Source organism: Equus asinus, chromosome 7 (genome assembly GCF_041296235.1).
Source record: "Equus asinus isolate D_3611 breed Donkey chromosome 7, EquAss-T2T_v2, whole genome shotgun sequence".
In the NCBI taxonomy this organism is placed as follows: Eukaryota; Metazoa; Chordata; class Mammalia; order Perissodactyla; family Equidae; genus Equus; species Equus asinus.
Window position 1 is genome coordinate 71,385,970 of NC_091796.1, and position 288,358 is coordinate 71,674,327.

At 43.3% G+C, this 288,358-nt stretch overlaps 1 protein-coding gene, 1 long non-coding RNA gene and 1 other non-coding gene across 3 annotated transcripts; 2 read left to right on the top strand and 1 right to left on the bottom strand.

Annotated features, from left to right (window-relative positions):
- The first annotated feature begins 11,557 nt into the window (after nt 1–11,557).
- On the top strand, nt 11,558–224,011 carry PRKCH (protein kinase C eta). The gene is made up of 14 exons (XM_014868498.3): nt 11,558–12,491; nt 73,861–73,924; nt 125,071–125,221; nt 127,680–127,714; nt 131,342–131,430; nt 132,896–133,025; nt 135,252–135,379; nt 138,329–138,472; nt 138,688–138,861; nt 161,725–161,879; nt 201,910–202,048; nt 202,696–202,884; nt 221,098–221,241; nt 222,699–224,011. Exons 1-14 carry the CDS (start codon nt 12,129–12,131, stop codon nt 222,843–222,845), a joined length of 2,052 nt encoding a protein of 683 aa, XP_014723984.3. The 5' UTR covers nt 11,558–12,128; the 3' UTR covers nt 222,846–224,011.
- Nucleotides 140,455–154,273, bottom strand: LOC123287114 (uncharacterized). The gene is made up of 4 exons (XR_006530148.2): nt 153,522–154,273; nt 151,285–151,381; nt 149,632–149,738; nt 140,455–140,578 (listed from the first exon to the last, which is right to left on the bottom strand). It is a non-coding gene; the product is annotated as an uncharacterized lncRNA (long non-coding RNA).
- Nucleotides 224,012–273,200: 49,189 nt separating the features above from the next.
- Nucleotides 273,201–273,307, top strand: LOC123287506 (U6 spliceosomal RNA). The gene has a single exon (XR_006530829.1). It is a non-coding gene; the product is annotated as a U6 spliceosomal RNA (small nuclear RNA).
- Nucleotides 273,308–288,358: the final 15,051 nt, after the last annotated feature.

Below are 288,358 nucleotides of genomic sequence, written 5' to 3' on the forward strand. Positions count from 1 at the left end.
CCAGCGGAGCTCCAGCGCTTCCCCTCCGGGTCGCAGAACCGGCCTTTGAAAATTCCCCCGGCCCCGGTCCTCTCCGAGATCTCCGGCAATCCCTAGCCTCACGGGGTGGGCAACGGCAGCTGGGGGTCGCCCCGCCCTCAGGGCTTCTCTCCGGGCCTCTGCCGGAGCCGTGAATGCTCAGCGTGGCCCCTCTGCTAATGGCAGACAGAGAGTTTTGTCTGCTGCCTGGGCGGAGCTCCAGCGCTTCCCCTCCGGGTCGCAGGACCGGCCTTTTGAAAGTTCCCCCCGCCCCGGTCTTCTCCGAGATCTCCGGCAATCCCTAGCCCCACGGGGCGGGCAACAGCAGCTGGGGGTCGCCCCGCCCTCAGGGCTTCTCTCCGGGCCTCTGCCGGAGCGTGAATGCTGGGCGTGGCCCCTCTGCTAACCGCAGGCAGAGGGTTTTGTCTGCTGCCCGGGCGGAGCTCCGGCGCTTCCCCTCCGGGTCGCAGGACCGGCCTTTGAAAATTCCCCCGGCCCCGGTCCTCTCCGAGATCTCCGGCAATCCCTAGCCTCACGGGGTGGGCAACGGCAGCTGGGGGTCGCCCCGCCCTCAGGGCTTCTCTCCGGGCCTCTCCCGGAGCCGTGAATGCTCAGCGTGGCCCCTCTGCTAATGGCAGACAGAGAGTTTTGTCTGCTGACCGGGCGGAGCTCCGGTACTTCCCCTCCGGGTCGCAGGACCGGCCTTTGAAAATTCCCCCCGCCCCGGTCCTCTCCGAGATCTCCGGCAATCCCTAGCCCCACGGGGCGGGCAACGGCAGCTGGGGGTCGCCCCGCCCTCAGGGCTTCTCTCCGGGCCTCTCCCGGAGCCGTGAATGCTCAGCGTGGCCCCTCTGCTAATGGCAGACAGAGAGTTTTGTCTGCTGACCGGGCGGAGCTCCGGCGCTTCCCCTCCGGGTCGCAGGACCGGCCTTTGAAAATTCCCCCCGCCCCGGTCCTCTCCGAGATCTCCGGCAATCCCTAGTCCCACGGGGCGGGCAACGGCAGCTGGGAGATCTCCGTGCCCTCCGTGTCTCTCTCTGGGACCCTCCGGGCGCCCCGAGCACCAGGCTGGATCCCCCCGCCAATGGCGGGGAGAGACTCTCCCCGCGGGCTCAGGTGTGCAACTCCAAAGTTTCCCTCTGCGTTTAGGAGTAATTGCAGGGGGTTTAGGTAGGGTTCTGGTCACCTGTTTCCACCGTCGCTCCTCTGTTGTGTTCTCGCTCCTGCCCTAGACGTGCGTGGATCCTCTGGGGGCGTCCGTTGGAAGAAAGCCGCTTGCGGGTACCAGGCTGCCCGTCGGGGTCGGAGAGCCCTCACCTATTTCCACATCCTCCCGGAGGAAAGTCCATCCGCCTTCCGATGTATAGTCGCGTGGGTGTCTCAGACGTCCTGAGATGCTGTCTGGATATCCTTTGTCAAGCGATAAGTGTCCAAATAATTGTAGACTCGAAGGGCGAGAGACAAAGAGGACTACTCACGGCGCCATCTTGGCTCCTCCTGTAATAGCTGTTTTAAGGACTTCATCTGCTAATTCCAACATTTGAATCATCTTGGATTCTGCTTCTATTGACTGTTACTTTTATTGATTCTGGATCACATTTTCCTGCTTCTTCACATGTCTAATATTTTAAAAATTATTCTTGAATCTTGATATAAGGGAGTTATTGAGAACCTGGCTTATCTAATCTTGTCTTTTATTATTTGTTAGGGCGGTTCTGATTCAGTAGTCTCCTTAGTCTTGAGGCAAGGCCCTTCTCTGGGGCACGGTTCTTACTCCTAGAGTGTGGCCTCTTTGGAGTTTCAGTTGAATGCATGAGGTACTTAGTAAGATCTCTCCACTTTGGCTGGGCCAATAGTCTTGTGTTTCCAACATTGTACAGCCTGTGATATCTTGGCCCAGCTCTCTTGCAGCAGCCATTCTCTGCCAGACCTCATGAAGACTCATCCTGTATGTGGCTCTAGGGGAACACTCAGGAAGTCATCTTTGTCATCCTCCTCTGCACAGCTCCTTCCTTTCAGATATCCACCTTACAGGTTCCAGGGTCCACAGCCATTTCGAACTTGTCTGTACCTCTTCAGCTAAGCAGGACTTCTATATTCCCTTGGATTCCACTTCCTTATAGTCCAGTTGGTGTCCTCAGGCAGAAAGCTGAAGAAGACGTGGAACTTTCTTTGTGTTTCCCTCCTCTCGAGGATCACAGTCCTACAAAGTTTACTGTCAAATGCCTGGAATCAGTTACCTCAGATGTTTATAGCTGTTTTCTGCGGGGGGACAAGTCCAGTTCCAGTCACTCTGTATGACCTAAAGCAGATGTTCTCTTATATATGTTTTGGTATAGTGTGTACACCTTAATAAAGTTCTAAAACAAAAAAAAACCCTTCTCTTTTTATTTAAAGATCTTTGTTTCATCTCTATGTTAGAGCACAGTTCTTGATGATTATTGTGTATTCTTAATCTAACCTCAATAATTGTTAGTTTATTGAAGTTCATTTGAATTACTGTAATTAACATTTCTAAATCATGATTAGTAATTAACATTAATATCTGTAAGACTCATTACAGTGTTTCTCAAACATTGAAAAGACATTTTTCAAGAGTTTAAAACAAAATTTGGGTAGAACAAAGTATATTCTAATATCTTTTGTTATTTTAAAAAGTGGGATACAATAAAACTATAAGACAATCATATGATCTATGTAAACCTTGTTCGCTGGCACAAAGTTCAACTTTTAATTTTCTTAAAAACAACAAAAATAACTTTTTTCACTGGTTATAATTTAACCAGCACATCAAAGGAAAATGCCAGAAACAAATTTGCCTGACACTGTATTTCTAAGGAAGCTGATATAAATCATTGACTACACCATAATTTATGTGTTTTACTTTATTATTTAACAAAACATATCAAAGCAATATAAATGATACTACAGTTTATATGAATCAATTAGAGATAAGGCATGTGGGGTCAGTATTTCACTTGAGACCAGACCTGTTCTGGGGAGCTCTGGCCCCACATTCTGAAGACCCAGAGAACGTGTAATAGGCGATCAGGGAAATGCTGTGCTTCTGGTGTTGTGTCCCCATCTGTAAAATAAGATTTGGTCTAGAGTTCTCTATCACGTCTTCCAGATCAAAGTACCCATCCTTTCTGTATTCTTATTTTTACTGTCTGACCCATCTTCTTAATACAATGCTGTAATTTTGTCTTTCATCTTAAACTGTTCATTCTGTACATTTACTTTCATCTCAAAGTAATGACAGCCATATTTCCGGGTGGTTATAACAATCATCGGATAATTATAAATGGGAACAAAATCAAACATATGGCTAAGTGCCAGGTAATTTTAAAACTTAAAAAATATAACAATTACCCCATAAATATAATGCACTGAGTCTCTGATTGCTGTTAGAAAAACGGACCCAAACTAAGAGAAATAGCTTGTGTATTTACATGGAAATATAGACGCTGGAATGATATCACTGCCTGCCATCAGTTATCTCAAACTTAGTCCAAGTTTTTAAAGTCATTTCCTAACTAATGTTAACAAGCACAGGTGTTTCCTGATTTCAGTTGTTCGGGCTCTTAAAAAAAATGAGTAACTCAGGGAAATGTGTAAAATTCCTTTGTTGGCTTCCTCTCTCCTGTATCCAGGCCAAGTTTCATCTCAGTGCTATATGTGGTTTTGTGTTTCTACACCCACTTAGCTCATGAGCTTATTTTCTCCCTTTCTATTTGTTATAGTCACCAGATCTATCTTTTGTTTTCTCATTGTTGGTGCTATTTTTTCAAGTTGTCCTCCATATTTAGAATCTCAGTTTGGGTGATTATATTTGAACTAAGAGAATGTGTCAAAAATTCTGCCTCTGATTTGAAGGGTCTCTGCTGTGAGTGGCAGAGTTGGGCCCCTGCAGGGCGTTGGGTCTGTGCCTGGTCTGGAGCACCAGTTCCTCCCTCAGAGGGGCACGTGGCATAAAGTGGGAGGCAGCAAGGATGGGGCGTGGGGAAGGGAAAGCGAGCAGCAGAGTGAGATAGAACTGATTATATGTATATAACCCTGCAGGACTTTAAAGCAATGTGCTTTAAAGTTGGTTTCCCACTTAATTCTGTGCAATTGTGTGAGTTTTCTGAGGTCATCTAGCAATTTTGGAGGATGCAAACTCAAGTCTTTCAATGCTATTGTCTCTTCTGCCTGGGGGTTCTTAATTTGAGCGCAGAAGAATTACCTGGGCTTGATAAACTTTGTCAAAAATGCCAATTCCTGGGCCTTCCAACTCTGCTCCAAAGGTAGTGGTTGGAAGGTCTAAATTGCCCTGCTGTCCTTGTTGGCTTCTAGAGCTAAATTTATGCTGACTACACAGTGGGACTTCATGAAATTAGTGTTGAAAATAAGCAATACCTTGATTTACCTACTCTGCTCTTCTAGTGCCTAGAAGAAACATTTGCTAACTTTGTGTGTTCCAAATAAATCCCTCAACCTGGAGTCCTACAAAGGGAGAATGGGAAGGAATTTGGAAAGTTTTAATGTAGGTATATGTCTTGATCAGTTTTCTAGAAAGTTAAATTTTTCTCCTTGTGTGACAAAGATGATGGAGGTTGATGTGAAAATTTCACACTTCATTACCAGGATTTCAAGGACAAAAGGTCTTTTTTATGCCCCCTTATTATGAGCTATAAGCTCACAAGAACAGGGACCAAACTGCTTTTCCATTTCCAAGAACCAGAAAACGTTGCAGTTTCACCAGAAAGACGACAGGAAATGATTACAATTTGAAAGGATTAAAGTCAGCCTTATCTGTGATTTGGTGTGCCGTTAGCTAAAGAACTTTTACAAATTGCTAAAAATTTCATTATAGAAAAATCAAAAAATACTGATAAATGAAAAGAAGAAAAAGCCACCCGTAATAATAAACATTTATAAAGTTGATTACCATGTGCCAGGCACTGTTCCAAGTGCCTCACCAACAACTTCTGTAAAACTCACAGTAACCCACTCGACAGATGAGAAAACTGAGGCTCCTTAAGGGATGGTAGAGCCTACAGACACCCGGCTGTCGGAGACGGGATTTGGGTGGAGGCAGGCTGGCTCCAGAGTCCCTGTTTCTGATCTCGACACTGGCTGGACTCTGCACTCTAATCTATGACCTGAGAACACCACTGTTCCCATTTTGGGGTATACCTTTCCAAATTTATATACATGCACAATATAGACATGAACTATTTACACCAAAGAGGATCCTGCTGAATTATAGTTTGATAGCCTGCTTTTTTGACTAACAATATATTGTGAAAATCTATAATGGCTACTATAGTAAATAGTTATGGCTGCATTCTGGTAAAATATACTATTTAAAGTGAAGCTCTCCCACCCCTTTCCCCACCCCGTGTAAGCTGTGAAAAAGCAATGCCAAGAAGGCTCAAATGATCTTACTACTAAGATCATTTGAATTGATGAAAACCATTTTATGCATTAAATTTTATTACTATGAGACTATTCAATTCAAAAGCTGAAAGAATGTAGAGGGTTTTACAAATGACCTAAAAGCAATTCCGAAGTCTGAGTCTGATGCCCAGTGACCAGAATAGAATTACTGATCAGATGGTCACTGAGTGGACCAGAGAATGCCATCCACAAGACAGGAGAAAACACAGTAACGGGTGAGAGGAAGATGCTATTAGAGCAAAGTAATCATTGTCCTCTCAGGTTTCTTACAGAGTCATAAACTTGGTTACTTCTTGTAGTTAGTAACCACTTGGCTTATTGATGGTCTAGAACGAACTGAGAAAGGTGAATGGAACAACCCGACCATCAGCTATATTAATAATGGGTTTAGAGAAAATTATTACTATTTTAAACCATATTCACTTGCTTCTGTCACTAGTGCTTTTTAAAAATATTAAAATATTAAGGAAAATATTAAAAATGAGGGCATTTTTATAATAAAATAAGTTCTACATTCAGAATTAAGGAATTTTAAACTATTTTGGTTTGAAAGATATTTTCGCCCCATTTGGTGAATGCTACTTTAAGTTGTTATTACAGAAGTGAATACAAAGAAATGTCTGAGTCTTGGCTTAAATGCCTTAGTCTTGGCTCCCCTAAACTATTTCTCTCTTCTTTTACTATATGTGAGGTATGTCCTTTTTTTTAATCCCCAAAACTATAATTCAGGCTGAGCCCGTTTATGAATTTCTTTCTTAGTAGAAAGCCTGTAAGATTTTCTGGGGTTCCACACTACTACTAAGAGAGGCACTTGGGCAATGCAACAGATTTCCAATGGAAATATTCTAATGTGGGGACATCCAACTAGCTAAGTTACGCCAAAAACTGAAACGGCCATGGGAGAGATTTGTGTTTGTTCTCATTGCACACGTGAAATATTCAACTTCACTTGATGTTCCTGCTAGAGACATGGCAGAAACGTTTTATGGAGTCGGTGCTCTTGATCACCAGGTTTCGTCTAGGCAAGAGTCAGTCCAAAGTATTAGCAACTTGACTGCTTTTCGTGGCAGCATTACTTTTAGGCTTGCTCCTCTGCTCTGATCTCAACCCCTGGAATCTGTCTTGCTTAAGTGGGCTTTTGAGGCAAATAGTAATAAAGGCCCTTCTTTTGAGGAAGCCTGAGGAAGGGTATGAACCTCTGCCTGGCCGTCCACTCCGTCTGCCCTTTTAGGACTTTTCCCCTTCAGGCTTCCTTCCCCTCGTTCCCTCTCTGCGTGAGCTGTTCATCCACTGACTCACTAGCTGAGCGGTGTGTCAGGACCCTTTGGCTCACTGAAGACCTCACTAAGCTGATCTCCTCCCGCACCCCTCCCACCTGTTTCTTCCTCTGAAGATCTTCTCTTTATCCTGGTGTTCAGAAACTTCACAATGATGTGTCTAGACATCACTATGGGTCTTTTTTTACTCATTCTGTCTCATACACTGTGTCCTTTTCAATATGAGACTGGTGTCTTCTTTCCATTCTGAGAAATGTTACTATATCTGTGAAATATCTTACCTTTTTCTGTTCTTCTTGGAACACCTATAAGCAGGATGTGGTGGCCTACCTTTGCCACGTGATATGTACCTTCATACATATACCATTACATGTACCTTTGCAACTGAGAATGGATAAGGGACGACACTGCCGGAGCTCCTGTCCTGCATACCACTCTCTCCTACCCGCTGAGAATCTCCATCTTTCTCTTTGTACTCAGCGTAAACCAGCAGTTGTCAATCCTACTATGCATTAGAAGCACTCCGGGATGGGGCTTAGGCATGCATTTAAAAAATGAACCAAATCTCAGCTCTATGTTGTATTAACTATGTGATCCCGTTCACTTAACCTTTCTGATTGTTAGTTTTTTTATTTGTAAAATAGAGATAATAACTCTTACCTCATATAGTTGTCATGAGGATCAAATGAAATAATGTTTGTCGACTGCCTTGTTACAATGTTGGTGGATACTTAATAAATGATAATATGGCAGCCAGTGTAACAGTTGAAATGTACCATGTGCTTGCCAATATATCAAATGCTTTATTCAATTATTTTATCTTCAGAACTCTTTTAGATAAGTACACATTATTTGTTTGTAAGTCCAACACTCTAAGAACTGTTTTCATTTACCTGTGTTGCACTCCAATCTTTATCCTATGGTATACATATTTTATGTACTTCATAGCATATTTATATTTTTTATTCTAGATTTTTACGTCATTTATTATAGTTTTTTCTATGTTGTTTATCATATGTCATTCTAATAACTATGTAATATTCCATTGAGTTGCTTTTCTATAATTTATGTAGCCATTCCACTATTGCTGGACCTCTTTAGGCAAAAAACTGATTTCTTACTTTGAAGCTCTGGCTGTGTGCTGTCCAACTACCCTACAAAGGCTGTGCCATTTTATGGTAACATGGGGTAGTTTTTAAGCTGGCCATGTTACTCTCTAAAGTCTCTAATTCTATTGTACAATGGAATGGAGGTTGTCTGAAATGTTCCTTAAGAAAGTAGAAAAATGGCAGTGATTCAGCCAATCAAGCAATCAATCAAAAAGCATTTAGATAATGTACTAGGAATTGTATATGGAGAAGTCCAAAGCTACAGTGTGACTAAGACAAGGAGCGCTAATAGTGAAAAGGAAAAAAACATCCCAACCTCTAGTCTTAAAAGGACCTATAATCCAGATTTTAAAGCAGTCAATGTGGACATGCGAGTTGCTATAGTGTGTTACATACAAGCCACTAGCAAGTGTGATGGGACATATAGAGAGAGGGGACTTCTTGGTCCCCTGCCTTCCTTAAAAGTCAGGACCAGCTCTGGATAAAAGCTGTTACACAGGTGAGGTTTGTATTGACACTTCCTTCCTACAGGGACCTTGTACCGTGTGCTGTCTACCACTTGTCTAGTATCCCCCAGCAGCGATCCAATGACACGTGACACAGGCTGAAGACAATCAGTCTTCTTCCCAGATTGATTTAAGGACGCTGGGAGAGAAAATCCTCATTCCACTGGTGCTGTGAAGCTGGAAATCTGGGAAGTTGGAACTGCTGCATCTCCCCTGGCTGTATGGAGGCAACTTTGGAGAGCAGACTGAGAACCACAAACATAGATGTTTCTTTTTAAACTCAGGCCCATTTCTTCACCCGTGTCTGGATGGCATTCCCTCCTGCAGTCTCAGAACTGTATGATCTCTCTCCTTTCTAACTAAAAAAGCTCTCCATCTAGTGATTCCATCTTCCTCTTCAGCTCTCACTCTCCTCCTCATTCCAGCCAAACCTCTTGGAAGATTGTCTACATTTACTCTCTCCACTTCCTTATTTTTCACCTCAACCTACTCAAAACGGGCTTTAGCCTCTACCCCATCTACTGAAATGGCTCAAAGATTGCTATGGACTTGTCCATTGCCATCTCCACATGGCCTTCTGGAGTCCTTGTTTCCTTAACCTCTTAGCATCATTTGACCTAGCTGACCATTCCTTCCTGCTTGAAAACTTTTTGTTGGTTTCCACAATACCTGGACACCACATCCTCCTGGTTTTTCTCTCACCTCCCTGGCTGCTGCTTCTCAACCCCCTTGCTTGCCTCTCCTCCATCTATAAATGTTGCAGTTTCTGGAGAGTTCTGTCTTAGGCCCTTTTCTTTTCTCATGCTACACTGTCTTCCTATCTTTTCCCATAACAGATATCTCATCTACTTTTCTAGCTTTGATTGCTATCTATATGTCGAGGCTCCTCAATTTATATTTTTAGCTCAGACTGCACCTCTAAGATTCACAACCACGTAGCCAGTTGCCCACTTCAGATTTCCACTTGAATGTATCAAACATATATCAACCTTGACATGTTTCGAATTGAACTCTTCATCTCCCTCCACAAATCTGCTCCTCCCCTAGTGTTTCCTAATCCCTAATGGCTCCCCATTCCACACAGTTGTTCAAGCCAGATTCCTGCAAGTCACCTTGATGCTTTCCTCTTCCTCATTCCCTCCATTCGATCCATCACCGAGACCTGTCAATTGTAGCTCCTAAACACTTCTTACATCCATCTTCTTATCTTCATCTCCATCACCAGCACCTAAGTCCCAGTCACTATCTCCTCTCCTCTGGCTTCCCAGCCATGCTTGCTCCTTCCAATCCATGCTTCACATAGCCTGAGACAGACATTTTACAACACAAATCTCATCCTGTTCTGGCCCTGCTTAACAGCCTTCAGAGGCTTCCAGTTGCCCACAGATAATGTCTAAAGACTTTCCCATGACCTACCAATCTGGTCAGTCTTGGACCCTGACCTACATTTTCAGGCTCATTTCAGCTGCTCTCCCCTCACCTTTCTTGGCTCCAGCCACATGGAGTCCTCCTTGTTCCCCAACAGGTCAAACCATCCCTTTTCTAGGAGCCCTGAATAATCAATCTTCTGCTGTGTAATTCTTCAGGGGACCCTTCCCTGTCCACCCCCTCCAGGTTCTATTGTCCTATTGTACCTGATGCTGTTCCTTCCCTGCGCCCTCCACATGTGTGATCTCTTTGTGGTTTCTCCTCACTGTGGGACTGTAAGCCGCAGGAGGGCAGGCACCACAGCAGTCCTGCTCTGTCACCACTGCCCACTGTGCCTGGCACTGAGAGGGTGAAGGTGGCCTGTCTGGGGTCCCTCACATCCCAACTCCAGATGTAACTGCTCACCATTTGGGGACTGTCTTCTTTTAGAGCCAAAGCCCAACAGCAGCAAACCCCTCAGGGGTTCTCAGAGCTCGAGTCCTGCTCTTTGGAGGAGAGGGTGACAGAGTTGACCCCAATGGACCCCCTGACCTCTTCCCCTGGAGCACTGGGGCCAGACAGGAGCTCGGGGGATGATTGGGAGCTTGCTTTACAAGCTCTGCCTAAAGCTAGGGTGTCATCAGGGTGGTGTGCTGCATCCCTACCCTGTTCTTTTCAGGAAGTTTTGGTGTTTTTAAGACCAGCCCTCTCCCAGTGCCTCCATTCACTCGCTCCTGTGAAATTGTTGAGATACCCAACAGGGCCCTGCGGGGAGGGGGCTGGAAAGACCGGACAGCTCCCAAGGGAACCAGAATAGCCAGACAGAACGCAATTAAGTATCTTAAGAATGGCCTAGGCTTTACTGGAGACAAATGGGCTGTGGCTGGCCCTCAGGGTTACCGGAGACAAATGGGCTGTGGCTGGCCCTCAGGGAGCAAGCTTTGCAGCAGAGCAGAATAGACGGAGAGATTCTCTCAGGGAACAAAAACTGCTGGAGCCATGGGTGGGAAGGAACAAAAGGCTGCCCACTCTGACTCACAAACACAGCAACAACCCGGAGTGTTCCTGGAAGAGGCGATGTCTTCTGCGCACATGTGTCAGGGACAGTGTATGTGTGAACGTCTCCTGTCCTCGCCACGCAGGGCTGGGTGGACCAGGAACCACTCCGGAGAGGAAGAGACTTATTACATCTCAACCATGTCTGTCTTCAGAACTGACCTTTCCTGCTCTTTGTGCAACAAGACGCACCTCTCCGAGGAAGGAGGCGGACAGGATTTCCATCATTACTACTGCTCTATTAAAAACACACACCACACACACACAAAACAATGCAGCAACCGTGTAATTACTCTCTGCAGGAAAGGCGTACAAACAGGATGGGGCCGAGCTGAACACGGGATGAGCCATCCTGTAAAGATTAGGAAAAGGAACCTCCCCGCCGCCGTGTGCTCGCCTCCGGCCAGGGCCTCTTCCAGATGGCCAGTCAGGCCAGTCAGGGTCTCCAGCCCACCTCCTAGGGTGGGAGAGAGGGCGCGGGCGACTCCAGGCCGCGCGGAGTCCCTGCTCCTCCTCCTCCCGGCCTTCCAGCCCTCCCCTGGCCTGTCTCCCACGCCTCAGGTGTTTGCTCCAGCTAGGCCACGAGCCCTTCCCTTCTTGGCCTGCACCAGGGCTACCCTCCAGCGCCCAGCGCCCCGCCAGACCCCGCGCGTGGGGAGCGCGCAGAGCGGGGCGGGCAGGCGCGGGGCTCCCCGGGGCGCGCCCCCACCGTCCGACTGCAGGCCCGGCGGCGCCCCGCGCCACGCCCCCGGGGCTCGAAAGGCGCGGGAGCCGGCGCGGGCTTGCTGTGAACTTGGAGCCGGGCGGCGCGAGGATCCTGCCCGGGATGCGGCGGCAGCTGCTTCCTGGTTTGCAGCTCGCCGAGCGGGGGAGAGCGTGAGCCCGCGGAGGCGGGGGCAGGAGGAGAAGCAGGAGGAGGCGGGGGCAAGAGACGCTCGGGGCTGGAGCTAACCGGACGGGTCGCTCCGGCTCTCCGGGGAGAGCAGCTTCCCGGCCCTGGAGAAGGGGCGAGTCTTGGGCGAGCCCCCGGGAAGTGCCGCGCTCGAGAGGGACGGTCGGGCTACCCCGGCCCGCTGAGGGCTCGGCGCCGGGCTCCCCTCCTTTCCACCTCGCGAGGGAGGGAGGGGGGGAAGGAGGGGAGGAGAAGGTCCCGCGGAGGAGGCAGAATGGCCGGTCGAGGGGGTCTGGGGCGCTGCTTTTCCCGGGAGCTTCCTCCACTCCTGCGGCTGCCGCGAGGGCTGCCCTGAGCAGGGGCTCCAGGCTCTCCCGGGCGAGCCAGCGCGGGCCCCCGGGGCCGGGGCAGAGGCGCCGGCATGTCGTCCGGCACCATGAAGTTCAATGGATACTTGAGGGTCCGTATCGGCGAGGCCGTGGGGCTGCAGCCCACCCGCTGGTCCCTGCGCCACTCGCTCTTCAAGAAGGGCCACCAGCTGCTGGACCCCTACCTGACAGTGAGCGTGGACCAGGTGCGCGTGGGCCAGACCAGCACCAAGCAGAAGACCAACAAACCCACGTACAATGAGGAGTTCTGCACCAACGTCACCGACGGTGGCCACCTCGAGCTGGCCGTCTTCCACGAGACGCCCCTGGGCTACGACCACTTCGTGGCCAACTGCACCCTGCAATTCCAGGAGCTGCTGCGCACGGCCGGCGCCTCGGACACCTTCGAGGGCTGGGTGAGTAGCTGGGACCCCTCTTGGTTGTGTCCACTTGACCCCGTCTCCCCCCTCCGTTTTTCAAAACTCGCCCGGGTCCCGCTTTCCCATCGTCTTTCCGAGCTCCGCGGCAGCGGGAATTCCCTCCAGACTTTGGTCCTCCCCCAGGTGGCCTCTGCACAGGTGACGCGGCCGCGGTGGGTGTGTGAGGGCGTAGGTGCGTCTCCAGGAAGCCAGCCTGGATACCGACCCCTTTCGGGATGGCAGCTTGGGCTAACGGGAAGTCGGGGCGGGGGCAGTCACCCTCCGCCCTTTGCCCAGACTTGGGGTAAGGCACCCCAACTCTCGGCACGCGGGTAACACTCAGGAAAGGCAAGGAAGGTCAAGCGCTTCCTAGGAGAAAGCCATACATTCTCACAGGTATTATTCATAATGTTTATGGATACGTGTTGGTTCAGCCGCTCAGACGTGCACACGTGTTTCGGCATGCAGATCCATTACGTCCCAGAAGTACAGTAACCTACACTGGCAAGGATCGGAGTGCCTGGGTCTGCGTTGGCAAAGTTTTATTGTTTAGCAGTTTTCCAAGGAGATGAGGTTTACATGTGTTTGCAAGTAGCGTCAGTAGTTCGGTCTCAGTCTGAGAGGCGTGAGTCCTGCGGTGTGCCTTTCTCCTGCTCTAGGTCTGCGAGCTGCGGGAGCTCCTCTGCGATTTGTGGACCGCCCCCACCCCCATTCCTCCCTGCCTCACCTGGTGTCTCTGTGTCTTAACAAGTAGTTACCCGCAACTTCCCACTTGCCTCTGCTTTTCACATAGTTCCCATGAGGCAAAATTTCTGCTGTAAATAAATTAAAATTTCTAGAGCGCTCTACACAGTGCTAAAATGCTTTTGCTTCTCAATCCTCATACTGTCTTTGTGGTGCAGTGTTATCCTTCTCACATTTACATGATGGAGTGATAATTATAATGAAGTGGGCTGCTTTGGCAAAATGGAGTAAGTTGTTTGAAGACTCTCATGAGTTTAATGGTTTAAGTTCTGGAGAATATCAGTTTTGAACCTAGAATGTGAATCAGTATTGAAAACCTGTTTGAAATTAACAGTGTTAATTTCCACCATTAACGGTGGTGGAAGTAGATGGATAGTAATGAAAACTCATGTAGATATTTATTTTATACTTTGCGGAATGGATAGTTTTGCCCTATAGTCTCTAAAATTACAGATGGCTTGTGGAGCGGTCCCTTTCTTTTCAGTAGAAGTAAACAAAACCTATCATGACTGTTTAACTGTATCATTAAATTATATTGGGTTGATTTCCCTTCAGCTGAACTTGTTTTATGAAATTTAGAAGTGGATTGAAGAGGAATGGCTAAAGTAAAGTTAGAGACTTACATTTTATCCTGTGAATTTCTGGATAGGAAACAGAGGTGAGTGCAGGAATCTGAATAGAATTATTGAATTAGTGTCTGAATAGGAGTTCGATTGGGCAACACTCTAGAGGAATGAGGTTCTGAAGGCTGGTGGTGCAGACCCGCTGACAGCTGTTAGAAGGGTGTCTGCCCAGAGGGAACCTAGCCTCGTTTTTCTTACCCCTAGTCTGCACACTTGAATTACACGGGGAGCTTTAAAAATCCCCCCTTATAAATACTCTAGATAAGATTCTGGCTGTGGGACCCCAGCATCAGTGATTTTAGGTGCCCAAGTGATTTTAGTGTGCAGTCAAGGTTGAGAACCTCTGGCCTAACTGAAGACCAAGAGATGAGGGCTGGAAGAAGCGTAGGTGTGGGAAGATCCAGGTCACTTGACAAGGTGGAGGTGTGCAGACTGCTTCTCATCCCACGGGATGAACAAAGCTTTAAATGTAAATTAAATTCCTATATCTATAATTGTCTGAATTAATTTTACTTAGATGTTTAATAAAACCCACCCGTGGTGTTTTGGAAAACAGGAGTGTTTGGTGGGATAGATCAGCCTTTAAATAACCTTGAAACCAGCAATTTGTCATGCATTTATATTCAGTTAGTGGGGTAGAGATTTAAAAGTTCTGGGTATTTTGACACTGGAGGGTAGGCTAGAGAATGGGTAGAGTGTTACCTTTCTTAATTTTTAAGAAAAATCTTAAGAAAATATTTGGAAATATATGGAATGCTTGATTTTTTAAAAGATTCTTTATAGATCTAAAGGTAGTTTTGAAGTTTAGAATTACAGACATACTTATGTTTAGTATATTAAATTGAAATGTGTAGTTTATTCAGTTACAAATGGAATAATTGAATTTACTCCACAATACATTTATGTGTTGCAAGTGGAATTACAAATTGCTGAACTTTAACAAACCTAGCGACTTAGTTTTTGCTACATCGTGAGAAGAGACAAAAACAAAAGATACCGTTATCATTAAAATAAAACAAAAAAGTTGTTATGCTTTCTGGCTTAATGTGCTTTCTAAGTATCAAGAAAATCATTGACATTGATTTTGTACTGCTTTGTCAATATTATCTTCTAAGCTTGATGAGAGAAGGGTTAGATCTATTTTATGCAGTGTATTCCTAGTACCAAGCCCAGTGTGTGATATAGATTGGGAAATCAAATATTTCTTTTCTGACTGTATATATTTTATTTAATCTATGTAAAACCCAAGGAAGTGGTGGGATATAGCTAAAGAAGTTCTTAAATGGAACTTCAGTGTTAAACACTTAAATTAGGAAAGATCTCAAAGACCTCAGTTTCCACCCGAAACTAGAAAAGGAAGAGCAAATTGAATCCAAAGTAAGCAGAAAGAAGGAAATTTTAAAGATAACAGAAGTCAGTGAAGTAGAAAACAGAAGCAACAGAGAAAAATCAATGGAAGAAAAAGCTGCTTCTGTGAAAAGAGTTGGTAAAATTGATAAACCTCAAGCCAGAATAATCAAGAAAAAAAGAGAAGATGCAAATTACCAATATTAGGAATGAGAGAACATCACTATCGATCCTATGGACATTAAAAACTAAGAAAATATTATGAATACTTTTATGCCAGTAAATTCCACAATTTAGATGAAATGAACAAATTCCTTGAAAGATGCAAACTACCAAAACTCACTCAAATCACTTGGATAGCTTATGTCTATTAAAGAAATTGAACTTGTGGTTAAAAACCTCTCACAAGCCAAACTGAAGGCTCCAGATGGCTTTGCTGGTGAATTCTGTTATACATTTAATGAAGAAATACAGTCATCCCTCGTTATCCCTGGGGCATTGGTTCCGGGACCCCTGTGGATACCAAAATCCATGAATGCTTACATAAAATGATGTAGTATTTGCATTTAGACTATGCACATCCTCCCGTGTACTTTAAAACATCTCTAGATTACTTATAATACCTAATACAATGTATATGTAAATAGTTGTTATGCTGTATTGTTTAGGGAATAATGACAAGAAAAAGTCTGTACATGTTCTGTAGGGATGCAACCATAGTAGGCGTTTCTATCTGTGACTGGTTGAATCTGCAGATGTGGATGCTGAGGGCCAACTGTATTGCCAACTCTGCACAAACTGTTTCAGAAAATAGAAGGGAAGGATCCCAACTCATTCTATGATGCCAACATTACCTTTATACTGAAACCTGATAAAAACATTACTGAAAAATAAAACTATAGACCAATGCCCTTCATGAACATAGATATAAAAATTCTTAAGTTTTAGTAAATCAGATCTAACAATATAGTGAATAGATAGTACATCAGGACCAAATGGGGTTTATAACCAGGACTGCAAAGTTGATTAAACATTTAAAAATGAATTAGTGCAATTCTTCATGTTAACAGAATAAAAAACGAGATCTGTATGATCGTCTCAATAGATATAGAAAAAGTACTTGACAAAATTCAATATCCATTCCTGATAAAAACTCAAGAAAATTGAGTAATAGAAGAGAACTTCTTCAACCTGATGAAGGACGTTAGTGAAAAACCTACAGGTAACATCTTAATGGTGAAAGAATGAATGATATTCTCCTGAGATCAGGAGTGGCAAAGATGTCTACTCTTACCACTTCTGTCCAACAGTGCACTGGAGGTTCCAGTCAGTGCAAAGGGCAATTTAAAAAAATAAAATACATACAGATTACAAAGGAAGAAGTAAAACTGTTTTTATTTGCAGACAAATGATTGTAGAATGTTCTAAGACATCTACAAAGGGCTACTTGAACCAACAAGTGAGTTTAGCTAGGTTGTGGGATGCAAACCAATATGCAAAAATCGATTTGTATTTCTATATACTATCAGGGGACAATCAAAAACTGAAATAAAAAAATACCGCTTAGAGCATCAAAAATATGAAATTGGATAAATTTGATAAAAGATATACAAGACTTAGTTACTGAAAATGACAAAACATTGCAGAAATAAGTTAAAGATCTAAATAATTGGAGAGATATACTGTGTTCATGAATGGATTCATGAAAGATTCAATATTGTTAAGACCTCAATTCTTTCCAAATTGTTCAATAGATTTAGTGCAATAGATTTAATGCAGTCCTAGTCAAAATCTCAGCAAGCTCTGTTGTAGAAATTGACAGACTGATTCTAAGACATGGGGACTTAGACTTGTCTAAGAATAATTTCGAAAAAGAATAATGGGAGGACTTACACTTTCTGTTTTCAAGACTTACTATAACACTACCATAATCAAGGTACCGTGGTATTGGAGAAAAGAGAGTCTTATGTATAGATCAGTGGAATAGAAGAGAGTCCAGAAATAGATCCACACGTATATGGTCAGCTTATTTATTTATTTTTGACAAAGATGCAAGGGCAATTCAATTGGGAAATAATAATCTTTTGAACAAGTGCTTGAACAATTGGATAGCCAAATGCAGAAATATGATCATTGGCCCTTACCTCACACCTTACAAAAATTAACTCAAAATGGACCATACACCTAAACAGGGGTTTAACTGTTAAAACTTCTATAGAAAAACAGAAGAAAATCTTAGTGACTTCGGGTTCAGCAAATATTTTTTAGATAGGACACAAAAAGCACCATTAAAAAATAATAAAAGCAGACTTTATCAAAATTAAGAATTAAATTAAATTGTATCTTTTCAAAAGACGCTTAAGAAAATGAAAACACAGCCACAGACTGGGAGAAAATATTTGCAACATCTCAATCAGACAAAGGACTTGTAAGGCAAATACGTAAAAGAACTCTTAACACCTTAATGAGAAAAATACCCAATTTAAAAGTGAGACAAAGATTTGAATAGGCACCTTCATGGAAAATAGCAAATTAAAAGATGCTCAAAATCATTAGTTATCAAGGAAAAGTGAATTAAAACCAAAATCCAAAGGCTAAAATTAAAAAGACTGACCATACCAAGTGATGATGAGGAAGTGGAGCAACTGGAACTCTCCTACACTACTGTGAGGAATATAAAATGGTACAGTCACGTTGGAAAACAGTTTGGCAGTTTCTTAGTGTTAAATACATACCTACCACGTGACCTAGCTACTCTTAAGTATTTACCAGGAGAAATGAAACCATTTATGCAAAGACTTGTACGTGAATGTTCGTACCCACTTTATTTGTAATAGCTCCAAAACTGGAAACAACTCGCATGTCAGTCAGCGGGTGAACGGTTAAACAAATTGTGTATTCACACAATGAAATATTGCTCAGCAATAAAAAGTGATAAACTCTTGATGCACACAACAATATGGATGAATCTCAAGATAGTTTATACTAAGTAAAAAAAGCCAGACAAATAAGAATACATACTGTACGATTCCATTTAGGCAAAATTTTAGAAAATTAAAACTAGTTTGTGGTGACAGGAAGCAGATCAGTTGTTGCTTGGGCATGAGGGGTGGAGATGACGGGGGGCTGGATTACAAGGAGGCACAAAGAAACTTTCGAGGGAGATGAATCTATTCGTTATTTTGATTGTGGTGATGGTTTCACAGTTATAGACTTATGTCCAAGGTCATCAAATAGCTCACTTTTAAATATGTGCATGTTATTGTATGACAATTATACCTTAATAAAGCTGTAGGAAAAAAACAATGAGGATTTATTATCCCTATTTTACCAAAGAAGATGTTAAATAATTAAGTGACTGAATTAAATTTGAGCCAAGGCTGGCTCTTGAAAATGACATTGCCTCTTTAGTGCAGAAAATATAAAGCATAAAAAAGACCCAAATTCATTAAATATAATTTCTAATTTTTGGACAGAGTCTCATTTTCTAAATTATCACTGTCAGTTTTTTCTGTTTCTTCTAGAACTTATTTATTTTGCATCATTTCTTGGACTTCTGAAAACCGAAGTTTTGTCTAAATTAAAACCTTATTTCCTTCTTTCACGTATTTGCTTTTTATTTGCTGACTTTCCAAATGGGGACCGGCCTCTAATGCTTAATGCAGAGCTTGGGGACATGCGGGGAGGCTGCGTCATGGAAAGACCTTGGCATCCCCTCAGGAAGGAAGGACCTGCTTGGCGGGATCCCAGCCTGTTTTCCTGGTTCAGCCCTCCTGAAGACATTCTGTTCCCTGAAGCTCTGGAGGGCTGCTTTCTCTCAGCTTCTCAGTGAGGTAGCTACCTGTTTCGTAGTCCTGTCAGGTGAAGCAGCCAAGTGACCACTGGGCAATCGTTGATTATCTTTTCTCTTGGTTCCTGGATCCACATGCATGAATTTACAGCATTAACGTTCTTCCAGATTCATTATCTAGTGGTTCATTGTCTTTTGTACTTTTTAGTGTGCTTATTTATTCTCACACTTATTTTTTTCCGAGCCAATTGGTGAGGAGTGTCTAACACTGACTGATTAACTCACAGTGTTCAGGGGAAAAACATATTTTAGCATCTCGAGGGAGGTTTTTTCCAGTGTATGGATATATTGTGTCCTCAGTTTCATGGTAAGAATTGTGCTGCAATGGGGCTGGCTGCGTCTCATATGCAGGTTGTGGCTCAGATGTTGCCCCCTCAGAGCATTTTCCAGACCACGTTATTATCTTGTCACCCTTCATTGCGCTCATTACTCTCTGAGATCATTTTGTGAATCCATCTGCTTATTGTATTTTCCTCCTTTAGTGTGTAAAGGCCTGGAGAGCAGGGACCCCACCTCTCTTATTCATTGATCTAAACTCAGCATCTTGAGCAGTGTCCAGTATGGGGTTTGTTGTTATTAGTGCCTTTGAATGGCTTCTGACTCCTAAAGACCCTGTGTACAGCAGAGCACAACCCTGCCCCGACTTTCTGCGCCATCCTCTCACCTTCTCTCATGACATCAGACAATGTTCTGCTACTCTGCGTAGGGTTTTCGTGGCCAATGTTTTTGGAAGTGGGTGGCCAGGTCCTTCTTCCTAGTCTGTCTTAGTCTGGAAGCTCCACTGACACCTGTCCCTATGGTGACCCTGCATACCAGTGGAATAGCTTTTCGCATCACAGCAGCACATAGCTGCCACAACATGACAACCCACAGATGGGTGGTGTGGTTCCCTGACCGGAACCGAATTCTGGCCACGGCAGTGAGAATGCCAAATTCAACCACTAGACCAGTTGGGCTGGTTCCAGTATTTAGTAGGCACTAAATATTTGTTGAAATAATGCTTTTTGTTATGTGATTTTGGGGCAAGTAAAGTATAAATACTTTGGCAACACCTTTCCTTAAATATTTTATTCATCATTCTAAAATAAGCGAAAATAATTGGGGAGTGACCAATTATTATATTTATTACAGTGTCCCTCTTTTAAATCAATTAATGACCTATCAATGTATGTTTGAAAGATTGGGCCAGATTTTTCTGCCCTTTGAATATGGTAATGGATTGAAAACTTTGTGTATGGAAAATTCCTTGCTTTTTCTTCATTTTAAAAGACTATGATTTTTAAACCTGTTAATATGTTGTAACTTTGTTCACTAGTATTGTGTGAGCCGGACATGTTAAATTCAGGGCAGAAGCAAGAAATAAGCATTTAAAGATTGCACTTCAACCTTGGAGAGCTAATGATGTTGGTGGGCAGACTGTGAATCATTTTATCTTATGCAACTCTTAGTACAGTTTTAGTAGCTAGCAAGTGTTTAGAATGGTGACTAGTTGTGGTAGTGAAAGTGCAGTGCATTTTATGAGATGGGCAGCATTTACTTAGAATGAGAGAGGTCCCTTGGATTTTCTGTAGTCTCTTTTCTACTTTATAAAACAATTGACTAGATCAGGCTCTCCGTTTGTGTTGACTGCTCAGCTCTGTTCTGTTAGAATATGGTAAAATTGAGGCCCGAGTGGAAACTCAGTGCCTGACCACTCTTTTCCACTCTCATCATTACTGTATCCAAAATGATCTTCTCAGTTGCCGAGCTGATAGTCATTCCTTTACTTAAAACGCTTCAGTGGTTCCCATTGCTCTTTGCTAAGGCACAACTGTTTAAAATGGTATAGAATGTTCTCCATGGCTGGCCCCTGATTTTTTCTTGAGCCTTATTGCTCTGCCCTCTCCAAATGCACACTCTGTGCCCCAGTCACAATGGGCGTCTTTCAATTCCTCAAGGGCCACCTTGCTAATTCCTACCTGTGCTTCTGGCCTCATTATAGACATCACTTATCCAGAAAACTTTCCCTGACATGCCCAGTCTGGGTTTGGTCCTCCTTGGTGTTCCCTCAGCATCCTGAGATTGCTGCTGTTCACCTTCCCCTCCATGTGGAAAGGATGGACTATGAGTGGATTGGACTCTCTTGGAGCCCAGTGTGTGTGATATTGGTCAGAGGGAGTTCAGGGTGTAGTATATGGGTGATTGACTAAGATTCATCTGTTCTGCTCCTGGGGTAGCTACTCTAACAGACTGGTCATATTTTCTGTATGAAATGCCAAGCCCTTGGTGAGCATCCATCCATCACTGAGCATGTCCTCTGTGCTGGGCACTGTGCTCTACCCTGGAGAGGCAAGTAGACAAGATAGACATGGCCTTCCTTCACAGGCCTTGTAGTTCCAAGGGGGAGACAGATTTGGGGGAAAAAACCAACAACCAGCAAAGTACAGAACAAAAATAAGTACTGAGGTGTTGGTGAGCACCTGGTTTGAAGAGATCAGAAACAGTTTCCTGGAGGCAATACAGACAGCTGATTTTAAGGCACCAGCGTAGATAGCCACAGGCCTGCTTCAGTTAAATGACTGTGAAAAATCATTCCTCAAAAGAAGAAAAGGAACTTCTGACCTGATACTGCTTTCCCAGAGAGATATCACAGATGCCATTTTGAAAGGTAAATGTTCCTGATCCATAGAAATATTTCCATCTTTGGAAAGTTTGGGAGGGACTAAGTTGTGATGCCTGTGAACAGATGACCTGAAGAAACATTTGACTCCCAAAGGCGGAAAATAGTGACACCCTATTTGAACCGCCAAATACCCTAAGATTTGTACAGATCCCAAAAGCATCATGGATGTTGAAGCCAGAGGGCCATCTAGTTCAGAACAACAACAACAAAAAGCCTGATAGCTCCTAGGCCCATGGACCCCAGGCAGATGTGTTCTTTTGGCAGAAATGTTTTTGACATTGAATCTGAAGGCATTTAGTTCTGTTGTGCTCCAGTTTGCCACAGACCCTACTACTCGCTGTTATAAAATCAGCCCTCTGGACTCGTTACCTTCTCGGTCCTGGAAGATTTTTGAGTTTTTGATGCCTACTATAGCTCAAGCCTTTGTACTCAGAATATGGGAACCAAAGCTCCAGCCAAAGCATTACTGTCGCCTTAGCTCACGTGATGTGTGACAGATACACACACACATTTAACATGTATATGTAGATATGCTTATCTAGATTTATTTAGATATATATCAATTTATTAATTAATTAATACAAGTAAATTAGATGTATATTTATTTAGATGTTTATTTTTGCTTATATATATTTGTGTCCTAAAATTTTAAAGGAAGCTGGCTTATTAGTAAATATATGGGGATTTAACTTTAACTGCAAATTAGTATTGTATTAACTACCCAATTAAAAAAATCTCTCTTTGTATTTCATTATACAATTTCCAGCAAGATGTAAGTGCTGTGCTATAATGGGAGTCAGGAGAGCTGGGTTCAAGGTGTAGCTTTGCCACCTATCAACTGTGACAGGCAAGCCTCCGTGTATCAGGGTCTCAGTTCCCTGGTTTATATCGTGAGGGGGCTACACTAGAATATCTCTAAGGACTCTTCCATCTCTGAAGCCTCTGCCTCCACGTGTTAGGCAATTACATCATTTCTTCTCTTTTGGGGTAATTGGTTTGGTTTTAAGCAGTCAAAATGAATTATGTCTTATCAAAGTTAGTACCTCCTAAGAATTAAATTGATCCAAACCTAAATTGCTCAGGCTTGGAGAGGATTTAGCTCATGTCAGATGACTTTTAGCATTGATAGTGATGTTGGTGTTATTTCCTTGGCTTAGAATCAGCCTTAAGGAATTACGGTGGGTCCTCATTTCAAGCCTTGAAGTTCTATTTCTTGATTTACACTAATGGGCTCCTTGTTCTGTGGAGATGGATGTAAGTTATGTCCCTATTACCTTGTGTCAGAGAGAGACCAGAATCCTACTGTTTGAGATTTTGCTAGAAGCCGTTCTCACTAGCATGGTAATTAATGCTTTGTAGTCCCAAAGTGTCTGTAGCCACCAGTCTATATATCCACCCTAGGTGATGACAAATACTATAAATCACTTGTAGGACAGACATTTTAATTAGATGGAGGAATGCGCCCAAGGGCATTGGCTATCATAGTCTTTAAGTGCTATGCTTAAAGTGCTGTGTTTTAAGTGCTATACTTTATGAGATAGGAATTTTTTTGTTGAGAATCATGGTACTATTCAGAGAGATTTCTCAAGATCGTTACGTTAGTGTGTTTCTGTAGCACCAGTAAATTTGAGCAGTGATTGTCAAAGCACATAGGACTTTTTAGTAGAAAGACCACTTAATAGAAGACTCACCAACAATGCTTTTATTATGTGATTTTACATGTTTTACCCTTGCACACTTTTTTTTTTTTTGGTGAGGAAGATTGGCCCTGAGCTAACATCTGTGCTATTCTTCTTCTATTTTTGTATGTGGGACACCACCACAGCATGGCTTGAGGAGTGGTGTGTAGGTCTGCAGCTGGGATCCAAACCTGTGAACCCCAGGCCACTGAAGCAGAGCATGTGAACTTAACCACTACGCCATGAGGCCAGCCCCTACCCTTGCACACTTTTGACCTTATAGGGAGAGAAATGCTTAAAAGGTAACCAAAGATGTCTAACTTGTGCTTGTGGTAACAAAAATTAGGAAATTTGCCAGGAGATAGAATCATGGCCAACATGAGCCCCTCATAATTACGTTAATGAAATAAGTCGTATGGGGCCAGTGTGGGCATGTTCTACACCTAGTGCCTCTTCTCCAGGTGCTTCAGCCAAAACCACGAAGCTGCGTTTTCACTTGTAAGTCATGTTTATTCCTGTGCTTGTGTAGCACTGTTTCTACTTCTCTCTCATAGCTCTTGAATATGATGTAATGCCTCTGTCCTCACACTGACCTGTGGTATTCTTGTCTGTGATGTCAGAGGGTTGGGCAGCCTGAGCTCTGTGGCCCCTTCCAGCATCAGAGTTGCGTGCTTCTAGTTACGGTTCCATTGGACAATGAAAATTCTGCTCCCTTCTGAAGTATCTTCTGGAGACTGTTCTGCTGATGCTCAGATTTGTTCTAGGCTCTGAAATTATTTTTGGAAGAGTAGACAAAAGTCATAAATATATTAGCCTAATTCCCTAAACAGAATGCATTTATTAATTTATGAGCTGTGAACCTCTTAAGTGCTTTAATATATATTATATTATTGTTCCATCATAGTACAGAAGAGTTGAGAACAGATTCTCAGCAGATGCAGTGCTTCTGAAACTATCTTTGAGCCCTGGACCCTTTTAGTGGTGATGAAAGCTATGGACCCCGTTTTTAGAAAAAGGCACGATGTGCATACCGACAATGTGCTGGGAACAGTGTTACCAGATCGGTGGTCCCCGAAGCCTGAGTGTGAGCACAGGGCCTCAGGTTAAGAAATCCCAGTTGAAAGCTGTCAAAAAATAAGGCTTTTATTAATTCCTAATTCCCAGAGGTGGTTCTAATATTTTCCCCTGTATTTGAGGACATTTTTACTTCAACTAATTATAGGAGACAGTTAACTAGTAGAAAAGAGGTGATACAAATTTTAGAGAAAAAATGTGCTTAAAAAAATATATTCTCACTTACTTCTGGCTCCTGGTGAAGTATACTAGATGATGACCCATTTTAGGACATATTTGGTTGTGTTATTTAGGTATTTTCAAAAGCCTCTATTTTTGAAGGGGTTTCTTTGAGATTTGCGGTAGCTAAAAAGTTCAAAAGAAAACCCAAAAAACTAGGACAGTTTAAGTGACCTTGGCTTGGTATTTATTGTTAATATAAACTTTTCCCTTGTAAAAAGACATAGGATTTAGCTGTATACTTAAAACATTTACCCTCTTTTTGATCTGTACTGGGCATTCTGGTGAGTCACTGTATCTGTCCAAGACAAAATGATGAAATCAGCGATGCTTGTCTGTTCTTCTTGCCCTGTGACCCTAGTCTCCTATGACCTGGGTCCCTCTGACCTGACAAGACTTTCTGATCTTCTCTTGAGTTCCAGCTCACCTTGCTGACACTTTGGAAAACAACCTGATGATGGTAGAAATTGAGCTGAGGGGAGGTTGTCTAGAGAGCAGCCCTCCAGCTAGAGGTGAAGCTAGACTCGAGCTCTCTAGACTTCAGCCCAAGATTCATTCCCGACACCACCTCAGTGTGTGGTAGAGGCAACAGGAAAGCCATTCAATCATTCCTAGATCTTTATGGAGAGCCTGCTGTGTCCCCGAATCTTGTAGGTGTTACAGATAGGGCAGAGAACACAACACCCAGAATCTTGGCTCTCACAGAGCTTCCGCCCTAGCATGGAGAGGTAGATAATAAGCAAGCAAACAGGTGATTATGAAAATAACAATGGTGGTTAGGTGCCAATTGGAGAATTACAACAGGGTGATGTGATAGAGTATGACAAGGTGATTGCTTTACCCAGAGTGGACAGAGAGGGACTCGCAGGGAGGGTGACATTTCAGCTGTGACCCAATTGACAGGGAGCAACCAGCCAAGTGAGGATTAGAGAAGGAGCATCCCAAGCAAAGGGAACAACTAAGGCAAAGCCCCAAAGGTGGGAAGAAGCTTGACGTGGAGGAACAAACAGAAGGTACTGGAAGGAGGGTAGACTTAGTGTTAGCAAATTCCATGCATAACCCCAGCTCTGCCATGACGAGCAAGTCCCTTAATCTCTGACTGTTTTCTCCTTTGAAAACGGTGCTAATGTTAGCTGCTTCTCACAAGGGGTGTGAGGATTAGATTTAACACAATCAACCTGCCCAGCACAAAATAGGCCCTTAAGAAATGGCAGCTTTAGTTACTTTTAATTTCCCAAGGAAATTAATATTTTGACAAGGGCCTTCTGAAAATAGTCATATTGGCCAAGGAAAGACATTCAGAAAGTTGTATTTTAGATAATGGGAGTGGTGGCGTGAAAGTTTCCTGGGAGGGGGTGGGGCACAGTCTTGTTGGTGCCCCTTCAATGACACGGAAGCGCCTGCTTATTCTCTGCTCCTTCAGCACCTCACTTTCCAAAGAGAGACTGGGGAAAGGAGACAAAGCCACCGATGTTTATTGCAGATTTTTGAATTTTTGAATGATATATTTATAAGTATTAGTGGAAAGTTTTAATACTTAGTGGGATAGGATATTTATGCTTCAGCAATACAATTGATAGGGCCCTGAAGTATTTTTATTTTTATTTGTTTACAAAACTATTAATTTATGGATGAGAATTAATAGACACAGTGCCAGTAATCATAAAGGAAATAGAACCTCAAAAATTACAAATAACTAGATACAGTTGATTCTTGCTTACTACTGACAGCTCATTTACTTTATTGACTATCATTTTGTGAATTAACTCTGAATGAGTTTGCCTATTTTGAATTACTTTGGATAATGCCTATTTTGGCATTTCTCTGATCTCCAGAATATTTCTGACCTTCCCTTCATTATCCATTAGGTCTGTGTTTAATGTAAAAAGACACATTAGCATTTGCCTAAGCCACGTAAATTAGGATGCAGAACCTACAATTACAGAGTAATAGTACACAAATACAGGCTTTGAGGAATATTTATTGGACTACTACCATCATTATTAATGCGTCATAGTGTGATGGTTGGGTGTCAGCCAGATTGGTGTTCAACTATTAGTTCTGCCTCTTATTAGCAGAGGTCGTTTAACCTCTGCAAGCCCTGCTTTCTCATGGTAAATAGTACCTACCTCACAGGGTTAGAGGAGAGGTACAGCGAGCACTTATGTAAACCATCTAGCACAGTGCATGACACATACCACTGCAGAAAAGTCTCCAGTCTCACATCAGCATCACCACTGCTCTACCCCAGTGCTTAAATATGAAGTCTTGAGCCCAGCCTTTTCTGGAATTAATTCTGAAAACTGTCAGACATTTATTTCCATAGAATTTTAGAGTTTTTAATTTTAGAGAATTTAGAGTTTAGAATTTAGAGTTTTTAGAACTTTAGAGGATTTTAGCAGGGATTTTTGAGTCCAGCCTTCTTAGAGTTTTTGCTTTTTATTTAAGATTCTTGAATGTTAATCAATAGGGTAGTTACTGGCCAAAGAGGAGATAGTGTCCTCATCCTGGATTCATAGGGATTTGGGTTAAATTTTGCACGTATGTCCACCCTGAAAGATCTTGCAAGGAGTATGGGGAAATGAAGCAAGAATTGCCATAGCTACAATGTTGGCCAAAGGCAGTTTATGGAAAACCTTGAAACTGAGTCTGTTGGTTTGCTCCTTCAGTGTTGGACAAACAGAAGGTTCTGAATTAGTGTGAATAACCAGAAAGAAGTGAAGTTACAGTATTTAGTTGCAAAGGACTTAAAAAAATCCTTCAGCTTTTAGTGGCAAACTCTGAAATGAGCACTTCTGTTGTTGGAGTGAAGGGAAATGATGGTGAACAGCCTCTTTCAATTGGTATTAAGAGATGTTTCCTTGATTTAAGTTTGAATATCTAATCGTTGGATGTTAATTATTGTCATGCTTTCAAGCAGGAAAACTAAAGTTTCAAAAGTGCATCATTTCAACTTGTGAATGTATGGATGAATTCAAGGGCACCAACAATTTTGATTGGGTTTGCAGAAAATATTAAGTTTTCTCTCTCATGTTGACTCATTTTGAAGATGATTACTTCTAGTTTTATCTGTTGCCTGAATACTTGTTTTGGATCCTGGGTTGTTCACAGCAGATTTTAAGTCTGAGCTTTTCTGAAGTGTACGTGTTTAATTTTTCAGAACAAGGGTTTCATTTGCTCCATAAGGCCCAACGGTGGTTGCCTTGATGTTTAGCACAGCCTTGGTTTTAATTGTTCAGAAGCCTTAGTTAGCTCTTTGCCTGCACGGAGAATATATTTTCTTGGGCCTCCTTGCTGGGCCTCCTCGCCTTCTTGTCATGCACGTCCTGTACCTGGGTTGTGGTTGTGTTGATTTGCTGGGGTGCTGCTGTGGCAAATGTCTGGGGTGAATGAGAATGTGCTTGTGGGTGTCTGCCTTCACTTCGGGCTGACATGCTTTCAGGCCCGTCCTGCTGCTGTCAGGGTGAGCACTGGGGACCCTCAGCCTCCCCAGCCCCTGGCAAAGTGCCCTGCACGTGGTTGGGATTCAGGAAGCATTTGTAGAATGGAGAAATTCCTCATTGTTCTCATGTTTTGATTTGGGATTCAAACACTGTCACTACTTTTGCTAAAAGATTTTCTCTTAAAAAATTCATATTTTGGGCATAGACATTAATACTTGTGTGTGAGTTTAAGAGCAGCCTCAGGAGTAGTTTAGAGAGAATGAATGTGCCAGTGTGATTTTTATTCCCTTGATTATTTCAACGTGTAAAAGGTTTGTGAGAGGACCAGCTGAATCCCAGGTTCCCCAAATAAAATGTTAACTTTCCTTTAGGTGATAAGAGATGGTTTTCAAAATAGGAAAAACAGAGACTTAAACCATCTTCTGGCACACCAGAGGTCAGGAATATACTAATGATAGCCTGCCCTCGGTAAAAACAAGACACCAGCGAGGGGCATAAACTAGATCTGGCTTAACCGTGACCTTGAAGTGGTACTTGCCATTTAACCTTCTCTTTCTTAAAACATCCCATTCTGGCAAAATAAATAAGTGGTGTGAAGTTGCCTCGTTAGCCCTCAGTGTGCATTTTTCTCTCTAAACTGAATTTCTGATGGCTCATTGTCGACTCCTGCTGTAATTTGGTCCATTTGAACTCATGTATGTAGAAGTTTTTTTTAAAACAGGAAAAATAATGGTTCTGAAAAATTGTTCCTGTCAAGATATTAGAGTCTTTCCATTAATATTATTTCCATTAATATTTTGAAGTCAAATCACCTAATGACAGTTCCACTTCAATGAAGCTTACGTTAAAATGAGAAACCAACTGAGGGAATTGGAAGAAAAAATCATGAAGTCTCCCCACGCCCCTCAAGCCCCCTCGTTATCCCCCTTATTCTTACTTCCTCACTTGTCTTCTCCTTGGGCTATTCTTTGGAAGAGCTCAGGTTAGAGTCAGAGTTACAATCCGGGAGAATTTGTTTCCCAGCACCCAAATAATTCTCTGTAGGCAGGAGCACTAGTGTTCCCAGAAGGCCGAAGCTGACAGGGGTCAACTTTCCGCTCCCACCCGTGGCTCATCCCCTTCTGCGGCCCTGCTTTCTCGCTGCAGGCAGTCTTGGGACAAGGCGAACCTCCTGTTTAGGCCCAGCCTTCCACTTGCTCTGTTTGGGTCCCCTCTGTGTCCTCCCTGGGTCAGACCTTCCCTTTCCAGAGGCTTCATCCTCTCCACTGTGTGGCTACTGCTCAGCAAGCCCTGGAATGGCCATCTAATAGCATCGCCTCTTATTTGTCTTGTTGGCTGCTGCTTTCTCCTTGAGACTCTCTGCTGCCCTGGTTCTGTGTTTCTCCAGCACCTTCTGGGATCTTTATTTTTTTCAGTTTCTTTTTGTATCTCTTTTATCATCCCTCAGTCTCCTTACGTATTAGTGTTTCCTGGCATCTTGTCCTTATATTGTCTTTCTCACTGTAGATGGTCTTTTCTGCTTTCATGGTCTTAACTGTATTGCGCACATGCCATGGACTTCCAAAGTTCTGTCTCCCATCTTTGTCCCTGAGCCTGATTCCTGCCGCTAGGACTGGGCAGGCTCAGGGCAAAGGGTTTAATACTCTATCTCCTTCAATCCCCACAACAGCCTGTGAGGGATGAGCAGGTACTGTGGTACCTGCCTTTCCCACCTGGGGTAACTGTGGCTTTGGGATGTCCAAGAACAGGTCCAAGATCTCACGTATAATGTGCTTACTGGACAGACTCACTTGGACGTCATTTAGGCATCTCCAAGTCAACATTGTCCATGATTAAATACCCCGTCTTTCCTCTTAACCTGCTCCTTCACCCCTTTTCCCAGTCAGAACTGGTCTCACCATCGCTCAGTCACCTAGGCATCATTGTAGAATTTTCCTTCTCTCCCTCACCTCTTTCCCCATTACAGGCAATTGCCAAGTCCTGCCGAATTGGCTTGCTAACTACTTCTTGAGTCAATGTCTTTTCCATGAACACCACATTTGTTTAGGCTCTTATCCTATAGATGGATTATTGCAATAGTCTTTGAGCTGGTCTCTGTGAATCGAGTCTTACTTCCTCAGTCCATCCTCCACAGAGCTGCTTGGATGAGCTGTCTAATGCTCAACCCTGACCTCTCTCCTGCTGGAAATTTTTTACAGGCTTCCCATCGCCTATAAAGTTTGGGCTCCTTGGGGAGTTTCCCAGTGGACCGTCCCTTGCCTGCCTCCCCCATTCTGTCTCTCACCCTCCTTGTCTCCAGTGCATGATCTAGGTACAAATAAGCAAATTAGGTTTTCTTGCTTCTGCTCTTGTCTAATTCACTTCATTTCCAGTACATTTGGGAGGAGGAGGGCAGGTATTCCTTTGTAATTGTCACAGAGGACTTGTTATGTAACATTAGAAAAGATAGGAGGAGTGAAGGAGGTTATATAGAAAAAATATGTCACTCTCCATGTAACCACAAACACACCCACAAACAGGCCTGAGCATGCACATGTACATACCAACACACACTTCCACGTGTCAGCTCCCAGCATTCACTGAGCATCTGCTAGGGCCAGAGATCACGTTAGGTGCTGGAGGTGCAGAGTTCCAGGTGCTCACCCACTAGTAGGGAAGGGAACACACAAGCCCACTGTTTCATCAGAGACAGCAGTCGAGTAGTCAGTGTTCAGGTAAAGTCAGTATCAACCAGGTTTGAGATGGCACATGCGTTTCCTCCTTGGGGATTTGTATTTTTTCCATGGAACTTTACCTGTGTGGGTCATTTTGCACAGGGCTAACAACACAAGTGCTTTTTAAAAGCAAACTGTCCTTGGTTCATACTGTTGGCAGGAACTTGCTGTGTGAGGGCAAGGAGTTTGTCTTGATTCCTGTTTATTCCCAGTGCACGGCCCCTGGTAGGTGCTAAATAAATGGTGGAATTGGGTGTCTTGAGGTGAGGGGTGAGGAAGAGTTCTCCTCTTTATCGTGGAGGTGGTGAGAGTCAGTGTGATAGTTGAGGCCTGTGTGGGAGTGGCCCTGTGAGGTCCTAGGCCTGCCTGTGTCGTGTCACTGGGCTATCTCATGGGAGGGGCCGAGTGTAGTCTAGATGTCCAACTCTGTTCTGAGCATGAGCGCCAGGCTCTTGTGCAGGTGAAGGGAGGGCCCTTTTAAAGGTTAAACTAGTAGTTAAATGTAAGCAGGAGGATGGTGAAGGTGGAGCTAACTCATTTATTAGCGTATAATATGATCAGCCTAACTCATATAAATGTGGCTTATTGTGGTTTGTCCTTTCCTAACTGCACACGAGCCTTGGAGAGATGCCCTTGATTATGAGTTAGTCAACGTGCAGCCACTTGAAGATCTGAAAATACCAGAATATGTCATATCTGTAGGTTTTATCCTTTAATCAATTATAGATTTTTATCTCCATATGTGTGAAGTTAATGATTATCTTGGCTTGGGCTCTGAAGGATATGCCCCAGACCTGCCGTTCCACTGGGCTTCATTGCTGCATACTGTTGGTGTGAAGCCTTTGTTTTTTCAGAGGCCCATTTCCACCAGAAGAAACGCACCGTAAGTGTTTCCACAGGAACTCTGCCCTTCGCCAGTGTCATTGTTGTGGCTGTACCCACAGGGCGGAGGTGTTTTAGCCCTCATTGAAAATGCAACAGATCTTTCCATCTCTCACTGCAAATTTTCCAGTGTGTTCTGGTCCACCGTGGAGTCTTAAAACCAGGTTTACTGATTACTACATGAGAACTGATAATTAGATGTCTCCAATGATCTGTTGAAGACTGGTATCCAGAAAGCTCACTTAGTGCTTCCGTACCAGCTAACATTGGACAATATCATGTAGAAGCTGCCATTAAGGTCCGGGAATTGTGTAGCATCACGGTCAGGACAGCCAGGGAAGCTTCACCTCTGGCTAAGGCAGCAGCTTCTCCCTGGATCAGCAGATATTGTTCCAAACGAGTCAGTTGTTTCTCTGTTTCCTCTTGCTCAGATTTCTTGCCTTTTCTTTTTTTCAAGTGCTCACAGGGTGGCCAGGACCCGTCAACTGTTAACTGGACTTCACATTTCCTGCCTGGTTGGCATTTATGGTGGAGCACTTGTCAAAGTGATCAGTTATTTGGATTGATAAGTCAAAGGAATGGCTTGGAGGCTAGTGTACTGTCTGGAGAAAGATTTAATATAACTCCACTTAAGAAATTAATGAATCTCAAATGATTATAACCCAAGTGACAGGTCTTACAAAGAATGGCCCTTTAGAGAAATAGTGACCAACTCATTGAAAAATGAGACACCAGACTGGAGAGAGAAGACGTATGTGTTCAGACTGGTTGATTTCTCTACTAAAATTATGAAAGGTCTAGACTCTATAAGGATAATAGAGGGTCTTATGTTTTATTGTTGAGATTCTCATATGTTCTGGAGCTGTGATAGAACAAGGACTAGATAATGCAGGGCAGAATGAGATTTCTTTAGACTTTTATCTTAAACACAGAACATATATCTAACGTGCAAAAGTAAGACCTGGCCTCTTATTGTAATCAAGCAATGTTATGAGTAATAGTCATTGTGTAACAGCACGTGAAACACTGTGAAAGCATAAAAGTTGGCTTGAAAAATATATATGAGTGTGAAGACATTTAAGAAGAGTTTTGTCCCTAACTTTGTTAGGCTGAAATGGTGGAATTATATTTGGCATCAGGAAACTGATCTGGATTATTTAGAACAGATGTTTTCCAGATTCCCATCTTCGGTGTGGAAGCACAGCCTGACCCTTGGCCCTCTCCCAGGTTTAGGGTCCTGACAGTCTATTCTTAAGTGTAAGCCTTCTACCCTAGAATCTTGTCACCTTCATGCTGCACGGGGCCTGTATTTGTAATGGTGGCTCTTTAGGGTGGTGACTCCTTTCTTCTAGTAATCTCCTCTTACCATCCTGAAATGATGTCAGTGTACCTTTGGAACACTGTGAAGCTTGTCATTTGAGGGACATGGCTTGCTTGTGGGCTTGGGAAAGAATAGGTATAGCCTTGGTTCAGGCCACTGATGAACCGGCCATCTCTCAACGTTCCCCTGGTTCTGAGAAGTCCACGCCAGGGTTGCTGCTTCGTGACACTGGATGTGTAAGAAGAAGGGGAAATACATACGAGACACCCAACCCTACCAAACCTGTGGAAAGTGGGTCAGGAGTCAAGTTAGAAGGAGCCTGGCACTTTTCAGCCACATCAGTACAGAAGTGTCCTGTGATGCTAAGGAGGGTAGGCTGAAGGATCCGTTGTGTGCTAGGTGTTCCCACAAAAATAGTCTGTTGTGTGAGGGGTGTAGCATGCTGTTAACGGGGATTTTAGTGACAAATGTAATCCTTTTTTTGATGATTTGTTGAATGACGTGCTTAATGTTTATAAGCAACTTACTCAAGAGATAAAGAGCTGGTGGAGACTGCTGGATTGCTGCTGTGTGACCAGACCTGTTCTTTGCAGGCCTGCAGAGCCAGCTGTGGGGCAGTCCAACAGCTGCAGTACAGCTCGAGGCGGCAGTTGGGTCTATAATCGACAGGTTTGTTTGTGAATGAGGCAGTCTCATGGTCACTTGCAGGTCTGTGCTGATGAAAGTACTGACCCTGCTGATCTTTGCTTGGGTGGTTTTTTTGTTTTCCTGTGACTGCTAGAAGTCCCTCCCATGGCCCACCTGGGTGACCTTCTGTTTTCACCAGATCCAGATTGCTAGCTCCTTAAAGCTAAAGGAATCCAGGAAACTTAGATATCACCTAGGACAAAAGATGTTCTTTTGTAAATCCCAGTGACCAGTCCTCAACTCCCAGCCGAGTGATGGAGACCAGGCTCGAATTGCTTACCAAGTCTCTTACTTCACATGATAGTTTTTCAGTTTCCACTTTGAGAGAGTGACCTTCTCAGGCCTGGGAAGGGCTCATTTCTGTTCCTGTCAGAGTGCAAGGCTGCACACTCATTCTCCCTCAGTTCCCTTTTCTAGTATATTTCCTCACACATCATTTTCCTCTTTCCACTATTTTTAGAGTAGCAAGTCCTAAGATATTCACATATAGATGACCTGCCCTCTCAAACTCTTTTCTAGTGGGCACATTTATGGAGGACATGCTTTCTCTTGAGTCTTCTCTCATTTGTGGGCCCTTTCAGACTTGCATGAGCAGGATGTTTTCAAGTCTTTTGTAAGAGTCTCCATTTAATACTTAATCGTTCCAGACTATGTAGGCTTTAGACCTCAAGTGAAAAGAGAGGGTCCTACCTCCCATGGCCTCTGGTTAATGTTGACCACTACTTAGGAATAGTATGTCACTGTATTCGTTCCCCATCCATAGACTAAAATCAGATTGTATATGGAGACCAGACTGACAGAGCCTCAAATGGTAATTTGATGGTGGTGGAAATCAAATGTGTTCTGTGCGTATTGAAGATGATAAATGTTCCTCCACTGTGAGTCTCAACTTGTTTGTCTATCCTAGAGCTCTGCTGCAGTGTCGGGAGGGAGCAGAGAAGTGATGAATGGAGTAGGGTGGGGGTGGGATAATGCATGATATTAGTAGGTGCTCAGTAAGGGTTAATTAGGTGTCAGGCTGAGTGCTTCCCAGGTATTAGCTCACTCAATCCTCAGAGTACTTTTGAGATATGTAGATTCTCTTATTATCCCCCTTCATGAGGCAGCTGAGGCCCAGAGAGGGTAAGATACAGGCCCCAGGTAAGTGGTGGCGCTAGAGTTTGAATACCTGCGTGGAGCCACCAGGCTGCATTACACCTGCTTCAGGTGACTGATATGAGGCAAAACCCAAAAACTTCGAGATGAACTCCTGCGTGTTTGCCTTTTAAGGGTACATGTCTCTTAATTCTGATAAAGTGGCAGGGAAATTATTAAGGGTTTAAAACTTTATAGGGGATAGGACAGGAGGAACACATCCCATGTCCTACGTGTGCTTCTGCAGTAGGTGACGGTCTCAGCATGGTGCTTCACCAAACTGACAGGCCTGTCTTAGCAATTGAATGAGCGAAGTATCAAATGATCACAGAGCGCAAATTCGATGAAGTTTTTCTGGCATTTATCTCCCTTCAAACACTGTGCATGCTATACATTTCTTCTACCTTTAATGTTATGCTCTCTTAATAAAACAGTGAATTACTGGGGAAAGTCATGATGGAATTTATCAGCACCAGCATGCTGCGTGAAGTGTTGGGTGCACCCTACAGACAGTGATTGAGATAGTGGAATTTCCCAGGGCTTAAGGCTGTAGCCTCCACCAATGGCCTTTTTTTCCCTTTTGAGATATTTTAAAAGTAACTGTTACTTTGCTGGTAGGTTCAACACTTTATTGGAGCAGTTATTATGTGTCTGGGTTGTGTTAGACATGGGACATGCAGAAATCAAAAGATAGGTGCTCTGCCCTCAAGGAGCTTATCTTGTAGGGGAAACAGATGCATAAATACTTTTAGGCACCACAGATTTTGTTTTGTGTGTCCGGTATGGTCGTAATGCAGAACTCTGTAAAGGAATAAAACTTTGATGAGCGAAGCAAGCACGCGCAAACATTTCACGTCTTCCTGCCTGTGTTTTGTGAACCATTCTGTTCATGTGGGCTTGATTTAAAGTCTTCCCATGGTCTTGGACTGCAAACAGCTGTTAGAGGAATGAGCATTCAAATGAGTTACCTTTCCTAAACATTACAGTTCTCATTGATCTTCTCATCCCGTCATTAGCTAATGACATTGACGTTCTCACAGTCATTTTTAAGCATAGTTTAGGGATGGCTTAGGAATTTTACTGTATGTTTACTTGGGCTTGCCTGCTACCTCTTGCTTTATAATCTGTTCACTAGTCAGTCCACTGTTTCTTTGAGTCCCTTTGAAGTTGGATGGTGAGGGGTGGGGACAGGTGGGGAGAGGAACCAATGATAGGTATTCCTAAAGCTATAAATAAGGGATTTTGGTGTAAATTCACGAGAGGCTGTCATATTGCTGTTTATTAAGATAGTTTGATTTGTGCCTGGCTAAAGGAGAGAATACTGATATAGTTTAAAAATGTTTTTAAAAATGCAACTACTTTTTGCTTTATTTTCCTTGGGGTCATTGGGATGGGGTGTAGAGGTTTAAAGTGATTTCGTCGTGCTGGTGTTATGTTTCTGGTGATCTCCAAGGCTGCGTGGCAAGTGGCAGTGCGGGTCTGTCCATGCTGTCCTCCTCCTCCAGGCACCTTCATCTGCTCTCCCGGGCCTTGGTGCCCACACCCAGGTCGTTGGCGGCCAGACTACCTCTCGCCTGCTGGGTTAAACAGTGGTGTTTCTGGGCCTAATGCAGTTGGAGCATTTGTAGTTTCTTCCAAAATCCCAGTTTTCTGGAGGGTTGTGCTCTTAGCTTGGGTTTAATTACCCCTCAGTGGTGGTCAGTGTTAACTGGAGGCCGTGGGAGGTAAGACACCTAATGTGGACTCTTCAGAGAGAGGTACTGGGTCCTTTTTCATCAGAATTTGCTTAATAATGCTTCTCCTGTTTTACACAGCAGAAGCCTAATATGAGTAGTAACGAACATCATTAGTAATTTAGATTGGCAGGTTGAGGTGTTAGATGTTAAAGCTGTGTTACACCATGAGTGTTAACTGCAGTCGGTGAAGTGTCCTCCAGGTGAGGGTGGATGCAACCACCTTCTACCAAATAGAAAAGAGGACAGGACCCAGAGTTTCTAGGGATTAAATAGACTCTCATGAGCTTGGCTGGGGTGGTGAGGAGAGGGAGTTAATCGGCCTGGGGAGGGGAGACTGTCACTGGTTTCCCAAAGCTGATTCATCCAGGGGCCAAGAAAGCTGTAGAAACCCACAGGGGAATTCCCCAGTTCCTTTCCATTCCTCTTTCTGATATGATCTTAGTGCAGTTTGTTTGGTGGCTAGCCTTCCAGTTTTGTCAGCGCCCATCTGTTTTTACGCCCTCCTAAATGGCAGACTGTCCAGTTGGTGTTTTCTGGGGAGGGTGTGACAGCCAGAGCAGGGTGCCATAAAGAGGATTGATTCTATGTTTGGGCGAATTGTCAGAGGCTCGCCCTACTTTAGAATGCTCTGGAGGTGTGTGGCCAGAAAGTGGATTTTGAGTGAATAGAAGGAAAGGGCTGGGAGGGTGAAAACGTGAGGCCTTTGGAGCCATGTGTGGCGTCTGGAGAGGCAGGAGGTGGGACAAGTTTTGTTGGCAGATGGAGGGAAACAAAAGCTTTGCCTCTCCCTCTGATGTGTGGGCTTGGGATGAAGTAAGCCACTTTTCTGCTTTGTGTTAAGACAGAGAGAAGCTTCTCCAGTTCTTTATTGGGTCCGGTAAAAGGGAAGAACTTTTATTACTTGTGTTCTTAATTTTAGTCAGCTATGCTGAGCTGGTTTCTACACCAGGCTTGCTATGTAACTTCTGTGGCTGATCTTTTTCTCTTCTTTCTCTTCTGTCACGTGACAGTCACCAAAAGCCACTTTCAGTAGCCGTTGGTTAATACCATCTTTCCTATGAGTCCTCCAGTCTCAGTTAGGGTTATACCCTCCCCATTCCTCCCACCTCCCCCACCGCCTCCCCCCAGCCATTTTATGCTTCCATAGCACTGGCACTTCTACCTTGCAGCACTTTGCACATAATTATTTATAATTAATTAATCATCCCCCAAGACTGTAAGGTTCATGAAGGCAGGGGCCACAGTCCATAGCATCCTCAGCCCATGCCTGGCACGTGATAGGCACTCAGTTAACATTTGTTGTCTGACTGACTAATGGACTGACAGACTGACATAGAGGCAGCTTTTGGAAGTATTCCCTGCTGAAGCAGGCATTCAGGTTGAATGGAATCATCCTGAGAATGTGATACGGTGATGATGGTATCAGTTCACACTCTGAAAAGTCTGCACTGGAGACTTCTAGTTGGCGGTTTGTTATCTGTTTCCTTTCATATGCATTTTCTACTTTGACCCTCACAGTTATTCTCTGAGGCAGGTACGTCATCATTTCCATTTCAGCTGAGGAAACATAGGTTACACAGCCCATCACCTAAGGGGTGAAACTGGGACTTGATGAGAGACCTTCTGACTTGAGATCCGGTGCTCTCTGCTGTCTCCTGCTGCCCTCCCCACGGTTACTGGTCACCTACTATGGTATCAGCCCTTAACCTTTGTCATTTTGTTTAATTTCCCACCAGTCCTATGAGGGGATAGATTATCCCTATCTTACAGATGAGGAAATGGGGGCTCTGAGGGGTTAAGTAACTTTTCCAGGGACACACAACCAGTTGAAAAGGAAAGGGAAGAGTCTGGATTCGAACCCAGGTCTCCAGTGCTGGAGGGTACAGCTGCTGCCTGCAGAGAGTGCCAGCTGGAACCTTTTTGACTCTTTTGGTGGGAATGGGAGCAGCACATGTCACTTCAGAAATTCGGGGTGATGTCTAAGTACATGTTCAGTCCTATGTCACAAATACTGTATTCAGCACATGCCAGTGATATGCCAGGACTGTGCTTAAGGTACAAAGATGAGTAAGATAACCGTACAGAGAACTATGACAAAATAATGTTACAAATGTCCTCCAAAGGGTCTACATAAAGTGCGGGGGAATCTAGAGCTGGGAGGATAACCAATGTTGTACGGTGCTTTGTGTATAGTCTCTTGCTTTCACGTTCACTCCTATTTGTGTTGGTCACTCCCTCCCTCTCCCTCCCCCTCCAATCAGGTCAGGGGGACATTCCTTTCCTTTCCTCCCTCTCCCGTCAGGGCTGAGGCCACCTATTGGTTACTGGGCCCCAGAAGAACACCAGCACTTGCATTTGCCCCACATGATTTGTATACAAACAGTAGAAAGAAGAAAACTGACAGATGTTTAGATCTACAGGCTGTCATAGAAAATAAGAATTCCTTTTTTTATTGGTCAGTGTTAATGCCTCATCTGCTGGCTCCTTACTCCTCTAGAGACTAAGAACATTTCATGGCCTCTCAGAATCATTTCTGAAACTGAGACTGGAAACTGCCACAGTCTCTCTCTCCTCCCCTCCTCATCAGAGTCCCATGCCTCTTGAAGACGCTAAAAGAATGTCCCTTCTTCCCCAGGTCTGTCTACACTGGAGACTCAAAGCCCTTTATAATCACAATTTCCCCAGTATCCTGGAGAGGGAGGGAGGGGACAATTGTCAGTGTTACTTCATGGGGCAGAGATGTCGACTGTGCCAACCCTTTAAAAGCCCTCTCTTAGCTTAGGTCCTTGTGTGATTCCCAGATAACCTTGCTCACTTAGGTCCGACAGCGCTCCGAGATGAATCCTTCGTATCCGGGGATGGCAAACATTTCTGTTGAGGGATCATGGGTTGCATTTTGACTCTCCCTGAAAGAGCCAATTTGTCTCATGTAGCTCAGCCAAGGAAACGGGTAGGGTCTGATGCTTCCTCCTCTTCACGCCATGTCTTTGATGAAGCACCACTTTACTTTGCATGTTAGGATCCCAGAGTACATGGGTTCACTACATATGTGTTTCATCTCTTAATCAATTTACACAGTTTCTGTTCGTTTAGGACATTGCAGAGATTTTATAAAATGATACTCTATTAAAATGTTTTAAGATAGCTTCTGATTCCCCCCAGTGATTGCTTGGGCTGTAGCACCAGGTGTGTTGAGAGAGGGCTGCATCACTGTGATTTATTTCCACTGTCCTTATGGGGTGGGGATGGGGGGACTCGGGATTCTGGAAGAATGTGTGTTTATAAATCTTCATTCTCGCAGGTGGTGCTTCTAGCTAAGGTCTTGCCAAGGTGCATTCTCCCATCCTTCCTTCTCTGAGCACGAAAGACGGGGGAGTGGGGAGTGGAAGTGGTTGGGGGGCAGATTGGGGAGGAGGAGACTGACGGTTGGTAGTTTTGGTCTTTCTTCTCTCCTTCTCTGCTTTTCTGTATTCTGAATTTTAGGATTTGGGTGCATATGTACACTCAGGATTTGCTCTATATAACCGCAAACACACTTGCTTGCTGGGAGGACGTATTTGAGTAAACTAAGTGGTGTTCAGAGGTGCGGTGAGGGGTGGGGACATTCTGGGGGAGAGCCATTCGTGTTGGTGGTTTTCAAGTTGGCAGAATAGTGTCATCGTGCTCTTCTCTGACATAGGTTCAGCTCTTTGGGGCCCAAAAAGACAAATCGAGATTAGTAAAGAAAATGACATGCTCTTGGCACACTGTGGCTTGTATTGAGGAAAACATGACCCAAATTTGAACATCCAACTTAATTCTTAGTAATTGGAGATGGCTTCTCATATCTCTTTCTGTTTAACTGTAAAACTATAAAAATGCTTGCCGTTAAGTTTAGGCAGCTACTACTCACAATGGCAGGTGAACAGACTCTTATATTCCCAGCTTGGGCTAACCTGGGTGTAGTCTATGCTCCCTCACAGAGAAAGCTGCTCTCATAGTTTAAACCGCGTGTTCCTCTCCTGGGACGGCAGAGGCGTGGAGCCAGCACCGAGTGTGCTAGGAAGACGGGGAGTGAGGACTCTGGGGTTCTAGTCTCAGGTTGGCTGCGAACTGGCTGCGTGAACTCAAGGAAATCATCATATCTGTCTAACTGAGATTATCTTTTCGACAAAACAGTCAGGTCATTTATCTGTAAGGTATTTTCTAGCTCTGAATTCTGCAATATCTATTCTTTGCTTGTAGACTTCCTTCCTAGCTATTTTGTAATTATTTACCCTTTTCTTAAAATCAGGGTTTCCCTCATTCTCCTTGTCCTGTTACCTCCTCACTCATGCTCACATGGCTGTGGGAGAACACAGTGAATTGACATGGAAAGATGGCCCTGATATATGATTGAGTAAAAGAGTCTACTTGCAGAGAAGTGTGCATGGTGGGATCCATTCTAAATAATAATGACAATGATAGTAATATTAGTACAAGTCCATGTCTTTTATTTGAACTGGTGGGGCCAGGTGTGTTTCTGAATTGAGAATTTTTCATTTTTACATAGGGCCATGTATCATTTATTAAATAACACCTCCACTGGGGGTTGGGGGGGGCTATTAATCAAAAACATTAATTCTTCTGCAGTGAAACAGGAATATTCACAGTAAGTGGGATAAATAAAGATTACAAATTGCTTTATGTCAGTTCAGGTCAGATTTTGACACCAAATGTTAAAAATTTGGGGAGGGAGTTTGAAGCTTTTTGAATATCAGGATTGTAGGTAAGGGATTGTGGGCCTGTATAGTCAAAGGGAAAAAAGTGTGGGAGATTGTGCACAAATCCTCAGCAATGGTTTTCTTGGGTGGGGTAGTGGGTGGGTTTATGGAGGACGTTCATTTTCCAACTTATGTTTTTTTGTAAGTAAGCACGTATAATTTATAATCAGAAAAAGTGATTAAGGATATGCATAAAATAGCTGGAAATGCATTTAACAAATCTATAGCAGTATTTTGTTAGGACACTGAGAATTGAATGATTTTTTTCCCCTTTGTTTTTCAAACTTATATAATGCGATTATATTCACATATAAATTTTTTTCTAGATAATAGTATTAGAAAAATAGAAAACAATATGTGGTAGTAATTACAAAGTCAGTGGGGAAAAATAAGTCCCTTGGAGTCCCGTGTGAAATCAGGAGCCACTCCTTCCTTACTGCTTTACCTTATACTGACCTGTCATGAATAATAATCGCAGGGAAGAAGAAAATGATAATAGCAGAAGATAATGTATGGGAAAACACTTTGTGAAAACGTAAGGCCTCATAGAAATATAAGGTGTTTTTGAAGGAGGATTGTAACTCTTAGGGGACCCAGAATGAATGGAATTGGTAGGAATGAGTTTTGTTTGAAAATTGGCTGGAAGAATTCCTTCAAAATGGAAGGAACTTGCAATTTTGTGTATGGAATGTAAATGGGATGATTGATAGTTGTTTAATTTTATCAGTTGATACATAAAGTCCTATTTTATTCTTAATTTTCACACTTTTCCATATTTCTAATAAAAATACACTCATTTGTTACCTTTTCCGACTTGCGTAATCACAGTTTTGTATGTTGCTGCATAATAGCTGCATAATGTTTGTCATGGCTTTACATAATTTGCTGTCTTCCTATCACTATTTATGATTTTCTTTTGTTACAAATAACACCTCTCTGTGCCTGTAGCTCTTACTTTTTTTTCCGTATGCTATCTAGGGGTTGTTTTCTTAGGAAAGATGTTCTGAATGTATTACGAACTTAAAGTTTATTCCATGAGCATTTATTGAGCACCTACTGTGTGTGAGGCTCTGGAGATGCAAAGATGAATTTTTAGGACCCAGGCACGAGCTGTGTCCATTTCCTGCAAGTCTCTCCCTGTCACCTGGTCAATTCTCCATTTGAATTCTGCTTTACCGGGAGGGCTTCTGTGAGTCCCCAAAGTAGTTTAGGGTTTTCTGTATTTTTCCTTCTCATTTAATCACAGTTGTAAATACACAGTTATTCTGGAATTATTTGTTTCATTTCTGCCTTCCTCATTAGACTACAAACTCTGAGAGCAGGTCCCATGTCTCATTTGTTCCCCTTGGGGCCCTTTATACCTAGTGCCTTATACCTGGCATATACTAGGCACTCAAATAGCTCTAATAAATGAGTGGTCGAATAAATGAATTAAATGGACAAATGTTTGAATGTAACCCGCTTTGAGACACTTAAGACACTAGAGGTAAAAAATGGATTGGATTGATAATTTCACTGGTGTATAAGTTCTTTATAGAAAATAAACTTTTGTGGGCTGGCCCAGTGGTGTAGTGGTTAAGTTCATGAGCTCCACTTTGGCAGCCCAGGGTTCACCGGTTTGGATCCTGGGCGCTGACCTACACACTGTTCATCAAGCTGTGCCATGATGACATCCCACGTAGAAGAACTAGAAGGACGTACAACTAGGATATACAACTATGTACTGGGGCTTTGGGGAGGGGGGTGAGAAAAAAGAGGAAAATTGGCAACAGTTGTTAGCTCAGGGCCAATCTTCCTCACCAAAAGAAAGCATACCTGAAAAAAAAAAAAACAGTAATTGCTCAAAAAAAAAAATACATTTTTCCCATTTGTGACAAAGTAGTCCCTGGAGGAGGATTGAATATCAACATCTTGTTCAACATCTTACAACCTGACTTTTGCCCATACTCTGCAGTAGCAGTGGGCTCATCTTAAGTTCTTTTCTGCCAAAGCTTTTGCTATTCTGTGCAGAAACTTGTTCATCTGTCATTGCATTGTACATCATTAATGTTCACCTTTTGGACTTATTTTGGCGTCTTTGCTTTCTTGTTTTCATGTTATTTAAAAAAATCTGCTTCTTGGGGCTGGCCCTGTGGCCAAGTGGTTAAGTCCGCGCGATCTGCTGCAGGCGGCCCAGTGTTTCGTTGGTTCGAATCCTGGGCGTGGACATGGCACTGCTCATCAAACCACGCTGAGGCAGCGTCCCACATGGCACAACTAGAATGACCCACAACGAAGAATGTACAACTATGTACTGGGGGGCTTTGGGAAGAAAAAGGGAAAAAAATAAATAAAATTAAAAAAAAAAATCTGCTTTTTCAGGACCTCTTTTACTGGTCTTATCTGATAACTATACCTATTTTGGTCTTTATGCTCTTTTAAAAACTGTTAGCTCCTTAACGGAAGGGATGGTTTAATCTTCAGTAGTGTCCAATACAGATTTCTGTAGAAGAGAGTTGGTAGTAAAACTTTGATAGAAGACTCTAGAAGATCTATTTCCTTATGTATCTATTTTCTTTAATGTATCCCTTGGGTCAAGTGGAGGATTGTTTTTTAAAGGATGATAATCAAATAAGCATTTAAGTAATTTGGACCAAAATTTATCTTCTTACCTTTTTAGTAAAAAACACACATTAGATAATTTTAAGGGAAGCTTTTGTAGTCTTAAATTCAAGATTGAAATCTCTTGACTGCTATTGTGTTGACTTATCATTTGCTTCGTGGGCGGCTTCTGAATTCATTTCTTGGAATGTTACTACTCAGGGCCAGTGTTGTTAGTATTGCTACGTCATGATTTTATTTGTTGACACTCCCACATTATAGCTGACCCGGAATCTGGAAGATCTCCACCAAAACACCTGTATAATCCAGTCTGAATTTAGAAGTGTCACTTGTGAGAGCAGCAACCTTAGACCCATGAGACTCAAATGAAGTCCTTTAATCATAGATCTCCTTATACATGATAGAAACTGGCAGGTGACTCACCAGGGGTGGAAGCCTAGAAAACAGCCTGCCAAGGAGAGTAGTCTTTCTGGTAACCACCCTTTTGAAGCATCCAGAGAACCTGAAGAGCAGGAACTGCCAGTCAGACGGACTGAACGCTTGGCATTCTTTCATGGAAAGATAACTCATCCGGAGTGAAAGAGGAAGTGGAGGGGGCATGGAACAGGAGGGTGACCTGACATTTCCATTGTTTTGTAGGCTTCCAGCTCTAGTGCAGTGGTAGTTTGGGGGAGGGGAGGAGTTGGAATCATGTACTTCCATTGTTGCTGTCCTGAATGGATGTACTGTGCCATTTTGTCCAGGAGGAGAACTTGTATCCATCTTATCCTTGTGTTTCTTCAGAGTCCAGATTTCTGGTGATCCCTGCTATTCCCTTCACACTGAGCCCTGGACTTTACTGATTATAGTTCTAGCATCAGTTTAAGAACCGGGGTTCTCCTATGCCAAATTTCTGTGAAATTTGAGAACCAAAAGGCTTTTGACAGGCTATTTCTGGCTTTGCCCCTGACATGTTTTGAGTGTCAGTAGATTTTTTTTTTTCAGTTTGTAAGCTTACATAGTAAGAGTCAAGGGATTTAACTGCAGTCGTAGTGTTATTTTGATAATTTATTAAGTGTTCTCTTGGGAGATCTTTGGGGGAAAAAAGAGAGTTATCTTCTTTAGTTCTTTGTTGCTAAGGCTAGAACCTTCCTAAGAGTAGGATGAAGATTTCAGTGGACAACCAGTGTTGAGGAGGCTTTCTATAGAATGGTGGCTCATCTGAACACTGGTCAGTACCCACAATTTTGTGACATAGCCATGCTTCTGCCACCTTTGGCCAGCAGCACTCCAGACCCAGGCAGAAGCCAGGACTGCCTTCTCCACTCTGCGCCTGGGCCACCGAGTTGTGCAGGGGAGACTTGTGGCTGAGCACGTTGGTGCTGCCCGTTTCTCCCCGCTTCTACTGAACAATTACTCCAAGAAGTCATTGTTCTCCTAAGGCTTCTCCACTGCCCTCCCTCTTAACAGATGACCTTGCATCTGACTTCATTAAGAAACTTGAGACTTCCTCGAATGGTTGCCACCAATTTCCTGTCCTGATGTCTGCAAACGGATGTGTAGTCATAGTTATCCTCACCTGCTTGTCTCCAGGTTTATCCCTTCCCTCATGCTTCCTCCTAGGCCTTACTCTATTAGTCATTGTGCCTTCCTGTCTCTCTAATTTTCCACCTTTGCATCTTGACTATCTCTTTCCCTTGGCTGTGAAATGTTCTCAGTGTTTTCCATTTTTGCATGTCTTGTGCTTACTAATGATCCTTCTGCTTGTCAAATCCAGTGGATGTGCTATAGTCCTTATTTTTCTTGACCTCCTTGTTGCAGTTGATACACCTTATCTACTCACTTCTCCTGAAGAGTCTTTGGCTTCTGGAAGGGATGGTCCATGCTTTTGATTTTCTTGCTGTTTCTCTATCCTGTATCTCCTTCGTGGACTTTTCTTCCTTTACTCACCCCTTGCTGTGGAGTTAAGTTCTGGGAGTACTGCTACTCTCTTCTCACATACTCTGGCTTCAAGACTTCATCTTCTCACTGGGTTTTCATCACCATCTATGTGCCCATCACTCCCATGTCTCTGCCTTGCACTGTAGCCTGATGTCCAGCCATTTGCTGGCTGTCAAGTATATATCTGAAAGGCTCCTTAAACTCACAGAGGCCGAGCCTCTTTTAGTTATCCTCATCCATGGAGTCATCCTTAGTGCCTGTTTTCTTTAGCTCCTATATTCACCCAGGCACCCAGTATGACTGAATTCTAATTACTGTTTGCTTGCTAGTTCTGGAAATTTTTGAGTTACCTCTTGTCTGGATTCTCACTACTGCTGCCTGAATGCAGGCCCTTGTTATTACTCTCCAAGATAAAGCCACAACCTCCTGCCTTGTTTTTGTTCTTGCAAATCCAGTACACCACCAGGTGGCCTCTCTCTAACAGGACATCTCCCCTGGTTGAAGCTCTCTGGTAACTCCCATTATGTGGAAATCAAAGACCAAACTTCTTAATCTACTGGCTCTCCTCTGGCCCTTGGTGACATTTTAGGCTCTTTTCTTACCACTCCCTGACTCCAACTTTAGACTTGAGCCACACTGTCTTGCTATGTTCCCTGTGCATGCCATGCCTTTTAGGCTCTTTCTCACTTTTATTATCCATACTGCTTGGAATGCTCCCTTCCCTGCTTTTGCCTTACTAACTCCTTCTCATTCTGAGGACTCATCTCAGGTGTCACCTCCTCCAGGAAGCCTTCCTCGGCCCCTCCCAGGATGGGTTAGGTAACCTTCCATAGAGTCCTATCACTCTCTGTGCTCATCAGGCATTTCCCGTGTTGGAGCATGATCAATTTATGTGCTTTTCCTTCCAATGTAAGTCCTGAAGGACAGAAACTCTGTGTCACTCAACTTTATATTTTTGTGCCTAGCTTGATGCTTGCCATGGGTAGGTGCTCATGAAATCTTTGTTAAATGAGTGACTGAATTCAAGAATGAGCAAACCTCCAGATGACTTTGATTTCCAGTTTGTGTGGACCGCATTGTTCTGGGGCAGGGCTGGGTAGCAGCAGTTCAAGCCACGCCCGGGCAGCAGCAACTGAAGCAGCATGCTAATATCCCTTCCTCTGAGTCCCTAGTCCTAGATCCGCGGGTGGGACTGTCAACTCAGGAGTGTCAGAGCCTGAAAATTATTCCTCTGAAGAAGAGAATAAAATATCGCATATTATTGGCTTAATTCTTATGTTCCCCCCCCCCCCCCCCGCCAGTGAACACCTTGATATTTTAGACTTCTGGTAGTGTTAACACTTTCTGTTTGCATTTCTGTTGTATCTTCCTTGATGGGAGATACTTCAGGTGTCAAGTTTTCTGAGTCATGTTATACTAGGTGGAACTACTTTCCATCAATATGGGGATACAGACCATGTATATTACTCTGAGATGGAATTTCTTTAGGAATGTAAGTAGACTGATCTACTTTCGAGGCAGCTTGTATCCTAATTTTCTGTTTAAAAATGATGATAGCAAAACACTGACAAGTCTAAACTTTTTAGACGTTTTTGAACTGTGCTGCCCAGTATAGTGGCCACTAGCCACATGTGGCTACTTAAGTTTAAATTGAATTAAAATTTAAAAATTCAGATCTGCAGACACATTAGCCACATTTCAAGTTATCAATAGCTACATATGGCTCATGGCTACCTATTGGATATCTCAGATATAGAGCATTTCCATCAAGGCAGAAAGTTCTATTGGACAATACTGTTTTTGAATGTAAGAGTCTTGGTGGATAATTTCAAAGCCACCTCACCACAGATGGAGTTTTACAGAGCTATGAAATAAGAATTCTTACTGGGAACACCATGTAATTGCTATATCATTTTATATAGTATATATAGAATTATATCACCTTGTCATTTGAGCATGTCCCTATCTTTAGGGACAGCAACATTTAGACACCAAATAATGTTATATAGTCTGTTTGGAAATGTTTTCTTCTACAGTGCGAAGGGGAAAAGGAAGAATGTGGGTTGAGTAAATGGAATTATTTTTCTTTGCTTCACAGTATCAGAAAAATTCAGAGGCTAAAATGTATCCTGGAACTAAATATTTACATTTCTTAAAGCCATGTGTGTTTTTCTTTCTTTCTTTCTTTTTTGGATGAAAAGGAAACAAGGGATTTGTATTGTTGGATAATATACAAACATTTTTAAAATTAAAAGCAAAAGAAAGACAGGATATTCTACTCTTATTTTCCTCCACAGTTGTCTTATCCGCTTGGCTTCCAGTGGGCTGAGGAATTTAAGGAGTAAGCATAGGTTTAGTTCAACTGGAACCATGCTAGGTAGCTCTAGCTATCTTGTAATACCACAGAGTTCATTAGACTGTTTCATTGTGGTGCAGCAATGAAATTTTACACTGAATACCCTGGATCTCAGTATTGTAGAGGGATGGGAGGGATGGGAATGATCATTTGGGAAGAAAAAGAGCGAGAGACGCAGTCCATCTCACACACACAGTTAGACTTACCCACAATTGCCGTGCATAGGGAAGTGTGAGTTATTCCACGATTAAAGGCCCTGGGAGACCAGAGGTGGCTCCTACCTGCATGGCTTCAAAACTCAGTTCAGAGGCTGCAGCAGTGGGATCTGTTGTGGGGTGTGGAGAGTTGTTTGATTTCATCTCAGCAGCTTCTTCCCCCAGTCTGTTCAAAACAGTGCCTGGGGAAGTTCTTAGGTTTACCCTTTTTTGAGAGGAGGGCTATGAGCTTGAGGGTGAAGGGGGCTGAATTCCTGCTTTTACCCTCCTGTGCCTTTTTCCTGTCAGGATGCCTTGTTACTGAGGAAGAGAAAGAGGACCTGTGAGTTGGAGTATGGAGTGGAAAAGTTTGTGTGAGAGTGACGAGCGAAGGTGTTTATCCTAAGAATCATGATGCTTGTCATAGTACGGGCAAGGAGGGTTCCTGACCAAGAGGAACAAGTTATTTTACCAATGAAACCTTTAACTTACCAATGAAACATTAGAATTTCAGAGAGTTAATTATTTGTGGACTTTGTTCATGGTTTTTCTGAAACTTGCAACTCTGTCCTCTTCAATCACAATGAGGCTCCTTCTATATCCTTTGTGTCCTCTTCTGAGAAGAGGCAGTGCAGCCTAGTGTTATGAACGTGGCTTTGGAGCAGATAGACCAGGGAGGGGAACTTGGGGTCACTGCTTGGACAAGGTTTTTAAATTTCTGAACCTTAATTTTATAACCCGTAAAATGGGAATAATAATGCTTACCTCACAGGCAAGATAAGGACATTCCTATGTGTGGAATAAAAAACTAAGTCGAGCTGACTCATTTTCAGAAAGACCTTTAAAGATGAATAAATGTGCCATATTTCTTGATCATTTTTATGATTATATTTGGTCATTTTTTTTTTAGTTTTACCACACATATTCACTTAGTGTTATAAAACTATTAGAAGAAAGGGCTCTTGGTGAAATCAGACAATCTCAGAATCTGTGCTACTATTAGGGAATTAGAAAATAAAATTGAATGTGATCAAAAGGATCTGTTTTAATAGCAAATTCCTTTTTAAGACAAATTGCTGTATTATTTAAAAAAAAACAAAGGTTCAAGGAAAATGAGGAAACTAGGAAATTCAAAGGATATTCATAAAAAACCCCACAAAACCCTTGATTATTTGAAATTTTTGCTGTTTTGAGTAATATCATTTCTTGATTTCAATCTAGCCTAAGAGAAATAACAAATCCAAGTTATCTTCCAGAGAGTTTTTGAGGATAGACTATTCAGTTTTGACTGATCATATATATTATTGTAGATTTGTAAAAGGTTTCATGTGATTCTGACACAGAGGAGGTGGAATTATCAAGTGTTCCTCCCTAGAACTCTAGGCAATGATCATCACAGGAGGAAATGAAGTTCCCTTTTCCTTAATGCCTGGGTTGTTTGGGCCAGCATTACTGAAGACGTGTGTTCTGTTGAAGCCACATGTGTTGATGACCCTCTTTGCATCTGATACTGGGTTAATCCCCAGGGGTACTAGGATGGCTAAAGTATAGTCCCAGCTTTGGAGATGCATATCATGCAGAAGGGCATGTGTATGTGAGCACAGGCACTGTCAGAACTAAATGATGAGTGTCATGTAAGAGAGCTGGGAGATGACAGAAAACAGCTTCCTACTGCATCCGAGAAGAAGGGAGGTCAGTACAAGGCTTCTTGAAGAAGTCACCAGAACTGAGTCTTGAACGATGAATAGGACTTAGATGATGAATGGGCAAGAGAGGAGGAGAAGGGCATTGTAAGCTAAGCAACAGTATGAGTATTAATCCAATAGTCTGTGTATGCTTGTAATTTCAAGACATATGGTGTTAACTGAGCGCAAAGCTTGGGGTGGGAGTCAACGGCTATAAGGAGAGAGGTGTAGTTGGGGGCCAGACCATGAAGAGCCAGGGATACTGTGTGAGGGCCTAGAGTATATGCTCTAGCTGATGGGGAGCCATTGAAGAATTTTAACCAGGGGTGTAAATGGTCAGATTTGCCTTTTGGAAGGGTAGCTGTGGCAGCTTGGTGGCTTATAGATTTGAGGATGGATGGCAGGAAGCTATTATGGTAAGCCAGATGAGAGAGGATCAGACATGCAAGAAAGCAGTGAAAATCAGGGCTGGAGATGAGAAGTGCCTAAAATGTGAAGTTTATGTGACTTTGATCATTGGCTGTGGGAAATGGATGAGATGGAAGAGACCAGAATGACTCCTAAGGTTCTGGTCATCATGGATTGAGGGAATGTAAGAGGAAGAATGGACATGGGGGCCAAGGTCATATGTTGATTTGAAAGTGTTCATCAGCCAATTGAATGTGAATCTGAAGCTCTGGGAAGGTGGGTGGCTGGAGATGTGAATCTGCGAGTCATCCGCATAGAGGTGGTACTTCGAACCATGAGAAGTTTGACGCCCAAGGAGAACACAGAATGAAGAGGGCAGTGGACAGAGGACGGAGTCCTAGGGAAGATCAGACAGAAATGAGGGATAGAAGAAAGAAGACATTCTTAGAGAATATTCAGAAGAATGGTTCTGAAGGCTGAATCCGTGGTATCATCGTAGCTGGGAGGGGAAACTTTCAAGAAGTTTGAAGTTGAGATAGCTAACCCTAAATCACCCTAAGTATTTGATGAAGTAGCAGGCAAGGTAGAATGAAATTGGGAGCTTGAAGAGAATGGAGGTTATTTGAAATGTTCCAGTCAGTGAAGTATATGTGAGAGGAGCTGATCAAGGAAAAATGAAGGAAATGTGAAGAGGTGCTGAGGCCCAGCTGAGATGAGAAACTATGAATTTACAGGAGCTCTGCTATATGTGGCTCCCCGGCCTGTACGCAGGAGCAGAGGTGGCAGATGATGAGATTGGCCCAAGGTGGGGTTTTGCCAGTCAGATGTGGCAGAAAAGCAAAGACACAGGGGTTGCTGGTGAGAACTGGGAAGGAAATGTGGCCAGAAGGGGCATAAAAGGCTGGAAGGAAACAGTTCATTGCGTTGGAGGGCTCTGTTTGGTCAAGGAACAGGGTAGTGGGTGAAGGGCAGGAGGCTGGAGGGTGGTGTCGATTTCAGGACAGAGCAGTGGCAGGGTGTGGCCATGAGAGCGGATGGCAGAAGTGGTCTGGCAGTGAAAGCCAGCTGAGTGGACGGCCTGCAGGGAAAACTGTGTAGAAAAGGGACTTTGATTCCACTTGGACAAACCTGTAGTATTCACACTGAATTACAAGACTGAATATGTAGAATAAAAAACTGTATTTGGATATTTAAGAACATGGTAGATAGATATGTGTCCTAAATATTTTGAGCAGTCTTCCTAGATGTGGAGGCATCTCACGTCAGTATCTCTGAAGACTCCTGTTGGGATTCATTTATTTAAGGTGTGGGAAAAAGCCTGAGTTTGTGTCTCTCTAAGGAGGAAAATAGGAGAAAGCTTTGACAGTGAATATAATTTATGGTATGACTTTATGTATGTATACTTTTCAAAGTTATGTCGTCGTTTGCTATTCAGTTTGGTGGTTCTGGGTGATCTATTAAAAGTCAATTTTTAGTTTGTTACTTTCTGTAGAGAGGGTATGAAGGAATATATAACCCACATGTTTCAGTGGGTACGAGAATGGGTTATTAACAGGAAGAACTAAAAGCTCTAGATAAGTCTAAGTATTTTCTCGAGCTAAGGAAGGAAATAAATTGATGCTGAATTATATGCACTTCTATGCAATCCCACCTAAAGGTTCATTTTTGACTTTATATATTTCTATATTTAATTTTTTTAACTGCAGACATCTATGTCTTCTGAAATGCGAAAAAAATCAAAACAAATCACATTGGCATGTATTTTCTGGTCTCTTACTATGTGCTGGGTGGTGTGAGGACACAGAGATGCGTAAGACTTGATTCTTGTCCTCAAAGAGCTTCAAATTTAGTTGAAGAAAGAAGACATAAACATAGAAAGCTTAGATAATTAGGCAGGATTCAAATAGCAAGGCCATACACGACTAATGGACAGATGCATTGTTCAGACAGCAGTTCTACAGGAGTTCAGAAGAAAGGTCATTCCAGGCTTTGGCGGTAAAGGAAGAGTGGAATGACTTAAAAGATGAAGGGAAAGAAGAAAAGGATCAGATAGAGGGACTGATTCTTGGGAGTCACTGCAGCCTTGGTCAACTTGACTTTCACCTCCATTTCCCAGTCTGTAGAAGAGAATGATGATTTGTGGCCTCTTAGTCAGAAGGTGAGACAGTGATTGCAAAGCTCTTTGCAAATAAGGCCTGGTCCTTCCATAATGCGTAGGAGGTACAAACTGCACACCTTTGGAAGGCATGTGAAGTTTTAAGTTAGTAGAATGTCACTTCTATTGTTCATATTTACCAAGACAAAAAGAATTAGCATATTGCTGAAAGTTCAGCCTTTTGTTTTTCCAGTAAGGAAAGACTCATAAAACTCTGAAGACATTTTAAGCAAACAACCAGACACATTACCCCTTTGGGAAAATAGTTTCCATGTCCTTGTATCCTTTTTTATTTCTTTGAGAAAAGATAATAATTAATAAGGAAGCAAAACAGGAGGGGAACCAGATCCCAAGTGAGGAGGAAAATATTTATAATTCACCTGTTCGCCTGGCACCCTTAAGGAAGTTCAGTGGAAGTTGCAGGTTGCCCAGTGATCACTTTGGGTGAACCTAGCCTGGATCCGGCATTTTGGAGACTATGGTCTCAGAATTCATGGGTTTCCTGGATAGGATATAAGGACATGGATGTCACCACTTCAACTTTATTGTTAATTGTTTTGGGAATATGAATGGTATTCATTAGGCAAGGAAGCTTGTACCCAGGCATAACTTATATGGACCCTTCTTACACAGCCAGCCATCCTTCAACATCTCTGTGTCCCATGTTTCTGTGTATAGTTATACTTACTTCCATTGCCAAAGACTTTGAGCCATTCCGGCCTCCTGGGGCTCTTAGTGTAATGGCCATGGAAATGGGACCTTAGAACTTTATCCTTAAATCCACTGAGAGTACCTTTCTGTCTCGGCAGGTGGCTCCTTCTGCTGTGGTCTTCCTTTTCTCTAAGGTAGCAGTAGTAAGATGCACTAAATGTGAAATATTTTGAGCAGGGAACTCTATTTTCCTGAATATACTCACTTTCCTACGTATTCCATTGCTTCAGTCCTTCACTGCTTCCAGAACTGGGGACCCAAGGATCATAAGCAGGACTTTTTCCTACTTTGGCAGATTGGGGACCTAGAGCCAAGAGAAGGCAGAAGGTGTGACAAAGGGCAATAGGAAAAGAGGAGAGAGAGACAGGATGATGAAGAAAGCATGTATTACAGCCTGAGGGAAGGAGTACAGTCAGCGAGTGATTCTCAAGATCACGTCTGCCCCTACCCCAATCGAAACTTCCACGTCTGACTCAGTGTCCTCAGAGGACATGCACCCAGGAAAGCAAATATGAGTTGGTGCCACTCGTGTGTGTATGTGTGTCAGAGGCCAGCCCTGATGTAACTGCCATCAAGGTCACTGTGGGTGAGGTCACTGTGGGTGAGGTCATTTGCAGGAGGCACAGTGTGCCCAAGCTGCCCCTTGGTACTGCTCTCCTCTTGTGATTTCCCCATTTTCAGCACCCAGTTTGGTGCCTGGCACACAGTAGGTGCTCAATAAATGTTTGCTAGATGACTAACTGGATGAAGGGGTGCTAACTCCAGCCCCTGTCGGAGGTTCTGTGACCTGTAATTGTTCTGGAAGGAATGAGATGACCCAGAGTGGATTTGTGTCCTCGTTACAATGAGTTGTTACAACAATTGCAAATAATGTCACTCAGAGAGACTACAGGCTCTTCACCTGGTGTGCTTGGAGGAGCTTCCAGGTGTCTGAGATCCTCATAAAATAGGCTGCCATGTTAGGATTTTCTAGTGAGAGAGCCAGAGGAGTCTGTGACCCAAGCAGGCTGATCAACAGTGCTTCAACCAGGCATGTTCCTCCTGTGGCCATCACCACCCCCTCTACTTCCAGCATCCTCTACTTCCAGCATCCTCTACTTCCAGCATCCTCTACTTCCAGCATCTGCTGTAGGTTCCTGTCATGCACAGCCCACCCTTCACTCCTCCCTGCCTATGACCAGCACTTCCTCCAACTGCCCCTGAAAAATAAAGAAACCACACTTCCAAGATGATCTTTCCTTTGAGCCTTGTGTGTCTTGATGGGGAAGAAGGCTTCATGTTAATGGGCCCTGAGATGGGGAGGCTCCTCCAGATGGATTTGTAAGAAAAGCCTTTGAAGGTAGAGCCGAACTTCTGGAGTCGCTGCTCAGCAGACACACGGATGTTTATGAAACGAAGGAGGAGCAACTAGGCCAGAAGTCCGAGAACCCATGCTGAGGTGCCCTTTGGCAGCTCATGTAACTCTCCTGTAGGTATTTTCTGTCTGTAAAACTAGAACTAGTACTAATTATCTTCTGACTGTGGTGCTAACATGGGATGATACCTGGAGGGTGCTATGGAGGTTTAAATATTTTTGCAATTAAAAAAAATTTAAATAGAAAGATATTTGATTATAATTGGTGACTTTTCCCTCCTAAAATAAATTTATTAAAAATTTTTACAGCCTTTGAAATTGATATATTTGGTATAGGCATTCAAAGCACAGTTGACCATAATTGGTACTTATGAGGAATTGTTTGAAGCATATGCAACAATGCGTGCAGGTATGCATTTATTTGTTATTAAATTCTTCAAAAAATATGTAGAATCTAATATGTACCAGGCCCTGGGAAACGTGCTTCCTTTCGACACCCAAGCTGTATACTTGGCCAAATGGTTTTGGGTTTTGTAAATCTGCTTTATTCTGAAGAATGCTACTAGAATTTGCTGTACAAAATATACCATTGACTTATTGTTGGGATATTTCTGAGCAGGTTTGTAACCACTTTCAATGCACTCTTTATGAAGATGCGCTAAAGCAGTGGTTCTCAAACTTTAGCCTGCATCAGAATCACCCTGGAAGGGCTCAAAACCATGGATTGCTGGGCCCCACCTCCAAAGTTTGATTCACTAGGTTAAGGGTGGAGCTTGACTATTTGCATTTCAAAGAATTTCCCAGGTGATGCCGATACTACTGATCTGGGGAGCACACTTTGAGAACCACTGTCAGACATTTTTGTAGACCTAAGGGCCTTGGGAGCTCTGCTCCTCCTGAGAAATCGGTGAGGTTTCATTATGGTTGTTAACGTGAATTGTGTTCGTGATCCTGGTTCCCTTTTGGCTTCGCTTCAGAAATTCAGATTCAAATTTGGAGCTCAACTTCAATCAAAGTTAAACTGTTTACATTTAAACTTGGCCCTAGCCTTGATTGCCTATTTCATTTTCCCCATTCTGATTTTTTACCTATTTATATTTTGCAGTTTTATTATATAAATTCCCATAAACTGACTCTGTTTTGTGAAATATAGTATATATTGATAAATATAATTGAAGTGTTCTCTTCTTGGGCATTTGGCTTTCAAATAAACTCTAAAGTATTATATGTTTTAACTGTTTAATGCATTAGCCATGGGAGTAGTTCTCCAGAAGTGTTGGGTTATGAATAGCACCTAACCAAAGTGGATTGAAAAGAAAAAATGGGATAAGAAGGTAAGAGAGAAAGTTCTAAGGAAAATCATAGTTTTTTAAAGCAACTGATGCATAGCTAATATGATCTACAAGCAGAAATTTATGTGTATATATATTTTTATTGAGAACTCTACTATATAAAAGCAAACTGTAAGTTCCTTAGGTTGTTGGATGGACAGGGAAGGGACGGAGCGGTGAGAACAGTGAAGGAAGAACTAATTGTAGTCGTTGCCAAACTTTAGTGGGCATCAGAGTCAGTCGTTTGAGGAGTTTGTTAAATGGATGCTGGTTTGCCAGGCCTGGGCTCGGGGCCTGCATGTGTGTGAAGTACATCCAGGAGATTCTGGCTCAGGGGGCTGGGAGAAGTTCTTGCAGTTCTTACTCCCTTAGCACTGGGGAGAAAAATGAAAAGGTGGGCTGTCTTAAAAACTTGCTCTGAGTCTATCCAGTTTTTGGATGAGGAGTTCCTGTTCGGATTTTCTGCAACTCTTTGTGAAATCAGATAGTGTAATGGGCATGATGTCATTGACATTACACAGCCCTAGCTCCAAAAAAAATACTCATTATCTTAGATGGTAGTTGGAAGCAGTTTGTAGCTGATTTCTCTCTCTCTTTCTCTTTGTCTCTTTCCCTCTCTCCTTCTTCTACTTCTGCTTTTAGCTTAAGGGAAGACTCTTCACCAACAGCTTGTCTGTAAACAGTTTGGAGAAAGGCAATGGGAATACTTAAAAAAAAAAAAAAACCAGTCTCGGGCTTCTCACTATGGGCCTTCTCCAGGAGTGTGGAGTAACACTAAACCCTGCTGTATGAAAATTAGCTCAGCCTGGGATGTACTGCACCAGATGCGGAAAGTTGGGAACGGGGACAACTTAGCATTAATATGATAATGCTACATGCACAGTCTAGAAAGGTCAGGGATTCTTTTGCACTGCTGCCTCTGACTTTCTTTTCACCCATTTAGTGAAAGCATCATACTTATCACCTATAATACTGTTACTAATTCAGATTTTAATTTCTCTAAGAATTACCTGGATTTAGGGCTCAATGGAGGCAGTTTTTAAAAGAGATTTTTCTTAAATAGATGTTTTCTTTTAGAATAGTTTCTGATTTAGAGAAGAATTGTGAAGATAGTACAGAGAGTTCCCGTCCACCCTACACCCAGTTTCCTCTCTTATTAATATTTTATGCTGGTGTGGGACATTTGTCACAGCTAATGAACCAATAATGATACATTGTTACTAACTAAACTCCCCAGATTATTCGGCTTTCTTTAGTTTTTACCTAATGTCCCTTTTCTGTGTCAGGATGCCATCCAGAATACTCCGTCACATTTAGTTGTCACATCTCCTTAGGCTCTTCAAGTCTGTGGCAGTTTCTCAGACTTTCCTGGAAAGTTTTTGGTGAGCTTAAAACCTTGAGGAGTGCTAGTCAGGTATTTTGTAGAATATCTTTCAATTCGGGTTTGTCTGATGTTTCTCTCGTGGTTAGAGGGGATATGGGGTTTTGGGGAGGAGGACCACAGAGGTGCAGTGCCTATTTCATTACATCACGTCAATCACATCATTATACATTACACATGTCCATCCTATTGACATGACTTATTACTGTTCGTGTGAACCTTGATCACGTGCCTGAGCTAGTGTTGGTCAGGTTTCTCCTGTAAAGTTACTTTTTCCCCCTTTCCATACTGTACTCTTTGGAAGGAAGTCACTATGCACAGGCCACACATAGGGTGTAGAGGGTTATGCTCCACCTCTGGAGGGGGACAAAATATAAATACATTATTTGATATTCGTCTGCTTGGCAGATTTGTCTCCTTCCCCTCATTTATTTATTTATTCAATCATTTATTTAGGTCAGTGCGGGCTTGTGGATAATTATTTTATATTTTAGGTTATAATCCAATACTACATTATTTTGCTGCTCACACTGTTCCAGTTTTGGCCTTTGGGAGCTCTTTCAGTTCACTCCTATGTCTCTTTGTGACATCCGTTCTCCTTGTGGCTTTTTTTTTTTTTATTCTGGCATTGCAAGATGCTCTTCCTTATTCTGGCATTGCAAGATGCTCTAGGCTCATTTTGTATATTCCCTGCCCCATCCCTGAGATCAGCCATTTCCCCAAGGAGCCCTGGTTCCTTTTATTAGAGAATGGTATTAGAAACCAAGTTCTGGGTACTGGGTGTCCTTGTTGCTACTAGGGTGTCACTGCTTCTAGTCCTCTCAGCTGTGAGAACAAGGAAATAGATGTATGCATACTAACCCCTGTATATACATATATCTATATTATTATAGATCCATCTGTATCTCTATTAAGGCAAACATGAGTTCATCCTGATGTCTCCAACGCTGGTACACTACTGCGTGGATCAGTCGAGCCTTTCTCCCGTGCTTGGCTGCAGACTTCCACTCCAATAGTGAAAAACTGCTTCCCACTATCCGCCATCCATTTACTTACATGTATAGTGGTTTCAAATGGTTAACCGGTACCACCCACCCCTCAGCTTTCCCAGCTAGAGTTCAGTGCTTATGTGAAGTTCCTTTTGCCTTTAGTCTTAGAGTCTCCACTCATTTCCAGAGGTACTTAGGTCAGCACCTTTTCCCTCACTCCCTTCTGAGAGGTTATTTCCCTTACATTTTGCACTCAGCATTCCATCCTGGTATCTCTTGACTCCCTACATGCTTTTTATTTTTTTTAATTGCATTCATTCAGGTTCACTGCTGTAAAGTTCTGTGGGTTTTGACAATGCTTAGTGTCCTGCATCTACCTTTACAGCATCATATGGAATAGTTTTACTGCCCTAAACAATCCCTTGTGCTAATGAAGTCATTTTTAAGAGCTTGAAAGTGCTGCAGGTGGAAGAAATAGGGATAAATAATAGAAAACAGTTTCTTATAGGAAAAGGCAAGGAAAAGAGGCCTTGCCGTTTGCTGCTTTAGGAGAAGGCAAGGTCTGGGGCCCTGAGGGTGTGTTCAGGTTAGAGTGATGAGACATGACTAAGGAAATAGTGTGGGGTGGGTTTTTCATTTTAGCAAAAAGCCTCCAAAGAATTCTAGTTCATGTACCTCTGATTTAGATTGGGGAGGGGATGGGAGGGGACAGGTGTCCTGTCTCTGGCCTCTCCACTTACTTCCCAAGCCCTCCAATGGCCTCAGCTCACCATTTGGTTTAACATCCTGCCAAGAGTCCTGGCAACCAGTTGCATCTGAAAGCAGTTCTGGTTTTCATTCCAACTGATGTTCGGAAACTGTTCCGCTGTCAGGCTGTCACCTGGCTGAAGCCCGGGTTGGGTTGCACCTGTGGTTGTGAAGCTAGTTCCCAAGAGCAGGCAAAAGTTGATTGAGGAAGAAGTGAGAGAATGGGACAGGTAAACTTTCAGAAACCTTGTGTGACAAATATTAATTAATCAGATTTACCAAAAAGCCATAAATATATTAGGATTCTATCCATAGAGCGGTCTGAATGGTACTCCAGGCCTTACAGTCCAAATCTAGTTCAATCCACCCCCAATTTATTAAGTCATTTACCTCCGGGTGACTGTGCAATAAGTGGGGACAATGGCGCTATACTTGCCTTACTCAGAAGGGGCTTGTGAAGATCAATGGAAAACGACGTGTGAAACTGCTCGGGCACCCAAGGCAGACATGGTGCCCTTCTGCACGCTCTTCTTTCCCTTTCGCTGCCTCTTCTTCCTCCCATTCTCTAAACGTAGCTTTGGTTCTTGACTCTGCTCTTTGGATTGTACCCTCTGTGCTTGGGGTCAGCTGTCTTGTGGTTCAGTTGTCTTTATTGTATGGATAACTTCTGCAACTCTGTCTAGCCCTTTGTTTTGAGTTTCAGGCCCGTCTGTCTTTTTGACAAACATTTCTACCTGAATGTCTCCCTAAAAAATCCATATGGTTAAAAATTAGAGTCATTCTAAACCAACTGATTGCCAGATTCTTTTACTTCTTCTGAGATAAGTCTTACAGGCTTCCAGATACTAGAGCCCTTTTCGGCTTTTCATCATCCACCCCTCAGCCGCCAAGTCATACTGAGCTCCTTTTGTGATGTTTTCCTCCTGTCTGCTCTGCCGCCTACCTGTACCTTTGGAGTAGACTCTAAACTGTGCCCGCTACCGCCGCTCCAGTCCACCCACCTCTAGCTTGTCTTCAGACCTGTATTTTACTATTGTGAGTCTAATTTTCTTAACTTAAATTTAAACTCAGCTTGGCATCCGAAGCCCAGCTTGCATTTCTAACTTCACCTTGCAACTCAATTAAACTGCATACAGTTTAGCTGGACTGCTTTCGTCTGCAGCATGTGGCTTCTCTCCTTTTTTGGAGCTGCTTCCTCCGTGTCCCATGATACCACACTTGGGTGAGTCTTCCCACCTCTCGGATTGCGTGTCTGTTCTTCTTTCTTCCACCTCCTAAATGAATTTGCTTTCTCATTTCTCCCTTTCCTGTTCTCTTTCTTGAAAAATTTCAGGCTCTTAGTGATCACCTTTTGGGAAAGATTCCTAAATAAGAACCCCAGCCCTATCTTCATTCCACAGGTTTCCTTTATTTCTAACTTCTTGCCAGATGTTTCTACTTGGGTACCTTTGTGTCAAATTTGAACTGATTTCCTTTCTTCTAAACATGTTCCTTCCCTTTGAGTTCCCTGGTTGATTAATGGCAACAGAGGTTGGCGGACTTTTTCTGTAAAGGGCCAGACAGTAGATATTTTTGGCTTTGTGGGCCATAAGGTCTCAGGCACAACTACTCATCTCTGCCTTTGTAGCACATAAGCAGCCATAGATAAAATGTAAATCATATGGGTGTGGCTGTGTTTCAAAAAAACTTTACTTCAATAAAACAGGCAGTGGGCTGAAATTGGCCTATGGGCCATAGCCTGCTGACCCCTGATCTAGGTCACTCAGGCCCAAAATTCAATACTTGTTTGACTGTTCTACTGCTTTTGTTTGCTCTGTTCATATGATTTTTAATTTCCGCTGGTTCCACCCTTATGAAAACTTTCACATTTCTAGACCATAGCTCTCTCCCATTCAGTGGTCTAGTAGACAAAGTGCCCCTTTTACATGTTACTCTCCATCAAATTTACATGATCAGAGCCTTCCGATGACTCTCCTTGGTCTGCATAAGAAGGCTAAAATTCTCTAGGGCAGCTCTGTCTACGGTTTTGCTTCCAACCTTCTCTCTTACTCCCCTGGACACTCCTCCATCCACACTGGTTGAGTTCGTGTTCTGATATTGGTTCTATCTCTGCTCACCATGTGCTCCTGACTCGCAATGCCTTTGGGCCTCAACGCAGGTCTCATTCTCAGGTGAAGCTCTGCCCCCGCCCAGGGATTGCTCCTTTTCTTGATCTTAGTAATGCTTTTGATGTTGTCTTTACCCGTTCAGTTGAGACTGCATTGGGCTGTGTTTTATATCTTTGTGTATTTTATACCTCTCCATCTGAACTTTAGGAAGCTGTTAAGGATGGCCCAGTAGACACTCAGTCAACGTGGGGAATGGTCACACATTCAGTGCTTTGTCTTACCTCCAGATCTGCTCCTCCCTTTGGAGTCCCTGTCTCAGTTAATGGCACCATGGATGGTCATCAGCCCTGGATACTCTACGTGACTGCTCCATCCCACCTCCGATTACAAAGTCCAGCTACTGCTCCCTCCTCTGCCTTTCCCCTGTCTACCTCCTCCTCCTCCATCCTTTCTGCTGCTGGCTTAGCTCAGGTCACCTCATCCTTCACTGTGGCCACTGAAACAGCCTTCTAACGTGTATCGCCACTGCCAGCATCTCTCCCCTTGTAAGCTCAACACTCTGTCTATAGGGATCTGTCGTGTAGTTTTGATCCTGTAACTTTGTGGATTGAAACCCCTTAGTGGCTCCCCATTGCCTTGCGATAAGGGCTGGGTAGCCTCCCAGCGTGCCATGAGGCCATTACTGATCTGATACCCTGTCCTCTCCAGCCTCGTTTCTGACCTGTCTCATTTACACGGCCTAGGTTCAACCATAAGTAACCCCTCGTGGGTCCTCTGTGCATTTGCACGTACTTCGTCTCTGTTTGCATGCCTCCCCTTCCCTGGTCCAGCTGGGACCTGCTACCTGAATTTCTAGGTGGGGCACAAATGTCCCTTCTTCTGCAGAGCTCTCATCTCTCCTGCCTCTGGAAGACCTAAAGGAGGAAAGATGTTGTCGTAGGATGACCTTTGGGAGAGAGACTTGGGCTTGATGTATTGTCTGATGTTCCTTCAGGTTCACAGAGTCTTCTAAAGTTTTCCTAGAGCCTGAGCAATGAGCAATAAAGTCTATGAAACATCTTGAATGCTTAAGTGTGCTAAAATGTAGTTTTGACTTATTCCTTGCTTTGGTTTTGCTATAGCTTTTGCTTTCTTCTATCATTACTATAGGTGATGAGAGTCAGCAGTGTAGGATAATTCTGGACTTGTTTATTTATATATATAAAAATATATATTTATAGATATGTTTATATATATTTATTTAAATATACATAAAAGTAATATAGTATTCTTTTAACCTGACATCTTCAGTGTAAAATGTTAGGATAGGGGAAGAGTGGGAGGGAATTATTTGATTGCAAATATTTAATATACCCCTGTTTACTCTAAAAAAGTAACTTGCACCTGTGGCAAAACTTACTAGACTCTCCGTCTCCTAAGATTTCTCCTTTCTTGTGGGAGCTTCCCCTCAGAGAACGAGGCTCACTGTGGAGCTGACTGCGCTCCCCAGGCAGCCCATAGCGGCTGTGAGGCAGCTGAGGAGAAGGGTGACCTTGGACTACATGCTCACCTCCAGCCTCAGTCAAACGGCCGCCCGTCCCTTTTGTTTAATACCTCATCCTGGCAAGGGCAGACTATGTTCTCTTTCTGGAAGGGTCTATGGAGCAGAAAAGAGAAGGCTCGAGATCATGTAGAAAGTGCCCTTTTAAAGTGTTCTTTAATGTGAGGGATATGCAGTATGGAGAGAGAACGCAAGTGTGGTTCCTCTCTCACTTCAGGGTCTGCTCCAGCATGAGGTCCTTGGAGACACCTTATTGAAGGAGAAGGAAAATGCCTTCTTACTTCTGGAGGGCGCTGTTTCGAAAGGCCTCTGCTGGTTTCCAGGGCAGGCGTTGGGCTTCTTCAGAATAACTCAGTTTCTGGTTCATCAGTAGCACCAGCAGCTCTGGACCAAATGATGGGCTGGGCAGATGCCTTCAGAGGCTCTGTCCTCGTTCACAAAGGTGTCAGGCAGGCCTTCCAGCACAGAATTAAACTTCTTAGGAGGCAAAGGAAGAGGAACTGGAGTGGAGCATTTTGAAGAGCCCAAGGCATCTTTCATTTAATTTACATTTTGAATCCCTTGGATATTAGAGTCAAAGACTGAGAGACATACACACAGCACTTCTTACATACAGTAGACCATTTCTATCTATCCTTGGCCCTCTCCTTGGCAGAGAAAAAATATTTTAGTCCTCAGACATATCTGGTCTTGACTATTTATTCTTGATTTTTCATTATCGGCAGAGAAACTTTGAAAAATTAATTTTAATGCAAAAGAGATTTAGTTTTGCCAGAAGATATACTTTTCACACTGGAACATAGAGGTAATGGGCTCTGAGTGGAAGTAATTCTAAATTTAAATTTACAGTGATTTTCTGGGTATATTTAGCAGGGCATGGGGAAGAGTTCTCATGGAGCTTAAGTATGCATTTTAGAGATAGGCTCTTTAGTGGCCTTCAAATGTCTTTACTTGCTCTGTGGAGCTCAGAAATTGTTTCTGACTTGGAATCATAGAATATTAGGTATGAAAAGAACTTAAAAGCTAGTCCACCCTTGTGTTCCAGGTGCAGAAGGCAGATGACCTATCACGAGAGCTGTTGTCCCAGGCCGGAGCTCTTTGCCCACCGCCCCCTCTGACCACACAGAGGGTCCAGACTTAGCAAGATGAGGATTTAGCCACTAAATAAAGGATAGTATTTTCCTTCACTTAGACTTCAGTCAGATTTGACAAGGCTCGCTTTACTGTGCAGTTTTTGCCATCATCTTTTTCTGACAGTTTTTAATCTGTGGGACGTCTTAGTGTGCTTTTAACACACCAAATCGTCTGATTGTTACAGAGATGAAAATAGAAAATCAGCAGGGATGTGGGATTTGCCTCTTTCACCTCCTTCTCCTTTAAACTCCTTCCCGTGGCGAGGGGACGTGTGGTGTGTCTGCAGCACATGACACTGACTGGGTCCTCCAGGCAGCTGACTAATGGGGCCTGAGCCGCCTGCTGCATTTGCCCGGCCCCAGCATAGACTTGCCACACTTAGCAGCTCCAGCTTTGTGCCAGCTTTGGGAGCCATCAGGTGATGCTGTCAGGCTGGTGCCACTCCCACTGGCCTTGGCATGAGGAGGCGAGGCTGGATCACTGAGGGCTACCCTTTGGCAGGGAGTATCCTCAGGTCCTGATGGCACAAGTCTTGGCCAAGTTCCCAGGGGAGACGAGTGATGTGATGGCCTAAGTGCCAGAAGCCCAGGCAGGCTGGCTTCGCTGGGAGCAGAAGGCTGAAGGCAAATCTGCAGCACCCGCAGGCAGATGCTGTCACAGCAGCCTAGGGGGAGGCTGGTGTGGAACCGGTGTGGGATCTTCCCTGGATCTGGATCTTGGCTCGGCCTTCACTGCTGGGTGACCTCCATGAATTCCCTAACCTTACTGAGCTCCCATTTTCCCGTCTGTATGATGATGGTGGTGATACTTAACTTACAAGTGGCGAAGGTGAGAAATAATGTAGGTTAGGCACCTTGCAGGGCTCCTGCATATCCATAAGCCCAAAACATAGTAGCTACTATTTCTATTATTGAAGAACACAGCCACAGGTCTCCTCATTGGTTATTGGTACAATTCTGTAAGACTTTTTTTTTTTTCTTTAGGAATTTGAACTCGTATTTTCAAGCCTGACAGTTTCAGCTGGAAGAGAATTTTGAAATGCTTTATCATGTTTTAGATTCTCTTGTTACTTATGCCTAGAGTAAGACTTAGAAAAGTTATAGAAACGAGCCACCATGCCAAGAATCTGAGTATCCCAGATGTCTGATGTCTGGCTCAAGGCCCATGGAGTCTAGGTGAACCCTCTAACTTTGCCCAAATAAAGGATCATTTTTTTCTTTTAATATGCTAGATCCCTTCGCTTATCCCAGACGGAGATGAATATTAAATAGCCAGAAGTTTCCTGTCTGTGATCAATTCTAATGCCTTTTGTGAAGGGAAATGATTATAAATTATTACCAGTTAATTAAATGAGTGTTTCCGTTGAGTCCTGTGTGCAGGCTTTTATCTAAGCCTGTTTAGAATCATGGAACATTAGAGCTAGAAAGGTTTTTAGACAACCCTCTCATTTCATGGACAAGGAGACTGAGCCGGGGATGCAAGTGACTTGCCCAGCTTCTGCAAGGTGATGCCAAGGGAAAGCAAATGTTGGCTGAGGGAGTGTGTGTGGGAGGGAGGGGTGCTGGGGCTCTGCTGGGCACAGCAAGGGAACAGAGGAGGATCCCTAAGCAGGGGCCTGGGTAGTCCAGTTGCTACTGGTACGCCTTGGAGTCGTCTTGGAGCACTTTTATATTTTATGATGTTTTGTCACATAGTATTTATTACAGCATAAAATACCATCATTCCTGATTCCTCAAAAAATTAAAAATAGAACTACCATACGACCCAGCTATCCCACTACTGGGTATCTACCCAAAGAGCTTGAAGTCAGCAATTCCAAAAGTCTTACGCACTCCAATGTTTATTGCAGCATTGTTTACAATAGCCAAGACATGGAAGCAACCTAAGTGCCCATCAACAGATGAGTGGATACAGAAGATGTGGTACATATATACAATGGAATACTACTCAGCCGTAAGACAGAACAAAATTGTCCCATTTGCAACAATGTGGATAGACCTTGAGGGAATTATGTTAAGTGAAATAAGCCAGTTAGAGACGGACAATCTCTGTATGACTCCACTCATATGAGGAATTTAAAAACGTAGACAAGAGAACAGATTTGTGGCTACCAGGGGAAAGGGGGGTAGGGGGTGGGCATAAGGGGAGAAGTGGTGCACCTACAACACGAATGACAAACAATAATGTACTACTGAAATTTCACAAGATTGTAACCTATCATTAACTCAATAAAAAAAATACCATCATTCCTATTTTATAGGTGATGAAATTGAGATGGTCAAATGACCTTCCAGTTCAGCTCATTAGACCAAATCAATGGATATTTGTTGAGTGTTTACTTGGTTCAAGGAACTCTGCTAGGCCTTTGGAGTATAAAAGTGTCAAATCCCGCTAGAATGGAGCTTACAGACTTAGTGTAAGCGATGAGATATAAGTATGTGAAATTTTACCTAATTGCTCAAGGGCATAGACATGTGTTAAGATAATAACTGAGACAGGAATTTTGAGACTGCAGGATCAATGTGCATGTCAAGATCTTCCTGGCAAAATTTCCTTCCTTCAGCTCCTGTACCTGCATCATCTTTGCCAGGTGCATTCGTTACCCATCCTGCCTGTTGCCCTAGGGAGCTGCTGTGGGAAATCCTGAGCACCTGGCAATGATCCCGACCCCAGGACTAATTCAGTAAAGGTTTGAATAAATAGAAAGGTGAAGTGAAGAGAGAAAGGCTTTCCAAGCAGAGACAACAGCATGAGCAAAGGTGTGGCCGTGCCATAGAAAGGAGACAGGCCCGACTAGGAGAGCGAGTTTAAAGAATGGAAGCTTGAAAAGAAGTTTGGATAAGTTAGTATCCCAAGGTGACCTGGAAAGCCACGTGAAGCAGAGTGAGTTTTGTTCTGAAGGCATTGGGAAGCCACTGGAAGCTTTGATGGGGAAAAGTTGACAGCAGCACTTGGAGAGGGTATTTGGGCAATGAGGTGTAGATACTTCTTTTGTTTGTTTGTTTTTATATCACAAAAGTTTTAAATTTCAATGTAGTCCAATCTGTCAATTATTTTTTGTTGCTTGTACTTTTTTCTTTTTTTTTTTTTTTTGAGAAAGATTAGCCCTGAGCTAACTGCTGCTGCCCATCCTCCTCTTTTTGCTGAGGAAGGCTGGCCCTGAGCTAACATCCGTGCCTATCTTCCTCTACTTTATATGTGGGACACCTACCACAGCATGGCGTGCCAAGTGGTGCCATGTCCTCACCTGGGATCCCAACCGGCAAACCCTGGGACGCTGAAGTGGAACATGCGAACTTAACCGCTGCGCCCCTGGGCTAGCCCCGCTTGTACTTTTGATGTCATATCTAAGAAACCATTGCCTAAAGTCAGGAAAGTCAGGAAAATTTACTCCTATGTTTTCTTCCAAGAGCTTCATAGTTTTAGTTCTTACATTTAGGTCTATGATCCATTTTGTGTTCATGGTTATCTGTGGTATGAGGTAGGGGCCCGCCTTCATTCTTTGCACATAGATATCCTGTGGTCCTAGCACCGGTGTTAGAGTCTTCTTTCCCCATTTAACTGTTTGATACTCTCATGCCCCTTTTTATTCCCTCTGCACCACCCGTCCTGTTTCTCTAAACCCTATTCCAGCCAACCACTGATATGTTTTCTGCCACTATAGAAACTATATGTTTATAGTCATATAAAACTATGTTTTCTTGCCTTTTCTAGACAGAATGTACTCTTTTTTGTTTGGTTTCTTTCATTTAGTATACTTCCATGTTGTTGCATACATCACTAGTTTATTCTTTTTCTTCTTGAGGACTATTCCATTGTATGGGTATACCACTTTTTGAAAATAGCTCCTGTGAGCATTTGCATATATATCTTTGCCTGAACATACACTGTCTTTATTCTTGGCTAAATACCTAGGAGTGGAATAGCTGGATCAAATGAGAGATGTATGCATAACTTTTTAAGAGAATGTCAAACTGTTTCCAAAGTGATGGGAGCCTTTTACAGCCCTGTCAATGGTGTGTGAGAATTCCGCTTGCTTGATGTTCTTACAAACACTTAGTATAGTCAGACTTTTGAATGTTAGCCATCCTAATAGCTGTGTATTGTTATTGCACTGTGGTTTTAATTTGCATTAATCCAATGACTAATGATGTTGAACTTGTTTTTATGTACTTATTTGCCATCTGTCTATCTTCTTTGGTGAAATGAAGTGATGGAACCCACTTTTTGAAAGTTGGTTTGTTTTGTTTTCTTATTAATGAATCTTGTAAGTTCTTCATTCTGGATACAAGTACTTTATGAGATAGATGATTCACAAATATTTTATCCTAATCTGTGTCTCGTTTTCTCATTCTTTTAATGGTATCTTTCAAAGAGCAGAAATTTTCATTTTGGTGAAGTTCAATTTATCATTTTGTTCTTTCATGGATTGTGCTTTTGTTTTCATTTCTAAGAAATATTTGCCTAACCCAAGGTCCCAAAGATTTTCTCTTAAGTATTTTTCTTGAAGTGTTAGTGTTTTCGGTTTTGCCCTGAGGTCTATGATCCGTTTTGAGTTGATTTCTGTGTGAGTTACGTGTATGAGTTGAAGTTCACTCTTTTGCATATGGATGCCCAGTGGTTACGGCACCAGTTGTTGACACTGAGTTTTTGTTGATTTAACTATTTGTGCATAAGAATGTCATTTTTTTAAAGGCCATTGCTTTCTGGGTTTAGACAAGGGCCCGGGTGTTGCCGTCCTCACCAATAGAAGGGGCCTGTAGGAAAGAGGAGTTAGTGTCTTCGTTTCTGCCTGAATGATTGTTACAGGAAGAATGCTGAGTGTGTCCATTTCCATGTTGGGCCTCCCTAGTGCCCTGGCCTCAGCCCTGTTCCCTTGGATGTTCTGTCAGTGCTTTCGATGATGACGTAGCTAACCCAGGCCCTGAATGGGAAGGCTGTAAAGCTGAGAAGGAGAGTGAATGAACTGACTGGATTTGGAATCCAGCGAGCCTTGGGGCCTGGAACAACAAGTTGAAATTCTAGAGAAAAAATATGAAGCTCTTAGGATTTGGGGCCTAACCACTGAACAGAATGTAGGAAGCAGAGCCTTAAAGCACATAGAAAAGATGCAAAGATTTTAGTTGATGACAAACTCAAGCTTGGTCACAGGGGCTTCTCAAAGTCCTTGTGTAGTCTTTGCTGCATCAGTAAAGGGCTGTCACTGTTGAGCTCAAGGTTGGTGATAACCTTGCTTTCCCCTGTTAAGGTCAGGTTATACCTGCAAGCTGATGTTCGCTCTTTAATGGGAGTATGGAGAAATTGGGGCATATCTGAAGGAAACTGGTCACAATGATAAAGGAGGAGAAAAACATGTGCTATAGAAAGCAGCTTGGGCTATCCATGTTTGTTAATTTATTTACTCATTCACCATATCATTTCAGTCCTTTTATGTGCAAGGAAGGTTCCTAAAGGACAGGGCATAATAACTACAACATGATGTGGGTTCCAGCAATGGTTTCCATGATGGTGTAGAGTTGCCCAACTGTCTAAAAGAGGTCTGGGACGGTCTTCCTGTAAAGGTGAATTTTGAGTTGAGTCTTGATGGACAAATAGGAGTTTGACACATACAAAAGAGAGGAAAGGATTTTCCAGCCAGAAAGATTGCATGCCCAAATCACTAGGCAGTAAGCTTCAGATAGGGAATGCATGTTTTTCACAATTTTGACTACGTTCTCCAGTATGCTGCCTGACCCATAACACATTTTATTGATCTCTCAGATTAAGTGAAATAGCATGCCTCCCTGGAGAGTCTACAAGTAATTAAAAGAGGCTGAGATGCAGGTTGTTTGTATTTAGGATGGTGGGGACACAGCATGCAGGGCTATGTGCCAGCTGACTTTGGACCTTATCATGGAGGGGAGAGGATAGACTGAAGGAGTTTAAGTTAGGAAGTCACATGGTCAGATTTTCATTTTTGAAACATGTCACTGGCAGCAGCTGGGCGGGGGAGTGGGGCAGCCAGTCTGGAGACAGAAACCAGCTAGAAGGCCATTGCAAGAGGCCAGGTGAGGGATGGTGGTAGAAGTGGAAAGGAAGGGGCAGGTTTAGGAGAGGCTCAGAAAGTGGCCTTTGTAGGATCTGGTAGAGTTATGTGTATGTGGTAAGGAGCCTGGCTGCTGGGTAGATGGTAGAGTCAGAGGTGTCAGTTAAGGGGTACAAGATGAGAAGTTGAACTCTGGACATGTTGATGTGTTGAACTAAAGGAAATTGTCTCAGTGGGACACTGAGATGGAGACTTTCAGAAAGGTGCATATATAGGTTTGGGAGTGAGCTCCGTGCTCGAGACTTATGAAATGAATCTGACTACACCCCCTTGGAGGTTCTGATATGTCTGGTTCTTTCTCCTCCTCCTACCCCAAAGAATCTCAGATAGTTTTGAAATCATGAGTCTGAATCTTCCGGTGGAAGGAAAAGAGGACTTAGGAGCGGCAAGATTTAAAGGCAATCAGAGAGAGAGAATGCTGGAAAGGAGTCTGAGAAAGAAAGTTAGAGAAGAGCAAGAGGAGGACCAAGGAAGAAAGGTGCCTTGGAAGGAAGGAGTAAAGAGATTCATGAAGAAGCATGTTGTTAAGAGGATGAGATGCTGCAGAGAGATCAACTGAGACGAAGACGGATGCAGCTTTGGATTTGACACCATGGGACATGCTGAGCTTGCAGGAGCTGTTTTGATGCTGCAGGGAGGCAGATTGTAGGGGATGGCATGGATGTTAGAAGGTGTAGAGGGGTGGTGATAATTGTCTTTAAATATTTGACTTATTCTCTTTGGCTGCCAATTTGGATAAGTCTTTTGGGTGCAAGTGATAGAAAAGCCTGCTCAAACTGGCTAAAGCAAAAGGAATTTATGGACTCACTTCCCTGAAAATCCAGAAGAATCAAGCAAAGCTTGATCCATGGGTTTAAATGATATCAAGACGTGGTCTCTGTGTCTCTCAGGTCTCCTTTCTCTGCTGGCTTCATTCTCCAGCCCAATGTGGTGACAAAGAGGGTGCTGGGCACTCCCAAATTTATGTCCTTCCAGACTGAAGTTCAACAGAAGTGAGATCTTGTCTCTTCCTTGTAGGGGATTCCTAATTGGACCCACTTGGATTTTGTGCCCAAACCTGAACCGGTTACTGAGGGTAGGGAATAGTACTTACTCAGATGGCCAGATGTAGGACTATGTGTCAGCTCCGTACCAGTCGTTGTGGCTGGAAAATTCAGTGCTCTGATTGGCCAGGCCTGGGTCACATGTCCACTCTGGAACTAGGGGTAGAATCCCAGCTGAACCATTTGCACTGCATGTGAGGGAGGGATAGTTCTCAAATAAAGCTGAAGTGCTGTTCTCAGAAGCTGGAATGGATGTTCTACCTAGAGAGAAAATATCCACTGCAGCTGTAGGGGCAGAACTAGGGTCAATGAATGGAAACTATTGGCTGCTGCAGTTCTCCTCTTAGAGAAAGATATTGTCTGGGTACCGGGGTGAAAGAAGCCAGCTGTGAAGGTAGGCTGTTGGCTGTCAACTGGAGGTATGTAAGTGACCACTGTGAACAGATGACAGCAGCCCATCAGCACTGTGTAGATGGAACAGATAACCTCTATGGCCAGGTTTTCCAAACTGTCTCTCTGTGACACAGTAAGGAATACATTTTTACACTAAAACACGGTATACCCTTATAAATGCATAGAAAAAACAGAAATTTCATGACATAGTACTTCTCCTTACTGCTTGGTGCGTTTATATTTTCTGTTCCATTTTATTCTACTTAAAATCCCTGTTGTGTGCAACATTGTTTTCATGTCCCACTAATGAACCTCGACCTGCACTTTGTGCAGCCCTGTTCTAAGGTCAGAGGTCTTGCATGGACTAGGCTTGAAGACGGCGTTTGAGTCTGGCTTGTCCACTGCAACAGTGGCATTGGTCAAAGCTGCAGCAGCAAACCTGTTCTACTTGTATGGGCTCCTGATTCTCAGTGGTGGAATCTCCTGCCATCTGTCATAGCAACTTCTGACTCGTCGGGGTAGAGTAGCCTTCTTTGCAGGCCCGTGGGGCAGTGTCGGAGGGAGTTTACAGGCTGGCCATGGGCTGGAAGATCACAGAGGCGGTCCCGGCCGCCTGTCTGTCTGGAGGCTGGAAGCAGCTCCTTCTGTGCCTGCAGCAGCTTATGTTGTGATGTCGAATGTGTGCGCATGTGTGTGCTGTCTGCCAGGCCTTTATAGTGAAGAGGAGGGAGTGGCTTTTAAAAATAACATATTTTTGACTTGAAACAAGTCAAGGCAGAGAGTAGAGACAATTAGAGACTGACATCCTGTTTAGTCATCTCTCCAGAGAACTCTATTTTCAGAACTGTTCTATAAAGGTGCACACGTGGTTTTAAGATAGTTAAGGGGATATGGTTAAGTTAGCAGTAGTCATGATGCAAGTAGCTTATTCAAACGCTGGGGTGATCTCCAGTGTGGTAACCACACTGATGGCAGATTTTATGAGGAGAAAGGGAAGGTTTATAAGAATAGGCTACTCTACAGGTAAAGCTTTCTGAGTCAGTACAAAACAGGCGTCTTTTGTTTTGAAAAGTATATAACCGAGGTGTGGTGTTACAAAATATGTGTTGGTGAGCTAGGGTAAGGTCAGTGCGTTTTCTTTTTCAGTCTTTGTCACCCATAGGTACAATAAAAACAGTGAATAGTACTGCTAAGTCTCTTTGAGATCATCTGATGGAAGCCATGGCAGAAATGCTGACTAATGATGTCACGGACTTTCAGATGACAACAGTGACCCTAGGGATGGTTAAGGGCCTTGCCCAGAGTCCAGAGCCAGCTGTGGCAGTCAGGCTAGAGTCCATGTCCTGGTCTAGTTTGGGGCCCTGTCCACCATACCATGTGATTAGCAGCTTTTTAAAATTTAATATTCTACAAATGACCATCCGTATCTATACTCAGCTTCTTTGGACTTCTCTCTCTCTTAGATGAAAGGCCAAAGGCGGAAATGGGACCAAACTGGACAATATTTTATTTACAATTATAAATTCATGTATTTGGGTCCAAAAGAACCTCACGATTCAAGGCTTAGAGATGTTCATGGGTAGTTCAAGGTTAGCACCAGCACGAAGAGGACAGAGCCTGCCTACCTGGGCTGGTGTGATTACAGCAGATGTGGAGGGCATGCCCCAGGATGCTGCCTGAAGGTCTTTGGGACAGTGGAGTGTGTGCAGAGGATGGGACCTAGTGAGAAGGCTTCAAGCTCCCTTATTTGCAGAATGTACATCTTGGTATCTCAGCTCATAGAGAAGAACTTTAAGGAATCTTGATTCTCCTGTACACTGTGAGGGGGGTGAATGGAAAGCTCCTGAACTGCCTGCCCTAGTGCTTCCTGAAGAGCACCCACACGTAGGGGGAGATGCTGTGGACAGAGAAAGCACTGCCCTTCATACGTTTTACTCCCTAAAAACTAAAGGTCTGCAGTTGACCATGCCACATTTGTTCATTACCTTGTATGTTGCCATTATTTCTCTATGTCATATACTTACCATGTGGTTTAGTAAAATGCTGCTCTTATAAATGGTGTGCATAAGATAGGGATGTCTCCAAAACAATGACCAAGTCATAATGTGCTTCTCCACATCATGAAGAGCCAAAGTAGAAGAGGATAAAAGTCAAGAGAAGGGAAACATTGAAAGAACTGTTTCTTTTAGATTTGCATTTTCAAGCTTTACACTTCCTTGTGCTTTCCCTCGATTCTTGCCCCTCTGCTGTTGAATGAGACTTAGATCTGATTAAGACTGTGATTTGCACATTTAGGCCTCTCTGTGAAGAATTACTTGAGGCCCACAAAAAGTACTTTAAGATTAGAATGTAACTTTTTTTTTTTTCTTTCTAGGTGGATCTGGAGCCAGAAGGGAAAGTATTTGTGGTAATAACCCTAACAGGGAGTTTCACTGAAGGTAAGAGCGAGTTTTGATTGTTTTCCCGTGTATGTGAAATCTTGGTTCATACTAAGTAGGAATTTCTATCATGGAAATTATAAAAAGAGCATTTTGTATAACACACTTTAAAAAATTCACTGTTCTAAGTTAGGCTGGCTGATTTTTGTTGCCTAATAGTTATTGGTTTGGGTGGCCAGATTAAATATATTTGCTAAATCTGGCAGTCTCGTGTTTTGTTTAACATACTCACTGAATTTTTTTTTTTATTCATCATCATCTTAACTGAATTGATTCTTGCCTCTCTTGGTTCAAGTCTATTAAACTGTACTTTAGATTTGTGTTTTGGGGCCAGTCTTTTAGTTTGCCCTTGAATGTGTTAAGAATAGAAGGATCACGTTCTCTTCCTTATAATCTTAATTTCATTCTGTTCTTTAAGAGATTCTGTTCCATTTCTCTGGTACCACCCCCACTTCTAGCTCCTGATTTTTTTTTAATTGAGGTAAAGTTTATATACAGTGAAAAGAACAGATCAGAAGTGAAGAATTTGAGTTTGACAAATGCGTACAACTGTGTAACCAGCACCCAATCCAAGATAAGAACATTTCCACCACTCTGAATATTCCCCTGTGTCCTTTTCCAGTGAATTCCCTGCTGCCAGGGCAATAAATATAGTACTTTGCTTTGTTTTTTCACCGTAGGTTAGTTTGGCCTATTCTGGAAGTTCATGTAAATGGAATTATGTAGTACGTTCTCTTTGTGTCTGATTTCTTTCGCCCAGCATGATTTCTGTGAGATTCATTCATGACATTGGATGTATCAGTATCTTATTCCTTTTTATTGCTGAATATTCCATTATATAAATGTAGCATAATTTGTTTACCCATTCTCCTCTTGGTGGACATTTGGAGTTTTCCCTGTTTTGGGGTGTCATGACTGCTTCTTTTTTTTTTTTAAAGATTTTATTTTTTCCTTTTTCTCCCCAAAGCCCCCCGGTACATAGTTGTGTATTCTTCGTTGTGGGTCCTTCTAGTTGTGGCATGTGGGACGCTGCCTCAGCGTGGTTTGATGAGCAGTGCCATGTCCGCGCCCAGGATTCGAACCAACGAAACACTGGGCCGCCCGCAGCGGAGCGCGCGAACTTAACCACTCGGCCACGGGGCCAGCCCCTCATGACTGCTTCTATAAACATTCTTGTACATAGACTTTTATGGACACGTACTTTCATTTTCCTTGTGTAAACACCCAGCAGCGGAATTGCTGGGTAATAGAGTGGGTATATATTTAGCTTTATAAGAAACTCTCAAATGTTTTTCCAAAGTGGTTGTATTATATACTCCCACCAGCAATGTATGAGAGTTACTCCATGCAGTTACTTCGTGTCGTCACCAACACTTGGTATGGTCATTCTCTTTAATTTTAGATATTCTAGTGGGTATAAAATAGTATCTTGTGGTTTTAATTTGTATTTCCCTGATGATGAATACATTTTCATGTGCTTATTGGTCTTTTTTTTTTTCCAAGTGCCAGTTCAAGTCTTTTGCCCTGTTTTCTGAAATTGGTTTGTCTTTTTATTACTGATTGTTAGGAATTCTTTATGTTTTCTGGATATGAATCCTTTGTGAGAAATATGTATTATGAATACTTTCTCCAGTCTGTGGCTTGACTTTATTTTCTTCATGGTGTCTTTGAGCAGAAGTTTTTAATTTCTTTGAGGTCTAACTTATCAATCTCTGCTTTCATAGTTTACATATTTTGTGTAAAAACATTTTTCTCTAAGAAATCTGTCTATTATAGTGTCACAAAGATATTTTCCTGTTTTCTTTTAGAAGCTTATAATTTTAGCTTTTATGTTTATGTCTATACTCCTTAAATTAATATTTATGTTAGATGTGATGGAGGGGTTGAGATTTCTTTTCTGTATATAGTAATCTAGTTGTTCTAGCACTGTTTATTGCAAAGACTTTCTTTTTCCCATTGGATCACCTTGGAACCTTTGTCAAAAATCAGTTGACCCCATACGTGGGTCTCTTTTTGGATTGTCTATTCTGTTCTGTCGATCTGTTTGTCTACCTTTAGGCCAGTTCCACAGGGTCTTCATTATTGCTGCTTTGTAGTAACTCTTAAGGTTAAGTACTGTGAGCCTTCCAACTTTGTTCTTTTTGTTTGTTTGTTTAAAGTTTTATTTTAGTTATTCTCAGTATTTTAAATTTGGGTGTCAGTTCTAGAGTCATCTTATCCATTTCCGCACAAAAGTGTGCTGGATTTTGAATTGAAATTGTGTTGAATCTATAGGTCAATTTGAGGAGAACTGACGTCTTAACATTGTGAGCATCTTCACATCCATAAACATGATGTATCTCTCCGTTTACTGATGGTCTTTAATGTGTCTCCTCTATATCTGCAATATGAGCAATATCGTATAGTTTTCAATATAGAAGTCTTACACATATTTTTAAAAAATTCCTAAGTATTTTAAACTTTTTGATGCTGTTATAAATATTTAAAAAATTTTATTTTGAAATTGTTTGTTACCAGTATATAGAAATGAAATTCTTTTTGTAGATTAACTTTGTCTCCTGCAACCTTAATAAATTCACTTATACATCCTAGTAGGTTTATTTGTTTGTAGATACCTTAAGATTTTCTATGTAAACAATCATATTGTCTACTAATAAAGACAGTTTTCTTTTTCTTTTCTAATATTTATGGTTTTTATTTCCTTTTCCTGCCTTATTGTGCCTGGAGGCCTATAGGACGCACCTCCTTGCCTCATAACCAATCTTAGAAGGAAGGGATTTAGTCTTTTCCCGTAAGTGTGATGTTGGCTGAATGCATTTTGTAGATGCCCCTTATCGCAACTGAGAAGGTTCCTTTCCAGTTCTAGGTTTCTGATAGTTTTTTTTTTTTAATCAAGTGTAACTGTTGAATTTTGGCAAATGCTTTTTCTGTTGAGATTACCATATGGTTTTTCTCCTTTTTCTTTATTTTCTAGTAGGCAATTAAATTATTGGCTGATCCCCTTAAAACTGTTAAGGATTTTTTTTTTGTGTGAAGAAGATTGGCCTTGAACTAATATATATTGCCAATCTTCCTCTTTTTGTTGCTTGAGGAAGATTGTCACTGAGCAAACATCTTTGCCAGTCTTCCCCTATTTTATGTGGGATGCCACCATAGCATGGCTTGACAAGCAGTGCTAAGTCCGTGCCGGGGATCTGAATCTGTGAACCCAGCTGCTGCGGAAGCAGAGCACGAGAACTTAACCACTACACCACCAGGCTGGCCCCTGTGAAGGCCTTTCAGAGTGAGACTTCTTTACTTTTTTTTTTTTTTTTGAGGAAGATAGGCCCTGAGCTAACATCTGCGCCCATCTTCCTCTATTTTCTATGTGGGACACCTGCTACAGCATGGCTTGATCAGCAGTGTGTAGGTCTGTGCCTGGGATCCAAATCAGCGGACCCCGGGCCTCCAAAGCCAAGCATGCGAACTTGACTGCTAAGCCACCCGGCCAGCCCCTTACTTTTTTCCCCCTTACTTTTAGGGCAAATTCCACAGTCCTAGGACATAGTCTTTATTCATAAGACATAGCCAATCTGGCATTTCGATGGAACGCCCGAGATGTTGTAAATCCGTTTGCCTTTGTTGGGGACTCAAGCTTCAAACCGTCTCTCCTGCAGTGGGAAACGGCTGACAGCTCCACGCACTTTGCTCAGCACTCAGGCTCATTTTCTGGACTCGAGGAGTCTCCGTCACACGCGCTCAGCTAGGAGGACCAGGGACTGAGGAGTTTACATATTTGGCGATTCTTCTCTCTGTGGCCTCATCCTTTCCAGGATTTCTCTGTTCAGGTTCCAGTCATCTGGTAGTTCTGAATCTTGTCATTTCTTCTTCAAGCCATTGAAACTGTAGCCTTCTGTTTTGAGTTCTGGTCACTCGGCCCTGTGCAGCCTGGGAAGTAATCATGGGAAATGGCCTGTAAATGTGGATCCTGCTCAATGCAATTCTCTTCTTTCACGTGTCAAATTCCCTCTAATTTCTGCCTTTTTTTGGTTCCTCTCCAATGTTTTCAACTATTTGTTTTAAAACATATTTTCTAGGGATTTTAGTTGTTTTTGGCGAGAGGATCAGGCTTTACAAGCTACTCCACCGTCACTAAAATTCTTGTGAAGATTTTTATGCATGAGACTTACTAGTTTGTCTGTTTGATGTGGGCATTTTGCAAATTGGTGACTTCTTCTTTGAGAAATGGTTTTCTCTCCTCCCGGCCTACCATTCTTAGACATGGGGGCAAGTTGTTTCAATGTTAAGATTTTTCAAACTGTCGTCTCAATTGTTGCATCTTATCTTTATGCTCCGATAGTGAAATTAGCAGAAACCTAGGATGCTTGAACATGAAAAAACTGTTCAGATTACAGTGTGGGGTCTTCTGCCTGCTCACAGGTCTTTTTGTTTTGCTTGGTATCCTGGAATTACAGGATTTGTCTGAAAAATGAATCTGCTTATAGGTCAGTTGAGTAAAATGTAGTGTCATCATGACAGAGCACTATTGATAGAACATTCTCACAGCCCATGGAGCATGGGTACAACCATGGTATCGACCAACCGGCAGTGAGAGGAGAGACAGCGAGGAGCGGGGGAGATTCTGAATGTGCTGAACCGCTTTTCTGCATTAAGTTACGAGGGACCACGGAGGAAGGCCATGCATCTTAGACCACGTCTGATTGTGCTGTAGTCGTTACGTGACTTCTTTTCCTTAGAGTTATGCCAGCTCTTTAGGACTACATTTTATTAACGTTCCATCTTCCTTCATTGTACACTAGAAACATCAGAATACTAGCACTGGAATGCTCCTGGAGGTTCTCGTTGTATTTATTTATTAGATTTAGTGATAAGAAGAAAGGAATGTCAAATCTTATTGGCGTGAGTTTTTACCAGGTCATTGCAATTGTATTCCTTTCAGAGTTGACCCTGGGTAAATTTGTGAGGTAGGCCAAGTCCATCTTTAGTAATTCTACCTCCCCTTTAAGTTAGTCCTTCCTGCTCTCTGTTTCAAACTGTCTCTTAATGCAATAAGATGCCCAGTGATCTCTTTCTACGAACAGATGCTAACAAAGAAGATAGTGAATTCATGGACTAATTCACACTAAAGTGATAGTGATTGATATCTTAATACTCGGACCCCTTAGGTGTGTTTGCATATTTTAAAAGATGCGAAAAGGGCCGTTTTATCTGTGAGAAATAGACTTCCAATGTTGAAATTTCAGGAGCTGTGGCATCTATGTGTGGGATGCATTTTGGAACCTCAGATCTGTTCTCTCTCTCTGTGGGAGCCTTGTCTTGTCAGTTTGGCTCCTTGGATGGAGCTCAGCTTGAGCTTGCACGTGGCTGCTGCCTTCGAGTACAGCTCCCTTGTCAAATGCAGAGGATATGATGGCTGCCTCTGCAAGTGTGTTATAGGAGGAGGGAATGGAGCCACCACCCCTGCCCCCGACGCTCCTGCCACACCTGTGACAGCAGCCTGAGCCTGGCGCTGTGAGCATGTCCCTGCCTTGGCTTTGTTCCTCTCAGCCACACTGCCTTATCCCTGGCCAGAAAGTGATATGTTGGCTGATAGAACATTGGAGCTCTAGTTCCCATCTTGGGTGCTGAAGGGCTTTACATAAAGGGGCAGTATGAGGTCAGGCCTGCCCAGTGTGTCTCAGACTGTGAAAGGGGCACTGGCCTGAGATCCTGGAGGGATTGTCACAGCTCAAGAAGTGTTAGCTGAGCATCAGGGTATAGCTAATCTATCTTTCAGGATTATTTTGAAGGTCCGATGATACAATGCGTAGGGAGGTGCTTTGCAAACTGTTGAGCGCTAGATGAAGTTACACTAGTGGGGTTCTTATCCCCATGTTCCTATTGTCACAGCAGCAATATTTCCGTCGTTCCCTCAGCCCCGGCCTGGGACCCCTTGTATACTCAGCGGGCCTGTTTTATTTTGGCACTACTTTATTTTACACTAGAAACCACAAGGATTTAGTGGACAGTTACTAGCATAATGTTGGCTTGTCACACGCTGTTTTCCTTTCATGGCCTCCTGTAGGAGTTCTGCTATTAGCTCAGATTCTACGGTCCCAAAGCTGTCCTTTAAAAAGAAAAAATTGCTCCAACGGGGCTGAGGTCTGTGGTATACAGGACTGATTGTGAGGAGCTGCTGCCTGCTTCTTGTTTCATCCTGTCTCATTTTCTTATCTTTCACTCCGTAACTGAATTAGCAGCTAAGGCAAAAAGTTTTTATTAAATGTGAGACATGACTGAGAAATGACATGAGAAATACCTGCTGGGTGCAGACCTGTGATCTCATCATAGACGCTGGGCAGATAAAGATGGACAAGAGGTAGACACTTTCCTAAAAGAGCTCATAGGAGACAGGTGGATGCACCCGTGTGTGCAGTGCAGGGGCTCAGGCCCCCCTGGAATAAGTCCAAGGCACGGTGTTGGCCTGCAGGAATATGTACTCAGATCAGCCAGCAGGTTTTTAGAGAAAGCGACACAGAGGAGGTGACGGTTAAAGCAAGTTTGAATAATAAATAGAAACGTGGCAGGAGGGGAAGATAGTTCAAGGGGGGAGACAGGGTTAGAGTTAGGTGAGAGAGCAGTGACAGGTTCCAGAAACTGGAAGTAGTGGGGAGGTGCCAAAGGTCAGGGAGTGTGATAGGAGAGGTAGCCAGACACTTGGGAGGGTCTTATGTGAAGGTTTGCTGGGGACAGTCTTAGTTTGTCTGCTAAACCAGTATAACTGTCAACAGCGCCAGCTTGTGCTCTCAAAAGCGTCCTGGGTTAGATGACAAACTGCATGGTCCCACTACTTTTAGGCTAGTAGAAGTGAAGTGTGCCCGTGAAGGGTTTTAAGAAGAGAGAAACAAGATCTCTCAAGGGGCTAGGGGATACCAGGGTATTAGAGCGTAAGAGGCAACAAGGGTGTGGAGAGCCATTAAGAGACTATGAAAGTTGTCTAAGAGAGAGATTATTAGAGCCTGAGTTAAGCTGGAATCTGTGGGGGTTGGATGGAGAGGAGGGGACAGCTGTGAGGGATGTGCAGGTGGTGAAACCAACAGAAATTGTCAACTCATTGGTGTTAGAGATGAAGAAGGATGGGTTTTAGATGATGTGGAGTCATTGACCAGCGTAGAAACACAGTGAGGGAAGATGATGAAGTCAGCTTTGAACAACTGGAGTTGGAGGTGCTTATTGGAAACCCTAGTGGAGACGTCTGGAAGGAAGTGGAAGTAAGAGTCTGGAGTTTGGCAAGAGAGCTGGGCCTGAGGTATAGCTCTAGGTGTCAGTGGGAGACAGGCGCATGGATGTAGGGCCCCACTGAGAAGATTTAGAGAGAAAATCAAGGCTAACCAACAGCAGAACTCTGTGGAACACCAGCATTTAAAGACTCTGGCTCATAGATTATGATTTGTCAAGTTCAACTAAATTGTGTTGTTGGTTTACTTAGTGATCACCCATTTTGTTAATATATTACTTACTCATTCAGTAATGTTTGAGTGCTTACAGTATGTCAGGCACTGTTTCACCGCATGGTATAACATCTCCCAAATTGGCATCAAAGTGTTTGATAATGAAGTTTGAAGAAAAAAATAGAACATAAAGGCTTTGAAAAGTAATGTTGGAATTGGTGTTACCTATAGTAGCTTCAAAATTTGATGATACAGTGTGCTGTGTGCAGGTTTATGCATAATGCTGGGGTGAGAAGGACAGATGAACCTGCTCAGAAACCTACAGTGAAGGCCCTTCAGTGAACTAAGGTGGAACAAGAAAAACTCTCTGTGGAAGTCTGTCACAGAGCTGAAGGCAAAACGTTGTCAACCAGATCAGAAACCCAGCGCCATTGTTCATCTTAAGAAAGGTGTTACCACTCTTATCAGATGGAGAATTCCCCAGAGCACTGCTGCTGAAGTAGACACACTGGAAATGATTTATTATTTTGAAAAAGCTGTCTCCTATTACCCTTTATTTCATTCTGGTTAAGCCTTTCTGTAGTTAACAACTAAATCTGCAACCTAATCAAGCTGAAATTTATTACAGAGGTGAAACAGACCTGGATTTTACTGCAAATCTCTAGATGCTGTCAGCATGACAGAAGCCGGCCCTGTTTATGCTCGTCACTAAGTTGGGCTAGTTTTTACCTGGAAGAGTGGAGTAGCAAAAAAAAAGGCTGAAATAAAGGAAACTTATGAAAATGCATCAAACTAAACTCATAACTGCTGTGATTAGAGGAGAAACAACAGAAAGAAATTAAGTTAAAGTAGTGATATCCCCTCGTGAAAACAAATCAAAAAAGATGTTGCTGCGTTGTTATGCTATTAAGAAATATGATGTAAGATTTTAAGATTTGAAGAAAATGTAGTTTTGCATAAGTGCAGTTTGCCTGGACTCGTGGTACCTCAAACTTAATGATTGGCGCACAGAGGGAAAACCAGATACCATGTGCCTGCTACTGGAAGCACACCGCACCTCTGTGAGGTATCACGCCCCAAACTGAGCCCAAATCTGGGTGAGGCTTCTGGATCTAACTACCAGTTTAGAGGAAATACAGGGGACAGGGGGACATTTTAAATAACACCATAAGATGTAATGAGCAAAAGCCAGACTGTGGGAAAATTTTACAGGATAAGAGACTTAGTTTCTTCAACCAGAAATTGGAAGAAAAAACACGAGAGGAAGGAAAATCAAAATAACAAAAGAGAGACATATTGGCCAGTTTCAATATATGGATCATATTTTATCCCAATTCAAACACAAATTGTAAAACAAACAATGACTCCCAGGAGACAACTGGGGAAATGGGAACAGTGACTGGACACATGATGATATGAAGGAATGATTCATGCTATTTAGTGTGATTGTGGTATTGTGGTTGCATAAAACAAAGAGAACATCAATTAGAGATACATTTTGAAATATTTACTGATGAAATGATATGCTACTTGAGATTTACTTCAGAATAATCCAGAGGTGGGAGGAAGGGATGGGTTTCAGATAAAACCGGATGAGCCGTGAGTTGATCATAGTTGCTGGGTGGTGGTTGCTCATGGTTTTATTGCACTATTCTGTCTACTTTTGCATGTGTTTGAAATGTCTTTAATAAGAAGCTGAAATTAACATAAAATTACACATTTAAAAATATCTATTTCCTAGAAAAAAACAAGAATCTAGGTTGCCTCTGTGACATCGAAATGATGGTTTAACTTTGAGTGTATGTTACCCATCCTTATTTATAAATTAGAGCTGATTTTTGTGGTCTGTATATATCTTATCCTTAATTCACAACTTTTATATTATAAAGAGGCAAGTTAAAATTTTTAAATGATTAAAGTACTTCAGAAAGATTTTTTAAAATTCTAAATAAATACTAAGCTGTGAGTCAAAAACCGCAGGTAGGAAGAGATGAGTAAGATAATTCCCTTCAGTCCGTCCTAAAGTTCTCACTTATAATGAATGACAAGTAAATCATCTCCTACTAACAATTACATAACATTTTGCAGTTGCAAAGTTTAATTGTAAGATAGTTTTTTAAGAGAATAAAGTAAAGCAAAAGAATTAATGGTGGAAGCATCTTTACGAAGATAGTAAGACAAAAGTTCCACGTGCACATGTTTTTTTCCCAGTGTTCCCAAAGTAAACTTGAAACTATTCTATACCAGTTTTGGGTGGAAAATAACTTCTTAAAAAAGAAACAAAAATATAGCCTGATAAAGCACCTGTCATTTGTGGATTTGAAGCTTGTCTAGAAAACTTTGCTGGAACTTTGAATTGCCCGCCTCTCTCAGACTCTTGCTCTGTATGCTACTTGGAATGGAGCCACATTCCTCCCAGAGAGTGTGGAAGGTGCATTTGAATTTTGCTCTCTGCTTATTCTTTCAACTAAGGCAGTGTGTTATGGTGTAGAGTAAGATTTTGATCTTTTTCTTTTTGTACCTTTGCCTCAGTTTTTAGCTCAAATTTCCTGTGTCAAACCACAGGTTTACAAATAATTATGTCCTCTGCTAAATCATTGTGGCTACAGGCAGCAAGGCAGATGAAACGTGCTACTGCTTGAAACCTACAACCCACAGCTCCTCAACTGTCTAACATCACAGTGCACGCCATTTTTAAAGGGACAAAAATGATCTGATGGCAGCTGATTTTCAGTATTCCTTTCTCATGTTTCAAGCCCAGTTGCAGCTTGTTGATTTAATTATTAAATATTTAGCTTTTTTTAAAAAGTTTTATTCCTTGGTATATTCAGCCTGAGGAATGAGTGACCACTTCAGTTTTCCTGCTGCTCCTGTGGCTACCATTGGAAATGACTGGCAGGTTGGAGACAGGGTAGGAGAGAAAGAAGGAGGCATTAAGGGAACGGGAAAGAAGGGGAACTGGAAAAAGAAGAAATGATATTTTTAAAGAATTGGGCTAATTGTCCCAGGTCACAGTTTGCTTGCTCCCCTTCTCCATAGCAGCCAGCTCATTTATTGAACATCTTCTGAGCACCAGATACTGTGCCAGGCCTGTGAGTGAGCAAGCAGCAACAGCAGCTCTTGTTTTATTTTCTGGTGACAGGAGGAACTCTTACCCTAGTAAGCGATGACTTTTATACGTTCATACCGTCCCATATGTTATTTCATTTGCTCCCCACAACAAGCTTCTGAGGCTGATATGATGCTCAATATGTAAATGGTGAATCCGGCTCAGAGACACTGGTTTGCTATGGTCTCCTGGATAGTAAGTGCCAGAGCCCAGGCACAAGCTGAGATTCTGATGCTGAGGTGCGAGATCTTTCTAGGCCATCCAGCTAACTGGGAGGCATTTTCGTGTTTTCTCATTACCGGAAGAAAACTGGTCTCTGGGTGGTATAATCCCACCCTCCTCAGAATTTCATCATGTTTTGAAATGATGTCTTTTTGCAAGGCTTCCCATGGGTTCCTCCTCCTGAAACCTAGATTGACATTCACCTGGGAAAGCTGCCACCTTCTCAGATTTCAGGCGTGAATCAGATTGCTCTGGGAAGATTGAACTTGAGATTTGCTTAGGTTTTACCACGATCATCGGTAGGGTTCTCTGAATGCAGACCTTAACTGGAACTCAGAAGAAATTAAAAATTAAATAAATGAATTATACCCTAATCATCCTTGGCTTCCTCCTGACTACTTCTCTTCCCTTCATTGACTGTTGATGAAAACTTGTTAGTGGTGGTTTTGTTGTCAGTTTTTCATCGGGTTCTTAAAATGTGGTCCTGCAGGCCTCTGGGGTTCCAGAGACGTTTTCAGGAGGTCTATAGTCCAAAACTATTTTCCTCATAACACTAAAATGCTGTTTGCCTTTTTAAATATGTTGACATTTGCACCAGTGGTGCAAAAATAATGGTGGGTAAAACTGCTGGCATCTTAGAAGTAATCAAGGCACCAAACTCTACAGTCATCAGTGTGGCCAGTGTAATCTTCATTGCCTTAAAATTGCAGAAAAAACCATAGTTTCACTTAAGGATATCTTTGATGAAGTACTAAACATTATTATGTGATCAAGCACAACCCTTGACTATATGTCCTTATGATATTCTGTGTGACCAAATGTGAAGTATGCATAAAACACTTCTGCCGTATGCTGAGTTGCTACCGTGTCTCAAGGAAAAGCGCTGGCATGAGTGAGTTCTTAGCTGAGGGAGCTACTTTTTTCATGGAATACAATTTTTACTTGAAAGAATGACAGACGAACTATAGTTATGAAAACTTGGGAATTTGTCAGATATTTTCTTAAAAATGAATGGAGCGAGCCTGTTACTTCAAGGATAACGACTGTATTTGATGTCAGTGATAAAATTGGGTCCTCTAAGCCATATTTAGAATTTTGGAAAATTTATATCTACCATTACGAGCTTGTCAGCTTCCAATACTTAAAAAAGACTTTTCTCATGAGTTCATTGTTGGTTTAATTAACAATTGTGATCTTTTAATATTGTGTAGTAAAAGAAGTTCTGCATAACTCAGTGAACCAGTATTTTCAAAATGACCAATACAAGATGTTATAAAACCGTGTATGGGTTCCATTGAAAGTGTAAGATAAACTAATGGATTTAATATAACAGAGTATGAAAAGTTCATTGATTCTAGTTTTAGACTCCATATTGCTGCTAACTTTTAAGAAACTATCACTTGTCGAGTTTTGATGTGGTATCAAAGAAGAATATTCTTAATTGTCTAAAAAAAGCTATTAAGAGAGAGCACTGTCTCTTTTTCAGCTACTCTCTGTGTGAGGCTAGATTTTGTTCATATACTTCAACTAGAACAACATTGCAACTGATTGAACACAGAAGCCGATAGAAGAATCCAGCTAGAGGCCGGCCTGATGTCTTAGTGGTTAAGTTCACACACCACTTTGGTAGCCCAAGGTTTGGATCCTGGGTGTGGACCTAGCACCACTCATCAGGCCACACTGTGGCAGCATCCCACATAAAACAGAGGAAGAGTGGCACAGATGTTAGCTCAGGGCCAATCTTCCTCACAAAAAAAGAAAAAAAAAAAGAATCCAGCTGGCCTCTAAGTTAGACATTAAAGAGATTTACAAAATTGTAAAACAATGCCACTCTTCTCACTAAATTATTTTTTAGTGTTCGAAAATATATTTATCTTTCATAAAAATGTTATGTTAACATGCAATGGATTTGCTATTGTTTTAAGTGAATAAATATTTTTAACTGTCTCAATTTTAATTTCAAATATGGCAACTATCGATAGAACCCACATCAACCAAAACTCTGAGTCCTCAATTTTTAAGACTATGAGAGGGTCCTGGCAACACATTATTTTTAGAATTTGTAGGTTGATTTTTTTCTTTGCCTTTCAGAAGTCCAGCACTTTTCATTTTAGTGACCTCAGAAGGAACTAATGAATACTTGTGTATGTTATATTGGGGACTGATTTTAGGTGACAATTAGGTGATATAGACGACAGAATAATTCAGTAATTTTTTTGAAACTGTAATCTTTTTTCTAATTATTTTTACTGTGCAATATACTTTTCAGCTGGTTTTTGATATAAGCCCTTTCTCATAAAAATAGGAAGGTCAGGAAGTGACACCAAAACAACCCAGAAGCCTATGGTGGTTTCTAACTTTAGAGATGCTCGTTATGGGTAGCTTTATGCTAAACCTCTGCTTGATTTGAACAGAATAAGGCGGTCACAATACTTCTGAGCAAGTGGTCAGAGCTGAAAGCACTAAAAGCTGAACCTCAAAAATAGCTCAGAGATCCATGAACGGAAACGTTGGCAGACTCACTGCGTGTGGCTCTGCCTTGTTAACTCCATGTGCTTGTTAACTCCGTGTCCTTGAAATCAAGGTTCTTGCCAAACGGAGTCTGACTAGGTTCTTAGTTTCTCAAAGTGCATATTTTTAGTTGAAATTATACTAATGTGGTATTCTCTCAGTGGAACTGCGATTTGAGCAAAACAGAAATGATTTAATTTTTTGATAGAAAAATTAATTGCTCCGGAGTCTATTTTCATTGTGCTTTAATCTCATTTCCAGCAACCCCTGATCTCTCTGCTGTTTTGTTTCAAATGAACAAGGCAGCAGAGGTTCTGTTTTTCAGGCCACTTATATTGGCATCCCTTTTATTAGTTTTTTCCCAGTAACGGCCTGCGTCAGTGGGCAGGTAGAGAGGTAGGAAGACCTGTTTCTTCCCTTCTCCCCTGAAACTTGTCTTCAGTATCATGATTTCGTCCTGGGGTCTGAAGTCAGTGCTGATGATCCCCTGCAGGAGGCCCAGAGTGTTTGTGTGTGTGTGTGCGTGTGTGTGCGGTGGGGGGAGGAGGGCGCAGTGGCCTAGGGTTGTAGGCACATTTGTTCTGTATGTCAGAGATTGCCTTAGATTTCGTAAGTAGCAACTTAGTTCTCGCATTGTTTTGGAGAAAATCAGTTGCCGCCTCTACAAATTTGTATTTGGTTGCAAAATATACTGGGGTGAGCAATACTTCTAAATTATCACCACTTGGGCCCAGTGGCCCTAGGGAACTGTCTATATATACACACAGAGAGTATTTGTGTATGATATTATGTGATGTATGTATGCTTGCATGTGTGTATGCATGTACTTACTAATGACACTGGGTTATTCCCACAGAACTCGATGTGTGGGTGGAGGCAGAAATAATTAGGCAAATTAACATAATGTGGTAAATGTTAAGTGCTAGGGAAAAAAATAAGAGTAAGGGGACAGAGATGAGGGTTGTGTGTGTGCTGTTCTGTTCAAATTAGGTGACATCTGAGGCAGAGATCTGAAGGGAGGGATAGGGTGGACCATGGCGCTGTCTAGGGGAAGAGGGAACAGGAAGCACAAAGACCCTAAGAGGGAGCGTGGTTGGTGGGTGAGAGTTTGCAGCAGCGAGAAGAATGTGGCTGAGCCCTGAGGTCCAGGGGAGGCGTCTAGCGTTGTTGTTGGCACAAGGTCAGCACCCTGTTATTGTTACTTCCCTTTTCAGGAACATACCTTAGTTACTTGAGTGCAGTTCACCTGGCTTACCTATTTGGCTGATTGAACATCATCTTTTCCCCTTTGGGGCCTGACGAACACAATATTACATCCATTTACAGTGATTTAATGTAAGTTGCTAAAGCAAAACTATTTTAAGTTTATCATGAAGACTTCCCAAGTTCTGTGAATTCCATCATGGTTTCTTATTGTTCTAAGCTAATTTAGGATCCATTACACTGCTTAATAAGCATTAAAAGTTCAAAATGACTCTCTGGAGATATATAACAAGTCCATGCACTGCTCAATGTAATTAGCTATAATTCAATTCTAGTTACAGGTTATTAAGAAATTACTCTTTTTTGTGAACCTCGCCCATCTGAAGCACAGTCAGAAAAATTAGGTTGAGCTAAAGTCTTCTGTTCTTGAACGTGGTAGAGACTATCATTTGTTGTAAAGTTTTAATAAATGTTAGTGACACATCTACTAAACATCTGGAGAAGTAAGTAGGTTGGAGCTCAGTCTGGGCAAATTTTAGACTTAATGTACACACACACACACCTTTTGGAAGGTTAGTTCTTATTTATTTATTTATTTTTCTCTGCTGGGAAAGATTCTCCCTGAGCTAACGTCTGTTGCCAATCTTCCTCACTCTTTTTTTTTTTTCCTCCCCAAAGCCCCAGTACGTAACTGTATATTCTAGTTGTAAGCTCTCCTAGTTTTTTGATGTGAGCTGCCGCCAGGCATGGCTACTGACACACAGGTGGTGTCCCGGGAATGAACTCAGGCTGGTGAAGCGGAGCACGCTGAACTGTTAACCACTAGGCCATCAGGGCAGAATTTTGATGATTGTTCCTGTTTTGTGTAAATGAGGACACTTCCATTATCTGAGTCCTTAGATTGGCATTTACCAAGTACTGAAAACAGAGCCTTCAAAGTGTATGAAATGGCCAGAGACGGTCTGCTCTAGAACAATGGAATCACTCGACAATTTTGAAAAATAACAGACTCTCAAGCCCCACACTGAATCAGCGTCTCTGGGGAGAGGCCAGGGAAACAGATTCCTAATAAGCACCTTGGCTGGTTCTAATGGTTGGCCGAGTTTGACACTCCTGTTGTATCCTAAATCATGCCTAATTTGATTAATGGAAAGTTTTGGCAATTGAGAGGTTTGAAAAAAAAGCAGAAAAGAAACCACAGAGTGGAGTGTATTACTTTGGTGCAGTCTTTTAAGAGCTGACAAAACCCCAAATGCATTCTTTTAAAAGAGCTTAAAAATTCTGTGACATAAACAGATCGAGTTACAGTTGTAACTGTACTTGCGCTTTTAGGAGGAGAAAATGGGACTCAGAGGCTAAGGGCCTTGCTGACGTCTGCAAACCCTCAGTGCTAATGCTGAGACAGACCAGGTGTCAAAGTGGTAAAATCAGAGTGGGCGTGTTGGCTGTGCTGCCTTTCAGCCGTTGGGCTGGAGACCAGTTATAGACATTTTCCTTCTCTTAGAGTAACTGGGACCAGGAAAAGGCAATTTAAAGGGATTCCAGTTACAATGGGAGCCAACGTTTTTTTATAGTATATATTTTAAAAGGTTTGATTGGTACTCTGTCTTTAAAAATGATGACAAAAATGATGAAAGTAAGTTTCTTTCATCGTATATTTATCAGCGTTTGGGTTACAAGGGCACCTGTATGCTAATTCTTAGAACCAAGAACAGATCAAATAACTCAGTGTGTACTTTCCTGACTGATTTGAAGGCAGGATAACACCTTCCACTTCACGCTGACTTTCTCAACACTGTCATAAAGAGAGTTATTTGCAAAAATATTTGAAGACGTCATCAATTTTTCCAAAGGCCAGGCATGGCTCCACCAGTGTTCATCTCTTCTTCTTTGGTGATGGACCTGACACCGGGATTTACTTGATCAGGGGCTTTGCTGTGACTGGAGAGGCTTGTTAGTCAATTTCACAACCTGCGTCAGCTCCAGGATCTCGCTTTTACCCTGCACCTGGTTTTTATTGCGTAAGTTGTGTCGTGGGATATATCTGATACTCAGAAAGTGGCAACTGCAGCCATGCACATGGTGGGCGGGCATAGTAGCGTAGTTTTAAGCAGGGAGGAATGTCAGAGAAGGGACTAATTTAAAAGTGGTCAGTCTGTTCCTTGATGAGTATTTTTATGCCTGGAGCATTTAGTTTTCCTATATCAATCTCACTATTATGGGAATTTTGGTAATGAAAGCTCAGATGACGAGTTCGGGTATCTCGGTAAAATGAGTAATTTATTTCTTAGGAAAGGTGTAATAACTCATATAAATCAGTAGTGTTCAGATACCGTTCTGTGGAAGGGACTGCATATCTGGGTACCACCATCTTATCTAAAGGTTACTTAGAGTCCATCCGGGCAAAAGAGCGTCTAATGATGCCTGGGGGTTCCTTCTACCCCCAGACTTTATGAAGAATTCATTGACAAAGACTGAAGCTTAATTCTGGGAGCGTACTCTTGGTTTTGTTAAACGTAGTAATAAATGATGATTCAGTTGGACTCTGATCTCTCCTGCTAGCCCCTCGGTGAGGACCCTGTGGGAACACTCAGCCAGGATGCAGAAGGAGCTCTTCAGAGTACTGCTCAAGTGTCCCTGTGACTGTCGTGTCTTGGTCCACGCCTCTGCCTCAGGTGTTGCAGGGCCTCACTGTAGACCCCTAATTCCTGCTTCCTTGGTCTTTACCTCTGTGAATGCTCAAAGATGGCTCTAAGTCCAGTGTTTATGAGCCGTCTCTCTAAGTGCAGAATACTGACTGCATGCTGGCTGTGTCTGTTAGGCCCCCTCTCTCTCTAACCAGAGATTATGAACTACTCATGGGCTGAAATTGGCTCACAGACCAGTTTTGTTTTGTTTTGTTTTTTGTCTGACATAGTACAATGCTTTTGAAGTTTTTCACCTGGAACTCTTCAGACAGGACAGGGTTCTCCAGGACACTGCTTTCCCCAGCACTCCCTGTTGTCTGCATCCCTTCTGACTTCACACCCCATCCCACCATCTCTCACTTCGTGATCCTGAATCTGAGCATTTGTGCAGTGTGCTTACTCGGCAGTATGCAGTAGCCATGGGGGCACTTTTAATTGTCTTATAAGGGGAAGGATCACTTCTTTGTGGGAGTCAACTGAAAATACTTTCCCTTCACTGAATGCCATCAAGGTTCCTCTCTTACACCATTCGGCACCCCAAGCTACCCCAGCAAGTGGCACTCCCACTTCTGGTTTTGGGTCACGCAGAGTCTCACTGTTCTGGGGACCTTTTAGGGGAAGGATAGGGAGAGAAATCTCTCTTTGTTCTGTTCATTTGTTTTTGTTTCTAAATCTAGGAAATAAGTCAGGCTTTCAGCTAGTAGGTCAGTTTTAGTAATGCCTCCAGCTTCCTGAATGCCCAAAAAAGTTAATTTCTGGGGTTAGGGTTAGTCCTTTCCTTTACAGAACCTTACAGACAAAACCCTGGGAATTGCTGGGCTGGAACTGTGGGATGAGTGGTGGAAGGGCATCCGTTTTAGATCAGATGGACCCGGCTCTGCTTCCTGTACTTCCTAGCCATTTGACCTTGAGCAATGGTGGCCTCATTTGTACAACACAGGGCTAGTGGTATCTACCCCTGGGATTGTTGTAAAGGTCACTTGAGATTATGCACACATGTGTACACCCACAAAGTGTTGTGTTTCAGAACCTGATGCAGATTATGTACTCACCCATTTTGGAAGGAAATCTGTACCTTATTTACTTCAATGTACATTGTGGTGAATTATCTAATTGTTTCAAATGTTAGAGAGCAGTTGAACTTTGCATGTATGTCATGTTCTGGGAGGGAGCAAGTTACATCCCGGGCTGTGTGTCTAAGTGCTTTTGGTAGGAGCTATCATCAGCGAAGCTGTGGGTGGGAGAGAAGGTGCAGGAGGATTCACTTCCTTTGAGGGCAGTGCTGCTTTGCCAGTTTCCTGCTTGCTGGGCCCCAGGGAACATATGTTGCCCCTATTCCTAAGTCTGCCCACCAGAGCCAATGCTACACATTTTCACAAGTCACCCTTTGAGGATCGAGCTGTTGCTGGGATTGATGCTGCTGGCACTGCCTCTGCTCGTGCGGGCCGGCTGTGCTGTGGATCATGTAGTGTATGAGTGTGTGTGGACCAGCCCTATTCACCAGCAGCCCCACTGCCATGGCACTCCACAGGGATGTTGGTAGGACATCAGAACAGGGATTAAGGGTCTACTCCTCTGTCTCGCATGTCATAGGGAGCAGCGGGTCCAGGGAATTGCTCTTTGGGATCGTGTTGAAAACCAGCCCCACAGTTGGCTGGTTCTTTTAGCACAGATATAAATTTGCGATGAGTGCCTTCTTCCTATAGCTTTGTTACAGTGAATGAGTTAATGTTTACAAGACATTTCTAGGTCCCAGAAGGAAGGCGTGTTTTAAAAGCAGGTTGTATGTGAAACATGCTGTTAATTTCTTGTGTCTGGAGGATGGAGTTTTAAGTGCCAGGGCAGACATTGTAAATTGTCAGGCAGCATTGGTCCCTGTCCCCTACCTTTTCCCCAGTACCAGGATTTTGTCAGGTTTGGTCAGCATCCTGATGACCTGACTCAGTGCTCTGCATCAGCTTGGAGTGGCCCTGGTTGTTTAGTTACTTATTTATAAATTGTGGTTGGTTCACTCCATGTGGATATTTTTATAACCTTGGTCTTTCCCCAAATATCTGCCTTAGTTTATTAAATTAGTTTCTCATTTATAAATTAAAGTGTGTGTTGACTTTTGTGGTTTTAATTTTACGGCTTGGTTGTCTTTGTATTACCGGATGGTGTCTCCTGTTTGAGTGCATAAGCTGGGTCTATTTGCTTGCTGGCCTGTTTTGTTTAGGACTTCACCACCACCCAGTTCCTTCTTAGGTTACAGATGGCATTATGTTCAAGTGAAAATCCACTTTGAATCCAGTACTTAATTATTAATTAAAGTATCTCTTGCATATTTGGGAGGCAAAATTACAATTTTGTTGCATGTGAAGGAGGACCGTGTGCTGAAAAGCAGTTACCTTTCCTGTGGGTTTCAGTTAGCCTCTGCACTCTGCTCCGTGGTGCCTGTGGGTGGGGTGTTATGAATCCGAAAGGCTGAGGGTAGGCTCTGCTGCTTTCGGGAAGCCTGACGGTTGTCTTCAAGGTATGTTAAAGGCTCTTGTCCTCTAGGGGTCTTGGGGAGATGCTGCTGCTTGTGAAGGCAAATGGAGTCTAGATCTGGTGCTTGCTTCCTGCTTGTAGCACCATTTCTGGCCCGTGGAGTGTACCAGCAGGGACTGCTGTGTCTAAGTTGCTCCTCCTGCAGTCCCCACCATATTCTTGCATGCTCTCCTTTCCCCTTTCTTGGGTGGAGCCCAGTGGACTCCCTGAGGAGATAGATCTGAGAGTCCAGGGAGTCTAAGGCAGCTGGAAATCATAGGATAGAGCACCAGAGAGGAGACAGCTGCCCAGAGAGAGATGCCAGAGGTATGCAAAGTGTCCCCCTTGAGTATTCCACTGAGTACTGATTAGTATAAGGAAATTACCTGAGGCTGGGGAAGAGGCCGGGGAAAGAGCCATCCACAAGGATTAGAGAGAACCGTGCCTGGTGCTCGCACAGGGCCAGGATAGTGCCTGTTGCTAGCAGCCAGACTGGAAAACCTCCAGATTCATGGAGCATTGAGTTGAGTGCACAGAAGGGTCTTGCCTCCCTAGTGGGGAATAACTAGCCCTAGACTGAGCACTGTTCTGGGCCCCTAACACATCTAAAAAGCAAGATCTGACAGAATCAAACTATTTCCAAGTAGCTTAACTGTGTCCCCAAACAGAGCTCAAGAGCATTTATAGGAAAACAAAACTATCCAGTACTCAACAGTGACTGGATGCAACGACGTGTGGCGTCCCGTCAAAAACTGCCAGACATACAAAGAAGCAAGAAAATGCAACCTATAATGGCAGATCAGTCAATCAATTGAAACCGCCCCAGCACTAACAGAGATGTTAGAATTAGCAGATAAGACATTAAGACAGTTATGATAACTATTCCATATGTTCAAAAAGTTAAGTACAGAGATGGAAGATAAAAAAAAAAGGAGGGACACAAATTGGATCTCAAACATGGTGTGCCTTCCGATCAGTCCTTATGTTACTTCCTTATGTCACTCAATCCTTATGTTACTTCCACCAAATCCACCTGACCCCAACCTGACCCCTACTGTTTTATCTGATCCCTAAGTGCCTCCTGATCCACTCAGTGTTTTCTCGATTCCAGACTCTGGGGTCACCTGCAGTGCTAATTCGGGGATGCCCAGGAGTCAGTTGACACTTGAACCTTCCTTCATGCCTGCCCTGCCCATGCCAGACCTGAGCAATCGTCTTACAGTGCTGCTCCAGGGACAAAGAATGCTCCTGGATCCGTCAGCATGTGTGTATATATATATATATGCCAGCAAAAATCCAAGTGTGCTTCTTGTTGGTTTTTCTGCAACTCCAAAACCTTCACACTTGCAAACCCTTTATTTCTTCTCACTCAAATTCTGGTTCTAATACTCTGCTGAGAAAAATCCTGCAATGACTTCCATCTTCATATGCCCACTGTCCCTTATTGTGGCCATCTCCTTTCTTCCTTTCTGCTGGTTGCCAAGGAAACCTCTCTTCTCACATCCTTTTCCTAGGTAGATCCATCCTCTCTGGCCTCTTAACGTATTCTTGCTTGCTTACTTATCTGGTCTGACTACATTTTGTACAGTCCCTGCTTGCTTCTCCTTTGTGATGAAAAAAAATTTCTTCATCTGATCCTCAGCTACCATCCTATTTCTTTCCCCATTTTATGGCCAACTATCTTGACAAATATTCTGTATCTGCTCCTCACCCCTCAATTTCTCCTCAGTCTCTGATTCTCTCTTGTTCAGACACCTCCTAATTACAAATGTATGAGTCCTTTCTCAGCAATCTTCTGCCATGACCTTGCTGCTCGTTCACATCCTTGGGGATCTGTTTTAGTCTGGGGATTTCACTCTGCCTGTTGCCCTGTGTCTGCAGTCTGGATTCCTCCTGAGTGTCAGCTTCCTGTAACCAGTCGCATGCTGGGCATTCCCACCTCGTCGTTTATTCATTCTTTCAGTTAGCAAACATGCATCTTCTATCCCCCTGTTCTGCTGAATATGAAATATTCAATATGAGGAAAGAAAGTATCCCCCGTCTGCTAGGTGCTATACTATTCTGATCTTGCTTTCATCTCTTTGTCCTTCCTCCTTGTCCTTCATGGGCCTCCATTCTCCCTTTATATGTTAAAAGTGAGCACCAATCCTCATAGAGTCTTTCATCTTCAGGGAGACTGTCACTTGTTACTTTCAGCCTCAGTTCTTCCCATGAGCTCTGGTTCCATAATATCTTTCAAACTGTTCAGACTCAGACCCCAGTCATCATTTTCCTCCCATATCAACCCCTTCTGCTTACTCCTTTTCTGTCATTGCCACCTTGCTTCTCCTAGACACCCATGCTTGAACCCACATGTTCCTCCCACCTACATGTTTTGTCTCTCCAACTAAAGCAAAAGCAGCTTGAAGCTAGTGTTGTGCTGCGTCCCTCTGTTCCTTCTCCTCACAACGTGCTGGTATGTGAGGGTAGAAAGTGAGGCGAAGAAAAGGTAGAAAGAGAAGTGGTTCCTACCATTTCCTGTTTGAACAAACATCTGCAGAGCCTCCACCTGCCCTTCACCTTTAACATTAAGTAATCACGCCAGAAGTGATATTTTGGGAAGACATTTCATCTAGGCTTCAATTTCCAGCCAGAAAGAGAACTAGAGAAGAGGATTAGCCACTGAAAGATGAGGATATGCTGTCAGTTTAATGAGGATTCTCACTGCGGATGTTTACAGGAATTCTTTTAACAATACTTACTTTAGACTATATTATGTGGAATCTTCTTTCCTTTTGGGTAGTGGATCCCTTAGCATCATATTGGGTCAATCCCATAACTTTCCTGCTACCTTAAGTCTTTTTTTTTCAGCTTTATTGAGGTACAATTGACAAAATTGCAAGATGTTTAAAGTGTACATCACGGTGATCTGATATACATATATACATTATGAAAGGGTTCCCACTATCTAGTTAATTAGCACATCCATCACTACCTTCAGGTCTTTTTATTTTTAATTGTGGTAAATACATCTAACATAAAAATCTACCTTCCTAACCATTTTAAGGGTACAGTTCAGTGGTATTTATTACATTCGAATTGTGCAACCATCACCACCACCCATCTCCAGAACTCTTTGAAACTGAACAAAACTCTTACAAAACTGAAACTCTACCCGTTAAGTAATAAATCCCTATTCCCTCTTCCCCCAGCCCCTTGCAACCACCATTTCACTTTCTGTCTCAATGAATTTGACTCCTCTTGGTATCTTATATGAGTGAAATCATACAGTACTTGTCTTTTTGTGACTGGCTCATTTCACTTAGCATAATGTTCTCAAGATTCATTCAGGCTGTAGCATGTATCAGAATTTCCTTCCTGTTTAAGGCTCAATAATATTCCATTGTCTGTAAATACCACACTTTGTTTATCCATTCATCTGTCAGTGGACACTTGGATTGCTCACCTTCAGTTTTAAAACAACTTTATATTAGTATTTAAGACTGAGTCCTGTTTATTTTGAAAACTTCAATCTCACGCTTGATTGAGACTTCCTTGGCTCACCTCCTCCAACTGTGGCTGAGCTGCTTGGAGTGAAGAGGAGGGTGGAGTCTTTTTTTAAAATTGATGTATAATTGATATGTAACATATTAGTTTCAGGTGCACAACATGATGATTCGATATTTATGTATATTGTGAAATGTTCACCACAATAAGTCTAGTTAACATCCATCACTATATATACTTACAAAAAATTTTTCTTGTGATGAGCACTGTTAAGATCTTCTCTCTTACCAACTTTCAAATATACAATACACTATTGTTAACTGTGGTCACCATGCTGTTCATTACATCCTCAGGTCTTACTTATTTTACAGCTCAAAGTTTGTACCTTTTGGCCCCCTTGAAGGAGGATGAAGTCTTGTCCTGAGATCCCACATCCCTCCCCTCCTTCCCATCGCCCCTTCTTCTCACCACCTGCCCCCACCCCAGAGTGATTCTCTTGGAGCCCCCCCCTCCCTCGGCTTCAGGGCAGGGAGGGGATAGTCTCACACCTCCTCTGATGCAGACACCCCCTGCCTTTCTCAGGCTCATTCTGACTTGGGGGGAGTTGTGCAGAGCTGGTGGTAGGTTAGAGGTCGTGTCTCCAGGAAGCCCTGATGGGAGGGAGCTGTCAGAACTTAAATTATGAGTACTTAGTGCCTCTTATCCTCAGCTAAAATTCTGGGACTACAGGAAAATTCCCACCCAATATCCTTATACACTTAAAAAATTAACGGGGACCTAGTTCTATATGACATTTATAACGGCTGCACATTTTTGTTGTTAGCGCCATCGAGTCGATTCCGACTCCCAGAAACCCTGTGTACAGCAGAGTGGAACCCTGCTCCGTCTTTTTGTGCCATCCACTCACCGTCCAGCGCTGTATCAGACAAGGAGCCACTGCTGTTCATAGGGTTTTCATGGCCCATTTTTCAGAAGTGAGTGGCCAGGTCCTTCTTCCTAGTCTGTCAACCTGGAAGCTCCGCTGAAACCTGTCCACCACGGATGACCCTGCTGGTAGTGGCATAACTTTCAGCATCACAGCAACACACAGCCACCACAGTGTGACAACCAAAAGACGAGTGGTGTGGTTCCCTGACACATGGGGAACCCTCAAATTCTATCTTACTTCTGTCTTCTCCTTTTTAGTGTCCCTTACACCTGCAAAGGAGGGACTGGGGTTCAGTTTAGGATGGGGGTTAAAGCCCCTTGTTAACCACTGAGTGTGGTTTCAGTCTCTCCAGAGGCGGGAGCAGTCCTTAGGGTAGACTTCTTTGAAAGGGCTTCCTCCCCCTTGTCTGCACCCCAGATTGCTTTACCAAATAAAACCCCTATTAGGGTCCCTTTTCTGGCACTCTTTCCTCATCCCTCATTATCAGTTTTACCAAAAGTGTCTTATTTCTAGGGCTATTAGAGGAAACAGCACAGCGCAAGAGAGAAAACTGAATGGGTGGCTTACTGGTTTCTAACCCTTTTGATTAGCAAGGCTTTTACTAAATTTCCCAGAGCCTCACCTAAGTGCAGCTAGTTATGCTCTGTGTCGTCTTTGGACCAGTAATATACTTAATGGCAAAATTCAATAAATTCTGTGAAGTCTTTAATCGGATTTTTTTTAATTTACGGAAGTGTGTAAACACTAGTTGTGTCTGTGTTAGACATGTTTTGCAGTCTGAGAAAGTGGTTGCTATGTTGTGAATTCATCTTCCCTTATAAAGAGTCTAACTCAACAGTTCTGGACCCACAGGTTGGGAATAGTCCAATAGCCAGTTTGCTTGCTTTAAAAAAAAAAAAGAAAAAGAAAAAAGCCTGTAGAGTGATGAGTCTCTATCTCACAAGACTTGATAGTCTAAGTAAAAGCATCTAGATTGAAAGTGCATTTGTGTTTGCAGTTTATGTGTGTGTAAGGGCTTCTTTGTGGATGCTTCTGAGGACTGATGAGGAAGCCACATTGGGGTTGTTTCTTTGTGAAAGGGTAGAGGCAAGGTCATCTGACCTGCTGATTATACTTGAAAAGGGAGAGTGTGTCTTTTGCCACCTCAAAGGGCAGCTGTTTATTGAATTTCCCCAGCCTGCAATTGTTTTACATATGGAATGGTTCCTGGAGAAAGATCTAACATCTGCACAGGTCTATCCTGTTCCTTGGCGGTGTTTACTGAAGCGAGTTCTGCGCTTACGTTCACACACTGCAAACTGCACGTAGAGTGTGGGGCGGATTTGGCCTGCCGGGTGGAGTTTTGGTAGGTCACACTTTGAAGCATGTTGCATATTTGATGGGTTTAGCTCATTCATTCATTCACCAAATAGTAAGGCCTTCATGTGCCAGGCGCATGCCTGTGTCCTAGTGTTAAAAAGGTGAATGTGACATAATCCCTGCTTTCAAAAAACTCACAGTGTGGAGAGGAAGGTGGTTCAGCATGACATGTAATGATTAACGCATGAGGGGCCTGGGGCGCCTGCTGGAAGAAGGTCTGATGACCTCAGGAGAGAGGATGAGGATGGAAGTTGAAGCAGCGCTTAGAGAGAGCAATGTGTGATGTGTTGTGTGGATTCTGTCTTTACTGGAAGGATTAGCCTAAGCGTGGGTATTGGTTTGATATGCTGACAGACATCTCAGAGATCCGCAGAGTAGCAGGAAGTTTTGTGATAGGTTGGCCAACTGTGTTTATTCCCTTGACCCCAGCGTCAGAATTAGTCCTTTGCTTGTCATCAAAAGGTGCTGCTTAGTCCCTGGGTTTTGTATTGGAATTAGTAACTGGAGAGTTCACCAGCAATGATTGAAAAGCTCTTGGAGGCTGTCCTACATGAGCAAGGACGTTAACTCTGAAGGCAGGGCCATTTTCCATCCTGAGAATTATGCTCTGCCCCTTCCTAAATTCCCATTGTGGTTTCAAATGAAGAAGCCATTGTTCACTTTCCTTCCTACAAGAAGCAATATATTTAACTTCTGGCTCTCTGCCCGACTGATGGAGAGTTGATCTCTATGAAGTCAACACCCGTGGCTTCCCATCAGGCCAAACTTTCTGCCTCCCTCTGATCTTCTCGCCTCTGGTTGAAGTTATTTGGATTCTGCATGGGCTCAGTAGAAGGCTTGCGTTATGTCCTACTAGGTGGCTGAAGGACCATGATTCCCAACCCGTGTTTAATAGAAAAAAGACAAAGTCTTAGCTTTTTATAGCAGCTAGAGAGTCTTCAAAAGAACTATTATGGGAATTTAAAAGCAATGTCTAGTGTGAAACTCTGTGCCATCTTAGGACTTTGAAGCTCAATACAAAAGAGTCTTTATCATGTTGTTCAATAGTCTGGCAGATGTCCTAGAGCAGAAGTTATCAAACTTATTTTTAAGCAACCAAATACTTTTTTTTTCCAAATGAAATCTACAGAACTCAAATACTGCAGGATTTCCAAACCTCGGCGTGATTGACATTTTGGGTCAGATAATTCTTTGTTGTGGGGGCTGTTCTGTGTGTTATAGGATGTTTAGCAGCATCCCTGGCCTCTACACTCCAGATGTCAGTAGCAACCTCTCACCTCCACCCCCTCATTGTGACAACTAAAAGTGTCTCCAGACATTGCCAAATGTCCCCTGGGGGCAACATCACACCCGGTTGAGAACCAATGCAGTACAGTGTATAAAACTGATTTTCAAAAAAGAAGGAACCAATGCTTTGGAAGTGGGATTAAACTCATTCAGGAGGCTGGTCCTGTGGTGCAGCGGTTAAGTTCTCACATTCTGCTTTGGCGACCCAGGGTTTGCTGGTTCGGATCTCGGCTGCAGACCTACACGCCACTTGTCAAGCCATGCTGTAGCAGGCGTCCCGCATATAAAGTAGAGGAAGATGGGCATGGATGTTAGCTCAGGGCCAGTCTTCCTCAGCAAAAAGTGGAAGATTGGTGGCAGATGTTAGCTCAGGGCTAATCTTTCTCAAAAAAAACTCATTCAGAATTCTGCCCAGGGTCCCTGACCCTCACTGGTGGTGTTTGAGGAACTGGTGGAGCTCTGAGCTACACAGATGCACCATCCCAGAGGGGTAGGTTGCCATTTTTAAAAGCTGGAACATGGGGAACTTATTACAAATAAAGCAAAAAAGCTAAAATTAGACAAATCCTTAGGTATTCTGAACCCAAATGTGCACTGAGCAGTTTTGTATCTGTATGTAGGTACACTTTGAAGGTGTACTTGGACGTGCAGAATAAGAGAAGAAAGCTGGTTGGGTGACATTTACCTGACTCCTGAGGCACTGGGGTTTGGCTACCGCAATTTGTCCTGTTTCGCCAGAGAGGCCAGCCACAGGCATGTGGCTCTCAGCCCAGCGACAGAGCGCACCTCTGCTGCGTGAACCCCAGCTTCCGTGAGACTCGGCAGAACCAGTCCTGCTCCAGGCACGCGGGCAGGGTGGGCCAGCGCCTGCAGTCTCTTCAGCCAGGTGCTAGCCGCGTCCCGGTTTGAACCATAGTTGTATCAAAATCCAAAAAGATGGATTTTTACACTTTGTACTTAGGGAGAAACGTGTGCTTCTGTACATATGTGTGTAAGTGACCGCCTCTCCTTCAGGAAGCCTGACACTGTCTCCTCTCCCCTGCCACCCTGGGCATCAGTGGGGGCGCCCTGGGAGCTTGGCACGTGCACACCCACCTTTTCCTCCTAACCCATGCTGATGAGAGTCTTGTGGAAGCCTGTCCCACAGGCAGACACTGTACCCTAGTATGTCAGTCAATATAAAACACAGTACCCCTGAGGGAGTCACTCTCCTGGAGGGAAGACGCATGGGCTCAGGGAGGGAGGGAACTGGCTGCCTAGAGGGCTCAGCTTCCATCTGTCTGTTCAGCACGCTCCTCCTAACCCCATGCCACAGCTGGAGTCCAGGGTTAGATCTCTGGAGAGGCTGGGCCTTGCTTGAGAACTCACCCCTCATCCTAACCATTTGTTTGGTTGCTTATGCAGGTCTCTTGACACTTACAGCAATGTTTCGTTTTCCCCAAAGATCTAAAACTGCTATAGTTAGCCTGGAGAACAAAGGAGTGAAAGGAGCTCATTTTATCTATATGTCCTTCTGTGGGTCTCCAGCCCTTCTGAGAAACCCACTCCCAGAAATACCTCAGGAATCCTGCAGAGGTTGGCTTAGAATCCCTGGAAGAGGCTGATAAGAGCCAGTGGCAGCGCCCCTCCGTCACCTTCCCATCGCTGCCTCCGTGGGCTGGAGGAGAGGAGCTCTGGGGGACAACTTGGGTTGGAACTTGGGACACCCCCCCACCCCCAGCTCTCTCTGGCCTGTGATGGTGAAGCTTGCCATAAGAATATTTGGAAAAAAGATTTCTACTCCTTGCTTAAGGATTGAAATCAATGTAATTTGCTTAAATCTCTGGTGTGGATTATTGATGTCAGATAAGTACACAAAACATTAAGCTGAAAGCAGAGGCTCAGCAAAGGTTACCCCTGATGTATTAGTTTGCAGTAGCCATTATCTCGTGGATGGTGTTATGAGTGACCCAGGTATGTAACTGGCTGTTTTGAAAGGGGAGTGAAGTTCCCAGGATGCTTCTGTTCCCCACAGCGCCCTCATAAGTGACTGTGCTTCCTGAGCTCTGCACTTTTGTCCCCTTTATTATCAAAATATGCAACCAGTTTTAGATAATGCCGATAGGGACATGAGAACTAAACAGGATGAAATTGAATGGGTTTGATGGCTAGGAGTTGCAGAAAATATGCTTACATTTTTACCTAACTTTCTAGTGTATAAATTGTTCTTACATGTATTCTCTTCTTTAATCATCACAGCCCAGCCCTTGTGACCTAGGCTCGCTCTTGGCCTCGTCTTGAGAGAGTTTAGGGAATTGAATATCACTGAAACCTCAGTGTCATCAATGATCTGTGGAGGCTCGCCCTCCTTCCCATCCAGGTTGGGTATTGACCATCCTTTGAAGTCTCATCTCCTGCTAGTCCTTCATACTCACGGTAGTTCCAGCAATAGTAAAGTACTTGGAGGTACCTGAATGTGGCAAGCTCGCTTATACGTCTGTTTACTTATTCGTGCAGGTATTCATTCATTCATTCATTCACTCATTTATTGCTACTTATATCCTGAGCCTGGGGTACATCTCCCCACCTCCACATACTCCTAGTTCACAGGCTAAGCAGGTAAGTGTATGTCTGTGTGCTGACAGCCTTGATGTTGGTGCCGGGGACACTGTGAGGAAGGCAATCAAACCCTGACTTCAATAAAGTTCAATAAGGCAAGTCCTGAAGTAAGTCATTTGGTGGCAGGCGGAGTGGGAGAGGAAGGAGGGGAGAGGAAGGCAGAGATTAGGATGGCATGGACCCCAGAGCCAGGCAGGGAGCGCTGAGTGGTACGGTGTAAGTGGAGCAGATAAACCAGCAGGTATGCTGGTTGCAGGACTTTGTCCTGAGGCCTGAGGCAGCCATTGTGTGGTTTTTAAGTAGGAGCAGGGCAGGGTGCGGGTTGTTCAAAAAGACCTTACCTGGGTATTTCCTGTTCCTCCTGCTTCTCCCCTGATCCAGGGCCGCTCTAGCTTTAGATTCAGTCCAGGCATCGCCTCCTCTGCGTGTGCTCCAGATTCCTCGCATTGTCTGGGCCGCCTCCTCTGGTCTCATTGTACCCTGGACATGCAGACTAGAGATAAGGCAACAATTGCTTTTGTATTTTAACCATCTATTTACTTGTGTGTCCTTCCTGCCAGACTACTGGTTCTCAGAGTTTAAAATGCAGATTCTTGGTCCCTACCCAAGATATCCTGATTTAGTTTGGAATAGAGTCTGGGAATCTCCACTTTTTAATAAGAAGAATACTACTGTGAGCTTAATGAGGCTCTGGGTGTTACACATGTGTGTACACACACACAAACATATACACCCACACACTTTCTCTTATTCATACTTATAACCATATTTCTTAACAGAGTGCCTCGTGCAGAATTGCTATACTTACAAGTGTTTGATTTACTGAAAGAAGTTACCCAAATTTATATATGTAAGTAGTGTTGGGGCCTAAATTAAAGGTCACAGATGATTCTGAGGTCAGACCCTGTTACAGATCACTATACCACAGCTGCCACATTACAATGGCCTCTAAGAAGCAGGTAGTTCCATTGAACCACAGCATCCTGCAGACCCAGAAATGAGAACGAGGGATCTTTCACTTACATTTTATAATTTTCAGTTGCATGTTACCGCAACTGAAATCCGCAAGGATACCACTAATGAGTGCTACCCACCCATTAGGACAGATACTGGGAGGATACAAAATTGTAAATTCTAGCTCTGGCCGCCAAGAAATTTTTGGTCTACTTGAGGTAAAAGGCGAAAATACACAGCCGATTGAAAGGTTGTGCAAGATTGTGAAGGCTAAATGGAGTGCTGTGTATGGAAGAGCATCAGAACCACTCAGTGATCATGAGGAAGAAAAGGAGAGAGCGCCGTTAGCTGGAGGGGTCAGTAGACACCTTTGGATGAGGAAGCCCTTCTAGAAGATTGGCTTTGGGAAGGTGAGAAGCCGTTCTTGGTGAGGGGCGTGACCTGGGCAGAGTCCAGCAGGAGGAAGGGCCCGTAGGGGCGAGCACACCAGTTTGGAGCACAGATTTGTGTAGGAGGGCGGTGGTTGTTAACCTGGAAGGGGGTGTTGCTCCAGGCTTGGGAGGGCCTTAGATGAAAGGCTGGGCATATGTGACAGTCTGGTACTTTTTTTAGTTTCAGGTGAATTCAGCTCTTTAAAAGTCTGTTGTCCTCATCTCCAACTCCATTCACCTTCTCAATCAAAGTCATGAATTTCTGAATCTAAGATAATAACAATATATTCCTCTTTTTGGAGAACCCTGGCCAGACTTGAGTTCCAGGTCAGTGAAAAGCAGACCAAGGTGCATCCTGGGACAGTTTCGTTTGGCTTTTTCGTATGGAGGAATGTTCTCAGGTCCCTGCCTGCTCCGAGTGCCCGAGCCCTGCACACACTGCCGAGCTGTCATATTCCCTGTTGTGCGGTGCATTTACCAGTGTCTTTGATGAAAACATTTTTTAAAAATCAGAACTATGATTTCCTTAGTTATTAATCCAAAACACAGTGCTCAAGCCACCAGACACATGTTCTAGAACACAGCTTTCAGCTCCCACTGACCCTGTCATTGCCAAAGCAAAATTCTTAGCTCTTCCACAAGTCTGGGCAGACAGCCTCACTGAGAATGTTTTCCTAAGAAGTGTCACTCCTTAATAACCCTTTGATCCGGGATAATTTCTTTATAGTCTTAGATGGTAATTTTGCCCCAAGAAGTCCAAGGGGTCTCCGTTGAAGACTCTTGTTCTGTTTAGAGTTTGCCACAAATATTGGAAGAAGGCAGTCTTCTATCATACTATTATTTATATAGTTTTAAGCGGAAGGCTGTAGCTTATTTAAAAGTAGTTTCTGTTCAGAGTCTTTTACCTACAATTATAGTATGAAAGTAAAGTACCCATCCTCGTGCGCACAGCGGAACTTTCTCATACAGCACAAGAAAATGCGGAAAGTTTTGTCGGGGGAGATTCGACCCTGTCATCTTTCATGAGTTACTGCTTCAGGAATGCAGTTCACCGAGGTGGCTTGGGGACAGTTTGCAATGCGGAAGTATATGTGCTCTCAAAAGCAGCCACATGGCTCTCCTTTCTAAATCCCCACTTTGTTACCGGTCTACACAGATGCTGAGAACTACTTAGCCAGTTTGTGCTCTGATTTGAGGCCACAACTGTTTGCTGTGGGTCCTTACTGAAACAGGCTGTTTGAGAATTGATCCATTTTATTTCTATGAGTAGAGCTTTAACCTGGCACTTAAAGTAAATACCAAAATTGCTTCATTTATGTCTAGTGGGAGCTCTTATTTTGGGAAAGTGAAAAATTTTTGTGTCTATCAATCACAGAAAATATTCCCCATTAGTTTGATTCTGAGATTCAATCGTTGCCTATAAAAGGTAAAAAAAAAAATTTCTAGCCAGCCTTTTCTCTCAATGTCTCTTTAGAACACCACTTTTTTGGAGTGGAGGAGAGGGTGGATCAGACTCTCAGTATCAATAGCTTTTCCTTTTTTTGCATAGATGGTTTAAAGAATTCTGAATGCCATAGTTCCTACTCCCCCTTATCCTGGCTCCATGTTCAAGGCCAAAGGTTAAAAATAACTGTAAAGGAAGCAAAATTAAAGCAAGAGGGAATTATCTCTGCATTGTTATAGAGAGCTCCTACAGTTTCACACTGGGTTTCCAGTTGACCTGGAGAACAGAGGAAAATGTGCAAAGCTTCATCCCTTACAGGTCAAGTGAAACCAGCTCCTGTCTTCTCATTTGATACAAATAAGAAACTGAGCAAAAGCAGACTTGAAGGCCAGAAAGAGCACAGAGAATTTTTAGTTCTCTTTCATCAGAATTGCTATATCACATTAAGGAACCAGCTCAAATAGAAACCTGTAGAACTGAGTCAACACTCTTCTCAAGGGCCGATGGTGAAGGTTTGTCCCTGCTTTGCAGTTAGAGCCACTCTCTCATTGGCTGTTTTTGATCTTTGTGATCAAAGATGGATTTGAGGATTCTTTTTAATGAGAATCTGTACGATAGCTGAGTACTTTACTTCCAGATAAGGAAGGCGAGCACTCACACCCATTGTGGGGCTTTCCGAGCCTCAGGGAGTCCTGGAGGGTGTGTGCTGTGGACTGTGCCAGAGTTGACCAGTTGCACTGGTGCTGGAATCAAGTGTATTTCAGTTGATAAAGAACTTGAGGGACTGGCCTGGTGACCCAGTGGTTAAGTTCGCACATTCCACTTTGGCGGCCCGGGGTTCTCCCATTCGGATCTCGGGTGCGGACATGGCACCGCTTGTCAAGCCATGCTGTGGTAGGTGTCCCACATATAAAGTAGAGGAAGATGGGCACGGATGTTAGCTCAGGGCCAGCCTTTCTCAGGAAAAAGAGGAGGATTGGCAGTGATGTTAGCTTAGGGCTAATCTTCCTCAAAAAAAAAAGAATGTTAAAAAAAAAAAAAACTTGATGATGATGTTAATAAGACTCATTTTAAAGAGGCCAGAAGAAAATCTCGGTGAGTGTGCTAGAATTGTAAATGGAGATGAAGCAGAATTAATGTAATTTGGATTATTTTATTAAAATTTAAAAATGTTAAGATTGAACTGGATTATCTTAGTCAGCTAGAGATGGTATAAAAAACTTGGCAAAAGTGTGATTTTCCTCTGCTTGAGGACCGGAATAATACTGTACACACGGAATTTTAAAACTTAAGTCTAGATATTCTCTCCTCCTCACCAACGTGTATGTATACAAAGTAAACATGAGGGGCTGGACCAATGGCATAGTAGTTAAAGTTCACACTCTCCTCTTTGGCGGCCTGAGTTTCACCTGTTCAGATCCCTGGCGTGGACCTACAAACCACTCATCAAGCTGTGCTGTGGTGGCATCCCACATACGAAAGAGAGGAAGACTGGCACAGATGTAGCCCAGGGTGAATCTTCTCAAGCAAAAAGAGGAAGATTGGCTACAGATATTAGGTCAGGGCCAATCTTCCTCACACACACACACACAAAAGTAAACATAAGCCCTAACTTTTCTGAAACTTTGTTTTCTTTAGACTGGACACAATATAGGGCAGAGAGTTCTCAGGTGAATTCCACGGAATTGATAGTAGAGTCATATGTTTCTTTTCTCCACAGGAAAAACAGTTGCTAACTTCTCCCCAGAAATATAAACAGCTGTATCAGAAAGTCATGGTACAAACAGAAGATGAACAATTCAAGTTTTTAAAAATGGGCAAAAGATTTGGATAGACATTTCCTCAAAAGGAGAAATATGAATGGTCAATAAGCACATGAAAATGTGCTCGACTTTTTTAGGCAGTAGGGAAATGCAAATTAAAACCACAATACAATACCACTAGAAAGGCTAAAATTAAAATGACCAGCCACACTAAATGTTTATGAGACTATGGAGCACAAGAACTTTTCATATTATTGGTGGGAGTGCAAAATGGTACAACCACTTTGAAAAGTGGTCAAGCAGTTTCTTTCAGGACTAAAAGGGATATACTCTATGACTCAGCAGTTCCTCTCTTAGTTATATTTACGCAGGAGAAATGAAGGCATATCCCTATGAATGGAAGGTGGACGCCAACGATGGCACAATTTTGAACAACTGATGAAATAAAAGAATGGAGAATGTATTTGAGCTTGACATTTGCAATATTTTCCATAGAGTGGTCCAGGGTAGATGCCTAGAGAAGGAACTGTAATCCTATCATACTGTTCAGCTCCACAGTGAACAATATTTACGAGTGTCACTTCTTTTTATTTTTGGGAATACTATTTCTCTTACTGTGTATTTGTTCTGACATTAATGTGGCTACACTGCATTTCTTTTTTTTTGAAGATTGGCACCTGAACTAACATCTGTTGCCAATCTTTTTTTGTTTTTTTTGTTTCTTCTTCTCCCAAAGGCCCCCAGTCCATAGTTGTGTATTCTAGTTTTGAATGCCTCTGGTTGTGCTATGTGGGATGCCGCCTCAGCATGGCCTGATGAGTGGTGCCAGGTCCGCACCCAGGATCCGAACCTGTGAAACCCTGGGCAGCCGAAGCAGAGCGCACGAACTCAACCATTTGGCCACGGGGCCGGCTGACCCCTGCATTTTTTTGTTAGTCTTCGTCTTGTATCTTCTTTCATGCTTTGACTTTCTACTTTTTCTACCTGTGTTTTAGATTTGTGTTTTACGAACAGCAAGTCGTTAGTTTCTTTGTTTTTTAGATTGATTGAGATTCTCCCCACCACCGTCTCCACCAATTCCATTTCCCCCCTTTTCTGATTTGGGATGTATAACCTTTTTTTAAGTGGTTATGCTTGGAATTTGAACACATCTATGTAACAAAGTCTAAAGTTAGCCTCTACTTTACCCTCCTACTGGGCAATATAAGGATCTTAGGATGCTTTAATTCTAGTCACCTTCCTCCTGGCTTAAGCGCAGTCATTTGGTATTTTAGACGTCTTTTTATTTTTCTTTTGAAGCCCCATTAACTTGACATTATTACTTATTCCATCATTGTTTGTTTATATTTACCTACACGTTTGTAATTTTTTTAACTCACCGTTCTCTTCTGTAGCTCAGATCTTCCTTTGAGGATCATTTTCCTCCTCCTTGAAGTATATTCTTTAAAAGTTTATTTACTGAGGGTATTTGGTGGTGAACTATCTCAGTTTTCTGAAATATCTTTCTTTTGCCCTCATTCTTGAAAGCTAGTTTCACTGGTAACATAGACTCTTACGAATTAGAAGGAATTTCCTTGACCGTTTAGCTCAGCCTTTTCCATTTCCAGGGAAAGCCTGCCACTGGGCACAGAGGCATACACGACTTTCCCAGGGTCCCTACTACCAGCAAGATAAAGTATAATTTCTTACCCTGATACTGAAGATGACCCCTGGCCCCATTCATCTCCACTACAGGATCCCCACCATCTGTCCTGCTACCCTATGGGAACCCTTTGTATTAGGGAAGTTGGTTTTCTCGTTGTTTCCCAATGACCGTATACCTGGGCTTATGTCATTCTTCCCATATATGGAATGCCCTCCCTAACCTCTCTGCTTACCTTGGTCTAAGTTCTACTCTTCCATAAAGACCTAAATTAAATGCCATCTCTGCCGTGGAGCCTTTCTTGAGTACCCCAGCCCTCAGGTATCTTTTCCTGCCCTTTATTCCTCTAACACCTGTAGATAGCACATAGCCTCCATACTTGGTATTTTTCATCTCTTTATAGCTCATTTCCTCAACTAGAATGTAAGCCCATCTGGATCAGTGGCCTCCAAGCTTTTTGATCATGTAGATATCAGTGAAGAATTGTTGAGCATGCTGCCAAATATATGCATATTTCTTTATAAATTTTATATACATGTAGTATTGTATATGTTATAAACACTGTAAAGTATCCACAGAATTGAAATGAAGAAAATGAGAAACCAATAAACAGAAGGGTCCGTTAGTTTCTCCCTGCACCCCAGCATAATGACTTGAGAACATTCTTGGGTACTCTTACCCCTACTGCTTGGGGTTCTTGGACCTAGTAAAGTAGACGTTTGATAGGAATTTGATGATGATGGTGCAGGTACTAGTTGTTCAAGTGACTAGGTCAGAAGGTGAATATTAGGAGTCCCTTGAACCTTATATTCTCTTCACTCTGGCCATTGGTACATATTGTTTCCTCTTTTTTCAATATTCTTCCCCATTTTTCCTGCTCTGCCTCCCCTTTACTTGTTCTGAAACTCAAAGGTTTGTTGTCCTTCCTAAGACGAGCCACCTCTGACTGCCTCATGTCTGGGTAAGGCTCCTGCCATGAACTTGTGGTATGCATAGTAATAGCCATTTACAGTCTCCCTCCAACAGGAGACTTTCAGTTGTTGAAGGCATTCCTGTATCTTGTTCACCATTGTTCCCCTACTTCCCATCACAGTGTCCAGAACTTAATACATATTCAAAACCTGTCAGTTTGGGGCCTTGCCTAGTAGCGTAGTGGTTAAGTTCATGCTCTCCACTTCAGAATCCCAGGGTTTGTGGGTTCAGATCCCAGGCAAGGACCTAGCACTGCTCATCAAGCCACGCTGTAGTGGCATCCCACATAAAATAGAGGAAGATTGGCACAGATGTTAGCTCAAGGCCAATCTTCCTCACAAAACAAAAACAAAAACCTGTCAATTGGATTAGTATATCATGGAGAGAGGAGAGGGAAGGAAGTGATTGGGTGTCCTTAAAACCTAGATGGGGACCAAGGTCATAGCAAAAGATGACCTGCTGTTTAGTGTCCAAAATGGGGCAGAATCCCTCTTTGCTCCAAAAGTGATTTGAGAATTGAATGATAGCTTAGATTTGAGAGGTATGTTGCTCTTCATTTTTCGGTGGGAACCCTAGCAGTTTCTTAAACTGTTGTATATTTAGACTATGTTTACTAGATTACAATGAAACTTTGAATTTAAACCTCTAAAATATCCAGGCTTTTGTTAATGTGGTGTGTTGAGCTGGTACTAAATACTCCAGAAGATGGAGTGACTTGGCACGCCTCATCCAGCTATTTAGAGTATTGTTATACACATCTCTGCTTTTCCTAGAAAAGTATGAACTCTTATTCAAGGACATAGACTGGGTCATTCACAGGAATAAAGAAGGAACCCTTGGAATGGGTTTTAAGAAGGGAGAATCCATTTGTCCTTGACTGGTGGAATGTTCTCTCTCTGGCAGCATGGGGATAACAACACTCGATCATAAAGGAGGGAATCCATTGCTAATCCAAACCTCTACTTTCATCAGAGGTTTCGATCCCTGTCAGTATCAAGTCTTTGTTTAAACTATTTTAAAAACAAATTTAATTTCTTCATCTCTTTTAAATTTTATTTTATTCCAGTTTCATTTAAGGCATGAAGCAATTGTCAAAAAACAAACAAGCTAGAAAGCCAACCTAGTAGTCAAGATATACACTTCCCAGTTGTTAGCCTCTGACAGGAAGTGAGCGTATGATATGAATGACATTTGATTAAAGCAGCAGTCTTCTTTCCTTTTTTTTTCAACTATCAAAAAAGCTGGCTGAGGTTCAAAGCCCTGGCATTACTGTTGCAGGAAACTTGGTTATGTGATAAAGGTGTTCTACCTTCAGTGTTAGGTTTTGAATTAGTCTGTTTACAATGAGTAGGGTGCAGTAGTTTAAAAAGATCATGTTGAATCAGCAACATGGGGAGGCAGCATTGCTTTTATTCTAGCCATGCAGTTGGAAAAGGAAATGATTAGGCATCATATTCCTCATGGCGAATATCCTGTCAAGTTTTTCTAAAATCGTAAAATCAGAACTTGAGAGCTTAGAAGGGACCTCAGAAATATACTAGTGGAAAAGAGAAAAAAAAAACTGAAAGGGAAATGGAATTAGCCAGACTAAAGGGCAGGATTCTTTTAGTTCTCAGCAGGAAACACATGTTTATCTGGAAGAGATTTTGGTTGGACAGGTTGTTTGTATAAGAATCTTTTTTGTGAGGAAGGAAGACCAACCTGAGCTTGGAGGCTGGGGTTGGGGGTGGAGAGAGCAGTCCCTAAGCTTTGAGTGAATGAGAAAAAATCCAGAGATTTCCAATAGGGAAACCCTGCTTTCATAGGAATGATATGCTAATGCTATTAGCTTACTTTTAAGTTAGTCGTAATGTGTATTCATTTTGTAAGATATGATGATTATATGGTAACTTTAAAAACAGAAATAGTAACTTTTAAAAAGATATGGAAAACTTGTGTCCAGAATAAAATCTGCACATGGATGTTTATAGCAGCTTTATTCATAATTACCCAAACTTGGAAGCAACTAAGATGTCCTTCAGTAGATGAATGGATACATAACCTGGGGAACACCCAGACAATGGAATATTATTCAGCACTAAAAAGAAATGAGCTACCAATCCATGAAAAGACATGGAGGAACCTGAAATGCAAGGTAAGTGAAAGAAGCCAATCTGAGAAGGCTAGATACTATGTGGTTCTAATTATATAATATTCTGGAAGAGGCAAAACTATGGAGACAATAAAAAGATCAGGTTGCCAGAGGTGAGGGTGGGGTGAGGTGGGGAGGTTTAGGTGGAGCGCAGAGGATTTTTAGAACATTGAAAATATTCCATATGATATTATAATGATGTATACATGTCATTATGCATTTGTCCAAATCTATAGAATATACAACACCAAGAGAGAACCTGAAGGTGAACTCTGGACTTTGGGTGATAATGACGTGTCAATGTAGGTTCATCCTTGGTAATAAATGTACCATTCTGGTGAATGATGTTGATAATGGGGGAGGCTATGCACCTGTGGGGCAGGGAGTACATGGGAAAGCTCTCAATTCTATTGTAAACCTAAAACTGCTGTTGAAAAAACAAAGTCTTTAAAAACATAGGGAAAGATATTTTGGGTGAAAATTAGTTGGCAAAATAGCACATAGAGTATGATACCACTTATGTAAGATTCAGTATCTATACAATGTATATATTTGGCATATACACCAAAATATTCAGTGATTATTTGTATAGTAAGATTTAAGATGATTTTTACAAAGAAACTTTTGTCTTTATAGTTTTCTGTATCATTTGCATTTTCTGTAGTGATCATATATTATCTTTGTAAACAACAACAACAAAGAGCAAAGAGAGACATTTTCCATGTTGCCTCTGCTCTGAGAGCTAAAAGCACATGGCTTTATTGTCCTCTCATGTTAAGATAAATAGGAATTTGGTGATGATGGTGCAGGCACTAGTTGTTCAAGTGACTAGGTCAGAAGATGACTATTAGGAAGGTATTAGGGTATTAGGAGGACAGGAGATACCATGAGTGGGACATTTTCTCCTCAGTTAAATTTATTAATGAAGGATAAAAGAAAAATTGCCAGATAATTGGAAAATGCTTCCATTTTTAAGCATATAAAACCAAGATATTTTTTCTAACTTAAGCTTGGAGTTGAAGACAGTATTTTGAGATATTTTCCAGATAGTCAGAATGACAGTAAGAGTAATGATGGGGATGTACCTCAAGTGATCTAGGCCAAATTTGAAGGAACAGAAACACATTTCCTCATTATCCTGAAAGCTAGTGGTGATGAGCCACTGAGCAACGTTTAATTTTCATTTTAAAAACCTGAAGAGTGAAGAAGTGGCAGCTGGAAGTCTACTTACGGATGAAATCAGTGGGGAGAAATGAAATATTTGTCGAATCACAGCAACAGAATAGAAATTCTGATCATTTTTACCGAAGAGGATTGTAGGATTCTTGCATTTGATAATAGGGAGCAAGAGGGAATTTCTGTTATTAAATTATGTGTGCAGAAAGGAGTAGGCACAATAATAGTTGAAGATGATTATTGTAGGGATTTTCTAATTATACTTCACCTCATTTTACAAAGAGTTTGAAGCAGCTTGTTAGAAGTATATATGGCAGCAAAATATAACTAAGAAATCAGGACCAGGGTAAGTATAAATTCATTCTGTGGCAGATGCTGTGGATGTCCTGCCCATATTTCTTCTCAGCCCACACAGGAAGGCTGGAAATGCTGGAGAATTAATGCCTCTTTCCCCTGAAGCAGCCATCAACCAATGATGGATGGGAGCTGGAGGATAAATATCCCAATTTCCTCACCCTTGAAGATGTTCTAGCAACTCCTTGAGATCCCTGAAGGAGTCCAGTCACATGGCAGAATGAAAGGGAAGAGGGTATGGGATGGGTTCCTGAGAGCCAAGGGTGTTGGATCAGGGAGGTTGGCATTGTTGTCTACTGAACAGACTTCGTAGAAGAGTATAAGATCTGCTGGCTTCTTAATAAAAGGCACCCTGGTCCTCTAACGTTGTCAACAGGGAGACCTGCCACCTGGGAGATGTGGCTAGACCTTGTATCCCTAGATCTTATTCCCCAGGAGTCACTTTCCTCTGGGGATTCTCACTTTTCACTAGGTCCGTCTGTCTACCATAGTAGCCCCAGAGACTGGCTGCTCCCCTTTAATGCACTCTCTGAAGCAGAGCGCAGGCCTGGCTGGACAGTGTAAACAAAGGTTAATGCCAGAAACTGAAATGTACGCAGAATAATACGCACCAGATGGTCTCTCTTACAAGGGATGGTTAACACATTTTCTGTGTGCCATCACTGCTGGCCTTACTCCTGGTCCACCTCAGTGTTCCTATGCAGAGCCTTGTGGATGCCCCATTCCTGGGGCCTCAAAGGAGAGGGAGAAAGACTAGTCTCTCATCCGACTAAAGCTCCCCTGAAAGTCATTTTGCTGAGGACTTGACTTTCTCTCTGATGTTGGATAGTGGGAACACCACCCTTTGGGGAAAACCCACTCCCATTACCTTACTATGGTTCAAATAAGACAACTATAGTAAGCCTAACTTCCATACAGGACGTTCTCGTAGACTATAGCAGGGGAGCCATCTCACTACAGGGTGTGACGTGATCCACCCCATATTTCACAAGCATAACTGGATGGATTGCAGAGGGGAGCAAACTTACGCAGGGAGGCTAGTTAGGAACTATTGCATAGTCCAGATGAGAGGAAGAGGAAGGCATGAACTATACCCAGTGAGCATGGGAGGGAGGGAAGATCATAGTAGGTTTTGTAGAACTTGACAGTTGATTGGTTGTAGGTGGAGAATAACTATCTGAAGGCATCTCTAAGTTTGTTTCTGGATGACTCTAAGGATAGTGGTACTATTATCTAGGAGGAAGAATGGGTTGGATAGGTGAGAAGAAGATTCAGCCTACAAGTGTCAAGTTTTCGATACTTTGGGGATATCTTGGAGAGATGCTGGGAAGCTGCTTAGAAATAAGTTTAGTGGTTAGAAGCCAGAGCTAGAGCTGCAGATTTGGGAGTCCTCAATACACAGGCAATTGTTAGAAGTCAAGAGAACATATGAGGTCTCTAAGGAGAGGACCAGAAGAATGGTGTACAAAGAGCCTTGGGACACACACGTGTTTAAAATTGACTGAAAGAGAAGAGCTGGTGAAGGAAACTAAGGAGGAGAGATTGTAGAGCAAGAGGAATCAGATGATGTTGGAGCCAAGGTCCCTTTCTTCAAGGACTGAGAAAGGGAGAGTTGTACTTTGGGCAGTACTCGTAGATACTAGAGGTGAAGGAGGTTAGGGGACCATGGGAGTCAGGGCTGTCTTCTTGTAACAATGGCATGAGAGGCCTTTCCTGTGGCTCTTGATGGAATTTCAGCCACATACAGGAGCTCTGTTCTGATCACCTTTTTGCTGACAGAGGAGGCTGGAGTGACGGATGAGGATGGGCTCAGCTTTTACGGGTGCTATGAACTGTGAGTCCTACTCAAGAGAGTCAATCTAGTAATGAATTATTTTTGTTTCCTCCACTTGCCTATGATAGCCATCCCCATGAGTTTTCATGACTGTAGGTGTTTATGTAGGCTGAGCTTCCTCACAGGGAGCCAAATCCCAGAGAAACACCTGTGGATAGTTCCTGTAGAGTCAGGGCTCGTAATACGTTGAGTCTAATCACTCTGTCTGAATTTGGAAATAACCATGAGTCATATGGTTGAGCTATTTTTAAAAAACAGAGAAGATTCTATACCACGTTGTGCCATTTGGGGGGCTTTTGCTTGCCATTTTAAAATACCAACACTCTTTGTTGCAGCCGTTGTCACTGGCGCTGGCACAGATTCCAGGAACCCTCTCCCCAGCCTGGTTCACCAAGGCCTCCTTCCTCTTTTCCAGACAACTGCTGATCTCAGCCCATTTATGAAGTCTTCCTTAATTAATCAGAGGGCTAGATATGCAACTCCTATGATTCTCTCTTCACTCAAGCCCCGCTAAATGCTCTCACCCACTGGTGGTGTGTGCTTGTTGTAGCGACTCAGGTTATGTATTCGCTTAACACATGTCCTAATCTTTCTCTGTTTATATCATTATCGTCTCAGACAGGGATCATCTAAGTTTAAATTTTTATGCATCATGCTTTATGCACACAGTTCTGTGATCAGACGGCTGCTTATTCAGTGTGTTTGATGATAGTAAGCAAAATTCTCTCACTACCTTATTACCTTTCAGGGATGTATTTTGGAGATATAAACAATGTAATACTTTCTGGTTCTTTCTTGACTAGTAACTTTAGGTTAACTTCTAAGATTTTCCTGTTTGTTTTTCTCACAGTTGTTCCCTCCCATGTGCACAAATGATAAACCCAATATCTCAGGAAGAAGAAAAAAGACATTTGATAACATTACTCAGTAGTTCAACAATGGGAGACAGAGTCTGGCGTCCCCACTTCTATCATCGGCCGCTTGACCTCGCTTGACCTTCCTGTTAGTTTCTGTTTCCTCACCAGAAAATTTATTACTTTCCAGGGATTCCAGGAGACCCAATGTTAATAAAGGACACCATGCAGTGTGGTGTTACCCATAAAGCCCTGGGATAAAGTCAGGAGCGGAGGATTCTGGTGGCAGTTCTGACTCTGGCTAGCTAGATGAACTTGGGGCACCTTGTTTAACTTCTCGAGGCAGTGCTTTGCTAGGTGTTGATTCCTCTTTTAGGCAATTAGGCGATTGGATTAAAAATCCTTTCTATTCCTTGAAGGCTATGGTAGTTTGAAGTAAGGGTTTTGGCAACAGTTGTGATAGGTAACACTTAGTTGCTACCTGCCAGGTACTTTTCTAATTATGTTACACTTAGTAATTCAGCGAGTCATCAGAATGGCCCTTTGAGGAAGGTTCTCTTGCCCTTCGAGTTCTACAAATGAGGACACTGAGGCATAGGAGATTAAACAATTTGCCCAATGTCCTCCACCTTATAAGGGGGAGAAGCAGGATTCATGCCTGGGCTCCGGATCCTGCGCCCTCAACCACCACACGTTCCTCTCCGGCCTGTTCTGTCAAAAGGCCCACAGGCTCCTCCTCAGGGGCCCTTAAGACAAGCACAGACCTCAGGAAGCAGCAGTGCCTCTGTGTTAAGCAAATTCAGCTTAACAAAGTTAAATCGTATGTTACAGAGAATCAAAGTTATTTCCTTTCTGCATATATCAGTAATTTCTGGAGTTAAAATGTGCTAGGCCATAGACTTTCTCTCTGATTTCATTTGCTTGCAGTCATTTGAAAATCAGGAGCCATGATCCATGCTTTTGGCTCACGTCAGCATGTTTCAGAAGTACTTTCAAATGCAGATTTCTGCTACTGGAATATATAACCTTCAATTTAGGTAGGTAGATCGAAAGACTAAAGAGGATGAAGTATTAGCAATTTTTAAGATAAAGTTAAGCCAGTTATACAGAGACTTCAGAGAGACCCTCCTCCCACACAGAGGCTCACATTAGCTGACAAGTTTCAGTCCATTACAACTTTTTGCAATGAAAACTTCCCTGGGGTGGTTTGGTGGCTCCTAGTCGCTTATGCCTTCTGAAGTTCTCAAAAAGAGTGTGTGGGATGACGATCAGATTTTATGAAATAGAATTTTATTTCAAAATAGTTAATTTCCATTATATATGACATAATAATTCTCCACCCTGCCAATGAGATAGCTTGTCAAAACCGACTCCCGTCAGACGCATCAGGGCTTGGGGCCTGCCCACCTGTGGAGACTGGAATGTGGTTTCCCTGCTGGGGCCCTGAGCCAGCTGCCTACCGACTTGAGGCATTGAGCTCCTCAGGAGCAAAACGGAGGTTGCGATGCAAGTTTTGGCTGTAAAACACGTTAGGGTTGCCTGACATGTTCAACCAACGTGTGATCTGAAAGAGTTTTCAAAGCCCCGGCTGGTTGAAGGCACAACAAGATTAAATTGTCTTTTGTAGTCCTTTTAACTAAGTCCTAAGTCAACAGGAGGCTGTGCAAACAGAGAGGAAGCTCCCTGTGCACTGCTTGGGAAGTGGGGGTGGAGTCTGTGCCCAGGGGAACATGGTGTAGCCCGAGAGCTCTTTCTTCCTGGTCATGGCCTCCATCAAGAGAACGGTGATAGGGATTGGAAGCCAGGGGGGCTCCTGTTTTCTTAAATGACCAAATGTCTGGCAAATTCCCAGGCGTGTGTGCAAGTGTGCATGAGTGTGTTTGTTTGCTGTTTAAACAAAAAGAGGCACATGTGCAAAAGAATACAGAAGAGGGAAGAATGAAGTTTTGTTAAAATGACCCATATGAGGTTCTTCTGAGGCAGCTGGGATAGAGGGGTGAAGAAGAGACAGCTCCCACTGTTGAGGGATAAGGGAAGAGGTTGAGGTGCCTCCCAGGTTGCTGTGGGAACAGAGGGGAGGGGCATTTCACCTCAATTTAGGATTTGGGGGAGGCCACTTAGGCTCTGAGGCAGACAGGATAAGTCTAAATTAACTAGTTGGGGAAAAGCGGGGAGCGGCATTCCAGGAGGGGTGAAGGCATTAAGGGATGACCAACAAGGTGGACAGCTACAAGCAGGTTCCCCCTAAGGTCTACAGGCTGTAAGCAATCACCTAGAAAATTTGTAGGTCATGATATTGCTATGGTAATAGCTGTTGAGGGGGAAAAAGGATTCAATTCATGAAATATTAAAAATGCAAGTGAGCTGACCTTTTAAAAATCTTCATAGGATTAAGAGATTAAATAAGTAAATTCTTGGTAATTAGACCCCCAGGGAGAATTTAATTTGCATGTAGATGTGATCAGTGTTTAGTAATTCAATACTGGTTTGCATTGGCCAGTGTTCAGCTGGGTCTCAGGTTGGTGATAACATAGGCTAGATATAGGGTGATACCATTAGGCTAAATTTTTATCATCTGCCAGCAAAGGAGCATTAAAATTGTTCATTTTGTGGTTACTAAATGACTTCTAAAGTATTGTGGAAGAGAGCATACAGTAGAGTGACTTCTGTTCTCATGTGACCCATATTCAAAATTATAGGAACTTCTCAGGAATATTGATTATGATACTATCCCCACAGGGCTGCGGGGCTGAGGACAGGGGGATATTTTATCTTCTTTAGACAGATGGGAAACCGACAAAAGAAAGTAATTAGGCTGCTTGCCAAAGGCTTAACATACATACCCCAAAAGGAAAACTACAGGAGGTACAACTTTAACGGTGCTAGAGCCTCTGAAGGCGTTAAAATCTTAACCAAATTCATCTTGGCTATTTCTGCATTTCATTCTTTGAAATTTCTGATGTAGACCCTAATTTTTACTGTTAAAAAGAATGTAGATGGGGCCAGCCTGGTGGCACAGCAGTTAAGCGCGCATGTTCCTCTTCGGTGGCCCAGGGTTCACCGGTTCAGGTCCCGGGTGTGGACATGCACCACTTGGCAAGCCATGCTGTGGCAGGCATCCCACATATAAAGTAGAGGAAGATGGGCATGGATGTCAGCTCAGGGCCAGTCTTCCTCAGCAAAAAGAGGAGGATGGGCAGCAGATGTTAGCTCAGGGCTAATCTTCCTCAAAAAAAAAAAAAAAGAATGTAGCAACTGATATCTATATAGCATATGTCCTTGCTTTGTGGTTTTTTTTTTTTATTGAGTTATTGATAGGTTACAATCTTGTGAAATTTCAATTGTACATTAATGTTTGTCAGTCATGTTGTAGGTGCACCACTTCACCCTTTGTGCCCACCCCCCACCCCACCTTTCCCCTGGTATCCACTAAACTGTTCTTAGTCCATAATTTTAAATTCCTCATATGAGTGGAGTCATACACAGATTATCTTTCTCTCGCTGGCTTATTTCACTTAACATAATTCTCTCAAGGTCCATCCATGTTATTGCAAATGGAATGATTTTGTTCTGTTTTGCAGCTGAGTAGTATTCCATTGTATATATGTACCACATCTTCTTTATCCATTCGTCTGTTGATGGGCACTTAGGTTGCTTCCACGTCTTGGCTATTGTAAACAGTGCTGCAATAAACATTGGGGTGCACAGGACTTTTGGGATTGCTGACTTCAGGCTCTTTGGATAAATACCCAGTAGTGGGATGGCTGGATCGTATGGTAGTTCTATTTTTAGTTTTTTGAGGAATCTCCATTCTTGCTTTGTGGTATTTTTTATAGAAAAAAAATCCTACAAGTTGATTTGCTGTATGAAAGGAAATGCATATTTAAAACTTTGACAGGTATTATCAAATTGGTCTCTAAAAAAAAAGTACTCTTGAGGGGCCAGCCTGGTGGCCTAGCAGTTGGGTTCACGTGCTCGGCTTTGGCAGCCCTGGGTTCACGGGTTCAGATCCCAGGCGCTGACCTAGCACTGCTCGTCAAGCCGTGATGTGGCGGCATCCCACATAAAATAGAGGAAGATTGGCACAGATGTTAGCTCAGCAACAATCTTCCTCACAAAAAAAATTCTTGAAATAGCTACTTGTCAAATGATACCATGTGGCTAGCTCTGTGATAATACTTTGAATGCATTTCCTCATTCAGTCCTTGGAAAAATCCCATGAGGAAAGCACTGCCTGGTTTACTGATGGGAACACCAAGCCTTAGCAGGATAAACACCACTAGAGGCAGCGGGGTCCGGACTGGAGCCCAGTTTATTCTTCTACCAGCAGAGGATGGAGGTGCCTGTTGCCCCACACCCTTGTAAGAACGGGCATGTTAGCAATCCTGATAAGTGTTTGCCCATTTCAGAAGTGAAATGTCATTTACCTCCTGGCTCCTGTGTGACCATCTTGGATAGGATCGGACATCTTGGCATGTTTATTGTCTGTCTGCAGACTTTAGTTTTTTGAGTTGCCTATTCATGTCCTCTGCCCCATTTTTACTAGACTATTCGTCCTTTTTTCTTATTGATTCCATGTATTGTAAATAGTAACCCTTTGTCATGTTGCAAATCCTTTTCTCCCCAGTTGTTTCTTTCAACTTTGTTTTGTGTCTTTTGCCAAATAGAACTTTAAATTTCCGAAGTTGCAAATCTGTGAATGTTTTATGGTTTTAGAGTTTTCTTATCCTTATCCCATATCAGGAGTATATTTTTTCTTTGTTTTCTTATCTTTTATAATTTCCTCCTTAACATTTATCTGAGATTATTTTGGTGGAAGGAGTGAGATAAAGATATTTTCCAAAAAGCTATCTAGTTGTTTGAACACCATTTATTGAATAGTCCATCTTTTCCCCATGATTTGAACCATATTCTCTTTCAGCTAAACTGATTTCTACTTTTGGACTCTTCTTGAAGTGGTAGGGCACTTTTTCAATTATTGTGACTTTAGCATATGTTTTAACATGTAGAGCACGTCCTCTGCCATTGAAATTTTTGAACAGTTTTTAAATATTTTTGGTATCAAATAAACTTTGAAAAAAGTTGTCAAGTTTAAAACATCCTTTGGCAGTGTTGCTTGGTTTTTTGTTGAATTTAGAGATTAGTTTAGAAAGAATTGACAACATTATACTATTGAGTCTTCATATCTAAGTACTTCATTTTTACATGTCTTTTCATATTATTCAGTTGGGTTTTATAGTTTTCTTTATATAAATCTTCACTTCTTCTCATAAATTATTCCTACATAATTTAGTTTTTGTAGCTGTATGAATAGAATATTTTTTTATTATATATTCTAATTGATTCTCTTGATATACTAAAGATCTGTTGATTTTTAATGGTTTATTACTGTCCATCTTACTGAGCTCTGTCATTAATAAATTTGGCTGAATTCTACTGAGTTTGCTACTCATGTATCAAACAACTCCAAATAATGGTATCTTTGCCTCTTTTTTCCAATAGTTTTGTCTTTTATTTTGTTTTCATTTCTAACAGTTTTGGCGAGTACTTTCAGAGTGTATTGAGTAATAATGGTGATAATTGGTCTTATTTGTTCTTGACTTTCATGGGAATTTTTTTTTAACCTACCATTCAGCTTGGTGCCTTTGACGTGTGAACGTACGTTTTAGTCATATTAAAGAGACAGTCTTCTAACCTTACTTTTCAAAAGGTTTTTTAATGGATTCCTAGTTAAATTTCATCAAGCGCCTTTTCAACATCTATTGAAATGATCATACTTATTTCCTTTTACCTATTAATAGAATAAGACACAATAATAGATTTTCTAGTAATATACCCTTTGTTACGCTTCAGGGAAAATTCCCACTTGGTCACACTGGGCTTTTCTTTTAGGATAATGCTGGATAGTGTGGAAGTTCCTGATTGTCTGCGTATAATCGCTACTGGGAAAAGTCCATATAAAATGAATCCTTCAAAATGAGGACTAAATTTTGTTAATAGTTAAAAAATGGAAGAAGGAGTTTGAAAAAGGAAACTAGAATTATGAAAATCTTTATTATATTAAACAAATTTTGTTCCCTTGCTCTAGACACTAACTTTTAGAAGAAAATGATTTTCAGAGAATTTTGCTGTAGCAGAATACTACCTATTTTATTTTTTCATTTTTATAGTACTGTTTTAAATAGGATATTTTTAACAAGTGTTTGAGGTGTCATCATTTTCTCAGGAGCGTAATATGTTGATACTCAAATTATTCTATCTTAAAATGACAGTCACGTCATTTTATCAAATTTCTTTTGTTCAGTTGTTAACTGATCTAACTGTGCCAGAGCCTTATCTGCCATTGGCTTTGGGTGTGAATCTAGCTGTTTCAAATGTCACTTTCCATAGACTGCATGGAAATTCTTCAACCTTAACCAGATTTTCAGTTAATTTATATTGCATATTAAGACGTTCAGTGTATACATTACCACATCAAAGAAACTGAGAAGCCAATGTCATGGGCGGGGAAAAATGCTGATATTAAGTAGAAAGAAATATTTGTGTTGGGGACTAAGTGGAAAGGAATAGGAAAGCAAAGTCCCTATAACATGAAAATATTCATTAATATTTTCTAATATTGCTTTCCTATTCACTTTGTAACTACACAAATTTCAGTAATGAAGACCCCTACATCAATATTTATGAGTGAGCTTGATATATAAGCAGCGGGGTACTTTTCCTGAGGTCCATAATTAGAATTTAGATGGTCCAGAAATTTGATGGGAGAAAAAATTTTCCATCTTTATTTTCATTAACTTATAATATGAATGTAGCATTGTTTTTCCATTTACAAACAAACCACAGTAGTATTAGCAGTACTTATGATGTTGTCACAATAGAAATCACAGACGTTTTCATGTCATGTTACGGTTTTCACAGACATTTTGAAAATGCAACTTACCATCATCACTACTTCAAAATTATTATAAGGGCTAGGTCTACCACTAAGTATTTAATTAATTTATAGAAGAAGCACATATATTATTCTATCTCACTTCAAACATATTTTCATACCTGATTTCCTTTGTAATCTTACATATTTTATTTTTCTGGATTATAAAACTTTATTCTGAGAAGTGACCCATAGGCCTCCTAGACTGTCTCAGAGGTCATGCCATAAAATGATAACTAACCTCTGATTTCTTTTTTCTCTTATATCTTAGGATATATCAGTTATATCTTTTAGTCCTAGGATTGTATCCCTTAATTTCCTTTAAGAAATGAACACTTTTCTTCTTTTTCTATTTTGGACCAGGCTTAAACACTAACATTATCTTGTCCTTGAAGGCTTAAAATAATTCACCCATGAAACCATCTGAGTCTGATGGGTTTTGAGAGATAATCCTTAGAAAACTTTATGGATTTCTTCCAAAAATTTCATCTGTTTGGTTCATGTAGCTCTTCTTCAATTAATTTTGGTCATTTACATTTTCATGGAATTCTTCCAGATTTTAAAATTTATTGGCAAATTATTCTTATATGATTCCTTAAATTTCTTTTGCATACGTGATTAATTTAAAAGCATTATTAAAGAGTTAATCTTTATTAATCACAAGACGGTGCATACATTGGAAAAGTTCTAGTATAATTCTGTGGAAAACATTATTTATTGTCTTTAGATGGTGCACAGTTTTCAGAGTCTTCAGATTAGGAGCCACTATTTTAAAAAGATGAAGTTAGAAAAGGCACTTTGCACCAATTCCAGGTTAATTTCTACCTATTCCGGGTTAGCAGAGGTGGTGCTGAGACTGATGCTTTGGGGCAGCACTCTCTCTGGCTGTGTGGGGGCAGTTCCCTCATTCAGTTTGTGAGGATGCCAGAAAGAAAGGGAAATAATGAGGAACTCTGTTTCATTGGCCAGTAGGTATAGCCAATGGACAGACCTGAGGTCCTGGACAGCTGGACAGGGACTAGGAGGCCATGCTGATGTCACAAACCTGAGCATCAGAACCCTGCAAAACCCATGCTCTGTGCTGGGGACACTGGCCCAAGATAGCCAGTTATAACCAGACAATGGGAATCTCAGGGTTCACCTAGGTCTAACCCTAAAATTACGAGTCCTGAGGTTACCAGGAAAGCATGATGATCTTTCTGGGGTGTTTTGCATCTTGAAGCAAGAAAAAATAATTTGGGGAGTATTTGGACTATCAAACTTTCTCATACACTAGGTGCAGATAGATTCATTACACATTATTCTTTTTTCCCTTCTTTTGATATACAGCTACTCTCCAGAGAGACCGAATCTTCAAGCATTTTACCAGGAAGCGCCAAAGGGCTATGCGAAGGCGAGTCCACCAGATCAACGGACACAAGTTTATGGCCACGTACCTGCGGCAGCCCACCTACTGCTCTCACTGCAGGGAGTTCATCTGGTGAGAGCTCCTCCAGCTTCTCTCCTCCTCAGAGCATCTTTCTAAGGGAGGCTTCCTCCGGTTAGGTGTGATTTCAGGAGAAAGCAGGATTATTAAGAATTGTTTTAGGATGCGATTTTTGGCTCTTATTTTTAACTTGTTGACCCAGCAATTTAAATCCCTAATAAAAGAAAACCTAAAGAATTTGCAGATCCAAGTTTTAGATGTTATTTCTTTTCCCAAACATTTTGGTAAGGGTGCTAAGGCATCATGAACTGGTCAAAAACCACTACTCAGAGAGAGAGGTTAATTGATGAATAATCTGCTCCTAAGGAAGAAAGAAATATCAACAGTATTGCATTAAGAAGACATGAATCCCACGATGAGTTATGGAAATTAACTGTTGTAATTCAGCACACAGTAGTCTTCGGCCTTATGTATGTAGCCGAAGGTAATAGCTCTCAGTGATCATATACTATAAGCCCTGGCATTTAGGAATTAAGATAATTAACAGTCAAGAAATTCTAGATGAATTGGGGCAATATCTTACTATACGTGTGACTCAAGCTTAAGTCTCAGTGGCGAATCGATAATGTAAAATAAGTTTAGGTAATAGTTATCTTCAATGAGAGGCAACATTAAACACGTTTATTTGGAAAGAGAAGAAGAAATACCCCTCATGCACAGAGGAACATACACACATACACACCCATCTCAGAAGGAGAAAACACAGTTTAGTGTCTGCAGCCTGAAAGGAGATCTATGTTTTTGTTGCAGACTTTAGCATTTTGTTTAATGCAGGCAGAAGAACTTGGTTCAGAGTAATTTCTGAATATTGATCAATTACTTTGTATTTTGTGATGATTTTGGATTTTATGCCTGTTAGCAGTCAGAATCCAGGGTTAGTTACTGATTCTGGCATCTTTAATCAAGAATAGAATCTTCTCTAAATCAAAGGCCCAAAACTGGCTGCTGATATGAAGTCTACAAATGTGCCATAACAACTATAGTCTTAGGAAAAAGTTCCTATTGCATTTTCTATTGAAAAACTCAGATGCCATGATGTCTTTGAGCCCATTTTCCTTCTTTGCACCAGTCTGCACTCTCTAGCTGGTTGTGGTCCCACCTCTCCCTGTGGTTTGCTTGACCTGAAGGGTCACTATCCGTTGCCATTTATTTCCTGTCACACCGTTCTGCTTCCCTCCTTTATGTGACCTGCCTTTATGTGACCTTTAAATGCCCGTATAGGCATTTGTAGTGACAACCTGTGACCTCAACTAGCATTCTTAATGGGAACTTATTTGATAATTTCACTAAATTTTTTCTATCAAGGAAACATTAACTCCCACCCAACCAGCCTTGTCACATACACACACACACACACCCATATTTAAAATATTGGTATATGTGTTATATACATATGGGTAAGAGTATGCTATGGCATTCAGTCTCATCACCTGCTAGATGTGTGAACCTAGACAAGTTTTATAACCCATCGGTGTCTCCCCATTTGCAAAATAGAGACAATAATTTTATTTTGTTTGTATAGTAAGCTTTTATATAGACCTTAAAGTGCCAGGCACCATTCTAAGCGTTTAACATTATCAACTCTTTATCTTCATAGTAACCCTGTGTAGGAGGTACTGTTATCATTATTCCTTTTTATAGATGAGGAAACTATGGCTCAAAGAAGTTGACAACTTGCCCCAGTCACACCCGGGCCATCTGGCTTCATGGCTATGCTCTTAGCCATCCTATTATGTGCGCTAGCTCACCTGGCTTTTGTGAGGATTGAAAGAGATGGTACATGTCAGCTGGTTCGCTCAGTGCCTGGCAGATCTTACAGGCTTAGTAAAATGTGGCCTTTGTTAATGAGAATGAGAATAACATCACCATCACCCAGAGATTGTATTAGGGAGACAGAGAGCTGGAAGCTGTAGGCATGACAGGCACATTGTGGCCGCATTTCTGCTCTCCCGTGGACTCCGGGGTGATGTGGGCACAGGAAGAGAGAGGGTGCCTCAGGTCAGGCAGCTGCAGTGGACTCATCTGTTTATGTCCATACGTGAATCTGCGTCTGTTTACTTCACCCTCTGCATGTCGTCACGTGTACGTGAGAGAGGATGCTAAACTAGGTGGTGGAGTGACGCCTCAGGCTGAGGCTCAGTCATACGTATGAATGAGGGTTTATTTTCATTGAGGACTTGAGGCCTTGCCATGGAAGTGGTTGAATGAGAATTGCCTATTCCCACCTGTTTATATCATCTGGAGCATTCTAGGCCATCAGATGATTTCCTCTGTGCCTTGTGGTAACAAACAAGGGCTCAAAAAGCACATCATCTTTGCCTCTTCTCTGAAATTGTGTTTTTCATAAAGGACCAGAGGATGAAATTTGTTTTCCTTAAGTACTGTAATTATGGGAGCATTGTTGCTGAAATATTTGACTGATGGTCACTTTTTTCTCTATTGTTTTGAACAGGGGAGTATTTGGGAAACAGGGTTATCAATGCCAAGGTAAGAAAACATTTTTAAAACCATGTTTAATCTTGTTTCTATGTTAAAAATTTATTATGCCAGGAGGAAACAGGATACATTCCATTAATATTGTGATAAATAACTCTGTAGGTCAAATGAGACTCCCATAGAATTACAGCTCTTTAGTTTTGGTTAAATTTTGGCTATATATTTTTCAGACAACATAGAGGGAATGTTTTTATTCCTAAAGCCAGGATGCCTAATGAAGTTTAGTTGTTTAAAGTTTTGTCTGTGCAATAATGTGAAAGTACTAAAAGGTAATGCCATTGTGTGAGCAGTGCCCTTGAATCTTGAAGATAAATTTTTGTTTTTCTCCAATCTCACCATCAATAGGGGAGAGAAGTTTTCTTATCTTTGCCCTCATTGGAAATAGAAGTTATTATCCAAGTTGCTTTTTTGATTTTCTGATTTTTAAAAGAATGAGAGAAGTGTTCAAAGTTAAGCTATTAATGATCTTGTAAGTCATTACACATTAAATTTATTTCGATTTTTACAATTCTAAGATAAATCCAATTTACTAGTGTTCTGGCAGAATTGGAACGAAATAAAAGTGGAAGGAGTGGAAGAAGACTCTTTACTCAGGAGATTTAGCCAGACTGGACTGGCCTGTCTTTTATTTGGGCCTCCCTATTGTTGGCTTGAGCATCGTCACACGGTTTATACATATGGTACCTGTCTTCTTGATCTATGCTCTACAGATGATTGCTGAAATAGCAAAACATATCCTAGAGTGGTAGCCTTCATGTAAATAAGGAAATCCTGCCTTCTTTTCTGGAGGAGGTGAGGTAAAACTTTATTTCCCTTAGAAGAATGGAATAAGACATACTTCAATGTGTATGAACAAATTGATTGAGTTCTCAAATTTAGAAAAAATAAAATATATAATCAATACAACAACAGTAATTGACCTTATATTATTAACCTCAGCCCCAAATGAGAACAGAGTTCACAGGTCAGAATTGACGTCACTTTTTGACCTGGACCTCCCCAGCATGGGGATTTGCCTGGCAGCCAACTCCAGTCTCTCTCATGCATAGTGCCAGGATATTTTATGGGCTGATTTTCAGTGGGCCACCTGCTGTTAAAAGAGCCAGAAAGAACATTGGTCAGGAGACATAAGACACCAATTTGTTTACATCTTGCTCAGGAATATAAAACCAAATACCTGACTGGAGAAAGGTATACTATACTAACACTAATCAAAAGAAAGTAGACAAAGCAGAGTTCAGAACAAGGAGAATTATCAGGGACAAGGAGAAGCATTATGTAATAATAAAGGGGTCAAATCTTCAAGAATACATTACAATCCTTAACATGTATGCACCTAATAACAGGGCATCAGAAATATGAGAGGCAAAAACTGATAGAACTGCAAGGATATACAGACAAATCCACTATTATAGTTGGTGACTTCAGTATCCTAGTAACTGACAGATCCAGCAGGCAGAAAAATTTGTAAGAATATCACAACTTGATCAAATTGACGTTTATAGAATATTGCATCTACCAACAATAAGTGTATGCATTCTTCTCAAGCTCACAAGGAACATTTATCAACACAGGCCACATTCTGGCCCATAGAACAAACCTTAACAAATTTAAAAGAATAGAAATCATAAGTATCTTTTTGGACCACAATGGAATTAAACTACAAATGAATAACAGAAAGTTAGTTGGAAAGCCCCAAAATATTTGGAGATTAAACAACACATTCTAAATACCACATAGGCAAAAGACTCCAGAGAAAATAAAAAATATTCTGAACCAAGTGAAAATGAAAATACATTTCATCAAAATTTGTGGGATGCAGTGATAGCAGTACTGAAAGGGAAACTTATAGCATTAAATGCATATATTGGAAAAAAGAAAGGTCTAAAATCAATATTCTAAGTTTTCATCTTAGGAAACTAGAAAAAGGAGAGAAACTTAAATTTAAAATGACCAGAAGAAAAGAAATAATACAATTAGAGCATCAATCAGTAAAATTGAAATTAGGAAAACAATAGAGAAAATTCACTAAATCAAAAGCTGGTTCTTTAAAAAGATCAATAAGATTGATAAACCTCTAGCCAAGCTAACTGAAAGAAACCCAGATGCCTCAGAACATGAGGTTTTTCTGTGTGAAGGATGGTTTTGAGATCCCCTCATATAAAAAGACCAGTTCTCCTGGAACTTTCAATTCGGTTCTCCTGAGAATTCAATCTGATGAAAGCTAGATTAGTTTTAAAGTATAGTGCTATTTGCTGACATGTCATCGGTCTTTATGTATTTAATCCTAAAAACTTCCACATGTCCTGAAAGATCTTAAAAATGATGTATATTTTCATGCTGGTTCATTGCATTTGTTCATCCTTTAATGGCAAACTGGACTGCATCTGCACTATGTCAGTTATCTAGATAAAAATGAAAAAAAATGTTCAGAAAGTTCTAAATATTCAAACGATTGAGTCATTCTGCAAATATTTAATGAGTGCCTACTTTATTCGAGGCATTATGCTGCCTGGGAATCCTGCGGACATTAAAGGCTATATATGGAAGATTTGAAATGAGGGGGCGTAAGGGTTGCAGGAGGAGACCGCAGGAGGGAAAGATGGTTTCAGTCTAGAAGGGGAGTCAGAGGTAGTGTATTTTCACGGAAGAGACATTTTTGTTAAAGCTGTGTCTTGTTATAAACTTACTATTTAGTTTGTTAGTGCCATCAAGTCAATTCCAACTCCTACGGACGCTGTGTTCAGCACAGCTGAGCCCTGCCTGGTGTTTCTGAGCCATCCTCTCCACCTCCCGGTGCCATAGCAGACAGTGCTCCACTGTTATTCATAGTTTTCATGACCAGTTTTTTCAGAAGTGGGTGGCCAGGTCCTTCTTCCTAGTCTGTCTTAGTCTGGAAGCTCTGCTGAAATCTATCCACCATGGGTGACCCTGCATACCAGTGGCATAGCTTTAGGCATCACAGCAATACACACACAGCCTCCACATTATGACAACCGACAGATGGGTGGTGGTGTTCCCTCACTGGGAAACGAACCCGGGCTGTGGTGGTGAGAGTCCTGAATCTTAACCACTAGACCATCAGGGCTGGCTATTTAGTTGAGCCATAGAAAAGGAAGATATCCCAGGGGTTGAGAAGGACATGGACAGTGTGCTGGGGGAGGGTTAAGACTTGCTCCAGGAAGAGCAACTGGTCTAGTTTTCACTGGAACAAAGAGCTCCCATAGAAGAAAGGTGACAGGTAAGCTTGGGGTGGCCTCTGGAGGGCCTGAAACCTGGCTAGGAAATTTGAACTCTATTGGTTGACAATGCGATGTAATTGAAGGTTTAGATCAAGGGGTGAGGTGACCAGAATATACTGTGAGAAGATTCCTCTGGAGGTGGATGCGAGAATGGTCAGAGCCAGGAAGGATGAATTAAGCTCAGGTTTGAGCATGAACGAAGGCCGGCTTAGGATGATGGTAAAGAACGTAGGAAGGATGGGAGTACTGGCTGCCATCATGTGGGCCAAACATCCAAATCAAGCGCCTTGGCCTGGTGCAGCCCTTGTTGACTCTACTGTACCTGGCTAGACTGTGAGCCTGCAATAAATGTATAATCGTGGATTTAATTTCCTAGTGTGCACCTGTGTCGTCCATAAGCGCTGCCATCATCTAATTGTTACAGCTTGCACTTGCCAAAACAATATTAACAAAGTGGATTCAAAGGTAAGAGGATAAGCGGTTTGCTAATTAAGTGTCTGCATGTGCTCTTTCTCTCTGCCTCTTTTTCTCCCTCCCTCCCCCTCCCTCCTCCCTTCCACACTCATGCCAGTGGTGGTATCAGAATTGAGATTTCTCTCCTTATGTTATGGCATTTGTATCTCTGTCCTTGTGTAGCATGTCCTTGAGATGAGCCTGTTAGTGCTCGGCTGGGTGTGAGCTCTGGGGATCACTTCTGCCCATTTGGAGAGAGCCTTGGAGGAGTGAGAGATCCCTGAGTTTGGCGTCACATGACCGGAATTTGAATGCGGGATCCAGCCTCCGCTAGCTAGCTTCTCTCTTGGCCTCAGTCTTAAAATGGGATCCATGCTTCCCTCACAAAGTTTTTGTGAGAGATAAACAAGATAGAATTGATGTGACAAGTATGTTGTTAACTGCAAACTGCGCTTCCTAAATAAGGTGGCTGCTGGCCTCCCCCAGCCTCACGGGAGATTTCAGGGAGCACGTCCATCTGTACATAAACGCTTGAACTTCACTCTCGCCTCTTGCATCGAGTTCAGCTGGGGCAGGCCTGCATTCTCAGTTCTGAGGGTGGAAAGCAGACGGAGTATTGCTGACAGTTAGCAGTGGATTGACAGATGCATTGAAAAGTCTGACTCTGGACCCCAGTGGTTCTTCACAGTGGGCATGGAGGATTGCTAAAGGGTGCACAGAGAGGTGTGTGTACTTTTATGAAAGAGGCCAGAAAAGTTTCAAGAGGAGTAAGAACTGCCCCACTCCTTGTCATGTGTGGGTCTGTTGTTATTACTTCAAATTGTGACATAGATCATAGAGCATATACCTAGTCTAGTTATTTGCTGGAAATGGTATGTGAAATTACACTTGATTTTAGCCAAAAGGTCAAGAAGCAATTGTGTGTGAGATTAAAGGAAACCCATGCACTCAGATGTCAGAATGCAAATGCCAGGCAAAGGCTGGAAGGGCTGAATAAGATGCTACGTGAATGTCACTTTGGAATGGATTCCTTCTGTGGTTCCATGCTCTCTGGGTGCCACTTTCTTCCACAAACCCCCAACCCCTGTGACACAATTTCTGGAAGAGCTTATGATAGCAAGTGTATGTAGTCTATAAAAGACCTGTTTAATCCTGAAGTTAAAAGGTTCTAGGAAATGGACATGGCTTGGCAAGGAGAGAAATACAGCCTCAATATAAAAGATGAAGTGAAAATTTTAATTTCTATCGATCTGCCAAAAGGTGAACAATCTAATGCACACCACACATTTCTGTCCAGTCTTGTTCATTAGAAAGTGTGCTTAGTCTGCTTAGTAAGGCCTGAGGAATTAATCGTGGCGGTAGCAATGAAATAATATACCCGGCTCAGGGGTCAGAGTAACACTTTGCTTTTGGTGGGCTCCTATTTTACGAAAGATGTTGGTGTGATTTTTAGCTCTTCCTATTTCCTTTTTTACAGGTTGCTGAACAGAGGTTCGGAATCAACATCCCACACAAGTTCAGCATCCACAACTACAAAGTGCCAACATTCTGTGATCACTGTGGCTCCCTGCTCTGGGGGATAATGCGACAAGGACTTCAGTGTAAAAGTGAGATGCTGGGGTGCTGGGTACCCACTTCTTCATGAGAACAGCATGCCATGAGCTTTTGGAATTCTCTAGGTTCAGGATCTGACCTAGGACTAATGGCGTCAGATCCTTTGTAAATTAACGTCTTAGTGGTTCTATAATTTTACGTTCCTTGTCAGGCGTGTAAAGAGAGCTACATCTGATCCACAGATTTCCTAACCATAGAATATTAAGTCAGTTGTTAATTTAGTGTTCTATCTAGCTGGCTATCATCTATTTAGTGCTGAGTACAGACTAGTCACTGTGTATTTTAATAGGTATTTGCAAGAGGAAAAAATGGGATCTTGGTCAGAAATGGAAGATGGTAAGGTGGCCAAAAGAGAAGTTTGGGTTATGAGTAAGAACTGGCAGGAGGGTAGGTCTGATGAGCTCACCAGAAATAAGCAGGAATTGAGTTGTGAAAGCATAACTCGAGCTGCCTGGTCTTCTTGAGGGGCACTGTGATGGAGATCGGAGGGGTTGTTGGAGTGAAGGACATGGGGGCTTTGGCCGTGAGCTTGCCCTTCACTAACTGTCCCCAGTGGAGCCCCAGCTTGGAGCTTTTGCCTCAGCAAAGGGTCTGAGGTTGAGGGACAATCCCTGTTCTGCTAAGAGTTGGGGAGCTCTTGGCCTTGAGTCATCTCCCACTGAGTGTTGCTGTAACATCCTGGCTGGGGTTAGTCATGGGGTGCACTGTCCCCTGTTGGAATACATGTGAATTTCATCCTGAAGACTTAGACACATCCTGAGTCACTGAGGCAGACAGAGTTCACGTCAGTGCAACTGGACAACTTTCATTGACTGCCTGGACTTACCAAGCCTGCTTCTGTCAACAAAAAGGAACAAGTCCCTTGTTTTTAAGAAGGACAAATTCTTTTCTCTCTCCAGAACACCATTTAATCATTCTTTTTTTATATAACCAAAATGGCAGCCAGCTCATGTGTAGCTTTGGTTTGGCACTGCTTGATCATAAGCTGAATGGTCTCACCTGTGTGTGGGTTTCCAGCATGAAAGTCACTTTCTGCTCTTCTATGGTTGTGGCTGACATGTAGGGCCGTGCATGGGGTCATCTGCATTGTTCTTATCCCTGGTGGCCCTGAAGGTAGCACATCTGCCATGATCTGGCTCCTATAATTTTTGCTTTTATGTCACATGGTGGTTTTGAAGGGCCACTGCAGGCTTGTGTATCTCCATACCTGCTTTCCTGAGAGAGAGAGATTTCCCCTGAAGCTAATGAAGCTTAAGCCAAGGGCCTCTCCCTTGCAAGGGCACCTTCCAGAGCTCTCCACTTGATTAGGTATTCTTTTTTTTAAAGAGAGTACCTAAGTTACATAAATTCAGGCCCCACAAAACCTGGATCTTCTCATGTTTCCAAAGATGGATTGATACTCCAGAAACAGGAATTCATTGCTTGCTGCTTCATCTCTGCCTCCCGTCAGCAAGGCCCACGTAAAGAAACCGTATCAGAACTTTCTTTCTGCTGATTAAACCTCGGGTCCGTCATCGTCCCAGGACGGCTTCCTGTGCACCAGAAGCTGTGCTTGCTTCACTCTCCTCTTCCAACTGCCATTTACTTTGACCTTTAAAAAAGTTGCTTTTCTTCCCCCATGAAGCAGTTAGAACCACAGGCTGCGCTGAGAACCACAGCCCCACAGGATGCTGTGCTCTGTGCTGTGAGGGCCACCCAACCACAACAATACTCAGAAAGAAAGCTTTACTCAAAGGTTGTTCTCTCAGAAACACCATTTCCATCCTGTCTGAAGAGCAATCTCTGTGTAGCATGTAGACTGCTACCTTTTGTGGAGAGAGCGAAGGGAAAGCATGAAGTCAGTTGTCCTGACTCCTTGTTATTTCACTGACTGGGGACTGTCACTGCGATGAACATTTTGAGCTCTCTGTTGAATCGTGCTATTAAGTCGACAGGGACTGTTACAGATGATTGAGATGAATGTCTTTCATCAAGTCAGGGAGAAAAAAGTGTAGTTGAAATTTATTATTCTTCTCTATGCCGGGCTTTCTGCTTCTGCACAAAACAGAATTAGATAAAATGTCAGGGATTATTACGAGTGTAAGTTTATGAGAAGATGGCATTGTTCAGCTTGTCCAATTCCTCTGTCGCAATCTTCCAGGTTATTAAAGTTCTCCTTCACAGCACACGTTGACTTGGCTCCTCTCTGAATGTGGATTGTCCTCTCTTCTTCCCTTCAGTATGTAAAATGAATGTACACATTCGGTGTCAGGCGAACGTGGCTCCTAACTGTGGGGTGAACGCGGTGGAGCTCGCCAAGACTCTGGCTGGGATGGGCCTCCAGCCTGGAAATATTTCTCCAACCTCGGTAAGCTTTGCTTTTTTCACCTATTGTCCTTTAGAAGTTGTTTTGTTGTGGTAAGCCCGGACGGGCGCATGTGACGTAAACGGCGTAAAGTTCCTATCTCCGCAAACACAACGAACAGATTCATTGCGTTTTAAAAGAGCATTTTGTTTCACAAATGAGATTCTATATACAATTATATGACAGGAAATAATGAGTGTGCAGATATAGCAAGAAGCAGAGGAAGGATCTTTTTTTAAAAAGTCAGCTTCCTGATGAGGAGCCTGAAATCCAGGGGCCTGGGTCTGCTCGTGGCTGGGCCCCGGGAGCGCAGTTGGCCAGTAGCTGTGGGCCTCCACTTCCTCTGCTCTGAAGAGCTTGAGCCTGAAGCTCTCTGAGGCTCTCTGCAGCCTTGGAATCCAGCAGTTCTGCAGTTTTTGTTTATGGATTGTGAATTTATCTCTCGAGTTCAGTGATGACGGGAGTTCCTTCCTCTGAGCTCTCAGGTTGGGTGGAGTTGTGTCAGTTGCCGTAGACATGTTTTGTCTTGCAACCTCCCTGAGTGACCTCCACCTGCTGGCGTGTTGTCCATTAGAGCCTCGGCCACTTCCCAGGCCCGTGTCCTACTGCTGCCTTCCTGGCCGGGGTCTGCAGAGAGCTGGGAAAGAGCCATGGCTATGACTGTGATTTCTGAAAGGTGTGGCTTGATGGCCAGGTCAGGAAAACCCTAGACTTAACTGCTGAGTATCTCTGGGTGCTTAGGAAGGAAAATGCAATCATTGTTAGGTTCTTGGTTATCCAGAAAATGTCAGCACCAACCACCCCATTTCGTTTTTACTGAAAGGATGCCTGGTAGGTCAGGGACTTGACTGACATTGTGTGTCTTGATTTCAGGAAGGCATTGGCAGAGTCCCTCAAAGTGTGTCTTGTGGATAAGACAGTCAGGATGCTAATACCATGAGGGAGATTGCTAATGCACAGGACGGCTGTTCCTGAAGAGTGTAGATAAAGGATTTCAGCCCATACCAGGGCTTCTAAAATATGATGGGAGTAAGATAGACCATGTGGCACCTCTAGGAATGGGCACTGCCACTTGTCATTTGTCATTTGAACCAAGTATCTTTAATATTATGATATTTAATAGTGGGAAAACCAAAACTACCTGTTATTTGACAGTACAACATTAAAAAGAGACGGAGAATCCTTAGTCTGTCAAAAGAGAAGAATGGGTTAAAAAAAATTGAGACACTCGCCTAGAGTTTTCTAGCCAGTGCTAGCCCAACCAGGGGAAGTATTTAAGTAGAGGAAGTGAAATTCAAACTGGTAAAATTTTTCTATCTTTGGAAAATTTATGATCAGAAATCTGGAGGAGAAACTGTTAAAACAATTGGGTTTTTAAGATCATCTATGTTATGTCTGGCTCTCGCTGTGCTACTGGGTTGAGAAGGTCAAATCCTTTTAGTTTCAGGCTTTTGCACAGTTGTTTATTGCAAACATCGCTTAGAAGTTGCCCCAGATAAGCTTTTTTTTAGCTCTAAAATAGGTCAAAAAGCTCCAGGATGTTAGACTTTTGATCTGTTGTTTAGTGGTAGCTTTTATCATAAATGTCCCAAGGTGGACATCTGCAAGTCATCCTGCCTTGGTGGCACCCTCACTGTGATGGGCTTGTGTCAGCAGCGTGGAGCTGGAGAACCACCGAGGCCACGCTGACGGCTGGTTCGGTGTGCTGAGACTGGCGCTCTCGTTGTGCTGGTGGTCAGCCTTCCTAGGGGGCAAGTGGACCATGTATCAGAAGTCTTCTAAAGTAACACGTTGGCCCAAAGAATTCCATTTCCAGAAAGTTATCTTAAGAAAAAGGATGAGGATGATCATGGTGATGACAACACAGCTCATGTTTATGGAATGTGCCAGGCACGGATCAAAGTGCTTTATGTGCGTCTATTCATTTGCTCCACATAATAACTCATGTGGCAGGTGCTGTAACATCCCCTTTGTTTAGAAGAGGGAGCTGAGGCACAGAGAGGATGGGTAGGGAATTGCCCAAGGTCACTGGGTTAGGGTGCAGAGCTGTGATTTGAACTTAGGCAGCCTGCTTAAGAGCCTAGGCTCTGAATCACCCTGCTTTGAAGATTTGAATGGAAGTACATTCACTGTGGTGTTTGTTATACTAGGAAAAATGGGAGAGAACCTATATTTCCAATAGCATGGGAATTAGTGAATAAATTGTGATATATACATGAAATGGAATATTGGACAGCCCTTAAAACTCATGTTCTTGAAGTATATTTAAAGATACGGAAAATATACATGACAAAATATTAAATAAAAATGTGTTGTGAAACAATTTTCTTATATTTTTAAAAATTAATAAGTGTGAAGACAGATGTGTATATATGTGTAATTGTTTTTAGATTTTTTTGAGGGGGGCTGGTGAGATTATAGGTATTTTAAATTTTATCCTTCATACTTTTCTTCATTGTTCCAATTTTTACATTAATTTTTATTTCTCTTTTATAATTTAAAATATTGTATAAATAACGTTGCTTCATTCGTTCACATCCTGGTGTGGAGTGGTACTTGATCCTCTGAGCAAACGTGAAAGCTGTTCTTTGTAGGGAGTGGACACCAGGGGGCGCTCTTGGAATCTGACCGCCTGTAGAAAGCCACCCAAGAAACTGGCCGGACCAGACTTGGGCGTTTGTGTTTCTATACACTCCCATTTGAGCACAAACTAAAACTCGGTGGCTTAGATATATTTTTAAATGATTCTCTCCCAAATACAGTAAGCACAGATCAGGAGCTGGTGCCGAGGTAGTTTTGATCAGCAGAACCTGATCATATGTCAAGCTGAACTGATCTTTGCCCTCACGTTGTATTGAGTGTTGAGGCTGCAAGTAAGGTCTTCTCCATTCATGAATGCTTCGTGCCCGCACTGTGACTTCTGACTCAATGTATTCCTACTCTTCTCTGCAGAAGCTTGTTTCCAGAACGACTCTAAGACGACAGGGAAAGGAGAGCATCAAAGAAGGAAATGGCATTGGGGTTAATTCTTCCAACCGACTTGGTATCGACAACTTTGAGTTCATCCGAGTGTTGGGGAAGGGGAGCTTTGGGAAGGTGAGTCTTGGCTGTAGCTGTTTGGGTTGCAGGAAGCCCATTATGGGTACGTTGTTTGTGTGTACGTTTGTGCATGTGTGTATGTTGCTTGTGTGTGCATGTATGTACACACTCCCATTTCCCATGCGCCATTCCTTCCCTTTCTGCCCCGTGTGTCCCACACCCTAGGAACCACAAGAGTTCTCATGCTCAGGCTCTCTCCTGCTTTGCCATAGGTGATGCTTGCAAGAATAAAAGAAACAGGAGACCTCTATGCCGTGAAGATTCTGAAGAAGGACGTGATCCTGCAGGACGATGACGTGGAATGCACGATGACGGAGAAGAGGATCCTGTCCTTGGCCCGCAATCACCCCTTCCTCACTCAGCTGTTCTGCTGCTTTCAGACCCCTGTAAGTATGACTCACAGTCGTGCCTCGACAGCCTCCTTTCTTTTTCTTTTCTTTTTTTTTGTGAGGAAGCCCTGAGCTAACATCTGCTGCCAATCCTCCTCTTTTTGCTGAGGAAGACTGGCACTGAGCTAACATCTGTGTCCATCTTCCTCTACTTTATATGTGGGACGCCTACTACAGCATGGCTTGCCAAGCGGTGCTATGTCTGCACCCGCGATCCGAACCGGCAAACCCTGGGCCACCGAAGCGGAACATGTGCACTTAACCGCGGTGCCACTGGGCCGACCCCAGCCTCCATTCTTAAACAGTTGAGACAATAAGATGTTGAAGGTTTAGTACAGTAGAGTCTCAGAAACTTGTGGGGGATGAGCTCCCACAGTAGGGCCATATGAAGGTACCAGGGACTTCTAATGACCTCTGGGAGAAAGTCAAAACCAGTGAACTACCCGCTTCCTTTCCTGCTGTCCCAGAGAAGGGTCACTTTGAGGGCTGTGTGTCCTATGTCTGAAACGTCTTCATACATAAGTCTTCTCTAGCAGAGTGAAGGTTCCAGAAGTCTAAGAGCAGAGTAAGTGTCATGGGCTGCTTATCTGGGAGACTTTGGCTTTGGCTCTGCTCCAAAATACTGGTCTGGTTCTGAACCCCAGGTTCAGACCAGGCTGGGCCCACGTGGGCGCCATGATTTGTGATGTCCAGGGCATTGCTCCTGGCCTCAATCAGGCACCCTCTGCTTGATTCCATTGACTGATCCTGGGATTTGAGTCGTCTACCCTGTGATGGGGTGCCGTTGGCAATGCTTTTGGCTGCAGTTAACAGAGTACCTGGCCTACAGTGGTTCATGCAATAAACAGAAAGGATGAGTTTAGTTCATGAGTATAAGCTTTTTTCTTGAGAAGTCTGGTGGAAGCAGCATTAGGGTTGGATTAGCTGCCCAGTGACATCAGGCGTCTCTTCCCCTTGGCATCTCAAGTTATTTGCCACAGCCCTAAACATCACAGCATCCAAAGCAGGAAGGATGGGGCAGAGGCACAAGGCCTTCATGGGCCACTATCCTTTTATCAGGAAGAGACAAATCTTTCCCAGACTTGAGTCCCCTTAGCTGCAAGGGAGGCTGGAAGAGCAAATACCTAGCCACCAAAGCTGGTTTATCATGATTGCCTTCCACCAACCTTGTAATAATGTAATGTAATATAATAATATATCTTGGAGATTGTTTCATATTTGTGTACACCTAGCTGCCACATCCCCTGGGGCAGGGTACTCTGCTGCCCGTTTTGTATGGGGCTGAGAACCGGGCTTCTGTTGTCAATGAAGAGGGAAGATGGCTCCTGAGAGGGTACCAAGAGGGCATGCCACAGATGTTTCAGAATCTTCTCACTGTCAGAAGACATTCTGGGAGAGTGGATCAGGGCACCCCACCTGGTCCGGGGATGCTGCAGTGTATTTCCAGGGCAAGTAACAGCTAAGCTGGGACCATAAGGGTGAGTTAGAGTTAGTTAGGCAAAGAGAATGAAGGCAAATATGCGAGATAGGATAACAGCACCTGCATGGGTCCAGCAGTAAGCGAGAGTGTGAGGTTTGAATAAAGCTCACCTGCATGAAGGATGGAGGGTGAGGCCCAGGGGCCTAGTGAGAACCGAGGCTCCAGAAGTGAGCCGAGCCAGGGCCAGGCTGTGAAGGGTCATGTAGGCTGTGTTAAGGAGCTTCGATTTTAGTCCTAAGAACAAATGGAGAACATTTAAGCAGAGGAATGATGTATCAGTTTGCATTTTTTAAGTATAAAAAAACTAAGTTTTTGCAGTAGGTAATGTAAGTGTCCTCTAAATATCCATATCGTTTCTTTGAAAGAGACTAGTTCCAAGTGTACCCTTTCAGAGAAGATTTGCACTTAAAAGCATATGCACATTCCACATATATGCACCCATATTTATTTTTTAAAAACACAAATGATAGCATAATTTGCCCACCATTCTACATCTTATTATTTTTTTAGGAGAAAACTCCAAAATGGCTTTATTGAGGGAGTAAATTTCTCTAATCCATCTTGCAAAATTTACACATTTTTTTTCATTGAGGTATAATTGACAAATAACATATTTCAGGCGTTCAACATAATGAGTTGATATTTACATATACTGAGAAATGTTCACCACAATGTTAACATCTGTTACCATACTTATTTACACAATTTTTTTTCTTGTTATGAGAACTTTTCAGATCTACTCTCAGCAACTTTCAAATATGCAATACAGTACTATTAACTATAGTCACCATGCTGTACATTACCATAGACCTTATTTTTTTTGAAAAACATAGTACTATGTCTTGGAGATTGTTTCATATTTGTATATACCTAGCTGCCTCATTTTTCAATGGCTGCGTAGTACTTCATTTTAAGAAGATGACACGATTTATTTAACTTGTTTCCTATTGCTACATGTTTAGGTTGTACCTGGACTTTTGTTTCAAAGATACAGTGAGTCCTCTTGCACTGCTATCTTTACAATGCCTGCGTTATTATTTCTATGTGATACACTACTGCAAGTGGTATCGCTTGGTCAGAGGTATATCATGCACACTTTGGACTGAGTCCACTTGGCCTTCTCCCCCATAGTGGTTAGAGAGAGCTAACTCTTTATCACCTGTACACCAGGCACTGTTCTGAGTGCTTTATGAGTATTATCTCCTTTAAATCCTTACAGTAACCGTGCCGAGTAAATTCTGTTAGCGTCACTCCTATTTTACAGACGAGGAAACTGAGGCACAAAGAAATTTAGCTTCCACGTGGCAGAGGTTTTGACAGCAGGCCGTCTGACTGCAGAGCCCAAGCTCTTAGCACTGGCTTGCTGCCTTTCTAAATTCACACTCCCAAGCCATGTGTGAGAAGCCTGTTTCCCCCACGCTCCCATCCTGGCATGCTGTCTATCATTCTGATGATCGGAGAGATTAAAAAACTGGTATCTTTGAGGTTCTAATTTTCATTTCTCTGACTGTGAGTGAGGCTGAGCATTCGTCTATGTTTAGAGGTCACTTGTGTTCAAATCTGTGCTGGGAAGAACACATGCGCAGCCTGGAGAATGGGTGGAGCAGGGAGGACTGGAAGTGGGGAGACGGGAGGTGTATTAAAGAGGATGCACAGTATGCACTCCCATGCATATTGGAAGGAGCTGGGGACTCAGCTGATAGCTTCTTGGGCCACAGCCCCCCCTGTACTCCTTCCGCCTTGAGACCACACCCTCCTTCCCTCATGGTCTGTGGCTCCAGGAGCCGGGGAGCCTGCACCGGTCTGCCCCTGTTGCCCGTGATTCTCTGCGTCCCCTCTCCAGGGTCCATGTTCCTTTGGAGCGCCAGTTCTTCCTGGCCTCCACTGCCCCCTGGAGTAGCCCTGAAACTCAGTTTCCTATACTTTGTACTTGGCCTGCATGGAGCCCTTCCCCCGCCTCATCCAGCTGTTTTCTCCAGGAGGTGACAGCTCAGTCTTGAGAACACCCTTGTGAAGAAGGCGTGACTGATGGATGGCCCGGGTTTCATGCTCCCGCCTCCTGCTCACACCATGAATCAAAGGGCGAGGCAGGGCTCCGCTCGGCTATCTTCTCAGGGCCTGCACCAAAGAGCAGATGGTTTCCTGTGACGTTAGGCTAGACAATCTCAACTGGCTGATAACCTTTGAGTCAGACAGTCACCTGGCATTTACTGAACCTAGTCTGGTCGTGCAGTGGCTGTTTCAAGTTACTCTAATGAACAAATAAATAAATGTCTCCTACCCAACTCCGGGGGGCTTCACCTACAAAATGAAATGCCGGGGTTTCCTTAGAAGCAGTCAGAGGTCTCACCAACAGTTAGATCGTGTTGTGGTAGAGTAGCACAAGAAATAAACCTGGAACAGACTGGGAGCCCAATGAATATAGCATATACAATGTGGAATTTTCCAGGAAAATATATGAATTATACAATACACCAAAATGTCAGCGGCCACACAGGATCTCCACAGTGTTCCGCAGGTGTTTTTTTCCTAGTGACAGTTTCTTATGTGGCCACAAGGTGGCAGTCGTTACCGCAAGGTGATTTTTATTTCTCCACCAGAGAGCTAGGAACTGACGTTGGGGCTTAAAATTTGTGTTTGCTGTGAATTATCTCCAGAGCAGAGGATAAAGGGAATTTCTCCTGCCTTAAGTCTAGATGATAAATGAAGTAGTGGGAACCAACTTCAAAGAATCAAGTGAGTTTTTCTCATTCTGAGGTAGATAAACAATTTTCAATTTGCTGTAGTTTTTGCTTTCTCTCGGATTTGCAAGGTATCAGACTCCACAGTATGCCTGGCATTTGCTGTCTCTGCATCTGTCAGAAATCCTCAGTGACTATCCCCATTCACTGTTGAAAAGCTAACTATAAAGAACAGAAAATGTTAGTTACTATGAGAAATTACAGGAGGTAAATTATGATTTTTTAGCACTTGTTTGGCAGGCCATGGCCTCTAAAATGAGATGCTAATCAGCGTGTAAGGCTGAAGTGTAACAGTCTCCCTGAAGAACTGAGAAGTGAGCCGAGGCGAGGTGTTGGAGTTGCTCCCCAGCTGTCTGTGAAGTCTTTCATTGTGAAGACCCTTGTGGAAAGGAAGCAACTTGCTGAGGGTCCCTTAGACTGTGAGTTCATCTCTGGGCCAGGCTGGCTCTGGAGCCTGGGTTCTGTGCTCTGACCCGTCAGTCCACATGTTGTCTTATACAACATTATGTCGATTCAGCATCTACTTCAGCACCTCTTGTCTGCCCTGGCTCCCCTCTAACCTGCTGGTATGGAAGCAGCATTGCCCTTGGAAACGGAAGACCTGAGTTCTTCCACCTCTGATTTCCTCTGTCTGAACCACTGGAGACGACCTTAAAATTCTCACTGTTAAGATGAGAGCATGGTTCAGATGAGGACAAAAGAGAGAATGTAGAAACACTTCGGACACACGCAGCCCTGTTCTCAGGTGGGCAGACTCACTGTGACTGCTCTGATGACCACCTCCTTCCCTGCACCAGAGACAAATGTCCTGGGACTTCCCAGTGGCCAGCACGGACAGCATCAGGAGGGTCTAGTCAACACCCAAAAATAAGATTTAGAAGCTTTTGTTCTTGGCAAAAAGAAAAAGATAAGCAAATCTCAAATATTAGATAATTTATCAAGCTTCCTATGTTGAATTATGAGCCCGTAAATTATTGCCCCCAATTCTTTCATAAGAACACATATTGCTTTCAAGTATATCATTAAATTGGCATCCTCATACATTTCTGATAGTGTTATAAATCCTAATAGTTTGTGAATAATTTGATAGTCTGTATCAAGACTCACAAAAATGTTTATACTCTTGGATCTGTTGATTTTATTTCTGATAATCTAGCCTAAGAAAACCACGTAAAGAATAAAACCAGTGTTATACATAAATATGTTTAATTTTCAGGGTATTATTTATAATAGGGAAATATTGGAAACAAGCATTCAGCAATAGGAGTTTACTTAAGTAAGATACTATCTGATGAAGATTTGCAGCCAGTAAAGAGATAATTGAATATTAAACAGTTAGATGATTATGTGTCAGACACTGCCATAAGCACCTAACATGTATTATTTATTACATGCAGTTCTCATAACAGCCTGTAAGGTAGGTACAATTATTATTTTCATTTTGCTGAGCGGTAACTGAGGAGTTCAATCCCTTGCCCCAAATCCAATACAGTAAATTGTGGAACTCGGAGGTTAGAGTCCAGGAAATAATGCCGAATTTCTCACGATTCGTGGCATGTATCCATATCAGGTTCTGCCCAAGACAGTGAATTGGCAAACCTGGCCCCTCCTCCAAAAAAAGACTGGAAGGAAATGATGCCAATAAACTATCAGGGACTGTATGAGGGTAGTGAAGTTGGGGGTGATTTTTTTTCTGTTTACCAGTTTTGGTAACGTGATGATACTCCTTTAACCATGGCGGTGGGAGGAGTGGGCATGAAGTCAGGGAGGGCGGAGGCCGGGGTGCGGGCCTGGCCGCCTCCCCCACTCCTTCGGGTAAAGCCCCCTCCTCCATCTTGATCAGTGACTGTGCTGGAATCCGGGTCCGCCCCGACCCGGGCTCTCCCAGGAGCCCTCCCCTTGGCCGCAGAGGAGGAACAAAGGGGCGGAGCGGCCCGGAGGGGCGGCCGCGCGGCCTTTGTCCAGAGGCCCGCTCCCTGAGGCCCCATGTGGCAAACAAGACGCCCGGCCCGGGCCCCAGAGCCCCTAGGCAGCGGCCCGGCCGGTGCGAGAGGAGGGCCCCGTCCTCTGGGGAACGCTCGAGTTCGCCTCTGCCGGCCGCTGCCCTCGGGTGGGCCCGCATGCCCGGCCCCCGTCTGCAGCGCTCCCGCCTCCCGCCCGCCGGAGGCCCTTCTCAGGCGGAGGCCTCAGGGTGTCCGCCTACCGGGCCGTCCGCAGAGCGGGATGCCTCGGGGTCCCGGCAGGGCCAGAGCTTTCCACACGGAGCCACTCAAATGTTGGTCAACAAAGCAGAAGTCCTACTTCCGAAGGTTAGGGTGCCTAGGAATCTTGGGGCCTGAATGCTGTCAGCTTACAGAACTGGTGCGCGGTGGTATCAGTATACTGAAGTCACACTTAAAATATGTGATGAAAATCACTTGGCAACCTGAGCTCATGGGAACATTCTTTTCTCTGTATTATTTTCTCTATTGCTGTTGTATTGAATATTAGCAAAGGAGTGTATGTGCACACGCGTGTGCGTGTGTATAAGAGAGACAGGCAGCGAGAAAGTCGTGTGGCCCTGAAGTGAATCTTTCAGAATTTCATCAGGCAGGTGACGGTGCTGCAGCCTTCAGTGTGAGAGCTCCGAGCTCTGCTTCGGACTCAACTAGTAGCCCCCTGTCTTTAGGAAGGTCCCCTGCCTTTGGTTTTTCCCAGGTAAGCACCTCCACTTAAATCTGCGTTCTCCCCTGGTGGACCTGTTGGCAGAGATGCCTCTGGAGAATGCGACCCGCCCCCGCCCCCTAGCCCAGTCCAGCCCTGTCTGTGCTCCAGCCCTCAGCCCCCTTTCCCTTTCCTGAGGGTTTAGTGGGCGTTTGTCTGCTGAGCTGCTACCAGTGGCCGGCCTGGGCAAGGAGGAGGCGCACTTGGCCCATGGAGCAGAGTGAGCCCTGTGCTCTGAGTCACAGGGACATCCCAGACTAGGGGAGGAGGCACAGCGATGGGGAGTTAGGGGAGGAGAGGGGGAGTGCAGCCAGAAGGGCTGGAAGGACGAGCGTTCTGAAGAGGCCTCTATTGATGCCTTAGGTTAGCTCCTTGATTCCTGGACCCCAAATGGTATCAGCTTTGCAGAAGGGATGGGTGAAGAGTGAATTCGCAGCAGCAGCTACTATTCCTTGAGATCCTGGTGCGTGTTCTAGGTGCTTATATTCATTACCAACGTCTACACAACTGCATTGTCTATATAAATGCATTTTGGCATTCTATAAATATCTGGAAACTGAGGTCCAGAGAGTTAGGTAACTTGCCCCAGATCACACAGCAAGCAAGAGTCAGACCATGGGTTCTTAACCAGGTCATGCAGCTTAATCATCTATGATTTCATCCATTTATTTATTATTTCATCCATTTATCCATAATCATCTATTATTTCATCCATTTCCTTTATGCCACAAATAAGAAGAGTGTTATTAGGCAGGAATAAAGGCAGTTTTTCACAATATATAGCTTTGCGGCCTTTTGTGAAATACCGAAGGATATTTCCTCTTATCTGTTTGGAGCTACGTTTCCTCCTTTCCCTGAGCAGTGACCGCCACAAACACGATTGGTTTGCTTATGGGTCATTTGTTGTAATTTGCCTTTGGCTCAGATCAAAATAGAAAATGTGCCAGAACATGGTGTTTCCCAGTTGGGCATGTTCCCAACTTATTAGCGGTGTTCCATCTGGGGACAGAATGCACATAGGCCATCATCAGGCTCTGGATTTTCGGGGTGGTGGGGGGGTATTTGGGACCTTTGCTTCTGTCCTCTCAGGCTCCTAGGCTCTTTGACTTTCTGTGGCTAAACAGGGCCGTGAGAATGAATGGGAAGTAGGAGAGCCTGAAGGTCCCTCTGTTCCTTTGGCACACTCTGTCTGGGGAGAACTGCCAGGATACTTGGTGTGACAAAGGGGCTGGGAAAGGTTGGTGTATTTTTCAGTTTGAGGTTGTTCAGTTGTAACTGGCCTTGTTGTCGCTGGCCATGGTCATCATTGATGACCTAGAGATCACACAGGCCGACTACCCCGAGTTTGCTAAGGTGGTTCATGGATTGTGTGTGATTTCCTTTGATGTATCTGAGACTTGCCAGGGTCAGCCCTGGCCCTGTGTTTCCTGAGGACTGACGGAGCCTTGTGATGAGAGGGCCTGGTCGTGGTTTTCCCTGACCGTGACTGGGAACCTGCCAGACCGTAGATACTCAACAGGGCCCTGTAGGGAAGCTCTGGGCTGGAAGTGCCAGGACTGGCTCCAGAGATGAAAATGCGATGGGCTTTCTGCCAAATAGTTTAGTGAAAATCCAACAGTCCAGGATCACACTGGTTGAGTGCCAGGCAAAAGAAACAGTCCTTCAATACTCAGTCTAGTTGGGAAGAGAAAATTAATACACATGGAACAGCAGTGGACAGTAGGCAGCACGGAGTAAACGCATCGTTATACTACAAAAGGGAAGGGAGTTGAAAATGAACACCAAACTCTGCATGCAGTCTTTCCTCAGAAGTGCAATCAGAATGCCTACGAGACTAGCAAACCAAGTACATCTGAGCTCTAAGCAGCACCGCAGGGCGGCCTGCAGGTGTTTCCCTGAGAAGTTGGGTTGACTCTTGCCATGACTGACTGGGATACTCAGGTCAGGGCCTGACGCTACACCTGTGAGCGGCTGGAGTAGGTCCACCCCACCCTGAAGACAGAATCGGGCAGTGTAAATACCCAACTGCTCTGGGTGGAAACCATAGAGTGTGATATATTCTGGTTTTGAAATACTTGAATTTTCCATAATTACTTCATCACTGGTAAGATCCCAGCTGTGTCTGTCTCTTCTAGGCCCCAGAGCTATCCGGGGCCTCTCACGACAGAATCAGCCCTGTCTGTCAGGATAAACTTAGCCCACTTGGAAGTACAGAGAAGAGCCCACTGGCAGGTGAGGATAGAAGGTGTCATTCCTTCAGCCAGTGCAGCTGAGTGCCTTCAAGGTGTGGCTCGGCTCTAAGCCCTGAGGACACAGCCAGGAAAAAAACAGAGAGGAGTCCCCACCCTTGGGGAGCAGGTGTTGTCCCGGGGCCTTCATGGCCTGAACAGGCTGTGCATAATGTAGAATTGGCTAGGGACCCTTTGTGGCCGGCAGTTCCTGGGTCGCTGTTTAGGACAGGCTCAGAGCAGCCATCTGCTTAGGAGGAGAGGCTAGGGACCTTGTCCTGAAGCTGCATTTGCATATGAAGCGCACCTTTGCTTTTATGTGGGTGCAGTGAATTTAGGCCCTGATGGAGATTATTGCCGGGAGGAGGTGCTGCCTCTGCTTGGTGGTAGTTCTGTGGCACCACTGGGCTTGGGGGCCCAAAGCGGGAGACATCATGGGAAGAGCAGCAACCCAGCTCACTTCCCTTGTTCACCATCGCTATTTGTACAATCGTGCTCGTCCTGCTGGGGAGACTGGTGTCTTCACTGGCACCCCCTGCACGAGGCTTTGGGGACACCACTCCTCCCCCCATATTAACCCATGTGCCATCAAGACTGACTGCTCTTGTGCAAGGTGCCTCCTCTTACCTTCCTTTGTCAGCTAATACCTTGCAGACCCTGCCCACCCCACTGGAGGGCTTTGGCATGCCCTGTCTTCCCTTCAGGGCCACCCAGGGAGTTCCTGTTACCTTTCTGTGTGAGGCATCCAACTTGTAGTTTATTTGTACAGTAAAAGAACCCCTGTACTTCGAGCTCACTCCTACCCACTTCTTTAGGATGGTCTGTGATGATTTATCGCTTAGGCGTTACGAAGGGAGTCTTGGAACTCTTCCCAGAGTCTCTTAATTCCATTCTCATGGTGTGTGATATTTTAAACATAAAAATGATGTAATATATAATTCCCAACCAAAACAAAAGAGGAAAGCCCTTCCAGTAAAACGCCAACCCCTCCCCCCATACGTGTTTTTCCCTTTCTGTGCCGTAGACCATGGGAAGTGCCTTCATCTGCTGCCTTGTTCTTCTTCCTCTCCCCTCACCTCCTCACTCCCAGGGAGCACTGAGCCATGGTTTCCTTGTGAAGTGGGAATGAGCTTGTGCCTGCAACAAGCCCAGACCTCCTAAACTGGGTCTACCTACCAGTGGTGAAAGGCGGTTCAAGATGACTTAGACACTACCAGTAAAGTAGGGAACAGATATGGCAGAGTGGACCTAGGGACTGGATGAAGCTTTTCTTCTGGAAGCCTGTAGAACTGAGGGCCTGCTCTTAACTTGGTTTGTCTCTCCTTACTTGGGCTTCAGGGCAGATCTGAAGCAGAAAATTCCCTTCCACCTTGCTCAGAACTTCATCCCCCGCCACCTTGACCTTCACCAACAGGTTAAATAGTTTTAATAATCAAATGGGTGGTGAATTTTTAACCTTTCCAGTAAAAAAAAGTTCACTTACATGCATAGTGCAGTGTCATTTGCCCACAGCTAACATTGGGGTGGAATAATCCTTTGTTCTGGGGGGCTGTGCTGTGCGTTGCAGGATTGGCAGCATCCTGGCCTCTACTCACTACGTACCAGTAACACCTACCTAGTTGTAGCAACCAAAAATGGCTCGAGACACTGTCAAATATCCCTGGGGGGAAGAACCTCCTTGGTTGAAAACCACAGGCTTGCATACATGGCAGCTGGGCTGTCCTGCATGAGAGAAGTCACATGGATGAGATCACTTGACTTTTCACAGGGGCTGTAGTGAAACGTGTCAGACCTCCCTTATAAAATTATAAGCGTTATCATTTTTTTCCCTGAGTTTGTAGACGGCACAGTTCCTGTTTGAGGCTCCCAACAGCTATCAGTGGCTGCACTGTGGCATTTGCCGGGACTGGGGCCCTGGGCGGGGGAGGAGACAGCGGAAGCCTGCGGGGTCTGTTGAATGTGAGCGAGGCTTAGCAGTTCAGAACAGTGAAGCTTGCTGTGATAAGGGAGAATTATTGGAGCCTGGGGGCATGTAGGGAGCAAAAGATTAGCTCGATGAGCATATATTTAAAATGGCTTATGTTTAAAAACAGGCTGTTGAAATAGCACCATTTCTCTTGTTTTGGCGTTTAATGATTATACTCCCACTTTACCATCAAGGCGTTGAATCAGTGGCGTTTTATGAAAATCATTGTCTCCACCCTGAATGTAAAAGGGCGCCTATCTGTGAGTCAGATTCCCATCCCAAGTGTGATGACTGGATTTTACAAACAGAGATAATCAAAGCTTTAAGAGACATTTCTCAACCAGCATAGAAAAATGTGCTGGTAGCAACACAAGTGTGCTTTGGGGAAAAGCAAACTTGCTGTTTTCTTTCTTTTGTTTGCCGTACATGGAAATGTCATTTCAGCTTAAAGATACAGATACTTTAGATGCTATCTTCCAAACTAGGGTCTCTAAATATTGAACGTAGACCCTACCCACTAGAGACATGGGCTCTTTCTACATTGAATGGTAATGTTTTATCGGTCTTGCATTTTTAATTGAATTCAGTAAGTGTTTACTGAGCACACATTATGTGCCAGGGACTGAAGACATGGAAGAACAAAATGTGGACCTGCCCTCTAGTGCTTTCAGTCGAGTCATCCTAAACACAGATGCTTATAGCACTGTGTGACAGAGAGAAGTCATAGCTTGGTCCTGGGAGGTTGGAAGGGCCTTCCAAGGAGGGGCTATCTGAGCTGTGTTTTGAGGATGACTAGGAGCCCTACAGTCCAGGGAGGGGAACGGGCCTCCCAGACAGAGGTGACAATGGTGCAAAGGCACAGAAGATTAAAATTGTATGATGTGCCCAGGAAACCCCAGATAACTTGATGTGGCAGGATTGCAGGAGAGGAAATGTAGGGAGTGAAGAAGCAGCAAGTCATAATGGGTCTGACATCCTTTGCTAAGGAGCTTAGACTTGAACATGGAGGTGAAAGGAGCTGGCAGAGGATTTCACGTCAGGAAGCAACTTAAGATTTGCATTTTGGGATGCATTCTCTGGTGGCTGTCTGCAGAGGGAGGAGATTGGGACAGCAGGCCTAGTAAGGATGCTGAACCAGTGGCCTGTTGGACTGGCCTGCTGCACAGCAGCGGTCACAGGTGTGGAGTCAAGGGAACACTGAGGAGGTGGAATTGATAGGACTCTTTAGGGTAAGAGGGTGAGATGAGTGGCCAGAGCTCTGGCCTGTTGGGAGCTTAGAGAAATGGAGTGGAATGGGCTCACCTTGCAGGAAATCCGGTGGTAAGAGTTGCTTGTTCAGAGACACAGTTCAGATGGGATTAGATTTGGTATCATGAGTGTTTTCTTGGTAAAGTAGAACCTGTAATTTAAAATATGTTAGTAGGTGTTTACAGATGGAGAAGAGAGGAGAGCTAAAGAGGGATTTCTAAGTGAGAGTGGAGAAAGGTGAAAGAAAGGAAAAGAATCAGAAGGAAGTGGTTTCATAGGAGGAGCAATCAAGTGCCGAGATGAAATCAGTTCCCCAGAGGACTCAGGGCTATCCGTTGGATCTGAGACGAGGTTGTAGTGTCACCATCCTGGTCACTGCTCTCATCCTGGGTGTTTGAAGGGCCCATGTGAACTCAGTTTAGCCAGCTGAAGCTTCTCTACAGAGTTAACATAATATCCTCTCCCCTGGGTAAACCTTTTGAGCTAGTTCTGATTCCTTTGCCTCTCATCTGATTAGAGCCCCGCCTCTTTTACGTGGGTCTCCCTACCTTTATCGTAAGGTCTGCATCTTTCTTCTTCAGTGGACAGTGGAGATCAGTGTTTTGCCCGTATTGCAGAAAGGGTTTGGGAAGACATTGGGGGGAGTCGTTTGAAGTTCCACAGCCAGAGTAGCACATAAATTCAAAACAGCATGTGGAAAGCCATTCCAAAGGGAAACCTGAGCGAGCACCCCAACGCTGGAGAGAGCAAGAGGGGACAGACTCTCGGCCGGCAGAGTCCCAGGCACCTGGAGGCAGATGTGGAATATTTTTGGCCGGATTCGCTACTTCTCTAACTGGGCAAAATGTTTAATCAGACAACTGTAACCTGGAATTACCTCCCATGAGGCAGAAATGTCTAATTCATCCACAAATCAGAGGGAAAGATGAAATCTTGGCTTCTTTGAGAGACTGAAGAGTTTAGGAAACTCTGTCATGAAAAATGATCTAAATAAGTGAAATAGCATTTTTACTCTTTATCCTATACCCCTAGACAAACTAAATCCACTAGTATCTTCAATAGACCTGCTTCTATTTGGTGCTTAAACCAAAATCTTTATAAAGAAAATTGTGCTATGTGGAATAACGATTTAAAAGAATCCTATTATGCATACTTTTAAGTGACTAAACCTTTTTTAAAAAGCTAATAATCACCTAAGATATTTTCTTTGTGAATCTAAATTCAGAATTTAGATATGTGAAGTTAATTCAGAATTAAAACACCATGTCCAGTTAGCAATAATCTGCTCTAAAGAGATGTCTGTTTTTCCAGGCTAGTAAAAATGATCTTTATCATAGCATTTTGACTAGACTATTAATACCATGTCCTCTTATTTCCATCAACTTCATCAGAAGTCCAGCTAAATGTAGGACTTCAAGAAATGGCATTGGGATTAAAATGCAACTGTTAAAATATTACAGTTTTGAGGACTAAGTATATCAGAAAATATTGTGAAATGTAAGTGAAAAATGAAGGGTATGTTTTTAGTTTTCTCTTTTTCTCTTCTTTAGACATGCTATAGAGTGTTAAGTATAGTTAGGACATAAGGGGAAAATCAACTCTAGTTAAAGTTACCTTGTAAATGTCTTATCTCCCCTGAAAGCTCTAGTTCTTTGGATGCTAAAAGCCATAAAGAATTTTGTTTCTTCTTGCTTTTGGACTTCTCTCTCTCAGTGTCAGGATTAGAGCGATTTTATTTTCATCTTCTTTATTTTTTCCTCCATTTTCCGTGTATTTACTTTGTAATTACTTTTGAACTATGAACATGTAATTACTTTTATAAACAGAGAAAAACCAAAGCTTTATAAACAAAGGGAAATGAGGGGGCTGGCCCTGTGGCCGAGTGGTTAAGTTTGCGCACTCTGCTGCAGGCAGCCCAGTGTTTCGTTGGTTCGAATCCTGGGCGCAGACATGGCACTGCTCATCAAACCACGCTGAGGCAGCATCCCACATACCACAACTAGAAGGACCCACAACAAAGAATATACAACTGTGTACCGGGGGGCTTTGGAGAGAAAAAGGAAAAAAAATAAAATCTTAAAAAAAACAAAAAACAAAACCAAAGGGAAATGAAGCGGCATCCTCCACAGTATTTTAACTACAGGCAGAGTACTTCTCTCCTTTTCACTTTCCTTCCATAAAGTGAATGGATAAAACTAATCTTGGAAGTTTGTTACAACTTTTCTAATATTATAGTTTAAATTTTATCAGGAAACAAAAATGGCCTCCTGCCATGTCAGGTCCTTACTTACCATAGTCTGGGCACTGTGCTTGGTGGTGTTAGAGATGCATCATTTGGCATCTGGGCTCGCCTTCAAAGGTTTCAGGTCCTCCACAGAAAGGAAGACCAAGTGTACAAAGCCTGCATGGCCCAGCTCAGTGATGCTGGGCGAGACATGTGGACCTTCGGCGGCTCCCCAGGAAGAGAGGACTGGGCTCCACCTTTGCTAGATCCCTGATCATGTTTGCTGCTTATTTATGCTTTAAAAGCCTCCTGGCCCAGATGTTTCACGGCATGTTAAACTGCGAGTTCGATTGCCTCCCTGTTTCCCGGGTCTGGGGTATATGCCTGAAGCATTGTTGAATTTCATTACAAGAGATGGCCATCATGTGTCCAGTTTCCCAGGAAAACACTTGTTCTCTGTAAAGGCCTGTGTGTCCTTCCAGGTTTGAAATGCAAGGTCTTAAAGGCTGGTGATATTGGAGACATAGTTCACCTTCCCAAAGACTAAGTCTCTGAGCTCAGACAGGATGTCTCATGCCCCTGGGCTTGACAGAGGGTTTGCTGGGTGATTGAATTAACTTCTGATATCTTCTGGGCTGCGCAAAATGATGTCAAAAAAAGAAAAGAAAAATGAAGCCATTTGATTCCCTCTCCTTGTTTCTTCCTTGAAGCCTTTGTAATTGTTCTTAATGTGGTTAAATTCTGCTTGTTTCCAGTTCAGACATGGTGCAATCTGATTTCCTCATGAGGGTACTTTTCCACTGTGACCTCCTTGACGTCAGTAACTGTTTCCTGTTGATCTGAACTCCCTGTTCACCCTGTATGCAAATTCGTCAGAAAAAAACCTTAGAGCCAGGGCACTTATGAAAAATTCACTACAATGCTGTCTCTTACTGGAGATTCCCTTTTCCTCTCCCAAAGCCGGTCAGTTGCGCTCTGCAGCTTTGATGCAGGGTTGATGTGTTACTCATTTAGAAATGCCTCCAAAGCCATTCGTAGCACTTGGGTGAGTCGGTCTAGAAGTAGCTCCCAGCTTAACATTGCCTTAAAGCAATGGCCAAATTACTCATTAACTTTAAATGTTGTGTCTGTTCTTTGAATTATTTCCAAAAGATAATCTGCATCCTCATTGTAATACGTCTTCAATTGAACTTTATGTCTGTAGATTGTAGGGACTGTGGAGTCTTGCTGTAAGCAGAAAGATCTTTCTCAGTCTGGGGATAAGAATGCATCAGCTTTGTAGAAGAGGAGAAGAGCTGCTACAAAGTCTCGCTGGAACAGGTCTGCAGTCCATAGGGGAGCATATTTGTTTTGCAATAACAGTAATGATTATGATTATAAAGCTCTTGAAATAGAGAATACAAATTATCATCTGATATTAGAAAATTAGAAAACTAACTGGAACTGAAACTTTGGTTAGTGTGTTTTGGGTATCAAATTCAGTTTTGTAACCCTTGCTTGGTAATCACTTCCCAGAACGAAAATGCTCCTTACCAGGTCAAGGTCATGACCCTGTGATATCAAGAAATGCCTAGGCCGGCAGCTGGCCTAGGAGCCCTCCTGACTCCTTGAACCCTCTAGATTCCTCCCGTACCTAGGGTCAAGGAGCTGTCGCAGCTGCTGTTTTGGCTGCCATTTCATTCCTGTTCAATTGCCAGTCTGAGCTGTGTGAGCAAGGCACCATCTCGGCATCCAGGGCAGGCAGCTGGCTGCCCAGTATGCTGCAGCTCCCCCAGGGGCCAGAGCCCCAGGAGCAGACGGTCACGGCAGCTGAAGTGGCAGTGGAGGTGGTGATGATGATGTGGATAATAATAGGAATCATAGTTGCTAACATTTATTGAACACTCACTGTGTGCCAGGCGCTGTTGGAAATTCTTAGCTTAAATCATTTAATCCTCACACAGCTGTGAGTTTAGTTGTCTTATTATCCCCATTTTTCAACTGAGAGTTTTGAGAAAGAGAAAATAAATACAGCACAGTGAGCTGTTTTTGCATCTCAGGCATCCTGCCTCCAGAACTCACAGTCTCACCACCGCCCTGTACTTCCTCTTGGTAACACCAGGGATGTGGGCACTGGGCACAAGGTCTCCTGGGGTCAGCTATAGTAAGATGTGATGTACTAAGAACAATAGGTTCTGTTTGTTGAAATTCTTTTCTGGGCCTGATGCTGCACAAGTGACTTTGCTTCTGGTTTAATGCTCACACGGTCGCTGTAGTTGTAGGTGTTATTACCCAGATTGACAAATCGGGAAACCACCTGCCCCTTAAAAAATGGTGTGTTTCATTTAAAAGTCCACTAGTAGCAAATGACAGAAAACAACCGTGCAAAAAAAGGAGAAGTGAAAATAAGGGTTCAGAGATACAGGTGGTGTCGCATGGAACCCAAGGGCAGAAATTGGCCAGGACCCTCCGGGGATCTGAAACTGCAAAGACAAGAGTAACCCGTGTAGTCTCCTTCTCAGCTCCTTTGTGCTCCCTGATATCTTGTCTCTTCCTCAGTCTATGTTTCTGCTTCATTTTTCTCCCTCATCTGTCTGTCTGTCCATCTGTGCTTCCATCCAGGCTTTTGCCGCTCTGTTATACCAAGACATTTCACATATTCACACTACAGAGGCAGCCTCAATTCCCTAATTCATGTTTCCTCAGTTCCTGCACACAGCACAGCCTAACTTAAAACCTCTTTATGTCAGTTCCGGGTTTCTGGGAAAGAGACAATGGCCCAGCCTGGTCCACTAGCCTTGTGCAGAATGTCCAGCGTTTACCCATGTGACCATGCCAGGGCAAGTGTCTGAGAAAGGGATCCATGAGCTGAGCAGACACCTCCAAAGGTGTCCACCCCAGAGACCCTAAGGGATCTGTGCTTATTCTACAGTCACCCCCCTTAGGCAATGTCATCTTGGCACAGCTACCATCTTGGTGCATCATTTTCATCAACCCAGGTGTTTTGTCTCTAACTTTTCTTCGTGCAGCTTTACCTCCTAGAGAACAATCCTATGAGGGGCTTTAAGGAATGCACACTGCTTTTACTGACAGCCGCTATCAGTTCAGGGGTATTTTTATCCCTTTTGGCCTGGGGAAGTAACAGCCCTGGGCCGACAGTAGCCAGGCCAGACTTGGCCCAGGCCACAGGAGGTTAAGGGAGCCGGGAAGGTGACAGCAGGAATTCTATTATTAATCGGGCCCAGCTTCTCAGCCTCCTGTAACTCACACTGTGGGACAAAGGGATTTCTGGGTTACTTTTATTCCCTCAGGTGTTCTTCACTCCTTGTTAGTGACCTGCATTTGTGGTTGGTTGAATCAGAGACAAAAGAGGTACAAGGGGTAAAGGTCCGGACCACTTGGCTTTAGAACTGGGGCTCAACCTCCTCCGGGACCCTAGGCTTCCTGCCATGCAGGTCTGGAAGGATCTGCCTTAGAGGAGCCAGAGGCCTCAGGAAGCTGTGCGGGTGTCCAGGCTCAGTTTCTAGGAAATTGGACTTTAGAAAAACTGGCATGGCTATCTACACAGGTTTCAATACATGAAGGGTCGTTTTTGTCATCACTGCCTCTTCCCTGCCCCAGAAGTGACTCACGGCGACCTTAGCCCATTGTGCGGTGCCTCCCTAAAGGCGGGGATCTCAGCAGGTGCTTCCTCTAGTTGCACAGCAGTGAGTTTGGGAAGCATGAGTTGGTGTTTGTCAAGGACACAGGGAGACCAGCTCTTAAACAGCACCGACTGAGAGTGGCGTCGTAGGCGGAGGTCATCTTCTGCCTCCTTCCAGAACTTCAAATGCACGTCTCTGCTTTGTAAAGGGCGTTTGCTAAAGGTAGAAGGTTTCTTTCAGGTTGATGGAATTCATTCCTGGGAGTAAAATTTAGCTGGAGTGATTTGTTTTTGTAGCTGATGTTATTTTATTATAGGTGGTAGGTGCCAACACTTACTGGAGTCTGTTTCAAGCCAAGCCCCATAACTGCCACCTGTTTGAGCCCAGACTCTGGGCCTGTAATTATGGCAGAGACCAATAGGTGAGTGATCCTGTGTATTAATAGGACTCAGGCCCCACAGTTCTCAGTGGGTGACCTCGGGATGGGGTGAAAGGAAGCACCCTAACCAGGCTTTCGCTTTGTCTACCGACACTTGTTTTTGAAAGTAGCAGTATGTGGTACAACGACGCCGCACACTCAGCGGCCTCAGCACTTGGGATTGGCCTCGCTTTGCAGTCGCTACACCCTGCCCCACAGCTGACACTTCAGCTGTTCATTCACCTTGATACCTGGCCCCCCATCCCCACTCCAGCCTGACTCGTGCTTCTGCACCCTTCAAGGCTGGGGCATCAGCTCCCCTTAGAAGCTTCCCCCAAATCCCACCCCAGCCCCCAGTCTTCTCAGCTGCCCCTGCTCTGTGACCCCTCCACTGTACTTAGCACACCGGGGGGATATGCTCTCTGTACATGTCTGTGGGCTTCCTGAGAGCAGATGTGGGGCCTTATTCGTTTTATGACGCTTGGTCCCTACCCAAGGCCTGGCATGGTGTTTTCGGTAAACTTTCCTTCTTAAGAACCTTAAAGGAAGCATCCCTGAAAGCCTCAGTAGGAAGCACCAGGAGAGCTTGCATCCTGGAACCCAGCCCCAGGGCTTCACCTAACCCAGAGCTGACTGAGTCTCATTTTGGATGTCATTCCAACAAGCCTGATGGCCTGGTTACTCCAGGCATCGAATGACCACTAAGGGAGAAGGTGGTTACTAGTGGCCCTTAATAATGGGCAGCAAGGGCTGTGAATGTCCCTCTTTCTATAGCTGCTTCCCTACTCCCACTGCCTGAGCAGTTGCCCTCTAAGACAGTCTCAAAACTGTGCCTTTCCAATGTCCCATCTTTCATCTTGCAGATGAAAATTAGAAAAATATGTGACTTTGGCTTGTTTCTAATTATAAAAGTAATACTCATCAGAGCAACCGAAAAGTATAAAGAAATAAATGCCCTCCCAGAGCCCACAACTGAAAGCTGACTTGTCACTGTATAGGTATTTTTTTCGTCCTTTCTGTGCATGTCTGCATCTTTGGCTATAACTGAAATCATTCTGCACATTCACATTTATGATTTTCTTTTTTTTAACTGAAAATATCTTCATCATCACAGCCAGCAGCAGCAGCAGACATTTCTGTTTATGGCACACTTTCTAGAAGCCTCACCTGAGGACATGCATAATGAAAATTTATTGCTGATGATAGCGCGTCACTCACCTCACTCACCCTCGCTCCCACCACCACCCAATGATGAGTGGATCTTTGCTTAAAGCTGGAGATTTTTGTCATTTATCTCCTTCTCTGCAAAAGAAATCTTGGAGAAATTGCTGCCAAATTTCAACTGCTTCTGCAGCCAACATTTTAAAAATAGGATGAGGAGAGGTGTGTGTAAGCAGAGGGTCTCCGCACAGCAAAAACATTTTGCCAGCTGATAAACGTTTTTATTTTTCTACCCTGTGACATTATTTTAGGTCTTTGGTAGGATGGGCCATTGCTTTTTGTTAAATCGTCACTGTATCTCTGCTGGCTTGTTTCCCCTTCCTGCTTGCTTCCAGAGTTGCACGTAGCCCAAGGGAGGGAGTGGTACCCACTGTTCTAGGTGGTGGCAGACACAGGTTAAATGAGACTCTGAGTGAAAAACTCATATTTTTGCAGTTCTGAAGCTTTTGACCTCCTGGCTGTGCCTCACAGGTGCCTCTGCATTATCTGAGAATCTGCCTCCAGGGCTGGGGGTGGGGCCCAGAAAGAGGACAATGGGCAGGACTAGAAGGCAATGTTTTCACCCCCCAGATCTGGGATTTAGTCCAGATGGGAGGTATGAGAATGATTTTGGGGAGAACTAGAAACAGGTGAAGCTTCCCTTCAAATGCCCTCATCTTTTTGATGCCGACTGCCTTAGACACTTGCCAAGTGCGCTGACTTCCAGCAGCCGAAGGAAGAGCCACTTACCTGCTGAACCAGTTCCAGTGATCAGGTCTTTCAAGCTGTTGGGATTTCTGGACTGCCAGTCACAGCCATGAGGAAGGGGAACAGGCCCATTAACAAAAATAGGGCTGGGTTCGGGGTGGCTTACCACCCGAGTCTTCCTTAGGGCCCCCCCTTGGCTACCCCTCCAGAGGAACACAGGATCAGCATAACAACTTCCTGTTCGATGCAGCTCTTTGATGTGTCTCCATTGCACACTCCTCCCCCGACCCCACTGCCAACCTGTTCGTTCCACTGGAGTCCTACCCATATAAAGTACTCGGAACACTGTTGCTCGCTGAAGCTTATCCACCCAACTCTGCCCCTCCGCTTGTCTGTCACACTCAAATAAAGGCTGCTAGCATAGTCAGACGGCTTACTGTGTTTAGTTTTCTGTTCGCTTATATTGGTGAGGCTGAATAGTTGTTTTGTTATTGTTGTTTGGTTTGTGTGTGTCTGAATGTTGCCATTCCATCTTCACTGTTAAATTCTTCTCCTTAGTACAGAGAGACGTTTCATAGATCCAGGGGATTTTTTTTTCCTTTTAATTAAAGTTTTACTTAAAATCGGGAATAGGAGGCTATAAGTTGTACTGCCTTCTGATAGGATGGGCCTTATTGCACTAGAGATGAATCAGAGGTAAACAAAATATGCACAGTCGCTGTCTGCCAGTCAGCCCTGAATGCGTGGCAACACTGAACAAAGCTGCTGGCACTTAAAACCACAAACAAAGATGGGTTCTGTGTAGACACATCCTTTGTGAATTGGTAAAATATCAGTTTCCTTACAAAATGACCTGCTACCCCCAAAAGGATGATTACCAGCCCTGACCACACTCATCCTGCAGGTCCTGGCTCACACATCACTTGCTCAGAGAAACCTCCCTAGAACCCCAAGCAGATGACCAGATGTCATTGCTTCCTCCACTTTTCCATCCCAGGATTTACCAGAATTTGTAAATTTGCTTGTTTATAAGACTTCTTATTTTTTTAAAGTCATGTGTATGTCCCAGACCATACTCTATTTGAGTAGAGGCTGTGACTGTTTTATGCCTGTTCCACTCACTGTTAGGTCCCCAGTACCTATTTTAGCACCTGGCTAACCAAGGACTTAATAGATGTTAGTGGGAGGAAGGGAGGAAATCCACTGATCTTAGAGGTTCCTGAAACAAAGTGTTTTGCACTGTCAATCTCAGAGACTTCACTTTTTAATTGAGACTCAAGCATTTCTTTCATTAAGCAGTCCTAATTTCCACAGCGCTTTATTCACACTGCTTGTGCAGTACTTAGTACATGGTAGCTTGGTACATCAGTAGCTTTTTTTTTTTTTTTTAAAGATTTTATTTTTCCTTTTTCTCCCCAACGCCCCCCGGTACATAGTTGTATATTCTTAGTTGTGTGTCCCTCTAGTTGTGGCGTGTGGGACACCACCCCAGCGTGGCTTGATGAGCAGTGCCATGTCCACGCCCAGGATCTGAACCAACGAAACACTGGGCCGCCTGCAGCGGAGCTCGCGAACCTAACCACTTGGCCACGGGGCCAGCCCCTCAGTAGCTTTTTTAAGAACCTATTTCAACCTGCTGGATTGGCATTCCTTCCGGGCGGAGATGGCATCTCTCTTGTCTTTTCGTTCCCAGTCCTGACTCAGGAGTCTTCTGCTGGGCTGAATGGTGTTTCTAACACTGAGGCTACTCGGAGACTGGCGTTAGACTGCTGTTTGGCTGACTTGTCTAAAGTGTTCTCCTTCTGTGATGCTCTCTGCCCAGGTGTGGGGACCTGTCGGCTGTCCCTTACTTTCTGTGATTAACCCTGCATGTTCCAGGCGAAAGGCCTGTACCTTTTGATTTATGTGGCTTTCTTCCAATTTATAAAACTTTATGATTTAGGTAGGGATAGCATCATCATCCTCATTATTACTAATGTTGTACGTCCCCAAAAGTTAAGCTCAAGATTACATGGTGCAGAGCTAGAACTAAAACCAAAGCCTTCTGGTACTGTCTCTACTTTTGTTTACTTCAGAAATTCAAGGCTGTGTGCAGTTACTTAAGGGAGATCCAGTTGTTATTCCCCCGCTCCATTCCAGGGATCTCATTCCACCCTACCCGACCCACCCTGCTTTGCCCAGACCCCCTATCAGGACGTCTCCTTGAGTACTTCCGTTGACAGTCGCTCCTCACCACGCCACAGTCCAAGGTAATATGATGCTGACTGAACTCTAGGCTGATTGCTACACCACGTTGGATCCTCTCTTGTGTTTGTATCCAGGATCGTCTGTTTTTTGTGATGGAGTTTGTGAATGGGGGCGACTTGATGTTTCACATTCAGAAGTCTCGTCGTTTTGATGAAGCACGAGCTCGTTTCTATGCTGCAGAAATCATTTCGGCACTTATGTTCCTGCATGAGAAAGGAATCATCTATAGGTGAGTTTGGGCTACTGGTCACCCCTGTTATCATTCATCCCCTGCCCATTCTCGGGGCTTAATCCATCCTTCCATTTGTTGTGGTAATCATCTGAAATCTTTTTGGAATTAAATTCACAAAAGTTTGAGTGTCTCTTAGAATAAGTGAATAACATAGTGATTAACATTGTCTGCAAACCACAACTTGCCCCTGTGTGGTATTCATAAAGTAGGCTTGACAGGCTCGGAAGAGACTGTACATGAAATCGGGGGGCCTGTTATGGCCAAACCCTGCAAGGTGCTGAACACATCGTTGTTCTCTTTTGTCTGTTTTAACATTGGGAGTGCTCCATTCCATTTTAGGAATGCATGCTAAACTGAGAGTGTGGATAGCTGTTGGCCTACATCGCTGTAATAAGACTCAGGGTCGGATGGGTGGCGGATCACCAGTCAGGGAGCTAAGAGGTAAACTGTCGATGAGCAGTGTCCTGCTTGATGACTTCTAGCATTTGTAGCCCCTCCCAAATATTATTTCATGCCATTTCATGACACATAATCTTTTGATCAGAATATGCTGGAGTTTAAGTGAGCTTGAAATCTCAGAGCTCAAGGGCTCTCAGGTGAAACTTTAGTCAGACACAGGTTGAGTAAGATTGAAAATGTAATAGTGAGTGTTAGACAGTGTTTATTCTTAAATTTTCCCTTTTTTCCCTGTTGTCAATATCTTCCTCCTCTTTAAATCACATTATAGCTTAGCTGCCACATATACTGTTTTTCCTCGTAAGTTGCGATTGTTGCCTTCCTTTAAAAAAATTCTTCCTTTTATATTAGCAGCATGAATGTCGAAGTAAACAATTTCCTGATGGAAATTTGCTATGTATTAGCCTTGCTAAATGCTGTTCCTTTTGTGAGCTCATGACATCATTATTAAAGTGTAAAAGGGCTTTAAAAACAATCTTCTTAAATACCTTGGGAGTCAAAATGGGAAGAGGGGAGTGAGACTGGTGAAGGACGCAGCAGGACTGGTCGAGGATGCCAGAAAGAAGGGGGAACAAAAGTGGGTCACAGGCACCATACAGAAGTGTCTTCTAGTTAGTTCTCAATGCAGATCCCTGAAACCTCGATGAGATGTAGCCCTTTTGTCACGGCCCCAGCTGTGCAGTGGAGAAGGGGCACAGAGCGGGGAGCCAGGCTGGACACCCGGCAGCGGGAGTCATCCACTGGAAGGTCGGCAGGAAGCTCCGCTCTGCTCATTCCTGAGTCTGGAGCTGCCACACGTTGCTGTAGATGGCCTGTGCTTTGAGCTTCCCTGGCCAGGCTCTCCAGTTCTCCTGGACTCCTGCATGGAGTGTCTCCTGTCTCCGCATCCTGCCTGGCGCATGATTGGCGGTGGTGCCAGTACTGTCTCTGATAGGGGAGGGAGGTCCGTGCTCGTGATAGGCTCAGACTCTGGGCAGTGAGCTCCGCCTTTTTTCTCCTCCCTGTGACTTATCCATCCATCTCTGCTCTGTTTGCCCCAGGGAGAGCCTTCCCCACATTTAATTTTGAAGAATAATCACTTCCCTACTTACAGAGACTTCTGCTCTAAATCAAAATAACAATTAACAATGGCAACAAGAGCCAGACTGTTACAGGCCCAGCACTTTCCCTGCATTTCTCCCGTATTCCTCCTAACTATTATGATGTAACAGTAATATTATTCGTGTTATTTAGATGAATAACTGAGTCTTAGAAAGGCTTAGGAACCAGACTACTAACTGATAGTGAAGCCAACATTCAAACTATGTGGTTAACCACTGGCCTACACTGTCTCCTCAGGAGAGACTTGCAGACTTGAGTACCACTAAAGAGTAGGCTTCTTCTTCCTCTTCCGGTGATAGGGCGACTTTAATTCATGAAAATGAGACAGAGTGGGTGTCTTAGTCCATTGGGGCTTTATAACAAAACACCACAGACTGGATCACTTATAAACAACAGAAATGTCTTCCTCATAGTTCTGGAGACTGGAAGTCTGAGAACCAGGCGCCAGCAAATTCAGTGTCTGGCGATGGCCGTCTTTTCCCCATGTCTGCACATGGCAGAAGGAGCTAGGGAGCTCTCTGGAGCCTCTTTTGTAAGGGCAGTGATTCAATTCATGAGGCTTCCACGCTCATGACCTAAGCACCTCTCAAAGGTCCACCTCCTAACACCATCATCGTTGGGGGATGAATTTCAACGTAGGAATTTTGGGATGTCACAAACATTCAGACCATAGCAGTGGGGCAAAGCAGTGAGGTCTACATTCGTTTTCTTGAATACTCAGCCTTCCGTGAAGCACCACGGTACGCTGATGCTGGGAAACAAGCTTGACTTCCCGTGCAGGATGTGACTGCCTCTGCGTCTGCTTGTTTCATTTGTCTTGAAATACGGAAGAGGGACACTGTAACCTGATGTCGTTTCAGTATCAGCTCACATCTTGAGAAGTTTTATTTCAATTCTTGGTATCTGTGTTTCAATTCTGAGAATTTTTTTTAATTTCCTCTTCGACTTAAATCCCACGTGCAGGCTCTAACTGATTTGGTTAACTGAAGGGAACACATTTAATTAGGATGTATTCAAATGCTATTTTTATCCTGTGGATTTATTTCACAGGATAATTTAATTCCGTTCAAGTTACTGGCCTGAGAGCAGAGTCTTAAGGATAAGCCTTTGAAAGCCAAGTCCTTGGAATTCACACGCAGTAAAGGGCACATTTGGGCACCAAGGGTGTGCATTTGATCTGGAGGCACTTGAGGGAAACTTGGGAGCGCCAGACAGCCTCATTTATCATATGCTTTCTGGGACGTCCTTTGTCAGGGCTAGAGTGACCTTCCTGGATGGTGCCTCTGACCTGTCCAAACAGAGTTGTTGATGTTTGTTTGTTTGGGAGTTTTTTTCAGGGGAGGTGTTTATTTTCCAGCGAGTAGCAAAGATGGTACCATGCACAAGCCATTGTCCAGCAGGACTGTAGAAGGTAGTACTGTAGGCTCCCTCTGATGTTATTTTCTTCTCTCTCATAACCAACTCTGCCTTATGTGAGAAGAGATAAGCCAGTTACATTTTTGTGCTTTCCCGCTTGTGTTCTGACCCCAATTCTCAGATGTGTTCACTTGCATTTCATGGAGGAACATAAGTTCCCTGGAGATGCAGCAAGAGAAACGTTTGCCCCTTTGCCTTTGGTTGGAAGGTCTGGAGCCTGCCTTGGCCCAGAGACCAGGAAGAGAGGGCTGGAATGTTAGCAGTCAATGAGTCACTTTGCTACAGGAAAAAAGACTATTCATTCTTTTATCCTGGGTTTGTTGGCTGATTGGGAGCCCAGATAGTGCTCATGAATAATTTACATGGGCATTGACTCTTTTCCAGAGTCAAGCCCTACAGAAAAGTTAGGGAAACAAAGCGGGCTGCATCCCATTTACCTGCCTGCCAGCATTGCAGGCCCCATTTTCTATCGTTTCATAAGCTGTTTTAAAGGGGAATTCAACCGTCATTGACATTTCAACCCCAAACTCCTAAAGCCAGCCAGCACACATTGAATTTGCTGTTTTTGACGAATTGTGGCATGTATCTAAAATATATTGAGTGAGGAAGAATTTATAGAAGAGCATAGTTTAAATTTTGAATCTTCCTTACCATGTTACACTTGAACACACAGCACATTTCAACATGTTCTTTTCAACTCATGCATCTGACCACTTTGTGCCGTATGCAGTTCTTGGCATGCTGGGTTTGGGGGTGTGTGATAAGCAATATTTAGTCCTGAAGCTCCAATTGCGTACTATGATCATTTGCTTTCCCATTTTCCAGGTGTGGAGCTGGCCCACAGAGGCTGACTTATATTCATATACTTATGTAGCACAGTAACTTTTAAAGAAAATTACCTTTGATTCCTCTTCGAATTGAGAGAACAATCTCTACCTAATATGACTTTTTTTAAAATTCAGAATTTGGGAAGATTAGCAATATCCCTCTAGGATAAGATCTGTTAAGCTAGTTTCTGAACACAACTCTTAGATCCGCATGAATATACCATTCTCTAGTATCATCTGACTCTTGTTTCTCAAGGATATCATAAGGGACCATCAGGTGCCTTTCTGACTCCAGATAGCTGTGTGATCTGGAGTTAGATGAGCGTAGCTTTGCTCGGAGAGCCCGTGGTAAGGTTGCCTCTGTGAGAATTGCTTCCGTGTCTAAGAATTCACTAGTCATCAGTCTCCAGATCAATTTGTGTGTTGGGTCAGTGATGAATATCACATCCTTGAGGCATTGCTCTTTGATATCTACTCTTCCCCTCTTGAAACCTGTGATAACAGCTGTCTGATTCCCATCTCTTGGGACCTTTCTTGCTCCTAAGTATTTCTTATCAGCAGACTTTCAGAGTCCCCAAATGTCTTTTATTTGAGCCTGGAATTTTGGACTCTTACTGTTACCTCACCTATATTGGAATTCAGTTCCATAGTTATATTTATTCTCTCACTCTAGTGGGAAAAATCTTTTTATATAAGGATAAAAGCCAAATTTAGGAGCTCTGTTTTCCCTTTCCCATCTGATAACATCATTCCTTCTGCTCCAAGAGGTAGGTCTACTGTTTCTTGATCTGCTTGCTGCAAAGACAGCTACAAATTGTCATTTGTTATTTTCGTATAGTCCTGTTTCTTCAGGTTGTGCCAGCCATGGGATTCTCAGTATGTTGGTAACTTTCACATCAGATCGTAACTGTGAGCCTTACCCCAGGATTGTTACTGGAACTCTGAACTTTTTACTCATATTCCTACCTCCTCTCTTCTTAGCTTGTCATACTTGCTATGCCAAATGGTGACCTCATTTGGTGCCTGCTCTTCCACTGTCACCAGAAAGTGACTTCTATCCCTGACTCCTAAGATCCTTTTTCAAGGATGTGATGGAGAGCTCAGGGGCTTTCCAGCTTATTAGAATTGCTTGACATTTCCCCCAAATGAAACTCATTGGCCACTTTTCTCCTCCCTCGCACAGCCTTTGTAGATATTTAACAAATGTTTATTGAGCATCAACTCTCTGCCAAGGATATGAACATGGTGAAGAACAGAACCAAAAATACTCTCTTTTGAGAGTGTGATCTAGTGAGGGAGAAAGACATCCATCAAATGACCATACTAATAGAAAATCCCAGCTGTGACCAGTGCTATGAAGAAGAGGAATTCACTGCAGTGAATGAGAACCTCTAATAGGGTGATTTGATCTGGTCAGGGAAAGATGGAAGATTCTCCTAAGGACATGACTGTTGAGCTGAGGTAACTAGTGAAGAGGGAAGGAAGGAGCATTCTACACAGAAGGAATAGCAAATGCAGGTGCCCAGTATCAGGAAGGAGCATTCAAGTTCAAGAGCTTTTAAAGAAGGCCAGTGTGGTTGGAGTTTAAGAGACGTATCTTCCCACAATTGGCATTTCATTATCCTAGAGTGTTCAGTGTCAACTGATGACTTCAAGATTTTATTAGGCACTCCTTGTAAATAATTTATTTAAAAGTTAGGTAAGACTGGTCGTGTTGCCAATCCCTGGGGGAACCATCCATTCACAGTGAGTTCCTTGAGTCCTGTTCTATGTGTTTATGTTCAACAATGGAATTATAAAGTATTAGAGCCAGATGAGAGCTCCAAGATTACCTCATGCCAAGTTCTCTTTCACAGATGAGGGAATTCGAGTCTGAAATGTCCAAACAGCAAATTGCTTCTCGGAGTGGATGTTTTCTTAGGATGGCTCACTTGCAATTTGTTTTCCATCTCCAGAAAAAAAATCACCATTAGAAATGTTTCAATCTTCAATTTACTGTTGACATGAAGAGCTAATCAGGACATGTGGAGGCATTCGATACTGTTCACTGCATTTCCACGAAGACATTCTGGCTGAGCTCAGAACGTATTTACTGAGCTCCCACTTGTGTTAGGAGGTAGAGATACAAAATGAGTAGATGTGGTGTCTGCCCTCTGAGGCTCTTTCTATGGGGTGGGAGAGATGGCGCATAACAAGTCTTGGCAGACAAGGTCCAAGATAGGAGTATGTTCATAGATGTTAGTTCATATCAGGGCACTGGATGAGATTACCCAACAAGGATAGAGAGCCAAGAACAGACCCCTAGAGAACCAGGGCCCATGAGAAATCTTCCTAAATTTGGCTCCAGGGCATAAAAAAATGGATACAGTGCATCATTTAAAGTAAGCGTCCCCAAAGTGGAATTCTGTTTAAAATATAATGCTCTAATAGAATAGCAAAAGATCACTTATTTTAAGGTAAGTTTGAGAGGCAGCATGTATTCTTTCAACTGAAAGAATACTGAGCATGGTTTTCAGAAGACCTGGGTGCTAGACCCAGCCCTGCTCCTTGCTGGTCCTGGGGATGTGGGCAGGTTGCTGAATGCTCTGAGATTGTTTGCCCATCTGCACAGTGGGGGCACCGCTAACGCAGCTTCCCTGTAGGGTATTGGTGAAGCTCAAATCAGATGGAAGTGAAAATGTGAAAGCCCTTTGAAACATTCATGTCAATATAAGAGGTTGTTCTTTGCATCCATGGTATCAGCTGATTTGGGTTTTCTTTATAGCATAGGCTTGAGTTGAAATTATCCTCAAAATGCTTCCTCAGGAATAGGGACTTCACAGAAATTGGAGTTTTAGCTTGTAACATCAACTCTCTGAAGACCAACCTTTTTATAATAAACTAAGTCTGGTTGTACTTTTCTTTCAAATCAAATCATTTTCTTTGCATTTTGGCAGTATCTTGAAATTGTGTGTAGTTAATATACTTACCATCAATCCTTAAGATAGTTTTCTTAGGAAGCCCTGGAGCATATGGGACAGATTCTAAAACTTGAAGACTATACTCTTGCATTTTGTTTAAATTTCAACTGTACATCTAATGTTTGGGGAAGCAGTTGAACTTATTTTGAGTTTACTTTTTCCAGTATTGAAGCAAAAGTTTGGTTGTTCACTTGAGGGAAGATTCAAGAACCTTTCAGACCATTAGTAGGGTGGATATCCTGGCGCCTTAGTCCCAGTAATGCAGTTTCTCAAATGACTCAGATTAATGGCAGAAAGAAATTTCAACCCTGGAACATTTTGATTGTTTTTCTGTACTTCATTTGTTAAATCAGAACACTCATCCTGGCATATCTCATCAGTGTTTGACCTTTTGCATCAACAAAGGCTGTGGTTATTTGGAACAAATTGATAAATGTGGTAATGGATTTCACTGGCTAATGAAATCAGACCACCAGCTTCTCTCTTCTCCCCACCAAATTGACCAAGCGACCTATTGCTTCATTGTAATTAAACACAATCCTGGGTTTTTTGCTAAGCAATAAAAATACACTCAGTTGATCTTTAGGTACCAGATGAACACCAGCATTTGTAAAAAATGATTCAATGGTACAGCTCAACAAATGCTTATGAAATGCCTACTCAGTGCAAAACAACGCTGTGTGTCAGGCCATCAGAGTGTAAAAGAAGAATAGAGAAAGGCCCTGCCCTCAAGCCAGCGGTGTTTGTTCATTCCTTTAACAAATACATGTTGAAGACCTTCTGTGCGCCTGGCGCTGTTCTAAGCTCTGGCAGAACACAGGGAATAAAGCAGACAGACCCCCCACCCGCAGCAAGCTGCGGTTCTGGCGCTGTAGTCAGACAAACAAAAGTAAATACGTTGAATGTTGTGGTGATAAATTCCATGGAGAAAAAGCTGGGTAGGGGGAAAATAAAGTTTGGGGAGAATGGTTTTACTATTTTTCACAGAAGATTAAGAAAAGACATATGAGGGGCTGGGCCCGTGGCAGAGTGGTTAAGTTCGCACACTATCCTTCGGCGGGCCAGGGTTTCACTGGTTCAGATCCTGGGCGCAGACAAGCCATGCTGAGGTGGCGCCCCACATACCACAACTAGAAGGACCCACAACTAAAAATATACAACTATGTACCAGGGGGCTTTGGGGAGAAAAAGGAAAAATAAAATCTTTAAAGAAAAAGAAAAGACATTTGAGCAGATGAGAAGAGACCTCAAGACGTGAGGAAGCAGGCTCCATGTGAATATTGGGGGCAGAGAATTCCAGGCAGTAGGAAAGGCAAGGATGAAGCCTTGGGAGGTCAAGGAGTGGCAGAGAGAACAGTGGGCCAGAGCAGGGTGCACTGGGGCAGAGGGCAGGGAGATGATCAAGCTCTCTCACCTTGATACTGCAAGATAGAGTAATAGCCGCCTGTATTGGTATTTATGTCATAAGGTTAAACACCTCTGTAAGAAGTTTTTATCTATTTAATTTTAACTTCTGATGACATCTCTCCGAGGTAAGAGATGTTGTCCTTATTTTACAGATAGGGAAGCTTGAGGCTCTGGAAGTGAAATAAGTCGCTCAAAGTCACACAGTATGTGGTGGAATTCTACACTCCCACCTTTGTTTTGAATCCATGAAGGTGCAAGTTCCCTCAACCCACAGGCCTTCACATGTGCGTTTCCTTTGGCCTGGAGCACTTTCCCCTTGGCCAGGCTAACTCCTGCTAACCCTTGCGGCCTCAGCTTAGTCGTCACCTCCTCTGGAAACTTTTCCTAGACTCTCCTACCCCCAGCCTCGATCTCTGTCGGGTGCCCGTCCTCTCCGCCCCCATAGCATCCTCTAATCCCCTTACCTTAGCACTTTCACTGTCCTGGGCCTCTCCATTTGGCCCCCTCATGAGGGCAGGGACCATGCCTAGCCCACTGTCCATGCCCAGCATTCTACTGGTTCAAACCTATGATTTGATGAGAATTGAAAGAAGTGTTTTTTATAAATGAAAGCCTTTTGAGAATTTTCTCTGATCTACTGAAAAAAAGGTTTGAGCATCCATAATAGTATTTTTCAAATGATAATTCTAATTCTTGAAGAATTTTTAAATTTTGGATTTTCATTTTGATGATAATTATTCTTTTACCCACTATAAGGGCACAATTTCTTCCTTGCAATTCTAATTCTTAATGAAGGATGTTTCATAGGAACAGAGCTGTCATCGGTTTTTTTTTTTGGTTTTTTTTTTCTTTGCTGGGAAACATTCCCCCTGAGCTAACATCTGTTGCCAATCTTCCTCTCCTTTTTTTTTCCCCTCCTCAAAGCCCCAGCACATAGTTGTATGTTCTAGTTGTAAGCACTTCTAGTTCTTCTGTGTGAGCCGCCACCACAGCATAGCTACTGACACACAAGTGGTGTGATTCTGTGACCAGGAATTGAACCTGGGCCACCGAAGTGTCGTGTGCAAACTTTAACCACTAGGCTGTCAGGGCTGCCTCATGTTTCTTCAAATGTTCTTTTCAAAGGGGCTGTACAGTACTTGGGTTTGAGAAACAGTGGGGGTCTCTGCTGTGGTTCCTTTGCCTCATTTCTACACTTGATGACTTAGATTCATAGCATTTGCAGCAAATTTAAGTTGTGTACCTTTTTTGCTTAGGGCGATGCTAGTAGTCTGTCTCATTACATTAGATTACATTAGATCTGTCTGCTATAGTCAGAGGACTTCAACAATTATTGATTCCAATTTTTATGCCTTTCTACTAAACACAAAGGTAGTAACTTCTCCAAGATCATTTTTGTAAACTGGTCATTGCTTTGTAAGTTCCCAAACCCACCATGTATGTTTTGTGCATATGACTGTGGTAGAAAGCCGATGATTTCACTCTTCCACAGTTCTGTGTAAGTTATTAAATAACGTGAGCACCCTGAAGTTATTAAGGGGCTGCACCTTCAAACTAGGCTGTACAAAAATGTTCTTCTCATGAAAATATATATATATGTAGTCCTCATGGGGTATATATTCATTAGTGAGAATAATGATTTTCCTTTGTGCTTTTTACTTTTTAAGTAAAATTTATTGTTGCTTCTCTAGTTACAAAAATAACACATAGTAACTGTTGAAAATTTAAAATACAAAAAGTAAAAATTAACCTGTAGTTTTACCACTGAAAGAGAATCACTTTTCTTTCCATGTATTTCCTTAAAATTTTTAAATGTATTTATTTAAAAAAGAAAATTGAGGGGGCTGGCCCCATGGCCAAGTGGTTAAGTTCACACTCTCTGCTTCGGCGGCCCAGGGTTTCTCCAGTTCTGATCCTGGGCGCGAACATGGCACCACTTGTCAGGCCACGCTGAGACGGCATCCCACATGCCACAACTGGAATGACCCACAACAGAAAAATATACAACTATATACTAGGTGATTTGGGGAGAAAAAAAGAAGAAAATTGGCAACAGTTGTTAGCTCAGGTGCCGATCTTTAAAAAAAAAAAAAAGAAAAGAAAATTGAAGTCATACTATATATACATTTTTTAACCTGATTTTTTTTCTTTTTGCTATGTCATGACCATTTTCCCCTATCGTGAAAATCAATTACATTCTCTTTTAGACCATATTAGTGATGCAGAGTGGTCTGTCAGAATCTACTTAATTTATAGTACGTTTAAGTTGATTTACTATTATTGGTAATGATGTATTTATATCCTTGTACACACCTACTTGAATCAATCTTTGATTCTTTCCCTAGGACAGATTCCTGAAGGTATTACTGCTGAGTCCAAAAGCATGCATATTGTTACAACTTTTCTCCCCAGGGTTGGAGTGACTTGGGTTCCCGTCTTGCTTTGCCTCTTCTCAGCTGTGGAATTTTGAGCAAGTTATTGAACCCCTCTGAGCCTTGGTCTCTTCACTGATAAAATGGAGATCCTAGAAATGCACACTTGAGCATGGTTGTTGGAATTGAATAGGGGTGCACATGAAAAGCCTGTAGCCTAGAGCCTGGTATGTAATACATGCTTAGTAATGTTTGCTTTTTGAACATCCTTTGGAAAACCGCATCAAAGCACGTGTTCTAATGATGGGGGTTGGTGTCGTCTTTCCAGTTCCCTTCTCCCCATAGATCTTAAGTATATAATTTGATACATTTTGACAAGTACACAACTGTGTAATCGACACTTCAAATAATATATAGAACACGTCTATCATCTCAGAAAGTTTCCTAGTGCTCCTTCCAGTTAATCCCTAGCCACCCCCATAGGGAACCAGTGATGATTCTGTACGGATATTATAGGATATGAATACCCACATTAGGATCCTGAAGGTAAAATCCCTTCTCAGTAACATTCTTGTGAGTCTAAGAGGATGGGTTCTTTACGGTGACTACGTCAGTGCAGTAGTGGTCGTGGTCAGAAGAAACTCCCTGAAAGAAGACCCCATTCCCTCAGGCACTTTACTCTCTGTAGGGAAAATAGTTCGAGGAGATAAACATCAGCACATCAACAGTGGTGTCTGAGGTAATGTCGGTGGTTTTATTTTCTTTTTAATGCTTTTAGTGCTTTTCAAATGTTCTATATTGAACAAATATTGCCTCTTTAATAATTAAAAATGTTATTTTCAAAAAAAGATTGCATACGTGATGTTTAATTTACCCCAGTACAAGTTTTTCAACATGATAATGTCAAAAATAGGTAACCTGCTGCTGTACCAGTTAAGTTCTGTCAAGCCTTGACCTTCAGGCTGTGATCACTGCTTGTCCCTGAATGCCAGCTCGGCTGATGTCCTGTAGCCACTGTCTTAGTCTGCTTGGGCTGCCATTACAAATGCCATAATCTGGGTAACTTAAACAACAGAAATTTATTTCTCACAGTTCTGGAGGCTGGGATGTCCAAGATCAGGGTACCAGCCAATTTGGTTCGCAGTGAGGGTTCTCATCCTGGCCTGCAGACAGCTGCCTACTGGCTGTATCCTCACATGGTGGGCGAGAGACAGAAAGCAAGCCCTTTAGTGTCTCTTCTTGTAAAGGGCACTAAGCCCGTCATGAGAGCCCCACCCTCGTGACCTTATCTAACTCTAATTACTTCCCAAAGCCCATCTACAAATACGTCATGCTGGGAGCTCAGGGCTTCAACACGTGAATCTGGGGGAGGTGCAAGCATTCAGTCCATAACAGTCATTCATTCGCACAGGTATTGAGGTTGTTAGTGTTTCTGTTACATTAAAGCAAAGCACATTGCAGCTACTTGGCTTTGATAGTGCAAAATCTACCTGGAAATGATTTCAGCCCGGAAGGGAACAGCTCCTGCTGGAGTTGAACGCAGTGGACTGACACAAGAGAACAGCTGAGGATTAGATGAAGGCATTATCATTCTTTAGGCCTAATGAGCCATGGATGTTAGTCTTGGAGCTATGTTTTTCAGGTGTGTTGAGAGCAAATCCTTTTCCTGCATTCCAGGACTTAAGCCTGGCAGGAGAAATGGCTGAGCACAATGTGGTGTTATAATTTGCCTTTTGATAGATAGTCTGAATCGTATACCTGAAGATGGAATTTTTTCCATTATTTTGCAAATTTCAAATTGTACTTAACCAGTAAACTTCCTAAGAAGAAATATAAATTGTTCGGTCAAGGGCCCTTTTACCATTTGGCAAAAATGCTCATACGTAGATGAATTTCTGAGTTCAGTTGCAAAGAGGAGTGAGTAAAAACTGACAGGCAAACTGCCCCACACCCTGGAGATTGACATCGTGAGGGATCTGGTTCCAGAGGTGTGTGCATGGTGCATACAATGAGAAGGTGGCAGTTTGGCTGTGTGGCCTTCCATTTCTCCTTCCTTCCTTGTCACGGCTCCTCCAGTCTCCAGAATTACCCATCCAAACCTGCTCTTTCACATATAAAAATCACTCTTCTACACCATTCTTTATACTTGCATCAAACTTACCGGTCCCATGTCCCTCTGACAAAATTCTGGAGTCTCAGGGTTAGAAGGGAGCTCAAAGTTTTATACCCTTCTCTTTCAAGGCCTGAATACCTGCTTTGAAGTCATTTTTTCTATACTTAACACCTCCAAACAAAGAAGAATTTGTTTCATCTGCTTTAAGGCATCTGCGGCTATTGGCAATTTCACCTTCATGTTGACTCAAACAGTGTCTCCCGGTATCTTCTCTTCATTGGTTCTGGACCACCTTTGAAGAGTAGACTGAAAAAACACAAATCTACAAAAAAGCCTTTCAGATCTTTGAAGACAATCTGGATCTTCCAATCTAGTTTACCTGTCAAATAAGTAAATACTGTTAGTGTGATAATGTTCACTCTGGCTCTCTTTTTGCCGTGAGTGATTTCTGGGCAATCATAAGCCATCCGTGTTACTTTTCATTCTAGATTCTTGAATCATATCCAGTTGACTTGGTACATTCTTCTTCTCTTGTAAAATCAGAAGTGTCTTAACTAGTAATTGGTTAGCTAAACTAATATGAATCGTGGTGTTAGTAGCTCATGTTACCTCTCCCAGAAAAGACTTGGGCTTTAATCAGATTTTGTCAATGTGGAATATAGGGTAGCAAGCATAGTGGGAAGCATTGCTGGCGTGATCTCAGAACGGGGTATTCAAAGTTTCCTTTCGCGTGGGTCTCAGAGAATTTAATTCCTGCCTACATTTGTGAGTATGGCTTCAGGCTCCATGTGCACATGAAAACAGAGAAGGTAGTCGTGAATCCCAGAACTAGGGATCCCTGTCCACAGTCCACTCTGAAAAGGTGGATGCTTCTCACTCGAGTCAGTCAGTGCCTCACCCCAGGGTGAACTGCCAAAGATGAGGCCAGGATGAGCACAGGTGTGGGAATGGGGAAGACAAAGACTTGAACACCTTGAGTTAGAGGTACTTGTGGAATTCCTAGTCAAATGATCCACTTCAAAGTTGTAAATAACAGGCTAACCTTTAAGAAGGTGGCCATAGACTCTAGGATGATCCCATGGCAACAGTGTGAAAATGAGACAATATTGATTTACAGTCAAGAGCCAGGCTTTGGAGTCCAACTTGGATTTGAAACTTACCTCCATAATGGACTAGTTCTGTGATACTGGATAAACTCTTTAATTTCCCTAAGTCTCAGTTCCCTGATCTACAATGTAGGGATAACAGTACTACATGTCCTATGGGATTATCATGAGAATTTAGTTCATGTGACTTGTTTATCCCAGTGCCTGGTATCAGTTAATGCTCCGCACATGTTATCAGTTAAAAAGAAGAAAAGTGATCCAGGGAAGAAACTTGAACAGTGAAGTCATTTCAGAGGTGAACAGATTCAATAAGGAAATGGTTGCATAAATTATGGTATACCCATTGTGTGGAATATTATGTATCTCGTAAAAGAAAAGTTTAGTTAGATCTACATTTATTGACCTGGGTGGTTTGTTCCTGATAGACAAATCAGTGAAAAAAAAAAGAGTAATATGTATGCTCATTTAAGTCCCTTTTTTTTGTAAAAAACAGTGGTGAAAGCCATCTGTGCATAGACATGAGCGTGAAGAAAGTTGTAGAAGAGCAGAAACACAGCAGTTTGAGATGAGGTGGACAGCTATTAATTTCTCATTATCTTCATCTCGTATTACTGATTGTGGTGAGAATGTGTTACTTTTGTGATTTTTGAGTCCAAATTTTTAAAAAGAAATAAGCAAAAGGAGTTGGGGGATGGGCAGAGGAAGAGGAGCAATCAGTCAGTAAGGTGTGAGAGGGAATGGGCAGACAGGGCAGAGGTGTCATCCGGGGGCTGCAGAATGGAGAGCCAGGAGACTGGCGCTCTTCTCTCGTTTGTCGTGGCTGTATTGTGGCTTGGCATCTGGAGCTGTGCTTTTCTTACTCATTTTGATTTGGTATCCCTCAATTTCTGGCACAAGGCATAGCAATATTTATTTCTTCTCTTCATCTCTGTTTTATTTCTAGCATGAGCCAACACTTTTCTAGGGGAATCCACTGGGAGAGATAAGTGATATGAAGATGGGTATAAACACCGTATTGTTTATCGACTAAAGAGCAATGTCAATGTAATTTAATTAGATGAGTTAATGTACACACGATAAAGAGAAATGTTTAGCTTTTCTAAAAAGATTACAGTGAAAGCTAAATCCAGCCTCCCAATTCCTTTTTCTCAAGGCAACTGGTTACCCACTTCTCGTATGTCCTTTCAGAAATGGTTTATACATACACAAGCCCTGTGTCTGAAGTGTTCCCTGTCGAAGAACAAATGCTGCTATGGGAGACACTTAAAGAAGAGCTTTTTCCTAAACCATTACAAAGACCAGCTCTGAACTCCTATAAAAGGTAGCAGCTGAGCCTTCTTTTCTTTTGGGAAGGGTCTGTGGGTGAAGGTTGAGACCTGCAAAGAATTCCGTTCTTGTTGGAGAAAATGTGCAGGTTTGTTCAGATCAGGTAACAGGCCTATAAAAGTTTATTGCAGTTACACAGCTACAAGGAGAAGTTTATTTCCAGCCCGACTTGTACAGCAGTTGCATCAGTCGTTATTTATAACTGATGAAGGAGCAGCGGCACACAGTCCACCCTGGCTGGCCGAGGCCTGCGGTCATACAGCAGTGGCTTGCTCGTTTACCAGGAGCTCTTCAAAGCCTTGCTCTGCAGGGCACTGGAGCGAGCACTATCAAGGAGGAAAGAACTGTGGGTGAGCTCCTGTCCTCTGAGAACACGTGGGCGTGCCCAAATCTTGCACGTTAAGCAACAGGGTGTATTGCATCTTAGTTTAATCCAAGCAGTGAGAAATTTGCCCCTCCCAAGTTCGCCAGGTAAGGATTTTAACACTCCTTTGACAAAGAAATGGGACTGTGAGCAATAGAGGTAGGCAGGTGACAGTGAGTCATGAAATTCTCCATTTGGAAGAACAGTCTTGTCATCTTGAGTCCTTCCTGAGGTACCTGTGGCTCTTGTGTTGATTCTTGAAAGAAGGAAGACCTTTTTTTTTTTTAAACTCCTACACGAAAAGATGGAATTGAGAAAAATACACTATGATAGTGAAATTAATTTTACAATTTAATTTGCAGCTAGGGGGAAACTTATTTTGTAGTTTCATTGAGAAACAATCAACATACATAATATCGCTGTATAAGTTTAAAGCATACCGCGTGACGGTTTGATTTACATATATTGTGAAATGATTACTACATTAGGTTCAACTAACATCCATCTTCTCATGTACATACAATAAAAAGAAAGAAAGAGGAAAAAAAAAAGTTAAAAATTGTTCTCCTTGTGGTGAGAACTCTCCTAACAACTTTCCTGTGTGTCATACGGCAGTGTTAGCAATGGTACGATACATACCTAGTACTCATTTATCTTATAACTGCAAGTTTGTACCTTTTGACCACCTTTGGGGGGAAATTTTTGACAAGGCAAACCTGAAATCTGAACGCTGTTGGGCTGGCAGCTTTCCTGCCACACTCAGGAGAGGGAGACAGTTCTGACCTAAAGAACACTGAAGTTTTGTTTTCTCGTCTGAACAGACAGGTTCAAACCTGTCAGAGGCAGTAACTGAGTTTCCTTATGACTGACTTATATGTGTGGTAATGATTTTTTTTTCCCCTAAGAATCTGGTTGAGTAATTCAAAAAGTTAAAAAATATCACAAAGAAATAAATGAGAAAAGTTAGCTGAGGTCTGCCACAGATGCCAGGAAGGTACACACAGACTGGAAGAATCTGTGAGGTCTTTGTTTGTTTCTCTCTGTGCAAATACTCAGCCATGCTCCACAGAGCCTGAGTGCCGTATCTGTTCAGCTGCCATTTAAGAAACAGGACTCTGTTCTCGGCAGCTTATTCCTTGGGGTTTCAGAATGTAAAATATGAAGTGTGTATAATCTCAGTTCCCAGCATGTCTTGGCATTGCAGCTTTGGCAGCAAGAATGGGAAAAACTGAAGCTTTTATGGCCAGGAAGACTGAGTGTAATCTTTGTGCTGTGGCACTACCAAAGGAAGTGAATATGTTAAAAAGCTCTTTCCCTCTGAAGCCTGTCTGAGGGCTGCTGTGCTTTGTTCAGTTTGCTGCAGCTATTGTATATTTTTGTGTTCTGTTTTCATCAGAAGAAGGAGGTAGAGTCGAGGCCTTACCACGCAGAGCATTTTCACATCTCACTCGCTCTATAATCCTGAAGGGTGGCCTGTGTCCCACTTTGTGTTGACAGAGTTAACTCTAGAACTGACAACTTACAGAAGGAGCTCAAGATACTGCCATTTCTAAGAATTAATTCTCAAGATGAAAACTCATCAAAGACTTCAAGGGGGCAAGAATTCAATAAAGAGCACGCACTTTCAACAAAAGAAGAATTTCAAGAAATTGCTTTAATTTTGAGTGGGCTTAGACTAACTTGCATAGTGAAGAGGTAGGTCAGGCCCCAGGTCCACTTTGCCCAGAGAAGTCTCAGTGTCCTCCTGTGATCCCCCTTAATAGCACCACCTGTCACTCTCAGGGTCCCATGTTGGATGGTACTTCGCACAGCCACCCTACCAAGAGATATCTGCATTCTACAACTTCTTTTTCTGAGATGGTAAAACCAAAAGAACAAGGGTATTTTTACAAGTTGAGAGGGGTCCCCTCTTTAGGAGGGGAATTCTTCCAGCATTTTCTTTTCATGGACTACAGCCCCCTAGTCCATAAATTGGAAATTTAGTTACTAAACCATGTTTAAGTATATTTTTTCAGCATCAGTCACTGTCTTAGCTTCAAAGACACATTGGGGAAAGTTGTTTTTCCCCTGAGTCCCATATTGTATTTCCTTTGTGTGTTAATTTTAACATATTTGCATGAGATATAAAATGTGTCTGTGGTCATAACTTCATGGGTCCACCTTCATCTGTTTATCCAGCATCCATTCAGTCATTCAGTTATTCATGCAACAAATATTCATTGAGACCTACTTTGTGCCTGAGGCTCTAATAGTGACCTAGGAGGCCGGGACCCTGCCTACAGGAAGCAAGTATTCTAGTGTAAACATGTAATGAAGTAAAAGTAATTACCAGCTGTGAAAATTACGTGGAAGGAAATAAATGAGTTTTTTGTTTTTAGTTTTACTCCCTAGAACTGAAGAAAGGGAAGAGGAAAGAGAGACAGACAGACAAACACTTCTTTCTCTACTTCTGTCATTGTTTAATGTCTAAAGTATTTTATCTGGGGTCTCAAACTCAAACACCTTCAGAATGGGGACCACTGGGGACACTCTAATCTCACAGCTCTAACCAAATGGAATTCATGTGTCTATACAACTAAAGTTCAGTTTAAAAAAGAAAGACAGGGGCCAGCCCAGTGGTGCAGTGGTTAAGTTTGCACGTTCCGCTTCAGCGGCCCGGGGTTCGCTGGTTTGGATCCCAGGTGCAGACATGGCACCACTTGGCAAGCCATGCTGTGGTAGGCATCCCACATATAAAGTAGAGGAAGGTGGGCATGGATGTTAGGTCAGGGCCAGTCTTCCTCAGCAAAAAAAAAAAAGAGGAGGATTGGCAGCAGATGTTAGCTCAGGGCTGATCTTCCTCAAAAAAAAAAACAAAAAAAAGACAGACAAGGAGCCCAAGGCCACACCAGCAGGAAGTATCCACAGGTTGCATTTGACCCTGGGTGCTAATTTACTTCCTCCAAAGCCCCCAGCTGTCCTTTAGCTCCAAATCAGTGCCCACCAGGCCTAGGCCATGCTTCTATTTCAGTAGGTCCCCTTTGGGTCTCTCAGAGAAAATGAAGGCAGTATTAGAATTTTACAGCCACAGTGAGCTCTTCCACCTCACTTTGGAAATATTGAGCTATCCCTCTGCAGTTGGGATGACAGCAAGACTGTGCTCAAGGAAATCCGCTGGAAAATCTGAGTTCTAGGAGAAATGTCAGGAATATCATCTTTCCTCATGGAATTTCTATGCGCTACTGTGGTGTTCCTGTGAGTCAGCAGGAGGAACTTCACCACACTGCGGCCTCAGGCCTCAAATCAGTGGGGCTGTGGCAGTATCCCAGGCCAGCCGGGGTGTAGGGGCGTGAGTGGTGTCATGCCAGCCCAGGAATGCGGGCTCCTTCAAGTGTGCAACGCCAACCCACCCAGGCCAAGTTTGAATTCCCTGGGTTCTTGGGTGGGCTCTCTGGAAAGCTCATCTTCCTTTCTTCTTTAGCCAACCCTTGCCACTCTCCCAGCAAGTTTCTCTTCAGTGCCAACAGTGAGTCTCCTAGAGAAGCAGACACTATCCTTATCCTAGACTTGCAGGAAGGGTTGGAGAGGCCATCATCCTTGCCCTGTGGCTCCCTGGTCTCAGAACGAGAAAGAAAAGGAAAAAAGAAACCCTAAGAAGAGGGAACTTGACTGCCTCTTCTTCCTTTTGGCCACGCAGTGACTCTTCCTGAACATTTAATAAAATCCTTTGGTCCTAAAGGGATAGGAAAGCTCCTGCAGGCGGTGGTCTTCCACAAAGCCTCTTATAAGGCATTGGTGTCTTCAAATGGAATTACCTAGACATTGTTTTCTTTAAAGGTGCATCTATATGTATGTGCCCTAAATTTCCCTGTGACTCTCTCCTTCCTTTTGGTCCCCAGCCTTTAACACAGCAATTGACAAGGGGAATGTGTACCGATAACTACCATATTTCCCTGATTCCGGGAAACCACAGATCACTAAGTGCTGATGATTTCTGGTGTGATGTCAACAACAGTACTAGCAGCTGGCAGGTTCTTTTTGGTCATTAGTTTTAAGAAACTTCCCTGTTTCAGAAGCATTAAAGGGGAGGGAGCAGACACAGATCTTAGAACCAAGGCAATGCAGAGGTTGGGGTTTTGTTCTTCTCTAGGGAGTGATGGAGTTTTTTCCTTTCTAGGCCTGGTGATAGACGGTAGCTTGGTTAATGGTATTATTAAGGGCATCCTGGTGACAGCGAAAGGGAAGCGGAAGCCTCGATAGTCAGAAAAATATGTATAATCAGCTGAATTCAGAAGCTCTTCCCTTTTTTATGTGCTAGTCAGGTTTCTGCAGAAGGAGCAATATGAAGAGCAGCAGTGTGTGCAGACACCCACATTTCCACTGTGAGAAAAGCCAAGTCAGTCTACCCCTCCCCAGTTTGCACCTTGGGCGGTCTACGCTCCTGGTCATTTCTTTCCCAGAAACTGGGGAATCCAGTCTCAGATAGGAGCAGGTTTGGATATCCCAGTATTGCTTAGGGTAAAGATGAGAAATGCTGATAAGGTGGTTGAGTTTATCTTGCAAATGAGGCCTGTATTGTAAGTGGCCTTTCCTTGCTGGATTTCTCATCTCTCTACATGTATCTGGAAGAGTGAAGCTTGAGGATACAGTTCTACTCAGACAGAACTTATAGTCAAGTTTTTTGTTATTTTCTCAAGACAGTGCTACTAACCAGATTTGTAAGCATCCCGTTTGTCATCCTTCATTCCCATCCAGGGTCTCACCTTCCCAAGGGGAGCATTGTTCTGAGTGATGTTCAGGTTCCTATAATGCATTGTTAGCCTGGGTGGTGGGCCAGTCCAGGCTCTGGAGAGCTGTGCAGAGGCAGAAGGAGACTCCAGAAAGAGGCCATAAATCTTGCCAATCCTCCTCCAAGGGGCCGAGCCTCAGCCCCACTGCCAGGGCTTGCAGTTTCCAGGAATTGCATTTGATGCAGGTTTTAAGTTATGGCATAACTGTGTGTTTGTTTTAAATGGAGTTTTTGGTTTGGAAAGTGCCTTCACCCTCACCTGACATAGTGCAGTACACTTGCCCTTGTTTGCCTGGTGCGTTGAAAGACACAGGCTCAGAGTAGACCATCATGAAGTCATTCGTGGGCTTCATTTGACCATGAAGAAGGCTTCTCCACCATTCACTTATTCATTCAACGTGTCCTGCACATCTGCTGCATCCTGAGTTTGGCTCTGAAGACCAAAAGATAGAAAAAACAGGATCCTTGCCCTCAAGGATTTAGTCTACTGGGGGCTCCAAACACATACATAAATTGACAGTTTAAGACATGGTACCAGAAATGCTCAAAGTAAAACGTAAACAGGATGCAGTGAGAGCACAGGAAAGGAAGCTATTCGTTCAGATGGAGAGGGTCAACAGAGGCCCTGGAGAAGAGACGGCATTTGAGCCATAGGTTTTCAGTTAACAATGAAATATGGAAATACATGCCAGGTGGATGGAGCAATAGGGACAGAGGACTGGAGGCAGGAAAGCATTCTGTGGTAAGGGATCATGAGGACTCAGCAGGACTGGAGGACCGGAGTAGGGGGAGGTGGCAGTTGAAAAAGGTTGGGGTAAGAACATGGAAAGTTCTGAATTCTGGGCTAGGAAGTTTGGGCTTCATCTGCCTGTCAATAGAAGCCATCTGAGGTTTTTGAGACAGAGACTGACAGGAAATAAAGGTAATGTGTTAAACAGAGTGCAGAGGAACAAGCCTGGAAGCCAGGAGTTCAGGTAGGAGGCTCTAGAATAAGTCAGGCAAGAAATAGTCACAGCTTGAAGCAAGCCAGTGACAGTGGGAATAGGGTGATACAGTGGAGGACAAGCTGAGAGGACTCTGTGATGAACTGGATTTGAGGACCAAGGAGTCAGCATCAAAGATAACTCCAAGATTTCCAGTGGAGGACTCGAAAGCTGTTAACTGAGGGAAGACAGCAGTTGGGTGAAGTCCAGTTTTCATGCTTTTGTCTTTGAAGAGTTGAAACATCCTTAGTAGTTGTTTGGCCACACAGAAACAGAAGAACACAGAGGGTACCCAACAAACTTTTCTAGGTTCCTCCCTGTCTACTGTTTCATGTTATGCAAAGTTGATAGCTCACCTCCAGAGACAGATATTTTTGTCTGAATTCTTTTGTCTGAATTCTCTCTATGCCCCCCATTCAGTGAATTTCTAACTTCTCGTGCAGGTCTGGATCTCTGGAGAGGGGTGTTAGGGTAGAGATTTAGGTTTGGGAGCCATCTGCCTAGGGTAGTATTTGAATCCATGGGATTCAGCTGCACAGGACAACTGCACAGCTGGGCAGGTCACACACTCAGCAGCTCTACGGAGTCCCAGTCCATCATCGTCATTGAAGATTTGCGTAATGACTGAATTTTCTAGGAATTAGTGGTAACATGTCTTAAGAAAGGGGCGCCTTTTTATAATTTGCACAAAGGCGCCGTGTGGTCTAGCAGTAGTGCTGGAAATAAACCTAGGCGAGGGCCGAGAACAGACCTGTAGGGAACTGCCTACCCTGTAAGGGAGGGTAGAGGAGGAGGCTGCCACAAAGGAGACACTTAGGAGTGGCTGAGACTTAAGTAGCATTGTGTGTAGTTGCCTTGGAATTTACCTGAAGACAGAGTCACCACGTGTGGAACTCTCATCTTCCTTTGGCTTAATGACTCAGGTAGAGCCTCTGCTAATAATAGCCCTCTGTTTCACCTTTTCACACATCCGATGGGTTTTCCTTGACCCCAGCAGATGGGGTAGTTAACAGTCTTCATTTGGTTAGCACTTAGAATTATCTGCTGGGCAGGTGAGCCTCGTCCAGGGTGAACAGCTGCCTCTAGAATGCCCGCTCCCGAGCCAACCACGTTGCTCCTAGGAGGGTAGGCCATGTTCCATGCTCCTGGGACAGGCCACTCCCTCAGGCCACTCACCTCTGTCACATTTGGCCCTGGCCAGCCAAGAATCAGGAGTTGCTGGGGCAGCTCCCAGCCCAGAACAGACAGAACCTCTGTGATGGCCCTGAGTCCTGACCTCTGAGGGCCTAGCAGGTGGAAGAAGCTTCTTGTCTCCCGAGCCACGAGAGAAAAGAAGGCATCCTCAGAGTAGTGGCTTGTAGCTGTCTTAGCTCCTCTGTGGCACAAACTACAAAGCCTACAGCCTCTCCCACGTGTGCCAACAGGATGGTATAAATGCTTCTTGCAGAAGAGAAAGCATGTGCTCTGCCTTGGCCCATGATTCTCTGCCCACACAGACCTGTCATTGCTGCCTTCTGGCACTTGTGACCTCATTTGCATCAGTGGAAAGTTACAGGAAGAGAGAGAGCACCACCTTCCTGGCCAGGAATGTGTCACATAACCTAAATGAAAAATTCCAAGTTCACATCTATATCAACGGGATCCAGGCTCTATAGGCAGATAAGACATTGTTTGGAATGGCCCTACAGCTCATGGTGAAGCTGGGGATTATCTGAGTGAGTGGAACTTTGTTGTTCGTACATTACCTGGATCAGTCAGTCAAAATGTTCTATTTTCAAAGTAATTCATTTTTTTTCAGATCTTAAGTTTTGATGTTTTTCATCAGCTGATTCTCTGCTTCTTAATTTGTATGAGGAATAGAGTACCTTTTCCAGTGGGAATAAGATCACTTGTCCTGTCTCTGGGGCTCACTGGTTTTTTTCTAACCATAGGTGAGCCTCGGCTCCCTTACCTACACAGCAGAAGCCCTCAGGAAGCTCTGGGATGATTTCATACCCTCCATCCTGTAAATGGGCAGGTGATCGCATCACCCCTTTTTACAGAAAGGACTCTGAAGCACAGAGGAGGGGAGAGAATTTTTCCACGGCTTCTGAGGGAGAATCGAGGCATGGAACCCAAGAGGCTGAGGTTCCGGAAATGTGTTCCCAAACTGCTTTCTCTGGAAAACACGGGGAACAACCGGCCGGTTCCCAGTGAAATTTTTGATTTATCAACTTCCAAAAAGAAATAAGTTCCATATGATGAGAATCATGTTCTTTGGTTTGGGCTTAAAGGATTTTCTAAGCTTTTAAGTTGTTTCTTGTCTAATATTCTATCCCATCTGGCTTTGGAGTTTTCCATGAAATGCCTTTTAAAAAAAATAATCAAATGAGATTTTCAACTTGATGAAGAACTTCAGGAATCTCGTCGTTCCTTTTCTTCCTGGACTGACCTTTTCATTTTATGCAAGCTGTCCAGGGGTGATTTGTCTTGTCTAGTTATAATACCACACAGTTATAAGGATGCTCAATCTCCAGGCACACACATTAGTCACCGGTTGTTGTACCTAAAACCCAACTTTCTTATATTAACTCTGGGACCAAATTGAGAGCCAGAGAAGGGACAGTGTGACTGGATGGGTGGCATAAAGCATTCACCACCAGTGGCAGAAAGCAGTTCTTACATTTCTTCCTCATTTCCTCAGCACCTGTTGTGAACAGAACACCAACTAGGCAGTGGAGGGAGATACACAGGCCAAAAGGGTTTTACATTCGAGGGGTGTGGACAAAGAGAATGCAGCCAGAGTTCAGGGTAATAAACATAGGGCTCATTCAATCAGCCTTAACTGCCTGCTCGGCCCTGTGCAGGCACCTTGTTCTGAGGTTCGAGACCTGAAAAAAGCATGGGAAGGACCCACAGGGAAGCTAACATGACAGTCAGTGCTATAAAATGCTGTAATGAGATGTATGTGCCAAATGCCATTGGAGCACAGAGGAGCGATGCCAAGCTTGTCCCAGGAAGGGAGGCAGAAGGCTTCTGAGACACAGCGGCTTCCACGAGGCTGAACGTCAGCCCAGGAGAGGAAGGAAGAAACGTGCTGGCCACAGCTCCTCCCACTAACCCGCGGGCTTTTTTCTTTCTCAGTCCATTTAGGACAATACTTTTATAAAAGTAAATTACTAGAAAAATGAAATTTTTAAAAGACATAAAATAGGGGGCAGCCCAGTGGCGCAGCGGTTAAGTTTTCACATTCCACCTCCGTGGCCTGGGGTTCGCCGGTTCGGATCCTGGGTGTGGACATGGCACCACTTGGCAGGCCATGATGTGGCAGGCATCCCACATGTAAAGTAGAGGAAGATGGGCCTGGATGTTAGCTCAGGGCCAGTCTTCCTCAGCAAAAAGAGGAGGATTGGCAGCAGTTAGCTCAGGACTAATCTTCCTAAAAAAAAGACATAAAATAGAGGCCCTAATTTTTATTATAAGACTCAACAGACATAAAATTATTGTCAAATAGTTATAAAAGTTTCCAGACTCTTACTCTCAATTTTTCTACTTACTTCATCATTCATTTTCATTCATTCATTCATTCATTTGCTACTTACTCCATTGCAGGCCAGTAGCAGTTTGCAAGTGAGTCCTAGTCCGTGGACCCCACTTTGAGCCGTGTTGCCTTAAGCACAGGAGAACATACATGAGGGAAGAGAGGTCCATGAAGAGCGCAGTGCTAATCTGGGGATCTGAACCAGATGGGTAGCAGTGAGGCAAAAAATATGGCTGGAGGGACAGGCAGAGCCTGATGATGGTGCTTTATGGGTGCTAAAGCCAGATGGGAACCTCTTAAAGGTTCACACATTCAAAGGACAAGATCAGAATTGTATTTTGGAAAAACTGGTTCAGCATGGAGAATGGAGGAGCAAAAGGTGGAGAGACTGGTTAGAAAATGCAGTGATCCAGGTGGGAAATGATGGGGCTGAACATTGGTGTGGCAGTGTGGTGGAGAGAAGGCATCCAATTCTAAATATAATCAAGAGGAGTAGTCAGCTTTTAATGATTGACTGGACATGAGAAGTAGGGAGGGGATATCATCAGATGAGGAAATTGAGGCCAAGAGAGGTGACAGAGCTGAGACCAGAAGCTTTGCTTTCTGCCTCAGATTAGTGTTCTTGTCCCTTGACTAACTGACCAGGCAGTGCACCAGTTAATACCAGCATCCCAGCTTGTCCACCCAGCCCTGTGTGCTGCCTCTGAAGAGAGGGACGGATGTCCATCAGAAAGTTCCTGTGCATCGAGATGCCAGCCTGCTCACCAACACCCCTCCACCCCCACTGCCCAGCTCACCCAGCCAGCCTGCGTGACCTCTGTGCTCTCTGCTCATTGTCAGTCTTAATGAGAGAAGCTACTCCCAGAGCGCACCATGTCCTGTAGTATCCAGTTAAATTCACATAAATCCTGTTGAGGCATCTATGGAATTTTTAATACCCTTCTTTTACAAGAGCAAAGGTTGCTCTCACCTATAAGCCAAACATGAAGAGGCAGTCACCAAGCAGGGCAAATTCTCCTTTCTGGTATCTCTTGGAATTGGTTTGGTTCTAGTCTGGTCTTGGAAGATTGATGTCTAGAGTAGGGTAGACTTGAGAGTGTGTTTAGAGCAGAGAGGTTCCTGGGGTGCTGTTCTGGTGCTAGGTCATCCCCCAGACAGTATCCCAGCAGGCAGTGGCAGCTTCATGTTGACTCCAGAGGTCCCAGATGGGTGCCAGGCTCCCAGCACAAACCGGAATCCACCCAGCTTCCTCAGGGTACCCGGTGTCCTCCCTAACCTACACTCACTGGGCTCTCAGAACCAGACCACCTGCAGCTGGCAGAGAGGGGGCTTGCTGTTTAGATTAACAGCCACTCATTAGGGACCTACTATGCACAGAGCACTGTGTTAGGCACCAAAGGGAACTCAAAAATATAAAGATGGAGAAATGAAACAAGGAGGCACTTCTCCTCGTGGAGATCACATTTTATTTGGGAAAATAATAATCATAAAATAACAGCAGCCAGAGGCAGGATTTTGGAATTCCTACTCCCCGCCTGCCCCTCCTTTGACTACCCGTGACCTTTGTTGGCTTCCTCTCGTAAAGGAAGGCGAACACCAGCGCAGTGGTATCGATGGAGATTCTTGAATGTGATCATGGTGCCCAGAGTTACTGCTCATTTGTGAAAACACATGATAAAAAATATTAATAGGTTTGGAAATGTCAAAAAGATACCTTCATTTATGACAGCATTGCTTATAACAGTGAAAAATTGGAAATAGCATCTCCTAAAAGGGGTCTTGCAGGGCCTGGTTTTATCATACCACTGAATGTATCAGACCGATATCCACTATCATGTTTATGTCCTCAACAATTAGTCAGGGAGAGGGTAGGGAATGAGGACTGGCTGTACCAGTTGAGTTTTATTTGATTGCATTGTGCGGTACAGATAGCATGTCACTTCCTGGTAATTCTGTGTTTCATTTCTGGAGAATTTCACTTCTCTAGAATGGAAATAAATTTCTCCAGCCACAGTGTTTTATAGATAGCAACAGGATTTAGTGACTTCTCTCATCCTCCTGTAGCTTATTCTGCTTAAAAGAATGTGTCGCCTGTGGTGAACTGCCCAGCATTTGACAAACCAGATGGAACTGGATGAACTTCAACTTAAACCAGCCTTTTCTCATTGTGCCGGGCAGGGTTGCTGATGCTGAACAGAGATCCAATTCCTATGTCTTAATGCATCCGAATTTGGTCTCAGCAAAGATGGGTGAAGTAGACAAAGGTGTTGTGGCTAATGAGGCTTAACCAGTTCTTGAGACATTTTGCTCACTGCCTGCTGCCAGGCCGTGGCATTGTCTGACCAGCCCGCTCTGGCTTCATGCCATATGACCCACAGAGTAGTTTATAAGCCAGATGTGTCACTTCATATAATAGACTTACCTGCCCAAAACTCAAAGCAGCAATGTTGTTTAAAATTTACAAAGTTTGTGTATATTCTGTGTTTTGAGTCTTGTAAAAATTTTAAGCAATAGGCCGTGCGAATGTTATCTACTTTTTGGTTGATGAGGAAATAATAGCTACAGTTTCTGAAGCACTTAATGCATTCCAGGCAGTGTTCTAAGCAATTCACTTAAATAACTCATAATTCCCGTGAAGCAGGAACTGTTGTTATCTGCATTTCATGATAAGGACACGAACATGAGTGGTTAAGTAACTTGCCCAAGATCGCACAGCTAGTAAATAGCAGGGCCAAGACTCTAACCCAGGCAGCCTGGTTCCAGAGTCTGTGCCCTTCACCTCACACTATACTGCCTTTTGGAATCAGACAGACAGACAGACAGACAGACAGAGATTGGTTGAATAACCTCCCAAGGTCACGTGGGGTTAGGGACGGAAGCAGACTGAGAAGAAGAGCATAGTTGAGAATTTGCCCTTGGCCTTTATCTCTGTGTTGTGTGAGGACTCCATTCTTGGCCACAAGTCCAGATTTGTTTTGTCTCCAGAATTGATCACTCTGGATTTGTTACCAGTTAAGATCATCAACAAGGAATCCGATTCCCTAGGAAATGTAAGATATGCCCTTCTGTTATTACTGTATGAAACCTTATATTTGCAAAGATCTTTAATGGCCTCTGTAATGTACATACGGACATACAATGTTGTGACGCAGGTTACTTATGGAGTGAAATCTAGGGTTAGTGATTATTTAGATTAAGGTCTATCACCTTGTGACCTTGATGTGTTATTAGAGAAACTGAGGTGCTGGGGAAATTGACCAAAGAGAAATAGCCATTCTTTATTGAGTCAAGATTAGTCCAGCATTTAGGCAAGAAGAATGTTAGTGTCCTCTCAAAAGGTGTGTTCAGCTGCTACTTTTATCTACAGGTTTGGAGATACTTTCTAAACTGAAAATAAGACACACAGGCTAAAAAATAATTCTCTCCATGATTTATGAATTCTGTTGACTTTTAAGATCTTAGGAAGTTAGGATGACTCTTACTTTTGCACGTAATAGGTTATCTTTATTAAGAAGAATACTACTGAGTAAAATTTGAAAGTCTTTGGACAGCGTCTCAACCCATAAGTACTCAGATATTTAAAAATGAACACCTAAATGCTTGTCTTGGGAAACCTGGGCTCTGTCAAGCCAAGTGCTGGGGACAGAGTGGGTGGGTGGTCAGGAAGTAACAGTGAGTTCTCCCAAAGGGAATTTCTTAGGGGACAATTCGATGTCTTTGGCACATTTTGCTGTGACATGCCCAGCATTTGGGGGAGATCAGTAAAGTTCCTTGGAAAGGGACTCAGATGTGTGTTGCTATCATGTGTCTGGCCTGTGATCAGTACTCCAGAAATGATCTGTGAAATATTCCAGGCCTACCCTTGGAGTTTGTAATCTGACTGAGGAAAGTAAGGCTTTTTATGCAAAACATAATTAGAGAACAAAGTAATGCCAGCTGTAGTCCAGAATTAAAATGTGAGGTTCATATTTAATTCCAAGGGCCTGGGAGTGGTTCTGATCTACAGGTGTTCTCTTGGGTTTTTCAGACTTCCCTTTAGATGGCTTAGTTTTACTCTCTGATGGGGGTAGCAGATAACCAGAGAGACCTGCTGACGTGGCCAAAAGTTCTGGTTCAAGTCAGAAGCGCACCCCCCACGCCCCAATGTTGTGCAAGGCATTACTAATGCTGGCAATGGTTTGTGTTTAACTATTTGCCAAAAGCAGCCTGTATATCCCTTCCTGAGGTTGGTGCTATAAACTCTAGTCCTTCCTGTCATAAAACACTCCTCATCGCCCCCTCACAGCAGTAGCCACATCCCCTTTCCCAGTGTGCGAGGCTGCGTGCTTGGACAGCAAATGGCTGCCACAACTTTGCTGCTTGTTTTCCCCAAGCCAAAGAGAAGTTCTAACCCTGGCAAAGCAACGATGTTCCTACTTCCTCTCAATGGGATGTCTTCCGGGAACCAGCCTCCGTGCTGACGGGGTCTAGTGCCCTTCATCACAAGAGCCCTGGGTTTCCTTAGAGGGAACCAGCTGTAGCTAGAAATGTTAAGATATCTCATTGTCCCCTCACTTGTTGGTCTGTGTATTTGTATTGATAGCTCAGTTGTGTGGTTTTTCTTTCTAAGGACAAGAGCCACAGCATTTATCCACTTAATAACAACAATGACAGCGACAACAATGGTTAACATTACCTAGTGCTGTGTGTCCTCTGATGTTTAACAGAGTGTCACTCTATGAACCTGTTGGTATAGGTGCCGTGTATCCAACATAAACCTAGTAGGATCCATCTGCCCCTGCCCATCCCCACTCCACAGCTGCCCCAATTGTCCGTAACATCTTATTGCTTAAGAGGTAACCATGTTCTGACTCCTCCTTGCTGGAAGTCTTCCTTTGTCTTCATGCATGTGCCCTGCAAGCAGCCAGCCAGTAAGGAGCTCCTCCATGCCTATCCTGTGCCTAGCTTGCAGGGTCTCAGAATCCCCATCACTCTCTGATCCTGTTTATGGTCTTGCTGTGTGAGAACCTCCATTTTCTTGTTGGCTTTCTGTGGCCAGGAAGCACAGCTGCCTGGGCAGGTGGTTTTCCGTGGGTCAGCTGCACTCAGCTGTCTGCACCAGGGGAGCTTGAGGAGTTAAGCAGGATTCAGCGTGTTGAGCACTTTATCCTCTTTGGACTGTCAAGTCCAAGTGTACTATTGGCCCCGGCATCCTTGCTGTGTTGTCAGAGCTAGGCCCAATGGTTGGGAGGCCCCTAGCCGCAAAGGTTCGGTCATCTCCTTGGTGTCTTTGTCTGAGACCCCCATCTTGCCTCCCTGCCTTCCCTTGCTGAGTGCATCTGCACACTGAACACTGCCAGGTGTCACGTAGGAAGCATTTTGGCAAGGAGAATCAGTGAGAGAGGTTTTCTTGGCAACTGTAAAATAAAAGTACTGTAAGGAGCTGCTAAATAAATCTGTGCTACTTCAGCTAGGGAATTTCAACCCTCCTGGGAGTAGAGGGGTGTGGAATGAAAAAATATATATAGAAGGCTCAGCTGTCAGCTTGATGGCTCATTGATTTGATGGACCTAAGGAGATGTATGATCTGAATACTGTGGACATTAATCAAACCCATTCCCTCCTACATTTGTCCAGAGAGTCAATGGGTGTTTTCTTTGTACATTTTTTCCTACCATAAGACAAGGCAAGGGGAACTCTCTTGGTCCCTATGCTCAAGTTAGGTTGGTCCTGTGTGTACACAGTGGTGAAAGTGGAAACATGCTGCCTGCATACCAAGGGCTTCAGACACCAGAGCTGGACGGAGACCAACCCCTGGCTTCTGGGCATTAGTCTGTGAGTCCCTGGCCCTGTTTGAAAGGGGCTGCAAGAGCCAGCCTTGTACAGAGTCATTTTCATGATCATTTCCCATTCCAAGTAGCTGTGGGGAAGAAATATGAAAGGGTAGGGGGAAAGAACCTCAGAGGTGCCTTGGTAACACTTTCTGGGTTGGAAAGTGTTTTATTGACTTTCTTCATTCATCAGAAAAATGAGTTATTTTGCATTCAACCTTATAGTGATGAATGTTTCTGTTTCGCATACAGCCATGCACCACATAACAACGTTTCAGTCAATGAGAGACCACACATACAATGGTGGTCCCACAAGATTAGTACCGTAGCCTCAGTGTGTAGTGGGCGATATCTTCTTGGTTTGTGTGAGTACACGCTATGATGTTCACACAATGATGAAGTCGCCTGACGACTGTTTCTCAGAAGGCGTCGTGCTGTTAAACAACGCGTGACTGTGTTTGTTCCTAAGCAGATGTTCTCATAGGCCAGCCTCACAAACACCAGATAAAATGTCACTTCACGAGCAGAAATGGCATGAGGACCTCGTTTAGTAATTTGCAATGTTGCTTCTTTTAGTAGTAGCCTCATTTTCATACTTCAGTTCAGACTACAGGGACTTGTTGTGGGGCTGTTGAAAATATAAATGCCATCCATAGCAATTATATAATATGGTAGACACTTCAGGTAATTTCAATGGTAAAAAATGAGCTTATGACAACAGATTCAGAATTCCGAGTCCACAAATGTTCAGGTTGATTTTTTTCAACATGGCCTTGCAGACTGGTTCCAAAGAAAGCTTTTCCATTCCTACCAGTGGATCATTTTCCCTACATGTCTTCCTTGGGAATTACGGGCTTAAACGGTACAGAAACCAAAAAAAATTATTAAAGCCAAAATATGTAAACATATATTTTAATGATTTCTTCCTGGTTAGCAAAGTAATATATAATTCCTATAAGAAATTTAGAAAATACTAAAAACGAAAAGAAAAATCATTTATAAATATATCACCCAGAAATAGACTTTTAACCTTTCTCTTTTATCTTTTCCCATCTCTCCTTTGTCCCTCCTGTCTTCTTTCCCTCAATACCCCCAATTGTAACATAATTAAGAGAAGATTGAAAATACAATTTTGTACCCTGTTTTTTCACCTAGAATTATATAAGCCTATAAATAAGTCATGAAACCCACTAGCTATAAAGATTGATAGATTTGACTATATAAAAAATATGCAAGTTACCATAAACAAAACTTTAAAAAAAGGGCAATATTATTTGCAACCAATATAACAAATTACTGCTATCCATAATGTGTAATAAACTTCTAAAAAGTAATAGAAAAAATAACTCAAATTTTAAAATCGGTAAAACATGTGACTAGGCAGTGGAAGAAATACAAATGGCCATTAAACATGTATTTTTTAAAGCTTAATCTCATTAATAATCAAGAAATGAAATTAAAACAATGAGATCATTTTTCCCTAGCATATTGGCAAGGATATAAGGATGATTACATCTAACCTGAATAAGGAAGCCAAATGGATACTCTTGTACCCAACTGGTGGGAGCATAAATTAGTGTAAACTTTTTGGAGAGCACTTGCTCAACATCTATTTAAATTTATACACTTAAACACAACATTTCTACTTCTAAAAATTTATCCTAAATAAACTCTCCTACAAGTGTGCAAATAATGTTCATTACTCCATTGTTTGAAGTTGCAAAAAGTTAGAAACAACCTAAATGTTCATGGAGAGGACTAGTTAAGTTATGGTACATCTTTATAATGGAATTTATGTAACAATTACAGAGAATGAGGCAGATTGAAAGGACATAGAAATATATCCAAAATATTTGTCAAGTAAGTAAAGCAAGTTCCTTTATCACATGTGTTAGTGTAGCACTAAGAAGATAAGACTGGAAGACTAGGAACCTGTCATCGTTTTCTCTGTATTTTTTCTCAGGAATGATTGAATTTTATATAATGAAAATATTATTTTTAGGGGCCAGCCGGTGGCACAGCAATTGAGTTTGCACATTCCACTTTGGCCACCCGGGGTTCGCCGGTTCAGATCCTGGATGCAGACATATGCACCACTTGTCAAGCCATGCCACATAGAAAGTAGAGGAAGATGGGCATGGATGTTAGCTCAGGGCCAGTCTTCCTCAGCAAAAAATAGGAGGATTGGCAGCAGATGTTAGCTCAGGGCTAATCTTCCTCAAAAAAAAAAAGAAAAGAAAATATTATTTTTATAGTCAATAAAGAAATAATTTTAAAAAGAAAAAAATTCTATCATAAACATTTCTCTACATTTTTATACCTTCATAAAATTTTAGCATCTTTCATAAAATTCTGTTGTGGATATACTATAATTTATTTATCCATTCCCCTATTAATAAATAATTTAGTTTGTTTCCAAATTTTGCTTTTATGTGTGATGCAGCAACAAATATCTTTGTAAAATAAAATAGTTATGTTTACACTCACAAGAGGTTACATCCTGTGGCAGACGCTGAGAGTTTAACTTAGAAACTGAGTCCATTAGATGATTTTGAATATAAAAGGTTAGCATTTTCTAATTATTTTAAACCCTAACAAGACTATAGATGGCCCACCTGGAGGCAAAGACTCGTGTCCCTGTTCCCCTGGGCACTTGGCTGTGCCACCAACTCTGGCTGTGATTTTTGCTAATGTTTGTGGTCTCAGTGTGGAAAAGACCAGGCGTCTTATCCTCAGCGTACTCTTCCCAAGGCTCAGTCCCAAGCCCTCTCTTTCTCCTGCCACTTCCTCTCCCCAAGTGAACTCGTCCACACCCAGCTAATGACTCTCAACTTTATATCCCCAGCCCAGCATTTCTTCTGAGTTCTCGCCATGTATATTCAGCTGCCTATTAAACATCTCCACTTGGATGTCTAAAAAAATAGCTCAAAATGTCCAAAATAAATTCCGTGACCCAGAACATGCTCACACTTCCTTTCCTTTTACCCTCTGTATCCTTCCCTTACTAAATGCCATTTCTTTTTCCCCATAATAGTTCTCGATCCATCTAGTTCTCTTTACCTTACTGCCCCACCCTAGTCCAGGCCACTATCATTTCTTTTCTAGGTGTTCCAGTGGCTTCCCAACGATCTCTTCATGTTCTATCTTATCCCCTCTGATCTGTTATCCATGTTGTAGCTGGAGGCTTGTTGTAAAATCACCAATTAATGCCATCCCTCTCCTCTGTAAGACTTTTCAGTGGTTTCTCTTTCCTCTTTGGCTAAACACTGAATTCCTCCCTGGCCCCTGCCCTATCAGGCTCCTCCTCTCTCCTGTCTCCTTCAGTAGTCTGAGCCCCTTGCATATTGCATGGCTCATGGATGATACTTAGTGTTGTTGGGTGGGCGAAGGGTGATGGTAGGTAATACATGAATGGCACTACCTCTAACTTGTAATAAAACCAAATTTTAGGCTTTTGCTATTTCAGTGGCTTTTAAAAATTCTTTTGCAAATTTAATACAATCAGTATTGCTTTGAAAAAATTTCAAGTTTATATAAACCCAGACACTCAAAACACAAGCCAACCCTAAATGGTTTTGTTCTGAAATTACGATTGTAAGCCAAATTCACTCTCTTGGCAGATGCCACCTCTTAACACTTGCCCAGCCTCTCCTTAGAAGAGGGCCGTGAATTATTTTCTGAATATTTTACCACTAGAAGGAGATTTGCTATGCATTCCCCTACTCCTATACTTTCATGGGTTATGTAAAATCCGTTGAACGTCTCCATGCACAAGCTAAAAATCAAAGCAAAAAAAATTATTTTTGCAGAATTTTGATAACGCATTTAATAGTGATATGCACAAAAATATCTTTTTGTAATAGTTCAGTCTTGGGATATTTATTAATTCTCAGATGGTTCTGGTTTTGATTAGTGAAGTCCTCTCAGGAAACAGTCTGCCAGGAGGATTTGCCAGGGACACGACATCGCTACATAGAAGAGCGTGTGCCTACTGTTGTGAGTTATGAGCCCAGGCCTTGGAGGGAGGTGAGCAGAACTGAGTTCAAATCCTGACTTTACACCTGGCTAACTAAATGATGTTGGTGGAGATTCTACTTAATAGGGTTGTTTTGAGGATAAAATAACATGAATAAAGCACTTATCAATATATGTTAGCTTTTTTTTTTTGGTGGGGGGAAGACTAGCCCTGAGCTAACATCTGCCAATCCTCCTCTTTTTGCTGAGGAAGACTGGCCCTGAGCTAACATCCGTGCCCATCTTCCTCTATTTTATATGTGGGACGCCTACCACAGCATGGCTTCCCAAGCAGTGCCATGTCTGCACCTGGGATCCAAATTGGCGAACCTTGGGCCGCCAAAGTGGAACATGCACACTTAACCACTGTGCCACCGGGCCAACCCTTGGATGTTAGCTTTTAATGACACTATTATTATTATTATCCACAGAAGCTTTTTTTCAGGTTCTCTGGATACACACACCCCCCCCCCCAAATGAGCAAACAAAGGGCAATATATTTATAATAGTGTATTGACTGTATATTTTATGATAACTAATATCAAAGTGATACTTTATTAAAGAATTATTGTCTTTTAGATTCAGATATTAGGATATTTATAGATGAGATGATTTCATGTCTTAGATTTGCTTCAAAATCTGAAAAAAAAGATGGATCAGGAAAGGAGTAAATGCATAGTGAAACAAGATTGGGCATGCGTTGGTAGCTGCTGATGCTGTGCGATCACTACGGGAGTTGGTAAGGATTCCCTATATTTCTGTATATGTTTGAAATTTTCCATGGTAAAAATTTTTAAAACACATTAAAAATAGTTACTGAATAGGCTTACATTCATTCTTGTTCAAGAAGCCAGCTCTCAACTCACTTTCCTTTATTTCTTTTGGAAGAGTAACTGATTCCAGTGATCTAAGCAGTAGGACTCATGTCAGTTTGTTTTACGACTCTCAGAATAGCTCATGGTGGTAACAAAATAAATACAATTTCTTTGTTTTCAACCACTTTGGAATCTTCTCTGAAACTTCTGTGGGCATTTGAAGTAACCCTGATTACCCAGCCAGAACAATGTACCTTTCAGGCAACCAAGGAGGATAAAATAACTCTTTCTACTCTTCTGTGCTTGCATGACCAAAGGTACAGCTATTAAATACCTGTGCCCAATGACCTAATGAACGATGAGCCTGTAATTGTGCATTTGGCATTTTGGGATTTGAGCCTCTGCCCTGTATGAACTTGTCATCTTCGTTGTGTAGCCTTGTTAAGTTTGGCTCCTGGGTTACGTGTTGGCATGGAGGCTGCGGAACTCAGAGCCAACTGACCTCTGCATAGTTCAAATTCAAGTCAGGAGTCATAGGATGACTTTTTTTGCTTTTACTTTGTTTTCTTTTTAATGAAGATAAGGATTTACCCTTAGAGCGGAAGCTGGTTATGGCCGTAAATGGCTCTGTAACTTTTGGATCTGTTTGACTAACCCTCTGAATGTCCTATTTCCATCTGGGTGCAAGCCAGGGGAAAGCATTGTGTTGGATCCTCTCTGCTTTAGAATGGCTTCTCCTAAAGCTGCTCCCCTCCTCCAGCTTCATTAAAGCAAAGAGTTTGAACGTGTATTTCAGGATTCTTCTTTTCCCTCCAAATTCTGTCTCTAAGGTGTAAAGCACATGGCTTTTTATAAGTCCAGTTACTTTGGAACAAGGTTCATGGAACTTCCTTCCTTCACCTAAAAATGAGACAGGCTCTGACTTGACCAGGGAAGCTCACTGTTGTCCATCTGAGATGCTTCTGTTTCTCTCTTTGGTCAGCCCCTTCTGCCAGGACCAAGCTAGAACTGGAAAGGAGTAAGGCTCAGCCCCAGCTAAGGGAGAGATAGGTGCACAGACAGAGCCTTCTGGAATGCAGTGCAGGTGTGCTGTCATAGAGCTATGAACTGGTGTTCTAGGGGCAGGGTTGACTATCTAGGACATCAGCACCTTCCTTACAGTGGAGGTGTAAGACATTTGGACTGAGGGTAGAATTGATAGCCTGGGATTATATTATGCTCTTAATTGAACCCCCTTGGCATTCCAATTTGAGGATTTTGTCTTATTAGGTAATACCTGGTGTGAAACCAGCAGTGGCATTTCCCTCAGGGCTGGTACAGTTCTCAGAATGCCTAAAATTAGACTGAAAAATCAGGATTGAGGTATATAACCTGACTGCGTTCCCCCGGGCATCCCGTGACCAGGATGAATTGCCTCCCTTGTGCTGCTCAGTTCTGTCTCTGAGCGGCGGGGCTGTGCTCCAGGACTCCTCTGTGCAGAGGGCATTGTGATGAGCACCTTACGAAACTGATCGCAAACCACTTTTCTCTCCCTGAACCATTCCGGCTGCCTGTGACAGCAGCTGAGTAAGAAGCAATCAACCTCTTACCTGGAGTGTTAGTCACCAGCTCTCTTGAGCAATCACAGGTCAGCTCTTTAGCCCGTTGTGGGGGTCTGTTAGCACTTGTTTCTGTGACCCAAGAAAATCCTTTCGGAACCCTCAGCAGGCGTAACAGCTTCAGGGGAATTCAGAAAATCAGTAACCTTGTTTGGCAACGGGAGGGAGTCAGAGTGCTCTGGGCACAGGTCCACACGGACCTGGATCTCTGGGCTAGAGCATGGTGCTGATAAAGCCATCCCCCATGGCCTTGGTCTCTCCTGGGGCCACAGACTAGAATCTCTCTAACCTTGGCCAGCCAACCAGCCACCTGGAATGTTTGCCATCAGTCCCAGAGGAGCCAGACAACCGGGCACTCACAGGGCCTCGAGTTTGAAGCTACTTCTGGAAGAACAACTGAGAGAGACTGTGCTCCTGGAGGTAGTCTCCCTCACGTGTACACAACCCCAGTCATCCTCACCCCTGACCCTGGGCTCTTGTGACCCACCTTCACGTGGGTTAAATAAGTCTCGCTCATGCTGTGTGTGTGGTGAGGGAACAGTTCCCACAGCCCACAGCCCACTGAGAACAGTAGCTCGTGTGGGAGTAGGATTCGGCTTGGAGAGGGGCAGGAGCGGACTGGGGGGCCGAGGCTGTGTTTGGTTTAGAGGTGGAGAAGCCTTGCATTTCTGCAGTGGCTGCGCAGGTTTCCTGCACACCTTTACCTTACGCCGCTTGTACGTGGAAGACGGCCTCCAGGAACCCGGGAACAGACAGGAGGTCTGGTCTGTGCTCCCGCTGACCCAGGCCAAGAAAGCTCTGCTGCCTTAACCTCGCTTATCGGGGATTCCTGGAAAACAGGGCTTTGTTTTCATTCCTGGGTGTCTTCCACTGATTGCTCTCTGTGAGACCAGCAAGGTCAGGCTGTATCAACTCACAGGGCACTGTGTGGAAACCAGTCTCGCCAGTTCTGTCACCACCTACCTCCTCCAAGCTGCAACGTGATCTGGGGCTGGACCAGACCAGCCTTTTCCCTTGGGCCAAGCGGGCCAACAGACCTGTATTCTCAAAGTAGGGATAGGAGGACAGAACCATGCGTACCCAACACAGCCCACTGTGCACGTGAAGCTCCAGAACTGCAGTCAGCTGGAGCCACTGTGAACATGCTGCCGTGAGGGGACACCATCACCCAGAACAGCATAGCCTCCCGCACAGCAGTTGACTGCATGGCTCCAGGTCAAGGAATCACCTACCATCCCCTGCTGCCAGTGCAGCCTGCTCCTTCCCAATAAGCCCGAGTGGTCTCCTCTGAGCATGTCATCCTTTAGCAAAGCATAAAGGCGTCACCCAATAGGCCAGATTGCTTCTCTCGCCCTGGTCCTCTCCAGGCTGAGCCTGGAGGCTGGCAGTAGTGTGTGTCTGCAGGACTCTTTCCCAGCCTGCCATGATGACAGGCCTCCCTCTGTAACAATGCTGACCTGATGACAATGGGAAAACGTTGTGCTAGAGGCCCCTGTTGGGGAGGGGGTGTTTTAGGAGGGCACCGGCTTTCATTTGCAGACAGTTTTATCAGTGTCCGGCTGTGTTCATGCCTTCCTGAGGCCTTGCACCAAACAAGAATTGTTGCTGCTGGAAATTCTCTTCCCTTAAGAGGATTCTGCTGCTAGGGGTTGGGGAAGGGATGGGAAGTGCTTTTGTCCTGGGCTCCCCATCATCTCCCATGCCCCTGTGTACCTGTTCTTACTCCTGTTTTGTCTTTTCCTGGTTATTAACGTCCCCACTAACCCAGTGAATCTAAGACAGAAACCCAGGAGTCATCATTTCTGCTGCTTCCCCGTCTACCTCTAAGTGGTCATCAGCCCATATTACTGGTTGTGTTTTCGCCAAAGCACTGCCAACTGACACCTTACTTTCCATTCCGTTTGTTACTGTCCCAGTTCAGGTCTTAACATCTCCTGAAACTGTTCCAGCCACCTCTAGCTGATCTTTCTGTCCAGCTAGGAACGTGTTAGTCCTTCATTAGAGAGATTCAATGGGTCACAGAATTCCTTAGTATGGCATTCAGGGCACTTCACAGTTTGGACCTAATTTGCCTTTGTAGCCCTATCATTTTGATGGTCCGGTGGTCCATGCTGGCCCCTTCTCCAGCCTCACTTCACCACATGGGGTTCCTGAGCCCACCTGATATCACCCCTCTGCGCCTGCCCCCCGTGAACTGGCCCCACAGTGACCTCACACCCCTTCTCTGCCTGGAAGACTCTGACTCAGGCTTTAAGACCCAGCTCAATTTCTATGTCTACTGTGGAACTGTCCCTCTCTCCTCCCAATGGAAGGAATTGTTACTTTTTGTTTTTCTCTCACAGCACTTGGTTTATATTCCCATTATGCCGCTTTTATTGTACAACAGTTTTCTCTCTCCCTAACCTCCTCTTCCACCCTTCCCATACATGTGTGTTTATAGATGTGTATGTATATAGACGTGCACATCCATCCAGATGTATGTATAATGAGCAAGTATTTATCGAGTGCACTGTGCTGGGCACAACGGTGAACCACATCAACCAGACCCCTCCTTCGTGGAGCTTACCGTCTAGCAAGTGTTTGTCTCCCCGTCACACTTGAGTTCCTTGGGGAGAAAGGTTATCTGTACTCTTGATGCCTGTCACAGTCCCTTCCACACAGTGGCCACTTGCTCCAGGAATGTTCACTAAGTGAACTCCAGTGAGCAGAGATAGATGCCAGAGTGGAGGATGGGGACAGGGTAGGTGGATGGCTTATAGGTACAAGGTGAACGGGAAGCCTAGAAAAGCCACATTCTGCCCTCAGTTTCTAAAGGGCAGCCTGCATTTTTATATGTGGTTCCATTCATATGGAACCATCATCTAGGAACCATGAGGCAGATTTTGAGAGTTGATCTAAATTTTTTATCCAGATAACCCAAACAAATTTTTCTCTTTGAAGTCTGTCCAGAGAGCTCGCTCGGCCGCGCATGACCACTCTGTGGTCTGATCACCCGTCCCCTGAGCCAGCTGTCCAGGTACATGGTCTGCAGCCTGGCTGCCCTACCACATGCTGCTCTTTGTTTCTTTCAGAGATCTGAAACTGGACAATGTACTGTTGGACCACGAGGGCCACTGTAAACTGGCCGACTTCGGGATGTGCAAGGAGGGGATCTGTAACGGAGTCACCACGGCAACCTTCTGTGGCACACCTGACTATATTGCTCCAGAGGTGAGTGCGGCTGCTTGGGCCGCTTTGGAAATCCAGGCTCTGCAGTAACCCTCATCAGAAATGCCACGGGCTGCTTTTGTGTGCTCTGACTTTATGGGAGGCACTGAAAGCGGAGGCCTCCAGACTCCTTCATGGCTCATTGGGTGAATGATGGCTGAAAATGTCCTCAGTCCCTCTAAATAAGAATTTGGGTCAAAAAAATTTTTGTAAACTTTGCAGTTGCTTTAGGCCTTAGGCCTGATTGAGAACAAAGTGTGCGCCACTCACGGCTATTTAGTTTACTATCTTCTTTGCCTCCACCCAGCGCTTTAATCCCAGCCCCATTTAGCAGAAGTAAAGGAAAGCTCCTGAATCTTTCCCGTATGGGTGAGTGAGCCCAATCTCCTCTTCCTTCTGCATAGATGTAGTTCCAAAATGCTATTACGATGGCCTAAGCAGGCCATAAATGTTTGATCTCCTGGACGAGGAGCCCTCCAAGTTGATCACAGGAAAAACAGACCACTCACTAAGATAGAATGAAACATGCATGTCAGCACAGGAAACTCCGTTTTTACCTTATTTCCTAATCCATCATTTTCCCTAGTCATTAAGGACACATTTGTTAATCAGATGCATGAAGCACTTCTCATATTGCCCGCTTTGCACAGATCCTCCAAGAGATGCTGTATGGGCCCGCGGTAGATTGGTGGGCAATGGGCGTGCTGCTCTACGAAATGCTCTGCGGTCACGCGCCCTTTGAGGCAGAGAACGAAGATGACCTCTTTGAGGCCATACTGAACGATGAAGTGGTCTACCCTACATGGCTCCATGAAGATGCCACGGGAATCCTGAAATCTGTAAGTTTGGCTTGCATAGCCATCTTTCAACCTACTGCAAACCGGCTTGTTCTATGTGCTTCTTGTGTGTGTGTTTTTAATACCTCCCACCGGTAAGCTACCAGCTCCAATCGAAATTTGCATTTTAATCTGTAGAATCAAAGAATCAGAGCTCTCCCTGGCTGTTTTCCTCTCTTATACAATAGTTATTCCTGGGTGAACGGCAATAGCAGTTGATGGCATTGTTTGCCAACTATCAAGTATTTCTAGCACCTATGGCTTTAGTGTAAGTGAAGTGATGCTCCTGCTTCATCCAGTCAGGACATACCAGGGCGCTGGGTCACATGAACACCATTCCCAGTTCGTTACAATACTGATTGTGTTCTGTCGGCATTGTCCAAGGGGCAGGACGAAAGGGCCTTTCCCTGAGTGCTGGGAGAGAAGAGAGGTTCTCCAAACTTCTGCAGATCTCTTGCTTTCCTGTTATCCTTGTGCAAGCCAGGTGCCAGGCCCAGGATTCAGATGCAGGGGTAATATGACGTTGAAAAGTCTTTCCTGCGTGCATGTAACGCATATGCTAGAAGCCTTATTTTGAAGTGAGAAAGAAACATGGATTTGATGCTTTTATGTTGAAAATAAGAAAGCACACGTAAGTTGGCTCAGTTCTATAACCACGTTAGTTGAATTTGAAAATCATGTATTATCACCTACTGTATACACAGGAGGAAGAAAGATGAATAAAAGGTCAGTTCTTCAAATAGGGAAAAATCAGAACAGTCCGTTCTCTGTTGGATAGGATCTATGGGATAAAAGAATTATTTTCTCAAGTCATATCCTTTCTAATGATTTGAGACAAAAAACTAAATGTGGGAAATATTAGCTATCTTATTGAAAGACTTGTCTCTCTTCAGAAATCTCCAGTCATATAATCAGTGCCATTTCAAGAACATTTTGTATGCAGGTCACTGTTTACTGGGCTGAAGGCATGATTGTCCCTGAGAATTCTCCACGTCACTAAAAGAGGAATAATCACACAAGTCCTTCTGAGGCAAACGTTGCTGAAGTGAATTGTAATTCGTAATTTGGTTCTCAAGTTCAGGTGCCACTACTCTCCTGATATTGAGGAAGTGCTGATCCATATAGAAATAAAAGTGAAGGACTTTTGGGTTTTACCAAATGTCTCCTATCTAGCGTGTCTTCATAAGAACAATTTAGTTATATATTTAGTAAAAATTTTGGACTAAAGAAACCAAGAATGTGGCTTTTATAATTTTATGAATAAAAACTTCAAGGAGAAGGGCTTGTGTTTGTGGATTTATGCCCTGAAGTTTCTTAACTTCTGGAAGGGAAATGTGCCCACTTACACTGTCCCCTGCTGACTTTGATGACCTCATCTATGGTAACACAACCTAATCATGCTACAGAGTCTGGCTTACTTTGCATTATTATTTTCCCAGCTCCACGGTCCAGAATCTGGCTCTTTGTGATTCTCGGCGCGTGCTAATCCCCTGCAGCCTGCGACAACCACCATCATAATACTAATGGTTCTTCATGGTGCACATATTTAGTCCAATTACTATAGCTGATTTAGCATTTTTAATATTTAAAATAAGGACCCCAGAGTTTATAATTCAAATGAAAATGCTGGTTCAAGCCATAAAGAAACGTGCATTGTTGGCCTTGGTATATTAAAGTCGTTATGCTTTGTACCATGGAGGGTAAGAAATAAAAGTCAGTCTGCCTCAAGAAAGATTAATGTTCTCTATTTAGGAATTGACAATCCAGTTCAGTGTTTCTCATTCCTCATACCTTTTGAATCTAGGTCCAGTAGAAATCTTAAGAGGTCACATCATCATTTGAGTTGAAAATCACCCACATCTGCTTCAGTTAATTTTTTTCTTCAAATCTGTAAAAGTCTTCAACCTTTTTCTAGTGTTTCAGAATCCTCTTGAGAAGATTCTTCCCAACTAAATCTGGGACCAAGATCTCATCCCCCTACCCAATTCCTGTAAAACCTGGAATAGGTACTGAGAAGGTTAAGATCCATGTGAAACTATTAAGACTGTTTCTTCTTAGCCAGATAAATCCCATTACTTTAAGCTGTATCTTTGATGTATATAAAAATATTTTGGTAACTAGAGTATATGTTATCCGGTAATATCTGCCTCCACAATCTTTGTTCTGAGAGAAAACAGAGCCTGTGATGCCTAAAGAGAATCTAGTCTTCAGGAGAGACTGAGTTGCACCCTTTCCTTGCAGACTGACTTCTGGGAAGCCATGAGCCTCCTCGTTGCCCTTTATTTTGGCTCCTTTCTAATGCCCGCTGCTCAGCTAGATAGACAGCATGTGAGATCGTGCTGTGTCACTGACCTCACACTGATTTTCCTAAGTGGCCCCCTGTGTTCTCAGTGGGATGACTCCCTGTGTGAAGGAGCGTGGGCCTCACCCAGCGGCAGCCTACCTCCCAGCTCTGTTGAACGTTCTAGCTGAGTGACCTCAGTGAGCTACTGTCCCTCTCTGAACCTCAGTGTCCTTGCTTGTAAAATCGAGTTAATAAAATCCATGCCATAGGGTTATTGTCCAGATTAAATGAATGAATACATGTAAGCCACCAGGAACACAATAAGCATTCTGTTTCTTCCTCCTTCACAAAGTGATTTTCTGAAAACATTTGAAAAGGTGACAGATAAAATTACTAAAATAATTCACTGAGAGGATTTCTGGGACAATTTTGTACATTTCAGCCCCCATGCCTGAAAATGAAAAGCTTAAATGCTATAGCTGAGGAAATTAGCTCTTCTTTGCAGAAGGCTGAGATGTTTAAGCAGAAGTGTGATCAAGGAAGAGAAAGTAAACTGTTAGGAACGCCCTAGACCGGAGGAAAAGTGCTGAGGAGGGAAGGCCCGGGCAAGGGGTGAGGAAGCTGCCTCCAGAGCGAGCTGTCTGAGGGCCAGTCGTGGCTTTTCCACTTGCTGGCTGGGTGACCTTGGGCAAATGGCATAATTTTGCCATGCCTCAGTTTCCTCTTCCGTACAGTTGGCATCTGCGCACGTTCATGGGGGATACTTGGAACAGTGCTCGGCACAGAGTAGATGCTCAGGACACGGCCACCACTGTCGCCAGTGAGAGCTGGGCACATGAAATGATTTTTAGACTCTTTGCTCCCTTTCTCTGAAAAAACGATCACTTTGTTTTTTGAATTAGGAGGCAGATTTAAGATATCAAGTCAGGCTTCACAAACCATTCAGACTGCTTTCTGGCCCTAATTGCAACTTGATTTAATTAGACCAACATAGGACTTTTATTGCTAGAAGAAACCTTAGAGATTGTTCATTCCAATGTCTTCATTTTATAGATGAAGAAGCTGAGGCCTGCAGAAACTGAGGCTAACCAAAGGCCATTTAGCTCGTTACTTAAAACGAACAAATAAATTGGAACCCTGTGTATCAGTCGTGGAAATGTAAAATGGTACAGCCACTTTGGAAAACAGTATGGCAGGCAGTTCCTCAAAATATTAAACATAGAATTGCTGTATGATCTAGCAGTCCATTCCTGGGTGTACATCCAATAGAACTGAAAGGAAGGATTGGAACAGTTATTTGCGTGCCAATGTTCACAGCAGCAATATTCACAATATCTAAAAGGTGGAAGCAGCCCAAGTGTCCATCAACAGAAGAATGGATAAACAAAATGTGGTATATACATACAATGGGTTATTATTCAGCCTTAAAAAGAAAGGCAATTCTGATACATATTGCAACATAGATGTACCTTGAAGGCATTATGCTTAATAAAATAAGCCAGACACAAAAGGACAAATGTATGATCCCACTTACATGAAGTACCTAGAATAGTCACATTCATAGAGACAGAAAGCAAAATGGTGGTTTCCAGGGGCTGGGGAGGGGGACCGCGGTTTAAGGGGTACGGAGTTTCAGTTTTAGAAGATGAAAAAAGTTCTGGAGATGGATGGTGGTGATGGTTGCACAACAATATGAATGTACTTAATGCCCCTGAACATACACTTGAAAATGGTTAAGATGGTAAATCTTATATTCTGTATATTATGCCACAGTAAAACAAACAAACAAACAAACAAAGAAATCCTGGGATCAGAACCCAGGTTTTCCTGACTCCCAGACCTGGATTCTGAGCTAATCTACATTTGGCCTTTCTCTGTTTTCCTTCTACTTCCCATTAATGAGTGTCTTTTACCCTTAGAACCCCACATTTTTATCTCCCAAATTACTCCCTGATGTGACTCTTTCCTATTGTACCAGAAACATTAGTCACTGGAGGAAGTTAGCGGAGCTCTGTGTATTACTACCCACATAGCATGAATCTGCAACGTATTTAACTTTCAATAAAATAAGATACAATGTTTATGATAATTTTATAGCATTTTGTAAAGATTGTGCATTTGAGTACCACCACAATACCAGAAATAATTATTATTCTATTGACCTGAGATGAATCTGTGACCCTGGAAGGAGAAACTGGTACATTAGGAAACTAGAATCCTGTTCAATCAATTCGGCAAATACTTGTCAGACGCCTTCCCTTTCCTCCGCCTATGCTGAGTGCTGGGGATGCAAAGATGAAAAGACACGGCCTCTTATGTTGTTCACTGTCTAGTAGGAATGAGAACATGTAAACGAGTACTTAGCTTGCTGGCAAGGAGGAATGGTCAGAAGTCTCTCTGGGGACAAGGACAGGGAAGGTGACATAGGACAAGACAGAGGAAGTGGCATTTAAGCTGGGTGTTGAGGAACAAATAAGGTTCAGTAGGGTTGAGAAGGAGGGGAAGAGTATTCTAGGCAGAGGAGATAACTTGTGCAAAGCCTCAGAGGTGGGAAGGAGCATGCCTGTTCAGAGAACTGCAGTTACTAGTTCTATTCCATTGGAGTGTTGGATGCAGAGGAGGGGGCAGGAAAAGATGAGTTTGGGATGTCTGAACTTTGAGGGGTCAGGGAGATGTTCAGAAAGTGGTGTATACCTTGCAGTTGATCACATGGGTCTAGAACTCAGGAAGGAGGGTGGAGATGATCACCGTAGCGTGATTGAGAACACGGGAGTAGAGATTGACTAGGGGAGAGGGTGAGGAGCGAAAGGAGGATGGAGAATGGGTACACCAGTAGCTAAGGGGTGGTGATGGAGGAGGATTCAGTGTGGAGGTTAGGAAGGAGTGACTTCAGGCTGCATAAACATCTAAGTCTGCAATGTATCTACTAGTTTTACTTCTCAGAATGGCAGAGGTAGAAGATCCTTAAAAACGTTTTGTCCAAATCCCTGGTTAATAGATGAAGCTGAGGCCCAGGGAGGTGAAGCGATGTCACGTGGTAGAATGGAAAGATCACACACTAGTCAGAGAGTTGCAAGACCCCATTCTCCTTCTGTCACTGCTCTCCAGTCTTTACCCCATGGAGGAGTGATGATAACACCAACAGGACCCAGTTCCAGTGAGATAGTGCACGTGAAAGCCTTTTCCAAGTGGCATGTGCAATACAGGAGGGAGTTATTAGCATTGTTAAATTATGAGTAGTAATTTCATAGCACGCTGAGAGGTGTCATTATCTTCATCCTCTCCTTGAACAATCCACCATCATCATCAAGATTATTAAGTGCTTAATTGTAAATGAGGCTGTGTTAGATTTTATTCCTAAGAGAATCTATTTCTATTTTTCCAGGAGCTTTCTACCAAAATCAAAGACACATAAGCAGGGTGTAAATAGCCAAGTAGATATTGATCCTCCTATTCATTTAACAGGCATATATTAATGCATATATGCATAGCAGCCGTAGGCCTGCTATGGTCAGGTATGGTGCAAGGGGCTGGGCATCAGAGATGAGCAAGATAGACGTCATCCCTGCCTTCATGAAATTTCGTCCAGTCAGGTTGGGGAAGGAGACAAATGTTAAAAAAAGAAATTATACAAATAACTATATACTTCCAATTCGATAAGGAAAAAAGTCTAAGGTGCTTTGAGAATATATAACAGGCAGACCCAACCTACTGTAGATTGTCAAAGGAGGCCATCATGAGGATATGACATTTAAGTTGAGAACAAAGATGGAGAGAAGTTAGTCAGGCTTACAGGTACGCGACGATCTTGAGAAAGGAGAAGTCCATTTGAGTAACTCTATGGCAGTGTGGCTGGAGTAACGAGCAAAGGTGGGGGCCTGGGGGTTGTAGGAGATGAGGCTGAAGAAACAGTGAAACTATGAAGGACACAGGAGGCCACATGAAGGACTTTAACCTTTACCTGAAATGCCAAGATAAGTCACTGAAGGATTTCAAGCAAGCATGGGTGACAAAATCATTTTTTCATGTTTAAAAGATCACTCTGGAATTGTGTAAAGAGATATTGTGGATCAAACAGACTGAAGTATTCACAGATGAAATAGCTGTTTTTTCGTTTTTTGTTTTTTCAAAATAATGCAGGGGTGGCAGGGAAGAACAGATAAAATGAGATTGGTTGTGTGTCAGTAAGTGTCAAGGTTGGGTGATGGGTACATTCCTGCATATGTTTGAAATTTTCCATTATAGTAAATTTTGTTTAAATTAAGGGATATCTTGTACAAGTTCAAGATGTGTGTGGATATGTCTGTGTACGTATATTATATATATGTGTGTATATATATACATACACATATTCTAGCCTGTGTAGAAAAAGTGAGCTCAGCCTTCATGAATGAAGTGAAATAATTTAATAATACAAACATACACAAAGAAGAAGTGATGTGAGCCACATGCCAGCGCTCCAGTAGATCCAGCTACATCTTTTTTTTTAGTTTATTTTTAAATTTATGATGAAATGTTTCAGTAACAGTTGACCTAGCCACTTATCTTGATTCCCAGTAAGACTCTCAAGGTCCTAGACTGGGAGTCTGCATCACCCCAGGCATTTTGATGCTACAGACAAAATTAATCAGTGGTTTTAGTGTACTCATTCTTCACCATCCACACACAGTCTCCATACCTGCTCTAGAAGTGTCCCTCAACCTCCACGTCGAGTACCCCAGTGTACCCCAAAGAAGGATTTTTAACAGAGGACAGAGGAGAGAGCCCTCCTTGGTGAGCTCTGCCCCAAGCTGCTGCCCTGGACCCGCTCTACGATCCTTTTCTGTGGGCTGGGGCAGCCCTTTCCCACTAGAGAGGCAGGAAAGGCCAAGATCTCCAAGCCAGCCTCACATCCGCTCTCACGCTGTCTCAGCATGGTGGGGCACGCCTACTTGGCTCCCTGAGATTTCCTGATGAACTTTTCTTTGGAACGTGAGGTCAGCACTGCTCCTGGAATTGGGGTCTGCTGGATATTTTGCATGCCCTTTTTTTTCCTTTAAAAGGGAAGGCTGTCTGAATTCCTTCTTAGCTTTTTAAGTGGAAAGTAGAAACTATTTGGATATGTTTATATGATGTACCATAGAGTCACAGATGTTAAAGACCTCGGGGCGTCATATGGTGTAATGATGTCAGTGAGTCCCTGAGTTTGGGGTGAGGCGATGTTCTCGTCCAGTGTTCCGCAGAAAGTGAGTGTCGGACAGGATGGGCATCAGCGCCTTACCCACCGAACTCTAGCCCCATATTACTTTCCTACCTGGCCCTTCTCGTCATCACTTTTACCACCACTCCAAAGACTGTGGACTTTTGAGTTCCTTGTGTGTGAATGTCCAAAACTTTCATATAGACATGGAGAGAGGGCAGAGGACTTGCTGGTGAGAACACTTTCCATGGAGCACAGGACCAGGAGAAGGGGGAGGAGCTGGAGCGCACACAGTTTTTAGCCCAGGACTGCTGCTTGAAAAAGATCCCCAAATCGTTAACCAGTGATCCTTACAACCAGAAACAGCCATGGTACACACTCAAAAAGTACAACAGGAAGACTATTTTTTCTTGCTTGCCCTTTTGTCTCTCGTTTCTCATCTTTGCTTTAAACGTGCGTGTTAAACTCTCTCGTGTGCATGCTCCAAAAGCAAAACCATGCCACGTCCACTCAGAGAATAGATGATAAAAACTGGCAACATCTACAGAAGTTAACACAGAAAAGATATATGAAGATACAGACTTCTGTAAACAACACATAGAGGCTTTCCAGATTGCTGACCTTAGAGATATTTTTTTAATGATTTTTTTACTTGGTTTTGGCATAAATACATGTTTTTTGTTGGCCACCATGTTACCAAGTTTCCTAAACTGGCACTAAATTATCCTAAATGCTAATAATCATGACAGAAGAAAATATACAGCTTGCTTAGAGCTTGTGCGGTTGCACTGAGTTTTGCCCTGGTCTAGCTCCAGAAAGACCTGGGGAAGTCCTCACGAGTCCACAGAGCATGGGAGGGTGATGGCCTGTCTCTGAGGTCAGTGTCCCTTCGTGCTAAATCGTCTCCTGTGAGCGAGCACCAGGCTCAGTGCTGACTCAGGTAAATCAACGCCCTTGTCTCTGAGCTCACACAGGTGGCCAGGTTAGATAAGTGCTGAAAGGAGCTTGGTGCCTTCTCCTGAGTCACCTTTGTCAGTTCAGGAGGTGTTGTAAACTTGGCATCAGAAGGAGATTACAGAGTGCTTTTGTTCTCAGCTTTACAGAAATTGAAGTGTATGTGCGTGTGTGGGTTTATCTGTCATCACGCCTGTCGGATTCCATCATCTGTGCCTTGTCTGCAGGAGGCCTGTTTGCCTCTGTGCACAAAGGGGGACCCACCATTAATTCTGGGATCCTCTTTTAACGGTGTGTCCCACATCTGTCACCAGACAGTTGATCGGAGCAGCACGAGTTTGAGCCTCTCCATTTCCTACTCCGCTCCTGGAGAGGTGGGAATGCTCAAGGGAGCAGCCAAACGGTGGTCAGCCAGGAGGAGGCTGAGAAAGTAGAGGAAAAACTGGGACCAGAGTAATGCAGAGGATCCAACACTGGATCATGAGAGCTGATTTTTCACACACTGTTATAGGGAGAATCCAAAAGAAAGTTACTGGAAGATCCTTTAACAAGAGGGATGGTTAACATGCAGGCTGGCAGCCCCTTGCCAGGACTGGAGTTCCCATATGAGGAAATGGAGCTGCTCCACAGGACTCTTAGTTTCGCTCTGAGTGAAACTCCTGGTACAGTGAACACCTTTCAGAAATGGACCATTTACTCCCGGGTAGATCAAGGCTAGCATTGGCAGAAAACAGAAAAACACTAGCATATGATCTTCCCAGAAACCTTGTATTTAGCATTTCTTAATCATATTTTATTAAAGGTATTGTTCTCAACTTCCTTCCCCCTCATTTTTGCTTTTAAGTTTCCTAAGAATGGAGGTCCTCATGATTTAAGACGGACCCTGACTTATGATGGTTTCACTTAGGATTTTTCTTTACAATGGTGCAAGGGTGATACTAATTCCATAGAAATTGAACCTCGAAGTTTGAATTTTGATCTTTTCCCAGGTTAGTGGTGTACAGTACATAGTCTCTCGTGATGCTGGGCAGCGGCAGCGAGCACAGCTCCCAGTCAGCCACGTGATCATGAGGGTGAACAACCGATACCCTGAGAACCATTCTGTACCCATCCGACCATTCTGTTTGTCACTTTCAGGACAGTATTCAATAAGTTGCATGAGATACTCAGCACTTACTATAAAATAGGCTTTGTGTTAGATGACTTTGCCCAACTGTGGGCTAATGTGAGTGTTCTGAGCATGTTGAAGGTAGACCAGGCTAAGCTGTAATGTTCAGTAGGTTAGGTGTATTAAATGCATTTTCAACATACGATGGGCTTATTGGGATATAACCCCATCGTAAGTTGAGGAAGATCTGTATTTATGGCTAGCAGCGTGAAGGATTTTTTTTTCTTTTTTTAATGGAGTACAAATACCACATGCCCCTTGAATCTCCATATCTCAGCCTAGAGGATAAAGACGTCAGAGGTTTTATAAAGTGAACGTGGAAATCTTTTCTACGTGGAGGTTTGCTAACTGATGTTTGTGGGTCAGAAGAGTTGTTTGTTTTAAGTTGAAAAACTCTTGTGAACAGAAGTAGTACACCGTTTTCTTTTTCTTTCCAACTATCAAAGATCCATAGCTTTTAGCAGTGGATGGTTAGGTTTGGTTTGGACACCAAAGATAGTGTGTATCCCTGATAAAGAAAGGTGCTGGCCTCAGTTTCCTCAGGTGGAAATAAAGGGCACTGCGTAGTGTGCCTCGGAGGGTCCTGCTTTAGCACTTGCTTCTTTTCAATAGCTGAATTTCAGGGACCACACCTGGAGGGAAGCAGCAGCTTGAGCACGTGGCTGTGTGAGGAGCAGCAGTGAGTTGGGCTTCCTTTGCCTTAGCGCCTGGGAGTTACTGGAGCGCATGAGGCCCGCCCTGTCAGTCAGAGCGGCTCGAGACTGGTTTGCTGGGAATGAAACCATGTTGGCTAATAATGTTGGCATTGGCAGAAATGCCTGACCTTGGGCTTCCATCTCTGAGACTCTACCTCTGACGTTTACCTTTTTTTAACCAATATTGTCACATGACTTGAGTGAAGCCACTGAGATGGCTTGGCATTCAGGGGAAGCCGTAACAATTATAAAACACAGGAAGGGCAGAGAGTTAAGAGCATTGAGAAGGAATTTGGAACATGCCCATGAAAAGGCTGTTGGATTCCAATCACAGACAGGGTGAAAAATATAGCCAACAAACCCACTACAGATTTTAGCACTGTTCCTGCCCCTCTGCAGTAACAGGAACGGTACAGGGCATTTGTTGTGCGGGTTTTCATTAGGAGGAAATAAAGTGCACTGTGTACCGTGTCTCTCGAGATATCTCACCAAATATTCTGATGTAGGTCAGTTATAACCTGTCACTGAAGACGTTGATCCATTGCATTTTCAAATATACTCACAGGCCCACTCCTTCAGTCACTCGCCTAAGGAGATCAGCTTGAGCAAGTTTTATTTTGTTTTCTTTTTATAAAGACAAGTCCACTTCAGAACCAAGGAAAATGTGGCATCTCTAGCTGAGGGTCAGTCACCTTCAAAATGTCAGCTTTTTTCTCCCAGAATTTTAGTGATAAACCCAAAAAGAGAAGAAGGAAGGGATAAGATTATAGGCTCTTGATATTGACATGGACCCTGGAGGGCGCTGGTCTCCCCTTCCACCTGATGCCAGCCAGGTCATCCAGAATGTTTCATCGAGACACTCATGGTCCTCCCAGGAAAGCGCCTTCTATCACTCAATGGCAGTGAGTATCCAAAAAGTTTGATTTTAATTTTCCTTATGATATACTTATATATGCTCTTTTAACTCCCAGTCCCTGGAGGTACATCTCCATTTAGAACTGCCTCTTCCGGCCAAAATACCAACAGTGTCCTTCTGTCTTCTCTTCTCCAATATAAAGGGGGCCCAAGGTGTTTGCAGGAACCAGACAATCAGACTGAAGGATTCCTTCGGTTCTTTTCAAGACTATTCTTTGTCTCTGCCTTCTCTTAGCACCCGCTCTGCATACACTTGAATGTCACGTGGGCCAGCAAAGGAACTACAACATAAGTAAACACACAAAGTGCTACGCATTCTCATTCAGGGCGAGTCCTGAAGGGTGTCCCAGCATTCCTCCTGACCTGTCAGTCCACACTGTTCTTTTATCCAGAATCCATATGAGAAGATTACTAAACCTCCCCTTGAGGCCACCACAAGTGACTGAGAGTGGAGTCTTCTAGTGTTAGACCTGGGTTTGAATCCCAGCTCCACCCCTCCCAAACTGGGTGGCTTTGGGCAGGTTACAGATTGATCTGTTCCTCAGTTTCCTAATCTGTAAATAAGAATCACAATCAGGGTTGCTGTTGGTATTATGTAGAATGAATTTGAAACACTTTAAATGTCAATGCCTGGTGTAATACAAGAGTACATAACATACATATATTAGTAGTGATGGCTGCCACTTATTAAACTCTAACGTTTACAAAAACTGTACCATTCTCTTTCCCACTCCTACAGCTGCCTCCTGCCCAAACCAGTTTGGATCTGGATCCCTGGATGCTGTGAGAATGGCAGGAGTGGTCTATAGCCATAGGTGTGTGGATTAATAGTTCCACCTCTGCCTAGTAAATTCCACTCAGATCCAATCTGAACAAGCTAAAGCAACTCTCCTTCTCTTGGCTCCTCCAATATTCCACAGCAACACCAATCTGTATAATAATCTGTACTTGGGAAGATGACAGTTTGTTTCCCCAGATCTATTCAAAAAAACCCATTGTATATGCTTCTCTCCTGCCCCCAGGCTCCATCCCACCCCCAGGGGGTCATTGTCAGCCTCATCTTAGGTTTAAATAACTGTCTCTGCCTTCTCCTATAGAAAAGTGACTTACCAACACCAAGTCAAAGGCCTGATGTCTCTCTCCTCCCTAGATGCCACATGCCCACCTTTGTCCCTCTTACCACTGCTCTGGGCTGGATGGTGCTGCCAGCACAGGTCATTCCCAGATCTGAGCCTCACTGCTGCAGCTGGCATGAAGGGGTGTGAAGGGAGAAGGTTGGTGACTGGTCTTCATAACTAGGTCAGACTGTACCTGAGACAGTGGCAAAAGACAGACACATGTGGTTGCAACATGCACACCAGGCATGCATTTTGTCAGCCCCAGGGTGGCCATCATGGCTGTGAACCATACTCTATTCTGTGTCCTGTGCTCTTACTCTGCTCTCCCTCCCCAGGACTCTCTGTAGAGCCATAAACTGCCTTCTTCCCAGTTAGGAGCGTCTCCCTGGAATATTGATGGGAATGTTCCATGGCATGGTTTCCTTCCCTTCTGGCTTGCCAGTATTAACTGCTAACCGTCACTGCCCTTTGGTCTGAAATTGAATGAAAGGAGAAGGTCATTTTGCTTGTCCAACAGCCAAATCCAACTATTAGTTAGAAAATACAGTGTTTTCTCCCTCCTGGAAGTAAATCTTATTAGACTAATTGCTCTTTTATATAACTAGTCTTCTTCCTCTGAAATCAGACAGATTTTGAAAGAAGAAAAAATACTTTTAACCATTGCCTACATTTTAATGAGTTTCAAAGTACATTTGAATCCTGTTATCTCAAGACGCAGTATTACACAGAGTTAGTCTAAACTGTATCCTCTCTAACATCCGACAACTCAAACCCACAGCCTCCTCATGTGTAGCAGAGCCCACGAGAGAGCGCTGGACCTGACACCAGTTTACAAAGAAGTTGCTCCATTACACCCTTCGTCCTGCCTTCAGTATCTCCCTGCTGTTGTTAAAGCGGACGTAACTGCACGTTAAAACCTGAGTAGCATTTGTATTCTTAATTTTTTAAGATTGTCTTTAGAAATCTTTCCTGTCAGAAAAATTGCTTTCCAGAGACAATTGCCATCACTACCAGCCGCTGTTGGACCTGGGGCCATGAGAGCAGACACACACCGTGCTCTGTGTTTCCTGGCCGCGGCATGGAGAAGCAGGGGGAGCCTGCCAGGCCTCAGGGGCAAGGCTGGCCTCACTCTTTGTCTCTCTGAGGGCCTCCGTCCATGCTCCTGCCTTTAGGTAGAGCAGGGTGGACCTAGAAGTGGTTTAACAAGATGCTTACTAATACTGACATTTATTGAGGCTTCCTTTGTGTCAGGCATTTTACATTGATTATCTCATTTGCTTGTCATAACAACCTTATGAAGTACAGGAAAATCTCCATTTTATAGTTGAGGAATCTGAGGCCCAGAGAAGTTAAGAAATTTGTACAAGTTTACGCAGCTCACACAGGTAGTCAAACTGCAGAGCCTCACCAGTTAACCCCTGGGCCCTTCCCATCAGCGGAGCTCTTCCGTCCTGCAAGCAGCCTTCCCTGGTTTACAGGAGGCTTCCCAGGACATTCTTGTACAAACCTGGCCCAAAGCTCTTACATTTCCCTGTAGTGCTCCCTTCGGGAGGACGCCTGGCTGGCTGCTGTCCCTTGTCGTCATACCTTCTCAGCAGCCTGGAAAGAGCTGTTAAGTAGCTCATGCTCAGGGCAGGGACACCTCCAATTCCTTCAGTATTCTTCAGTTAACTTCCACTTTAATGAAGGCCACAGAAGGAGGGGGAATGTGGAATGAGTCCCTGCGTCCTTGACCTCTCTCCTTACCCTGCTCCCCGGTTAGCTTGAGACTGACATTTGGGTGCAACCAGATTCTCCACCCCGGCCTCCTCACCCACTCTTTGCAGCTTATAAAGTGCCTTTATTGACCCTAGAAGACATTCTGCTTCCTTCAGTAAATGTGTCCAGAATCTTTCGCGAAGTCACTTTATTTTCCTCTTTGGCTGACTTTCTTGTTTGGACTACAGTGGGGGAGAAGATCAGTTGAGGTGAGGCAAGTTTTAAGTATGACCTTAGACATGGATGAATGATTGCTCTCAACAACACTGTCGTTCACTTGTTGGCATTTGGGTCCCATTAGGGACGTATGCAAGTAGAGGAAGTTTTCTGCAAAGGGTTATGCCTTTACCATTCACAGCAGAGGAAGACGGTGTCTAGGGAGAGCCCTGGGCCTGGCCTAGAGCAGCAGGCCCCTCCTGCCCCCAGGCCTACACGCCACAGATATGCACTGGGAAAGATTTCAGACCCAGGACTGGTGTTAAATGTTCTCGTAACTCCCCATCTCCGCCTCTTTGGAGGGGTAGTCATAGAGGGGCTGTACCCTCCTCCTCGGAAGGCTCTCTTTCATGGTCTTCATCATGAGCTCCTCCTGCTGTCACCCTGCGTTCATCTCCTTCTATGCCAGGGCTCAGGAGCCAGGCACAGTGGATGGGTGACGCCAGCCAGGCGTGAGGCAATGGGGAGTGGTGGGACACGTGGTGGACCAGGGATCGCATGTCCCATCTAAAGAGGCAGCCACTGCTCAACTCCAGGCCATTTTTATAAAAAAGAAGTGCAGGTCCAGCATTCCAGAATATCCCATTTTCCAAGAGAAGTTAGAAAATTTGTCTTTTATGTGATGTGACATTTCCTACTTTTTAAATGTTTGACTAGTAATTAAAATTATTTTAAAACACACTGTGTGGGCCAAATAAAATGTCTGAGGCTGGGGCCGGTCTCAGTTCTGTGCTCTCTCTCCCTCTCTGCATCTGGCCTGCCCTCACAGCTTCAGCTTTCGCCCTCCCACCAAGTGTTGATGTCTCTGGGAGTGAGACCCCTCACCCTGGCCTGCGCTCCCCAAATGCAAGCTGAGCTCGTCCGCCTCCCTGATCTACACACCGTCAGATCTTGAGAAATGTTAGATGCTTTTGTTCCATTCCTCTGACACAAATACTACTATTACTACTGTTACTACTGTTGATACTACTATTAATGCTACCCAAAATCTGCTACTCCTCTCTGCTTACCTGTTTCCATTACCTAACACCACCACTCCATCAGCCAGAGCAAGCCGACCCTGTGCCCTGCACTCCCTCCTACCCTTCACCCCAGCTCCCGGCAGTGTGCTCCTTCTTCCACAGTCCCTCCAGGACTTGCTCCCGACTTCTCCTTCCTACTAATCAGAGACTCTTCTAGCTCCTGAACCTGTCGTGTCTTCTCAACCTCCTAACTGCTCAGCCACCACCAGTCTCTGACCTCTCTGTTTGGGGTTTATCCATCACACTGTGGCTAGATCATCTCCTAAATCCCAGGGCAGCTCTCGTCACTTACCTCGTGGTACACTTTTGATGGATCCTGCTGGCTACCCCACAGTTCTTGAACCATCCCCATGTGCCAGCCGTGCCACGCTGTGTGCCCCTCGGCCAACATACGAGGCGCTTGCACACATCTATGCATCTGCGCTGGCTATGTCCTCGGGCATGATTGTCTTCTTCCTTCATGCCCACGTTAATTCTACTCATCAGCCCCATCTCCTGTCAAAGGCCAGCTCTTCCATGAGGCCATTCCTTGCCTTCTCACCGCCAGCTCCCAGTGCTATTTGCCTGGTCCCTCTTCAAAGTTCCCCCGGGACTTTGCTTTCTCTCTCTCTTCGTTCCACCCAGCTGTGTATTACAGATCAACTTTGCTTGCCTCTTCCCCTTTCTCTCGATCAGCTCCTTCATAGGGAGACTGTTTTTGCGTCTGTATATCCCTACAAGGCCTAGTACACTGCCTTGCATACAGCAGACTCCCTGTAAACCTTTGTAAATTGAATGGAACATTTTTTTAAGTGGAGGATGACTGTATCTAAAGGGCTTAAGACAAGATATTAAAAGTCAAAACAAAACTGCTTGATTATTCAAAAGGATTTCTCAGGACCCTCAGAGAAGGTGCCAAGCTTGTGAAAGGGTTGTTCTGCCTGTCTCCATTCCCAGGGATGCAGTTTGTGGAGGAGGAAGAGCCGTGATTCGGTCTGCTTTTCCTCAGGCAGTGCCTTGCCACAGTGCCCCTCGGAAGCTCGACTTCAGTGCCAGAGGAGAATGGGCAAAGTCTCTTGGACACCGGGGCTTCTGCCACCCTGGCATCGAGAGCCCTGCACTGTTCCTCTTGCCCAGAAGAACAAGTTGTACCCACACATTCACAAGATGTCCTCTGCTCACATCATTGGCAGGCCTAGGAATTTCCCACAAGCCATCTGGTCTGTTTTGCCGTCCTTATATCCTGAGTTTCTTGCAACATTGTTTTTTTGTTAATTAGCTCTTAGAATAGACACTGCTAGTCTATCAGGGATTGCTTCCCATTGACTTTCCAAAAGAGAGAATCTACTCATTTCTTCTGTGTGTGTGTGTTCTCTTTCCTTTCTGAGTTGCACAGACTTATGCGGGGAGAGCCCAAGCTATTTCTCAGATACATAGTCGCTAAATGCACGCTGACCACTGTTTGTGCCTGGAGTGCTGACTGCTCCGATGGAAGCCATGTGGCTCTGGAGGCTCCTTTCACTGTCGGTTCCACCTCCTACCCAGTACCATCTGTGGCCTTGCACTCCTCGTGACTAGGAGAGAAGAGAAGCCATTAAACCCCATCAGTGTCTTCATCTTTAATTAGCTCACCTTTTTAGCATTTTATGAGGTTTATCTCGTCAGATTTGCATGGGGACTTTGGCAGCCTCCTCCCTCCACGTGATCATTTTCATTTGAAGCAACACTGGAGGCTTTGCGGCTTCAGACCCGGGCAGGGACGGCCACCTCCAAGCTCTGCCTTTTCATGTCCGCACCTTCAGGAAGATTTCCTTTTTATTTACTCTGGAAACTCTACTCCACAGCAATCTCTGTGAACTCAGCATTACTTTTGTCTTGTGTTCATAAAGCAGACATGGAAAGGGCTGCTCGGGGACCTGTGATAAGTTGTCATAAATTTGTTTAAAGATAACTTGATTTAAATTTAAAAACAAAACAACTTTTTACCCCAGGCAATTTTCTTTTGAAAATAGGAAATTAAGTTAGCTTAAGTGTCTTTGAAATTGAAAATCACTTTCTGGCCATGAAAAGTGAGGCATCTTGTGCTAGTCCTCGGTCAGGACGTGATCAGAACACCTTTATTGGCCATTTTGTGAAAGTAGATTTAGCCCAAAACATCTTGATGGGAAACTTCCTTGGGGCTGAGCTCCTAACTGCTATAATGACAGAGGATTTCTATACACATGTTGCTTGAATGTGTGGCAATGCTTGTTTTAGTTTTTGGTCTACGTAGCAAGATTCTCAGTCATTAAACATTTCAAAGTGGAAGAAGGGAGCATCTAGAAGAAACAAACTTTTTACTTAAAACTATATCTTTGTTGCAAAAAGAAAAGTGGTCAACTTTGTTTATCCTAGAGCCAGAACACAGAAGTTTACATTTTTCACCCTGCGGCTTCTTCACACGGATCTTCAAAATAATGACTTTGACTCTTCTCTCTGTGGTCTTGACAGAGAGCGGGAATCCTGGCTGCTGGTCAGGTCTCACAGAAAAATAGCACAGCTGTTCCTAAAAGTAGCCCCATTCATAAGACGCGGCCTCTCTGCAACTGCAGTGTTGGAGAAAGGCACACTATTTTATAAAGAGTTTCTTTTCTTTAAAGGGGAAAGAAAAATACATGGTATTTACAGGAAAGAAAACAGGACTCTTCTGCTTTATTTTAGAGGCCACGTCTGAAATGGAAATAGGGAAGGCCGTAAATACACACAAGCAATTGCACCTTTAAGGGATGATTCATTGGCTGTGCTGGCAGTGATGGAAAATTCAGCTAGTTAAGCGAGATCAGCCAGAAAGCCTCACGCAGGCTCCTCTGCCAGGGCTGATGCCTACCATCTTGTGACATACTTGTGTAAGGGATTGAATGATTGACTCTCTTTCTCTCCCTCTCTCAGTTCATGACCAAGAACCCCACCATGCGCTTGGGCAGCCTGACTCAGGGCGGTGAGCATGCCATTTTGAGACATCCTTTCTTTAAGGAAATCGACTGGGCCCAGCTGAACCATCGCCAAATAGAACCACCTTTCAGACCCAGAATCGTAAGTGTCCAAGATCGTCATAGTAGACTTTCTTCTTTCTTAAAACATCACAGTGTTCCGCCAAAGTCGTTTGAGCAGCTGGATGGTCCCTTATGGAATAACCGAACTAGAAGCTCAGCCTGACACTTTACAGGGCAGCCTCATCTGGTAGGAGGCCGGGCTCCTTGCCTTCCAGGTTACTTCTCACAAAGTTTTTACCTCTCGCTTGCCCTGGCTCCATCCTCCCTTAACCGAAGTTAAAATTTCCCAGGGGTCTAAGATGCCTTAGGGCATCTTAGAAACTTTCCAGGTTTCCCCAAAAGGTTTGGCTAACTGAGACATTCATTGTTCTTAGCCAGTTTCCTCGTGCTCCTTAGTCAGGGTGCCTTTGCCAAGCCTCCAAGGAAGTAGAGAGGGCATGAAATGCTACTTAATTCACTGTGCCTGACTCCTTGGCTTGGGGAGCCTGGGTCTGTAACAGCTGCTGCAGCACAGAGCTCTGGCCAGAACAGGCCAAGTCCCTTTTGACTGGAGAAGTGCTGGGAGCACCGAGGGTGTCTCCCCAAGCTAGGAAGCTGAGTGGGGTAGCATTCTTGAGCATGCTCCAGCTCTTGGTCTAAGAGGTAAGTCTTTCTCATCTGTGGGTCAAGAGATCCACAATGGGAAGGCAGAGAACTTGGCTAGCAGATGAAGAATTAGGGGGACAAGGGCTGCTCCAAAGGCATAGAAGTATCATTGAGTCAGATAAGAGAAGTGAGAGGTCTAACAATGGTAGAAATCATCTTTTCAGCATTTGTTTATAAAGATGTAAAATACCAACATTTCTAAATAATAGCTAACTTAATCAGTAACACCCTGCTAGGTTGGATACCAGGCCTCAGAGTTAAAAGCCACTTCCTTTAATGGGCATCCACCTCCATCTCCTTGGGATGAGGGAAAGCTTTGCCAACAGGATGTAATAAATCTGCTTGGTGAGTAAAGAGAGAGGCAGTTGTTCCCTAAACTCAGCGTTTCTAGTAAGTCTTTTGAGAAAATCTCTTCAAGCATATAGACCTGTGTGCAAACAGTAGGTGGGGCAAGTGTGAACTTACTCAACCTCAGTTGACAAATACAAGCTTGTGTGCCCCTCAGTAAGGTCCATTGAGAAGTAGCATGTCAGTGAAATATGGAGAGCAAAGGGTGAGTGAACTGGCTGGTTCAGGTGACCAAATTAATTCCTTAGCCTCCCAACCTAAGGCTGGCCTGCTCAGCAAGATTTTGATGGGGTTAGTGAATTGGTGGTTGCCAAATGCCGTAATAATACACAATGCAATAGAATTACTATAAAGTGCTGTTTAATCATAATCGTCAAAACTGTAAACAATGCTACTAAAAGAGTTGCAGAGCAGTTCTCTGAACTCATCGGACTGGGCTAAGTCCCGTGGAAGATGCGGAAGGCTCGAGTGCATAAAATCTGACCCTTGTTTCTTTTTTGACAGAAATCCCGAGAAGACGTCAGTAATTTTGACCCTGACTTCATAAAGGAAGAGCCAGTTTTAACTCCAATTGATGAGGGACATCTTCCTATGATTAACCAGGATGAGTTTAGAAACTTTTCCTTTGTGTCTCCAGAAATGCAACCTTAGTCTCATGGGGAATGAGAGAGATGGTATGAGAATCACAAGGGGATACAGATTTTCCAGGAATTTCCTTTGTGAAGAAGTCTCCAGCACCAACCTTAGAACAAGAACCTTCCCGCCAGGGAACAGGTGGAGAACTGTGTGGAAGGATGGACCTTCAAGAGATCAACTCTTTCAAGTCCTGATGGAGCCATGGTACTGGAAATAGTTGATACCGAAATGAGATTTCACGAAGAAATGTACTGCTCAACCTATGAGTTTCCATGGCTATTTCGGGCTTGGGATATTAACAGGAGCCAAAAGGAGAGAAGTTGTGAAGAATAAACTAGATCCTAGAAATTCTGAGCCAAACAGGCTTTTTACTTCAAGAGACAAGTTGAGACTTTGTACGGACCACTCTGTGCTCTTCTTTAAGCCAGTGAGCCGCTGATACTGGCACTCTGCAAGAAGTCTCTAAGTGCTAATGAAGAATTTAAAGATAAGGACATGAATCGCTTTCCAAATAGAATGATTTCCTCTGAAGAAACAAAAAGTGGTATTCATAAAACTCACAACTTAGAGCCCGATCTTGAAAACAGATGTCGAGCACCAAGACAAGCTATTCCAGCTTGTTCTGCTCCTTCGTTTCATAGCTATTTATTGTGTCCAGTGAGACGGTGCCACAATCCCCAGTAGTATAAACAACAGATTTTCGTTGACCAGGCTTTCATTCTAGAGTCCATTAATTTACCAGAGTGGTGTTTGCGTTCTGTGCAATGCCTCTCCACATTGAATATGTCATACTTCTTTGTCTGCACATAACTCTTTTTTCACAGAAGGCTCACTGCCGTGACAGCAACTCTTTGCAAAACCAGCAGGCGAGCTAGAGGTGCCTGCTGCCTGCTGACTTGTGGGATCTCCTCTTGGGCAATGTGTCAGTGTCACTCTGGACTCATAAGTGAAGAATTGCACACCACTCACGTCAGTGACCATACTCATGGCTTAAACATTAGCAGTTTATTTAAATTATATTTCAAGAGACAAAGATGTTTGTTTGGTATGCATTTTAATAATTAGAAATGGCTCTTGTAAACAGGAAATTTATCAGAGAAGGACCTTATAATATGTACCCATATATGCAGTTGGAGAATTTTATCTAGCTGGAAATAAATGCATTTTGTAGCAAAAGGAAATTTTTTGTCTAGAAGAATTTGTCCCATCCCCACTAGGAGAGTAGACAGCTAATTAAAATGAAAGCTTTGAGCAGAATGGATAGAACTTTTGACTTAAAGCAAAATCCTGAGAGGGAAGGTTGGTATAACCTTCTGCGTATCCCTTACGAGAACGTGGCCTGTCTCTTACTGACCAAAATTTCTGTTCTGAGTCAGTCAGGGTCATGACTGCTAAGCATTGCTGCAGCAGACTGACCCTCAGACTCTCAGTGGCTAGACAGAATGTTTATTTCTCATCCACGTAAAGTATAGTGCAAGTTCCATGGCCCTCTTCCATCTTGGAACTATGCCATCTGGAAAATGTAGCTTCTAAGGTCACCATAGCACAAGAAGACAGAGATGGAGGAGATGCTCGCTGCCTAACTCGCCCTCTGAGAAGGGACACACATCACCTCTGCTCACATATGATTGGCCAGACCATGGCCTCCCTCTAACTACAAACGAGATGGGGAATTACAGAGCAGCCAAGGGGTATCTGGCTAGTAGTGCCAGTCTCTGTTGGGGGCTCTTTTTTGCATCCCAAGGTGAAAGATGACTTTTGAATGACTAGAGTGGCAAGGAGCCTCCCTTGACGTTTGTTTGGCACTCCGTTCAGTGGCACTCTCACCTACGTGATTTCGCTAGGTCTGCACACTATCCCTGTGAAGTAATGGGTTACTCCACCTCTGTTTCCAGCGTAAATACCGTGGTACATTGTACAAATGGGAAGAGGAGAGGCTCAGAGCCGTTGAGTTAGTGGGTTGCCCAAAGGTTTCAGAGTTAGTAAGGAACCGAGCCAGTCTAGAGTTTAATTCTTTGAAGTTCTAATCCAGCACACTTCTGGAAAGGGAGGGATTGTTCTGACTTTAGGACTTTATGGCCTTCACAGCCACTTTGCGGCTCAGGGTCTCCTATTGCTCTGTGGGGCTGACGGGCTGCTTGGTACGGTTTATTCCACACTGGTAAAGACCCATGAAGAATAAAGCATGCCTCCTGTGTTCGTTTACAAAATCCGTTATCATAGCCCTGCAGAGGACCCAGATGTCCCCTTTGATGAGTCTCTGCAATCACTCAGCAGCTTCCCTCTTCACAATCTATTCTCAAGCCTACTAACTTGGTCCCCGAGTTTGGGTTAAGTCCATTCTTTTAAGGTAATTCCAGACCTATCAGATAGACTATCAACAGCCAATGACTTTGCTATGATAGGATTTCCGGTGCCTCTTCCCTTTATTCTCCTCTTTCATATGAAGAGAGAGGAAGTACAGGATGTTTACCCGTAACTCAGAGTCTCCAACTCCAGGGTAAGAGCTCCGCTTCGCATCCCTCATCAGTTCTCCTAAACCTCGCATCCCTTCCGAGGATCACAAGGCTGCCCGCCCGTGCTTCCTGGAGCAGGCTACCCGCTTGCTGGCCACGAGCCGTTCGATCAGCAGGTACCGAGTCTGCTGGCACTGCCGGATTCCCTGAGTTCAGCTGGCAGCATGGGGGTCAAGACGAGGTCACGCTTACCCTTCCCTGTCTCAGAACCTTGGATAGGGAACCTTGAGAAATCCTTGTCATCCTGCCATCTTCCCCAGCCAGGCCTCATCCCCACAGCCATTTGCCCCTACTTTCCCTACTATTCCACACCAACCTGAGTTAGACTGCGGTCTCGAGTATCTGAAAGGAGAACTACAAAGTTTTTGCTTTGAGTTGGTTATCAGCCTGTGACTGCAGAAGAAGTTTCTACTTCACAATACTGCCCAATACTTAGTGCAGCTTTCTCATGTGTGAGGCTCTGCTCCAAACACTGTAAATGCATTTACTCAGTCAGTACCCCAAGAGGTGGGGGCTCATCTTCATGTGCAGATGGGGAAAGTGAGTTAAGTAACTCGTCCGAAGTCATACGACTAAAGCAGTGGGGGTAGGATTTGGACCAGGTGGGTTCACTCTAGAGTCCCTGCTTTTGGCCCAGTTTGGTGAGGTTCTTCTATTAAGGCCAATTCTGTTTTTCCCACTTTTGTGGGGTTTCGAGAACAATGAAAAGGGCATAAACCAGGATTAGCAGGGAGCACTGACTAAACTGCCAGCTGGCCAGGACAGCATTAGTCACCCCGTCTGTGGAACCATTATCAGCAGTGAGATTGTATGACGTGCGTGTCCTAGAGCTGCTCACTCCTCTAGAGGAACCGGGGCTGGCCCGAGTGACGCAATCGGGACTTAGACCTTCCTGAGAACTGGGAAATAGTCTGGGTCAAAGGGGATCCTGTAAACCCGTCGGAACCCCTGGGTAACCTCTAAGCCTTGGTGGGGTTTCCAGTCCTTCCGTCTCTCTTCCTGGAGGAGCCTCTTCATGTTTCAGTAACTCCTCACCGCCCACCCTGCTGGCTCGTGGGGCATTACCGGAAAGAAGGTGTGCAGCCTGGGGCAGCTGCCTGTTAGGGCTACAGAGCCGATGTAACTTGGTAGCAAAGAAAAGAGCAAAAAGAAAAACACACCATTTATCATGCATTGATCTCAATCAGGTACACATTGCCTTGAAAACAGTCCAGCCACAGATTTGGCCTTGATCATATCACGGGCCAATGCTCTGAAGCTTCGAGTCTTCTTTATTCCCAGGTTTGGTCACCCTGATTGCTTAATCCGGCTGTGTTGAATTAACATGACTAGACAGCCCACTGTGATTGCCCCTGGCTCAGAGTCACACTAGGTCCTATAACTTCTCATTTTATGTCATCTGAGGATAAGACAGAAGATACAGCATGAGACGTTTGCAGTGGAAATGAGCCTGTGGTCATATGTTCTTCTGAACTGAGTTGCAGGTTGGACAGAGCAGCTATAAATGGGGCTTTGTCGTCTCCCTTCTTTCCTGTGTTGAATTAGAACCAGAGTGAGGGGAGCCACCCTCAGCTTCACCCGGCTCAGCTGCCCCCCATCACTCCACTCCCTGTCGGTTGTTCTTTTTCTCCTGCCCACTTCCTCGCTCTTTACTGCCCAGCGTAATAAGTTGGTTCTTTGCTCTCTCCCTTCATCTGTCATCTGATTTTCGGAGCCCAACCTGTCATAGAGCCAGTTTCCAACCACCAAGAAGACATAAAATCCTAATTTACATATTTATTTTATAGGCTTTTTTTAGAGCCCAGAAAAGGCAGCCACTTTTCCCATGTATTTCTGCGTCTTTGGCATCACCCAGTCTCAGCTCTCGCCCCGGCATAGACTGCCTGTGAGAGCAACTCTGCCTGCCCTGCCCCCGTGGTTCTAGGAGGCAGGATGACACAGAAGGGACTTGAGTCGAGTGCAGACCTGTGCACTGAATCTGCTGCTTCCTGTGTGTTCTAGGGGAAAGGTAGTCTTTTCCCCAGACTTTTTGTTCTCACTTGTGAAATAGGACTGAGCCCAGCACCTGCCCACCTTGTGTTAGTACTGCTGGGATTCACTGTGATGTTCTATGTCAAGCACTCTCCCCAGGGCTGAGACAGAGAAAACGCCCCGTCACCGTTAGCAATTATTCCTGTCAGCTATTCCAGAAGACCAAGGGGACTCGCATGAGATGTCCCAAAAATCGGCAGAATGGGACACCGACGATCTCCATGCTGCCCCTCTCCCCCGATGGGGATGCTGTGCCGGCTCCAAGTTAAAGAGATTTTACTTTTCTTACAGTTTTAGGTTTTAGTTTTCTCACAGTTGGCTGTGGAGATTTCTCAGGAGACTCTTTTAAAAACTTCTCCTAGGATGTTTTGAGTCGCTCCTGCCCCGATTGACGTACAAGATCAGTATTAAGCTTGAAACTCTGCTGCTCACCCTAAACAGGAGAGGCTAAGAAATATCCATGGTTTTCCCTAAAATGGCTGTCCTCTCAAGCCTTTCAGGAATTCTTTTGTTCTGACAGATTTAACCTGAAGGTACATTTAACTCACTCCTGACCAAATAACACAGAGACCACATCCCAACACCAGTACCTGCTGGGCACCCTCTGGAAACTCAACATGCCTGGGGACCAGTCCAGCAAAGACAGTCACCAAGTCCTGGCATGCCGAAGGGTTTAAAGCTAATAATCGAGCCAAGGGCCTTTTCTTCTTAGATTAAAACGTCTGCTAAGAAGTTTCTAGTAAAATGAGCAAGGCTGTAGTGTATTCTTACTAGACACTGGGCCAGAGCACCCGCATCCCTGTGCCAGAACTTCCAGACCTCCCAGAATTGCCTTTCACATGCCACCAAGGCAGTTCCCCCCTCACAGAGACTTCATTCTTCTTAGGGCTTGGACCATAGCTAGAAGAATTTAGGCCAGACAAGGTGAAGATTGTGTAGGCACTGAGTGTGGTCAAACACTCAAGTGGGTTGCAGAAGTTGAGACAGGAATCTTCTTTGGAGACATTTCAAATTAGAAACAAGGATATTCTAGTAGTCACTTGATCTGACGGTGTCAGAAATACCCAGATGATCCCTTGAGTTCTTCCAGCCTTGTACCCTTAGTTCTCATGACGAAGGGGAAGCAGAGGGGTACATTTGACCAGTAGCTGTCAACCCCATAACACTCTCTCCACACACAAGATTCCCATCACTCGGATTGCCTCCCAGTCCATCTCTGTGCAACCTTCGCACCCTAGCACACCCAAGCACCCTCTCTGTGCGTTCCCTCAATCCCAAAGCCCCTTAGGCTCATGCAGCTCACTTGTCCCTGCGATCACGTAGCAATATCTCACACCTGGCTGCCTTTCATATCCTCAGGCTCGCTCATACGTGGAAAGGAAAAACGCCTTCTAAAGTTCAGTTCAGCACAAGATCACGAGAAGAACGAGGCGCCTCCAGCAACCGATTATAGAGCACTTGTGGACTAAAGAGAAAGCAATATTCTTCAACTCTGCTCCTTGTTTTCTTCTTGAAGAAAACGATTTTCAAGAGGAAAAGGGTAGAACAATCATTGATAAAATGAATTGTAGCCCAAAGTAGATAAAGAGATTGTATAAAGCACTCAGGTGAGTACAGGCAAAACTGTAGAACAGAATTATTCAACCAGTACTTTATGAGCACCAGAAGGGGTAGGCAAGGGTTCATGAAAACAAGTCTTGAAAATCTAATCTCATTTTCTTCCTTGGTGGTTGCTAGACTGGTTGATCAGGGATACGTGATGGGTTTCACAGAGCTGAGCTTCAGCAGCACACGTGACAGTCTCACTTCCTTGTGGCCAAGCTGGATTCAGTGCACAATAGTACCCAAAGTATGGCGATTAATAGATTAGTATCAATCTAGAGTAGTTTTCTGCAACCTTGTGACCCCTGCCCTCCTTGGATTAACAGACAAATGTCACATCTTCCTTTAATCTTATTTTAGATTTCAAACGGTCAACATGACAACCAACCACAAAAATCAGACAGAGACAAAGCGCTACTTTGTTTTCAAACTCCACAAGCCCTCCCAGGAGATTCTGATACAGAAGAGTGAACTGGAGCTTAGAGACACATTCACTCAGGAGACCGATGTGCTGAGCACCGCCGATATACCAGGCATGTTCTTGTGACTGGGAAAATAGGATGAAAAAACACTCAAAGATTCATGCATTCATGAAATATGCATCCTAATCTAGAGATGCTATATTGTTTGCCCAAATTAACCCACTCAAGGGAAAGGCATTCTTGTGGTCTTGTCTTCCTCGTAATTACATCCATGGCACCTGGCACATTGTAGGTACTTAAGAAATAAGTGCTGTTGAATGATGCAATGAGAGCTGGGTGTCAAACATACATTTTTTTACTCCAAAGATAATACTATTTCACAGCTCTATGCTGGAACAAATCTAAGAAATAAATTTAACCTGTATTTGGGTCTGAAAAAGCTAATTATATCAGGACAAGATGGAGGTGATAGGATTCAACAGTATGAATAAAAAATTAGGCAGAGACAAAGAGCATAAATTCAATATATGGATCCCTCCAATACATATTTATTAGGATTTATCAGACCTTTTTGCAAATGATGGGGACGCTAGAGGAAGCAAGACAGTCATAGTCCCCACCATCCTGGTTTACAGTCCAGCGAATAAACAACAGCAGGGTGCTGTGGCTGCCAAAAAAATAAAAATACAATCTAGGCTCTAGAGTTCCAACTGTGGTATCTCAGATAAGGGCAATAATGAGCCCCGCTGAGCTTTGCCATGATTAGACTGGGCCTGGAAAAGTGGACTCAACTCTGGACACCAGCATGGAGAGAGAGAAAGTTCCATCATGTTCAGAGAAGGGTGAGCTGAATGATGAAGGGAGCAACAAGCATGTAACACAGCAAGAGGTGGAAACCAGGGGTGAGTCTGAGAAGAAGCGGCAGGATGATATCCTAGCACCCTCAAACATATGAAAAACTACTGTAGTGGTCATTAAGGCTGCTCTCCAAATAGTTCCCACTCTCTGCCTTCTGGGCTTGTAGTAAGAGCCCCTTTGAGGCCACATAACGGACAGGTGAAGCCACAGGAATAGTTCTAGACAATGAGTTAAGAGCAGAATGATGTACAATGCTTGCAAGCTGGGACATTTCAGTGCTGCTGAGAGACTCCCTTTTCCTCCAGTGAATGGCCATGTTGAGAGATGACGACTGGGCTCTGACAGTCTGGGTCCCTGAGTGATTAACATGAGCCAAGCCCTCAGCCAACCCCTGGTGGACATTTTGCATGAGCAAGAAATAATTATTGTTATTTTTATTATTGTTGTTTAATGGCAGTTGTTTGCCACTGCAGCATAACCAAGTCTATCCTGACTGATGTTTGCCATATGGAGAGGGCTAGTCTGGTAATTTATAGCCCCTAGGGTTAGAACTAGGATCATGTCAGGCTGCAACAGGGGTTACAGAATGTTTTAGCATAGAAACGAACTTTTTCCACAAAGATACTCAAATGTGTAATCGACTTCCTTGGGAGGAAGGAGTTCATCATCACTGGACATCTTCAAACAGTCTACAACCCTTGTTGGGGTGATGGACAGGAGTTCACACTGGAAAATCACAGAGATGGCCCTCCCAACCTTGAGAGACCATCATGCCACAGTCTGGAACGGGCTTAGCAAGCACATTATAATTGTGTTGCTCCCCCGGCCGACTGGGGCAGGCCTGGAGTTGGCTTACCATAATGTTTCCTCTGGCCACATGCCCAGGCCCCTGCTGCTTTCACTGTACAAACACAGTCACGAATCTGTGCTCAGCATTGCTGGGGGCTCAGCAAGTGTGTATAAAAGTACATCAGCTCAGATGGCAAAGAGATAAAGCAAACAGTAACAGCTCTCTTGGCTCCCCATCACGCAGGAAGAGGAATAGTCCTCTGGGACTCCTGTCTGCATCATTAGCATCCTGGAGGCATTAGGAAACCTCTGAAGTTCACCCTATTGGATTGTCCCTCATTAAGCTTATCCGCCTTCTAGGAACAAGAGCTAAGCATCCTTCCTAACAAGGCAGAACTCCAGCATAAAGATCTGCTCCGGGGAGATATGTGTTGAGAGAAAGCTCTGTTTGGAAGGTAGGGGAGAAACATGGATCTCAGCGTCAAAGGCTGGCTTTGAGCACCTGCCCTACTTTCAGAGGTTTGCCAGAGCGGCTCCTACCGCTTCTCAAGACTGACTGTACACCTCTCCTCCCGAGTTAGTGCTCAGTGAGCTGACAAAGGTAGCTTAAAATTGGGCATGGTGGGAAGATTCACACCATGAAAACTGGTAAATGCTACAAATAAAGGTTTTGTTTTTGTTTCGGGGGCAGGTGTGGTTGGGGGCGGGTGTGGTGACAGCTTACCAGCACACCCCTGGTAATAGTGAGAAAATCATAGTCTTTAGAACCAGGCTGACCTGGGTTCACTCTGGCTCCACTACTCACTAGCTGTTGTCATTAGGGAGAAAGTATTGAAACTTCTGTGAACCTGAGTTTCCTTGTCTGTAAAATGGGGATAATAATGAAAATCAAATTATGAACTACCTCAGCAGGTAGTGTGAGGGTCAAAAGAGATAATGTCTACAGATCACCTACTGAACTAAGCAAAGTTCCTTCACCTTGGGGCGCATGCAGACAACCAGCTCCAGAGACAGAAAAAGACCACCCTTGAATCACGGCCTTTTTTTTCTTATGTGTAAAACCTTCCCAGAAGTTTTCCAGCTTCATATCCTCATATCCTATTGGCCAGCTTAACATCACATGACCACAGCTAAAGCTAGTCACTTGACAAGGGAAACGGAAGCCAAGCTACAGCTCTTGAGGGTGCCCTGGAACCCCAGGTGAGATTTTGAAAGCTCTCCAGATGGTTTCAAGATGCAGTTAGAATACAGGACCAGTGGCTCAGAGTCTAAGCCTTAGAAAAATTATGACAGCCTGCTGGGGCTGAGAGGGATTCATTCTCCCCTCAAGAACAAGGATGGAGGACAAAATAAGGGTTCTAGGAACGTGGGAGGATGGTGGAGGGAGGATGGTTGTTCATCAGGTAACCACCACTTTGGGCCCCCGTCTCCATTCCCGGCTACTGGACCTTCCAGGGCCAGAGAGCTCAGTGGGGAAACCAGAAACCTTAAGAAATGGTTGTTCTTTTTTTTTTTTTTTAAAGATTGGCACCTGAGCTAACAACTGTTGCCAATCTTCTTCTTCCTTTGTTTTCTTCTTTTCCTCCTCTCCTCAAAGGCCCCCAGTACATAGTTGTATATCCTAGTTGTGCGTGTCTCTGGTTGTGCTATATGAGATGACACCTCAGCATGGCCTGATGAGCAGTGCCATGTCCATGCCCAGGATCCGAACCAGCAAAACCCTGGGCAGGCGAAGCAGAGCACACGAACTTAACCACTTGGCCCCGGGACCAGCCCCTTTCTTTTTCTTTTTGAAGATTTTTTTTTCAAAGATTGGCCCTGAACTAACATGTGTTGCCAATCTTTTTTCTTCTTCTTCTTCTCCCCAAAGCCCCCCAGTCTATAGTTGTATGTTCTAGTTGTGGTCCTTCTGGTTGTGCTGTGTGGGATGCCGCCTCAGCATGGCTTGGTGAGTGGTGCTAGGTCCGTGCCCAGGATCCAAACCGGTGAAACCCTAGGTGGCCAAAGCAGAGCACACGAACTTAACCACTGGGCCATGAGGCCGGCCCCTGAAATGGTTGTTATTAAAGGTGAGACACACAACTGTTTGAAAACAGAAATGAAGTATTGGATTACGATTTGAGAAAATAAGGGGTGAGAGGGAGAAGGTCAAGAAAGCTTTTGCAGTTGTGGTTCAAGATGGCGACATAGGAGGTTCCTGAACTCCCCTCTTCCTATGGAATACCAAATCTATAGCCATACAGATCAATTTCCTCTGAAAGGAATCCAGACACTAGCTGAGTGACTCCTACACATCAGGTGAATGACAACAAACACACATTGGAAAGGGTAGGAGAGGCTGAGACACAACCTTGCTGTTAACCCCACCCCCAGTGCAGTGACACAAAACTGAGAAGGAACTCACAACTCCCAGCTTCTCCCTGAGGAATGAAGGATTTAGACCTCAAATCTGGTGCCCCAACTTTTAAGACTTTCCACCTGAGAGATGGGCTCCCAAAACATCTAGCTCTGAAAGTCAATGGGGCTTGTGTCCATGAGACCCACAAGGCTATAGTGAAGTCAGAAACAGTTCTTAACAGACTCCTGCAGACTCACCAGGCTATCCCTCCGGGGCCCAGCACAGAGGCAGCAAAATTAAATGTCAAGCACCATCTTTGCGCTCTGCCTCTGCCTCACTCCAGGTTGCCAGTATCTCCCAAAAAGGAGCTTGTGTACACACCTGGCACCCTGGCTTTTGTGGCTACCACTCAGGGGATGCACCCTTTGATTGCTTGACTCTGGCGGCCAGCAGGGCTTACATTTGTGGGTTCCACAGGACTGTAAAAGACAGAGAAACAGTTCTTAACCAGCTATCCACCCAAGGCACAATACAGAGGCAGCAGACTGAAATGCTGAGTCTTTCCATGACAGAGAACTATTTGCAGATCTTAAAAGCTGCAGCCTGAGAGTCAGGCTTCTAATTTAACACATATCAAGGGGCTGACTGCAATCCTCTCCAGAGACCAGGGAGGCCAGTTGGCACCATCTTCACGCTTTCCCTCTGCACCAAGCCAGGTCGCCAGTGTCTCTGAGAAAGGAGCTGTGCATACATCTAGTATCCCAGCTATTGTGGCTGCCACTCAGAGGACACATCCCTGAGAGTCTTGTGGCCAGTGGGGCTTGTGTTTATGGATTTAATGGGATGATAGCAAACAAAGAAACAGTTCTTAACCTGCTCTCCCTCTAGGGCCCAGTGAAGAGGGAACAGACAGAAACACTCATCTCCAGTCTTCCCCTGAAGGAGGTAGATTGGCATATTTTAAAAGTTGCTGCCTGAGGGTGCAGTTTCTAATCAGCCTACATCTATGTATTGACTGAGGTCCTCGCCTTTGGGACATTGACAGGTCTTGGCACCCCTTCAACTACTGGGAACCACTAAGAACAAAAATGGCTGCTTAGACAAACACAACATTTTGAGAGACAACCAAGAGCTAAGACAGGGTTGAACAATAAGGTTCATTCCTACGTGAGGCCACTTCTTCAAGCCTGGGAGAGGTAGCTCTTTTATCTAATGCATGGAAACTAACACAGAGAGTTGAGGAAAATGAAAAACAAAGGAATATGTTTCAAACAAAAGAACAAGATAAAACCCCAGAAAAAGACCTTAGTGAAATGGAGATATGTGATTTACCTGTTAGCTCAAAATAACAGTCATAAAGATGCTCACTGAGGTCAGGAGAACAATGAACAAAGAGAGAATTTCAACAAAGAGATAGAAAATATACGAAAGTGCCAAACAGAAATCACAGAGCTGAAGAATACAATAACTAAACTGAGAAGTTCAATAGAGGGGTTCAACAGCAGACTATACGAAGGAGAAAAAGGATCAGTGAATCCAAAGACAGCGCAGCACAATTGATCTCATCAGAGGAGCAGAAAGAAGAAAGAACGAAAAACAGTAAAGATAGGTTAAGGAACTTATAGGACAACATCAAGTGGACCAGTATTCACATTATAAAGATCCCAGGAGAAGAGAGAGAAAAGGGTAGAAAACTTATTTGAAGAAATAATAGCTAAAAAGCTCCCTAACCTGGGGAAGGAAACAGATGTCTATATCCAGGAAGTCCAGAGAGTTCCAAATAAGATGAACCCAAAGAGACTCACACCAAGAGACATTATAATTAAATTGTCAAAAGTTAAAGACTGGGGCTGGCCCAATGGCCGAGTGGTTAAGTTCACATGCTTCACTTTGGTGGCCCAGGGTTTTGCTGGTTTGGATCTTGGGGGCAGACATGGCACCGCTCATCAGGCCATGCTGGGGCAGCATCCCACATAGCACAAGCAGAGGCACTCACAACTAGAGTATACAACTATGTGCTAGGGGGCTTTGGAGAGAAGAAGGGAAAAAAAATGAAAAGGAAAAGAAAATTGGCCACAGTTGTTAGCTCAGGTGCCAATCTTTAAAAAAAAAAAAAAAATTAAAGACAAGGAGAGAATCTTAAAAGCAGCAAGAGAAAAACATCTTGTTATATACCAGGAAAACTCCATAATACTTTCAGCAGATTTTTCAGCAGAAGCTTTACAGACCAGATGAGAGTGGTACAATATATTCAAAGTACTGACAGGAAAAAATGGCCAACGAAGAATTCTCTACCCAGTAAAGCTGTTGTAGGAGAGGGAAAGAGTTTCCCAGACAAGAAAAGCTGAAGGATTTCATCATCACCAGAAAGGCCTTACAAGAAATGTTAAAGGGATTTCTTTAAGCTGAAATGAAAGGGCACTAACCAGTAACAGGAAAACATGGAAGTATAAATCTCACTGGTAAAGGTAAACGTATGGTAAGATTTGGAATAATCTAATGTTGTAATGGTGAGTTAATCACTTATAAATCTAGTATGAAAGTTAAAATAAAAAGTAGTAAAATTAACTATAGCTATAATGATTTGCTAAGGGATACACAAGATAAAAAGATGTAAACCATGACATCAAAAACATAAAACATGTGGTGAGGGAGAGTAAAAATGTAGAGCTTTAGAATGTGTTCAAATTTAAGTTGTTAGCAATTTAAAAGAGACTTATAAATATAAGGTGTTTTATGTAGGCCTCTTGGTAACCACAAGCAAAAATATATAGTAGATACACAAAAGATAAAGGAATCCAAGCTTACCACTAGAGAAAATCATCAAATTACAAAGGGAAAAAGCAAGAGAAGAAAGGAGCAAAGGAATTACAAAACAGTAGGAAAACAATTAACAAAATGGCAATAATAAGTCCATATTCATGAATAATTACTTTAAATGTAAATGGACTAAATTCTCCCATTAAAAGATAGAGAGTGGCTGAACGGATTTAAAAAAAAATAATAATAAGACCCAACTATGTGTTGCCTGAAGGAAACTTACTTCAACTTTAAAGACACACACAGACTGAAAGTGAAGGGATGGAAAAAGATATTCTATGCAAATAGAAACTAAAAGAAAGCTGAGGTAGCTACACTTTTATAGACAAAATAGACTTTAAGACAGACTGTAATAGACAAAGAAAATCATCATATAATAACAAAGAAGCCAATCCAACAAGAGGATATAACATTTGTAAATATTTATGTACCCAACATAGGAGCACCTAAATATATAAAGCAAATATTAACAGACCTAAAGGGAGAAATAGACAGCAACACAATAATAGTAGGGGACTTCTATAACTCACTTATATCAATGGATAGATCATCCAGACAGAAAATCAATAAGGAAACATTGGCCTTAATTGATACATTAGACCAGATGGACTTAACAGACATATACAGAACATGCCATCCAAAAGCAACAGAATACACATTCTTCTCAAATTCTCATGGAACATTCTCCAGAATAGATCATATCTTAAGCCACAAAACAAGTCTTAATACATTTAAAAATATTGAAATCATATCAAGCATCTTTTCCAGCCACAATCATATAAAACTAGAAATCAATTGCAAGAATAAAACTGAAAAATTTATAAATATGTGTAGCTTAAACAAACAACAAATGAGTCAAAAAAGAAATCAAAAGAGAAATCAAAAAATACCTTGAGACAAATGAAAATGGAAATCCAACATGCCAAAACTTATGAGATGCAGCAAAAGCAGTCCTAAGTGGGACAGTCTAAGTAATAAACACCTACATTAAGAAACAAGAAAGATCTCAAGTAAACAACCTAACTTTACTCCTCAAGGAAGTAGAAAAAAAAGAACAAATCCCAAAGTTAGTAGGAGGAAGGAAATAACAAAGATCAGAGCAGAAATAAATGAAAGAGACTAAAAAGACAATAGAAAAGATCAATGAAACTAAGAGCTGCTTTTTGAGAAGATAAAATAGGCAAACCTTTAGCTAGAGTCATCAAGAAAAAGCAAAGAGGGTTCAAATAAATAAAATCAGAAATGAAAGAGGAGATGCTACAACTGATACCACAGATATATAAAGGATCATAAGAGATTACTATGAATGATTACACACCAACAAAATGGACAACCTAGAAGAAACTGATAAATTCCTAGAAACATGCAATCTACCAAGGCTGAATCAAGAAGAAATAGAAAATCTGAACCAAGCAATTACTAGTAAGGAGATTAAATAAGTAGTCAAAAACTTCCCAACAAACAAAAATCCAGGACCAGATGGCTTCACTAGTGAATTCTATGAAACATTTAAAGGATAATTATTACCAATCTTTCTCAAAATAGAAGAGGAGAGAATACTTCCAAACTCATTTTATGAAGCAAGGATTACCCTGATACCAAAACCAGACAAGAACACTACAAGAAAAGAAAATTACAGGCCAATATCCCTGAGGAACATAGGTGCAAAAATCCTCTACAAAATATAAGCAAACTGAAGTCAACAATACATTAAAAGGATCATATATCATGATCAAGTAGGATTCGTTCCAAGTAGGATGGTTCAATATCCACAAAGCCATGTTAACAAACTGAAGGATAAAAATCATGTGATCATCTCAATAGATGCAGAAAAAATATTTGACAAAATTCAACATCCTTTCTTGATAAAACCTCTCAACAAATTGTTTATAGAGGGAATGTACCTCAACACAATAAAGGTCACATAAGACAAACCTACAGCTAACATTATACTCAGTAGTCAAAAACTGAAAGCTTTTCCTCTAAGATCAGCAACACAATAAGGATGCCCACTCCTGCCACTTTTATTCAACATAGTAATAGAAGTCTTAGCCCAAGCAATTAGACAAGAAAAAGAAATAAAAGACATCCAAATCAGGAAGGAAAAAGTAAAACTGTTTCTATCTGCAGATGAAATGATACTATATATAGAAAACCCTAAAAACTCCACCAAAAAACTATTAGAACTAATAAATGAATTCAGCAAAGTTGTAGGAAACAAAATCAACATACAACACAGATCAGTTGCATTTTTATACACCAACAATGAACTATCAGAAAAAGAAATAAAGAAAATAATCCCATTTACAATTGCATCAAAAAGAATAAATTACCTAGGAATAAATTTAACCAAGGAGGTGAGAGACCTGTACACTAAAAACTGTAGACTTTGATGAAAGAAACTGAAGACACAAATAAATGGAAAATTTGGTATTCATGGATTGGAAGAATTAATATTGTTAAAATGTCCATACTACCCAAAGCAATCTACAGATTCAAAGCAATACCTATCAAAATTTCAATGGTGTTTTTCACAGATATAGAACAAACAATCCTAAAATTTGTACAGAATTACAAAAGACCTTAAATAGCCAAAGCAAACTTGAGAAAGAACAAAGCTGAAGTCATCAGGCTCCCTGATTTCAAACTATATTACAAAGCTATAGTAATCAAAGAGTACGTTATTGGCATAAAAAGAGACCTATAGATCAATGGAACTGACTGGAGAGCCCATATATGACGATGACCATAAACAGTCACTTAATTTACAATAAGGAGCCAAGAATATACAATGGGGGAAGGACAATCTCTTCAATAAATGGTGTTGGAATAATTGGACAGCCAAATGCAAAAGAATGAAACTGAATCACTATCTTACACCATACACAAAAATCAACTCAAAATGGATTAAATACTTGAATGCAAGACCTGAAACCATAAAACTCCTGGAAGACATAGGGGTAAGTTCCTTGACATTGGTATTAACAATGATTGTTTTTATTTGACACCAAAAGAAAAGGCAACAAAAGCAAAAATAAATGAGTGGGACTATATCAAACTAAAAGATTCTGTACAGCAAAGGAAACCATCAACAAAATGAAAAGACAACTTACAGAATGGAAGAAAATATTTGTGAATCATATGTGATAAGGGGTTAATATCTGAAATATGTAAACAACTCATATGACTCAACAGCAAAAAGCAAATCTGGTTATAAAATGAGCAGAGGATCCGAATAGACATTTTTCCAAAGAAGACATACAAATGACCAACAGGTACATAAAAAAGTGCTCAACATCACTAATCATCAGGGAAATGTAAATCAAAACCACAATGAAATATCACCTCACTCCTGTTAGAATGGCTATTATCAAAAAGACAAGAAAGAGGGGCCAGCCCGGTGGCGTGGTGGTTGAATTTGCATGCCATGCTTCAGCAGCCCAAGGTTCATGGGTTCAGATTCCGGGTGCAGACATATACACCACTTGTTGGGCCATGCTGCGGTGGCATCCCACATGCAAAATAGAGAAAGATAGGCATAGATGTTAGCTCAGTGCCTGTCTTCCTCACCAAAAAAAAAAAAAAAAAGACAAGAAATAACAAGCATTGGCAAGGATGTGGAGAAAAGGGAACACTTGTTCACTGTTGGTGGGAATTTAAATTGGTGCAGCCACAATGGAAAACAGTATATAGGTTCCTCAAAAAATCAAAAATAGAACTACCATATGATCCAGCAATTCCACTTCTAGGTATTTATCCAAAGGAAATAAAATCACTATCTTGAAAAGATATATCCACCTCATGTTAAATCATTGCAGTGTTATTTATAGCCAAGACATGGAAACAACCTGTGTCTACTGACAGATGAATGGATAAAGAAGATGTAGTATATGGATGCAATGGAATATTACTCAGCTGTACAAAAGAAGGAAATCCTGCCACTTGTGACAACATAGATGATTATTGACAGCATTATGCTAAGTGAAATAAGTCAGATAGAGAAAGACAAATACTGTAAGATCTAATATGTGGAATCTGAGAAAAATTAAACTCACAGATACAGAGAACAGATTGGTGATTGCCAGAGGCAGAGAGGGTGGTGAAATGGGTGAAGGTGGTCAAAGGTGCAAACTTCCAGGTATAAGATAAATCTTGGGGATGTAATGTACAGCATAGTGACTATAACAAGACTGTATTATATATTTGAAAGTTGCTAAGAGAGTAGATCTTAAAAGTTCTCATCACAAGAAAAAAATCTGTAACTATGTGAGGTGATGAATGTTAACTAAACTTATTGTGGTGATCATTTTACAACATATACATATACCAAATCATTATGTAGTACACCTGAAACCAATACAATGTCATATGTCAATTATATCTCAATAAAAAGTAGCAAAATGGTCAATAGACAATAGCCTTTTAATTAACAAATACTTCTCAAATTCAAAAGAAATATTCTTTAAAAGAAAAAAAAGAAGAAAGATTTTGCAACTAAGATGTGCTGCCCTGTTCCTCCTGTCCCTCCTGTGTTACAGCAATGGGGCAAACCCTGTGAGGACCACTAAGGTTCTGATCACCAATTCCAACACAGACGGGGTGTTCCCCACACCAAGCAATTCTCCAATTCCAGTTAAGTGTCTTACAATTCAACTCAATTCTGACACCATCTACCTGGAGATAGCATCAGATCCCACAGGTTAAGTCCTACAAGACTGCTCCCGTCCACCCGTCTGAGATGCCAATCACAAGTCTAGATTATCACTTGTGCTTCTGACCAACTGGCGATAGATGGGAAGTCCCCACAACCTCCTCCTTGGGTTCAATTAATTTGCTAGAGTAGCTCACACAACTCAGAGAAACATTCACTCACTAGATTACTGATTTACTAGAAAAGGATATAACTCAGGCACAGCCAGATGGAAGAGATGTGTAGGGCAATGTGTGGGGAAAGAGCACAAATCTTCCATCCTTTTCTGAGCATACCACCTTCCCCAATCTCCACGTGTTCACCAATCCGGAGGCTTTCTGAACCCAGGCCTTTTGGGTTTTTATGGAGATTCATTTCATAGGCATGATTGATGACAACATTGGTGATTGGTGATTGAACTCAGTCTTTGGCCCCTCTCCTCTCAGTGGTGGAACTTCTAGTCACATGATTGGCTCCCCTGGCAACTAGCTCCCATTCTTAGGTGCTTCCCCAAAGTGGCCTCATTAACATAGCAAAGGACACTTTTATCACTCTCATCACAGTAAATTCCAAGCGTTTTAGGAGCTCTGTGCCAGGAATGGGGTCCAAGGCCAAATATATATTTCTTATTATAAATCACAATATCACAACCACCATGTGCTCGTTGCAGACCAACATTGTGACAGAGCGGCAGGCACAGCAGACTTCTCCATTTGGTCTGTATCTTCTCAGAATGTCAGGGCCCTGATTAATTTGTATACCAGGACCCACAAAGTGGAGACTGCCCCGGTAGTGCAGCCCACGTCACAAATGTAAACCTAAGTCAGCCTGCACTTACAGGAAACCCCTCTCAAGGAATCCTAACACACCAACCACAGTCCTCCACCTCAGCTGTGGTAGCTTACGTGCCCCTAGAAAACAGGACCTGCTGGCCTTCCGAGGAAACCCCAACCTCCTAGCCACGCACGTCTTGTTTCTGAGATGTCTCTTCTAATGTTCTAAAACGCTCGCTCTTCCCCAAAATCTCTCGGGAGGAGAGCTCCACTGCTTTTGAGGCGCTGGACTTCCCCAGCCCGTGGATTGCTTTCCCTTGAATAAAGGACAAACTCCTTACTATGTTGTTTTAGTTTTGTCATTTGACAGGCCCCAACTGTGATTCTAGGGACTTTCTGAGGCTCAGAGCTGTCTCCTGAATGCCAGGGACTGTCAACAGTATCTGCGGAGAATACACTATGGACTCTGAAGAGTACGGACTTTGAGTCAGGAGACGTGGATTTGAAGCTTGACTCTGCATTCGCCCTAGGCCAGTTGTTTAACCCTCCCAAACCTTGCTCTCTCCATTGATTAAACAGCAATAATAATAACAGGAAATACCAATTTCATGAGAGTATGATGAGGATAAAAAAGGATAAGATAAACTCTTCCGCCTCGACATAAATTATAGTTATGTTCGATTTAGCATAACAGGAATTAGGTTTAAAAGCAGGGACCTTTACCCCGGTCAGCATTTCCCCATCTAGGGCGGTAGCAGTCCTATTCAAGTTCATGCTGGCTTGAAGCTCAGTCTCTGCATCTAAGAGCAGGTCCCTACTTCCGAGTGCCATCTGTTTTATTCCCCAGATACCTCCACTCTCATTAGCTGTCCATTTGCCAAGGAAGGGATAAGGAAAGTGGAACCAAGGAGTTTTCTTTTTCGTGTTTCCCACGGCAATCTGTCTCAGAAGCAAAACATGAGAAGTCTAGAATTTCTCCTCAGCCCTCTCTGCACGTCCCCACCTGCACCCATTGGAATTTATATCCCAAATGAAAGCCACCACATTTCAAAAGCAGCAGACAGACTTGGGTTCTCCTGCATGTCTCCTTTATGTGAAAGAGAGAAGCCAACGCCGGAGTCAAGCAGGAGCATTTCCAAACCAGTGCCCTATTTTTTTTTTTTAAAGACTGGCACCTGAGCTAACAACTGTTGCCAATCTCTTTTTTTGTTTCTGCTTTATCTCCCCAAATCCCCCTCGTACATAGTTATATATCTTAGTTGCAGGTCTTTCTAGATGCGGCATGTGGGACGCCGCCTCAGCATGGCCTGATGAGCGGTGCCATATCTGCGTCCAGGATCCGAACCAGCGAAACCCTGGGTTGCCGCAGGGAAGCGCACGAACTTAACCACTCGGCCACGGGCCAGCCCCCCTATTTCTGAGAAAAAGCCAAGACTGATTCAATACAGGACATGGTATTTTTCTGTTCAGACCAGCTGGAAAGCTGGGCAGGACCAGAGAAAGGGTCTTTGTGACATGCAGAGAGAAAGCAAGCTCGAGGCTCTGCTTTCTCAGCTGAGTGCTATTAGGGGAATCAGGCCAGTCTTGCGCTTCCTGGCTGACCTGGAGCCACACATCGGCTTCCACATGACTCCAGTGCCAGCCAGACAACTGCATAGCCCCGCTAAGGAAGTCCAGAGGCCATGGGGGTGACTGGACCCCAGGTCTCGAGAGGGATATTAAGGCATGTTGGAAACATTGTGTCTGGATCTCATGTGCTTGACTGCTCAGGAATGTGTGGTTTGGGTAACTTTCTGGTTTGACTTCCAGGAAGGTCTGATGGGGCTAGAGCAGGAATGTTGTAACAGCTCCGGATCACCTTGGAAAAATACCGTTCATTTGCCAGCCCAGCATTGCAATTCCAGGAAGTGGCTGCTGGTGAATCAGCAGCGCTCTTTCCTTCTGGCCTCAGGAAGCACATCCAGGGCCTCACCCATCTCTCCAGGAGGAGAAATCACCACCAGTTACATATGGGCTCTTCTGGAAGGGACTGAAAGGGGGGCTCCATGGCAGTCCCCCACCCCCGGGGCTGGAGGAAAAGGAATAAGATGAGAGACTTCGAGTCCTCATGCTCTACCTAGGTCTTCTGGAAATATTTTCAGGCTTTTGATACACAAAATCCACTTACGTTTTCTAATTCTCTTTTCTGGAGTTCACAACGAAACTAGATGGAAGTCTCTACATTCTGGGCAGCATGGTTTTTGTTCGCCTCAATGTAATGTCAATCTCTTATCTGCAGAGCTGGCCAGGGTCTGAGAAGCTCACGGAAGCTTGTCAGTTGGTCCTCTGTGGGTCGCTAGGCAGCTGGAGGGGGCTTGGGAAAAGGCAGTGGGGCCACAGCTCCAGCTGTCCTCGTCCTGCCCTGGGCCCTCTGCTCTCTGTGCAGGGTTCTTGCTCTCTGCCATTGCATTGTCCAATCTCTGGCCTCCTCCTGAGGTGATTGCTGTTGCTCAAACAGCTTTGGGCCACTGGACATGACATTTGTGCCTTGGTTTTCCCATAGCCATATGGAGCTAGTCAAACAGCAAACGGTTTTGGAGAAGAGGGTTGCTCGTGGGTTTTCACACCCACTTGAGAGAGCTAAATAGTTTTCTGCATATGTATCTGGCTCACCTCTTTGCTATTACAAACACCAGTTTAGACCTCAGTGACCCACATTCAGACCCAATAACTATGAAAGTAAGTCCATGTTCACTGATGATTCAGGAGAACTTGAAAGACGAGCTGAGTCAACGTGAGCTGTGGAGTTTTTACCCCTCCACCCATCCTACTGTAATATGCCTGCCCCTCACCTTTCTCTGGGAGTCAGGAGCCTTGGCCTCCAGGGCCTGTGTGATTGCACTGGGGAAGCTAGAGAGAGGTGGGTGAGTTGACCACAACCACCTCCAAGACTCTTTATCCTCATGGCGTCTGCGAGCCCTCAGACCTCATGGGAGACATGTGGCTGCGCAGCCTGCAGCGAACTGACCAGAGAACGGGAGGTGAGGGGGTGGAAGAGGAGCCAGCTCTGGGCTCTTTTAGGGCTGGCTCTAAGGAAGCCAATCTAAGTGGAAGCTTTGGCCTCACCTGCGGTCCAGAGCTCCTCGGGGGTGTGGGGTGGGGGATTTAAAGGATACTCTGAAAACGTCTAGATGAGCCTGAGGTCAGGGTGAATGAGAAAGAGGATAAACCTCCCAAGGACCAGCCCCTGGAGTTCATTTCTTGCCCTAATAAACCCTGTGCCCCCTACTCCTTTCCTTCTTGCTACTTTCCTCTACTCAGTACCCCTTCTTTCTTTCTCTGTTTCTTTTTGGTCCTTTATAGTCTAATCCAGTGGTTCTCATCAGCTGCACCTGGAAGCTTGTTAGAAATGCAAATTCTCAGATACCCTCCCAGACCTACTAAACCAGAAACTCTGGGCAGGGGGCTGGCAATGCATGTTTTAACCAGCCCTCCAGGCGAGTCTAAGCATGCTCAAGCTTGAGAACCCTGCTCTCGCCTCCTCTTCCCTAGTCAGGCTGCGGCTCCGAGAGAGTGCTGACTGCAGGGGGCTCAGCACAGTCCTGGGCACCTGGGGGCACAGCCCTGAACAGAACCTGAAGCAGGAAGGAGCAAGATCAGGAAGGCAGCCTGGAAATACTCAACCTGGGTTTTAGTCAGGTAACCCTGGCCAAGTCACTCAGCTCTCTGACTCTTTGGTTCCTCCTCTGCAGTGTAGACGGGAAGAAGTGGGTCTCTGAGACTTGCAGGAGTTCCCACAGTCTGTAAGTCTGGATCTGGCCGGGGACTGCTTCATTATTCCACTCTTTCCTGCTGACTCCCTGCCCAACCCCCATAGCAAACCCTGCGCTGCATCTTGTCCTCGGTTACTGTTAGTGTGTGTGTGAAACAGACAGAGAAATCAAACGGAGAAACGAAACAGAAACACATGTAGCAGAAGCCATAGCCTCCAATAGAGATGGGGCCGTGCTTTGCGAGTGTGCTCCCAACAGGCAGGGAGCTGGAGGAGCCCCTCCTCTCAGGAGCTCAGCTGGGAGAGAGAGGGCAGGCTGTGCTGTCAGGGGTCGGAGGAGCCAATTAGAGCAATGAGGCTGTAATGACTCACTGCGATGGTATAAGCAAGGACCTAAAACTGGAGAAGGTGCCCATCCTCTCTCCATTTTCCCCATGGAACGCCCATGAGCCCAGCGGCAGGTGGATCAGCATAGACGTGGGAGTCATCATGCTTTTGAGGAAGCCCCTGATAAAAAGGCAGTTTTGGGCTGGCCCTGTGGCGTAGTGGTTGGGTTCATGTACTCTGCTTTGGCATCCTGGGGTTCATCAGTTGGGATCCTGGATGCGGACCTACACACCACTCATCAAGCCATGCTGTGGCAGCATGCCACATAGAAGAACTAGAAGGACTTACAACTAGGATATACAGCTATGTACTGGGACTTTGGGGAGGCAAAAAAAAAAGAGGAAGATTGACAACAGATATTAGCTTAGGGTCAATCTTCCTCACCAAAAAAAGTATACCTTAAAAAAAAAAAAGGTGGTTTTATGGATCCCGAGGTTGGAGGGGAGGGTGAAGGGCTAGGAGTGGAAAAGTACTGGGTACTGAGTCAGAGTGGGGAAAGTGTCCTCATGGTTTCCTCCCCACCCCCACTCCCCATCAGGGGGCCTCAGCAGAGACAGGCGCCTGAAGAGGACCTCTGCCCAAGGCCTCAGACGGAGAGACCTCGGAATGAAGGTCCCTCTGGGCGAGGAGTGTAAATATGCGAAGGAGCATGGCCAGCGAGGGGGCTGAGTCCAGCGACTGCGATACACCGGCTGCGCACCAAGCCTACTGTGGGGAGGGCAGCCTCCCCAGGCCTGCCAGGCAAAGCCTTTGTAATTGCCTGTAGTCAGGCCTGAAAAATCACACAGTCACACATAGGTTGTTTTTTTGTTTAATTGAGGTAACATTGGTTTATAACATTATATAAATTTCAGGTGTACATCATTATATTTCACCTTCTGTATAGACTGCATCGTATTCCCCACCAAAGGTCTAGTTGCCATCCATCCTTGTACACACGTGCCCCTTTAGCCACCCCTTTCCCCGCCTTCTCCGCTGGTAACCACCAATCTGTTCTCTGTATCTACGTGTTTGTTGTTTAAAAAGATACAAGCACCCTTGTGTTCACTGCAGCATTACTCACAATAGCCAAGACTCGGAAGAAACCTAAGTGCCCCTCGTACATAGGTTTTTAACCAGGAGCCAGACTGCTCACTTCCTCCTGGGGGACACTAAGTGGCATCCTCACCCACCTGCCTCTTCTGAGCCACCTCCTCCAGCTTTCAGGCAAGGACCAGGGCACCTCCTTCTGCACAGTGATGCAGTAACTTTCTCCAGGTAGAAATCACTTTTCACCCACTTTAGGCTCGAAGCTCTTGGTTCCTGTCATTTAAAATCACAGGTATCTCTGGAAAACAATGGAGAGAAGTCAGTGCAAACTCCCATGCAGGGTTCCCATTATTGGCACATATGAGACTATTACTGTTAAGTGGCACTCTCCTTATGCCCTTTCTGGAGATGATCAAAGGCATGAATTGATTTTTCTTTTGTCTCTCCTCACCCTCCCACTGACAATGACTCAGCTCCTGGTAGAAGAGATGGGTGTGTAAGTGAAATGGAGGTGATGCACAGGCATGAAGAGAGAAGGGAAAGCCAGCCACTGGGCTAGACCACAGCGTTTGATATGTTGACAGAAAAGGCTATAGCCTTCCGACCACTAATTCCAACAAGATGAATCCCACAGTGACTAGAACTGTCTTCCTGAAAGATGTCCAGGGCCAAAAAAAGTTGGATATTTCAGTACAAGCCCTACTGATGCCAAAGCTGACACTGAATCGCTCACTTGTCCCAGCCTATACTATTTTCTCTTATATTTTATACTGGTATGTCCTGTCTTCTCTGTTGGACTGTAAGCTTCTTGAGGGCAAAGACTATACCTCCCATGTCTGTATATCACCTAGAGAATGTTGCACTCAATGCCTGCTGTGTGAATAAGTGGTCAGGATACAGAACCTCAAACCACAAAACCAGTTCTTCTAATGTGGTCTGGAGATACCTAAGTCTTATATTTAGTATTTACTTTTACACACAATTGTGTCCTATCTTCCCAAACGGATTGTACATATATTCATGTTTGAGGCTTCACAATACTTGGCCCACAGTTAGCTCTCAATAAATAAATTCCAAATTATAATTCTCAGAACAGTCTTCACCAAGAGACAGAAAGCGAACTGGAACTGGAAGTTTAATCCTCTCGTACCCCTTGAAGACTCACCCTCCAGGGTGTGAGGTTCCAGGCATGACTGGACAGGATCGCCCTTCCTGGAGTCCTTGAGAGGGTGACCATAGCATAAGGGGGGTTATTTCTGGGGAGAGTGGGCCAATAGACCCCCTTTGCTTCAGTTTGCTCTAGTACTCAGACCACATTGGCGAAGTTTTTTCGGGTTGTTTAAACTGCTTGATGATTATTTTATATTATTCATCACAGCCACCATTTGAAACTGGCCGGTCCGATCATCCCAACTGTTGACCAAGACAATCAAGGTGGTGCTGAGAATGGAGTGTGTCAATAAGCCAGAGAGCTGCCCTCCTACTTTCTAATTGGATGAATGAGACAGTTGAGGTCAAGAAAAAGGCAGTGTCAACTTGAGGCAGGCACCGCCCACCTGGTCATCCCATTCATTCTACTCTACCCTTCCCTTCCCCCACCCCAGCCACCCCACCTGCTTCTTTAAAGGCATGGGAGCAGGTTGCATCAGTTAGACTCGGCTTGTCCCTGTCTTCCTCTCTGGCGATTCCTGACTCTCTTATGGCCAGGAGTCAGACTCTGGGTTTGTTCTCCCCATCGACCACACAGAGGAACAGCCAGCAGAGAAATTCCAGCTCAGCATTCCTTTAAGGATCAGTGGTTCTGATTGTTCAGTAGGATTACCTGGAAGGGAGTTTTAACAACATGGCCCCACGGAACTTACCTTCAAAGATTCTGATTTAGGGGGCTGGCCCCGTGGCCGAGTGGTTAAGTTCGCGCGCTCCGCTGCAGGTGGCCCAGTGTTTCGTTGGTTCGAATCCTGGGCGCGGACATGGCACTGCTCATCTAGACCATGCTGAGGCAGCGTCCCACATACCACAACTAGAAGAACCCACAACGAAGGATATACAACTATGTACCAGGGGGCTTTGGGGAGAAAAAGGAAATAATAAAATCTTTAAAAAAAAAAAAGAAGATTCTGATTTAGTCCAGGTGATGTTCAAACAGCTGTATTTTTTTGAACTTTACAGATGATTCTGATGCATGGGCAAGCTGAGGACCCATTAGACAAAGTTTCAGCTCTCTGAGATTAGGAACCACGAAAATCTTCCCTTCTGTATCCTCCCCCTGCCCGCAGCACAATACCTGGTACATAGCAACTGCTTATACATATTTGAGTCAATGAGTACATGAATGATTGAAAACAGGATGGTGGATTGGGAGTACAGTCAACTTAGCATCTTACCTCGAGGCTAGGCAAGGGCCAGTGGGATGCAGAAGGCCAAACCAGTCACAGTGGGACTAGGGACAGGAATAAAGCAGCAGGGCACGGGTGGCGTGCCTTGTTAGGATAAAGTCCACACTCCTCTCTCTGGCTCAGAGAATTCCTTATTGGCTCCTCCCCAGCTCATCACATGCTACCTGCTCCATCTCTTGACACGCACACCAGCATGCCTTCTTTCAGGTCTTACACCTCGGGCGTCCTCTGGCCTTCGATGCTCATTCCTCATCCCCCATTTCCTCTAGTAAACTCCTAGAGGACCGTCACATCACAGCTCACAAACATCACCTTCTCTTCCCTAGGAGACCGTCAGCTCCCTCAGGGTCGAGGTCAGTCTCCTGTGTCCAAACCCTAGCCAGCAGGTGTTCCAGCATTTGCCCAATGAAGGGAACTCGGGACGGGAAACGAACAACTGACACTCAGGACTGGTGTTTGCTTGTGTTCCTGGAGAACTGGATTCTGGATTCTGCAGACACAAACAAGCTTTGATTTGGATCCAGAGAGCAAATGGGGTAGGGCATGGGGGTGGGAGTTGTGTTGAGAAGGAGAAAAGCAAGTGAAGCGGGAGAATCTGAAAAAGACCAGAGAGAAGGCAGAATGTCCTGCCCAATCGTCGCTGGGGTCAAAGGCCGTGGGAGACCACCTCCCGTGGTTGCACTTGGCCAAGGCACGCTGCCAAGCCGGCCCCACGCTGAGAAAGCGGAGGCGGCAGGTGGGAGCGGCCGGGCAGGAGGGGCTGGGGGCTCGGGGCGGCCGGCGGCTGGAGCTCTGGGTCAGGTGCACGGCGCGGGCGGGGCGGGGCGGGGGCGGGCGCGGGGAGGCCGGCGCTGGAGGCCGCTGATTTGCCTGCTTGACGCGCTGATGCCTTGATTCGGTCTGACAAGCGGAGGCTGCTGTGAGAAGCGGCCTGGATTTTTGACATTCAGCAAGCTAGAAATAACCAGCTGGGCTCCTGGCGGTGTGGCCACAAATATATTACCCTTCCCAAGCGACGGCCTGATGGAAGGGCCTTGTTCCCGGTGCAGACCTGCGCTGTGTGTGTCAGGGCTGGGTTCTAGTCCAGGCAGCGCTTCTAACTCCCTGGTTTAGGAGAGCTACTTGAATTGACTGCAGCTCAGATTTCCCTCTGTAAAAATGAGACTGTTGATAGCTGACTCCCTTCCGCGCCTGCTAGAAAATGATTCTAAGTGGCTGCCCTGTCCCTCCTAATCCCGTGGCCTGCCCTTGATGTCTGCTGCTTCTAGAAGCCCAGCGCTCCAAATGTCCACTTTGGGAGAGACTAGAGGATGATCCTGATTGAAAAGTTGCTGATAACCCCTTGAGAATCATAGACCCTATGAGAATCCGTTGAAATCTGTGGGCTGTCGCCCTAGAAACATTTACACTCCCAGCATTGCTTACAACTGCGGAGAGTTTAACATCTCCAATCTAGTCCACCTCCTGCTCCTGCAAGTGAGGCGACTGGCCCGAAAGAAGGCCTCAGAGTTTTCCCCCACCTTCCAATCCTCGTACACCAGGAGCAGCACCTTTTTCCTCCCTTCAACCACCCTCCTCACCATCCCCCACGCTTGGGCACTCTCAAGAGGGAAATTGTCCTATAAATATTTATAAAAAGCGTGAGATGGCCAGTAGCAGAGAAAGTGAAAAATAATATGCCCCAGTTTGCAGCCCTTCACCTGATGCTTCTTTCCCAGCTTCCGCACCATCACCAAGCTTGGGGGCGGGGGGTGGGCAGGGCAGGCAGTGGGAACTCAAGCTGCTGCAGCAAAGTACTCCCCCCCCCCCCGCCCCCATCCTTGAGAATCAGCCCAGGTGATACTTTCTCATAAAACTTCTCACTCCAACACCAACCTGCAGCACCTGGCAGGGGACAGAAAGAGCCGAAGGTCGTTTGCAGAGTGGCTTGCTTGCCCACACTGTCTGGTTACAAATGGGCTTCTTGCACAATGGGGAACTACCGGGAGGGACCTTTTTAATATAACTGCAAGAAAGAGCTCTAACAATGGATGATTCAGGAGGCTAATAATTGGCTCTCACTCCTACCACGCTGTTTTGATAAAATGACATAGCCCATCTCAGGTGGGAAGGCAGTAAATAAAAACCTAACATGTTGCTACTCAAAGTGTGCATGGGACCAGTGGCATCAGCATCACCAGGAGCTTGACAGAAATGCAGGCTCTTTCCCAGAACAACTGAAAGATCTGCATTTTAAAGAGATTTCAAGGGGATCTGCACACATGTTAAAAGTTTGAGAGACCTAACCCAAAGTCTGCTGATCATGGTCATTAGTAGAGTCCCAGTCGGCCCTTTCTCCCACCTGGAATACACGAGATGCACCAAATTCCTCTGAGCTCTGTTTTCAGATGGCCACACTCATAAGGAGGACCCGGTACCCACAGATACCTGCTGCCTCAAGCACAGACCTCACCCACCTGTTTGCAGAGTCACCCGCCTTGGGCTACTGCTTTTCTATTATTTTATCTTCTGGGAAAACAGAGGTCTTCTATCTGGAGATGAAAACGACAAGGGACCACCTCCTTCACAAAATCCAATTTGGCTTTCGCTTTGGCCGTAGCTCTGATCCCATGCTGCTGGAATCAGGTCCAAGGTCTAACTACCAAATATTTTGGGGAAAATGGGAGTGGCCCATTTGCACAGCCTAGCGCTATTTTCAGTTGCCTTTGGAAATGAAGATGCAGAAACCAAGGGAGGGGAGAGCACAGGCCAGTGACTTCCAGAGTGGGACAGACCCGGGGAAAGAGGGAAGAGAGGCCCAGAAAACTGCTCAGGGGAAGACAGGCTTGAGCGACACCTGCTGAGACAGGTCTGATCTCCCAGGACGTCCCTCCCTGCCTGTTCTCTACAAATGCTGGGATTTTTATGGTTAAGAAAAGAGATGCTTGGGCAGCTTAGAGAAAATCTAATGTGGGCACTTTGCTGCTGTCCTGGCTTTTAAAGAGGTCAAAAACAGACCAAGTTCAAGGCATCAGCTGCTCTGTTTGCTGCCTTAGAAAGGCATCCTTGATCTTTTATTGTCCTGCCTTTGCTCAGAGCTGCAAACTCTCCCTAGGGAAATGGGCTGCCTTAAAAGAGATGCTGTTGTAGCTGAAGATGTTTTAGCTTCCCTTCCACGCTCTGACTCCTGGTGGAAAGTCATTGCTGCTGTGGTATGCCTCGTGCCTTTTGTTCTCGCATCCTCACCTAGGCAAACAGTAGAGAAGTGGACACACTCACTTAAAATTCAGTAGGACTTAGATGTTTCCATTGAGAATGATTCAGACAACAGGAGAGAGAAGCAAAAGTGCATAGTCCAAGTTTTAAGATTTTTTTTTTTTGGCACTGATTCAGCTGGTGGAACAAAATGATTATTACTTGGAATCCTGGATTACTGAGAGAATCAGAGAGGCACTGGGGCTGCATGACATCCCAACATCCAGTTGAAAAGAAAAACAAAACTTGACCCCATCACCTAGATGTTGGGCAGTTTATCGCAGATGCTACAGGGGGGTTTATTTTTCCCGAAGTGGTTGATTAGAGGCATCTCAAATCACAGCAACTCCAACACAGACTCTCAGCTCCGAGCAGCCTAGCTACTGTGGGCCCAGCTGTTCACAGCTCAGCTCTTTGCCAGTCCAAAGTTTTTTTCTTTAAAGCTCAAACTTACCTCCTCCAGGAAGACTTCCTGAGTGTCTCAGCTCGTAAGGATCTCGTCCCTAAGGCAGAGGCAATTCACTGCTCAGGAGCAGAGCCTACCATACCCTCACCTTCTTGTTTTTGTGTAACCTTAGAATTTTTCTTTAATTGATTTGTTCTTGTCTGTCTACACGATAGATCAGTAGCCTTCTATGGTCTGCATCTCCTGTTATCTCCCAAGCTCCTACTGTACACAGTCTGTGCTTGACCAACGTCAGTCGGGTTCACTGAGACAGTAATCTCCAAGTGGCAGGTCCTTGGCTCATCTGTCTGAGACCCAGGGCCTCTTAGGCAGACTGAGAAAGGGTTAGAACTATTGACTCAGGGACATTCTTGGCTCTGTATGAATGCTTTGTTTTTAAAACAAGAGGTTTTGCCTCCAGTGCATTGAAGAGACATAACCCCACTGTCAGCGTATTTTTAAGTATCTGCTTGTGTTGGATCCCACTGTCAGGCCAGAGTCCCCACGCACACGTTCCCTGACTTTGCCCCGTGCACTCCTCAGAGATGGGGCAGGTGGTGGAATGCGTTCAAGCCAGGACTATGTGTAAGGGAAGTGAACAGGACTGTTTGAGAGTTCACCTTTTCTCAAATTCCCTCAATGTTCTGAACAGCCAAAACTAATGAAAAGAATGAATTTGTGTTACTCGCAAGTGGTAATGCACCTCCAAAAGCAGTTGTTTGGCTAGCCGGAACGTCAGTGGCCATTGACCAAAAGGCGTGCAGATGTGGACCTGGGCAGTGTTCTGGATCTCTGGAGTAAAGTTGCTGTCTTCCTCTTTACTTCACCTTCATTCTAAGGAGATCACTGGTTTTGTGTCTGCTATGTGCCAGGCCCTGTGTTAGGCATTAGAGATATAATGGAAAATAGACACTGCTTATAATCTAATGGGAGAGCCTGGAATTGATCCAATAACTAAACAAGTAAGTATACAATTGTTAACTGTGATAAGGGCCCTAAAAGAATAGGATGTTCTGCAAGAACATTACAAGAGGTTTTATCTGATCTAATAGGGGCAGGGAGGGGAACATTCAGGGAGGGCTTCTCAGAGGAAGTGACCTTTGAGCTGAGTACTGAAAGGAAAATTGAAATGAAAAAATAATGAGGGGTAAGGGAGTGCTTTAGACAGAAAGAGCTTGATATTGGAGGAACTGAAATAAATCCCTTGTGGCTGGATTAAAGGGAATGAGGAAAGCAAGGATAGGGAGGGGGAGGCAGGGTCTGGATCACGTGGGGTGTGTGAACAGTATTGAGGAGTTTGGCTTTTATTTTGGAAGGGTAGAGAGCCATTTTAAGCAGGGGATGAGAGCATTAAATTTATGTTTCCAGAAGGTTGCTCTGGTGAGACAATGGTGAGTGAAAACGTCATTACTCAGGTCTCTTCCAACTCTCCCGTGTACAGACTAATGAACCCCCCAACTCCTGCCTCTCCACCCTGAGCTGAGGTAGGTCCTGCCTCCCAGGCCCACTGAAGAGCCCTCAGGCTTGTTGGAAGGTGTGGGAGCCCTGGTAAAACTCACTGCTGAGGCATTCAAACCTGGGCCGCTTCATCTCCATCAGCATTTTGCCTCCACTCACAAGGAGTAAATCCTTCAAATTATAACCCTTGGGTCCCCGTGCCCAGGCAGGCTCACTTCTGCGAGATCACAGTCATCATGGCTTTGACTGTGAATTACCAATCCCAAATTAAATGATTAACCCAAGATCAATGGCCTAGTCAGCTGCCATGCCGAGGACAGCTTTCCAGGTCCCTGCACACGAGGCACTTGTGCCCCTCGGGAATGTTGTCAGGGGCTTCTAATATGGGTCACTTAGAAAGAGAATGAAAGAAAGACCGTGTTCCCCAGATGGCTGAATCTGTTCTTGACATTCATGTTTATTCTAAAAGTCAGAAGGGCCTAGGATCACCTTCTGGGGTGGTCAAAAACTGTCTTTGAGGGGGAAGTCATTCCTTATTGGAAAAGCATGTTTAATCAAGTTTGGTTCTGCCTGAGCCATGAACATCTTTGTGGATGATGCTCGCTTTCTTGCAGGCTGCCCCACCTTGCCATTTCCTGAAGCTACTGGTACAGTTGAAACAGGCATATGCACAACCCCTGGGTTGCCGGAAAGACATCTTAATCCTCAGTAGGTTTTGATCTGAAAAGTAATCGCTTGTTCACTAGAGTTGCTTTACAAACTTTGCACCGTTGGCAGCTTGCGCCTGGGCCTTTCCACAGCCCGCTGTGCAGGCCCGAACCCAGGGTTACTCATCCTCTGCATTTAAAGGAATCCCAGGAGTGCTCGGACGGGCCACTGAGAAACCTGTGTTGTTTCAGGACGTTTGAGCATGGATGTTTCAGGCCCCAGTAATGCCATTGAAATTAGAAATGACTCATGTGCCCGATGTAGCATTCTACTTCCATCAGACAAGGTGGCAAGGCATGGGGGGCTCTATGGGTGGCTCCCCCGGAAGAGAAGCAGCTTGAAAAATTGGACCTACATGCCCAGCTTTGTCCTTGCAGTCAGAGCTCCCTCCCTCCAACCCACTTCTCACTCCATGAGCTGATCTGTCCTGACAGCTGCCAAATTAGTCCTCTCACTCCTGGGGCTTGCTTTGGCACTGCCACAGATCTTTCCTTTCCAAGTCCACTCTTCATTTAAAAAGTTTTTCAACCTTACTTCAGGGGTGAATTAAACTCATCTAAAACTCTGCATAGGAAACGGTAGTTTCAACCAGTAAATAGGCTCCAAAGGATATATAAATCTATGGTGCCAGAATTTATCCACCAAATGCCAATCTGTATTTGAATATAAGTGATCTCTGTACAATTCTGAAGAACACACAGGCCAGAGGGAATTCTGTAATGTCTGTTATCATCTTTCTATGGATTTTTTCCCTTTCTGGTCCTGGCACAGTTGGAATGTCTTCTCTATTCTGTTCCTCCAAATTAGAACAGTCCCTCTGTTTGAGTCTGTGACGCGTTCACTGAAGGGCAGAGCCTGAATCCAGTCTAGAGTCTGACGGAAAATGAAATGGAATGTTCCTCCTTCAGTCACTGACTGATCATCCCATCTGTCACCAACTGATGGAGTGGCCTCAGGCAAACCACATGACCTCTCTCCTCTTTTCCTTTGTTTGTAGAATAAGGAACTACTGCTCTTGGGCTCTCACAGAGTTACTGTGAAACTTATTTAATTTGCAGTATGTGGGTGAACTGTGCAAAGTTTTAAAACAGTACCTAAATATAACCATGCTATTATGTGAAATAGTGTTTTCCTATCCTTTCTGCCTATTCTCCCTGGGCAAAAACTAAGAAACGAAATTCTTGTCAAACTGTGTCATAGACTGCCCAGTTTAAGTCCTGGCCAAAGTGGAGGAGGCCGGCACTCTCGTGGGACCTATCCATGAGTTCCTAAGAATACGCACACCCTGCACCGCTGCCTTGTTTGCTTTCTTATGCTATCTGTAGCCTGGACCTCATGTTTTGGTGGAGAAGTCACACAAATTCCTGGAGGCATTGTCGGCTGCATATTAATCTAAATGCTGCAAAGAGTTTTAGCCTGGCTGCCCAAATTTGGAGTGCTTGAAAAAACATTTTTGTATGTGTGCTGACTCTGACAGTGTCTTTCTTACACTGAAAATTACCAGGGGCAGTGACCAGTCTCTGCCATCCATTTTAGTGATGCAGTGACTTCCGGGCAATGAGTAAACGATTCTGTGGGCGAAAGAGCTGTGGTCTCAGTGCTGTCACCAATTAGCTGGCATGCCTGGGGTCTGGCTCTCGATTTTTCTGGACCTCATTTCTTAAGTTGGAGGTTTTCAAATGGAGTTCATTGAAACCCTTGGGTGGGCGGAGGAATAGAGATGGGTTCTGTTATTATTGGTGGTGGTGGTGGTGGTAATGTTGATATTTAGCATTTGGGCCATCTTTATAAAATTTAGGCTAATAGGAAAATTTTGGACACTACTGTCTTCTAGTACTAACTTTCTGTGACCCGAAAAATTCCACCAGAACCCTCACTGATTCTGTGAAAATATTTATTTTCATCTAGTCAGGTTTTTCTTCTTTATTCCTTCAAAACTAATGACTGTCAGGGAGCAGGGGTTACAAAGAGGTAATCACACTTATGTCTGGTAGACTAGGAATTCTCAACTCGACCCATCCAGTCTGGAAAGGTTTGTGTAGAAACAGCTGTGACCAGGGTTTGGTCAGGTGAAATAGGGACCAGGACCAGTCCAGGACCCCTAAAGTATGGCCATCTCCCAAGAGATGATGATGCTTAGGCACAAGTCAGCAATTTGCAAGTAGTTCCTGAGCCTCTATACTTGCCAGTGCACTTCCAGGATTGGTCCTATGTTTTATCTTCTGAAGTAATTTTAATTAAGATAGACAGACTTTAACACAGAATCAAGAGGTAGAGAATTCATTAAAAACCTAAACTGTGCTGTTAGAGGTGCCATAATTTGCTAGTCTCCTTCTGGCTGTCAATATGCAGTTGACAGATTGTCATTGACCGAAAGTTTGCTAGAACTTTGTCAAGTAACGCAGGACCAAGACTATGAATGTGATGGGCTGAGGATGGTGGTGTCCCAGAGGAGGACCCCAAGGTGAGTCTGGTGCAAAATGAGTAAGGTCCCCAAACAACAGACATGGCCTACCACGTCTGGCCCACCGTAGTCTGAGGAATGAGAAAGCAATGACATCACACATCTAGACCTGTAGTCTCCTCTTCCGTCTCCAGCAATTAGTCTCCACCATGCCACCTTCATGAGGCCTTGAGTCTAGAACTTTCTCCTTATGCACCAAAAAGTTTTATCAGGCAACAGAGAGATCTTGTGAACATGGAAGAGCTGGTAGATTTTCCCAAACCTCTCCTTAAAGCTCTTCTCAAAACCACATGTCGATCCTCTCTCTCTTCTTTCTGCTCTCCCTTCCTTCCTCCACCCTCACACTTACTCCTTGGAGATCCCAGTCTTGTACTGTATTCCTGCTTTTGTGCTCCATTGGCTGACCTTCCCGCGTAGTGCTGAGCATCTGGGAGCAATCATGTGTGGATGCTCCCCACTTGTTGCAAGCTAAGAGATAGGTTTCTCAGGAAACATTTAAAAGGAGATTGGGTCCCACTGTTTTGAATTATGGTGCATGGAGAAAGGAGCCCAAACAAAGTATTAGAAAAGGCTTAGAGAAATCCTGGGGTCAAAGCTTCTTAAATAAAGTTTTATGACCTAGTTGGAATGTGGCACAAGTTGCTTTTTTGGTGCATTTATTTAAAACAATGTATGACATCATCGTTTACTCACTAGTCTATGTTTATCCCCAAGGCAATTCCTAACTAATGGTGCCAGTGCCGGCAACAGCGACCATGAGATGCTCTTTCATATAGGACAGGCATCCTGGTCTACTTTGCTCATTTGCAGAACATGTAGTTTTCTCACACAACAGGTTTTTGTTTTATCCAGTCAGTGAAACAGAGAACCTTCAGAAGGGAAATTGTCTGGCAAATCACCATCCTTCTTAAAAGACAGAACTATTTAAGATTGAAAAATAAAGTCTTCTTTAGCTTTAGCTGCATCTCACAGGGTTTTTCTTTCTTAAACTTTCTATTTTGAAATAGTCTCAAACGTATAAAAAATGATAAGAATTGTGTAAAAAACTCCTGTTTACCCTTCACCCAGATTCACCATTTCTGGGATAACATTTTGTTGTTTCTATATATATATATCATCCTATATATATATAGATATATCATCCTATATATCATCATTATCATCACCATCATCATCATCTGATCCATTTGAGAATAAGTTTCAATTTCATATGCCTTTACGGCTAAATTTTGGTGTGTATTTCTTAAAAACAAAGATATTCACTGACAACACAGTATACTTATCAAAATCAGGAAATTTATATAATGCTATTACCTAATCTACAGACCTTATTAAAATTTTGCCAGTTATCCCAAAAATATCCCTAATGGCATTTTTTTGGACCAGCTTGTGATATGAGGTATGTTTATGATCATTTACTTCTAAATATTTTATCGTTTCAATTGTGAATTCTTCTTTGACCCATGAGTTATTTAGAAGGTTGCTTTACTACTTTCCAAACATATGTTGTACTTATTATTGTTTTTAACTTCTTTTCCTTGTTGATTTCAAATTTACTTGCACTGTAGTTAGAGAACATGGTCTCTGTGATGTCCTTTCACATTTGTTGAGACTTCCTTTGTGATTTTAATAGGACATAAGATTACGTAAATATGAATTTGAATCTACTGTTGGGTATAAAGACTTTTTCCTGCATATCTAGTAGATTTTTTGTTCAGACCTTTTAAATTCCTGCTAAGTTTTCATTTTACTTGACCTCAGTAAGCTACGCTATGATCATACACTTGTGATTTCTCCTTATAGTTCTCTCAGGTTTGACTTTGTAGTTTTCAGAGTTAAGCTGTGAGGTGCACACAGGTTCGTGAACGCTACGTCTTGGTGGATTCTTCCTTTTATTATTATGCAGTGCTTTTTGTCTTAAATTCTATTTAGTCTGATATAAATACTGCTGTACCAGGTTTCTTTTTATTATTATTACATGGTATATCTTTTTTATTCCTTTATATTCAAGCTTCCTCTTTTGGTTTTGTTTTCTCCGTGTCTTCTCTGAAAAGTATTTGGCTGGATTTTTAAAAAATTCACTCTGATAACCATTTTTAGGTATCAGATAACTGTTATTATTAGATAATAGTTATTAGATAAATGTAATCCCTTTAATATTTCTTTTGATATATTTGAACTGATGCATTCTCATTTTGGGTTTTCTCCTTAACGTGGTTTGTTTTTTTTTTTGTAGATGTCTCCTTTTCTGTCGTCTAATATATTAAGTTTCCATATACTTAGAGTATTTTAATAAATACAAATTTATTGATTGATTTCAATGGTTTCCTTTCACTTTTTAAACATGCATATTTAACCATAAACTTTTCTAATAAAGGCTGATGTTATTCAGAGTTTCTATCCTTCTCTTTGCTATTGAGTAGGCCTCATAGAGATTGAAGACGATGCTCCTTGCCCCCATTGTATTATTGCCGTGTAGAGCTTGAATTTTACAAAAAAAAATTTACAAACAAATATTTTAAATACAAGAAAATGGTCAATGTGTATTCCCTTATGGTCAATAATTAATTAAACATTGCTAAATGTTATCAATTTCTGTTTTTTCATTATTTCTTATATTTCATGCCTTGGGCTCACTTTTCTTCTTGTTGAATAACGTCTTTGAATATTTCTTTTAGTGGGGTTTTTACTGTGTTATTGTTGATAAGAAATCTACTGTCAGTGCAGTTGTCACTCCTTTGTAGATAAGATCATATATTTCCTCTCTGGAAACTTCTGAGCTCTCCTCCTTAATGTTAGTGCTCTACAGTTTTACCTCCATATGTCTGGTAGCCCTGGGTTTTCCTTGTTTATTCATCTTAGCTCTCAGAGTGCTCCTCTGGTATGAGGACTCGGCTCTTTTTTCAATCGTGGAAAAGTCTCCACTATTTCTCTCTTCAAATATTGCTTCCCCTCATTTCCTTCTTCAGAACTCTCATTTGCCATGTGTTTAGTTAGTCAAACTATATTCCTTGCTTTTTTTCATAGTTTTTATCTCTTTGTATCTCTGGCTGTGTAAAAGTAAATTCCTCAGTGCTATTTTCCAGTTAGTTAATTCTCTGTGTAACTGTGTTCAGTCTAGAGTTTATCCTATCGAATTTTTTTTGTACTGACATAAACATTATATTAGTTTCAAGTGTACTATATAATGATTTGATATTTGTATATATTGCAAAATGATTACTACAATAAGTCTAGTTGACATCCATCACCACACATAGTCACAAAAAAAGTTCTTTTCTTGGAATGAAGATTTTTAAGATCTATTCTCTTAGCAATTTTCAAATATGCAATACAGTATTATTAACTATAGTCAGCATGCTGAACGTTATATGTATATGACATTCATTTTATAACTGAAAGTGTGTACCTTTTGATCCCCTTCACTGTCACTTCACCCACCCTCCACCCCCGGCCTCTGGCAACCACCAGTCTGTTCTCTGTATCTATGAGCTTGTCTTATTTGTTTGTTTGTTTGCAGATTCCACATGTAAGTGACAATATATGGTAGTTGTCTTTCTCTGGGTGGCTTATTTCACTTAGCGTAATGCCTACAAGATCCATCCCTGTTGTTGGAAATGGCAAGCTTTTATTCTTTTGAATGGCTGAATAGTTTCTCGTTGTATATATATACCACATCTTCTTTATCCATGTATCCATCAATGGACAGTAGCTGTTTCCATATCTTGGCTGTTGTAAATAATGCTTAAATGAACATGGGGGTGCATATGTCTTTTTGAATTAGTATTTTCATTTGTTTTGGATAAATACCCAGAAGTGGAATTGCTGGATTATATTTTAGTTCTATTTTTAATTTTTTGAGAAAACTCCATACTGGATTCCATAGTGGCCACACCAGTTTATATTCCCACCAACAGGGCACAAGGGTTTTCCCCACATCATCACCAACATTTGTTATTTCTTGTCTTTTTGAGAATAGCCATTCTAACAGGTATGAGGTGATATCTTATTGTGGTTTTGATTTGCATTTACCTGATTATTAGTGATATTGAGCATCTTTTCATGTACCCGTTGGCCATCTTTATGTCTTCTTTGGAAAAATGTCTATTCAGAACCTCTCCTCGTTTTTCAATCAGATTGTTTATCTTTTTGCAGTTGAGTTGTATGATTTCTTTATATATTTTGGATATTAACCCATTATCACATATATGATTTGCAAATATTTTCTCCCATTCAGTAGGTTGCCTTTTTGTTTTCTTATTTCTTTTGCTGTGCAGAAGCTTTTTTGATGTTGTCCCACTTGTTTATTCTGCTTTTAGTGTCAGATCCGAAAAATCATCACCAAGACCAATGTCAAGGAGCTTACTACCTATGTTTTCTTCTAGGAGTTTTATGGTTTCAGGTCTTATATTCAAGTCTTCAATTTATTTTGAGTTAATTTTTGTGTAGGGTGTAGGATAGTGGTCCAGTTTCATTCTTTTGCATGTGGCTCTACAGTTTTCCCAATGCCATTTATTGGTGTCCTTTCTCCATTGTATATTCTTGGCTCCTTTGTTGTAAATTAGTTGACATATGTGTGGGTTTGTTTCTGGACTCTCTATTCCATTAATCTATGTGCCTGTATTGAATTCTTAATTCTACTTACTACAATTTTTCGTTGAAATATATCAAATTGTTTATTTTCATATTCATATAACTTTATTTCATTTCTGCCTATTTGTGTTTCATATCTTGTACTTTTTTTAAAAAATTGGAAGCTAGTCCTTCATTTTATTTCTTTGAATACTCTAAAACATACTAATTTAAAAAATATTTTTCAGGCTATTATATAAAATAAAATAATTTTATTTGGAGTGAGTTCAAGTACTGATTATTTTGTTGACTGACTTTATTAACATTAAATTTTTTGTGTGAGATTTGGAATTTTGGTTTGCAGGCTTTCCAAATCTTATTTGGGAAGATTTTTACTTTTTTCTCTCCCCGCCTCCTCTGAATAATAGTTCTGCAGTTGCCTCACTTGGACCCAGAACCAACAGGGGCTCCTGTCCTTCAGTGAGATTGGGGACATCATAGATTTAGGCGCTGAGTCAGCAGGTAGCTTTACTCCTTTTTTGTTCATGAGACTGGGTCCATGTCCTCCCATTTCTTCAGGCTTACATTTTTCCAAAAACCATAATCTCAAATGAGAACTGATTAGGGTCTAGATAAACGTTGAAGGGAGATCCAACATTATTTCCTGGCACATTTGTTGAGAGATATGAGAGAATGGTTATATCAAGATTTGGGGCCTCAGGAACTGAAGGATGGAGTTGCCATCACCTGAGATGGGGAAGACTGAGAGTGGAGCAGATATTGAGGCAGGGAAAATCAGGGGTTCGTTGGAGTTTGAGATTTGTTAGACATCCAAATGGAGATATTAAGGAGGCTGTTGGGTATATGTGCCCGGAGTTTGGAGAGGTCTGAGCTAGAAATTTACATTGGAAGAGGTCAGGATATAGATGACGTTTAAAGCCATGAGCACAGATAAGATCACCAAAGAAGTGTATATGTATAGAGAACAAGACCAAGGAATGAATCTCAGCATCCTCCAACATTGTTTGGGAAGAAGATGGGAAATCGTTAAAAAGGAACTGAGAAAAGTGGCCAGTAAGGTGGGAGGGAAACCAGAAAACTGCATCTTCACACAGAATAGAAGAAAGTCTAAGAGGATCAACTCCATTGAAGTCTGCTAGAAAGTGAGGACTGAGAACTGAGCATTGGTTTCACCAAAGTCAGGAGGGTGGGTGTGGGGAATGCCTGATTGGAGTGGTAATTCTTGGCAATTATTTTTAAGTGTCCTTTCATGAGCTGGCAAAAATGGGGTAGTACATTGAAGCCCCACCAACCCCTGGCTTCAAGCGGTAAACTGGCGTTCATACCCTGCCTCAGGTAAGACTGTTTAATTCCCTTTACTTTGCAGAGACCAAACTCCCAGTGACCTCTCCCTGCTTTCATTCCTGGATCACTGTATAGATTTCTGGCCTGTGGAGATGCTTATCCGTGAGCCAGCTATACATATAGATTTTATTTTCTATTTTATGTCCTATTACTATAAGTTTAGAGCACCAAAGTTGTATCAAAGCATAAATTTGTAGAGCTATATTGATTGACTGGAAGTTCCTTACACTCTTCAAGCATCTGAACATTTTGGATGGTGTGTGAGTTAACTATTTCTATGGAACAAACAATCCCAAAACTTAGTGGCTTAAAATAGCAAGTAGTTCTTTAACTTATAATTCTGCAAATCAGCAACTCAGGGTGGATCAGCTGTGCATTCTTCTGGCCTTTGCTGGGTTCTTTCATGCATCCATGGTCAGCTATGGGTCAGCAAAGGAGCTCTGTTTCTGGGGATTAACTGACTGTCAGCTAAAGTCAACAGGGGTGACAGGGGTGACTTGGCCATGTGGTCATTCGCTATCTAGCAGGCTAGCTCTAGCTTGTTCGCTGGTAGCCTGGTAGAGGTCTGAGAGAGAGAACAGAGACTCACAAAGTCTCTTAAGGGCTAGGCTTGGTAATGACACAGCATCACCTCTGCTGTTATTTATTGGTCAAAGCCGGTCATATGGTCAGCCCACATTCAAAGGGTGGGAAAATAGATTCTTCCTCTTGATGGAAGGAGATGGAAATCCACATTGCAAAGGGGATAGATATAAGGAAGGGAACGATTTGGGCCATTTTTGCAGACAATGTACTACAAATAAAGTACATAATGGTCTTAGGTTGTTGCAAGATGAATTTAAATTATATATAAGGAAGAAAGATGTCAACACTAGAGCGTATTAATAATTTTTGAGCATTGCATAGAGAGGAGGTAGCTCTGCCTCAGATTCAGGACAACCAGTTGGGTATTTGCCTTAATCAAGGTGTGTGCTGGGAGCCGTGGGAGAGTCACAGAGGAGCTCCTGCCTGCCTTTCAAGTAGCTGTTACTTGGATAAGGAGTTCAGGGCAGGCCTCCAGCTCTACGACAAGGCAGAATACTAATACCGTGAGATGACTGGCCAAGGAAAAATCTTTGGAATGAGGTAGACCTCAAGTGTAGGCTGAAAGGAAGAAGTTAGGGAAAGATTAAAGGCTCAGAACAGACAAAGATTACAGGCAGTTGGCTGCACTTTGGCCAGCATCGTTATTTAAATGGTAGAGAGGCCAAAAGGCTGAGAAATGCATCAGTCCTCAGGGGACAAAGAGAAAAGATTCCAAGTTCTTGCAACTGATTTGTTTTCCTTTTTAGTTAAACCAGAAGGAATTTATTGCTTTTAACGTAAAGAACACTTGTATCAACAAGAATTCTGTACACCTCAGCAAAGATGGGTCCTAGCTTGTGGTAGCTCTGGCAGTTTCTCAGGGTGTTACCAAGACACCCCGTCATGCCACAGCCATCCAGTTGTTGGCGTTCTTGGTGCCCAGGCCAAATAAGGCCAGGCAGAGAGCCCAGAGGCTGGTGCTCAGAGGATGCATTGACCTGTGGGGCCTTAGTCCCTGACTCCAGCAATGCCAAGAGTTTCTTTTTGTGGAGTTAGCTTGTTCTATAGATTCTGCAGGACTAAAGGCCACCACTCAAAATGTCCTTTGACCACTTTTTTATCTGTCTAAAACACCCAGTGATTTTTTTTCATACTATCAAAATTTGACTAGGGTTTCGATTCTCAGAAGTTATTGGCTATTCTGGCTAACTCTTAAGTTGAAGACAGGGACTAGGGCTGGTCATCAATGTGTCTTAAAGGGCCTGAGGACCACAGCCCCCAGGGAAGCCAGGTCTGTCTAAGCCATTGCTCCTCACCAAGCTTTTGTTCTCCTTGGAAACCACGAGAACTCCACCCACTGGAGAAGAATGAATCTGGCACAGGTAAGCCAGGAATTCCCAAAATGCTCAATATTTTTTTCCAAGGGTGGGGAGAGATGATGCAGAGGTTAGTCAATCATCTGAATACAAAAACTAATGGATACTTTTGGAAATAAGCAGGAAATACTTAATAACTGTGTTGTTCATGCTTCTATCGCTGAAACGAATTTAATCCAACACTGCATTATGAGAATGAATTCGTGTTACGTGAAAGAGTCTATTCTAGACTCAGGAAACAGTAAAGAGATGGAAACAAATATATTTGAGCACGACTCTGTGCTAAAAACTATGCCTTGCTTTTGCTCATTCACCACGTCTAATCAATTCCCTGTCTTTTCAGTTCTGACTCTTTAATATTTCTAGGATCCAGTCCCTTCTTTGCATTCCCACTGCCACCACCTTAACTCACAACATCATCATCTTTCAGTAGGATAATTGTGATATTCTCTGTTATGGGCTGAATTGTGTCCCCGCAAAATTCCTATGTTGAAGGGGGTGGCCCCGTGGCCGAGTGGTTAAGTTCTCACGCTCCACTGCAGGGGGCCCAGTGTTTCATTGGTTCGAGTCCTAGGCGCGGACATGGCACTGCTCATCAAACCACGCTGAGGCAGTGTCCCACATGCCACAACTGGAAGGACCCACAATGAAAAATATACAACTATGTGCCAGGGGGCTTTGGGGAGAAAAAGGAAAAAAATAAAATCTAAAAAAAACAAAAAAAATTCCTATGTTGAAGTCTTACCCCCCCAGGACCTGAGAATGTGACTATATTTGGAGAGAGGGCCTCCAAAGAGGTAATGAAGGTAAAGTGAGGCCATAAGAGTGGTCCTAATCCAATGTGACCAATGTCCTTATAAGAAGAGGAGATTGGGACACAGAGATGCACAGACGGAAGACCACATGAAGACAGAGGGAGAAGAAAGCCATCTGCAATCCAAGGAGAGGGGCCTCCGAAGAAGCCCACCATGCAACAACTTGAGCTCAGACTTCCAGCCTCTAGAACTGTGAGAAAATAAATTTCTGTCGTTTAAGCCACTCGCTCTGTGGTAGCTTTTTATGGCAGTCCACACAAACCAGTATAGCCTCCTGTCTGGGCTCCTTGCTTCCAGGCCTGTTGCTCTCAAGTCGATACTTCTGAAAGTAAAATTATCTGTCTCAATCGTTAGTCTGACTTTGTCACTTACAGCTTAAAACCCTCCAGTAGCGCCCCTCTCTCATGGAAGTGTTTTCCACATTAAGTTTTCTGGGACATTCGTTCTATAACATGTCCCCCCATTACGGAAGTTTGGAAATTCCACAATTCTCCAACTTGAGGAGGTCACAGTCACAGTATGCATTTGCATATTACAGTCCCGCAGAAGTTTTATAGCCAAAAAACCCAGTTAACTTGATTTTGCCAAACCAGCATTTGCCAAACTTATTTGACCGTGGAGTGTTTTTCTTAGGATAATACACATCATATTCTCTGCAACTTGTGTTCTGTGATACAAAGTAGGAAATGCTGCCCTGCACAATCGGGGCAGGATGAGGGTCACCAGACTTAGCAAGCAAAAATACAGCAAGCCCAGTTGAATTTGAATTTCAGATAAGTCTAAAAAATTATTTGCTGTTTATCTGAAATTCAAATTACCTGGGTGTCCTGCATTTTATCTGGCAACCCTATACAGGACCTTCTGTGACCTGTAATATAGTGAATAGACTGAACCAAAATGAATTTGATAAGAATTTTTTTTCCCCCAGTTAACATACTAGGAAAAGACAAAGTCAAGGTTAATTCTTGGCTTTTGGCTGGATTCCTTCGATTTGCCACCAACCCTTGGTCACTTAAAGGAGTGTCTCTCCGTCGTCCTGGCTACACATTAGAATCATCTAAGGAGCTTTTAAAAATGCCCACACCCCACCCTAACCTAAGTGACTTAGAATTAGAGAGTTGCTGAAGAGGGAGTGTGAAAGGCAGGGCAGGCTAGGGAGGGGGGTGGGGCGTCTGGAGAGCAAGATGTAGGGAGGCACTCTCGCTCTGTCTGGCCCTGCCCTTGCTCAACTTGAGAGTGAGGGGCTCCTTAAATCTTGTGTCCTATCCACCTGCTGGCCTCCCATAGTCAGGCCCTGCTGAAAGAAGTAGGTGCAGGGTGTGGAGAAGAGCATGCAGGCGATTTCTGAGCAGGCCTGGGGCCCCTCTCTGCATTTTGTTGCTTTACAAGGAAATGTCAAACTTTTCCCGAAATGCACATGAGCTCCAGCCCATAAGCGTGAGTCAGGAGAGGCTTCACCAGGCCAGATTTTCCTGAAATGTAAACTTGCAGCTGGCCCCGGTTTCCTCTAGAAGGCCACTCATAAAAATTACAAAATGCTTGGGTTCCTCATTCTTTTTCAGTTAAGGCTGGTGATATTTGAGTTGCTTCCCGTCCCCGGCAACCCATAGCTTCTGTTTCATATTCAGGTATGGTTTTAACTTTCTGAAAATGTAGTGAAAGTATATGCTTCACTTTTCTCTCCAAGGTTTCATAGGTTCTCATCCCCACTCTCCCTTCTCCTCCTCGTCGCTCTCTGCCCTTTCTTGTCAGTGATTTCACACCCCATCGCTGGCTGGCTGGTCAGAAAGGCACATCATTAATCCTCGCTGAAGGCAGCAACCAGCACAGCTTGCCGGGAATAGCCAAGGCCAGCCTTAAGAGGCTGGCTCCTGAACAGGCCCTTCTCTCTGGCCTCCTGGTTCCATGATGTCATGAGCCTCCTGCCTCTGCCCCACTGCTACTGGCTGGTGGCCCAGACCCTTAACGGCTGATTCCCAGAGGCTCTGCGAGTCTTAAAACACCAGGGAAAGAAACTTTGTAATTTTCCAGTGCTGAGAAAGGATGGTAGTGGTCAATGGGAGCTCCCACCACAGCCAAAATTAACTTCTTTCTATTGTGATAATTGAATGATTTCCAATGATGTTCTTCCTATAATTGGATTCAAAAAGTATCTCCTCAGAGGAAAATTTGGAAGAGAAACATGAAAGGGAAAGGGTCAGCTAGGGCAGCGTCTGCAGCAATTTCCTGGCAATATCAAGACCACGGAATTGTATGGGTGTATCTCACTTGGCTGAATAGCCATGTCCTTGTAAAGTTTCACATAAATGGAATTTTTAAAAAATTAAATCACTGTAAGTACACAGGGAAAGATTGCTAAATAAAGGAACACTGGAGTGCCATACTTTACAAAGTGAAGTATCTTTATGTAATGCACACCATCTCTCCCACACACACACACACACTGACCTTTTTGTAAGTTTGAATTTTTCGCAGGCTGGATTTTCGTGAGGTAGGGGTGCCTCTAACTTACAAGGACCACTGGTCTGAGGTCACAGCTGTTCTCAGGCTCTTAAACTGTCTTGTCATGATGTTCTCTGGGGAATATGAGCACCTGCCAGGTTCTGTGGGGACTTCTAGGCTGAGAAAACCATTCCTGGGGGTAAGCTGACCCAGAATTCTCCTGGCCTACCTCCAGAGGGATGGGCTCTGGGGTACCCAGAGAAACTGTCAATGACTGGACGTTGGAAGAGTTGATGGCGGACGGGCTGAGGCTAAATGTGGCCGAATGCAACAAGGAAAGCAGTGTGGTGTAACGGGTAGAAGCATGAGTTCTGTGGCCAGACTGCTCTGCCTCTGTCCTCTAGCTGGGTGACTCCCTGAACCTCAGTATCTTCATCTGTAGAATGGGGCAATTATAATAGTATCTACCTCAAGGTAACACCTGGCGTATAGTAAGTGCTCGAAAAGTGTTAGCTGTTTTTAACTTGCCTGGGCTAGCTCTCTTAGGGTAGGAGGGAAAATATCAAAAGACAAAAGATGCTAATGTCTACTGAGTATCGGTCCATGCCAGGTACATGCTGGATACTTTCATTTAATCCTTAAATCACACACACAGTATCACCAATATGATCTCTACTTCCCTGTGGAAGCTAAAGCTCAGAGAGGTTAAGAAATTTTCCTAATGTCACACAGCAGATAGAGGACAAAGCAGGTATTTGTGGCTAGTGCTGTCACTCTCTCCTATCTGTCTCAGGCCTTCGGAGACCAAAGCTTGAAAGCGACTTTTCAAAGATGAAGGCTTAGGGCCTGGAGGGTATTTAGATTTGGAAGTAAAATTGCTTCAGGAAGTTACATCAAGAAAGGAAGGGAAATTCTTTGACTTATTCCACAAAGATTTACTGAGAATCGGCAGTGTGCTGGCGCTCCAGGTAGAAAGGCGTATGAGGCCTTGCCTCTGGCCTCAAAGTGCAGTGGGGGAGACAGTCGGGTAAATTTATAACAAACCCTAGCCAGTGTTAGGGTTCAGGTGTGAAGAATGTGTGAAGAATGTGCTATTGGATCCTTTCCCTGAGGACAGCTTCAAAGGGAAGTGACATTTGACCTTATTTGGCTTTATAAATATTATCTTATTTAATCCCTTCGTACTGGCGGCGGTGGCAACATTATTACCCTGGGCAGGGACAGCTAGTTACCAGGGTCTAAAGGCCCCATCGGACTTGCCTGGAGGAGGCACCGTGGCCCTCTCGCAGTCTACACTCTCCAGACCCCCTTGCAAGCAGCTGTGGCCCATAAAATGGAAGCAGAGGTCATTGGGTTAGAGTCCAAAACAGCTTCTTCAAGGGGGAATAGCCTGCTTACATGGGCTTTTTCTTGGTCTTTTCCCCTTCTTCCTGCTTCCTGCCTGGAGTGCAGATTTGATGGCTAAGCCTCCAGTACCAACTGGTGACCTTGAGACAGGAAGCTGCAAGCTAAAGATGGCAGGACAGAAGGACAGAAGGAGCCTGGGCACCCGATGCCACGACTTGCTCCACCAGTCTCGGACCTCCTCGCTCCAGATTTGTTTAATGAAGGCAAAACAAACTTCTGTTTTATTTCAGCCTGTGTTATTTCCGGTTATTGTTATTAGCATCTGACCGAGTCCCTGACTGGCACACGGCCCTGAGGTTATTATGTGGTAGTACTGGGAGCTAAACTCAAGCAGCCTGACTTTCCAAACCGAATTCTTACCCCGTACCCTATGCTGTTGGGACAAGCCTGTGGCCCTAACCCAATAGCCTAGAGTGTTTCCTTGAAATTTTCATTCCTTTTTGTCAACTGTCTGGCACTGGCAGCGAGCACAGGGCTTGGTCCCCAGTAGCGCTCAGTAACGCTGAGTGGATGCACTGAATACCGCCCTGCAGCCGCTTCCCCAAGGAGCTGCCGTTCCAGGTGCTGTCAAGTCAGCCCTGCCTCCCAGATTCCCCCGGCCGGTGCCGGTAGGAAGCAGGCAAGGAGCCTGAAGTGCTTTGAGACATTAAAAGAAAGGAAAGAATAAATTAGATATGACAGATAAAAATTTAAACAAAGATATAAGTAAAACTTCATTTTAATTAAGTGGAATTCTTTTAATGGTGAAGCAAAATTGTATATTTTTTGTAGAAACACTAAAAAAATAATTGAATGGGATGAAAGTAAGAGTTGCTATCCCAGGTCCCTTTTTAAAATTTTTATTTTTTAGTGATTGCATAAATAACAAATGACTTTATGAAAAATTGAAAATGAAAGTCCTCTCGTTAACTCCTTCTATATAACAGATTGGTAAATATCTTTTCAACTCTTTTTCTATACCTAAAAACATTAGATATATAGGGTTATGAAAGTGAGCTCATGGTGTTTATACTGTTTTGAAAAGACCTTTGCTTTTTTCACTTTTTGTCTTGGATATTTCCCCATATCTGCATTTAGATTAATCTGGTTCTACTTAAGGCAGCAGAGAATCCTTTCCACCCACACTCCCCTTTTAAAAAAAGTGGACGCATTTTTGACCTTGCACTCTAAAGTGTCATCAGGTGTTTACAAGAGGTGGCTGATGAGAAGGACATCGGAGATTAACTCCCACCACTAACTGGAGCAAGCTGGGCCCTGGAGCAGTCAGATAGACTGGAACATGTCCAGTTCTAGAAAGAAAAATATTCTAGGATCAATGTTTGCAGATAGCCATGAAGCTCAGAGTTAGGAACAAACAACTTAGGCTGGTCAGAAATGTCGCTGAGTTTCCAAGATCCCTGAAAATGGCTCCCTCTGACACCTTCCTGGCAGCTGCCAGCACTGACGCTGGGCTGGGGGTGGAACGGGGAGATCGTGGGAGAGGCAGGTACTGTTCTACAGCCCCACAGGAAGTTCCTTGCCTGGCCTTCCCCTAGACACTTGAAAGCCTGTGGGTGCCGGGCATTCAGTGTTCTGCACTCAGGTAGTGGGGACAGAGGGGTCAAAAAACGAAGCCAGCAGGTGTAGCCTCTGCCTGGGGAGGTTAGGCTCGGGACGGGGAGAACAAAGATATGAATCTCCTTCCCACCACCTCACCAAAATCAAACACAGACACTGTCCACATGACTATCCCAAACCCATAAATCAACCCAGTCAGCGCCTGTAATCTGAGCTCGCTGGGTAAGTGTTGAGAGCAGCTGCTACAAGCGTGGGTAGCCAGCTGGGCTCCGGAGAGAAGACTTTGGGGAAGGGGCGACCTAATCACTAAGGAGGGCTTGAAAAGAGGAGAAGAGGTCCAGAAGTCAGAGCCCAGCCGGCAGAGACGCACACACCTGTGGCAGAGGAGCTGCCGATGGGGCTTGGGGGTCGTGAAGCGCATCAACAGGGAGATTAGCTCAGGCAGGAAGGAGAGTTTAAGGTGGAACATGGGGGATGGGGCAGGTGAGAGAGTGGAGGAGCGGGGGCTTTGGCACCTGTGTTGAGGAGATGGCCTTGGACAGATTGGCAGCAGGGAGCAGCTGAGCCTTGGGTGCAGGCATCCCTGACGAAAGCCAGGCAGGCCACAGCCACACCTGCCGGCCCCTTCACGCCATGCACCTGTATGGAAGCAGCCCCACCAGGAGCCTCACCAGCCCGCCTCTTGTGCAGGTTAGGTAATATGCACCCAGTATGCAGCCGGTATTATTGTTTCACTGGCAAATGGTTCAGGCTTTTCTAGCTGACCAGCTGGTCCAACTAGCATTTCTCTTTCCCACATGGCAAAACAGCGGAGCCTGCCTTCCAGTCCACCGTGCCAATGCCCTCCAGCCAGAGACCATCAGGATCAGGGGAGTCGATCAATGCTGGGCTCACTGACTAGCTGCAATAAGGGACATGATGGGAAGCCAGGGGTCATCTTAGTAAGAGGGTATGACAGAGAACTTACAGGATTTAGGTTTGGATTAGGTGATTTGGGGGAGGGTTCAAACACAGGGGGCTTTGCTCTGGCTTGGATGTGATCAGGAAGCAGGGGGAATGCTATGATTGGGTATCCTAATCATTCTTACCTGGGAGGCAAGGAGGAATGAGACAAGGCTAAAGCTGTAACCAGTAAAGAAACAGCAGTCACGCATATTAACCAGGAAAGCGGCGTCTTTGGTCATTTTTGTGGTTTGGACAATATCTTATTTTTGTCTGGATCCAGGCTTGATTATGGAGTAATCTTGTTTGCTCCATCGTGGTCACAGAGCGGTGTTGTCTGATGTTGGTGTTCAATGGAAATATTTATGTTAAACAGGAGAACACCGTGGCCCGGCTGTGAGGGCCAGGCTAGGTCCTGACTCTTGGGGGCTGCTATTCTCTCTCTCAATGAGAACCGAGGCCTGTGTCTAAAAGCAGCTAGGAACGCCAGAGAGAAAAGAACCTGAGGGCTCCCAATGTTCATGTCTAAGCAGAAACTACTCCTGGAAGGCTGGAGGAGAGGCTTGGGGAAGCCTGTTTTAAGGCTGCCTCTAGTCTATTCGTTTGGTCAAAAATTATTGTGCTCACTTCGGCAGCATATATACTAAAATTGGAACGATACAGAGAAGATTAGCATGGCCCCTGCGCAAGGATGACATGCAAATTCGTGAAGCGTTCCATATTTTTAGGGAAAAACGGATGATTAGGCTCACACGTGAGGGGATGGACTATAATTAGTTTTCAGGTGGTGAACACGATGTAATGTACACAGAATTTGAAATATGATGTACATCCAAAAATAAAAAAGAGTTGGATGAAAAAAATTATTTATTGAACTAATATACTGGGGCACTTGGGACAGAAATGTCAGCCCGGGAGCCCAGAAAAGTAGTCGATGGAGTCAAGAATGACTGGGGCACTTTGGAGAGGCAGTCGGTTACACCCTGTCTGAGGAGGTGATGAGAAGGTGCTATGTGCAATTCTGGGCTGAGAGTATTTCATGCAGAAGAAACAGGAAGTACCAAGGCTTCTAGGAACAGGAAGAAGGCAAGTGTCTCTGTAGTGGTGAGGGTGGCTGAGACTGGGTGAGACGAGGTCTGAGGCAGGCTGAGTTGGGGAGTTTGGGTTTTATACCCTGTGGCCTGGAGGCCATTGGAAGGCTTTAGAGAGGAGACCCTCAGGCCCTCATGTCTCCCTCTGAGACAGCAGCGTTTTGCTGCCTGTTGTTCTCTTTCCACATCCTGAGGCCAGTGTCTTCCCTCTAGGCCTTCGGTTTAGGATATCCCAGAAATGGCCTGATCTTCTCCTTACCTGCTGACGTCTGTCATTCTTTAGAGGGGTGTGATTTTCTATTGCTGCTGTAACAAATTACCACAACTTAGTAGCTTAAAACAACACAAATTTATTAGAGTTCTAGAGGTCAGAAATCTTATAGTCAAGATGTTAGCAGGGCTGTGTTCCTTCTAGAGGCGGTATCTCTTTCTTCTAGCGGCCGCCTGCATTCCTTGGCTTGTGAGCTCTTCCTCTATCTTCATAGCTGACGGCGGAGCATCCTCAGATCTCTCTCTGCCTATGACCCTTGCTTCCATCATCTCGCCTTGTTCTCTGACTCCCCTGCCTCCCTCTTATAAGAACCCTTGTGATTATATTGAGCCCAGCCAGATAATTCAGGATAATCTCCCTACCTCAAGGTTCTGTTATTTTTTGAAGATTGGCACCTGAGGTAACATCTGTTGCCAAGGTTTCTTTCTTCTTCTTCTTCTCCCTGAAGCCCTCCAGTACATAGTTGTATATTCTAGTTGTAGTTTGTTTTGTTCTGCTTTGTGGGACATTGCCTCAGCATGGCTTGATGAGCGGTGCCATGTCTGTGCCCAGGATCTGAACCAGCAAAACCCTGGGCCGCCAAAGAGCAGCGTGTGAACTTAACCACTCGGCCACGGGGCAGCCCCTCAAGGTTCTTAAATTATATCCACACAGTCCTTTATGCTACATAAGGTGCCATATGCACAGGTTTGGGGGGTTAGGACTTGGACTTCTTTGGGGAGCCATTCTGTCTACCACAAATAGTCACATGGAGAGCAGAGAATGAGATCTGGCCCAAGCCAGTCTGCTGAGTGATGTGTCATTTAACCACCGTGGATCTGCTTACTCATCTGTAAAACGGGGTGAATACCCGCCCCACAGACCTCAGGAAATCATTGTATCACAGCAATTAATGTGGCATATTTGGAAAAATAAGAAATGCCATAAAATATAAGGAATAATTATGAAGTGTTATGAATCTTATCAAACATGGGTGCAAAAAGGGTGTTATAATATAATATATATTATATATATTATACACTATATTATATATTATCTATTTATATATTTAGAAATATATATTTTTTAATTATTATATATTATTTATATATCAATGTGACTTTGTGTAGGTGCGTGAAGGGTGCCTGGGTTGGTCTTGGTGTCCATACCTGGCCCTGCAGAGTGGCTCCCAGACAGATGCCAATATATATAATATATATTATCTATAATATATAATAATATAGATAATATATATAATGTAAATATATATAAATTGTATAAATATATGTATTTGTAATATAAATATATAAATATAAATATAAAAAATATATATCATATAATATAGAATATATATAATATATATTATTGTTATTATAATATAAAACACTGGAATTAAAAGAGCTGAGTTTGAGTCCTGCTGTCCAAAATAGTTGCTCTATTATCTTGAACGAGTAACTTCACATCCTTGAGTTCCACTGTGTTTAAAATTTGGAAGATGCTATGTTCTCATAACAGTATTGTGGGGTTTAAATCAGATAATATTGGCAGTGGTGCTCTGTGAAATGCTGCACAAATGTTCTTTATTATACATTTCATAGGCGGGCACACAAGTACTGCTTCCTAGATGCACAGTGAATCCAGGCAGCAAGGTGACACCTACCAGACCAACGCCAACAGGCTTTGACTCTCCACTGTAGGAAGTGCGTGGGGAATAAAGAGGAGAAAATTAAGAAAGGGCCTCTCTCCTTCCTCTCCCCTCGCCTACAGAGGGGTCAAAAGGCAGCAGGAAGATACTGTGGCATCTAAAATGGTTATTGAGAAAATGAAAAATATGCCTACTGAGAATACAGAGTCTTCCTGCAATGCAGAGGTTTAGGTCGAGGCTGACTTTCTCTGGAAGAATCGTCTTTGGTCATGTTGAAGACATTAAGTTGCTCAAGAACTGCCTTATTCATTCAGCACCTATTCCGTAAGCATGTGCATCACCCTGGATTAGAAATGGGCATGAAACACGCTTCCTGAGTGTGGCCCACAGACCCACAGATGCATCCATTTCTTCAGGATGCCATCATTGAGCGCCCACTAACTGTGCGCTAGACCCTTCTGGGTGCTGGGGCATAGGGAGAGGGGAGGACAGAAACCCTCCCTGCCCTCACGGAGCTTATCAGTTGAGGAGATGAACATTAATCAAACAATGCCACAAATGACGGTAAAATGACAACCAAAACGCCTCCAAGGTGAGGTCCATGGTGCCACGGGAGCTTACCACAGGGTCCAAACTTGGTCTCTGAAAAGGAACAGTTGAGCTAGGATCTGAAGGCTGAGCAAGTGTATTTAGAGGAAAATGGAGGGAGGAGCTTTCCAGGCTGAGGGAACAGCATGTACAAAGGCAAAGAAGAAACATGGAATGGTTGACGACCCAAGAGAAGGCCAGTGTGGCTGGACTCTGTGAGTGAAGGGACAGTGGTCAAGACATAGCCTGGAGAGGTGGGCAGGGTAGTTCTGGCCACAAAGGTCATTAAGTGGGCAGGCACAGTGACTCACAAAGTCAGGACAAGTGTTTCACCCCGTCCTAGGTTTTGTTTTGATTGAGATGTTCCTAGAGCATCCCATCATTGCACGTCGACAACCTGAAAAATCCTTTAAATACATAACAATTGATAACACAACGTCATTCTTGCTGGGATAAGAGAGGCACATTAAGTGACTTTGTGTACGTGCGTGAAGGGTGCCCAGGTTGGTCTTGGTGTCCATACCTGGCCCTGCAGAGTGGCTCCCAGACAGATGCCAAGACCAGACGAGATACTACGGGAGATCACTGAGCAACTCTTGACTCACTCTTGTGCTTTCCCAACCATCTCACACGATGATCACGTTTGACTCCCACAAAGTAGCTGTGAAATACATAGTGTTGTGACAGCGGGGAAGATGTCTGATGACTTGCCTTTGTCCCGCAGGAAGGGGGGATCCTTGAACCCACAGTCACTGTTTATAGATAAAAATGGTTTTTCCCACAGACCACAACTGAGTAACCTACATCCTCTCTCTCTGACCTCCTTAAAATCATAGAACTCTAGAATTTTCAAAGTCGAAGGGAACCTTGAACATCAGCCAACTTGTTCAATTCTCTCATTTGGAAATTTCAGGAAATTTGAAAATTTTGAAAAGCAATAATATTTCAAAAAAAGACTAAAAGTGCTATTTTCCAGTAAAGGAAGGGTGAAGTTATTATTCTGGCCCTTTCTAGTGACTCACTATTGGCTCTCAGCACATGTGATATAACGGAAAGACTGTTCCCGTCACTAATTAGGTGTGACCTTAGAAGGCAGATCACTTTCCTCAGACGCCCTCCATTTCCTCACTTTAAAATAAAAATGTAAAGTGACCAAGACTAATAATAACAAATTTATCTGACATCGTAACCCAGCACACAACACACACACACACACAGAATTGAAACAAAAGTTCCAAGAATCTGTGCTTATCCTGACGTGTGCAGTGTACACTTTTCTATTCTACTTTTCAAAAAAGTTCTTTGCAATCCACTAAATTGATTTTACTACCCTCTAAAATTTGCAGTCCTCAGGCTGACAAACACTGCACTGGAGATCCTCAGAGGCACCTTCCAGCCTGGCTCTCTGATGTCCCCCGGGGCAGCCCAGGGCCTCTCTGAGGTCTCTTTCTACTAAGGCAAGTGTCTAGCCCTCCCCTGACCTGGCAGCTGCCAGGGTGGCGTGGTGGCTGATACTCCATCAGGCCTTTGGCCTCATAAACTTGTATCGATCTGGTGGCAGTTTGGCCCTGCACGGATGAACACAGCGCTGGACGTGGCCCTCGGGTCACCATCAGCTGAGATTAGGTGGAGAAAGATAGGTATCCAGAGTCACACAGCGGAGTTAGAGAACCTGGCCAGTCTCCGCCAGCTCCCCACCCAGACACACACACCACACACTCTTACCCACGTACATATACCATACAAAATTGCCCGCACTCACTCACCACACATACCACATACACACACACTCTATACACACGCATACATGCCATGAGTACCCACATGCACTCATACATGCTTACCACATGCTACATACATCTCACACAACATGCACATACACACACAGACCCCCTACATTCTACACACACAAAAACATGCCATGTGTACCCCCCATATACACACTCAGCACACACTACATGCATCCCACACAACACACATACACACACACAGACCCCCCACTTTATACACACATACCACATTCACACACACGAAACAAATGTGTGCATACACACACACACTGAAAAACTCTTGCGAGTCCCCAGAAATCCTCAGTTATAAGGCAAGAAATCCTATCATTTGAAGGTGAATGAGTCAGAAGGGAATAATTTAAAGTTAATCTATAATAGCTCCTTACTGTTCACCCACTAGCATAGTTAGAAAGAATATTTTCAACACTTGGCAAAATTTGCAGAAAAATATACTGGCAATTGAACAATGACACCACTGAAGCACTTTGTTTTTAAAAATTGTACTCTTTTTAGAACTCAAATAACATCACTATGGTATTTCAATTGTAATTTTTTTCAAATTTAATTAAATTTTTATTTTAGGAGTGCTTATTTTTAATGTTATGTTGTTAATTCGTCTGCTAATTTGTAATAGCTTAATACTGTATATTCATGTTTCTATCTTTAATAACTTGCACATTTGCTTAATGGTTTCAAACAGGCTCATAAATGTGTGTTGTTGAGAGATGCTGCACATATTGTTTCATTGTTTTATATTTTATCAATTCTGAATATTTAAAAATATAATAACAGTATCAGTCCCAGTATTTCACCATTAAGTGAAGTAATTGTGAAGTCCTGGTGTTACTATTTTGCCTTGGAATTGCCATCACCTGCAGGGACCTGGAGAACGTACTGGAGATTCTGAAGTTGCTTTCAGCACGTAGCCCAGGGCTGGGCATCTGCAAAGCTCTCAGGAAATGTCTAGTGAAAGAATAGCTGACGAGGCAGAAGGCAGGAGGCAGGGGGAGGAAGAAAAGAGGAAAAAAAGGACAGAAGAGAGAAAGATAAAGGAAGAAATGAAGAGAATGAGACTGGGGGTGGGGCGGATAGATGGAGTATGATTGAACCGTCTGTTGCTTCTGCCTTGGACATCTTTTCTGTGTCAAAAATGGAAATCAAAGACCATCTCCATGACAGATCTTGTTCAAAATATTATTGCTGGAACCCACCTGGTGAAGTGGCAATTTTGTGGGAAGTTCACTGGAAAATTCAGCTTTCCATCTGCAATAGAGGAAGCAAATCTCGCTGAGACATTGACAGACACACAGTTGTTTAGTCTCAGACATTACTCCTATGTGCACTTTGCTATGGTAACGAAAGCCATGTCATGGAAAGAGATGCATCATTCATCTACCATTGTTTTCTTTTCATCTCTAAGGATCAGACATGAGTTTGGGAAGGAAGGGGATGGTTTTATTGTTTCTCCTAGTGATAAAAATAATAAATGCTCATTATTTTTGAATAATCAGAAAATACAGATAAGCATAAACAAGAAAGTAAAGATTCCCTGTGATTCTAAATGTGAGTTGAGATGATAGTTACTAACATTTGCTGTTCCTGATTTTATTTTTTTAATAAAAACATACGGAAAATATACGTACATAGGGTCATACAATATATTCCATTACATAATCTTTTGTTTCAACTAATATGTTGAGGACATCTCTGTCTATACTTTTTAATTATTGCACAGCTGTCTGTTCCCCTATTGACAAATATTTAAGTTTACCAATCTTTTATTAAATGACACACTAAAGAACATTCTTGTACAGGCATTTTTGTGTCTTTAGCCTGTTATTTCCTCAGGATAAGTTCTTAGATGTAAATATTTAAATGTCAGTATGCACATTTTAAAATGCTATATCCATTCGCCAAAATGCCCTCCAGAAAGTTTGAACCAATTTACATTCTCTTTAAAGTGTATGAAACTACCTATTATTTCACGCCCTCATCAACACTAGTTATTATCACTCTTTTTAAACTTTTCCAGTTTTATAGGTTAAAAGGTATTTTCATTGGCATTTCATTTATTACTAGTAAGGTAAAATATTTTTCATGTTTATTGGCTATTTGCATTTCTCCTTTTTTGTGTAACTTGCCTGACCATGTTTCAGCTGTATTTTTCTAACGGGTTTTTTTTTATCTTTTCATTGATTTCTAAGAGTTCTTCATAATTCAAAAATATTAACCTTTTGCTGTCAAATATGCTGTGAATTCTTTTTTCAATTTTCCATAACTTTGAGTATGTAGTTTAGACATATAGGAGTTTTCTTTTCTTTTAAGTAGTCAAAATATCAGTAATTTCCTTGTTGTTTCTTACTTTTGGATTATGCTCAGAAAGGTATTCCTCATTCCATAATTACATAATTTTTTACCCATGTTTTTTCTATTCTCTCTTGTTCTTTGTATTTATATTTTTAAGCCATCTGGAATCTATTTGGTGTGTAAAGTGAGGTAGGGATATAAATTTTTTTCCAACTTCTTAATGAGTCGTCTCATTTACGTTTGGACTGAATGGTCCATAGTCTTCCTATTGACTTGAGATGTCTTCTTTACAATATTCTAAATTCTTACAGGTACTTGAGCTCTTCTGTGACTTGCATTTTTGTAGTTTTCTGAAGCCCTAAATCTAGTTATGTTAGTCTCTTAGAACTATTATTTTAACAATCCACATCGGAAGTTCTTATTCCAGACCCCTCAGACTTTTAGAATAATGGCTGCTACTTCTCATAGAAAGAACAGGGTCTGTGTCCTTACCTGGAGGTGTGGTAAAGGAGAGAATTTCTCCCCTAGGTCATAGAGTTTCCGATGCGGAAAGACCTAAAGACCTTCTATTCCAAACTCTAATTTTACAGGCAAGTGCTAGAAATATTCACTGACTTGTTTAGGGTTAACACAGCTGGCAGGGCAGAGCTGACGCGCTGAACCAAAGCTGGTTAATGGAGAAGTGAGACTAGAACCAACGCACATTCCCTTGGAACCGTGCTGGATGGGGATGGTTACAGTGAGGTCTATCAAGGACAGCAAAAGCAGGCTTGATAAAAGGATGACCCTTTTTGTTCTAGATCTTCACAATCTAAGACCTTGAGGCAAATGAGAGGTTTCCTGAGCACCAACTTGAGAGGAGAGTTAAATGTATGGGAGCTGTTGCTTTTCACTGAGTCCTTAGAAAACTCAGCATCAAAAGGAAACTTCAGAGACACACTAAAGAGTGAGCCCCTGAGTCCACATGCACATTCAGTAGGAGTGGCTTTCGGAGCACTAAGCTTTCAGAGAGACGTTCCAGACATTTCTCAGGAGCGCCACTCTCACAGTTGGCTCTGCAAAGGTCATTTGGGTCAGACGCCAGCCAGCGCAGGCGGCTGAGAGGCAGGAAATGCATGCAGCTCTGGGAGCACAGCAAAGGAGAATGGCTTTTTATAGCCAAGGCATGGGAGGAAGCACTGATAATCTGACCAGGGCTGTGCATAAAGTTTGTGTTTTCTTTTCTCTATTGAGAAAACTCTAAACTATGCTCTTTAAAAGCCGTCCAGGCTCTCTCTCACCCCTCCCGCCTCATGGAAATCCACTTGCTAGCAAACAAACTTCTAGCTAAGCTCACTGAATTTTAAAAATATGTTTAGTTTCCTAAAGATATTTTGTACTTTATTTTTTAATAGGAAACAAAGTCACATGGTTTAAAATTCAAAAGACACCAAAGGATGTAGTGAGAAATCTCCCTCCCACCCATGGCCCTTGCTACCCAGTTCCCTGTCGTAGGGAAAACCAAGTTCTAGTTCCCTATAACCCCTTCTAGAGTTATTTTTAGACATATTCAAATATATAAGTACACACACATACTCTTTTGTGAAATTTTTACACAAAGGGTAGCATACTGCACACTCCCTTCTTCACCTTGACATTTGTGCTTAACTCTACATCTTGAGGATATTCTGTGTCTGTACATAAAGAGCTACCTCAGTCTTTGTTACAGCTGCATTTCATTATTTCTACTGTATGAATAAAGCATATTTTATTTAACCAGTTCCCCTATGGATAGACATTTATTGTCCAAATTTTGCCATCATACACAATGCTGCAATTAAGGTTATTTTACACATCAGCAAATTAACATCAAGAATAAATTTCTAGAAGGGGAAGTGCAGGATACAAAGGTATGAGCATTTGTAATTTTGACAGAAATAGCTAAATATCCCCTCTTAGCAATCGTACCAATTTAAAGCCCTCTCAGTAGTGTAGAAAGTGCCTCTTTCTTCACACCTTTGCTGATATAGCTGTTACCAACCTTTATTTTTTTAACCTTTGTTAATGTGTTAAGTGAACAGTGGCATCTCAGTATAGTTTTAATTTGTATTTCTCTTATTACAAGTGACACTAAGAATCTTTTCATATATTTAAAGGCAATTTGTATTTTTGTCCTGGAAACTATTTATATCCTTATTTTTTTGGGTCTGGTATGTTATTGATCTTTTTTTTTTTCTTTTTTTAAAGATTGGCACCTGGGCTAACAACTGTTGCCAATCTTTTTTTTTTCTTTCCTGCTTTATCTCCCCAAACCCCCCCTGTACATAGTTGTATATCCTAGCTGCAGGTCCTTCTAGTTGTGGGATGTGGGACGCCACCTCAACGTGGCCTGACGAGCGGTGCCATGTCCGCGCCCAGGATCCGAACCCTGGGCTGCCGCAGTGGAGCATGCGAACTTAACCACTCGGCTACGGAGCCGGCCCCTGGTATGTTATTGATCTTATTGTTTGGTAAGAGCTTTCTATATAGTAGAGCAATTAGCAATTTTTCTGTGGTTTTAGTTGCACATATTTTCCTCAGTTTGTTGTTTGTCTTTTAAGTTTACTATTGGAATTTTAGAAATCCTTTTATTTTATGGCTTCTGTGTTTTCTGTCAGATATCCCCCCTCCCCACACCCAGTCTAGGATTGTAAAAAAATATCCTATGTCTTCTTTTTTACAAATTGATGGTTTATTTTTTACTTTTGAATCTTTGATCTATCTGAAATTTATCCTGGTCTGAAGTTTTAGACTTGGGTATAGTTTTATTTATTTATTTTTTTTCCAGTTGGCTAACCATCTAGAAAATAGTGTTATTCCAACACTATTTGTTAAATAACCTTTTTTTCCTCTGATTTGAAATACTATAACTGTATTTTCAAAGTATTCACATATTATAATTTATAATAAAACTGTTCCCTTTGTAACAACTGTCCTCAAAATGTTTATAAATCTTATAATGATTTCACATCAGTCTTTTACAATCACTGGAAAATGACATTTTCATAATTTTATTCCCTTTAGTTCTCTCTGATCTTTGTGTAAAATGTTATACTCTATCATGATAAAAACCCTAGGAATAGAGAGAACTTCCTCAACTTGATAAAGAATATATACAGAAATTCTACAACTAACGTCATACTTAATGATGAGAAAATAAAAACTTTCCAACTAAGATCAGGAAAAGGCAAGGATGTCTCTTCTCACCACTCCTTTTCAACACTATACTGAAAGTCTTAGATAATGCAATAAGACAAGAAAAGGAAATAAAAAGTATATGGATTGGGAAGGAAGAAATAAAACTGTCTTGGTTCACAGATGACAAGATCACTTATGTGGAAAATCTGAAAGAACCAACAACAACTAAAAATCCTGAAATTAATAAGTGATTATAACAAGGTTTCAGGATACAAGGTTAGTGTACAAAAGTCAATTGCTTTCCTATGTACCAGCAATGAACAAGTGGATTTGAAGTTAAAACACCATACCATTTATATTAACACCCCCCAAAATTAAATATTTAGGTATGAATCTAACAAAATATGTATGAGATCTATGTGAGGAAAACTATAAAACTCTGATGAACTAAATAAATGGAGAGATATTCCACGTTCATGGATAGGAAGGCTCAATATTGTCGAGATGTCAGGTCTTCCCACCTGATCTATACATTCAGTACAATTCCAGTCAAAATCCCAACAAATTATTTTGTAGACATTTAAAAACCAATTTTAAAGTTTATATGAAGAGGCAAAAGACCCAGAATAGCCAACAAAATATTAAAGAAGAACAAAATTGGAGGACAGGCACTACCTGACTTTAATACTTACTATAAAGCTACAGTAATCAAAACAGTGTGGTATCAGTGAAAGAATAGACAAATAGATCAATGGAACAGAATAGAGAGCCCAGAAATAGGCCTACATGAATCTAGTCAACTGGTCTTTGACAAAGGAGCAAAGGCAACACAATGGAGCAAAAATAATCTTTCAATAAATGGTGCTGGAATAAATAGAAATCCACATGCAAAAAAAAATGAATCTAGACACAGATCTTATAGCCTTCACAAAAATTAACTCAAAATGCATCATATACTTAAATGTAAAATGCAAAACTAAAACTCCTAAAAGATAACATAGTTGAAAACCTAGGTGACCTTGGGTATGACAGTGACTTTTCAGATACAACACCAAAGGCACAATCCAGGAAAGAAAGAAGTGATAAGCTAGACTTCACTAAAATTGAAAACTTCTGCTCCGGGAAAGATGATGTCAAGAGAATGAGAAGACAAGCCACAGACAGGAGAAAATATTTGCGAAGGGCACATCTGATAAAGGACTGTTATCCAAAATATACAAAGAAGTCTTAAAACTCAACAATAAGAAAACAAACAATCTGATTTTAAAAATGGACCACGGACCTTAACAGATACCTCACCAAAAAAGATATACTGATAGGGGCTGGCCCCGTGGCCGAGTGGTTAAGTTCTCGTGCTCCGCTGCAGGCGGCCCAGTGTTTCGTTAGTTCGAATCCTGGGTGCGGACATGGCACTGCTCATCAGACCACGCTGAGGCAGCGTCCCACATGCCACAACTAGAAGAACCCACACCGAAGAATACACAACTATGTACCGGGGGGGCTTTGGGGAGAAAAAGGAAAAAATAAAATCTTTAAAAAAAAAAAAAAAAGATATACTGATAGCAAATAAGTATATGAAAAGATGCTCCACATCATATGTCATCAAGGAAATGCAAATTAAAACAACAATGAGATACCACTACACATCTACTAGAACAGCCAAAATCCAGAACACTGACAACACCAAATGCTCACAGGACATGGAGTAAGAGGAACTCTGGGACATTGCTGGTGGGGATGCAAAATGGTGCAGACACTTTGGAAGTCAATTTGGTGGTTGCTTACAAAACTAAACATACTCTTACCATATGATCCAGCAAATGCTCTCATTGGTATTTACTGAAAAGATTTGGAAACTTACGTCTATGCAAAAACCTGCACACAAATGTTTATAGTAGCTTATTCATAAGTGCCAAAATTGGAAGCCACCAAGATGTCTTTCAGTAGGTGAATGGATAAATAAACTGTAGTATATCCAGACAATAGAATGTTATTCAGCACTAAAAAGAAATGAGCTATCAAGCCATGAAAAGATATGGAGGAATCTTGTATGCTTATCACTACATGAAAAAAACCAATTTGTATAATTCCGACTGTATGACATTCTGGAAAAGGCAAAACTATGGGGACAGTAAAAAGATCAGTGGTTGCCAAGGGGCGGTGGCTGGGGACAGATGAATAGGAGGAGCACAGAGCATTTTTAGGGCAATGACAACACTCTGTATAATACTATAATGATGGATGCATGTTTTTATACATTTGTCCAAATCCATAAAATTTACACCAAGACTGAACTCTAATGTAAACCATGCACTTTGGTGATTATGATGTGTCACTGTAGGTTCACCAATTATAACAAATGTACCACTCTGGTGCGGGATGTTGATAATGGAAGCAGCTTTGATGTGTGGGAGCACGGGGTGTATGGGAAATCTCTGTACCTTCCTCTCAATTTTGCTGTAAATCTAAAAGTGCTCTAAAAAAAATTGCATCTTTTTTTTTTTAAGTTATGCTCTGCAAGTCAGTTCCTCTTCTAAACCTCTCTCACATTCTTGGCATCAGCAATTCTGCTTTCCCAGATAGATATTACCCCCTATTTTTAAGTCCTCCCTTCTCCTTTAAGAATAGATTGCAAATTGCTCCCCTTCTCCTCCCACCACCGTAAATCCTCACTCTCATCCAGGTGGGCATAGGTGAGTGGCTATAAAGGTACTGGAGTTTCAGAGACGGGGAGGGCTCTGAGCATAGAAGCAGGGCGGAACAGAGGCGGCTGCTGACGCCCAGAGAGTGTTGACTTACACAGAAGAGTGCGTAGAGGAAGAACACTGACGGGTGCTGAACCTCATATTACACCAATAAAGAGACGTGTGAAGGAGGAGCTGGAGGAGAAACTACAGGAGAAGTAATGGAAGAATAAAAGATGAAGAGTGGAGAGCCAAGTAATACAGAAAGATGGGTGAGGCTGAGGTGACAGGGAAATCATAGCTGCTCTTTAGAGCAGGTCACTTCCCCTATTCAGATCCACCCGCCCTTCCCATCTCAATTACTTCCTCTTCTGGGTGGATGGAATGGCTGTCAGCAGACCAGCACTTCCAACAGAATAATTAGAAATGCCAAATAAAACACAGAAATTATCACTTTGAAGGAAGCTGAGAGCAGCTGAGGCAAGAAAAACTGGAAAAGCTAAGGCATTGGGAAGGGAAGAACTTGAAAGAGCTACTTCTGCAGCCACTCTTACACTCAGAGCATTCACGGTAGACTGAGAATCCCAGCGCCAGATGTGGCGCAAAGTCAGGCTGAGGAAGCAAGGAGGGAGACAGACAGACGGACGAGTTTTGGTGAAAGATAGGGGAGCCCAAGCCTACAGCCTCTTTTCCTCTGAGAACTTTTGCCAAATACTGGGGCTGTTCAGAGCAGGGGTTTTAAAATGCAAGAAATGCAGAAACCCTTCCTCTGAAAAGCTGAGTGAAGTTTTTTAGCAGTCTTGTAAGACTAAGATTAGAGTTTAGTACCCACTGTGGGAGGGGCCTTACAGAATACAATAGGCTTTTTGTTGAAAGCCTAGGTCAGAGCTGAACCAGTGGAAGATTGAGATTTACCAGAGCTATAATTCAGGTCTGACTCAGCAAATCACTAACTGAAACAACATAACCAGCCACCATTCTGTCTGTACAGCAGGGGGATGGTACACCCTCTCTGTCAGAAGACATCATCTGAAGTCTCTACGACTTAGTATTCATAATGTCCAGCATTCAATTAAAATTTACTAGGCACACCTAGAGACAGCATCGCGTGACTAAAAAACCAAGGAAAAAAAGACAGTAGAAACAGAAGGGCGTCCAGATGCTGAAGTTAAGCAAGGATGACTGACGATTAACTGCTATTATCTGTTAAAAAGGAAAAGATGGACAACATTGATTAAAAGACCGAATCAATTATTACCTCTTCATTGAAGCTTTTGTCAGTCCTCCACTTCTAGAAGTCATCTTTTCCTCCTCTACATAATCCTGAAAGTTTATCTGCACTTCCTATTGCACTTACCACCTTATAAGGTAGTATTTTGTAAGCAGTTAAAAGCATGGAGATTTTGAAGTCACCATGGGTTCAATTTCAAGATCAGCCACATGTCAACTACTTGACCTTGAATAAGTTACTTGTCTTATTTGAGCCTCAATTTCCTTGTCTATAAAATGGAGTCAATAATAGTGCTTTCCTCAGAGGGTTGTTTTGATATACTCACAGTAGCTCAGTTGCAAAGAAAATGTGTTTAATTTTTAGTTACTTGCTCTTGTTTTCCTCACAAACTCCTTCTGCTGAGTAGTGTGGAAAGAACCTTCATTTTTGTCCAATCCACTTGTTGAATGCTGATCTAACACTGTGACTATTTCTTTAGAGATCTCAATTCTTTGGGGATAAATGTTAGGCCTTTGCTTCTTTTCTTCAAGATGGTATCTGGGTGTATGAGGAGAGGTCTGTAGATCAGCGACCTTGTGGCAGCAGAGGAGAGGCAGGGTCCTTAAAGCCACCCAGAGAGGGGCCTTGGATTTCCTCTGATCTCTGCTGTGGAGTCTGCTCCCTGGGCTGGAAGCAGTGAAGTGCCTTTGGTCCCATCTGGCTGTTTGGCTCAATGGGCTGGTGCTCACCACTGCATTCCAGAGCCCCACCCACTTGCCTCTAGTCTCATAGGCCCCGCCCCCTTCATGGCCACTTCAGGCTTCTGCTGGGCCACCAACCTTCTTAGCATCTCTACATCTCCTCGCTGGGATGTGAGAGAATCATCAGTGCTTCAGAACACGTGCCCTCCTTAAATACTCCCCTAATTCTCTGTTCCTGTCCTTCATTGTACTTTACTAAACTGGTAACTTGATATTTTTGTGGGAATATTCATTTAACACTTTCCCCCATACAGTATTGCAGTCCTTGTGATGGTAGGGATCCTGTCAAGTTTTG

Excerpts from the sequence above, each read along its gene's own strand:
- PRKCH (XM_014868498.3), top strand. The coding sequence starts at position 12,129 with ATGTCGTCCGGCACCATGAAGTTCAATGGATACTTGAGGGTCCGTATC. Across the intron at positions 131,431-132,895 it reads TTAACAAAGTGGATTCAAAG|GTTGCTGAACAGAGGTTCGG; the intron begins GTAAGAGGATAA and ends CCTTTTTTACAG. Across the intron at positions 161,880-201,909 it reads GAGAAAGGAATCATCTATAG|AGATCTGAAACTGGACAATG; the intron begins GTGAGTTTGGGC and ends TGTTTCTTTCAG.